This window comes from Lagopus muta, chromosome 12 (assembly GCF_023343835.1).
Source record: "Lagopus muta isolate bLagMut1 chromosome 12, bLagMut1 primary, whole genome shotgun sequence".
NCBI lineage: Eukaryota > Metazoa > Chordata > Aves > Galliformes > Phasianidae > Lagopus > Lagopus muta.
Genome location: NC_064444.1, coordinates 13353233 through 13614048, shown reverse-complemented (window position 1 = coordinate 13614048; position 260816 = coordinate 13353233). Strand labels below are relative to the sequence as shown.

The window sequence follows — 260816 nt, the reverse complement described above, 5'->3', positions numbered from 1 at the left end:
CTTACACCTCATTTCTAACCAGATGATAGAGGAAAAGAGGTACTTTGCTTTGTGTGGTTCCGATCAGAGTGATTTGTAGCAACATACATGAATTGTATTCTAAGGAAAAAGTTTCATATTGCTGTATTTTAGGAAAATAAGTGCAGAGAACACAGTATAGACAATAAGCCCCGATTTTCTTTATGCTGACTTTAGTCACCAAATGAAATCAAGTAAATAAGTGGAATCTACAGAGCTATTTTCTCTGCACCACTAACAAGTAGTGATTCAGCAGCCCAACATGAAAACTCTGACGGCACACCACATTTTTTGATTTTTTCTTTAAATGTTGAATGATTAAACACATCAGAATAAATTGGACTTAATGTAGGTTTAAAACTTAATTTTATATGGTTTTACTCAAAGATTTTTTTAAGCCTAAATTAAAAATCCAATTTATTTTTTTTAAGTCATTGATTTTTATCCATCCTGCTGTTCCTCTTCATTAAGTGAAGAATGACTCTGGTGCCTCAACAGAAGAGAAAACTCTGATCTTTCTCCCGGGGCTCTATTTCCCCTTTTATACTAATATTAAATATGAAGGGGTCTACAGAATCCTAAAGAAGAAGAAGAAAATGAGTTTCTAGGCTGGATAGGGGAGGGATTAAGCCAGGGACGTAGCCTAGGGGAGAGGAGAGATGTAGGAACAGACAGACCCCCCGGGGCAGCTTCTGTCTCATTACCTTCATTGGGCTGAGCCAAATGAACACCAGCCAACACCAGCCCTAATTTTGGCCTGTACCTCCAAAGTCACAACCATGCAAACTCCTAAGGTTACGTTCTTTTCATTAAATAGCACAATTTGTAATAACACAAATATAATTACAAGTTTAACCACCAAAAAAAAAGAAAAGAAAAAAAAGCAACAAGAAGCTGCTGTTGGTTTTGGTTCTGTCAGGATTACTGTTATCATATGAGAAAAAAAAAAAAAACAGCATGCTAATTAGCATCACCATAAATCCATGTTTGAATTCAATTCGCTTCATGATCATATTCACTGGATGACTTATCAGCTGGGGAAGATGCATGGTTCTGTGCTCATTATTTCCATCTCACAAATGCTACCCTTGCAGCTTTCCTTTGTGCAAAATACCTACAGAGAAACAGCAATCTTTATGTTCTAAACAAATCTTTTATGTTCTCACGTGCAAACTGTCCATTTCATGCATTTTACTGAAGAATCAGCATGGTCTCCAGAACAGCGGGGCACATTTTGTGCTTTTTTTTAAACAAATCTCAAAGCTAAGGATCAGTTTCGCATCAACCTGCCAGAAGAGCTGGAGACTCACATCAGAGTTCCAGCAGTACAAGCTGATCCAATCAGCTCCAGTGGAGAGGGATTTCTCAGAGATTCTGAAGGTGACTGCTTGTGAAGGAGTTAGCAATGACTTTGACATTTGTAGGCTCCAAAGACTGAAACTGAAAACTTTAAACTGTTAAAACTTTTTTTTTTTTTTTAAAGAGGGCTTTTCATCAAACTGGAAGGTGGTGGAGGATATGCTGATTCCCTTTTATGGCCACCTTAGAAGACACAAGTTTTCACTTGGTATTTAGCTCTGCTTCATTTGTCAAAGCTTTCCAGGGCATATCAAGAGAGCCTTGACACTGTTTGATGAAAATGCATGTCTGATTTTCAGAGCTACGCAGCAAAACTGACTGCCAGACATGCACTGGGGAAGAAAGAGAGTCTGCAAATTAAGAAAGGGAAGGGCGATAAGAATGGTGTTCTTCAGAGAATGAAAAGAGGAGGATACTGAAATGCACTGCTACCCATCATGCGCTAAGACAGCAGAGTGCTTTCTGATGTCCAGCAGCTGACTGTGTGCTTGTCCCCTGATTTACAGCCCTTCCACATTTGGGTAATACTCTTAGCTATGGGATAAAGTATTCAGAAATACAGTCCTTAAAAACTTCATTTCTGCAAAAAAAAAAAAAAAGGATGAAACCTTCAATATCTTCAAGCCAAGATCACTTCTGTGCTGCGAGCAGCATAACCTGCAGCCAGCCCTTTGCTGGTCCTGTTCCTATCTATCAGTGCTTTGTCCCAAGTGGGCATTTTCCCTGGGAAACCGCCATGAGAGCAGCAGTCTCCTGGTTACCCTGACTATCTGCCTTCCACTGGGAAAGAAAAGCACACGAGGAACTGCAACAGAATTCTTCAAAAGGGAGATTATGCAAAAAAAGAGATGAAAGAAGAAATGAAAGAAAGAGAGGATAAAGAGAAGAGGAAAGGAAAGGAGTCAAATCTAGAGGGGTTTAAAATGATGAGGGAAGCAGGGAGGAATCAGAAGAATTAAAAAAGTACTGACAAAGAATTGAAATTTATCAAATGAAGTGCAAATGAAAAAAGAAAAAAAAAAGAAAAATGTGAGGGCAGCTATAGGAATACCCAAAGTAAACAAAAGGAAAAAATAAGAAAATAAAGAAGAACAACTTAAGATGCATGCATCTCAGATATTGTAGAACACTGGAGGGAAATCTGGAATGGCTTTCTCAAACTGCACTGTCAATCAAAAAGGTTATATGTTCATCTTTGCTTGTTTTCAGCAAGAAAATCATTACTCATTTCTTCAAAAAATAAGAGCAGAAACTTCCCACTTCCTCTCAAACTGCAGGGATTTTCAATTGAAAATGAAATTTTTAAGTAAAAAGAATACTGCAGCTCCATGTCAAAATATTTTAGACAGCTCTAAGAACAACACTGACTTTCCTTTGTCAAAAGAAAACAAAAAATTTCACAGGTTTGCTCAGAAATTGTTCACAGTTTATAGGGAGAGTGGGAGCTTTCCAGAGCTGCTTTCATTCTCCTCACACAGGCAGTCTGAAGGTGGCTGAATGGCTACATTTTAAGTCTGGCAGAAATTAGATCCTACATTTCTGTATATCTACCTAAATAATCTTCAAAATAATCATTATGGAACAAATAATTCTTTGAGTGTGCTACAGAAACTAAAGTTATGAAGCACAGGGACCGGAAGGATTTTTAGGTCAATGTTTCCTTTTCATCTCGAGGTAGCATTCTGGGACACACAGTGTGCACTTAAACCATCTCCCACTCACAGAATGCTCATGAGCTAAAATGGGGTACTATCTGCAAAATTGAAGAGACTGTGATTTTTGGGACATGGAGGTTCAGTATGTTTTTGCCTACCCTAATCTCATGCATGAAAAAAATCCACCCTTAAAACCTTTAACAAGCCTTTCTTAACTAGAGTGCCATTTAGCTGTGCTTAGCGTTGTTCAGCTCAACAGAAAATTATTGCTGATTCTAACACAGCAACGACAATTCTCAGCAAGCTTTCCATAGGGATGATTTTTTTTTACAGTTAGTAGAACATTGGTGACACTTGTGGGAAGGCTTACTTCTTACTCTCCATCAGCTAGACAAAAAGAACTGAAGCCTTCTGAAAACAAACTTACTGTATAGAAGCTGCAAAAAGAGACACTCAGAACAGCAAGGCAAAAGCTCGGTGTGCTAAGAAGTGCTTCTTGTCCATCTACACCTTAAACACCAATTCATCCTGAAAAATTAATACCCTACACATGTGGCAAAGTAGGGTGCTCTGAGCAATTTAGAGCAGAAAGGCCATTATAGCTTTAAGCTCATTATATAAAATAGAATGTATTTTTTACATTTATAAACAAACTTAATATGCTTAGAGAAAAGAGCAAATTATTAAATATTGGGAACAGATGGGGAAATGCCAGACCATGGCTACTTGTATTTTCCACATTTTACAGCTGGTTTGCAGGTATGAAGCATGCAAAGGTTTAAGCCACTGAGATCAAATGATCACAGAGCACCAAATTCTGTGCCCTTTATTCATGCTCTTTATTCTGCATTTAATTCAAGTGGTGTTTTACCTGAAAGCTATACCTTCTTGTGCAAAGTGTTTTCACTTAGGACTGGCTTTTTCACTTAGCACCTCCTCCAGAGCTTTTTCCTCCTGTATATCAAGGAGAGGAGGACTGTCTGCAGCATTCCTGGCCCACAAAAATTTTTCATCTTCCCCTAGAGAAACTGGCATTTACAGCAGGTCCAGTCCTCTTTCCCCTCAGACTTTGATGTACCTTAGTCTCTTCAACATTTTAAGCCTTAGAAAATATGGAAGGTATCTTTACTTCTTTGAAAAAGAAAAACAGGATCTGAGCAGTAAATACAAGGAGCATTTTCTCCTTGTTTAGTCTGTTGTAAACAGTTCCTGTTTAACCCCCCACCCCACCAGCAAACAGCTGGTGTCATTATATTTAAAACAAAAAAAAATGAGTAGATAGATGCAGCCAAACACTATGAGAGTGTTCCTTTTAACCTGAAACTCTGCCTGTGGGCCTCATCATCCTAAAAACCCTTTGATACAAGATAGGAACTAATGCTAGGGGCGGATCCAGAACTACACACAGGTACCTGCTGATTTGCCAAGTTGTGGGTTTTAAAAGTCTCCTAGCCTGCTCCTGGCACCTCTTGTCAGTCACTGACAGGAAGATCTTCCTCTGTGAAGGGCGATTTGCACAGCAGGGGACCTGCAGAGCAGCTGCCGCAGGTACTGCAAAGAAAATAGAAGAAGCAAATTATACAAAAATGAAATGGAAAAAGGAACCAGAGAGGGAGGGGAGGAATTTGCTCTTATGAAAAGCAGGGCATAGAGCAAAGGGGGCAGAAGAAAAGGAAGTCACAAAAATGTCATGATATCAGAGCACAACGGATGTAAGTGGTAAGATATTAAATGCCACACACTGAAGGAAGGTGCGATTGCATACAGAAAGCACTGGTGTGCCATGCCATCAGAGTTATGCATGAACTAGCTGCCTGGAAATCCTACCTCGTGGCCAGGCCAGGAACTCCTTGTGCCCTCAGAACAGGAGCAGAGCTCAAGTCACAGCAGATGCTGCTTTAAATTCTCATGGAGTACAGCTTAACACCTGGTGCTTCTGGCTCGATGGCAGCACCCTATGCACTGCTGTCTTGTCATCTCAAGGTACTCTGGAGGACATTTCTGTGGTAAGCAGAAGGCTTCAGAGGCAGGGCTGAACTTTTCAAAGGTGTAAGAGGGCTTACTTTAGCTTCAGTTTGTAGTATATGGAAAGGAGAAAATGAAGCAGTAAATTTAGTTTTTATAAACCACGTATCTAATATCAAACACGGATTAGCTTAGGTGTTGTGCTTTAAGGAGTGATGTTTGCTTGGCTCTGCTAGCTGGGATGCTCACAGCTATGAGCTCTAATGGGCCTGGAAGTACAACCAAAGTATGTTTTCAGGAGGATAAACAGTCTTACACCAGCTCTTGGAATGATAAGAACTAGTGTGTGATCAGTGGCTGCAGCACACAGGTGCTCTTAGATAGCACAATATAACATTTTGTTTGAGATAACTGTGTTCCATAAAATGATGGAAGAGATGGGTGAGAAGACCTCCTTGGCATATGCCTGTAGAGAAGAGGAGGAAACCAAAAGGCAGGCCAGTCTGGTACACGGAAGGCAGTCAGGGAACACAATGAAATTGTTCATTCTTGTCTTGGTCACAGTTACCTCCTTAGAATCATAGAATTGCTCAGGTTGGAAAAGACCTTAAAGATTATTAAATCCAATCACAACCTGGCCAAAGTACCCTAACTCCAACAACCTCAGCTAAATCATGTCCCCATCCCCTTCTAACTGAAAAAGCAACAAATACTGGTTTCACTTCAACCTTGCCTCCCTCCTAAAAATAACTAGAAATATAATCCATACACAGGATAACTTACACCCAAAAGCACAACTCCAGTGAGAAGCTGAAGGTAAATTAGGCCTTCAAATCCAACCAGGTATACATAGGTTTTGATATAACTAAGACCAAGACCCAAACTTAGCAATTACAGCTTTAAAACCCCTTAAATTCTGGCTCAAGTCAGAGGTCCAGCTTCAAGCACACCAAACTGCGAGCAGATTAAATAGATTTTTTTTCAGTTTTAGCTACAAATTTCAGTAAAGAACAGATTGCTAAGGACTAGAGGAGAAATCAGTCCATACAAACCTGGTATTTTAAATATAGAGACCATTCACTTTTTTTAACCAATTCCAAGCTGTCTCCAGCAATGTGCACTAACATTTTAAGCTTGAGAATGTGTCACTTTACACAACTGCAGCAGCATTCTATCTCTTTGAACAAGTCACTTAAACTGTTGTAGTTAAAAAGCTCTGATTTTCTCAATCAGCTAGGAAAGAAATTTCATACAGATATAATCTGTCTTTGAGTTCAGGACTGTAATTCTTATCACCCAAGACAATATTTCCTTTTAGTAGGGGAAATAAATCTAACAGGGCTGACAAGGCACGCACTTAAGCTCTGCAAGAAGCAATCAGAGATACAGTGTTCACCTGTTCACACATGCTTTGCAGTAAGTAAGTGACCACAGAACATGCAAGAAATATGACAGACAATGCTGAGTGACTGTATTACACATTAGTAAGGGAAAGGGTGCTGGAGCTAAATTGATTCATTAAAATTAGGTTGATTGCTGAGCTCTATGTAATGTCTTAAACATAAGCAGTCAAAGCTGACTAAAAAGGAAGCAAAAAATGGAACAGGGACAGAATACAACTTGTCACTGATGGGAGGGGGGGAATAAAAGGAAAAAAAAACAAAAGTAGACACTAGGAGAGAAAAAAGGGTCCATAACAGCATGAAGTTCTGCATGCTCCCATCCCCCCACCAAAGCGTTATTCTAAGGGAGGAATTTCAGTCCTGCCAGATGCATGTTTTCTTTAGGACCAGGAGTACTTGGCTGCACGCATTTCAAACCCACTCAGACTTGTGGGTTTAAAAATGTGCTCTTGTAAGCAAGCCTTCTGCATTCCACAGAGAAGCAGGGCTCTCACATTTCCAGTACCACTACAGGTAAATCTATTCATTATCATAGCTGTGTATCAGAAGGCACACATACAACTGAAGCCACCCCTCACAAATGGTACCAAATATACTGTTATTAAGGACAGAAGGAAGAAGAGTCTGATACCAAAAGGCTCCCCAAGAAAAACTTCCTTTGTGAAAAATAGAGTGAGAGAATAGCTGGCATGTACTTGTATTTTTTCACTGACTTATTCTTCAGCCAAATGAATACATACGTAGGTGGTGCATCAAAGTGAGCTGTTCTGTGCCATAAAACCAAAGTTAATTTTGCTTTAAAACAGCACTCACAGAGTTCCTTTGCTGATAAAGTCACTTCAAGCAGGAACAGACCTTTTCAAGACCAAATGCAGCAAAAAGGAGAAGGATGTTGGTTGCTTTTCAGACCGGATCCTCAGCTGCTGCACATTGACACAGAGCCAGTGATTGCACTGCTTGCAGCTCTTGTTTTCATTGAGTAAAAAAACATCTGATATGTTTTAGGTGAGCTATTAGAAAAACAGGTGAGCTACCACAAAAAGCAGGTGTTTGGGTTGTTATTTTGTTTGCTCTGGGTTTTTTGTTCTTAAATGAAAGGAGGAAAGGTCAATCCAGGCCTGTTAAATTGAGAGTGTTAAATAATAGAACTCTTAACTAATCTTCTAGGATCTGATACTTGCTTTCATCAGTATTGTTATTTCTCCACATCTTAATGATTCTGAGATATTAGAAAGCATCTTCACTTTGCAAAATTGTAGAAATTTATGTATGATCTTTGAACAGTAGCTTCTGAGCTCCAGAAGAGCTGCTTTAAGAGACAGCAATTTTCACCTAAAGTGTCTGTGTGATATGGAGAAGATAATATGAAGCCATTTCTTGTCCATTTTGCTAATTGCTAATTGCATTAATTCCCCTGTCCTTAATTCATCTAATTTAGAAAAGCAGAAGTAACTAATCATAGTTCACTGTTTCAGTATGGATGGTGATTTAGGCCAAAAGTCTTTTTCCATAGTTTGTTAGCTCAGATTATGAAATGCCTAAAATTCTCCAGCTAACGTCATGTATTCCAGTTTTATATTCTACTACGTTGTCATTAATTAGCATTACTGCAATACTAAGACCAAGACACATTTCTACAACCTTCTTGTTTTTACTAGCATGGAAATCATTGGGTCTGGCCTCAGTGCCATCGCTGAATTTATGTCTCCTTCCCATCTTCTTGCAGATATTTGTATTTAGACAATGTGTGAAGTTCTGACATCTTAATTAATGACAAAATTCCCATGAACTTCAACAGGGTCTGGATTTCTCTGTATGAATGCCTGAATCAAGTTCCCTGATTTCATTCCACCCTACAAAGTATCTAAAACACAGTAATTGTCTGCTAACTAACAAATAAATCCCTGACAATGGTGAGCTGCTGTGGCACAAAGCATCCATAGCCTGCCAACCTTAACGCTATCTTTAATAGCTAGCTAAACAGTATGTTGTTTTAGCCTCTATTACTTCCTATGGATAGCCTATGGGACTACTTGTGCTCTCAAGTTAAAAGTAAGGTTACAAAATGAAATGCCAGATTCGCTTTTTTATATAGCTTTTGCATTAGAGGCTGTTTGATAACTTTCTGTTGAATCAATCTAGAATGGTGTTGCCACCAATAACTCCTGCTATAAATTAATACAAATCAGTAGAATAATAAGAAGCAAACACTGTGTGATAATTCATCATTCAACCACTACAAGAAGAAAAAGAGTTGAAAAGGTCTGAACAGGCACATGAAAAATAGATCAGCATGAAGGCAGAAACAAGGGATGGGGAAACAGAATAAACACAGGAAACTACTTGGAGAGGGACCGTATCGGAAGACCCCCCACCAGGTTTCAATAGTCACACACAGGTCCAACTCAATATTACAAATGGTGTCACAGGCTGTGAAGGGCCCAGACCCTTTGTGTACAAAAATCCATGCCCATGGAGCTCCACATTTCTTTCACAGGCCTTTTGAGAGCTGTGGCTGAGGCATCTCATTTGAACCACCCAGCCAGGAAGCATTAGTTCTCCCTGCTGCCATGCTGCAAGGAGTGAGACATCACCATTTACAATTTATCCTCTCACCTTTCTGTAGATATCATAAAGCTCACATGTAAAATCACAAAGTAAAAGTTACAACAGGTATTTGTAAAATATTTTTCCTTTGCTCTTTGTTAGTCTGTATAGATTAAAAGTTCATCCAAGGGGATACTGTTCATTTTTATGGTCTGTCCAAAGCCCACAGAGCCAACTTCAAGAAGAACTTCAAGGCTTTTGCTCCTGCTAACCAGATAAATGTCCTACAGTTGAATGCTGAAAGTGTGATTTTAGCCAAAAATCTGAAAGTGGCTGCTAAAAAAATCAGAAACATGGTTTATTTTGCTTTTGCTTTTTTGCCAGGTCAAAATGTGAGGACATACACTAAAAAGAGAACTTTTTGAAGAATGCTCTTCAGCTGAATTGTCCAAAGCAACAGTAATGCTGATGCAGTGACACTTCAAATTCAGTGCTGTAAAAACAGGAAATCCCTCCCCCTGAAAATGTGACCAAGCAAGGCTCTCCCAGGTACTTTCATGACTCTTTCTGCCTCCCCAGCCTCACATTCAGGAGGGCACAGGCTGCACCAAACACCCTGCAGTCTGAGCTAGACGCTATGCGTGTTGGTCTGCTCTCCAAAAATATCCCATCTGCTTTGAGGCTTTTAAATTCTTCTCTTTTTGAGAGAAAAATGCACTCTGAAAGCAGGGAAAGAGACTGAAACACAACAGGTTCCCTCAGGGCTCCACTGTGCCACTATTCAACAGCAGAATGTCCATCACCACCGCAGTGCAGAGCAAGTGAGAACTTGTCACTCCTAGAATATGATTTGGTCTCCCTTTGTATCACTGACCACAGAAAAGAATGGAAATTATTTGATGGCTCCTTCCCCACTATTCAATACTGGTTTGGATGTGAAGAACACAATTTGGCCATTTTTTAAAGAAATACCAAAAAGTGAAAGATGACTGTATAGAACAATGGCAGATTTCTTTGATCTAGGGTTGCCATATCCAGATAGTTCATCAGTAGTCATATTTTATTTATTTAAAGCTTCCATTCCTTGCTTATAGGTCTCAGCTTTCAATGAAACAACCAAGAGTTTATTCATATACCTCCTGTTTGCAAGGCAGAACAGAAACCCTAGAAGAAGAAAGCAATGGGTAATCCAATATGATCTTTCTAGTTGTCCTGATTTTAATCCGCATGATTTCTGTGGCCTACCCATTTTTTAATGCTTAGGCTTACTGACTCTTGAAATTCACTCAGAGACTTCTAGTATCACATATGATATGTAATTGTGTGCTATGACTTATGACTGACTATACAACACATGTTCAAGTGTCATGGGTGTCATGGGTGTCATGGGTATACTAATAGTGATGCAAAATAATTCTATTGTGTTCTTCATAGAATGGTTTGTGTTGGAAAGGACCTTTAAGATCATCTAGTTTCAACCCTTGCTATAGGCAGGGTCACCTCCCACTAGACCAGGTTGCTCAAAGCCCCATCCATTTCATGCATTAAGTCTCTGTTTCTGTATGTGGTGAGGCCAAGATAAATGGAGATAAACCACTAATGAGTTAAAATGTTTGTGGGTGTTTTGCATGGCAGAATAAGGAGATGTTTGTTCAGTAAATTCTGAGATGTTTCAAGACTGTCTCAAGCTCTACCCTCGGGATGAAAAAAAAAAAAAAGAAGTTATTTTTAGTTAAGAAAAACAGAACAGATATGTCTTCATTGCTCCTTCTTTACTTGTAGGCTTGGAGAGATGATGAGGCAATAAATTCAGCATTAACCTCAGCTGCATCAGTCTCCTCCAACTGCACACGCTTTGTCTGTATTAGTCCATATAAGATTAAGACATAGGGTCAGGTTATGACATCCTTGTGAACAATACCGCTGAAATAACAGGATATTACATGGAGCATGGACTAAGACATTGTGTAAGAGAAAATGTACCTCACTTCTTTAAAGCATGGGGAATGAAGTGTTTGCAGAAGATAGTCCTTTAACCTCTCAGTGCTTATGTGCCAATCCAGTGCAGACTGAGCATATGCTGAACTTCAGGGAGTGTTCCTCAGCTGCTCACCATTTTCCTGCACTGGGAGCTATTCCAATTTTTCTGCCCTTCACACTTCATAGGCTGCTCTCAGATTGCTGTTCCAAATTTTCTCTTATCTGCTGGTGATCACTAAAACTGCAGCAAGATGGTATTCAGGTGTTCCTTTGCAATTTTAATTACTCTAGTTTTTGCATAAATGAAGAAGTGGTAACCTGCTCTAGAATGTGTCAGTGCCATGTTGGCCTCTACTTCCCAGTACTCTGAGAACAGAACATTCTCACAGGATTCTTGACAATTTCTGCTCTTTTACAGTATTGACTATTAGTGCCCACCTTCCTTTCATTTTCTAAACCCTCCTACAGCGATTTGAGAAGTGTGCTGATACAAGTGCAGGACATACGGACAAAACTTGTGGACTCCAGAAGCCCTACAGCTAACACTGAAACACCATACACTTTGTGGCATAGTTCCCAAGAATCAAACATCCATGGAAGTGCTGTCAGTGTCATTTTTTTCTGCCTTGCTTTAAGAGTCTACAGAATGTATTCAATAATATGCACCAAGTTAAGGCAGGAATTTTTGTAGGATTACTTAATTTCTGCGACCGCTGAGGACCTCAGAGAGCAGGCATGAGTTGAGCCCAAAGCATTTGTAGAAATCTCAGTGGATTCCATTACTAGTAAAACCTCAGACCAGACAGAGATAATCTTACTTGGCTTTCAGTATCCAGCCATTAGAAGTAAGTGGTGATAACACTGTTCTGACTGAGCTTTTGTCTAATAGAAATTGTACTTAACAGCATAAGGTGTATCAGACCTCACACAAATAAATGGTGCAATTCATTTCAGTCAGAATTATTGCCACAAGCACCACGCTGTGTAATTAATATCTTCTGGTATGCCTCATCTCAACAGATTTTATTCAACACTAAGGATCAGTAGGAGTTGTATCATTCTGAAGAGAACTCCACATCACAAATTCCCTGTGTGAAGCTCTAGTTTAAGAATTTCCACCATAAGAAAATCGGGTATAAAATACTCATTATGATGCTTCTAAAGATGTTAATGAATAGTGATACTTATCTCAGTGTGGCAAATACATTTTTAAAACCCCTATATTGTTGAGAGCCAGCTCTCTGAAGCAGGTACGTGATGAGCCAGTTAGACGCATTTACTTTTGACACCACTGCTGCATACCACAGTCTGCCAAGAAATGTCTCCATCTGCATTGATATAAAACTGCAGAACATAATTAAATTATCTACCATCATGTCAAAACACACACACAGATTCTCAGGTATCCTGGATTTAGTGAAGGAACATATGTAGCTTTTTCTGTAAGCTGTAACATTAATATCTGAGGAAGTTGGTGCCAGCTGAAATCAATGGAAATTGGATTTACCACAGAGGATTTTTCCAGTGGGAAGAGCCTGTGTGAGATTTTCGGAGTTTGGTATAACACTAGGTGGCACTAGTTGTTTTAGAAGCTTCTTTTTCTTCCTGCCTTTCTTTCTTTCTCTTCTCTCTCTCTCTTTTTTTTTTTTTTTTTTAATTTTTCTTTCTTCCTTTTTTTATTTTTATTTTTTAATTTATTTTCATCCACAAATAGAAATGAGAAATCACACATAATAAAAGCAATGCTGATTCTACTGCCAGTCGATGAGGTGGAGAAATTTGCGAGACTCAGTACCAGACAGCAGCATCCAGCTTGGGAACCAAGACAGAGTTGCATCCAAAATGAGAGTGATGGCCAGTCCCAAGGTCCTGTTAAGAAGCCTCTGGGAAGGATACTGAAAACCTGCTAAGTGCCATGGGAACATCTCTCCTAAGGCCTTCCCAGACCTGTCATTTCTTTCCCTTCCACAGTCAGTTACAGGCTCTTTTATCACATGTGGGAAAAACACAGAAAGTTCTTTTTTTTTTTTTCCTCCTTTGATATTTGGAGACATTTTATCTTTGGATGTGAAGAAGTATGTATGTTAATAGTGCACTGAAAAGTCTGCTTTCTACATTGCATACCATCAGCTATTTCTTAATTAACTTTCAGAAAAGGAATATGATGCGTTCCCACCACATCATTTATCTAATAAATACATAATTTAAAAATTGTTCATCAAATAGGGTCCAAAGATCTCAAAACTACTGCACTGCCATTGTGCCAAGACAAAAATTTAAAATGTGCCTGCCAGGTCTAAAAACTCAGCTGTATTCTAAAAATAAAATGCATTTCACTTTCTTTTGTGCTTGATATTTCCCATTCTATAGAAATAGATATAATTAAATTTTTCTCCATACCCATTTTTATAAAATGAGGTGCTTATATGTTTGCATGAAAACTAAGATTTTCACTAAATGATTAAAATCAAGGAACTAAAGGTTTTCTAAGAAGTTGTGAGGTTTGCATTCAGTCTGTAAGAGTTGGCAAGGCTGCATTTCAGGAACTGGTGGCACAATGCTTTCTGGGGTCATGTGCATCAGCTCTTGGGTGGACAGCGTGCAGCTCTTTAGGGCAGCAAAAGCAGCAAGTAGTGGGTAGGGCAGCAAAAGGTAATTAACAACAATACCACATGTAACAATGACCTGCTGACATCTGGTCAAGAAGCCCCTACATTTAGAAATAGAGATTTTTAATGACAAGTCATTGGGAATTAGTATTTTCATCGTACTCAAAGGCACACCACACCTTCAGCAGCCAAGTTCCTTCTGAGGTCACACAGGGACACTGGCTGAGAGCACGCACTGGCTTCGAAGTAAGGTCTTTCTCAAAGACTGAGCACTGACCCTAAATCATGGAAGTAACTGTATTCACAACACAAAATGTTCTGGCTAAAATGGGGCCCGTCTCTCCAGATTTTGCTTTTGAAACCTTTTCCATGTCCTGGGAGAAGTGAGCAGTTAGGACAGCACTGAGGATCATATCATCCCAGTAGAGAACAGCAGCACTACTGGATTTCTAGTAAATGTGGAATTTCTGGCCAGAGTTCATAGAGCATTTTCAGTTTTCTGATCCCAATGTTATTTGCCATCAGACCAGATATTTGAACTAATCTATCCTAATCCAGTTTTTGCATTCTTCAGTTTCAAAAAAAAAAGAAAAGAAAGAAAAAGAAAACAGCACATTGATTTTTTTGTTTTCAGACTGACAATGACACTGTGCAGACTAATAGTGATACAGTTATGAACTCCAGCTGTCTTTAGTAAGGAAAAGCCATTAACATTGGTTTTCCCTTTATCCTTTTATTTTATATCTATTTGCTTGTTAGCTGAACTTTCTATGTACCTCTTGAAACCCACTGTAATAATTCATACTGATTGCAAAAGACACGGTAGAAGAGAAGGCTGCAAAGCCACTTATTTGTAGTTATCTCAGTTGTTAATCTTAGCCAATAAACTGCTGACTGATAAATGCAAATGTTTCTGCTTATAGGAGATATGCAGTGGCCTGATACTTATTCACTTTAGTTTCTGTTGCTGCAAGTGTTTTAGGGCAGCAGCTAAAATGGTGCACAATGCCCCAGCTCAGACAGGATGGAACACAAGTAATGTACCCTGTCTCACAAGTGGAGTAGTGCCTGAGCTGTTCTGAAGTGCTCCTGCTGCATCATGGAGCACGAGTTCCTGACATCACCTCTGAAGTGCTTGGTGACTAAGTGCTCCTCCAGCTGCTGTATTTGCAGCTGGTAAGGGGAAATGGGCAGTCACACATCTAGCCTTTTCCCACCACAGCTAGTGTGTTTTAAAGGAGCATGTGCACGGAGCATGGGAAAGAAATGCACCACTTAGGGACTACTCTGATTTCTGTTGACAGCTCCATTCTTTCTAAGGTAGTACCCTGGGCTCTCCTCTGTTTCATTTTTTGCCTTTTAAAGTGCTCATTGTGATGTCCTTCCTCTATCAGGATGACAACTCATGCTGTGTTCTCATACTCCAGGGGTTCAGCTGCCAGGCACAGAATGAAGCCCTGCCTGCATTTCACAAGCAGCCCTGTATGCATGCAGTATGGTGCTCCAGAATGGGCTCCATATTCATCTTCAAGATCGCAACACACAACAATTAATAAGGCTGAACCAGCAGCATTTAGATGTTAAAACATTAACCTGTGCTCCTCACCCATTTCGAGATAGGCTCTACTAGCTACCTGCAGGCACTTTTATCTCCTAAACCCCAATGGGAATGTTACCTGTCATACAGCCTTGGTTTCAAGCCGTTTGTCTCTGCACAAAGCTAAGCCAGCTGCATGAAGGTACCCTCTCCTCTCCATAGCCTTCACACACTGTGAGAGAGACAACCAAACACACCATGCAGCAGAGTGCACCATCGTACAGATCAATACTGTCACTGCTTCTCTTTACTCCCTGCCTGTCCCCATCCATCTGCTCGCTCTCGTCTTAGAAATGGCAGCTGCTGACAAACAGACTGACTTGTTGTTCTGTCTCTGAACTAGGCCTGGGGTTACTCACCCACAATGAGAGCTACAGACGGAGCACTGTAGGTGAGAAGCAGCAGCCTGGAGAAGCATAGGCAGGCACACACACCGTGCTGCCAGCATACAGCATCTCTGGGGTGCAGGGCCCCTGCAAGGCTCACCCCGTACTGCAGCTGCATCCAACAGGGGAAGGGTGCACGTAGGATGCAAGAGATGCAAGTCTACAGTGAAGGGATACATTTTGGACATGTGGGGAATGTTTAACATAAATAAAACAAACTCTATGATTCAAATATTATGTTTTTTAAATGCTAGCTGTTCCAGGAGTAGAAATCTGAACTATTATCCCTGAGATAAGCATCACAAAGTATATTTATGTTTCTCCCTAGGTTTTATTTTGTGTTCATTAATATATACAACATTTTCATTTTTAAAAATACTGTGCGAGCCACATGCTCTCTCTGTGTACTTTTATGGTATTGCTATTAGGGATGGATGAAATTGCATTTGCATTCAAGGCAGAACTCAACTCACTCATGCCTAATTTGTTGGAGAACTGAGTATTTAAATCAGATTACTATAATGTTTACAGCTCCCACAACCCCCCAAATCGCATGATAATTGTCATGTCATGCAATTTATAGCTATGAAGACTCTGCATGAAGACTGGCAGGACCATTGTGTATGGTATTAGTTGAACATTTGTGAATCAGAAGAAGTTATGAGGAATCTGAAAGAAATTTGAGGAGCAGATTCTTAGTATTGTTTGGACTCTGTAGTTTAAAGTAAACCCACACCATTGCACTGCTGCAAATGTGCAGTCTTCTCTGCCATTTGAGGACCTGGAGGAAGGCTACAGCAGACATGTTTAGAGGTGTAGGAGGTTGGCAGCTCAAGTGAACACAGATCAGTGTAAAGGTGGAACACTCTGCAAACACATGTTCTTCAAACATTTGGCAGAGTTACTTCCTCAAGTTTATTCCTGTTATCAAGCAAAAAAAAAAAAATATATCTATATCTATCTATCTATCTATATATATATAAGGAATGGATTGCAAAGTATTCACCAAAGAAAAGAGCTACTAAGTACCTGGACAAGATCTTCCATGCTGCTAGCATTTCAGCTGTGTTTCCCCTATTGAAGCAGCTCTATGTGGAGCTCATCAGTCGAATAGCAGTCATGTAAGCAAAGACATTACACTGAAATAAATGCACCTGTGTGATCTTACAGTACCTAGCACTGTGTGTAATTCTTTGTAAGTTTGTAATGTCACTGTGAAATCATTAAGAATAATACTTCCTCATGAAGAGGAGGAAGGGAAAACAAAAGGCAAGACAGCGATGTTTTCTGCCTTCAAACCGTAATTCTCACTGTTTGAAAATATACAATTCCCAGAAATGGAGTGGTGTATGCCACTGTTAACATTCTCTTTGAGAAAGCTGGGAGAAACATGGCTCCATTTTCCATTTCTGAAATGCAGATGGATGCCCTCCATGGTGCAATAGCTGCAGTTGCTTCCTGGCCAGTGGTAACTCCATGTTCTACTCTTTTAACTGAGTAATGGCAAATTAGTGGGAAAGAAAAATGAAGGCACTGTAATGATCAAAGAGGAATTTTTGCAAAAAAGGCATGTGTGGTTGGTTTCTAACTGAAACACAATGTCAGTGGTTCTTTTTAAACAGGAAGCAGATTCTTTTGTTGCTTATGGAAAGACTGGCAGAAATTTGCACAGCCTTTGAAAACTGTTGTTTTGGAACATCCTCTGTGTGGGACCTCAGGCACGCTGCCGGAGGGCAGAAGCAGTGGTGGGAGAAAGGACTTCCCCTGGCCTGTGAGGAAACGGGTTATGAGCAAACCCCTGGATGGAGACAGGTTCTGCAGGATGTGTGTGACACTGGAGCGACCATGTGGGCTGACGAGCTGAAAAACAGGTGGTCAGCAACAGCTGCCAGATCACCATCTTGACCTCATCAATAGCCAATAAAGAAAGAGCAGAAACAAGTTACAGATGGCAAACAACTAAATAAAAAGACATTCGGCTGCCAAGAGGTGCTCTTCTGGGGAGCAAAATGGCCTTAATATCTTCAATTCTGACTAAGAAAAATAAAGTGAATTGTTTTCATAATTTACTACGTATTCAGAGCATAAGTATGATTCCTATGGCCTGCCCAGCAACAGAGACATAGTCTTAAGTGCATAGGTGGTCAGCAATTACCAACAAGGCAAATATGCTTAAAGTTGTAAAGATATTTTCATTTCGAGAAAACAGGGAGGCAGAAAAAGAAGTAGACCCAGTAACCAGGTTGTTCTAACACAAAATGGAGACCGAGAAGACTGTAAATTGGAAGTCTGGCTAAAATGAATGGTCAAATATGTGAGAAAGTAAAACAATTGTACATTTTCCTAGAATTGGAAAAAATAAAGTTCAAACATGCATGCCAAAGACTCAAAATTTAGAACAATCTGTGGGACTGTGCAGCATTGGGATATATTACAAGAAAAACAAGCAAGATAAACAAAACATATCAGCTAAAATATCCAAGGCTCTTGTGAAACATGTTAAATAACCAGCATGACCGTGGTGAACAGGGATCCAGGGAGCACAGAGGCTCCCAAGGGGGAGGATGAACCATTGGGTTAATAATTAGGTTAGCCATTCACTAAAGGGCAGAGAATGACCATGCAGGAGGCATTACTTTTATAAGAGAGAAAATTGGGAGCTAATGAAGGAGAAGGCGGCAACAACAGAGTTGTCATAGCATTGCCTCGCTAGAATTTCTTTGTAAAGCTGCTCTTTTTAATACAAGAACCCAGGCAGTAGAAGAATGGTGAGTTGTGGGATTTTGTGCATCCGCAGAGCCTTAGGGTAGCTACATCAAACAGCAAATGGAAGAGACGTCCAACAGTATTTCCAGGTGCTAAGGCACAGATACCAGATCTGGGAAAGCATCTGTAAATCTAAACTCAGTTCTGACTACAACACACAATATAGCAGGTCTTCACAACCGCTTCACGCGTAGCCATGGGGTGCTGAAAGTCTCTGGCCTGGCAGGCTTCCTGAGACACTCCTTCCTTCTGAAACGTCTCCAGTAACAAAGCTCCCTGACTCTCCTGCTAACATTGGTTCCTCTGCCACGAGGTGCCCAACTAAGCTCAGACTCTGCAGGATCCTGTTCCTGCACTGGGCCTCCCCAGCCCCTGTCAGACACTGCCATGCTCTAAACTTCTCTGATTTTCTTAAAAAAAAAAAAAAACAGGTAACTATTATTTAAGGTAATTATTTAAGTTTCAGCAAATATTTAAAACACAATCTGTTGTAGGAATTCAAATAAACTGCACCTGTAAGTGACATCATTGCAATACTCTCATACATAGGAGGCTCAAAGCTATTTCTTGCCAGCAGCAGTGATCCACAGACTTAGATGTTGTTAAAAAGCTTACAATATCAGCAGGGCAACTGCTGCCTCCATTAGAAACATGATACTAAGATGCTGATTAATACCAGGAGGGGGCTTTAATCAGCCAAAGCCATATGCTATTTAACTTAAGATGAAAGTGCAAATGATAATCATTATTTCAGAAAGGATGTATTTAAAAGAAGAGCAGAACAGCAAGTGGCATCTTTTTATCATTAGAGCTTCTTCATGCAGACCCCTTTTTTCTAATGCTTTATAAGCTTTTATGAACATCTGGATCATTTCTTCATTATATAGGCTTCCAATATCATTATGTTTGATGTAGCGTTTTTAGTGGAGCTATGCTAAACTTCTAAATATACAATTAATTCCTATTAATTATAGTTTTCAAACTGGAGAAATTATCCATCATTAACTTAATCACTTGTATTTTATCTTAAAATTGTATTCACTCTTTCATAATCCCCACATCTAAAGCTGTTTCTTCCCTAGGCTTTGTGTGATGTTTTGCATGCTGTTTGTATAAAGGTTTGCCAGCCATTTTCAACTGCTTGTAGAACTGAAGCTGTCAGCAGCAGGCCATTTTAAAATAGAACCTAATTCTGCTTAGTTGTTTTACCAAGGAGCGCTTCAGAGAGAAGGGGAGGAAAAAAGAGGTGAATTTAGATCTGTAACGGGCAAGACTTCATTAGACTTGATGAAAATTTAGAGCTATGTTCCCTACATCAATGAGGGGAGGAGGGGAACCTTGAAAAGGGGAGAATAAGGTGAGAGAGTTATTCACTGCCTTCCACTCCATGTGGCAGCAATTCAGCATGAATAGAGCCGGATAATTTGGAAGTCTGCATCCACTGTACTTGGAGAATTAGGAGCATTTTTAATACTCAGTTACGACACTTCTGAAGAAAAAAAGAAACTTTTTCAAAGCTTTTTCTGAACACTCTCAACTCCTCATTTTAGGCTTACTCTTACTTAACGTGGAACTTAAACTATAAGACCTTCATTGAATGCTTCCCCCAGTGTCCAAGCCCAGACTTGGATCTGTTTTCTGCTCTTTGATATGGCACCTGAGCAGACCTGCTTAGTTCTTGTCAGCCTGCTTTCAGACACTGGAAGTCAGAAATGGCACAGGGAGCCAGGACTGCTGTTAACACTGATGAGACCTAAGTACCAACTTTGTGGGATGTGGAATATCCAGAGCGTGATAATCCAGTTGTTATCACCATCAGATTTTCAGTTCTCAGCACTCCTCCTCATTGCAGAAATACCTGGTGTGGGTGGTCAGGCTTAGCCATTGTTTTCACTCCAGTCAAGGTCTACTTAAGCTTCTTTAATCTCACATTGCTCCAGGGCTCTTCCCCTCAGCACTGCTGACCCTCCACAGCACAGCAAAGCACAGCAAACTGGCGTTTCGTGTGTATTGCAGCACTGCACTCCATCCCGCTAACCCAGCCATGCCCCACAGCACGTGTTTGACCAGACCCACAGCCCACAGAGGCTGCCTTCTCTTGCACTGGTACCATCACAACACTGCCTGCTTGCTGGCAAAGACAATTCACTCCAAGGCCCATCCCTCCAACCACATATTTCCTAATTCCAACATACTTCTCCACTCTCACAGCTTTTTCTCTGCTGGACCTGAAAGAACTTACATGTTCACATGTAAGGAATGTAGCATTACCCAGGTTTTATAACACCAGCTCACAGAATGTCTCCTCTGCTCAAAGAACTGTCAAATACATCGAGAGCATGAAGACCTGATTCTTACAAATAAGGCTGTCTTCCGCTCATCTTTGCTTTTACTGACATTCCATGATAACAGATACTTCCCATAACTTTAACTTAGATTTGTTTATTTGATTGTCTCCTGTAATTTCAGAGAGCTCTTGTCACAGTTCTGGATGTCCTGTTTTGTTCAGGTTACTGGCATTATTCTCTTTATTCATGATACCACATGATACTGATCAGTCTGGGGCCATGGTTCCTCCAGTGAGTGCCTTTTACTTACAGTGCCATCTGCCCCAGCATCACGGAACCATGCATTCCCACTCTGCCCATCTCCCAGACTCCCATTTCAGGAGGCTAGCACAGTTCCCAGTACCTCAGATCACAGAGAAGTTAATTCTCCATCACTCCCCCTCTCTTCCATCACACACTGGAAAAATCTTCAGGGTTCTGCCAAAAAAAAACAATGAAACCAGCTTGACTGATACTAGAAATTCATGCTCCAAGTGAGAGACTGAGCAGGAGCTCAAGTTTGTTTTATTCCCTCTGTAGTGAGACAAGGTTGTCGTTGGTTTTGAAAACTTGAGGCAGCATGAGAGACCCAGCAGCAAAGCTGCTTCTGCTGGAGGTGGAATCCTTCGGTCTGTTTTAATCACTGCTCAATTTCCTCCTAGCTCCTGCCCCTCCCTCAGTTCTGCTCTCATTTCTGCTCCCCTTCTCTAAATGGAAATTTGCAGAAATAAGACTCAGGCACCCGACCCATGGCTCACCCCCAGGTGTGCCACAATGTGCCTGCTCGGCACAGGGCTGCCTTTGCTCCAGAGGGCAAAGCTTTTACCTTTGATCACTCCAGATGTATTTTCTCCTCATAATAAACTGAAAATTACAATCATCCCTTTTGGGTCTCCAACAGCTCATTTGCCCATTATTTTTTCAGTAAGGCATACAATGACTGCACTGGTAAAAAGCTAATGCAGTTTTAAACCGAAATTCAGAAGCACTGAAAACGAACTGTCTCTGCACAAGTAAATTAGCTGCCAGGTGCTCCAAGATGAAGACTGCAACACCCAGATCCAGCAGGGCTGGAAGTTGTGCTTCATCTCAAAAGTTTCTAAATTAGGCTAACGAGGATAGCCCAACATTGATTCTCTCCAGTTCTGCATAATGCACGCACCTCTCTTTGCAAATCACTCCTGGCTGAATACAGGGAGCAGAGCACTCCTCATTGCTCCTGGGTAATACAGAAGACATACACATGGCCACTTCACAAATTTATGCTGGAAAAGCTTGCAGCTGCTTCAAGAACATAAGAACTGCTGAATTAGGCTTGTGGTGCATCCAGGCTAGTATTTTGTCTCCAGCGATGGAAAGGTAATCAACCAATCCTTTGTTTCCCATCTTTTAACCAGTTTTCAGCTCGTAAAATAATCTGGCCACCAACCTCAAGGCAGGCTGTTTTCTCCAAATCTGTCATATGGAGCCTTGTTAAAGGCTTTCTGAAAATCTCAGTGTTGATGTCCACCAGACCTCCTTTATCCAGGCACACATTGACACCTCGTTGAACCGCAGCAGGTCAGGATTTCCCTTTCCAGCAGCTCTTGCCCAATGCAGCATGTTTCTTGGTGGGCTTGCTGGCCTTCTTCTGAACAACAGAGTCTGCCTTCCTGCCCTGTCTTGTTTTGTATCTCACTTTCATAGCAACTGACTAAGCTCAAACAGAGGCACCCACATGGAGCCTGAAATTCCTTGTGTGCCGTAGCCTCAGCATGCTCACTGAATGCTACACTCTGAGCTTTGGTACAATCCCTGGACTTCAATGGGTTCAGGCCATTTAGTGTTGTGAAGGGTGTCAAGAGGTTCACAGCTTCACTTAGCTGCACATTATAAACCTGGAGTCTTGTACCCTCACTGCTGCCCCAAACCAGTCCCTCCTGAAGACTGTTTTGGGTTTTTTCTGTCAAGTTTCTCCAGAACTAATACTCAGAGCCTCTGAAAGATTAAAGTACCTGATTCCTAGCAGTCCCATTGCTTCCAGAAGGAGCTGAGGACTGCTGAGCTGGCTTGCAGGTTGGGGGGTCTCAGCAAACAAACAGAACAGCCCACTCAGCCATCAGCAGCAAGGACCAGGGGGCCCTGTTAGTACTGAGAGTCTGCAAGCTGTGGGGCCTTGGAGAACCTTCCTGTATCCACTTCCCGTCCTCACTTATCTGTCTGTTTAGATTGTGATCTCTTCTTGACAGTAATTGACATGATACATTTGTACAGTGCCAGTAAAACAGGAGTTGTAGCAAAGCCTGGGTTAGGACCCTGAAGTGCTGCTGCAGTAACAACGTGCCCCCTTCTCTTCTGGCATTGCAGTAAACTCTATCTGCATTATAACATCCACCTGCTTTGGGCCATCTGGAATGCAATAAACGTCCCCTTGTCTTTCTGCATGTAAATGTAACCCTCCGAAGACTCTTCTTATTGTTACCAGTCACTGCTGGTTAAGTGCTGTCAGACTCCCAGCCCCGCAGGGGAGAGGTGGATCCAGGCACCCCGCAGCCCAGTGGAGCACAAAGCACTGGGAGACATGGAGGTGGGAGGAGGAGGCTTCTGCGGGGCTTCAGGGCGCTGTGAAGGGCTGGTGCCCAGCACACAGCCAGTAGGGAGCATGCAGGGAGCTGCAGGTGATGTGGTGCTCAGCAAGGAGGGAGATATAAAGACAGGAGGTGTGAGAGATGGACGCAAATAATGAGAGGAGGGACAGAACCAAACCAGAGCTATTCTCTAGAGAGGGACAAACCAGATCAAAGCTCCTAAAGATGAAAAATTAAAATTGTATAAACAGATTAAACTGGTGAAAAAAAGTGGGGGTGGAAAAGTTGAGGCTTGCTAGTGTTCAGCATCCTGTATACATCAGAAAAGAGAAGGAAGATCCATCTGAAATCTCACCTCACTTCCATTCCACAGAGACACCTGGGTCCCTGCTGGAGAAAACTGCCCTGGATTTCAGAGATGCAGCACAACAGGAAAGTGATGCTGTAACACATCTGTTCTACTAAGCAGGGATTACCCTTGCACAAGATTTGTATAAAGCATCTGACACAGGTGAGGCTGAGGAGGGCTTTTAGGCCCAGTGACAATACATGACAAGAATTCATCATCATCACTGCTGTAAATTGGAGCCGAGCAGTTCCCTGTTGAAGAACACTGGTCCAGCCTGATAGAGAACACATTTTGAGCAAAATAATCTACTGCTTCTTGCGCCTTCTCAAGATTCAAATGCCAAGATCACCCCTTATCTGCCAGTCCTATTTCCATCCTGTGTCTGGAGAAACCGAACTGAGGATGATAACAAAACGAGGTGATTAAGCCTTCTAGAACAAATAATATTCCTTCTGCACAAGTGCTGAAGGGTAAAACTTTCTTGCTTCCAAAGTCTTTTGAGAGTCCTGAAATTCTTTTCTTCTGTGTTGCATTTTGAAGTTGCTCCCCACGAATTTCCTTGTCAGACAATACTAACTCTCCACCTACTGCCTGTCAGTAGTTTTCACAGAGCTGACATTTAAAAGACTTGGAGCTTGAAAGATAATCTCTCTTCTCAAAAGTTATATTTCCCAGCAAATATTTAGATATCTCCCAGACAAATAAAGCAAATGTGGATGTCTCTTTGTAACAGTTCAACCACAAAGACTGCAGAAGCCTGGGATTTGACTGAAAAATACTTGAGGAAAACTGCTGTCAGTTTCAGCCTAGACTTGTACTTACTGGGTTTTTTAAATCAGAAAAATCTGAATTTAAAAATAACTTCCTTAATAAGGTGGATGCAGTTGTCTGCTAGAACTGTAATATCTGAGTAGTGGATTAAGTGCATCAGCAATTTAGCACAGTTCACAGCAAGGAAAACACCTTCAGAATGCTTTGGGAATGTTTTTGCCATCACTTTTTATCCTTTTTTAGAATCATCCCATCCCATTGCACTTTAAGCCTAGATTAAAATGGCAACAAGGCACCTTTGCTGTTTCTTTCAGATCCTAAGGAGGAAGATCTCAGATGTAGCACACCAGCTTAGCTCAAGGTGCATTACTTCAGCCGCTCCTATTGCCATGGGCAGCCTGCTCTGCCTACTGAGCCAGGTCACTACAACAGCATTTCTCAGGAGTCATAGATGGCTTTCCTTAGAAGATATAGCCTACCTTTCTCAATACTGCCTTCTCACAAGAAATCTCATTTGTAAGAATGGGAACCGGTAAGAGAGCAATATTCCCATCCATCATAACCCACAGTTTTCTTTTATGAGTTAGCATTCCAAGGTTACAAAGAGTTTTGGGCAGCTCTGAATAATATGTTTTCATAATCAGAAATGTAATTCCGTGTTTGTGTTCATTTCTTCCCCACTTTCAAAGTGCTAATAAGTATTATTTCATTACAATTATTCCCCATTAACCGATGAAAAGACCGGTAAGAATTTAAGTGTCCTGACCAAAGCTGTGACATTTTGCCTCCTGTTTCCCTGTATTCCTATGGATATCCATTCCTCAGCTATCACACACCAATGATCCAGTCACCTCTATCTGACACTATTTGTCTCTAATTGACACTTTGCTTCATTTAAGTCAGTGCACGATTTCTGCTAGTTTTGAGACATGAGGCACCACAAAGCAACCACCACAAACTTCTCAGATACGCCGTGCTGCTTTGTAGTCCCCTCTGTGCTGCTTTCCCTGGCACTGACTGCGAACTTTCTGAAAATTACACATTATCACATTAAGCACAGTGGGTGGCACATTTATGACTGTTGAGTAAAAGCCTTTCTTACAAAACAACAAGGATTTTTACAGAATTCCTGTCTTGGTTGTCCTGGTTCCCCACTTTAAAAAAATCCCACTTTTTCCTTAATCTCTTAAACTTGGGTTAAGCAGAGTTTTAAGGTTTGCAGAGCTGTTCTCCAGCTGAGTGTTTCCTTTTAGATATGCACACCTCCTTGTTGGACATTCATTATCAAACCTTGTGTTTGCCTTTTATCTACAAGTCCTCTTCAGTGTTCAGCATAAACTACATGGACACCTTGCAGATTGACATTTCTTCATTCATGCTTTACCTTAAACAGCATGTGAAGACATCAAAGAAAGGAGCCGACTTTGATGTTACAAAATGAAAAACGCCTCATGATTTGCCAAGACCAGGGGAACTTGTAGTTTGCTCTTTTTCCCTTAAAGAAATACTACTGCTTTCCCCATGAATATGTGGAAATCTTTGCCTTTTTCACCAAACTTGTATAAACATTTTGTTCCCAGTGAGAAAACAAGCTTGTTGTCTTGTCTTGTTCCTGTCCATCAAATGCGGGTCCCAGTGCCTAAGTGATGGCGGTGTAAGGAGCTCATACTTTATTTAAGAGCTTGTTTCACACCTGTGAGTTGTATGTGCTCCAGGCACTATGACCCCCAGCATCACATCACTACTGCTGATAACAGTGTATGCACTGAGTTTTTCACTCCAAGGCCACAGAGAGGGACTTAGAAAATCCTGGTCATTCCCATGCTGTAGCTGAAGAAATTGTACAGCAAGAGGTGTTACTGGGGTCAAGCCAGGAGAGAAAATAGCCAACACCCAAACAAGGCAGCCCCATTCTCACATGGATGCCAACCCAGCAGGTCCCTCTCGTCCCGGAATGAAAGAGAATGGTGCCTGGTACCTGAACAGACACAGAAGTGCCATCAGCCAGTCGGACCATGTCAGAAGGCACTGTGCTTCACAGCAGGGAAGAATTGATTTGGTTTGTTATATACATTCCTATTGTTTTGAATACTATCCAAAGATGTTTTCTTTCTTGCTTTATTTCAGTGCTTGAAGAGCTTCTCTGTCCTTATAAGAATAGTAGAAATGTGCATAATTAGTCCAAGGCTAGAGAATAGAGACATTCAAAATGAACATTTGTTATTGATTTTCCAGACTGCAGTGGAACTGAGAAGAATATCATGAGATGGAAAGATATGTAATTAAATGTGATTTGTTAGAATGCTGCCTAGCTAGGTCATTGCATATGCATTATTTGACTGCCTTGCTTCAGTGCAAAGCTCCCGCTCCTCTCCCCAGCACAAACCCTTTGATTAACTGGGCTCCCTGCTCTGGTGGAAGGGGCCAGCCCTTCTGTTGTTTCGCTGCCGGCAGTGTTGCTGTGCTACTTCTTTAAGACTCTTCATCAGATGCGGTTTGTCGGGAACATGCTCAGACTGTAAGTCAGAATTGAGCTCGTTTGCTTTGATGTGCATTTGTAATGTGCCTGCTCCAAAAGGAGGGGGATGAAAACTTTGGTCACACTGTTAATCTGCAGGAACTGTGTTTCAAGTGAGTGGCTGTGAGCACTCTGCACATGCTGTAGTGTCGGCTTCTCCTTTCAGACAGAACTTCATCAATAACTGGTGCCAACACACCAACATACGTAAAACATTTACCATTATAGATTCAGTAGAACTGTGCTTAGCCCAAACCTGCTGCAGACATGCCTTTCATTTTCAGTGTAGGGTCTGAAATTTTCCAAAACAAGATGCCTAAATACTTCATTTCCTGCCACATCGTGCTTAAAGACCAGCACAGATCATTTGACCATTTGACTCCAACATTATAGATTCTGATCTCAAGGGTTTTGTCCTTGAGCAAGTGTTTGATGTGCCAAGGAAGTGTGAAGGGGAAAGGGTTACACTTCCTTGAAGGTCCACTTGAATGACTGTGAGAAGAGAGCCAAAGTGGTAATCAGATCGCTATGAGATCATACTGAAAGCAGCCATGCCTATTTCACAGAGCCTTCTGATGTTGCAGGGGCCTGTAAAACATTTAATCACCGGAGTTCCAATAAGTTGAGATTTGTTGTGAGCACTGTAGAGAGCACTCGCCTTAGATAAAACGCTGCCTGGTAATGCTCTTACAGCTACATGAGCCAGAATGCAATCGAATATCCATGGTGATTTAGCCTTGCATCGTCATCCCAGTGAGGGGGATGCAGGATTTCCACAGCTACATAGCAGTGGATTAATGTAACCGCTCATTACAATTCATGGGAGGCCTGATCCAGCTTCTGTTGAAGGCAAAGTAAAGATTTCTTGGCAGTTGGGGCAGGGGTTTTGTGTCACACTCTGCAGATGCCCTTGCTAGCTCAGAGCTCCCCCAGGGCCTCTGGTCACCAAGGAGGAACCCACATGGCTGTCGGTGTGCTCTGGTTGCCCCACAGAGGACAGCTGATTGTAATCCTGTCAGACAGCCAGGCATAGGTACAGAAAGGTTTAATAGCTAAACCTTGTCTGCCTTGCTTTTCTTTTATTTAAACCTGTGAAGATCTGACTGACCTAGAAAACTAAGTTTGGCAGGAGCCGTGTTGTTGTCCACTTCTGAAAGAAGTGAATGAGTTGGTTTTTGAAGATGGCTCTGCAAATACAGACGTGGTTGTGTGTGGATGAAACCAAAGAGGCTTAGCGCACCACATACCATCCAATCTGACTCAAAGTTTGCAGAGAGGCAAGAGAAATTCTCATTAGCCAATATCCATTAAACAGCAAACAGGTTAATCTTGCACCAAACAAACCTTTCATTAGGCCTCGCTTTTAAGAAAGCTTCACTAATGTACGGTTTGCAGCCGACTTTGAAAGATGCAGAAACCAAGCTAAAAGTGGGCCAAGATTAAAGAGCAAATTACTCCCACAGGTCAATCCAAATGACCCCTTCCAGTTTCTTGTAAACATCTAAACCTGTAGACTGTCTAAAGCCCTTGTAACACTGGAGACATCTAAAGGTTGCTTCTATCCCTCAAGTGGTTAAAAGAAAACAAACATCTGAGCCCATTTTATGCTACATTTTCTAGCTTTGCTACCACTAGCAAGCAGAAGAACAAACATGTTTATTGGTACCAAGGCTAAAAGATGGTTCAGCAAAGGGTGTGTTGTGTTATTTTTGCCCTCACAGACAAAAATATATATATATATTTAAAAAAATGAAAGAGACTTATAATGTTTATAAAAATGTGTCTTTTTGTAGTGTAGCTGAGAACTTTTGACAACCAAATAGGAAAAGTTACCCACTGGTAATTACCTACTGGGCCACAAGAGCCAACCAAATAAAACTTACACCCCTGAGCAAAGAGCACTGAGATCTCAGAGGCGGCTCTTGAAATACTCCAGGTTTGAAAACAGTAGCCTGAGAGCGCCAGTCCTTTCCTCTTGGCTGACGAGTACTTGCTGAAGAATGGAAGAGGTTTTCCAGCAGATATTTTGAGTGTCAGGAAAAAAAAAATAACCCATGAATTAATGTGGATTTTGAGGAGAGTGATATTGCCTAAAAATACCATTGTTAGTACAGGTTTGTTTTTTTTTTTTGACAGATTTGACAGATTTATGCAGCACCTTCTGACAGTACGAAGTTGTGTGTATGACTTAGCCTTTTTATTTCTGCCTTTTGGAGTTCATTCTCTGTCACTGTTGCCCTCTGCATTCAACTCTTCTGTAGACTCAATGCTCCTGACACTCATTGTTATTCTGCTCTGTGCTTTCAACATTATCCCAGTGAGATTCCCTCCCTGTCAAAGCACTGACTCAGTCTACCTCAGAGGACTTTCTGTTGATCTCTAAGACATGTATGAATCCTTCTGGTTTCACTATTGTTATTAGTTGGCTAAAAATGCCAAGATTCAAATGCTTAAAAGAAAAATGCTCACAAGCTTCTTTATATCACTTATATGACAATAATATAAATACAATTTAGTGCTCTGTTGTGCATTACTGAGAATTATTCGCACTCACACTCTCTTCCTTTCACCTCGCTTGTATGCACCCCAACACCTTTTCCAGGCTGCCTATGGGTTGTTGTCTAAGAGTACTGTATAGAGGCACAAGGACTAACTAGCAAAATGCTGCATGGTCGCTTTGATGTCCAGGCCAAACACTGAAAAGCACATTATCTATAAGCCATATTTGTCCTCCTTTCTTCTTGAACCCAAAACAAACCCTGGTCAAGTCACAGATCACTATAAATATTCCCACTAGGCATTAGCCTATTCTTAAAGAAATAGTTGTCAGTTCCAACTTAGCTGCAGGAAACCCTTTCTAGTTTTGTCACAGCTGTGTAGCAGGAGAGTAGAGATGGAAAGCAAATGGAAGCAGATCAGTTTCCCAAGCAGCAGTTATGCCCATTTAAGATGCTATACCCAGCCCAAACTATTCCTCTGGCTACAGCAGCACATTTCTGGGCCAGTATCCACATGTCCAGCAACTTGCCCAGACTGAACTAGTCTTATTTCTAGGCATGGCTTCAGCCAGCACCAGGATTTCTGGGTTGCAGCTTTTACTCCTCCTGCACCCCTGCAGCCTCTGGCAGCCAAAAGCCATGGCAGAAGCACCTCACTGCAGCACAGCCTACTGCAGCCTCCCCACAGGCCCTGAAATCCCACAGTGCAGCCAAGAACAAAAGCAGAAGGCTAAATACTGTGCAGTCAATAAGAGTAAACAGAATAATCAGAATTACAGCAGTCATCATCAGGCTGTCACCCATACTGAGGATCTGGGAGTTCTGGAAGGCCAGGACCACCTGTTTGCTGAGGGCCCCAAGACAGCTCTGAGGAGTCTGGGAAAGCAACTTCTCAGTGCTGAAGGCTCTATTCCATCCCTTAAATGCTGCTGGCAAAACTGTAATGCTACAACAAAGTACCTGCCAGCATTGCCTATCTTGGTAATACTTACTTGGTGCAAATTCTGGACCTCTGTGAGGCATCACCATCTCATTTCATAAACAAATCAGTTCATTACTAGCCTACTCAGCTGTATCACAAAGCTGGAGATTCTGGTTAAGGACAGTGGCCAGTTCCCTCCACAGCAGCAGATAGCAAGCATTACACAATGGTAACCCAGCTACTTCTGTCCAATCTTTTCAGCCTCCCTGAAACCTTCCAGAAAGCAACGGGTGCATTGCTCTCCTTGCTTGGCACAACAGATGTTGTACATTGCACCACTGTAACATCAAACTCATTTGTCTGCCCACAGCTGCACATATTGTTGCAGTTAAGGGAGAAAAACAATTCTTGTTCTGTTAGAGTCTTAAGATGTGCTATTGCACTTTTAACTATTACACCTCTCCATCTAAAAATATCTCCTACAGACAAGTCTCCTTACCTGAGGAGCTCAGAAGCAGAAACCAGAAGTGTAAGCACCTTCAGCAACAATTAAAAAAAAAAGAAAAAAAAAAAAAAATCAATCTATTGCAAGCGGCCCATTCCTCATATTAGAGCTGATCGTTTTACTGCTAATTAAACTACCACTATATCATACAAAATGATTAAAGACTTAACTGAGTCTAACCTTCACCACTAGAGATAGGAAAGTAATAGCAAATCACAATGAAATACATGAGCAATTTAGGTTCTCACTGTAAAGAATAGCTGTCATTTTATTAATCAACAACACAGCAGTTGTCTTGACAACCTATTCTGTATGTTACAGAGAGGCCTGACAGCTTACAGGGCATTGGGTCTGCTGTGCATGAAGATGAAGCTTTGTTGATTCATAATTCCCTCAAGGAGCTCATAATTGTGGATTGCAGTGTTAAACAAGTGCAGACTAAGCACTTAGATCCCAAAGAATAAAAAGTGGGACTGTTAAAAGATTAAAGCAGGAACACTTTACAAAGAAAGGTCACAATAAAAAAAGTGTATCTCATCATCATCAGATAATCAAGTTAATTACTGCTGATCAGGCATGAAATAGCTACAATTGATACTACCTTCAGAAAACTCAAATTTTCAGCTGGAAGATTAAATCTAGAATTAAAACAGGGTTAATTTTAAATCCGAGAGTTCACAGGAAGCTGTACTGGAAGAAAAGAAAACCTGAATTCAGCCCAGTTCTTCTAATTGAAGCAGTTTAGAAATGCAAACTTAGAGCTGACTGTTACGCTTAGAGGAAAGAAAGCAGCTCTTCACACTGAGCATTTTCATCTTTCAATCTCTGAGCATAATTACAAGCAGAGAACTCACACCTGTCACAGCCCTTCAGCTTTACAGCCTGCTGCAGAGCTATAGTTGAACCAAGACTTTCTCTTGAACATCCTTGAGCAGTTTGTGGGATTGCCTCACAAAGTGCCCTCCTGCCTCCTCTCAGTGCCTGAGAGACTTTGAAACACCACAAGTTCATTTTCCTTGAGGAAGATGATTTGCAGTTGAAGCTTTTTAAATTACTGTCATCCTTAGAGTAATCTTCTACTCAGACCTCTGAAAGAAGGGAGTTTTTATCTAGTCTATATCAAAGGTTATCAGAGAAACAAACCAGGTAGGAAGTGCTCACTGACCCATCAAGAGTCAGCTGGGCCTCCTGAAGGAAGATGGAAATGGCTGAAAGACATCAGAGAAGGAAAAAACAAAAACCAAGGTTCGTATCACCAGGAGGTGGCTCAGAGCATGCCACCTCCATCCCCCTTAGGGTGGAAACATCTTACATCATGGCTAGCCAGAGAAAGAAGTTCAAGCTGGAACACCGTGCAGCATTTGCCATGGGGGTGGTATTAAGAGAGAGGATGTGGATGAGAGCGAGGTTCAAGGGATTCCCTGGCAGCCACGGGGAACGACAAATCATCTGGTTATTTTCATCAAAGTGATAGAAACGGAGTTGATCAAAACAAGCAGAAGGTACTGTTCTGTTTGGTCTGCACACTTTGTACGCTGCCACTTGGGAACTTAATTAATCTGCATGCTTTCTGCTTGTCTTCAGTCTGATGGCATACAGCTGTTCGGCATCGCTGCCTCCTGTGCTCTCCCTGCTGTCGGGGCAGCCCTGCGGAGGGCGCTGTCTGGCCTCCCTCAGCCCGCCGCCGGGGGGAGCGCTGCTGCTGCGGCCGGACAGTTAATTACCTGATTAATTAACCTGACTGCATCTAGGAAAGGTGTCTAAAGGCGGGGCCTTTGTTTGTTGCCTGAGATAGGTTAGGCCCAGGTGGTTTTCAAGTGATGAAGTGAATTGATTTTTGCATGGATTACAGGATTACTTCATTGTTGACTGTGGCAAGGAGGTCGGTCTGTCTGTGTTACCAGTAGGAACCCACTGCTGTGCAGGACAAACCCCGGAGCCACGTGGTGCTGCTACCACCAGGTCTCAGCTGCAAAACTCAGTCAAAATGCTTAAAAAACCCCATCGTCCTGACTGCAACCATACCTGTGTGATGAGGGAAGAAGTGCGGTGCAGCAGCTCCTCCTCGGCTTGCATCACAAGGCAGCGGCAGGGCAGAGCTGCTGCTCCCTGTGGGGTCCCATAGGCTGTGCTGGAACAAACATGGCTGGAGCAAACATGGCTGAGGGCTGCACGGAACCTTCCAGAACCCGCTAGGGCTGCCCTAGGAAACCTTCCTTCCTTCTGGAACCTGCTAGGGCAGCCCAAAGAAAACTTTCCAGAAGCAAACTGTTGCACAAGACACCTCATCTTGGGGTTGGGTTTAGGTCAGAGAGATTGGAGCAGGGATCATGGCCTTTTCGGTGTCTCTGCTGCCAGCGCAGTGGCTGACAGCGTGCCTCTGAAATGCCCTCCCTCTGCAAAGGCACTGAGGCCCACCCAGAGTGAGGAAAACCCACTGAACTGTCGGTGTGCTGAGGATTTCCACTGAGTGCAGGTTATGAAAGCTGATGAACTGGACAGACTGGAGGGGTCGTGTTGCGTGCTGCCCTGTGAGGTGTGTGGAACAGCAATCAGGAAATGCAAAGAAGGTGCATCCAAAGGAGGAGGAGAGGCCTGGATGTGAACCACATTGCAAAGGTATGAAAGGAAAACAGGAGTGGGTTTAAGACTCATCTTGAATCTTTGTGCTGCAAAGACTATCTTTGCTTTTATTTAAATTCATTTCCTCTGAAAGGTATTTGTGGCATTCATCCGGAGCAGCAATGCTAGTCCTTACTTCAAGGTATCAAGGCCTGGCACTTTCCCCAGAAAATCTCTTGCCGTGATTTATTGCTGAGTGTCTGGAGAAGCCGGTGAGCAAGATTGTGCAAGGATTTGGAAGATGGGAGAAAAAATCCAGGGCTGAGATGAGGAGGGTTCCATGGCCTGCTCAGACAGCAGAGCAGGGACCTCCTGGGGTTGCCAGCCAAAGCCCAGCTTGAGCGGTGTCTCAGCTATGGGACATGAGCTCCCACTTCTGGTTGCCTACAGCACCCAACACTCAGATCTGCTGAAGTTACAGCTCAGAGAGAAATAGAAAATGGGCTTTATAGGCTGAGGCTGACAAGAGGCGAAGGGAATGCACCTCTGCAGCATGTGCAATAATGAGATTCTTCAAAATGCCTGTGCCAGTGTGTTTCTTGCACGGAATGTAACAGCCTTGCACTTTGAAGGGGAACATGTATATCTCCCAGCTGGAATGCAGGCAGCATCCCCAGGTCCAGCAGCAAGTCACTAGCTCAGAGAAAAAATGATCTTTTCTCTGCAGTTGAAAAGTTCTGCTCCCAAGATTTACCATGCAAGTATCCTCCAACTCATGTTTCCTCCCCATTATTTTTTGTCTCTTGTAATCACTTCTCTCGTATCCTAGAAATTCCTGTTTTACACGTCAGGTGCTGTGTATCATGCCTCACTCATGAGTTTTACATTCCTATGACATGGCAGACTTTGATACAATTACAGCCTGGTTACACATCTTAATTTATGTTACTATACTGCTGTAGTGATATCGGAGACAAATGTTTAATTCACAGAACCTCGGTTTCAAATTGCAGTCCCTGAATGCAAACAGCAGACTTCAATATTTTTTCATCAATTTCTTAGTTCATAAAAATCAATTTTTGTAGAGTTTTTACACTGTACATAAAAGACTGTGGCATCAATTAGCCTTAATTCTTTTTTTTTTCTTTTTTGGAAACCTCTTTGTAGAAAAATCTCATATTTCAGCAATTTGCATTATCCACACAATCTGCTTTGAAGTTCTAAGTTATGGTAAGAAAAGGATCCACTTATCTGCACATAAAAAATGTTCAAAGCTTATAAATTCCCTGAAACAGATGTACATTATCATTGGATTTGCCTTTCTCTCTTTGCTGTTGCATGGCTAATAGAGTTTCATGTGCCCCCTCACATCCTCCCCATTTAGCATCTTTTCTCTACAGAAGCATGCACCCTACTGTGCCAATCCACACTTCAAAGATTTCTGTCTATCTATTAGAAACAAAGCACAAAGTGAGAACATATGGCCCCTTTTAAATTTCCCACATTTAAGTCAATATCGTTTCTTTTCTCCTTTGGCAAAGAAACATAATAAGGTTTATCTTCTCCCTTCCTAAATCTGCTGGCTCTCTCAAACTGCTTGTGCCAATTCAGCAGTTACTTTGCAGCATCAGACTTGGCAGCACATATGAAAACAAAATCTCTAATTTTTTAAATTGCTTTTATTTCTCCAGATCAAGAAGATTCATTTAAATGATGAAAAAGGACAAAATGTAACTGCACACTTTCAGATAAGTGGATTTTAAACCCATGAAAGGGCACAGCAGAGTCTTGTTCAAGTTCCTTTCATAGTGACATCTTTCCAAGCATTTCCTAAAGGATGGAAGAGCATTTTGGAATCTGAGGCCATACTGAGTATGAGCATTCACTTCTCACGTGTCCCAGAGCATCCACAGAAACCCTCTATTATGGCATTAATGGGAGTAGTTAGGCAGTAACAAGATGCTGCAGCCTCTCTTAAGGAAAAGGAACAGTTACTTGCCTCAGAATCACTTCAGTTCTTCAGTTTCCGCTGCTGAAGTCACAGACATAGAGAAAGTAGCTCTTGTGTGCCTGGAAGCAGAAATTTCTGGCCATTGATTCCATCCTCAAGGAGATGGCTAACAGGACAAGCAAACTTAGCTCACAGTGAGTTTCTGGACATTAAAAACAGCGCCTACATAAAAAAAAGCTCCAAGTTAACTTCTTTAGCTCACATTAGAAAGATCAGCAACCACATAAGTAGTATCCTGTGAATGCTGCCTACCTAATTTGTGATTTAATTATAAAGGATTAGGTTGCAGGTATGATGTTTTTAGCAGGACGAGAAATGAAAGTCTTGCCCCGCTCCTGGAAACACTGTGGTTTACTCCTTTAATTCATCGTCTCTAGCTAAGATGACTCCAAGTTTCATACTCCTAAACTGTCAACTTTGTAATCTTTAATTGATTTTAGCATCCATTTATTGGACCAGGAAAATCCTTATAAAAACCTATCCTTGATCAGTGCAAGCTGTGAGTGCCCCAGGGCCCCGATTCTAAGAAAGCATAAATTGAAGTACCTCTGTTTACGTCTGCCAATCCAGTTAAGCCGCACAAAGTTTCCATTGAAACTCACAGAAGTTACACGTGCAGAGCCATTGAGGGATATGGCCTTAACAGATGGCATGGCCAAACGGCAAGGAGTGTGATTAAAGACATCAAAAGTAAAAAATATTCCCTGAGAAGGCTGTAAAGAGAGAGGAGGAATGTGAGCCCCACAGTGCTGGTTTTTGCTTCCCTTCATACTTTTGCACTTACTGGAAACTCCAAGTCTCTTTAATTGAGCTTTTCCTCCCTTCCACTCCTTGTAGGGTGAGGGGGTTAATTGCTGCAGACTGAAACATTACAGTTTTCATTCTCCTGCTTACTACTGGCACGATGAGTGTGCAGGAATGCCTTGGGCATGCAGTGCACAGATGTGCATGCAGCAGTTGGAGCAAGGGTGGAATAAATACCTCCAGCCTCTATGGCCATGGGTGTCCGTAAAGCGCTTTATCTGTGACTTTAAATATCAGCACTGGCCAAGTGAGACCTTAATGCTAATTGCCATGGCATTTCACTGTTTATCTTAGTTGAACTAGCATTACCAGTCCTGGTTGTTAACAACCTCAAGTGGCACTTTATTCATCTATCAACAGTCTTATCCTGTGAACAAGCAAGCAAAGAACTATAAACACCCACTCCAAAGTCACTTTGCAGGTTTAAACTAAAGCCCTTGGAAAAAGGCCTTTCACAGAACTCCAGTGAGAACAGACAAAATACAAGCTTCAAAACAACATTTTAATCTACAAAGTTTTATTTGTCTTTTTAAACTTGTAAACCATAAAAAGAGCTTATCAAATATCTGAAATTAGTACAAGAAAAAATGATGACTTATATAGCAAACTGCATTTGAAGGTCCAAATTCAAAGACATGCATGGGGTTCTCCTGGTTTCCATTTGTGAAGCTAGAGACAAATTTGGCCCAGTTAATTAGGTGTTTTATTAAAAAATTCACAAAGCCTTAATGTGCTTCACTGAACAAATAGAGCAGAATGGGAACGATTAAGTGCACGAATAAGCACTCAGCACCAGAGGATCTGAACCCGGTTTTCATTCGTAAAGTACAGGCTAACCAAAATAGCACATCTCTTAGCTAGGAGCCATTACAGGCTTGCTTTGTCTACATGGACTAGGCACTCAAAGGAAGACACCAACTCCACTTCCTAAGCACTTTGCAAAACAAAACATACAAAGACTCAGAAAGCACAGTGCACATAATTATCAATACTCCTGATATTGTTAGATTAATTCCTGCCCATTTCCAAATTTATAAAGCCCCTTAACACTGTCTTCAACATTCTTGTGAAACTCCTGGAACTGTCTACTCTCCAGACCCTGAAATACCAGGCCAACGAGACAATTAGTGTGATCCAGTCTGCAGTTTCTTGTGACATCAGGATTAGACTTGGTGTCAGTAGACTTCCAAGGCAAAGTTAGTGCTTCGCAGTTAGAAAACAGGGTAGACATGGAAGCTTTGGGCAACGTTTAACCAACTTGTTTGTAATCAAGAAGAGAAGGATCTGATGCTCTAATTCAAGGTGAATACTAAAGAATATAAAAAACATCTATAGAAGAAAAACCCCAGGTAATGCAAAAACCTCCCTCGACTTGGACTGGTACTCAGGAACCCAGGGCAGCGTTTCTCATTCTGCCATGCCAATGAGCCCCAGTGACTATCCACAACTTTCCTGCTTTGCGCCTCCCACTGCACACTGGAGATGGACCTCTTCTAGAAAGTCTTTCAAGTTTACCCTGTGAAATCTATTCTCTGAGCTATTATTGCTGTTTTGTGAGCAAAAATGTACCACAAGAGATTCATAAAAGTAGTATGAATGTAGCTTCTACATACAGTATTTTTTTCCTGCCTCCTTGCTGTTTTTTCCTCCACTGGTAGACGGTCCTTTGCTATTCCCACACTTCACAAATCTTTCCATCCTTCCTTTGTCACTCCTTCTTCACAGCTCTAAACCTCACAGTAATCCATATGTATAGTCCTTAAGTCCTGCTATTTTAAAACAAAGAAATTAGAAGAACTCATCCATATCATTTCTATCACTTTAGCTCAGTAGGATTGAATTGTCTAGAATTACATAGAAATACAGAAGTAAATTAACTCATCATTGAAAACCTCTCTATTTAATAACTAGCATCCAAACTGCAAATAAGATGCAGTATAATGCCTACTGAATAATTTCAATAGAATGTTATTTGCTTTTCTAAGTCTGTTTCTTTTAGCCCATTTTTAGCACATTTTAAATGTATACAAGTAAAAAAAGATCCTAAACATCCCTCTTCCAAGTCAAATCAACTGAAGAGTTGCTAAGTATGTGAAGAAAATAAATAATTATGTGATAAATTGTGGGTGGTTTTGCAGCTAAGTGCATTAGAGAAATCTTCTTCCAGAAGTTATGCAGAAAACATATGAAGGTCAATTTTTATTTCCTGGATTGTCTAACAAGTTTCTGCTTGGTAGATTAAAAAAAAAAAAAGCAGTCTGATAATGAACATGATGCTGAATACAAGTTAGTTCCCACTGAAACCGTAAATCATGTTTGGAAATGTATTTTCAGATTTTGATGAATTGCATCAAGGTAATTAAAGGTGAGAGCTGATTAGCTGACATGTTTCCAAACATGAACATTCTTGCCTACACTCCAGGCAAAAATTATGTTAAATGTTTTTGCAGATTTTCTAGCACGATGAATTTTCCCAAGTGTAACTGTGCCCCAAGGGGCCTAACTTTCTTGTTAATTGGAATACAAATGAAATCTGTCACTCAATAATTGAGGTACACAACGACATGTGAAGAACAGTAAGCATTCATCATATCTATATAATTATGTGGCAACACTTAGACTGTTGAGCAAACACAGTAGTTACCCATTAGTAAGAGATCACCTCTGCCAGAGTATGTTCTGGGGCATTCACTGACTTCTGACAGAGGATACCTTTTTGTACAAACACATACACATCACTTCCTCTAAGTTACTTCTCCAGCTGCATTTGCTGTTCTGTGCTCATGGTGACTAGGGTAGGAAGGCAGCCAGAGGGGTCAAAGATAACGTGGCTTGCAGGGTTTGCCTGAGGTGGGTGGTCTGCTGCTACACCAGGAGAGCCTGTACTTCAACCATGGGCAGAACTGGGTCTTAGTTTCTGTTAGTGAATAAATGATGGGTGGATGTCTGAAAGACATTTGGAAGTGCTTTATGATACGAATATAAAGCACAGTACTTCTGCTCATTTTAATCAACTTACCAGCTTGATCTCTTACACGTCTCTATTTAATATCAGCTATTACAAAACCATCAGCAGTAAGATGCCTAAAAAGTAAATACTGAAATCACTGCCTGCACATTAAACCTACAGTACTGGAATGAAATTATGGGCACCCTGAAGCCAGTGACAATCTGGTAGTTTTACCAGAGATTTCACTGGGACAGAGATTTTACTTTGCTACCCTTAGCTTTGTTCACTTTGCATGAGGTACTCTTGAAGTTGTGGGAAGAGCTTAGCAATCCTTATTTTAGAAAGCTTGGTTTTCTCAAAATTCTAAGTAGCAGAGCAAAATTTTTCAGCTGAAATGTTCATTAGTAAGCAGTGCAAATTTGGGGATTGCCTTCATTTTGCTGAATTGTTTTACGTAAGAATAGAAAAAAGTGAGGGAAAAGGCTGCTGTTTTTGTTCGAAATCGCTTAATGCCATTCCATTTTATTTTCAAACAGTAACAACGTACTAAACTCTATTTTTTTCTCCTTGGAAATTAACTGTTTTGTTTGACCAGAAACTAAACTCTTTTAATTTTAGATTTGGCCACAGTTTTAACCCCTCTCACTCAAATTATAATTTTTTAAGGTTTTCAGAATTAAAACCAACCTGAAAAATCAGTTACGTGACCCAGCTCTAATAGTAGGGGACAAGAAATTTAATTTTTAAAGTTAGCACTTTAATTATAAAGCCAAAGCATAGCAAGTCCATACCTCATGATCTGATCCTATTCCCAAAAACGTTAATGCAAGCTCTTTCATCAGTGAGATCTGCAAGCACTGACAGCAATTGCAATAAGCTCCTGAAATCCACGAGAAGAAGAAGGAAATATACTTTCTGAACTAGTAAAACTTTAATGAACAGGGGGTTCTCTTGGCACAGTTTTTGCTGTTAAATAAATAAAGCATTTAGTCAAAACCATCTATATTTACTATACAAAATACTGAAAAGCAAACGTTTTAAAAGATACGGAAAGTTCAGGTTCTGTGAAAAGAAACTGTGCTACATGTTACTCACACTTAATGCACATAACACAACTGCAGAACAGTATTTAGATACTGCATGTTCATACATGGCCGGTGTAAAGTTTTAGCATGGGGATGCCACGTTATTAGCAGATTGTATTTCACAGGATCTAAACAAGGCAGAATGTGTCTTTTGAATCTCCAAATATAAAACACCAACCAAATCAAAGCAAGGCTGTATTCAATGGCCAGTTGTGTTACATTCCAAAGCTCACTTGCACAGCTAGTACTGCACACTTCTCATTCAGATGGAATTTTGTTATTGGTGCTGTTATCTTTTCAAGCAAAATTATCTTTGAGCTTTTATGCCCCTTTGCAGCCGTTTCTTAGAAAAACCTACAGCTCTGAGAGCATTCTAGTTTTCCAGAACATTTTCTGGTTTTCAGCAATGGTCTGCATTAGAAAAATTGACAAGGAAATAACTCCCACCTCCCAGTCTTTCTGGCATATGTCCCACTGAAAAGAGAACAGCTTTAAGTATGTTTTCAAAACAAATAGCATGGCATCCCTCCTTGGATGGAATGTACACTTGTGTGTTTGCATGCGGTATAACGTAAGTCACTCGAATACATCAGACTTTGTTAACACTATAATATAAATAAGCTTATTCCTTCTACTAGACATATAAATGCCTTTTTTTTGCAGTCCATAATTATATATACATTGAAAAGAATGATATACAAGCAGCAAAAAAGGCTTAGACTAGAACAACTCAGTGGTAACTAACCAAATTTGTGGCCTTTTCACGTTTTCAATACAGAGAGTTCTGAATATAAATATTTTTGGACTTTAGGAATTTAAAAAATAAACAGAACAGTATAGTTGTCACACAGATCAAACACATTTTCAAAACATTTTTTTAGATTTAACAGAATACACTGTTGACAGCTTAAAAAAAAAAAAAAAGCATTTTTTTTTTGAAGAGGACAAGAAGCCCAAACTACTGCTGATTCAGGGAGACAAAAGATGGACTTATTTACCAAGAAGCAGCGATCCTACTCCCATTCCAAAAGAAGGCAAAGCCTTCAACTTTTCATGTAAAAGTTGACGTCTCTGCGTTCTGAGGAAGGGCGACATCCCTCTAAATGTGGTCAGCAGTTCTGGTCAGCACTCCTTTTTGGACTGATCAACTCTAGTCAGTGAAAAGATAATCATGAAGGGCTTATAACAATGTGGGATAGTTACATTTTACAATATATACTATAGACAAAATACCACAACATTTAAAATAATTAAAACCAAAAGCAAATATGTTTGATAGAACAGTTATATTTTTATGTGAGGAGTTCCCTACTTCAAAGTACCAAAAGCAATGTAGGTGATTTTCAGTCACTTTCTACCTGTGAAACAGTGAACTTTATAAAACCCAACCGAATGTATTATAAAGCTGGGCCCCACAGAAAGTAAATCCTGACTGCACTGACCCTTTTTTCCACTTTTACAATTTGCTTTTGACTCAAATTTCTCAGCAGCCAGTACGGTCTTCTGAGCATGGTCTCATTCTCCCTCATAGAAAGGAAGCTCTTTGATATGAAAAAAGTAGAAGAGGCCAGAATGACTGTGAAAGATCTTGTTTTACATGTTGAATTGTCTCTAAAATGGTAGAATCACAAATTGCTAGGTGCTGCAGAAATTTAAATTGGAGGCACCTATGAAAATGCCATGTTACGTTTTATAATGTCACTGTTACTGAAAAAAATCTTAATGTTAATACTCAAACCACAGATCTCTAAAACACAACAAAATGTACCTGAGAGTGTGCATATTTATATATATATATTTATATTTATATCTTATATATATTTGCCAACATTTAAAGTGAGAAAGTATATTTTCCTCAATTCTTTCTCAAAACAAAGAACTGTGGATTTAAACAAAACAAAAACCCCAAATAACCCCTCTGCTTCCCAAACCCCCATCAATTATACGTATGGCCCAAGCACTGAAGTTTAGTGATGGTTTTGAGAACACCGTTTCACATCCTCCTCTTTTCAAATGGTTACCCCAGACAGAATGGAGAGTAAGCAAGAGAAAAAAAAAAAGTGTATTTAAATACTACTCAGTACATAACAAACTGTATTTGTGTCAGTGAAGAATCTCAAAGAAAATAAAGTGTAAGTTGTACAGATGTAGCTCTGTTGACAAGTATAGCTAATATTTCCATGTAATTAAGATAATTTGAAAGGATGTGAACACAAACAGGCTACACCAATGCAGTATATTAAAATTCCCCCTGTAGCACATTACAATCAATAAAAAGAAAATAAAATCTGAATAATACTAGAGGTAGCAGCTGTTTGTATTTTCTGTTATTCTGAGCATCTCTGGAGTCCAAAACTTCGAACATTGCTCCCCTGATAAAAGGCTTGTGTGCGATCAGCCGACATACAGCAAGCAGACTGGTAAGCTAGATGTCTGCAATAGTGTTTGAAGTATCTTTCCTTCTGCAATGGAAGTAGTACTTGTAAAGAAGTGCGTTGACGACCTGCATTAAATCACAGCTCAAAAAGCTATGGCTGTTTGCTGTTTTACAAGCCACTTTAAAATAAAAATCCACAAGTTGTTTAAGTAAGCTATGCAGTTCCACAACATATAAATAGGGTGAGTTTCAAGAGTTCCATATAACCTCTAAAATAAATGCTAGCTGAATATTAATGGAGTAACAATAATATTAATCAGTAATGCCTTAGTTCTGGTGTCACAAGAACGTGCTTCCTTCATATGGGATGATTCCTGGAGGATGTTGGTGGGATCTGTTTTATGTCTGGTAGAAGTGATGGTAGTGGTGGTGGTGCTCGTGGTGGTGGTGGTGTTCATGTCTCTGTATCATTTGTCCAACTTGACCTTCATATAGAATGACTGTTGGCAGGTCTCTCACATGTTCCTTTTCTACAACTGTCCCTGGAGACTGGAAGGTTTTGCACATTTGGTGATTCTCCTTTGCTCTCTGCTTATGCTTCTTGTGAACCTGCTGAGACTGCAAGGGGAGATAAGGAAGATTCTGGCCCACCCGTGCACTTGGGGAGGCCATTGGCATGGCCCCTGCTTGAAAAGGTTTATTTCTTACTGCCCTTCCAGAATGCACAGGAGCAACATTTTTACCCTGGGCCTTGGGAGATCTCACAAAGTGCTTGTTTGAGTCCTGGTTCCGGAGCCTCTGTTGGATTTCTGCAATCTTGGCATAAGAACTCTCAGCCAGATTGATGTGGCTTGGATCCACCACTTGAGATTTCCTATGGTGGGCATGGAAGGTTTCAGGTTCGTGGGAACGGGATCTAGTTTGACTCACAACTCTGCTTGGTGGGTCATGTTTTTGAACTGCTGGAGGAGAACCTAGAGAATAACAAGCTGAATTAGTCATCTAGTATTTCAGAGTTTTAATTAGTAACATACAGTTGGCAGGGATAGCATTATCAGCAGAGTGAATTTTTCCTAAGGAAGTAAATGCAATTATAACTGTCTAGTTTAACTGCATTTAATAATTTTGATTGGTAAATAATACACACACATATATCTTCATATGTAAACATATATTCCATTGTATGTATTTAAAAGTTCTTGCATTTCATTCTCTTCCATTCATCTATTTGAAATGCACCAAAATAACTATGAGCAGAATAGTAAGAACTTGACAGAGGGCAGGGGGAAGAGAAGAAATCCAAATTACTTTAACTGGGGAACCGAAAGCAAAATTCCAGATATGAACCCATACTCTCTGATTTTTTGGTCTGTAATGAGTACAAATTAAAACTTCCAAATATATGCTGGTATCATCTTGAGAATGACCTCTACTATCCAAAAATCAATCCTCACCTCACCCATAGACTAAACTTAATAGTTCAGATACAAAGATTGTTCTCCTAGGCTCACCTCCAAGTTTACCTACACAAACAAGTACTTCAAAGCAGGCTTGCAGCACATTAACCACTCCATTGTGATTCCACCTTGCAGCATTCGTACAATCCTTTTCCTTCAAAATTCCTTTCCCCTGATGTGGAACATTCAACTAAAGAAAGAAAAGACCAAAAGCTTGCAACATAAACTACCAAATTACCTGGCCCAAACTTTGATGTGTAGTTTTCTATTCCTGCAAGATCCAAATAGTGGTTTCTCCTTTCAATGTTCTCATCAACACAATGACGATAGCACTCACTTTGCTCTGGATTGTTCTCACTCTGGTGATATCTGTCAGCAGAAAGCAAAATTACAATTCAGCAGAAGTTCTTTATTGTTGTTATCACCATCTGCAAATCAACAACTAATGGCCTCTTTGAAGTGACAGGAGCGGCTCACAAAGAAACAACAAATGCTTGAAATTCTGGGTGACCAGATTTGCTAAGTTGATAGGCTTGAACTGGCTGTTCTTTCCTCTAATATAAATTGACCCAGATGTTGCAAAGCAAAGGAGGCTTTCCAATTGCATCACACATACAAAACCAAATAAAAATGCTTCAGGGATTTATTACATTCTGTCTTAGAGCCAAACCATTCAACTGATTCTCTAATCTGGACATGCCTGCTGTTCGATTCACCTCTGTCCCCACCACTGTTAGGAAGTGTGAGCACTGGGGGAAGCCTTGTGTCAAATACACACTTGTGTATCTGCTTCAGAAAGACAAGCAGCAGGTGTTGTAACTAGAGAGAATCTGGGGAGAAGAGGTGTTGGTAGGACACCTGGAGATAACTGCTGCTTTCCAAAACACAAATAATAGGGTCAGATCAGCCACTGGCTCCAGAATCTCAACTCCTTTTCCTGCTCAGCTTTGCAATTTTATTTATAGCAGAACTATTTCCTGTGAATGAATATCTGAAATACCATTCATTTATGAGACAGAAAAAAAGTCAGCTAGAGATTTATAGTTGTCCAAAAATTTAATTTCAGCAGTTTAAGTGGATGTTTGCAGATATGAGCAATGTATCTTCAATATAACAAATAGGACAAGAACTGCCTGTCATTCAGATACTTCACTTCAAAGACCACAAGATGCTCTGCTTTTTCATATACTCCATGTGACTGCAGTGATGTCAGCCTAAGACTGGAATTTGTTCTTGCATCTTACATGAGTTGCTGAGTACAGGTTCCATTCTATATGGTAGCAAGTACTCAGTTTGTAGTCTATTAACACATTTCCAGATTTCCAGGTGTTACTGGAAATTGCTCTTTGGCATGAACTGCTTTCCTGGTCTAGGGTCACACTATTCAGGACATTACAGAACTGAGTTCCTAGTGTCTGTGTCATACAGAGGTCTTCAGGTTCTTTGGTGAATGTCATAAGACTTGACCTACCTGGAAAATAATTTGGTAGAGGTAGAGTCTCCTGAATGAAGGAGAGCCTTCCTGGAAAGCAGCTAAGCTGTAAAGACTGAGTCAGCTTTGAATTTCAGAAGTGACATGTGGTACTGTCAAAAAAGAGGGAATGTCCAGATGCTCTTTATTTTTCTAGATAGGTTGCCAGCTAGGTACCCTACCTGCAAAGACACCTTAAAGGTTGTTACTCTTTAGCAAATCAACTTAAGAGATCTCTGGGGTAGAACTTGGCTAACTGATGTTGCCAGGTTGTCTATAGAAACTATCAGCACAACACAATACAAGCACTGAAGACAGTGCACAATCAACCCTCAAAAAAACACTGTTGGGTTTGATCCAGCACATTAAGTAACACTGCACACAGCACTGTCTGTTGAAAACAGAATTAACAGAGAACCTGTTTTTTTTTTCTTGTAATAAATTCCATCTCTCATCAAGATATTGAAGAAAAGCTATGCCAGTACTGCCACAGCCCTCCATTCTAATAGCTTTCTTGCATGCAAGATGGTGTTCAGCAATACAAATATACACAGCAAAGCAATTATACAGTGATGAGAGATGTGCTTCACTGTCAGAGAGAACTAAAAGTACGTCTGAGAATGGAGCCATCTGGCACCCAGCCGCACTGTGCTCTTCTGCTTGTGTATGGGAATATCCAGGCATGCATCAAGCATGCATCACACACAGTGTAACAATACACATTTCTGCTACTGATAGAGAGGGTAGATTTCAGCTGGATATAAGGAAAGTCTTCCACAGTGAGGGTGGTGAGGCACTGGAACAAGTTGCCTGGAGATGTGGTGAAAGCCTCATCCCTGGAGACTTTCAAGGCCAAGCTGCACCAGGCTCTCAGCAACCTGATCTAATCGTGGATGTCCCTGTTCACTGCAGGGGAGCTGGACTACATGATCTTTAAATGTCCCTTCCAACTAAGGATTCTGTGATTCTATGATATATATTTTTTTTTAATAAAAAAAGGCATCTATTTAAGAATTGTGGAGTGTATGAAAGCTCTGTCTAAAATTCCCACACTGTACTGTCATTCTAATGGTAAGTATACAGCAACACAGTGGGTAAATGGAATAGAGTGGTGAGAGAGTTCTGGGCAGAAAAATGCAGAGACATTTCCTGAAAGCCACACTCACAGATAACATACAGCTTAGAGCAGCCAGGGATAAATCAAGCAGGGAAGAAAGAGTGAGAGAGAATGTGCATCCATAGTAAAATTAAGATGTTTAGAGGCTGGTGTGCATCATATTTTCCATGTTGCACTAAACCAAACAAACCAGGGTGGCATCAGGATATCCAACTCACAGAGCTGTCTGCCAGCTCTCTTCCACCACCATTTTCTAACCTCACATGCCAGGCAAGCTAGCTATGAATGTAGTTGCTTGATCTTGATACTTGCATCAGCCCTACGGGTGAAAACTTCTGCCTGTAGCTTCCAGCAGTTGAAAAATCTAACCCATTTATCTCCCACCTTCAGGATAAAAACATTCCTATCTTGAATATTAATCACATCTTGCCTAGAATTCCTAAGTGACTGAATGTGTGAAATGTGTGCACCTCTCACAAGTTCTCATTGCTGCTCTTGAGGGGAAGCTCCAGTGCTATTATCATGAGACAGTGATGAGGCTTAGCTTTCCTGACAGCAATTTAGCCAGAGTGCACCAATACCAATGCAGCACACACAGTGGCCAGACTCTTTGTCCTGTCGACATTTGATGAGATGGAACGAAAACTGTCAGATGTTGACAGTTGCCTGATGCTGCTCCACAAAGGTACACATTTGTGCACTCTAGGAAGCCTCCTACCACAAGGATGAGAAAGACAAATGCAGCAGGGCCAAGCATCTACCCTAATACTTGATGCCTATGGATATGAATGAAGAGTGCCATTCCTACAACATTTCCAAAAACAGGACTTTAAAGGTGGATAAGAGAGGGACTTGAAACTGAACGATGATTTTTGCAATAGATTATCAAGGAGTCCATTAAGTTTAAAGAGCAAATCTTTGTCAGTGGGAACCTAGGGATCACTTTTAGACCAGTAAGCAAAAACTTTCTGTTTACACTCAGTGCTCTTTATTTCATGAAAGATCTTGTACAGAGTTACTAACAGAAGTCACCTTTAATTCTGAAATTGAATCCAGCTGCCATTCACACAATGGAATAACTCATTAACATCTTTACTCTGTCCTTTGTTGTCATTTTTTAATAAAATTGAATGCTCTTTCTTCTGATAAATTTATCAAACTCAATACATTTTTTTTTTATAAATATCCCTAAATCTAAGGAACGCCAGAATTGATTTTTATTTTGCAGCGGAAGAAACAAATACAAATGCATTATGATTACTATGGCATTTCTGTAAATATTCTTCTCTTCCTTAGCATGAAGTAGAAAGTCCTAAATTAAACTGATACTATACACTGAAATGACCTATTTGGAGCAACAGATCACATTAAAATGCATCAGAATCATCTGCATTTGTTTTATTTTCCTACCCATTAAAATACCCAGTTCAGAAAAGGAATAGCACACCTACATTTGACTGAGAGACAAACATTTTTCCTAGCTGTAAAAAATGTAATGATTGAAAAATACATTGCAGATGACTAGCATATACTGTGAAGTTCAGTGCCAGAAAGAAGTCACAACAACAGGGAGACAGATATTCTTGCCAGCCTTGCAAAAGGCATGATTACACATTTTCAGAAGAAAAAGCCTGCTCAGGACTGGCATCCAAAATAATACTGTACATTCTGTTAGGAAAGAACTAAAAGTCCTTTTTTTGTCTGATCTCTAGATGGCTGCAAGTGTACCCACAGCTGTTCAAAAAAGAAACTACTGTGCTTGTGCTCTACTGGAAATGGATGCATTCTGGGGAAACGGCTTTAAACTAAAAGAGGTTAGATTTAAGTCAGATGTTAGAAAGACATTTTTTACTCAGAGGGTGGTGAGGAGGAATAGGCTGCTCAGAGAGGTTGTGGATACCCCATCTCTGGTGGCACTCAAGACGAGGCTGAAGGGATTTTGAGCAGCCTGAACTAGCGCTTGGCAGGGGGCTGGAACTGGATAATCTTTAAGGTCCTCTCCAACCCAAGCCATTCTGTGATTCTGTATAAGTCATGCAGGCTGGATTGCATTGAAAAACAACAAAAAGGCATTTTTTCAAGTAGTGAAATGTTTTCTGAATTTCATGAATTAAAAAAAAAAAAAAAAAGGGAATGAAATGAAATGGTCCTAGTTTTCCTTCAAGATTACAATAAACGTATTGGTTCTAAGTCAGCAGGCTAATTCTCACACAAGTGATACTTAATAACTAATTCCGTAAAGGAGCACCTGATATGGAAGTGGGGAAGCAGGGTTTGTGGCAAGTGGGAGTCAGCAGAGACAGCTACTCTGCTAAGAATGCCGAGATGAATTTTCTTCTACTAACTGCACAAACATACTCTGCCAGCAGGGCTGAGCCACACACAGCTGCTGTAACCAGAACTACTGCAGCAGAAGGGAGCATGAAGCTAGCAGCATGCTGGAAGCTCTGGACGTTGCATACCCAGTAGGACATGCCCTATGAAGACTGCTTTCTGCATAGCTGAGTCTGTCTGCTCTTCAGCTACGAGCTCCGTTTTCCCCGTTCCAGCTCAAAGCTGCTTCCTTCAGGAGGAAAGGCAGTAGGAGAAGTGGTTATGATCCACTGAGCAAGAATGAGTCAAAAAAGCCTGGATCTAATTGAACTGACCAGTGAAAAAGATGGGCTGAAAGGAGAACGGGGACAGGCAGGAGCTGGCATCTATGAAGATGAAAAGATTTCAGGACACTTTTAGCCAGAAGGCTGTGTTGTATTGCTTAAAATTCATTAATAGGTACAGTATCTGCAGATAGCATCTAGAGAGACATTACATGTCCTCTGCGGAGCAGACAGAAGAAAAAACAAGAAAAGAACTTTTCCACTTAAAAGAAAGAAACCTAAAATGTAATCAAAACTTTGTTGCTGCTTTTTTGTACAAAGTATTCACACATTGAAACTATCAGCTGCCTGCTCCAGGGAGAAAAAACACTCTAATGCTGCTGGTTTGATATTTTTAAATAAATAAATACAAATTCATCAATAGTTGAAGATCCCTCAAAGCCACCCAGTTCCTCTCAGAAGGCTCATTTCTTTTCCCTTACCTGAGAGAAGCTCGTTGCTTCTTTTCAGAGCTTCTTAACTCTTCATTGGCTTTGCTTTCAGCCCTATGCCTTGCACTCTGCAAATCTGCCAGCAAGAAAAAAGACATTATTCTCACATTGCTGTCCTTCCTAATCAGTATAACTAACATGCTACATGGCAAATACAATTTTTCTAGTTCGTAGATCAAGATGTGATGCATCATTTCATAAAGCCTTCTTGCAAGTGCTTTTGCCCACAGGACATATTTTAAGCAGACATAACCTTGGCTGCAGGACATTAGTCAGGGTTGGGCTGAGGGCCATTTGGTTGGTTAAATGGAGCCACATTCACACTGATAAACTTGTCCCTCAGGAGGGCTTGGTAGTTTGGATTTCAATCTTGCACTAATGCATGACAAAGCTTTCCAGCAGTGCAAATTTTCTTACGTCTGCACTTGGCTGAGTAGATGTCTATATTAAAACCAAGATATCAAGGCTCTTATCCTGGATAAGGTGCCCCACATTTTTTTGTGTGTAATTACTGAAGTATTACACAAAACACTGTGAGAATTTTAATTTAGTAGTACTTAACCTACTGAAGCAATTACGTTCATACAGCTATTATTAGAGTGAATCTAAGGTGAACAATCCATCATAGTATAAGCCATTTTATAACAGCATGCTCCTCCAGTACTGAAAAAATGTGTGCAATTTTTACACATTGACTCACGAAGTTCAGTTATGCTTAACTGTTTATTTTTATCCAGCAACAGTGATAGGTACTTGCAAAAAGACTTTTTATACCACACCTATTTTCACACAAACTGAACACTGTAATAATAGCACAGTTAGAGTGGCATAAATAGAAAAGGCCTTAAATCTGCCTTTCAGTATGCAAACACAATTACACAACACACGCAATTTTTCCTCTTGTTGCTGCCAAGAGAAAAAACTCAATCGGAAGCAGAACCCTAATTAGCCCAGCATACATGGAAAGAAACGTAGGCAATTTTGTACCTAAGATCTTAAAACAGATTAATGGGGTTTGAAATAGCCACAGAATCATTTGCCTTAAATATTTATTTATTTGTATTGACAAAATATGAAGATGAATGTTTAAGACCCCCTTAAATTTTTTCATCATTTTTTTCCCCGTTGTTGATCACACATCCTTACCAGTATGATTTAACAATATACTTTTCTTCTTCTGGCTGCCATCTGGTGCCACAGTAAGTTTCACTCGCAGAGTTTTACTGGAACTAGGAGAATGGTTTACTGATGCATCAACTACCTCATAGATGGTATGAAGCAAGCTGGTAATATCCTATGATGGATTGAAACACAGACAGATACAACATTGTGAATATTGTGAAAATTGTATGAATCCAACCTCAGTACTCAAGACCAGTTTAGACCTGAGTCTTTTAAATGCTTAAATATCCTCAGAAGTCACTGAATTCAGAAGAACTGATCTTGCACAGAACCTTGCATAAAAGGATAAATTTTTCTCATCTGTTAGCACCCACTTTTTCCCAACAGAGACTGTAAAGGATCTGACAGACACAGAAGGAATGATTCAAGTTGATCCATACTCTTTCTTCATCAAATGGTTAAGATTTCTGAAAGAGGGCAAACCAGATTAAAACAATAACTAAAATACAAGGTATTCAAGTTTCCAAAACATGATATGAATGAATGAAATTGTGTTCTGCCTTTATTTTCTTTTGGTTTCAGTAGAACTCAGGGATAATTATTCATTCTGCAGTAAAAACTGAGTTCACTTGACCAAAACAAATGCAGCAATTGAAGAAAAATTTGGACATTTTTACATCCCCAGTAAATCTTACTTGCTTTTTTCTTCTTGCACGCCTAACTGGATGATTATATAGAGGAAAACTAGTAAGAGATGTGACAGAACTGTAAACTTCAGGTTTGGAAGCAGCCTGTTACTCAACCATATCTGTACTGTGACCTAGCTTACTTTGCAAAATTTCTTCCAGTTCTGAAGTTACAATTTTGAATAGCAGAGATTATCATTCCAGTCTATTACAGAACGTTCTTGTGAACATCTTTGAAGGCAATGAGGCATGAACAAATGCTGACATGTCCAGCTATATTGGAGTAAACACTAGCCATTTTCATTGTTTCAAACAGAAGAAACCCCCAGCAGAAACACCACTTTTGTAGCCAGAATATCACACAATCCTCATTATTTAACCAGGTTTGAAGGTGACACAGAAATACTAATTTCTGCTCACACAGTGTTAAAGAAATACTAGTTTATGGCCAGGACAAATGGTTTTACAGTAAACGATCTTCCAGCTCAATAGCCAGATGGAATAACTGAAGTACTAAGGACTGAACAGCAGGCCTCAAACTGAAACTACGTGAATCTCACAACCAAGCGTTATCAGTATCCAATCATTAGTGAAATATGTATCTTGAGCAAAACATCTCATTTGCAAGAGATGTAGCTTAGGTAAAGCATTATGAAAATGTACAAACCTTTCCTTTAGAAGTTTGTTTAGAAGTATAGTGTCAAGGCCTCCTAGCACAAAAACTTCCTTGGTTCCTCCTTAAGCTCTAGCCATGATAGAGGTAGAATCCAAAAAAGTAGAATGAAAGAATGAAACCAGATGTTTCTGCCTAACTGTCCCATAAACTTGTTTGTTCAAAGACAGAAGCTGGACCTTCTTGTAGCAAAGTTGGAGACCTCACCTACGAGTGGACGCACTGTGTAGGACCTCCCAATTGCCAGGAAAGGCTCTCCAAATCCTCACCGCAACCAGGGCTCCCCAAAGGCTGCGGATCTGGATGATGGTAAGTATTAGGGCAACTGGCGATGTACCTTTTCTTAATCACTATAATTGACCTTGTAGAGCAATGGAGAGGTGCTCTACCTTGTTCTGTGTTATTCTTGCCATATCATTTCACTTGTTCTCATTGCTTTAAGCAAATGTAAAAATAAACATACTTCTTTAACTTGGTGTCTGTGACCTTTGTGCTGACCCCATCCATTGGCAGAACAATAACTAGATGCTTGAAGGTCCAGACTTTGTCTTAAGTTGTACGCTCTAGAATTTTTCCGCACTCAGAGAAATTTCTCCAGATGTATGAGTTGAAGACAACATACTCATAAAAAGCTGTATTTTTTTTTTCACCACGAATCTCTAAATGGGCTGTTACTGACATACCAATAGTCACTTCCCATTCCCTTGACAAGAATCACTGTCTAAAGTCTGAATGAGGAAGACTGCTCAGTGACAATCTAGCAGTCACGTCACAGCTCTTTAACAAATCTCACTCCTCACACATCCACCCCAATCTGAAATGTAGCCAGACATCTAGATAGACACAGTCATATCTGACAGCTAGCTAGAAGGGCTGAGTTTTTATTTCAGCTAAAAGAAAAATGCAGCCAGTTAGGAACAGACAAACAAAATGCATGTCTTTGATATACTCTCCATAAATTATGTTTTAGAAGCTTTTTGTTAGAATCCTACACCTCCACAAACCAAACCTCTTCTTTGGCACAGCATTACAGCAGCACATTTATTGTTAATGGAGCCTCACACACTCAGCACCTTGGGGAAATGGAGCTTTTCCCATACATTCCTTAACAACTGTTGGTTAGCCAACAGGGCATCTTTCTATGCAAAACTATTATCAAGAGATTATTATCAACTCTTTCATTCACAACAACCTATTTCCCTCCCTTTTTTCAGCTACACCAGGTGTTTGTACAAGCTTATCATTTACTTTGTTTTTACTTCAATAGCAAAGCCGTCTTTACTCTCCACCCTTGTTTTTTGGTGATGAGGTTTAACTCGCTAATTGGCACACAGTCTGTCGCTCTTGTTCTGTGAGGGTCTGTCAAGCCACTTGACTCAGCAGTTTTAAAAGCACTCCCAAATGCTGGCAATGAAGGCCAGATGCAGTACTTGTGTGACACATACTTGGCAAATCAGAAATATATGCACACACATCATATCAGGACAATTTGCACCTCACAGCCAAAAGGAGATGGGTCAATCCAAATTAATGTCCAGGCACCCAGAAGTTTAAGAGGCTGCAAAAGGGATCAGGACACCTTGTGGCCATAGAGTCTGCTGCCTTAGCATGTCATTATGTGTTTAATACTTAGCTTCTTCCACAACAATCTGAACTGCTTTGCATTTTGGCACTGAATGAATGTGGTCGTTAGACTGGATATAAACCAAGATCGAGGTTAGGGATATCCATAAGTAACCACTTAATGCTTATGTTGATCTTCTGAATACCAACAATAACATTTTTATTATAGGATTCATTTACTTGTGGTCCTAGTTTGGGCTTGAGAGTCTTAGCAAACTGACAGTTCTGATTTGGTCAACAAACCTGCTTGGGTCATTCACTGTTCCACCATCTATCACAGTCCTGGCTGAGGAGGTACAAACTACAAGGCAACTTGAGCCTTGTGCTGCTTTCCAGTTGGTGCTTCAAATTCCTTAGGTGCTGATCTGGTAGGAATGAGTTTTGATCTGTGTCTGAAACTATCTTCTAGCCTTTTTTGGGCAACTAAAACGGTAATGGCATCTGCCAAATCCGAGACCATTACAGTATGTTACAATAACTGTGTTTCACAGCTATGCCTGTATTTACCTCCGAAATAATTGTAATCTTCCAGAAGCCTCATGGCAGATGGGGGAGACTTATGCTCCTCTTGAAACCTGTCCCACTAAACATCATCTATATTTACATTTCCTAAAGAACTGCTTAAACCCATGGATGAAGCTTTGACTTGTACCTGCCAGCTTGTGCATTTCACCATCGAGAAATTCAGTGCCAAGAATCAAGAATAAAACCCAGTGAAATTTCCCTCTCGTCTGGCAGGCTGATCAACATGTCCCAGGATCATCTACCAAAGAATCCAAAGAACACGCTTTTCCACACAGCGTATCACCGTGCTTGCCAGTCACATGATTTTACAGCTACTTTCCTTAAGACCGTTCAGCACCTTCAGCACAAAGTTCCAGCCCACGTCTCAAACATCTGCATTTTTTACATGAAAAATAAATATTGTTTAGCGTTTCCCAAAAATATGTTTTTTGTGCTGAAATGTGACAATTTCTACTTAAAAATCATCGTGGATTTATAATCTAGTATTTTAAACAGTAAAGAGAAATGAGAACAAGAAAGATCTCTCTCCTTTATAGCAAACCAATTGTATTTAGTGGAGCTGTGCTAATCCAAATGACTTCTGAAAGGTTGCAAGTGTGCAGTATTTCTGCTGGGATAGCTATTTTAATCAAGTAAGAAAGCTGAAACTGTGATAATTTTCCATAAAGAGAAAAACAAAGGCTTTTTGGGTAGTATCCAAACAACTAGCAAATGGCATATTCAGATTTAATTGTGTCTTGCTTATTGGGCACCACAGTTGGTTTTTACAGGGCTGAAAGGTTTAACAGTATTAAATCTTTGTTTCTCAATCTATTTTTTCAAGCAGCTACTAACAATGCATATTAAAGAGAGAAACTTTAATAGATAGCTTGAAATTCTTGCATTAGAAATACAAAGAAACATACAGTATAGGCCACACATGTATTGGTGCACTCACACATTTTTCTGCAGAATTCTTTACTGATCTCCACTAGGAGATTAACAGGAATTTAGAAACTTCAGAGAAACTAGTGGGTCAACAGAAAGAACAAGAGCAAATTATATTTAAGTATTCTTCCTTCCTTATACAACTCAAGTTGTTTAGCAAGTCCTGATTCCCAGTTTTCTTTTTTTGCTTCTAATTGCCACTGCTAGTCCAGTGTTGCCTTTGACTCAATTCAAAATGAAAACCGAAAGCATTTTTTCTTAACATTTCTCTCTTGTGCAAATCCACCAATTTAAGGGGCTAAAATGATGACCCCTCAAATACAGATAGACATGACTCCTCTAATTGTTGGTCCAATTGTTGCTTTTTAACATGAGTTAATGGAATGGTCACAGAGAGAAAAACAGCTAATTTCAAATGAAGGGTCAGGGTGACAAATGCTAGCCCCAGAAAAGCCAGTATCCTTCCCCAGGTCAAAGATTCGGTGCTAAGTTCTGAATGCAGAAAATACCTCATGCTTTTTCACTCATAGGAAGATACAAGCAAAAATAACAAAGAAAAAAAAAAAAAGCAAAAAAAAAGGAAAGAAACAGAAGAGAAAAGAAAATGGCATTTAGTGTAAAATACAAAGAACATTTTCAGCATTAAAAATGTATGAGGAGAAACATCAATATCAGTTCATTACCTTTCCTTCAGAAAAAAGAAAAGTACAAATGTCTTATCTGTACCTTCTTTGTAGTCTGATTTTTACATACAGCAGGATGTTTTTGTTGCAACATCAGCTTTGTTTGATCATGTAAATTTTTGAATCGTCCTTATTTGGGCCTGAAAGGAGCTTCACTTGCTATCTATTGAACAACTAGTCTAGAATAAATTCACACATTTTTTTAATTTTTCCTTTTCACTCCAGACGAGCAACTTTTTGGGAGTGCTTATGGCTGCAGATATTCACAAAGCAATGATATTTCCCAAGAAAGAACCAACTGCAAAAAAAATGCTCCATGTTTATGAAGTATAATTACACGCACAGAGCTCAGCATAAAACCTCATGGATCAAAACACATTAGTTCAATTATCCAAGTTTCAAGTCCGATTACAAATATCCATATGAAGATAATTATAGTGCAGCTGCCAGTTCTAAAAAGACCTGCGGTACATAATGAATTGTCCTCTTATGGTCTATGGAATGAAGGGAAACGTTATTAGCCAACTTTTGTCATATACAGACTAGAATAGGAAAAATGATCTCTCACTACACCAAAAGGACTGAAAAATGATCATCTTCTAAGACAGAAAAAACACTGCTTTGAGAACAGAAACTACTGCTGATTTTCTAATTTGCCGTCCCAATAATTATGCTTCCACGGCTGTGTCCCTTCAAGAAGTGTGACTAGATGTGGGTTTCTAATTAGAAAGACTAGGGAATAAATCAGAAAACTCTAGAAGGAAATGAAAGCAGTATTAAGTTCTGAAAATGTTAAGATCCAGAATAAATTTCACTAAGATGGAATTTGAATGCTCTTGTCATGGTGTAAAACCCAAGGGAAACTTTATCCAGTAACTGAATCCATCTCTTATTTACAATTTTCAAACGTTTTCACAAATAAGGCACGCAGTCCACTTGCAATATCACACCCCACCTACGTGTCTCTTACAAACTTCATTTTACACCATGTATCCTTTAGAAACTCTCTGGACATGAATTCCAAGGTTTTAAACAACACATTTGAATCAAATGAAGTGGATGTGGGCAGACAAGTCACTTCCTTCTCCGGTGCCCCACTTTTCCAAGAAGAAAAACAAGGATGATAACACCGATCTCACTTTTTAAAGCACATCAAGATCTGCAGATAGAAAACTAGCAAGAAATTTCATCTCACTATTTAATCCCATCATAAATCCAGGAGACAGTCCAGTGAAATTTTCCAAGATGGGAGAAGGACCACACTAATCTTTTCTCAAAGGAACACTGGACCTTTGTTTAGAAAAGCTGACCAGTTTTGAAAGCATTTTCATCACTGAATGGCATTGCTACAACTCAGTTCTCTTCCTCAGACTGTCCGTTCTGTTGCTGATCCAGCAATGAGCCTTGCACACTTAACTCAAAGCATGTGTCCCATTCACTTTAATTGAAACTGTTCACATTTTTAGCATTCACCATTGTTAAGCCCTTTGCCGGATCAGGAGCAGAACTGTTTAACAGACCACAGGATCAAGTTCTGCTATGTTGAGTGTCGGTGTCTCAGAACCTAATAGAACAAGCAATTCTATATCATATGAAGAGACAGAAACTGCTCTTTTGTGGATGAGATGCTATCATGAGTCACTCTTGCATAAACAACTCTTAAATCACATCTGGATTCAACAAAGGAAAATCAACCAAGATCTTTTCTACAAATGACAAAAGTAGTACATAACAACTGGAAAACTGCAATGGTGCATACTATTAATTACTATCTTCAGTCACATGAAAACAATTGAAAATTATCAACCTAGTTGGACCCTTGGTTAAAGGAATTTTTTTTTTGGCACAGGTTCTAGCAACCTCCAGACCTCAGCATGGTATAATTTTCAATCTCTGCACAGATTTTGTTTCAGTTAAGCTGCAGCCTGCTCTTGACCAGGGAGAAGCAGAATTTGGCTGTAACATATTCTGTAAGTACAGTGAAATTAAGCCCTTTGGTGCACCACATAATCACAAATAATTATTGTATGCATACTTAAAAGCATATTCTCATTATGTTCAGCACACGGAACTCCCACTAATGTTAATGGGAATTCCATGCCTGAATGTAAAGGACACCCATGTGTGTGGGTTTTGGCTCTGCTGTGTTTTGTGTTTCTTCCCCTTTCTCGACAGTTCAGGGAGATGACTTAGCCTTGGGTCTCAAAGGATCGCAGTTCAATCTGCCACTAGGTTCGCGTGAGACTTCAGGCAAGTTACTCCTCTGCTGTCAGTTCCATACATTAACAAAGACAAAACCTTTTTCTCTTTTTTTTCCTCCTTTCTCCTTGCCCCCCTCTCTCTCACTATAGCTTATGTTCTCATTGAAAACTGGAGTTGGTCTGCAACATTGTTTCTGTTTATTGTCTTGTATGAGGGGCACAGATTTTATTTGACCATTCAAACCACTATCACAGTAGAGACAACAAAAAGCTAGAAATGATGCTCACGCACACGTGAAAAACCTTGAACCACTGTATTTAGCTATTTATTCATAAATGTCAGAAAAGATTTGCTTTAGTCTTCTAGGCTTTTAGATTTCTGCCCTTTACTTCGTGATCTAATGTCAGTACACTTTCTGTATTACCCCACTCCTTTCAATCATTTCTTAGTAATTGTCATAGATTCCAGCACACGTGTGCCCACAAAGACAAACTGTCAATTTTCAGCTGATTGCTTAAAGGCCTGGGAGCCAGTAAACAGGTTGCAACAAAAACCAATGACAGCACAATATGGAAAATCTCAATAAAACACACTCTTCTAGAAGTTTCATTCAGCCTGGATGGGAAAAAGACCATACTCTAATCTACACAAACTTTTTTGTGGCCTCTTATTTTCTCACGACATACAACTTGAAGACATCCTGATAATACAAAAATACACACAGGTCTGCTTTGATAGGCATTCATCCACTATGGAACTGCAGCAAGTATCATCAACGCTATTTATACTTGGAAAGAGAAAGCAAAGATCAGCCTAACATTCATGAAAACAACAGAACAGTATAGTCAGTCCTACTGGAAAGAATTTCAGAAAGCAACCTTGCTATTTGGTTAGCTTAACTCTGAAAAGCAGGATAGAAGCCAGAACAATATACATTTGCAGGGGTTTATTTTGACAATGTGTTTAGTTGTTCAGTTGCTTCAGATATTTTTCCCCTCCAAATGCCAGCACTATTTTTTAAAAGGCTAATCCCAGATATTAAACAACAACCAGCTTCAAAAGTGGTACAGTTCATCTTAAAACAGTAAGCTACTGGTGGGATTGTTCCTAGGAGGGAAAGGTCCAAGGAAACTGCTGTTTAAGTTGGCAGGATGCTTCTGTTTCATAGAAGAAAAAATGTTCCTGTTATAAAACACTTCTCTTGCTAGCAAACGCTGCACACAAAGGGGCAGCTGTACTGTGCTTACCTCACGTGTGACTCTTCCGTTGTTATCAAAGTCATACAGTGTGAAGGTCCATTCTTGCCTGTTATCTTCCTCTACAGACACATCACATTGCAATTCCTAAGAAACATGCAAAGAGCAGCTGATTACCTGAAGCAAAAGGCCTGTTTGCAGAGGAGACTGTAGAAGGAGGCTACTTGCTTTCTTCCTCCCTTCCTCCCTCCCTCTCTCATGGGAGGAAGCTTTCAGGATATGTCCCAGAGAGTTCTCTGTCCACCACACAGAAGAAATCTCATCATAATAATATGATAATCTTAACTCCTTTAGGCTAGGCTTCCAGCAATCTGCAAGATGCTACTTTCTACTTCAATGCAGAAAACACAAAGAAAGAAAACTGGTCCCTGAAGCTGTTAGAATATAATAAGGTTTCTCACTGAAAAGTGAGAAAGAAAACTCTGCTTAAGTCAGGAAGAGAAAGACAACAGAAACAGTCACAGTATGATGTAGGACACCACAGCCCCAGGAGCGGTCATTAATACAAAAAGGCACAAATCCCCACCAGTGAGACCCGTCAGATGCCTGACACCCAAAGGCCACCAGCTGGTGCAGCCCAGCACGGTGCCACGAAGCTCCTGAAGCAGAGCCTGCCCAGGGGCTGGCAGGTAGCAGCAAGCCAGGAGCCTGGCCCGTACTGAGCCGCGCTGGTGAGCATGACTTGGGGAAAGCCTGAACGAATCAATTTGTTCAAGGAAAATAATCCCCAAACCAAAACCAAGCCTTCAGTCAAGAACAAAGGATGCACTTTGACTGACTTTGGTCACCTGGGTGCAAAGGGTTTGCTTTCTCTCAAGACATGTGCAATTAGAATTATCCAGAGCCACAACAATACAATACAAAAAAAGTTACAGTGCAATTAAAATGAAAGCCGCTGTATACAAGTAAAATAAACAGCTCCAAATAGCTTCAGCATGACAGAGCTCAAAATACCTGGTTGATCTTCTGACTTGAAACCAATTCCCTACAGCAGTTACCCGTCTCCCCGTCCCCTGCTGAGTTCAAAGGCAGTCTCCTCTCCGTTGTAACAAGCCCGGCTGAAAGCTGCCAAGTGCCCCACACTCTACTGTGGAAACACCGTTTCGTATTACACAAACATTTCCAGCAACTTTAAAAGCCAAATCGGGTTCACCTCACATTTAGACCTCTTGTCTCAGCACTCGTGTTTCAGATTCTTTTACACCTTTCAAACATTTACCAATCTCATAGCCCCTAGCTTACATAGTTAGAAAACTTTCATTTCTAGAACAAGGGGAAAAAATATCAATACTTGGTTCCTTGCCACAGATTAATCCTTCTCTGTCCCACATTGCCTAACATAACATCTTTATGTGAGGATGTGCTCTGCTTAGTTAAGAGCCATGGCAATCTTCCCTGCATTAGTCATGGAGCCTGGTACCAAGTGCTAACCTTTATGGCATGCCAAGAACTACTTGGGAACAAACACAGACTTTGCCGGAATGGTGCAGTTCCAGCTATACTGGCACCAACCATGTTGACAGGTGTCCTCCAGTGTTCAAATATCAAGGCACTGTTAATTGCAATTTATCATGCCTTTCCTGTCTGCAACTGTCTGCTATTCAAAGGAGAATATAAAGTGTGCCTACAAAAAAAGTTATCGCTTTGCAAAAAAAAGGCAGGAAAGCCACCTCCCCCCAGAAGGCACACCAGCACTTGCAATAGCTGAGCTGCCTCCTTTTAATCAGCCTAAAACAGTAAAAATAAATTGTACCAGACTACTAAGCCTGCTCTGGAGAAGGAAATGAGCACCCAGCCATGCTGCAAGGTGGCTGCGTGGTCTTTTAAATAACAATTGAGGAACGCAAAGCTCATTACTGTGACAGGCTGACAGCACTGAAAGGTAGAAATCTGCCATGTCTGCTGGAGCGCAGAGAGATGAAAACTCGTGCTGTTTCTTGCCAGTACCAGAGTATCTTTCTGCTCACCAAGACAGACAACCCTCTAGCTGGATGACAGCACGTTTCAATACTCATATTTATTAAATTGCTCCCTATACAAACAAAACCTGCCAACTGCTCACAATGTCTGGCAGTTTTTGTATGTCTGCAAGAAAACAGACCATCCGACTTATTGCCCCCAGGATCCTCCTCCTCCTGCCATCTGATCAGGTGGATATCCACTGGAGCATGAGGGTCTTTTCACTTCTGAGCCCAGCCACAGGAGGCTGATGGATAAGGAAGCTTTCACAAATATCTTCCACATCAAGAAGATTCAACCAAGTGCAACAGTCCACACAGGTCAATCTCATAAGATCTCATAACACAGGAGGTGGCATAATAAATTGCTTCTAAAAGGATTGCAGATAGAGGATCAAAATGAACACCTCTTCTTATTGTACATTTCAGAGCCTACCAAGGAATCATCATATTCCATTTAAACCTGGAAATAAAACATACTAATCTAAAAGGCCAATATCACCAACAGTAAGACACTGAGAATTGTACCATTTATACTCCACCCTTTACCTATTATCATTGGAAAGAGCTATCTATATACATGCACTGTTTGATCTACAAGCTATTTTTCTACCTTAATTATGTCACTACAGTGAAACTTTAGAATACAGAAAACTTACTTCAAATTTTAGTTGCTTCTTGGAACCTGTGCGTGTGTCACTTTCTTTTTCTGCTTTCTTTTCATCTCCACTGCAAACTCCATCTGTCTTCTCTGGAGGCAAAGCCACTGCAAAAAATATATTTAAGAAAAAAACTTTTATAAGGAAATGTCAAAGCAGTCATATTTGCAAATTTGTCATCATATATAGGGTGAAATTGATTTCAGCAAACCTGTGTGAGAGGATCATTATACTTGATTTGCTTTTGTGTTCACTTCACATCTAGGATAATTTCAGCAGACAATCTAGCAACAGCTTTTGGTACACAGACAGTCCTACAAATATCACTAGAGTCACAGGAGGTTCAAACAGAGTATTATGAAAATGTAAGTCAGCAGAACTGTTATTGTAAATAAGTTGAATAATTTTGCAAAATATTCTAAGTATGTGACATGTTGCCAGACACATTGCATTCACCAGCAGTGACTGGAGTAGTGAAGCTGAAATGAAGTCCTCTTTCCGCTCCAGTTTCCCTCTTCAAATACACATGAGCCTTAAAAGGTAACTATAACCTGCCAAAATGGTTAAAGCTGTGGCTTCTTCAAAAATATGTATGAAAAAGCACATTCTGAGTTAAAACTTTCACACTTACATGATTTGGTAGTACTCATAAAAAGCATCAAAATATTATCAGCTATCAGACACATATCACAGCGCATCAGCAGGACACATCCACTTCTCAAGCAGATTAAGAGACAAATGTCCAGGAACTCAGTAGCTGTACCTTTGCACCTACAGAGGAACTTGGCCCTGCACATGATGAAATTCAATCTGAAGAAAATTAATTCTGTATACATTAGAGTTATGAGAATATACACAGATTTTCAACCCTACTCTGGATCTTTTTAGATATATTTTTTTACATCCATATACTTCTGCCAACAATGCTATGGCCATACCTCATTAAGCACAGCAGTAATTCTTCTTTCTCCCCTCCAAATAAATTAGAGGGGACTGATAGACTGTGGACCTGCAAGTCAGTACTTTTCTCTTGTGCTGCAGCTCTTGCATGCAAAAAAACCCCTTCAAATTAACCTTCCCTTAAGATTATACTCTCAGAAATTCCAAAAGCTAGCATTTCTGCCTCAGCAGTCAGACTGCCACACTGCAGACATGGACTGCATTATACACATACTCACACACTGATAGGCTTTGATTTCTACTCCACGTTTGGTTTCTCTACACCAAACACAGCTAACCGGGAGGGTCAGCTGAAGAAAAGGAAGTTCACATCATGACAGTTTGTTTCCTTGCCCACTTGATTTGGTATTATCAGATGAGCAGAGATTGTTTATTATGAGGTTTTTGTAGAGTGCTTACCGAAATGAAGGCACATATGATAAACATTATGTCCATACAGAACTCCGGAGTATATCTGAAGGACCACATGTTTTATAATCACTTTGCCCATAAATGCAACTCCAGATTCCTGGAAATTCCTAGCTATCCCCCCATCCCCCCCCAAACACACACACACCAACAACACCGCAGAACAAATAAAAAAGGACGTTTGGTTATCTCTCCTAAGTCAGTGTTTTTATTCTAAGAACTCTGGGAAATGAAGATGTAACGCGGGCATTCATAACTAGCAGTTATATAACAGTGGCTCTTCCTTTCATTAAATGTGTGCCGGGATTCTGAGTGGCTGCTTTGTATCAATGACCAACTCCCCATATGGACAGATTTAACTAACCTAACCGAAACACTTGCATGGGGAACTTTTACAGTCTCTCACAATCTGGCTCTAGTGAATGAAAGCAAGTCTGGTTTGACCCTTAGCTTTGTTGGAACACTGGACAACCAATTGAAGAAAAAAAATCCACCTCATCACAATTACCTTTAAGTGTACAAGGATATACATAATGTTCAAAAGACTTCTACCGGGGTCTTTTATCTATCAAGGGACAAGCATCTGAAATCTCAGCATCTCAGACTTTGGGCTAAGAGAACTGAGGAGCAGATCCTGCACAAGGTGACTGTTCCTTGCCCCAGTGCTCTGTTTATATATGGATTTTTTTCTGTTGAAGCATCTTACAGAGCAGTCACAACTACTCTTTTGTGCTGCACTGAAAGCCACCTGCGTGTGCATGGAGCACCAGAGCTCTCCAGGCCATGGGGTTTGTCAGAGAGAAACGATGCCAAGGGCACAGAGTTACCTTCTGGCTTCAGAACAGCCCTTTCACTGGCAAGTTTAATAAACCTTCTGGATGTACAGTATGCGTGTTCAGATAGGAAGCTTTCACTTTAATGTATAATTTATGTAACAGAGGAAAAATGTGCTCTGACAAATTAGTCTTCTCAAAAAACAAGAGTTCAACTATTGGGAAAGGAAGAAGATACTTCTTGCAGTACGCTCCTTGAGAGAGTTTAAATACTGTATGCCAGAAATTATCCTCTTTGAGCTTTGCTGACCTTTGATCTGAAGAACTCATTGGCCTTGCTGCTCCAGGGAATTATCCTTTGAAATCAGTTATTCATTTTGGAGCTCAGATGAAATAGGGAAATCTGGTGATCTCATCCTGATGTCAAGTTTCATTCAGCATAGAAAAATGAAGTCTAAATGAGGAAATTTTAAAGGAGAATATGGAGGTATTAAAGTAATATTTATGAGTGATCAAATAATGTGTCTGCCTGCATATCCTTGTGTGCCGTATCCAAATCCAATGAACATATAAAAATATATATAGATTAGAATACGTCTGTTTTGTCCAAGAAGCAAAAATACTTGGTATTTTGCCTCTATACTTAGTTTCAACTATTAACATGCTCTCAGTTTCATGAAGGATACAAACACATGCTGAACCTACTTATAAATGAAATGAGAATGTCTTCCTGGGACAGTTGAAACTGGCAGTCTTTAAACAGAGATCCACCAGTGAGCTGCATGCCAAGGTTCAGCTGTATTCACAATGTGAACTTCCTTTCAGCTCTGCCAATGATATCAAATGAGACCAGACAAGATTGCTATCTCGAAGGAGCATGGAGGATTAATAGACTGGTGTTTCCAAATTCTAGGTCATCAAAAATAGGTCCACACACAAAATATTTGTGCAAAAATACCTACCTACCTCCCCACTCAGATAACAAGTCCTGACAGAAAGAACGCTCTGCATAGATTCATATGCTGAGAAGCCTACCCTTCTTGTTGTGGGAATCCACAGCCGGAGAAAAAATATATATATTTATTGCTTCTTGTGGGAATAACCATATGCTCTCAGAAACAATGTTCCCTAACAGAATGTTTCATGAATTGAAATACTGCATATGTTTTCTTTATGATGTTCTCTTTTCTTGTTCATTATTAATGGTCTTGTATTCACTTCTATAACCTTAAGACACTATAAAAATGCGTCTGGACAATATTTGAAATTGGAAAGACAATAAAGGAAAAACATTAACTTGGAAAAATTGTGAAATACCATTCTTTCATGAAAAACAAACTGACTGGCTTAAGTGTACTAGCAGATGTTTCTCTCTAAGATTGTTAATTACTACCACACAATTGCTCATAATTGAGGGAGGGAGGAAGAGAGGAAGAGAATGAGCACCAGTTTAAAGGTATAAAGGCTTATCCTTGAAGAATTAAGTCTTTTTTTTTTCAAAGATTTATTCATTTCTATGAAAAGGAATAGGTAATAATTTCAACTAATAATAATCCCAGATTGCTGTGCTGAGTGCAGTGAGTATCGAATACAAGCAGCGAAAGCTTTCCTCCCTCACTTCCACCTTACATCTTAGAATAAGAGGGGGAAAAACAGAGATCCAAAATTGGGCTGCACTCAGGTCAAAAAAGTGAGTTCACACTTTCACTCAGGTGGATTGCCATTTCAGAGCTCTCAAAATGTCATTCGAGCAAAGCACCATGCTTTGTAGCAAATTATCTTCGTCAAAGTAAGGGCAACTTCACTCTGTTTTTCAACAGTACTGAGCATTTTAACCAGCAGGATTAGGAAGATCTTGTGGCCAGAAATAAAAAAGGAAGCAACTGTGATGAATGCTCATGGCTAAGTTACAGCTACCAAGGCAAAATTTACAAAGCAGTTACGAGAACCCAGGCTAAAGACGAACTACTTCAGAGCCTACTTGGGATGACAGCCATTTAGAAAGGTATTTGATGGATCACAGGCCTTAACTCTGAAAGCAGAACTATGGGAGATGCTATGCAATTCCACAGTGATAAATTATGACTGGATGTTAGGTAACTATTATCTTAATGTCAGAGTCATTACTGTGTAAGTTTTGAGAGAAAGCAGAGCAAAGGTAAAATTGGAGAATTGACAAAAATGCCACCTATGAAAGTCAGCATCTGGTATACATGAGACAAAATCTTTTGGAGTAAAATATTATTAGACTTCCCTTTGAGTTGGATAGATTGGATTCTAAGCAATTCTTTACTCTTGCAGAAACAATGGGACAGAATTATCTGTGCACAGGGGAAATGACAAACTACTTCTAGAATCTGAGTCTTGTGAGGGAATAGACTAAAAAAAAGGAAAATTTTAAAGTGAATAGATAATATCAAGGCAAAGAAACAAAGTCGAAAGCAGTTCAGTAAGAATCCAAATGGAACCTCAGTAGCAGCATTTGACTGGTGGAACTGAATGTCAAAAAGTTGGTCCAAGTGAGCTCAGTAGTAAAATTCCTACTGACGTCAACAGGACAAGGGTTTCACTTCCAATTTACAGATCTAGCAGACACAGCAGAACTCAGTCAGACAATGAGGACCAAAGAAAGAGAATTAACTGTGTTGTTGTTCCTGAAGTCTCTGATGTCTATATTACCTGGGCCTGCCAACATTTTTTTCATTGCAAATCAGGTTTGACAAACATAACTGACATTCTTCATGGGCTGCACAAGAACCAGAGGAGTAACAACTACGTTTGATAGTTCTTGAGAAGTCCTGTAGTTAACAATTAAACTCACATTCAGATTTCATTTTCAGATTCTCTTGGAGGCCAGGAATTAAGAAATATCATCCCCAATAAGCACACATGTTGGTTTTATTCCATAGGAGTTGACTGAAATACATTGCTGGTGGAGATAGCTTTACTTGAGCGAAGGTCCTCTTCTCCAGTGGCTAATGCCCATAAGCAGAATTGGACCAAGCAGTGAGTAACATTCCTGTTCCACAGCCACCAGAAGAGTGAACACATAGAAAAACAGGCTTGTGCTGGGTCACTGCCAAAAGCATGTATTCAACTTTCTCTGGCTGAAAGCTGAAGCTGATGAATTAGACACACCCTTCAAAACAACAAAGATCAAGCTGCCTTCTCCGAAACTTACTGTAGGGAAATTAATTGTCCATTTTAAGTCCAGTGGGACAAATCAAAACCAATTTAGCAAGAATTGTACCAGCAGTGCTTCTTAGTAGTCAAGGATAGGTATTTTAACCTGAAAATATGGACAGAAGGCACTTTCTTCTGTTTCAGCATTACTTGTTGGTCACAAAACAAATTAAGGGTTTGATTACACATCACAGAGCAGAGAAGAAAAATAAATCACAGTGTTGCTGCCAGCGCCCAACCAGAGAGAAACATTAAGCACAGCACAGAGAAATGGTGATTCAGAACATGTGATGGCTTGCATAAAAACAACCCAAAATGTTTCAATCATTCAGGCATCAGATTCTAATTGACAAGTCACCGTTAGGACATCTCAGAATTGCTACATTGAAGTTCACTCAGATGTTATCACATGGCATTTTGTCTTGTGAATAAGCAGTACTCAGACTCACAGGTCTGTGCAACGCCACCTCCCACAAAGCATCAGTTCACATCATCCCTGATACCTTCACATATATAAATTCACAAAGCTCAATACAGAATCATCAAACAAGATCATGTCTGGTTCTGGTGCCTTGTTTTGGTTGTCAGGCTGAAGGAAATTTTTTTATTTCCCGACCAAAAAAAGGATTTGTCCTAAGGATGCACACACAAAGGACAACATAGTCTCTCTCCTCTGCTAGCTAGCACATAACTCATACAGGCTTAAACACTAAACCCAGATTTCTCGCACTCTCTAGAGCGAGTTTGCTGAAGGGAGGCAGTTTGCTGAATTTTGCCAGGTTATGATTCCCTTTTCCAATTAGTCCCCCAACTGGCTGTATTTCATCAACAACTGCCAGATTAAATGCCTTACTTGACCATCTTCACCTAATATACTTTGATGTTCAGTTCTCAAACTTCAAAATACCTTTTGGACAAAGATCAGACAGCACTAAACAGAATTACTAATTAATTAAGCAAAGTTAAATTTTAAACACTGTTTGTTGTGTTAGCCAAAAGCCCGAACAGAACAGTCTTTTTTTTTCCCTTCCTCACTGGAGATCAAAGAAGATAATTCTCCCACCCCTCCTCTACCTAAAAGGAGGTTGGGGCAGGGGGGGGAGGAGGGGAACTCATAAACACTGGTCAGAACAGTTCAGGATGACAACTGCAGCAGCAAGATTTGTGTTTGATCAGTGGGCATATCAAAAGCCGCATTAGCAGAACTCAATCTGCTACAACTAGATGTGCTATTTAATGTGGGTAAGTACTTCTTAAGTGAAAACTGTCACTGTCACACAGACAGCTCACCACTTTCTAACAGTATTAGGTGTACCTGGAGCCCTGAATGGGCCCACAAAGTGCTGGATTCTATTGCTGAACAGTGACAGATGGGGACACCAAGTGATCATTTGTAACTTAAAGCAAAAGAAGCCAGACCTATCTTCTCTAAAAATAGTTATACAGTGGTCTTGGTTAGTAACTGGTAATAATTTTGCTTTTGAAAGTCCCTTCACAGGGTAAGCTGCAAATATGCATGTTCACATAAGATGTTCAGTCTTTAAATTCTTGTCTCTTCAGATTTTTTTCCCCTGAGATTCACAAAGGAAGAAAAAGAAGAAAAAAACAGACACTATATAACCCTTTATTCAAATGGAGACTGAGTAGGTAATGTTATTAATAATGCAGGCTTTGATATCAACTTGTTCCCATCTAACTCAGATGTTCAATGGGAAAATCCTGTTTTCACCTTGCTATGATAACAGGGCCTCTGAAAGTATTTGAGCTGTAAGATTCATTTCATCAAAAACGTTTCCCATGAAGAACATCACTCTGACTCACAAAATTAGCATTGTATAGAGAGCAGTGCTGTGGACCTGTACAGCAACATTATTTTGGCTCTGCTGAATCAGATGCATGTTTGAAAAGCTGTCTGATAATTAAAATTCAGTAGCAGGTTTGGTGTTCCCATCTGCAGAGTCCTACATTTCACTGCAAGAGGTGGGGGAAAATGGAGATTTATCCACAACAGATCATACGAATAGAAAGCAATATAGTAACTAACAGTCCAGCAAATATGCATACATGCACAAGCATGTCCTTATCATATTCAGATGTAGGTGAGGAATGGTACTGAGATGATACATCACATTCTGAAAACATTCAGAGAAATAAAATTCTGTCTAGGCTAGACACCACCAATTTACTTAAAGTCTAGAGAGCACACAAGATCTCAAAACAAGAAATTATTTCTACACAGCAAATGCACTGTTATTAATAATTATTGGACAGCTCTTTTATCAGAATTTGAGATGGAAGTCTGCTGTGCTGCACACTGCTCAAAATACAGAGGAGACAGTTTGGAGCATGCTTACTGGTGAAACAGCCCGTCATAATTGTTGTAGGGAGCGCAAGGGTTAGCTTCCCCCTGCAGCTACCCTTTTGGTAGAAAACTCTGCAATATCCTCCTAAACAGCATCATTGTGAATTCTTGTTCAGACAAAATGTTGTGAAATCTGGTCTGCAATCACTACTCGCAGCAGGGCCCGGACAGCAGCCACCATATGGCACAGGCAGCTGGGGCCAGCAAGATGGGTGCTTGGAGCAGCTCCTGAAGGGTCCTGCTGCAGGCATGGGAAGCAGTCTCCATCTCAACAGTGCTTTGCCAAGAACATCCTTTTGCACCTGGATGGCTCCTTTCTCTAAGAACTCTACGGAAAACGTAGAATATCCCAAGTTGGAAGAGACTCACAAGGATCACTGAGTCCAACTCCTGGCTCCACACAGACCACCCAAAAAATAATAACATATTTCTGAGAGCCTTGGCCAAATGCTTGAGCTCCAGCAGCTTAGGGCTGTGCCCCCTGCTCTTTGGTGCAGACCCTTTCCCTAACGCCCAGCTGCCCCTCCCCTGACACAGCTCCATGCCATTCCCTCAGGCCCTGTTGCTGTCATGGAGTGCAGAGCTCCCTATGCAGAGCTGCAGCCTCCTTGAGGCCCCTCCTCAGCTCCTCTGCTCTGGGCTACACAAACTGAAGAATCTCAGCTGCTCCTGCATCATGCCCTCCAGACTCTGCACCACCTTTGTAGCTCTCCTTTGTACACCCTCCAATGGTTTCATGTCCTTACACTGTAGTATCCAAACCTGCCCTCATCACATAGCAGAGCAGGACATCCCCCTCCCTCACCAGGTTGGCAGTGCTGGACACACTTGGCCCTGCTTGCTTCCAGAACCCACTGCTGACTCATATTCCTGTTGACTCAGATGATGAAAGGGTCTGCAGTACCACACTAGTAATCCTTAAGAGGGACTACAGCTTTCCTCTAAATGAACGTTTTGTGCACACAGTTCAGGGTGCCCAGGCTCCACCGAGCACTGAGCCCCATGCCCAGCTGCCCAGCTGCCATGCTGCTCCAGAGCCCCATGAAAATTCCTTGGGTAGCAGCTCTTCTAATTTTGGGTATCTTGTTTTACAGCTATGAGTTCTTCTCTCTCTTTTTGTTACCCTGACAGTTCTAAATCCTTTGCAGTACAAAGTTGGGCACTTTCTATGACATCTTTTACTGGTGAAAGGACTTGGATTGTTGGATCAGATTTATAAAGAAAGAAAAATCTAATTTCTATTTTTTTGGTAGGCTGGGGGTTGGGACTTTCCATCTAACGGGAGCAGCTGGACTCTGAGCTCTTTCAAGAGCAGAAACGTTGCTTCGGGTCCATTTCCACAACCCCATAGTACTGCATTTATTATTTGCTTTTACTCACAAACTAGTTGTGGTTACAAAAAAAAAAAAACAACCACACACATACACAAAAAACAAAACAAAAAAAAACAACAACCAACCCTCTTCCAAACAAATTACATTTTATCTTTTCCTCCACAGGAGAATAAGGTTGACTGCTACTTGTGCTTTGAGGTTTGGATATGATTGAGATGAAACATCTGTTGAGAAAAAAGGTGTGGGGCGGACTTTTTTCTGCTAAAAATATCATGTCTTTTTTTTTTCCACCAAACTTGAAACATGTGATGAAATTCAACTTTTAAAATATAACCCTGGAGCTACTTGAAACTATAAAAGTCTCCTCAGTATCTGAGGCAAGTCAGAATTTCCACTGTTCAAGCTGGGCTTTTATGAAGAGCAGACTTTAGAAAAAGCTGTAATCTGTCTAGGTAACAAAGGGCACTTGTTCTGCCTGGTGAGGTAAAACTTTGGGTTTCTGTAGCTACTGCAGCAGAAGTGGAGTTGAAGCACACAAAAGCACCCTGACTGATACACACTTTGAATTTGGAATAGCAACGGGCAAAAGCAATATGCCTTTCACTGAAATTGCCTCTGTATGTCTGCATGTAATTGCTTGTGTGTTTGTAAGGTTCAGAACATGACAGGTTGTTGTGTCTCAGCTCTCCGGCGCTAAGGTTCAGGCAGTTCCCTAGCTTGGCAGCTATCTAGCCATCCATATAAAATGATGACTCCTGAATTAAATGCCAGCTAGATAGCTCCTACTTCTAAATGCATGACAGAAATACAAGAACTATTTAATCCTGCCATAAACCATACCCTCACATCAGGCACACAGAGATAGGAAACCCCTCCAGGTGGGAGGGCCTTACAGGAGCATGCACACAGGATCTAAACAAAAGCCTATTGAAGAAAGCTATCAAAATCTCAGCAAAAGGAGTGCTCTGAAACTTGCTTTCCAGACTGTGTCGAGGTCAAGTCAAGCACAAGAGAATGGGCAACGTTAGGAATATCTGGGAGTTAAAGCAGGACTTGTTGCCTACTCAATACAGTATTCAAGGTTTGTAAAATGAATTTTATGTTTCATGTAAAGGCCAGAGGTTTGAAATGAATATATTATCTCCTGAAATAGCAAGGGCCAAAACTTACTTCAATTACAAGAGCAAAACCTGGAATAATTCCATGAACACCAGCATGAGAGTATTATCTGGCCCCAAATCTTTGCCTGGAAATATGCTCTAGTTTCACATGGGTAAAAAAGAGAGAGTCACAAGAGATTCAGAGAAGAATGGCATTTTGACTCACTTTTCAAAAACATGTTTAATAAAACCTCCACGATCTGTGGTCAAAGCTACAAGAAAAATAACTGGTAATAATCGTTGCTGGGAAATTAAAAGTAGAAAAGGATCTTTGTTCTTCAAGTAGAATAAATGAAACCACTGGTATTCATCATGTTTCCAAAGAAATTGTTTTCAAACTCCAAACTGACTTGTTCCCATATTTCATTCTTTGTTCTCGGTGGTGTATGTCCTGGGGCAAAGTTCAAGAACATTTTTATACTGCTGTACGCTTACAGTGACGTACCTTTACCTCTGCACCATACAAGAGATCTCTCCCAAACGCTCTTGAGATCATCAGTTTGCCATGTGTACCTGATGGCATACCTGGCACCTGAGCCCCAGCTTCCCAGAGCAGTCACCACAGCTGAGGCAGGAGAGCAGGAAGTGGCAGAGCTGGCTAGCTGTAACCCAGCCATCTGGGTTGGTGATAATTGTTTGACAGCCCTACCCGTGCAGTGGGCAGCCAGCTGTGCACCAGCATGCACTCCTGTAAGCACAGCGATTGCTCCCCACTCTGTGTGAGAGGAACAGCTCACTTGGATATGCCTACACATGCTCCTTCTCTGAATCACAATATTGACATCTTGAAGAAAATGTCAATGTCCCAGACTGATTTGGTGAGTCCTGATTACTCAGGCCCAGTGCTTTTATCCCTCATGCACAGAGCATGAGTCTCACATCACTGGTACCCATTTCTTGCCCCTATCTCAGCCCTCCTACACAGAGCTTCCCTCAGGCTTCATACACTAGTGTGAACAAGCAGCTGGATGCCACGTTCTGCTGTCTAAGCTCACTTCTGGGATGTGGAAGGTAATTGCTATAGTGTCCCTCTCTTTGATGAGATCTCCTAAGCTATTTCCTTTTGCTCTTTGTTTCTCCTCCTTCTCATATGCATCCTTGAGGAGAAGCAACCCAACTAACAGCCAGACTTAAGTTTTCATCAGTTACAGTCCCAGGAGACTTTTTGTCTCCTAGCAAACTAGTTTATGACTGCCACAGAGCTGTGAGTGAATGAATATACTTACTGTTAATTGATCATTTTTAATGACAACTCAAAAGGAGCATTAGCTTCTCTATTCAAGTAGGAAAAGTTGCAGTCTTATGTAAAAGGAAAAACTATAGAAAACTAATATTGTTATAAATGCTCAAACAGAAATATAATGTTATTTTAAAAGCTTTCCATGTGTAAGGTGTTCACTAAGTGTCAACTTTTTGCTTCTTGAAGTACTTCTTGATTTCCCTTTTCATTACCTTGGTTTTCTACAGAAATACTTTCTATACTTCACACAAAATTAATATTAAAATCTGGCTTTCTTCAGTCACCATAAAGAACAGAGACCACTTGTAACTTAGGAAAGTTTTACTGTGTAGTATATTTTCAAATCCTCTCTCCATAACATTCTAAGGGATAGAAGAACAGGCACAGATGCAAGAAATCCTGGGCTCTGTTCTCAGCTCTGCCATTGTGTTCTTGCATTGAGGAATAAAAATCTCCCAGGACTGCTGAATGATCTTAATATAGAGATCGCTGTAGAACTATTACTTACAGCAGGTGTGATCTCCCCAGTCCAATGCAGAGAATTAATAACCAGATCAAAATCCTCAAACCACAAACAAAACACACTGTTTATCAAAAGCAACCAGGTGGCACCAGCAGGAGCTGGGGGGCTGGAAGCTACACAGAGAGATACCCGTGCACAGGGAACAGATGTTCCCTCTGCACAGCAGTGGCTCAGTGCAAGGGGCAGGCTCACCTCTGAGGTGACAGAACAGCCCCCCCTTTCAGCACCGTTCTGTGCTCTGCTTGCCAGCATGGATAGGAGCTGTTAGACAGCACAGAAGGCTGTTTTGGAAATACCTGGAGACCACTAACTCATTGCACGCAGCTACAGACAGCCATTGGATGGCAACAGCCTTTCATCACTACTGACCTGGCTGCACTTGAAACAGCAGCTCCAGAAGTAAAAGCTTCTGATCCAAATACCAACCCCCCTCAAATGGAACAGCTAATGTTAAGAAGCACTTGTACAATTAAAAAAAAATAAAAAATTAAGTGCCTTATGCCATAAGATTTTCCTCCCACTCATGGCAAACAGCCTACCTGCTTTTATAATTTCCTGGATCTGTGTATGACCACAGGAAAACTTCTGCTAATCCTACCAGTCTCATGTTCTTTGGTGACTTTTATTCTAACTGCCAAACTAAGCAGTTTTCTCTTGGCACTTTCCACTGCTCCTTTCCCCTCCTCCCTCTGTGTTCTTTGGTACTTCTTCCAGCTCACGGTCACTGGCTTATCAGCTGCCAGTCCAGCAGGGACTGGTTGTGTGTTGGACACGGGTGGCTGGTACCAGTGGGACAGCCTGAAGCTGAAGGTATCTCTCAAATTTATTTCATCTTGTTTTATGTAGTAGAAAAGAGTACATTGGAAATACTTTGACAAATGAAAAAACTTCAACCAGTAAGCAAACGATCATCAGCCTGAGGCAGTCATGTAGCATATACCTGTGTACAGCAAATCCATGGTAAGAGAGGAGAAATAGCAACAAGTCATTAAAATGCTGAATTCACATGCATACTGGACTGACCACAGGAGTGCTTTTATGGCAGAATTATTTGCCCTGTTTGCAATATCAGTGGTGAACAGGTGTCTGGTTTAAGAGCATGAGAGGAAAACAAAAGTACATCAATAGTACTGAGTAATAACAACGCTAAGATAAAGCAACTTCATTTGTGTACAAGATGCACTCTGTGTTTTTATAGATATACTGACGTTTTGTGAAAATAGGAAAATATTTATGCCTTAGAAAATAAATGAAAAAACGTAATAAACAGAGCATTAACTGGGAAGGTGCATGCAGCTCAAAAAAACTGCCTTTGTTACAGACTCATAGCTCAGTCTAGCAGATTACACAAAGGTGTTGCAACTAAAATGAACAAAAAAGTAAAGCAAGAAGTGTATTGCATGCAAATTGCATTTCCATAGCATGCTTGGTGCATTCCCAACCTTTTGTCAAGAGAAAAATAATCAAGACGTCATCCTTGACTAGCAAATGAAACAGGGCACAGATTGCTATCAGATGAAGCATCTCCTCTGACAGGTACAGGACTAGACTGATCTGACAGATGTGTAAGATTTCTAGTTAGCAGAAACACTTAAGTCATCATTTTCAAGAGAATGGTGACATGAGAAATTACATCACCAAATACCTAATTTGAGTGATAAGTTTTGTGTCTCCTGAGCTTACAGATTTCACCTTCAACTTCAGAAGGCAGCTGATGAGGACTGATAGCTATATCCCACTGGGTTCTAAAGAGATTGCATTGCCAAAAGAAGGAAATTGCCTCTTTTCTGTGATCAGCCTCTGTCAGAGTGGGAAATTCCTGCTACTGGTTCAGAAATCACAGGCAGGGAAAAACAGGGTTCAGATGTTCAGATGACAGTCCACTTCATACAGACACAGAGTAGTCAGATAAGAAAACTCTCTTGTCCACAGGCTTAGCTGTAACCATTTCCCAAAAGCTCAGGGGAAAGGAGGTGAAAAACGTTCTGGGGAAAGAGCAGGTCTCTCAAATGATTCATTAAGAAGCTTGCTTATACCTTGAAGAGCAGAGATACAACTGGGTGTCACAACTGAACACATTAACAACTGAAAAAAACAGATAACTTTGAGCCACCTGTTTATCATCATGATTGGAGGAGGGACTTGCTATTTGACACCATTTTCTGTTCCTGCCTGCCATTTTGGCTTCCCCACTGAGATGAAATAAAAAATATCTCTTAACATCCGTGCTAGTTTTTCAACTTCTTCCAGAGTCATCCCCAGTCAATTCAGTTCCACTGAGATACTATTCTAACTAGCGATGAGGAAAATCCATGCTCTTAGTTACTCTAGCTGGGAAGACTGAAGCACAAGCTTCCTATGCAGATACCACTGGACAGCAAATTTATATGAACAAGTGTGAGAAATGTATACATAGCCATGGCAGAGTGCACATCACAAGTACTCTGACAAATGAAAGTCTCTGAAACAGAGAGAGCACTGGTAACGTTGGAATGAATGTTGCAAATAAATCCACTACAGAAACTATCTCTAATTGAATTATTAGTGAAAGAGGAAGAAGGGAATCAGAATATGACTGACTAACATAATAAGAGATAGAGGTTTCCATCAGTCCCTTTCCTATCAAGAAGAATTACCGACCATGTCAGAGAAAATTAAAAAATTCAATTTACAGTAGTTTTCCCCACAGTGAAATCAGAGGCAGGTGCTGGATATAACAGACAATACTGGTCAAACTGTTTCTTTCTGCACAGCACTCAGTAAACAGAGTCGCCACTATTGAGTTCTAACCTCTTGTCATGCAGCAACATTGAGTCAACAATCCGCTCTCATGGCTTAATGCTTTTGATGTTTACTTTGTTCTTTCTATAGTTCAAAAGAAAGCACTAATGCACCAGTCCTCTTACCAAATACAATCTTAATCCCAGAATCCCGAGCCTTTTGCTGTTGGCCAGTTAAGTCTGTTAAGACGAAAGGATTTGATCAAGCTTTACATAACAACACAGAAGTTAAATCCAGCAAAGAGAGCTCTTTTTATCTGTACTGCTCAGACGGCTAAGAGATGAAAAAAAGAGAGGGAGAAAAAAAAGGTAATGAACTTGGCTATGTAAAACAAAATAAGGAATTCAATTATTTCTCTTATTGCCACTTTGTCTTTTCAGTGAGTCTTCTAAAGAACTTGGATTTATTCTCCAATAAGGTCTCCAAGTGTGAAGGCTACAGCTTTCCCTTCACCCAGAAGAACTGTGGCACCTGCTGTGCTTTTTTTTGCAAATCTGCAAAATGTTTCTTTTTCATCAGCAGTTTTCCTGATTTAAAAAATAAGTAATTTAAAAATACATATAAAGTAAGCATTGTAGGTCAAAACACTATAAGAAGAGGAAAATGATTTTGTACTTGGGAAACAGATGGACAGCTTAGAGGAAAGGTGGGACATCAATCATCTCAAGTAATTAATACTATATAGTACTTCTAATGTGAAATCTTTATTTTTTTTCCCCTTAAACTAATTGTCCCCATCCCTACTGTGTATTTATAAAGGCAGAACACAGTGCAGTGATGATATGTGGTAGAGCTGGGGTCAAGACTTTGTTTTTCCACTCGTGTCCTTTGTGAGAGTTGCCCAATTAACCATTTCTCAGCGTGTCACATCTCCCTGTCTCTGAAGCTAGTTACCAAATCTTTTGGATTACATGAATACATAGATACAAAACATGTTGCACCTGCACATATGTAAAGATTGTGATGTCAGCTACTTCATAAGAAGTGAGGTGCATCAGAAGTAAAAATGCAAAACTGCTCTTGCTGGTATTAAGCTGGAAAGCCTAAAAATAAATCTAATAAAAACAGTCCTGTTGCTGACTAGTTTAAAAATATTGTTTATTGTATATTCTGACTGCTAAGCAAGACAGTTCTTCACAACAACTAAGAAATAATTAGAGGTAAGCAAAAGAAAGAATAAGACAGAAAAAAATCAAGTTATTCACCTTGTTGGCACTTAATATCCTGTATCAAGTAGCTGCTACTATAATTCTGAAAATTAGTAAGCCACCCTTTACTACAGTTACATCCTACTACAAGCAGAAGAGAAAACTGTAGTGATGCTAATAATGAAACATTTTGTTGTGGTTTAACCCAGCAGGTGGATCAGCACCACACAGTCATTCGCTCACTCCCCCCCCTTCCCAGTGGGATGAAGGAGAAAATAAATAAAAAATCCAAACAAGTAGAACTCCTGGGTTGAGATAAAACTACTTGCTAAGACAGATAAAGGGAAAAGAAAACAGTTACGACTACATGTATATATATACACACATATGCATGTATATAAGAAGTGATGCAGAAGCAATTGCTCACCACCCCCAACCAATGTCCAGCTAGTTCCCCAAGAAGCAGAAGATAGACATTCATAACATGGACAATCTTTCAAAATCTATTTCAGCATCCTGCCTGCACCTCCATTTTCTTGTTTCTCCACATTCTGAAGTCACAGACGTGTTTTATCTGGTGTGCACAACATATCCCGAATACATACAAACACTTAATGATCTTAGCTGCAATGTAGATGATGCAGACACAATGCCTTATTCCACTGAAACCTATTTTTCTGTTCAACGTGAAAAATTACTTTTGCAATGGCTGGTGATCAAAATGAGTTTCCTTCTGGCAGCTCTTTAGGCTTTTTCAGCTCAGTCTCAGCAGCCCCCAAAGAATGACATTACACCACTATTACCTTAAAAGCACTGCCATTTTGCGTCCTTTTTTGATCACAGATAAGAGCAATGTTTTTTGATCACTGGTAAGCAATTTAGAGCAATTGCTTAAGATCTCTTTGCTATGAATCAATCAGTAGTCTCTGGAAGGAACATGATAGCAGAATATTATGGAGAAGGATGCTCCAAAAACCACTCACTTATAGTCAGAGAAGGAAGCAAAAGGCAACTAATGACACAAGCTGATCACTCAAAGGAAATATAGGGAAGATGTCACTAACTTAGTACATAATAAAAATAATAGTAACAATGAATATGAATATCTTTTGACATGAAAGAAGTGTTTTTGGTATCTGCAGTTTCACCAATAGAAACAATCCCACTTATGTTGTAGAAGCAGGGTACGACTGCTAGGCTATCAAAAATACATAATCTCTGTTGTGATTTGAGCTTAAATTTACAACTTGATTCTGGCAATTGGATTTTGCTGCTACACAAAAGAGGGAGGACCCAACCTAACATCCATACTTCGTAAGCATATTCAGTGCAGCAAATTCTTCCTCAGTTATGAACAATCTGATGCTGCTAAAGAATACGCAGCACATAATTACACACAAAGTATTCCTGACCTCTCTAAGCGCTACCTCCATCCTCCTTTTATTTAGAGTAATTTATGATCTTAACAATTTAAAATTCAAATCAAAATAAAACAATTTTGTTACAATCCCAGTCATCTTTTCAACAGAAGTGTCGACCACCGGGAGCAAACAACTTGATTACAAAAGGAGTGCACTTTCCAAGTAAAGCTTGACATAGTTTGCTGCTCCAAATGAGTTAGGCAAATTGTTTCCACTAACCTATAGTAAAAATCTAGCACGCAGCCTGTGCAACTACTTGTTATGCTAGAGAGAGTAACTCAGTTTCTGTCGACTCATTTCGTTGTTTGTTGGGAAGAATGATTAACAATGTCATCAAACTAATCTCATCCATTCATCAATCCCCAGTTGTCTAACAGAAGCTCAACTGGTGTGCTCAGCAATGTGTTCTGACCTTACTGAAGGCCCTGCCCACTCAAACAGTGATTCTATCCCATTGCGAGGAGAGGCCTAGTCACAGTGGAATAGATGAGATGAGACTTGGAAACCAGAAATTATCTCAAGCAGTGATGACTCCATTCATCTCCATTCATATTCAAGAGAAGCGTATTGTGTAAGAGTTTCTGATCTTTCATAAATTAATGCAATAGTTTCCAAACTTGGCTTATGCACCACAGAAGGGGGAGCAGCATAGCACAAAACTAAATGCAAACATTTCCAGTAATCACATTCACAACTTCTGCTGGATACAGTAATATTTACCACTGCTATGCTTCCAATGGAAGTACTGGACAAAAATGTTGAGCTCCTTAGCGAATATATTTGGTCTCTACTATATAACTGGTTGACTTTTTTGATAACAGGAGCACAGTGATATGAAATACAGAAATAATACCCTACTCCCATCACATCAGTTTTGCCCAGAAAATGAAACATATTAAGAGCTGCACTGTTATATATGCATTCCTATACTGGACGTGTTCGTTGACTTATTCCAATATCCCTTAATATTAACCACAAAGTTTTGTTCTTTAAATACCTTCTAGATGAAAGTGCTCATCACCAATAGAGTCTCTGTAGCCTTCTCCAGACAAATCCTGTTAAAAAAAGAGAAGAAAAATTAATGACGAGTATATGACATAAAAGGTATCAAGAAGGATTAACACTAGGATTAATTAAAAACACTAAATGCATTAATTAATACATTAATGAGCATTAATGTCAATTTCCAGAAAAGAAGTCAATGCATCTGGTGCTATTTTAGAATGTTCTGGGCATATTCTAAGACAAAAATTGAATGCAGATAAACAGATTATGTTCATATACAAGTCCTTTTACAGAATACTTTAATACTTAGCATTTCAACATTCTGTCAATCAAGCAAGATAAAAAACAACTCTGAATGGAAATGATAAAGGAGAAATAAGTCCTTCACTACCCACAGAGGAATGTTATCACTTGGTTCCACCAACAGAAAACTTTCATGTGCCAGAGATCACCCAAGAAAAGCAGATACCAGAGTCTGAAGAGCTGCCTGATACTTCTGTCCTGAAATTAATGAAATTTTGTCAGCCCCAGTATATCTAGTGGAACACAGAAGCAGCGGTCACGGATACTCAGATGATTTTATCTCAAACACAAAAAACAGTTCTCTAATGGTGCTGAAGTTGTAATAAAAGGGCATCAGTTGGATTTGGAGCTAATCCCACTTATAAAGATCCTGAAGAGCATTCTTACGCTCCTATTAGCAGATCATTCCAGCTCCATCTCTCCACACCAGCTAAGCCCTAAGCTATCACAGCTAGCCTTCTATTTTGCCTTCTTCCATTCATTCCAAACACTCCAAGCATTACCATAACGTCACTGATCTTACATTACAGTCCGTCTCCTTAGATTTTCTACAAACACTCTGTGCCACTGATAAATATTTATGGTGATGAACAAGGATATGGCCTTGAAAAGTTCAAGTGCTGCACTCACAGCTATTTCAACTTCACCTACAAAAACGTATCAGGAACACAGAGCCAGCATTCTCAGCATTAACCTGGGGACTGTGAGTAGACACTAGGGAGCTTTTGGCACAAGGCGAGAATAAGAGAAAAAACTGTGAAAATGAATGCCTGGTTGTGTTCATAGCTTTATCACGATGAACGCAGTTCATCTCTTTTTCCCAAGAAGCTGACACAGGTTCTTTTCTAACTTGCACATGCCTAAATGTTATTCTTTGAGATTAGTTATCCAAAAGTAACTCAGCCACAAAAGCATGTCTTAGGAACTCTTCAGCATTAGTTGAAGCATTTTAAAAATCAAATTCCATAAACAGTGAGATTTGATTGGGGGTTAGCTAGCGCAGAAACCCTGAAAATATTGCTCTCTTCACGAGCAGATACGCTGACATTTGACCCAAAGATAAATTTGACAGCATTAGGAAATGCTGTCAACCTGGTACAGCATGCTGGGATTTAGCATAGCATGACACTGCTACAACAGCTGTCAGAAGCAAATCACAAATGCTAGTTTGTTTATTTGAGTTTTTCTTCTAGAAGAAAAGGCCCCTTATGAACAAGTGCTAATTAATATCTATCACTGATTTAAAAATAAAGGAAGAAATGGACATAATGAACAAAAAGAGCCAGGAAACGTTGGCTTAGCACATCGTGTTTCTGCAAGGAAGATGGTCTTTCCAGAAACTTGCAATAGTTATTATACTTTTGTTTAGTAAAATTCCTCCATGTCATCATTTTCCAGGAAGCTCTCAGAGCACAGCCTGATTGCTCTCCCAGACAATGAGATACACACAAGTGACTGCAGGAGCACACATGGCCCTCCTGCTCTGTCCCACAATGGCAAGTATTTAATAACTGCTTTTTTATTGAAGACAGAATTCCTGCTCCCTCCATCTGGTTCTCTTGGGAAAATATTTCTGATTTTCTGATCAGCAACTATGCAACAAGAAGGTATGACCTTAATGGTGATGCTTCTCTAAGGAGAAAGCTATTTGGTAGTCATCTTCTTTTAATGTTTTAACAAAGCAAACGGTGCATGTGGTTATCAAATGTTGCCTGCCGAAATGCTGTCATTAATTCAACCTCTACAAAAATCACAAGTCATTAATTTTTATGATTTTTTCAAAAGATGCCACTTACAAATCAGCATGTATTTGTTGATGGAAAAGGTCCCATCAAGTAACTAGTGCAGATGAGTGGAGATGAAGGAGAGAAGCAGTAAAGCATTAATATTCTACATGCAAGCTTCCTTAGTTTCTCACTGTTAATCATTACATGGTTAATCATTACAGTACGTTTCATATTCTAGGCTAGTTTCACTCGTTCTCTAGCTCCTAGTTATTTAAGTCAAAGAGTAGTAACTTAATGCAAGCAAATTTCCAATAAAATAGCTTCCCTTAAATCAAATTATTATAAATCACCGAATTCTAGTGTTTTGATGATGATGTTGAACCACAGCATTACTGTTAAACAGCACAGCCACAGACAACCCATCCCAAAATCAATGAGTGTATCATTTGAACGTTTTGGTGACTTATTTCATAGAAACGTAGAATGGACTGGGTTGGAAGAGACCTCAAGAATCATCGAATTCCAAACCCTTGCAACAGGTAGGGCTGTATTTAAGCAGAATTCCTCAACTCCCACTCACATGTGTTCTGTGAGAGTACGATTGTGATCTGTGCTGCCTTTAATAAGCAGGTGAGAAAGGTGTGGGCAACTCTTACAATTCTACAGGACGGGAAAATTAAAAGAAAGAAAGAAACCTTATCACTCATCTTATTACCACTAACTCTTCTTTTGAAAAGCCCAGCAGAACAACCAGGATGTCTTTAGCACTACTGAGACACGTGTCACAGGCTGATAAACACCAAAGCAAACCTGCTTGAGAAAAGGATTCTGGGTGGTTTATGTAAAGTCACATTCAAAAATAAAGTACAAAAGCTAAGCTAGCATCAGAGAAAACAATTCTGACTGCAGCTGGTACTGTAGAAGTATTCTCCCAGTAACCTGCAACAATTCCGTTAATGTGAATAAAACAGTGCATCTACCACTAGTCTAATGCAGAAAGTGAAGGGGAACAATAGGACAGGGTAAATGTGTAAAACAACTCACAGCTCAATAAATTCTAGTGGGAAGAGAACATTATAAGTCCAGGAAGAAGCGTGGCTGAGCACAGGGGAAATGCAGGAGTGACAGGACAAAGCCACCTGTGCCAGCCCTGCCTCCTGCAGCCATGCCCAAGGGCTCCCCACAAGCTGCAGAGCTGCGGGAGCCATCCCACGGCAGGAGCAGTGCTGGGGAGAGCAAGGCAATGGCATCTGGGTCATAGGTAGCTGTACGTCACTGTCCTGACACCGTGTTTTAAATCACAACGCTGCATTTTCAAACTGGAACACTGAGTCATGTAGCAACCAAAACCAGATGTACCCTGTGAAATACTATATAAGTGAGGTCAGCGAGAACTTGAAAGAAGAAAGAGAAAAAACATTTACGTAGGATTATTCCAGCATGCCACTTCTAGAGGCTGCTAAACAGGAACCCACTGAGAGTAAGCGTCTCTACCTCACCAGGAGCTTCTCTGCTAAAGAAGTTGGCCTCCGCTAGCTACCAACACAAATCACACAAAATGACTGAAATTCAGTTCTGACATCTGTTTCAAAGCTATGCAGGCAGCTGCCCGGCCCGGATGAAAAGGTCCTCATGTCCCACATGTCCTGATCTGATCGGTGCTGCTGTGCAGGGCTCAGATTGAAGAGGGTGGGGGAAGCGTTAACTAGTGCAACTCCCTCAGAAATGCTGAGCAGCATATTTGTACCCAAGGAATACAAACACTCATGGGAAGCTCCCACATCCCAGTGCTCCCACTCAGCTGGTTACAAGTCAGGCAGTTGTCATTCACATCCTACCTTTACTGAGCAATCAAACTCAATGAATTCTGACTCACTGGGAATTTTATCTTTTTAATCCTATCCTCAGCCCTGACCACCCCACACAGCATTTTCATCAACATGTGTTTCTGGAGACTGAAGGCCAGAAATTCACTCTGGTGAATTTGACATCCTTCTCCTGAGCTCCCTAAAAAGGCTGCCAGCCAAAGCCTCACCCACCATTCTGCTTGTAATACTGTATTCTTTCCTTGCCTTTGCTCCCTTTCTGTTTCATGCTGAGATCAGGTTCCCTGTCTTCACCTTCCAGGCTCTGCATGGCTGTACTTGCATTCACATCTACCAGCCCCCATGCCCACTGATTCCTTTAATCTTCATCACCACCTGACTCTTCCTGCTTGTCCTGGCTCTGTCTTTTCTTGCTGCTTTCTGCAATACCCAACACCAAGAATACAAAGGCCAAAGCGATAGAGTGAAAATAGAGCGTGTGTTTTAGCAAACACATTTGGACTAACACAGTGATTAACAGTTACACTTTTAGTGTAACTAGGTAGAGCTTCATCCACAGATTTATCAGATATATTAAAGGCTAACCCTTAATTTGGGTAGGTTATTGTGACAGCCAGCACATTTCTGAAGTCTGCAACTCCCTACTTCCTGAATTACATCACAGTTAATATTGTGTTAATTCGTATTTTTCAAAAAGCTGTCGCTTTTCTCCAGTATAAAAATGTTGCTCTACCTCTCCTTCTTCAAACATCTCACTGAAATCCTTTGATTTAGCCTAAGATAAGCAATTTTCAACATTTTTGGCAAGAAATATGCACACATTTCCTGTTTTAGTGAAATTCTTATCAAAGTGTCATATTCACCACTTTCCCCAAGTAAAACACGTATAAAGACAAGTTGTCCAGCCAGAAAACTTTACTCCCTACTTTTGCCTATCTGAAGGAAACATGTATTGTGTCCCTTCTTTAATCTTTTACTGATGCAATAAAATCCCAGGACGTTTTGGGAGAGCAAAGTTGAAGAAAGATGTTTCACAACAAGGCTGCAAGGGATAAGATATGTGGTAACTCTTGCTGGAGTAGATTTTAGAGCAATTTTAAAGGAGCTGCCAATGAGAACGCTATGTCACCTAATATAAACTTCAATTCCTGATGGAAAAATGATCCTGAGAAACAGAGGTCCAAGCGAACAAGGATGGCCTTTGGTCTTTCACGCAAACAACATAAAGGCAATTCACTGAGATTCTGCTTTCTGTAAAGAAAATGTAAAGCGGCTCATCCCTGGAGAAGACAAGGAGACTTCAAAACAGACCAACATTAAAATACACACAACAACTGCAATAATGCCTTTTTTAAGCAGAAGCAGCATGCTCAACTTCTGCAATGTTTTCTTCCTCTGAAATATGAACCTGGTGTTCTGTGATCCATTACAGCTGGGTTTTTCTTCCTCTATCAAGCATGGAAGCTTCTCTCAGATAAAATTTCTTCATTATATGATCACAGCAGGTACAGATGTTAAGAAAACAGATTTCTCCTCTAACATCTCCGATAAGTGATCTTGAGTGAGTTAAGCTGCCATGGTTTAGCATTTTACTGCCTCATCTGTCAATATGGCCTCTGTGCTTGAAGTCAATGTCTTCTTAGTAGAGACAGTGGAACACAATGAGTGCACCACTAAGCTACGGAAATTCCCCCATTAGAACCCTAGCACAAGGTCCACGCTAAGAAGCCAGCCCCAAAACTGCAATGGTGAAGCACACAGATGCATTCAATTTGGCTGCCTCTGCTCTAGTAGCAGTAACTCCCAGCCACAATAATGCAGAGGTAATGTTTGAAATCAATACCCCTAAATCCACTGATTTGCCAGAACTAGAATCTCCCAGGCTCATCTCACAGATGGTGACTAAAGAGCAATTCCAGTTTATGGCCCAGTAGCAAGAAGACAAAGACCAAAAGAACACCTAATCTCCAGTCACAAAGGATCATGGACTACTAGAGACTTCTTGTGCAAGAAATACCCCTAATATCTTTCAGATCCTGTTACAGACTCTCCAATGGGTACAAGGAGTAGCTGCACCATACACTTTTAAGGATACCCCATAGTTAGGAACATGAGGCTGGCAAGGAAGTGGACGCAGTAGGATACTCACACAAAAGCCTTCAAGAAGGATGCCTGACTAAGAAGGTGAATGTGATACTTTCTGCTCCAGACTTGCAACTGCAAACAGTTGCAACCTCTTTTGCTGAGTCCAACACCTGGACAAGGCTTTTATCAGGATGAAACACAACTTTTTTGTATTCTTTTATTTGTTTTTTAATCTATGAAAATCAGGTAGTACCAGTACTGAAACATGCTGTTTGCAGGTAGCTTTTTTGTCTCTGTTGCAGCGGGTAAATGGACATCCTCTTTTAGTCATTTGATGTGCATGCAACACCACCAACCAGCACATTTCACTTGAACCATAAGATTCCTGTGCTCTATGCAAGGCAAGTGAGAAGTGAGTATGCATCCTGTTCAATGGATGGAAAACAAAGAAGCCAACAGATAAAATTATCCACTATTAAAACCTGTAGATATCCAGAGGATCCACCTAGGGGGCAGTCTGCTTTAGATGGCTCCAGTTTCATGATAGAACGTGAATGTTCCTGTATGCTTTGAGCTTGTATTTCATGATGTTTAGAAACTCTTGCTAGCTGTTGGATAGTGGCATCTTCCATTAACATGATTACTACAGTTTTAGAACCATTACGGCTTCTTTTCAAGGTGATAGGGTGAGGCCTGGTTTTTCAAGAACTTCTGCCAGATTACATATTATATAATAGAAAGCAATTATATGAGTGAACTGATCTAAGAATTCAGCAGTTACTTTCCAAATGAAGGGTCCAGCCATTTCCAGCCAAAAAAGATCATGAGTCTTTGAGATGAAATGGACTGAAACAAGAAATGACTACTTTCTGCTATATTTAAATTCACTTTGAAGCTACTTCAGAAGGATAAATGAACTCAACTCTACAGATTCAGCTATTTACTTTGATTTATTCTTCTAGCTATCCTCTGGCCTCCTTCCTGATTGCAAAATCAATTGTCCCATTTCCCCCAAGATCACTTCTTCAATATTGATTACAGTGATGTACAAGTCTAAGGACATGAAGGAAAGAAGACAAATCTTCATCTAACTTCCAGCCTGGAGAACCACAGTAACTTCTCCAAATTGCTTATTCTGAGCTTCTTTCTCCTTTATGGCAGACAGATGGACATGACTATGTATCAAATCTGGTTTTCTGTTCAACTTTTTTGCAATAGATTCAGTTACCAAGAAACTCTTTAATAAATAGACTTCAGTGCATTGAGGTGATTTTACCCAGGCACATGCTGAGAAAAAAGTTTGCAGAACATAGCTGCAGAGCTTGACTACAGAATAACTCACTAATTTAAGATGCAGTCACTGAAAACTCTTTCCACTGACTACAATGGTCATTACAAAACCAACACACTGCATTTTGAGCTTTCTTGTGATAATAGCCTGTGTCTTCCTATATGGCAGGTTTTCATAGCACAAGGGCTTAAAGCTCCCCTAGAATGACAATCAATGCTCCTCTATTATGTTTATGACTCTAAGTCCTTTCCTGCTAATGGATGACGTATATTTATGCAGCTGGAGGAAACCTGGTTTTAATAACTGCTCCACCACAGACTCACTGTGTGGTGTAGGGTAAGTCACTTAAATCTCCCTGTGCCTTCATTTTTCAACTGTAGAACGGAATTCTTGATGCCCACCTTTGCAGAAAGTTCTGAATCCTCTGGACGAAAACATACCCTGCTATTATTATATTATTATATATTATATTACCTTGTTAGGAAGCACAGGTGTGTGACCCTGGACACATATGCTAATGTTGATCCATAAATCTGTCAACAGGAGGTGCTGGCAAAACAGATGGTTCACATTCCTTCTCAAACCACCTCTTTGTCCCCAAAACCCAGGTATGTCAACTAATCATTTTATAACAGGTCAGGGTTTTGACGGGCCAGGAAGCCACAGTGAAGCACAATGCCACAAGCATTATGGCTAAAACTGGAGCCAAAAAGAGCAAAGGAGAGACAACAGAGGTTTCTCCTCTCCTCCCTGGCACACAGGACAAGCACTGAGAGGCTCTGCAGAAAAAGATAAAAGAGAAAGCAGAACCCATTCCCACACATTCCTGTAAGTAGCACAGCATCGGTATTCATGCCTGAATGCAGATTGATGCTGCGTACATGGAAACAGACCCTTGTTTTTTAATTACAGGCAATAAAAAAAACAGACACACACCATGTGAAAACCTGAGTCAGATGAACAGTTCCATGTTGACTTACAGGGTCATGAGAATTACAAGCAAATAAAAAGTTTGCTCGTAAGTATTTCTTACAAGTTACCTTTATTATTAAGAATTTTGACTCCCCATCCCACCAGTTGAAAATCGGGCAGGCTGCGTTTTCCTTGAAAACATTCAGCAGCACCAAAGGCTGCAGCGGGGCTGCTGGTGTGGCTGGGAGCACCAGGCAGGGCCCCCGGACAGACCAACGGCCGTGCAGGACCGTCTGCCACGCACATTCCCCTAAAAGGAATCCGAGGGCCAGAGCACCACATCAAAGCAGCAGAGCTGAGCAGATTTCCCCTTCCCCTCCCCCTGAGTCTTTGAGACGGAGACTTCATACTCCAGAATTTAATATCTTTTTCCTCCCTCCCCCCCACCAGCCCCTTTGTCTGCATCTCTGTTCTCTAAGAGCTAACAGATGTTGATGCCATATAGTTTCAAAGAAAACTTTTGATGCCCACATAACTCATTACAACTAATATATTCCAAGAATGTTTGTAGCTCAGGAAACACTGGGGTGAAAAAACAGAGAAGAGGGGGCAAATGGCTACACTGAATAACCCTTGAGAGAAAATAAATAGTTCACTTCAAAGTCATCGGGGAATTCTTTAACAAGCTCTTTCTTCCGCAAAACACAGAACAAATTCAGCCGAGCCTAGAATTCCCAAAGGAAAAAAAAATAAAGCCAAACCCCACATAAATGGCAAAGCAAAGGAAGCAGCACAGAGGTCGCTCGGCTCACCAGCAACAAAGGACAGCATTCTCCAGGTTCCATATTCCCAAGCAACCTGCACTGTGCCAGGGCACAAAGGCACTGCTGAAAACAGACTGTCAACAACAACAATACAGAGAGCCCTAAAAAAAGCTCCCCCTGTCCCTCTGCACTGGATGAATGCAGGCAGCGATGAGATCGTTCAATTCACAGAGCACTTTGAATTCAGCCTTACAAAATATGCACTAGGACATGTCACGTATGGCTAAATTACAGAGAGGTAGCGATTGTTTGTTCAACAAAAGCAGGTGATGGGATTTTTTTGGCACAGGCAGATCCGTGTCCTTGGCCATTTTCTAGGGTTACATCTAGGAGGCAACTCCCAATAAATTTTTTGAGCAGGTCTCCTCCCCTCTCCTGCTGCTCCAGCACACAGCTGCATCCTTCCTGTTGGGTGAGAAGCCCCCCAGGAGTCACCATGGGCTGGTGGAGAGAGGGCTTGCAAAAAAGGGGGGAGGGCAAGAATGCGATTACATCAATTTCCACAGCAGGAGGATCAGATTGCATCATTGTACACAACTTGGGGCCCGCTCTTTTATCCCTGATGCAGGCAAATTCCCCATTGAAATCGGTGGGAGATTTGTCTGTGCAAGGACTGCAGAATCGAGCATTCTGTGATCACAGAATTAGAAAGCAGTAGGAAGCCACACCTGGCAGCACCTCTCAGTGGTGCTCTCCCCTCTGATGGGATGGATATAAAATCAAAACAAACACAAGTACAATAGCAATGCTAAACTCCTTCTCCCTTTCATACACACTCCTACAATCCACCACCACACTTAACGTATAGAAGTCTGAAGAAAGTTCCTATCGGTGAGCTGGAGACTCCCCACAGAATAAATAACAAGAAAGGATTTTTATAGGGGAAAAAAGGTGTAGAGGAGGGAAGTGTAGGGGTCTCTAATCTAATAATCAAACTGCTTCAAACAAGCAGGTGTGTTCTACTTGTATTTTTCAGAGTGTTCAGTGGACGAGAGAAACCACACATGAAAACCTCAGAGCCAGTCAGCTCAACTTGTGCAGCACAACAATGCGAGGTCTCTTTTCTCAAAAGAGAGATTTTCACATAGAAGCCATGGTACCACAGCACAACATACAGAATTGCTGGTTTTTCTCTGCTGCTCATTTCCACAAACCACACTTTGCATCCACTTTCATCTGCATAAAAGTGTTCCATGTAGCAGCTCAGTAGTTTCCCCATTTCAGCTGCTGCTACCCCCTGCACACATTCTTGCCAGAATCACTATTCCCCAAAACACACTGGTAAACAGCTTAGGAAAACCAGAAGTAAAATCTTGTATCAGATTTGCTCAGGATAAAACATGGCTCTTGGTAAAATGCCTCCTTGTTACCTCTCCTGCCTCACTGCTTAGGGATGGCTAATTTCCTCCAGGGAGTAACAAGGAAGGCATCCTCAAGCTTTGTGGCTTTGCAAATAAAATACCTTACTGCTGAGTTCATTCACCACATTTTGGGGTAGCAGGAAGCTTCAGCAGGAGAGCAGACAGCAGAGGTGCTTAGGTAGCTCAGATCTATTCTGTAGACATGGAGATTTCCACAGTGCCAGAGTGGGCTCTGGTGGGTAGAGTCAGAAGACAGGACAACAAAAGAACAGAACAGAGAACATCGAGTGCTAAAAGCATGGAAACTGAAGTCTAAAAATACGAGTACATCAAAGATATCACCCATGCATTTTCAATGGTGTTCTTACGTACTCCAGAAGTCTAGACAGAATTCTTTCAGATGTGTGTTTCTTCCTCAGACACACAGAAACCATGCTACAGACGGGAGAAAAACCACCTTCAGACTGCCAGGATGAAGCAGATCCTCATTTTGAAGAGACTCTTGACATTCCAGGCATCCAAACGCTGGATGTAAATACAAATATCAGGCCATTGGTATGGCTTTTCTCCTGAACTGGGCAGAATTATGCCCAAGGGACATCCAAAGACCTTAGAAGAGCTTTTATGTCTATTTTTTACAATTTCAGGGAAAGTGTTTGGCTTTCTGGTTTTGGAATGTGCTTGTTTGTTTTCACATTGCAAGAACAGAAACTTTAAGAAAAAAAGATAAATTTTGCTAGAGATCAAGTTTCCTTTCAAGAAAGTGATAAAAAAAACAAAAATACACAAATCTCACAGCTCCTTAATCTAAACACAGAAACTTGTCTTGCAAAGACATCCAGCCCTGAGTTTCTGATTCATTATGGGTGAAAATACTCTTCCAGTATTCCACTATTTCCACTAAGAAGTATTACTGTTACCCATCACTCTTGTGCAGAGTACCCGAGCAGAGGCCACTGCTGGTGGCATAGGAAACGCAGCTTCCCACCTAGCAACAGCTGATGTGACAAACTTGACATCACCAGTCCTTCTTTTCCCACAAAGAAAGGGACAAAGCTGAAAGTGAAACATACTCAGTACATACCATAATCTCAGGACCACATGAAGTATTCCTCCCTGGGAAGAGACCAGTAAGTGACACAACCCAAACCTTACCAGGTTACCATCCTGTCTGGCTTTTTTTTTAAACCAACTTAACTCCATCTTGGTGGCAAGGTTTTGTACTCATCTGCTATGATTCATGACAACTTATTTAAACAGAAAGGCCAGTTGAAATCCTTTAAATGATGTTTATACAATCTTTAATATTTTCCATGACGATCAGACACATTCAGGAGGGAGGAAGACGAATGACAGCCAAATGCAGATTAAATGCACAGCAGCAGGCTGGACTGGCCCCATGCAGTTATTAAGAAGGACAGCAGCATTTAAAATTCACATTTGCCTGGAAAAGTTTTACCTACTCTTACACAAACACCTGAAGGGCATTAAAGAAGAAAGAAAACCTCAGCATTTCCAGTCAGCTTACTTTGCTCACTTCACAGCAGATCATTTCCTTCATTTTCTCCTTCAAGCCCGTTGGTTGCTTAGTGTGCTCCAATATGGAAGGTGCACAGAGGAGTGGTGCAAATAATTATTAAAATAAAGGCAAACAAGGAAGATTTATTACCCTAAGCTACTTCATTTTAATTTTTAAGTACATACTTACTGTCATTATTGGCATCGCAGTTAACATTGTTATTTTAATGTCAAATGTCTTTAATGCCATTAATTTTTAATTGCTTCATTAAAGAATGAGAGAAAATTAACACAAACAGACTAGATATCTTCTCCCTCTTAACTTCAGTCAGAAGAGTCTGTCGGGCAGCCCAGATTGCATCAACAAGTTCACAAGCTCACGACACACCAGCAGCGCAGTACAAACACGGCTGTTCAAGCCATCCTGGCAGGACATGTAAGCCTTGATTTGGATCCCAGTTTTAGCCTAGTTTCACATTTCTGTAACTGCAGTGGAACAAAATCAGAGAGGCTGGAATGAGAACTGTGTGTTCGCCTCTCACTGGAGCATTGAGGACCAGCTCAGTTCATAGTTAGCTAAAGCATCAGTATCGATATCAAAGTAGATATTTTAACTTATGTTGAAAACTCTTAAGATTTCTTCCACAAGCAAAATATTAGGAACCTGCCCCAGAGAAAGATGAAAGGAACCAATCTCCCCTTTAAATTACCAAGCAAGCCTGGGCCTTGACTCCCTTTTCAATGGGAAGTCAAAACGTCTGACTTCAATCAGTTTGTATAAACCAGCTTTTGTTTTTCCTTTTGCCCAAATGACTCCACTCCTAAGGATTTATTGTAACTGGATTGCCTTTCTACCCAGCAGGGAGCTGTAGCACTAGCAAAGCTGTTCCACACAGTAGGTTTTCCGCTGATTGAATTTCTAGACTTTCAGCTCTTCGGAAATGTTTGCTCTTGTACAAGCTGTCAGAGGGAAATTGTGTGCAGTCGATTTTGTCTCAGCTAAAGCCAAGGGGGGTTCCATATGCAGCCAGCCAACGTGGAATTGAAAGAAGGAGGATCAATCAAATTGTGAAGGAAAAAATGTCTCAGTCACAAATGAAATAAAACAAAACAACAACAACAAAATAACAAAAAAAGGGCAGGGAAGAACAGATGAAAACGAAAACCATTTCTGTAGATAGGAAAACTCAAAAAAAACCCCACCACAACCCAATACCATGCAACACACAGAAAAACCTTCCTTTGAAGACCATTAAAGCAAGGGTTAGGAGCCAAATGAAGAAGCTGTTCTATTTAAACATACACAAAGCCAAGATCACGATGCACTCCAAAATGAAACTGACGTATAAACCTTCATCCTTTGGAGCAGCCCATCTTACTGGTCCTGCTGGAACTGCTGGTACCATGATCCTGGCACTGCTTCACGTCTGTGGTCACAGCACAACACATCTGCTGCACCCAGCACCAGACCAGCCAGGCCCTTATGCTACCTGCTGTGTCTCTCCCCACTTATACTCAGCCAGAGACACTACATACATGGCCCAGTGGCTCAAGTCCTTGCCTGCACTTGAGATTTTGTTATTCAGTAATCTAATAAATCATAACACCTGAAGTGCACGTAGGAGCCAACACAACCCAAACAATCAGATGAAAGCAAGCGCAGATTAGTACACCTGTTTTAAAGATCCCATAAAAAGAATTTAGTGTAAGCTATACTTGACCATTATCTGGTTTGGAAGAGCACACATTTCTAACTCAAGCACAAGCACAAATTTTGGTTCCAACTGCATTGCATGAAACAGATGCACTTTGAGGAATAAGCCAATACCTCCAAATGACATAGCAACCCATGAATGTGGCAGCACAGGTGAATACTAGATTGGGAGTTTCTGCCCTGCCAGCCATGGTAGATAAGCCTTACTGTCTTTAAGTACAGCATCATACAGCCAGGAACAATTGCTGTGACAGCAAGCATCCCACTTGGACTCAATACTGAGGTTTGCATTTTGATGACCCTGTTTTAGGAAAAAAATTGACAACTGTTTTAAGAAATAATTGCAGCTAGTGGGTCATTCATTTCTGACACACAGCGAAAAATGTAAATGCCACACAATAGATTTTTTGTTTTTAAATAAGGGTCTTTTAAGGTCAAAACTGGTTGAGTCCTACTACCTTGTATTACTTGGACTTATCTTCATTGGTAATTATATTGAGGAGCCAGATAGTGAGAATATTATAGATAATGCTGTACTAATTGTCTGCAAAGACATTAATTCTACCAGCTAAATGTGTAATGAAGAAAAATAACCTTGCAAAAATGGTTTTGTTGTGCACCCCACTGTCTGTAAATGTGATTAGTGCAGAGCAGAGTAGCAGTGAAGGTGTGAAAAGTGAACTTTTAGTTTACAGTGCACTGCCTTTCCTCAGAAGAGGCTTACTATGCAGTGAGAAAAGATGACATCTATCATGAAGCAAATAATAATAATGAGGATTTTTGCCAGCATTCTTCCTCAGTCAACTGCCTTCTATTCACAGTGGTTTTCTCTCTCAGTTCCCACCTTATTTCACCTGCTAAGAGTAGCTCAGTGATTTTCCTGCTGAGAGTCTGTTCAGACAGGCTTTCCCAACTCAGCACACTGACAATCTGACATTCGTGTTCCTAATCAACAGTGCACCTCAGCAAAGCCCCAGTGATGAAAGGAAATATCCTGGATCCAAAGTCTTCTAAAAGGTCCACTTGACTGACAAAAGCATTTGCACTGCTATTTGCACCATATTTAATGAACCTCATTATCTAAATAGTTGTCTGCTCATGCTACTCAGTAAAAACTGAAGACTTTTTCTATTTTTTTCTTGCATTTCTTGAGGGGTGCAGTTCCTCTTTCACCATAGAGAGAAATCAAAAAGAAAAGAAGGCAGAGAGTAAGAAATTGCTCATACGCAAGAAAGAAACTCAAGGCTGAAAAAGACCTGAAGCTCTGATCAATCTTTTCCCACTGATGGTATTGAGACTTACTACACTTGTCCCAGCTATTAGTGTTAGGCTAATTTTTACCAAGGCTGTTATCATATACAATAGCTAAATAAAATACTACCTTAAGATAGAAATTCATTCATCAATCTCAACAAAGGTTACTTAACCTTACTGAAAGGTTACTGCATTCCAATTAAAGATATCCACCATTTTCAACCAAATGCAGATTTGATTTAGGTGGACACAAAATATAAATTCAATATTGCAAATGCATAACCTTCAGTGTTTTATGAGAAAAGAAGAACAAAGACCGGACAATTTTCCCCACAGGGGCTGAAGGAGTTTAAATTGCCTGAAACACTTCTTATCTCATTACCTATTTCAGTCATTTCACTGTGCAAAACACCTCCCTCCCTTGCAAAGTCGAAACAGAAGTCTGAACATCTGAGTTACATGCATTTATTCTGATGCATGTAATTACAAAACGTACACATTGTGGATTTACTACAAGGTAAATCGAAGTGTTACAATTGCTTTTAGTTCAAGGAATCCTTATTTCCATTGCCTAGCATAGGCCATCTTCAGATTAACATCCTCAACCATATGCCACACTTTGCAGGTCTCATTTTAGAGCTCAACTGCCTTTATCACAAAGAAACTACTGTTTATCTATCTTATTTGGTTTAACAGTTACCTTACGGCTCTTATGGGAAACTACCAACTGTCACCATTCGAAGGAACAACGTGGTTTCACACAGAACCAGAGTGGTGATAACAAGACAATTACAAGAGTAAGAAATCTTGTGCAGGTTTTGTTGCTTTTGAGGGCTTTTTGGTTGTTGTTTGCTTACTTGCTTGTTTCTTTTTTAATGCATAAAGATGTTCCATTTGGGAGAAGTTATAGGCGAGGCTAAACTATACCAGAAAAACTAGAAGAGAAACACAGAAGAAAATAAAGGCATTCAGGCATGGAAATATTTGCAAAAACACAACCTAACTCAAGTGAACGGTTCTTCAGGAACCAACACGAATACTTAAATGAGCACATTCAACATTTGCAGGATCAAACATTTAAAAAGAATCTTTAAAAGCGAATTAGAAAGACACAAGGAATATGCATTTGAATAACAGCATATGAAACACAGCATCTGAGTAAAACTAATGTTAATTGTATCTCATTAAAAACAAACCTCAAATTGGGACAAAAAATCTGAATGCTAATACAGGCAAGAGTTAAAAGTGATGATAAAAAGTTGGCTAGGGAATGTACTAGGAAATGCAGCAAGAATGGAGTAATGAAAAGCTGAAGTAAAAACAAGGCAAAAAAACAAGAACTACATCAGGAAAGAAAATGGGATGAGTGTAGACAGAGAACATGCCCACGTCTTTACCTCTTACCTATTTAGGACCATATCCAGCAAATATTTAACACTTGATCAAAATACCAATGTGCCATGCCCACTGTCATGAATTTCAATGACTTGGGTCTAACTCCTAAGGACACTTTGCAATTTGGAGTTGCAGGAGCTGCTCATCTGGATGAGCACACCCAGGACACACAGGCATCTGCAGCACGCAGTCATTAGCTCACAATTCCTGGTAGGGCAGCATTTTTCTTACTGCATGTCTCCAACAGCCACAGCTTTCTCCAAGCAAGAATTAATTGCTGAAAGTGTGACTGGATGGGGAGCAATGCAGAGACAGACACCCAGTGGAAATTGGGATTTCTGGGAAATAATAGGCAAATTCTACTGCTTACCTGACAGACATGAACAGGGCTGCTGGCTGACACTTCAGAGAACACTAACACTGCTTTCGTGAGAAAATTTTCTTTAGCATGTAAATGAGCTTTACTCAGATAGTATGTAAAGATGAAGCTAGGTATCAACACAAGCATACACCTAGAGCTGCACTGAAAAAAAACATCCCGAATTCAAAAGAAATGGGGTATAAAGTACATAATTTTGTGGACGATGTCTGTAAGTGAAGCTCTTCTACAACACCACACTACTGTGAAGGGATGTAGATTAATTTCAGCACCTCCCCTGCTACCAAAGCACTGTCTGCACAACCTGAGCGAGCACTGCAAAGCAATCGTCAAAGTTCTTACGTGACCTGCTCTTCAATCAGTGTTTATAGCACTGACACTCCTCTCAGAAGCGTGGCCTCAAACAACACGTGTCAAAGGCAACAGTCCATACAGAGATGTTAAAGCCCACACAGAGATGCTTTCCCACCCTGTTCTGCACTGTGGCGGCCTCAAGTCAAGAATGGTGGCAGCGTTGAGCTCTGCTCTCCGTGACATGACAGGGAATGGCATGGAGCTGTGTCAGGAGAGGGGCAGCTGGGGGTGAGGGAAAGGGTCTGCACCAGAGGGCAGCAGGCATGGAACAGCCTGCCCAGGGCAGTGGGCATGGCCCCAAGCTGCTGGAGCTCAAGAAACTCTCAGATACAGGGTTTGAATTTTGGGTGGTCCTGTGTGGAGCCAGGCGTTGGACTTGATGATACTTGAGTCCCTTCCAACTTGGGGGGTTTTATGATTCTAGAAACAAAACTAAAAAACACAAACTTGAGAGGTGGAAAAGCACATAGAAGTAGGCTAGGAAAATACATATACAGACACAAGCAAAAGTCCTTAAAGTTGCACCATGTTTACAGAAAATTGTAATGCTCAAATGTTGACTGTAAACCTCACTTGTGCAATTATTTCTGGGTCTGCAGAGCCAAGACAGACAGCACAGCATGCCTAGCCAGAGGACAGTGTCATCCCTGAAAGGCCACCTGCTGCAGAGCGGTGCGCTCTGCAAACAGGGCCCAGGAGAGTCCCCAAATCTGTGGATCAGAGCTGTGCACAGGTTTCTGGCTCATTTCAACTGGTGCATCTTGTAGACTCAAATACTGGAAGGCAGCCTGGTGGGACAGCGTCCAGTACTATGTGACAGGATTTTGTCTTCAGGAAACCTGAGTGCAACCTGGTTTAGATCATAAAACACAACAGTGGTGGTAGCGCTAGCATACACTGCAGTGCAAAACCTGGTAGTCCCTGCCTTAAGATGGAGTAAGGTTGCATATATGACTCCAGTACACGGATTTTGCATTGGACTGTAAAGCAGTCTCTATTTGCTCCCACTGTACTATTTCTAGGTATTTTATTTCACCATTCTCAGCTTCTATGGCAAACATGTATACCCAATATTTACCAATTGTAACGTGGTAGCAAAATCCCAATTAACAGCTTAATTTTGTGAACGCACAAAATTTTTCTCACACAATGCCTGCAAAGCAAACACTGTCTTTGCTACATTTGCTATGGATTGGGTACTCCTTTGCATCCTGACTGAATCTTAAATGCGCTCTGTTTATTTTAGCTAGGGATCTTTTCGTAGGCCTGTTTTGATGGGCAGAGGTCCTCCTGCTCTGCTTTGGTGTCTTTTCCATTTAAGAGTAACAAACTTAAAAGATTTTAAAATAAATAAATAAATGAAACAGAAACCATCATAGCTTCAAGATCTCACTTTCTGGATAAAATTTAGGACACGAGGCAATACTAACAAATACAATTTGTACCAGATTTTAAAGACTACGTGCTGAAGCCAACGATCACACACATACACAAATTCACGCTGTGAATTCTCTTATAAAGCTTGCTGGAGATAACACACAAAAGCTTGTTTAGAGACCTCTGCTTCTTTTTTTTTTTCTCTAGTGTACTATTGTTGAATTTATTTTTGTTATGCCCCTCCACACAGAGACTTAGCTCTCCATTTACAGTGTGCACTCTGCTCCTCTCACTGAAGCAGCACAGGAACGGGAGAGAGCACAAGGTTCCTAATTATACACAGGGCAAATCACTGCACTGGGGCTTTAGAAGCAGTTGTGTAGCCCTCTGTGATCAGGGCTGCATTTAAACCTTCTGATAACAGAGTGGGTCAGGTAGGTACGTCACTGGACATATTATACCACACTGACAGAAAACAGTAGCTCCTTTGAAGAGGGTTTTTGCACGCTGACGTAGGAAGGCTGGCTGTGTTGTTAGGTACAGGCAGCTGCCACTGGCCCTTCCCTGGCTCAAGCCAGTGACAAGCATAATGCAGCTGAGAACGCAGTTCAAAGGCCCAAGTCTGACAGTAAATACTAAAAGAAAAGGAAAAAATAAGAACAAAGAAGTCTTGAACTGGTTGTCTGTTTTTAAATTTACACAACTGCAAACAAATCCAGTGGTTTATTAGTTTATAATGCTTTTTGTGGTCATGTAATTCAAGTGCGAGCTTTGATTTAAGAAATGGAATTTGGCAAAGAAAGAAGTTTCAGGGCAGCCTACTCACTTTCCCATTAAGAAGATTAAAAAAAGAATCCAAAATATTTAACTTTGAGTAATAAGGTCTGTACTTGTGTAGCAACTAATCTGGTGCTCATGAACATCCCAAGTCAGTACTGCACTTGCTTAACTTTAAGCATCCAAGTAATCTCACTGACTTCCCACATGCTTCAGCACACGCTAAGAGCTTTGCTGAAATGGGGCCATGATCACATTTAAGCAGTGTCCCTTAATGAGGATTTACACATTAGAATAAAAAATCTGCAGGAAAACCACTCAGTCTGTAAAATGCTCACCATGCACCTTAACAAGCAACTTCTCCTCTAACTTGGCCTTAAAAAAAAGCCTATCCTACATACAAGGAGAGAAATTACAAAAAGTCATTTTAAACACAATGCTTTAAGTTTGGCTAAATGCATGGCCTGGACTCCCAGCCATATCCAGACTTGCTGCACCTGTATGCAGAATGCAGCAGCAAGTAATCCCTCCGTACACCACAGCCACTTTGCGTTCAGCCTTAGCTCTGAATGTACTACCTCACTTTTGTAATCCAAATGGCAACTCCAATATTTTCTGGGCAAATGCTTTTCAGCTATGATGTTCTCCAGATTCTAATCATGTTACTTGGATACAAAAGGAGCTGAATCTGTACCCTTAAGCTACAATAGGCTTTAATTGCATATACTGGATACTTTTACACACCTACCACTCTCAGGAGCGGTAGCTGAGAAATACTCTTAAAATTACATGGTACTGTTAGGCATAAAGATAAAGAATGACCATCAAGCACTCCACTGACAGCTCAAAAGTGAGGTCAATAATTTACACTATGAAAACAATAATGCTTTCCTTTAAAACCAGTTTAGGTCTTCGCCCCAACTGCAGTTCTGCTGCTGCCTTAACAGTCTTCCTGTATCCACACACAGCAGTGACCACTCACATTTACCTGTTACACATTTACCTAAACTCTGAGAAAAGCCACAAAAGATGCAGCTTTTTTAGCAAGAACAGATCAAAACATCCCTGTGGGAGCAGTGGAGAGCTTTGCCAGAGCTGGTGCATCTGCAACTGGCTCAGCAGGGCTTACCAGCATTACTTCCACAGAGCCACAGGTGGCATGGGCCTACGCAAAAGCAAGCTCTGTTGCACTGAAACTGGAGGCTTGCTTTTAAATTGACTTAGAGTGCAAAAACCTACGTGGACATTTATTTTTGTGTGGTTTGTTTTTATGTAGCTTAATCAATTCAGAATCACTTTAAGCCAGACAAAACAGAAGACAGCCAGAATCCTTAATAGCCACAATGGAGTCTTCACCATTCAGTTCAAATTCAAGAAGCAATTTACTTAAACTGAAGGCATGCCACTCCTGTGTGTGGACAAGGCCAAAGCTAATCAGGAGTTGTCTCATTGCAAACCCAGCGAGCAGTCTGAGCCGAAATAATGGAAGGCCTTGCTTCCTGCCATAACAATCGGGAGGGAGATGGTAGGGAAAGGGAGACGGAGGGAGAGGCTCCCTGCTAGACAAGGCTGGCAAATCTATTTCTGCACCAAAGAAACAATCCCCTCAACGTCCCTTCAGTGTGCTGTCGAAACTGACCTGTGTGAAATTTGAGAATGGATATAAATCAAAAGGAGAAAAAGTAATAAAAAGCTCCCGGCAGACTTGATGACATGTTGATAATGTTCTCGTCCTGGAGTCAGGGTGACACCAGCCCAAAGAAGATATATAGAACTAAGCCCACATACCGACGATTTACTGGCCTAACGACAGTTTTCATTGATCAGAGGCCAACAATTACTGGATTCCTTCCCACTGCCTATTTCAGTATCAGGCTCTGGCGTACAATCAAAACACTAGCCCTGCTTCTCCACAGTTCATGTGCCAACTTTGCAGTGGATGCTCAAGCCAAGCAAGAATGATATGCAAATCTGGCAGGTGTTTGGGGCATACCAGTGCTGCTTAGAAGCCCAACCATAAAAAAGGAAACAGCAGAAAGGCTAGGGGAGTCCCACTCCACTGCAGAAAGGCTGCAGGCTCTGTACAGTACACAGTAAACAGGTCCCAGAAACAGAAGATGTGGCTTTCAGGCAGCAACAGAAAAGCTCAATTATTTTTGCTCAGTTTAAACAAAGCACATTCTTTATATCCCCTGCAGATTATCTAAAGGCCTCTCTTGCCACTGAAGCTTATTTCAAAAAAGAACAAGAACTTACAAACAAATAAAGCAACTGGTACTGGTACCAACCACATAACATTTCTTTGTGGTTATTTTATTTTACTTTGCTTTGTGCTTTAATGTAGGGAATGAGTAGAAAGAGATTTCCTTCCCAAGTGTATGGAAAATGGATGTGTCAAACTGAATTAATATCTGCAATGGCACGTTCAAATGGCTATGATTAAGCTGCTGGAACAAGATGAATCAATGTGGGAAAGGTGCTGGCAGAGAAGTATTTTTCCAGTTTATTACTGTCTCTTACAGACAGGCAAGTGCATGTAATTTGTCTTGGTCTATCAGGATTTACCTATCTGTTCCACATAGTATGGGGGAATGCTGCAAATTTCCAAAAGCTTCTAAGTTTCTTCTTCGGGCTCCAAGGAAATAAACAACTGCTAAAGGAAGTAATTAACAGATTCTGTACCATACATTCATGAGAGACACATTTAGAAGTTGCACAGCCCACGCGAAGACTGATGGGGCTTCTTCAAAAAACAAACAAAAAAAACACTCTTAAAGCCAGCGACACCATTATGTTTTCCTTATCTCTTCAACTGCTATCCTTTTATTTCTGTTAATCTTTCTCTAAAATCTGATCTTGGCTCAAGCATTCAGGAAAATATTGTTTGTAGGAGCACAGACAACTGAAAAGGTCTTCATATTAGATGCCATTTGAAAAATAACTTCCTGCTACTCCAGAAGACTTCAGAGTTGGGTAGCTATTTTTGAGGAAAACACAATAGAAGAACACAGAAGAACAACCTGTTTTTGAGGGAACTCAAAAGACAGTTTTGGTTTTTTGTTTTTAAATAATTTCTGTATGCAAACTATGACAGCATCAGAAAGGCTGTCAGGGTCTTGGAAGAATAACAACCACCCAGGCCCATGTGAAATTTACACAGTCATTACTTCCAACCATATTCTCTTTCTTTCCTTACAAACAAGAATCAACACAAGACACAAAAATACATAACCCACTTCCACAAAAGAAGAAAGGTTGTGACTACCAAAGAAAAAAGAAGACCAAGTACCCAAGATGTCACTGGCAAACAGTCTGAAAAGAAAGGACCTTTTCCTCTATACAAGCATCCTGTCAGTGACATTGACTGTGCTCCTGGCTGTCTCCCTGAATAGGACTCACTCCTTGTCATCCCATTCCCCTGGGAATCAGCACTACCCTGCCTTAACAGGATCAGATTGTCTGAGAGAGAAGCAGCTCTTCATGAGGCTGTTTTTTGGAGAACAGACACTGCCAAGGCAGTGGAAATTCTAGAAATACATTTACTTTTCACTTATATAGGTTTGTTGGAAAGAGTAATTTTCCCATACTAAAGGAATTAATAGAAAATGGACTGATGGCAGCAGAGGCTGGGGAGTGCTTCTATGTTCTTCTTATAGAGGGGTGAGGGTTGTTTGATGGGTTCCCAAGGTCTTTCAGCCTCTTTTCCACTCAGTTGCTGTACTCATCCATCCCCTAAGCCTCTCTGGGAAATGACTGAAATCATCCATCTTTAGTGACAACACTGATAAAACAACATTAATTCCATATCATTTATATTAATTTTTACTTTTTTAATATTACTAAGAAGATATCAGATTAACAACAGCATCTCTGTGTGGAGGGAGAAGATGACATTGGTGAACGCCTCCCATCAGGAACCAACACTGCCATTTGTTAATCTGAGATCAGAAATAAAAGCAGGGAAATTTTGTCTCTCAGCCTCACCCACAAGGTTGGATCTGCCTGCCCGTATCACATATCCACTGAATGGAAATACAGGACAGCTCATTAGGAGGACTGCCACCTTCGTTTTATTCCTGTTTGAGTAATTCTCAGTATATTTTGACCACGTATAGACAGTTTTTCGGAGCTCTTTTTCCCTGCTCTCTTTTTCCCAGTCTCAAATGACTGTTCTTTCCCTCTTTGGCTGGTATTTAAAGAGTCTGGTGTTCATCAGCATGCCCTCTTGGTCAGACACCTGTTTCAGCTTCAACTAGTCTACAGACAAAACAAATAAAAAATGCTCTTATGCTCAAAGAGGCCAAATTATTACCTAAAGAGGGTCCCCAGATCAGAACATCTGCAGACAGTAGGAAGATGTTTCTAAATATCAGATTTTTGGAGAAGAGATGAAATAATCTACAAATATAAGGTGAAAGATTTATTCATACTAAATACTTTAAGTGCCAAGTCTATCAAATGAGGTTAAAAATTTCCTTTTCAGATATAGCTCTTTCCCAAAGAACTAGCTTTAGCATTTGAAGTAGTACATGGCAACCGCATGCTCTTCACTGTACACTGAGTGTAATCATAGCACCAAATGATGCTGTATGAACATATTTCTGGTGGGTCTTTTCACCAAGATTAACAAGAGAAAAATAACACAATCCTATTATTCACAAATCAAGTAATAACTGCTGAATAATATACTTGGCAAAGGAAATGAAGATCTACTACAGAATTGATCCAAAACCACATGCAGGTATTTCAGAGAACTTATTAAGGAAACAGTCATGCAATCGGTTGGATACTATATCAGGCAAAAAGTACCCCAAAGCTCCAGATCTTCTTGCTGTTTTGCTCCTCCTTCTCCAAACACACCCTGCTTTCTTTTTGCTGTTACAGGCCATGACGTACCTCCATGTGATAACTCTTCAGTCTCCTCCTCTGGTAAACTCCTCTCCTAGTCTTTCAAGATTCATTCATGTTTCTGTCTGTGATGGACTAAAAATTTATTTTGGGTACCAAAAGCCCCATCTTTCAGACATACCATAGTAAATAGCCAACCCTTTCTTTCTCAGTTATGTAAGGCTCCAGACTGCGAGGGCTGCACTGTCTCTGGCTGTTTTTTCAGGGTCTCCTGTTCGTTATGTTGGCTTTGATTGATTTTAGATTAATCTAAAGTGCTGAAGTAAATTATAGCATTGCATTATGTGTCAGAATCTGATCAACATTAAGTTGGTATCTTTAGTGACTTATAAAGAATTTACACAGTTCTCTTAGGCAGAAAACTGTTCAATGCTGTTCCAAATGGTACTGGACGCTTACTGCTCACATTTCCAAAATGTAAAAACACTGTAGCAGCAACAAGAAGCTCTGGTGTTTCCCACAGACTGTGGCAGATTTTAAGATGTTACACTCAGCAGTATTCACAATGCTACACTCCCAACACTGCCCCTTTCAGTTTCTGCAAGGGAAATCTTTCAGGCTTTCTTTCAGAGGATGGATGGATTACAGAGAGCATCACTGTGTGGAGTACAAGCACTCTAGAAGTTTGCAGCCTTCATGCTTTGTTTCTGCATCTTTAATTTGTGTGTATTCTCCCCTTCCCACTCTTACTCAGTGTGCCCATTTCTCAGTTCACATCTTTGTCTTTTCACAGGTTTATTTTCTCCTATTTTGTACAGTTAGTGGTTTGTGCTCATATGTAGAAGTCAACATATATCAAAACCTTCCAACCTGCCAAATCTTACAGATTTAAGACATATGCCTAAACTGGGCAACACAAGAGAAGGAACTGCATTATTAAACTTTAGATTGAGTAATTTATCAATCCAACTTCTTTAACTTCACAGCCACTTCTAGTTGATGTCAATATTTTATAATTCAAACAAGACCAAAAAAAATGGGTCTACATGAAACAGAAGTTAATGTTAAAGTGAAATAAAGGACAGTTGAAACATGGAGTCAAGGTACACTTCACTTCCTTGTAATTTCACTAAGAGAAGGCTATATGAAGGGTGAATCTCTGCAAGTGGCTGCGAAGTAAAAAGGCAATTTTCAAATATTTCTGTTCTGTCCAAGTAGTAACTGAATAAAAAGCATTTAAAATCCTCCTACTTGTTTGAAACTTCACAGCATCTCACAAAGCAAGTTTCCCTGCACCACTAAATATCAAAAACTAGAAATTAAAGCGATTTTCCTCTTATTAAGAACCCAGGCTACTAAACAGTATAGATGGGAGATCTGCTGGATCTGCTGCACCCTACCTGCCCAAATGGAATTTCTTCTCTTTATTAAACTCTCCAGCAAGTGGAGAGGCTATTGCTATATTTAGCTAGCTCATGCAGAACTGGTTCCCATTGTCTTCAAAAGGCATATCAGGTGCTGATGCCTATTTTTACACAGGACATCTAGACTTCCCAAGTGTGGTGACCCTTGAGTTTGAACATTCTGCTTTTAATCAAGTGAGATAACTAACTACAGGTCTCTAAAGAAAAAAAAAAAAAAAGCCATCAAAGAGCAAGATCAGGATACAACAAAGCAACTCAAGATCCGAGTGATAGGAGCTCCCCCTCCCTCAAGCACAAATATTCAGGGAGGGATTTTTTTTCCCCTTATCTATGCCACTAATACACAGACAAGTCTTCTTCCTTCCTGCAGGGTGACATCACCTTTTGTTCAAGAAAGTCTCAAGCACTGGTATGGCTGACTTATAAGAGAAAGGTTATTTAGCATACAGTTATTGTCCTGAAGTATTGTGCTACTGATATTAAGAAAATAATGAAATCTATGATAAAAAATAAGTACAAATTGCTTTACAGAACATTAACAGAACCTTGTAAGGTATTACAACTAGTTGTGGTAGGAAGAAGTGACAGCAGGTGATAGGTTGGGATGCAATGGTTGAAAAATTTTAAAGATATTTTCCAGGCCAACAAAACACAGTATGCAAAAGTTGAAGAGCTTGAGAAGACTCTATGAGAAGACCAAGAACTTCTTCTAACCTCACCTAGTTTGTTGCCATGTGCCAACAACCCTTACAAAGCAGTGATGGGGTTATTGTTTGTTCCTTATGCTAGATATACACATGGTGAAAAAAGAGCCATTCTGAAAAGATCAGAGTTTAAAGCTGTTCACATTATACCCTCCCTCCAACCCTGTTTTATTGGCATAAATCTCACGTTTAACAGAATGGAGCTCTTACTCTGCGCTACTGGGGAAGAAGGATTTTCTCAGTCTGTTCAATCTTTAAAAAAGATACAAGGAGATGGGAATCGAGTCGTAGCCATTGCACAAGGCTGAGAAGTACTGCGAATGTTTATCCAGTTTTGTGACACGCAGGCAAGCAATGAAGATGTGCAGAATAAGATGACCAATGGATAGAAATCCTCTATGTATAAGGGAGATGTACCCACTGTTGATAGTGGGTGTCATGTTCTGGTTCTGCAAAGATAAGTCTTTCTGTCTGTTTTCTCTCCCTCTGATGCGTGCAGGCACAGTCACACTCTCCCTTAGTCACGCACATTCAAACAAGCGCAATAGAGACCAAGTTCAGCAGTCAAGGGTTCCTAAATCTACCCTTTCTCAGATACACATGACTGATGCTTGGTGTCACTGCTGACATGCCAATTTGCTCTCTGCCTTAGTGGCCTTCCTTAAAGCAGCAATGAATAAAGGGGAGTCAGCAGCTTTCCCTTCTCCTTTTTCTGTCATCTGCTCCTTTTTTAAACTTATCCTCTCGCATGCCTTTTTTTTTTCCTCCTCTCTCTCTCTTTTTCCTTGAGAGAGTGACAGCTTTGGACACAGCAGCAACTTCCAGCACATACAAAGGACAAGAGTCTATCCGCAGAAACCCAATACTCTCCTCTGGTTAAAATAGCACAACTAACTGTAAAATTTCAAAGCAGCTAGACTCTGAGCAGCTAATCCTACTTTACTTACCTCCTGCTATACATTCAAAAATAACAACGTTCTCAATGCTATAAGAAAATTCTCACCCAGGGTCTATATATATCAGTGCCACCCAGAGACGAGGCCTCATGTTGCTCTGTGCAACACAAGTAGCAAAACAGACATTCCTGTTCATGTGGCTTACCAGAATCAGTCACAAGTGCTAAAACTGACCTCACTTAAGTTTCTGTTTCTTTCCAGTGTTGATGGGAGACTACACGACCAGCTCAGATGTCAACATCTACCTTGCAGACATCTAAAGTTAGCTAAGATGCAAGCACAGAACCCTCGCAGTGCTCAGCAGCTGTGTCAAGGGGCACCAGGAAGACAAATGACAACCACAAATTAAATGCAGGCTGTGCATGGCAATATCAAGTACAAGATCCTGAAGATTTCCTACGGCCATTTTATGTAAGATGACAAAAAACATTATTAAGTCAGTAATGTACTTCCAATTTGTAGAAGCTGGAAGCCTTAGAAAAAGGCTGCAGTGTCAGTCTATCAGAGTAGTCACTGCAGATTTGACACCACTTTTACCAAGTTAAGCATTTGAAAGCTTAATGTTACAATTCACAAAATTGTTCATCCCTCAAGTAATTCATGATTACAAAATCATTTTCTGTATTATGTTACATGCAGCACGTTTGTCTTTCACTGTTATTCACTGCCCTTCATTCTAAAATCCAGTACCTCCCTTGTTGGGTCCCCTGTTTTCTCCAGCTTGTTTTCATTCCTGACTTCCTCCAGTAGCTTTTCAGGCTTACCATTCACAACATCACATCGCTATTGCTTAACGCAACGTGTTTATTCACTCAAAAACAAAAGAAACTTCTACCCTTCCCAGGAAGGCTGTACAAAGAGCTATGAATCTCCCAGAGAGCATTTACTGATATTATTGTGTGGTTAGCTTTTTTAGTAGTCTGCTCCTAAGGTACAGGTCATCAACTCATCTTGGCCACCCTCACTTCAGAGCAGCAAGTTAACTACTTAAGCAATGTATTTCCACGCTTCACCTTCCAGGTAAATTACCTTATAGGGAAGCAGAGCACGGTTTGCAGCATCTGCTGTGGTTAAATTAAAGGCAGGAGTCAAATTAACTCTCAGTGTTTCAGAAACGTTGAACAATTTTTTGCTTAGAAAACTGTTATATAATTTAGGAAGATAAATTGTTTATTAAAACAAAAAAGGAAAAGGAAGTCTCAGCCTTCTTTGGAAAGATGTATACACAGGCAGTATTTGTCTTCCTGGCACGTGCAGCAAGGTAACAGAATTTAGAGCCTAACTCACCACAGAAACTACAAAAAAACAAGACTGATTTGTACATAACATTCCTCAAACTGGTCTGAACGCTCATCTACACCCGTCACACAAAACAGATAATCAAAATTTTAAAATTAGCATGAACTCACATCTGGGAGCCTGCAGAACCCTGCAGAAGTTTTAGAACTCAATTTTCATTTGGCCAACAGTTCTTCTCAACAATCACGATACCCATTCACAAATCTGATTTAAAAGAGAACTGCTGTCTCCAGCAAATTAGATCATGGAAGAAAGCAGTAACAAATCTGTGCCCCTATTCAGCAAAATAGCTTCTTAAATGAAAATTCATTTAAAAAAACAAAAATGTTAATTCATTTTATAATCCACTTATTTATCAACTTGCATGCGTGCTTTTGTATTTCTGTTTTGAGTTTTGGTTTTGCTGTGTCAATGACACAAACAATCAATTGTCCTCAGTAGAAATTTAAAAGCAGAGTAACGACAGGAGCAAATTCAGGAAAACACAAAGAAAAGAGTTGCTTTTTTTTAATGTATTTATAAAAGTTTAGGCACATTCATATCAAATTTAAGGGAAACAACAGTTGCAAAAGAACTGTTCCAAGTGAGTGTAATCGCGCAGACCTCAGCTTGGGTGTCACATAGGATAAGGACTCTTGGCAGACATTTCACTTTGGATAAGTCTGTGGCCTCTCCCATTGTAGTTTTGATTCTGCCACATGATATCAAACTGTATATGAGCAGATTTGGACAAACAGCCTTAGCTAAACCTTAGGAAAGGGTTCTGAAGCGAGGGCCTGACTGTATTCAGTTAGCAGGTTTTTAAAAGCATGTATGTAAAAGGATACTGCTGGCAAAGGAAGCAGCCCTGCTTCGAATCCCATTAACCCTTGACAGGTATGACTTAAAGCTGAAATCTCACACCTTCCCTGGTTTAGCTCTAATTACTCAGATTTGTAGATAATTCTCAGATTCCTGAGTTTACAGTTCTCAGCCCTTTCTAATGAAGAAACTTCCTCACAGTGTTTATTTTTTGAGCACACCAGCAAGCCTTTCCCTCTATTAAGCTCCTGAATGCCCATTTCAGCAAGCTACCAGTTCATGTCACACTGTAATAGGCGTGAAATCTAACTATAAACCACACTCGGCCAAATTCTTATTAACAGAGACATGGGAAGTAAGACAGGCATAAGGAAAACCCAGTTCACAGCTGTGAAGATCATAACTGAAGTGCTACATACAAGAACAAGATTACATTTCCTATCAAATTCCATAGGGATTAAGTCATCAAAATCATTCTGGTAAGGAGGACAGTTAATTCCATTAAACAAATCTGATATATACAAAAGGGAATCTACTTCTAAAATTAATAAAATACGTGAGAGATTTGAGAGTACTTTCAATGACTTAGACAACAGAAATTTATGATAGCAGAAATGCAGCTGAATACACAACTAAGCAAACTTTGAAAACATCAGTTGCATTTTGAGAGTTTCAAAAAATTCTAGAAAACCTTCAGGTCCTAAATACAGCAGTTCAGCAGAAGACCCCAACTAGCGTGAAAGTCCCTCCATCCCACCTTCTGAACAGTGATCCGAAGCTGTATACAACAATTACAGGAGTATAATAAAATGTTCTGCATAAAAAACATTGCAGTTTTATCATTATTCAAATAAAAGTAAAATATTTATTATTTTACTTTATTTATTATTATTAAATAATTATTTAATTATTATTATATTATATATGTTAATAATATAATAATATATTATATAATAATAATAAATATTATTATTATATTATATCTATTATATTATTATTATATTATATATATATATTATATATTAGTTAATATTATTTAATTATTATTAAATAATTATTATTATATTTAATTTATATATTCTTTGTGTTGGCATTTTATGCCACTAAGGCAGACAGAGGAAAAGAGACTCAGGTCTAGCTTTTGGCTGTGCTGGAGCAGAGATCTAACATGGAGGGGAGATCTAACTCAGAGGCTGAAGTTAGGGGCTAAGCTGGAAAAAAAGTTAGAAAATGAGGGAAGAGATAGTTACCAGTTTGAAGACCTTAAACAGCCAGAAGTATTATCCCATTGCTTTAGGAAAACTCCTCGGTACTAGGCTCACAGTTCACTGTCAGCAAGGTGTTTTCATCTTTGTAGCACAATTTTTAATGCAATTCATTAAGTTCTATTGGTTATGAAAACTTGCTCCACAAAAAGAAAAGAAAAAAAAGGAAACAGACAATGCAACAGCAAAGAAAAGACTCTACAGGGCAAACTAAATCAATAAACCATTATCCTCTTTTTAGATGCTTAACTTAGGCTATGTGAAAATAAATATTAATACCAGGTGAAACACATAAATCTCATCCGTGCAATTGTTTCTCAGTGCTCTCAATTCAGAGGAAACAAAGAGCACAACCAGCCCATCAGTCTGACCAAGCTGAGCTGCCCTCTTACAGCCTCAGGAGCAGCGATCATCCCCTACACATCCCACTAAGGTTAACAACCTGAGCAGCAGCAGAGCCTCACACTGCTAATTCACCACAGTGGGCTGCCAAGCCAGCTGAGGGAATGGTGTGGTTTCTCCCTGGTATAAAGAAAACCAGAACTTCAGTAAAACATGCCGCAGTCTTGGGAAGGGCTGCCAGAGAAACACATGAAGAAGGAGCTGGAATCTGACATGATGCCGGTGCTCAGGCTGAGGTGCTGCTACCAAGAAGCTCAGAGCCTGGTCTGTGAGTCAGGTCTAAGAGCAAACGCTGTACTTGAACGTGACTGAAGGGCTCGCTGAGGTCTGAGCACTGCAAGTTCTTGCTGAAATAAACCCAGACCAGGGCTACAGCTTGCTGAGAGAGCACTTTCTGAAGTTCGTTTGGAGTTTGAGATTGGCCCAATCTAGGAACTCTGAGCCAAACGCACCACAAGCAAAATTCACTCACCACACACACACAGACACACACACACACACCTCTAAACACTCTAGCAACTCCATATCCAGGAAAGATAACGATCTGTCAGCATGTCGACGGGCTCTCCCTGCAGAGGTGCCGTGAGTCACTCATGTGTGGCAAACCAGACACATTCCTGGCTTCCCTCAGTGCTCCCAGGTGGCCAGCAGCTCCACCAGGCAATGAGGCGCTGCAGGGACCGGCTGCAGCCTGGCATGAGTGGGGGGCTGCAGCTCCTCACTGAGGGAAGAGACAGGGACACCCAGCCCTCCCCCAGCACAGCACTAAGGCCAGGGAGCAGGCTGTGGCTGCCAGCTAGAAGTGGTGCACTGCAGGCCAATGCTGGCTTTGGCTCTTAGAAAGGGATTTTTCACCTGGTAGCACAGTAGGAAATGTAACAGTCTATCACACAGATCTCAGATACAACAACACACTGTATTCATTTCTATTCTACACAAATTGCCATGTGCATTTGGACATGCCTGTTAAGTCTTAAGAAAAAATACACTTGAACAACTGCCAATTTTAAAGCCTCATGTTTGATAATAATTATTTTTCCCCAAGTAACATAATGGGCCTAATCCATATTGTGGGCAAATATCCTGTAAAATTTAATTAAAAACCCAAAGCTGCCAAACAAAGTGATACTATGACACTCGAAATACAACAGCAAGGTTTCACGTCACAGGTGGTCAGTGTGTGATCCCACAGCCAACGAAGACCTACCTACGTGTCGCTCAGCAGGCTCCAGCCCTGCATGAATTCCAGGGGTGGAGATGAAACCATTCTCTTGGTATATTCTAACCTTCACTGAACAAAAAAGTATTTCCATTTCCATCCTTTGGGATTTCATATACCCTGAAGTTTGATGGTTAAGAGTACCATACTAAGCACTAAGCCAGATCACATAAAAGGTTCACAGTTTTTCTCAAGGGAAATGCTATGCTGTGATCTCACTGTTTTTCCAGATAAATTTCATTGCATTGTTTCTTTTGCAGCAGTTTTAGACTCCTGTGAATGCCATAGCCAATACCAGATGTGCCTCCATGCACTTGGAAGAGAGCTCTGAACAAAGAAAATTCAGGAAAGCTGGAGTTCTGTTTAATGAGAACAGCCCTGGGACAAAGCTTTAATAGTTTAACTAAAATTACATTCAAAACTTAATTAGCAGACGCTCTGAACTCACAAGCCGTGGCCCATGAGCTCTAATACACTAATTAGCTAAGACACCCTTTAAAGCCAAGTATAGCTAAACCTTCTTGAAGAGCTGTCACGTGAATCCTTGGATTTGAGACAACATTTGTGCTGCACATGGGAAGTTTGGTTATTCCACTATAATGTGGTTGGATATACAATCATTGCAGGTCCCAATTATTTTGGGTAACAAGCTATAAAATGTTCATGGCATACAGTTCTATATATAAAGCAAGATCAAAGCAGGCTTTAAACACAGACTTCCACACAATAACTTGAGCCAAAAACCTTGGAGGAGTGGACAAGTAATGATTTCCAAAACTTCAGAAAATTTATATAGCTCAAGGCAGGATTAAAAAGGTCACGAGTGACATTTTTATTTGTTTATTTTAAATCTTCCTCCATCATTCAAAATACACAGATACTATTCAGACAGTTTTCAAATCATTTTGTTTCAATTTCAATCTCCTCTACTTCCTTACTTGCTATTATAAAATACGTGAGCAAAAAGTTGCTTAAATCTGAAAAACAATGATTCATTTCAAACAAGTAAAAACAGATATTCTAGCAACTTAGACATATTAGAAAAAAATAAGGAAAACGTGTCATTTTTTAAAATAAAACTTCATGAGTGTTTCTATTTTGACAAATGATATTGTCTGGGAAGTAAAATTCTCAGTAGGCTTCCAAATCAGCTTTAGCGCTGCCCCACTTCCTTTACTGCTATTATTTCAGCATAATTACCTGTTTCAGTGGGCAATTTAGTTAAATCTGTACTTCAGGAAATGAACCTATACTGCAAGGATTGCAGTGCCTCACAAATTATACATATGGATTTTCACTGTATATTTTTTCCTTTCAAACAAACCCTGGGAAAAGTTCAAAATACTTTCTTGTCATGTCAACACACACATACATGCACGTACTTTCAGCTGCTAAAACAGATATACATGCACATTGCCCTTGAGTTCCATCAGCATATTAGCATTATATCTTGGGTGTTTTTAATATGCTTTTATCTGACATCCAGCATTTGCTGAATTGATTAAATTAGTTTAGTGTTTTGCACATACAATTGAGAATGGGAAAGAAAATTTAAATAAGGGACATCAGAACAAATCATATTAAATAAGGAGTATGTCCTATTGCCTTAAAAAAAAACAACTAAAAGGAAATGTTACTCTTTCACAACAGAGCACTCCATGTTGCTTAACTCATTTACTTTTTAAGGACAAGCACACACTGCTAGGAGTCAGACATGTAGCACCAGGGCATTTCAGTAACCTGATACCATTACGATTTCCTACACTGAATCTTTGCTTCTAAAGCTAAAAAATGTATCTCTGTATTTCAAGGTAACTAATTTAGGATGAAATTAGATGTAGATTCTTACCTATCTATGGTAGCAAGAAAACGGAACATCTCTGATGGAAGAAGAGGTCAATTTCTCTCAACCCCCAAAATAAAACAATCAAAAACCCTGGAGATTTGTTGGGTTATTTTATTTTAATGGATCTTGGATAGTTCATAAACATGCTTATATGCCATGGCTGTTTGTAACCATAGGGGACAACGCTGACCAGCCCAGTTGATCATTACACCCACTGGCTTCATTTTTTTCAAAGTACATGAGACACCTCAGACGAAAGGAGAATGCTTTTACTTTTAAATACCTGGCAAGATTGTCACCCCCTGGCTGCTACTCGCCTTACATAGTCAACCCTCTGGTAGAGCTTAAGCACCTTGTCCTCACTGTGCTCTTAGCTTCAGATAGTTCATGAAATGCATTTTAAAAACAAACACTAGCAGGAGGGAAGTCTCCTGAATCCCAGCAGACGATGCACAGATTTACCTGAGGAGAACATACCAAAGAACAGCAGAGCACAACATGTAACTAACCACCCATAGAGGCTGAAAACTGGAGCCCCAACACTTTTTATGTGATCAGAGACTGCTGAGCATGATTCAGCCCACGGAGCATCAGCTCAGCCCTACCATATGAACACTCGGCTCTGCTTTCACCTAACATAGGAAGGAGTGCCAAGCACAAAATATTCCACTCCATACTGCAATAATGCTGTCACATGAAGAACACTGTTTTACACATGGAATTGTGCAAAACTCACATCGACACAAATCCCAACTACAAGTTACCAACTACAAATAAAGGTCCTTACCAGTTTTATACAGAATACACAAGATCCACACAACATCAAGGAAATCTTAACCAGAAGTACAGAGAAACTTACGCCCAACAGGTTGAAAGTAATAACAAAAAAAAAAAAGTACATCAAAGTATAGTATTTAGTTCTGCTTGTATGTGTAAAGCACTAAGTCTTCCCTTGAGGATACAGAGTTGTGATACGTGCTCCAGTACTGTGCGGCTGCCATTAAACCCATAGAAAGAGTTCAGGCCTCATGATAACTTTGCGACTGCTGATCCAGTAAGCTGCTTAAAGGACTCTTGATCTCTCAAAGCAAATTTTTTGCTTCCAGTTTCAAGTTACATCCCCTATTTCAAATGACTGAAGAAAGGAAGAATTGAGGGAAAGGAAATACGAAAAATGAAGAAAAATTAAAATGAGACATGCAGGCTCTCCACAGGAATCAACCAGCAAGAATTCAACAGCACACTATACAGATTTCAATCCATCCTGTTCAAGGTAATACGCAGGCAGAAAAATGAGGTTAATCTTCCCCCTTTCTGCTGTAAGTAAGTGTAGAAAGGAGCCTAGCAGTATCTGCAACGCAAAAATGAGTTTCAGTTGCATCCACAGGACTGATGGCTGCTCTGCAGTCCTAAGGAAATGGTTTGCATCACACAGGCAGGAAGAGATCAAAGAAAACCCATGAGGTTCTTCACCTCAGCCTCTTTCCAAATCTCCTTTAGCCCAAAAGAACAGAGAATGCAATCTGAAGTTGGTTTAGATTTTCCATCCACTGTGTCGGAGGGCTGGCTGAGGCAAGAGGACTCTGCTAAAGAGAAGCAGATCAGCCATAGAATCACAGAATTGCTCAGGTTGGAAAAGACCTTAAAGATCACCAAGTCCAACCACAACCTAACCAAACAACCCTAACAACCCCTTGCTAACTCATGTCCCTGAGCAAATCACGTCCCCATTGGCAGCATCCTAGCACTGCTATGGTCACAACTTGATCCTACTTTTGTTCTGCCTTAGAAACTAAATTGCATAAACCAAGAAGTTTACCAGAAAGTTATCTATGATTTTTTCTTCTTCCCATGTTCAATTTCCAATAGATTTCAAATAGATAGAAACCAGGTTTTGTGCTCCTGATCATTTGCAGTATTGTTTTCTTTTGCAGATTTTAATGAACAACACCCTTTCCTGGTTAAATGCAAAGTTGATTGATTAGTGTTTTTTACGGTAAACATCTGGTAGAAAACTAAAGCACTATTAGAGGTTGATTAAGATACTAGAAATGAATACCTAAACAAGTAGAACAGCCCTCAGTAGAAAAGCCTCTAACACATTAAGAAGCATTTCACTCACTTATCACAGAACAAGAATGGTGACTGCAAGGTGAACAGTTGAACTAGCAAGAACTTACTCCAAAAACGCTTTAAAAATCAGATACTGTGAAATCCTGAGAATTCACTGGAATGCTACTCTTTAAAAACAAAGTAATAAATGTGAAGGGTTTAGGGACAGCTTCTGAATCCTCCTGACTGCAAATTTCACAGGTGCAGTGTTGATCCTAGTCTTCACTGTAGGAGCTCTGACCACAGGCACCGGCTGGAACACAAGCTTTGGTCTATGCAGGGGATCCCCAGGAACCAATATGACCATTCACCTACTGGTTTCCATAGTAGACCATAGTCTGCAGCCTGCTGGGAATTCATGGACTGCTTCTGGAGGATCTGTACCTGCATATCAGATTCAGGCTTCAATTCATTGTATCTGGTCTCAACTCCCAGCAGAAAAAATGACTCATCCACATATTAAAACACATGGAAAGCCACGGGCATGAGGCAAAAGTTACCAGTGAGCTTTCTTTTAGAAACCATAACAGAAACCACAACTCATCTCATTAAGAAGCTACCAATCCATTAGCTGAATTGGTTATCCACAGGCTTATTTAGCAGTGTCCAGAGACCCTGCAGACATTGGTATCGAGTCTCTGAGGATGAGCTTGCTGTTACAGAGGTTCACTCCAACTGCTTACAATTGCACTGGAAGTTAGATGGGCAATTCTCCTCCCAAATTCCATTCCCACTTACTTTCAATCACTGTAAATCTGCCAAGGGAAATGACAAAAACACAGTACTAAGCAAGAATGGTGAGTAACACATGACGAGCTGTCAGTAAAAGCACACTGCCTTCCCATGCAGACCTCCTGCGACAATCAGGAGCCTGAAGGCATCAATACAGAACAGCCCTGCCTCACCCTAGGCCCTCCCAGAACCAGGTCATTCCTTCCTTTTCCATCTCTTCATGCATTTGCAGAGCTTGAAAAAGCAGCCAAGATCCTGTATTTGCAATACTTCAGTGGAAGCTGACTATATTGTATTTCCACCCACAAAGGAGAGCTTGTGGGTGGAGCACGTGCCCTCTCAAATTCAAGTCTATCTTTATTTCCCAGACACTTTGTAAAAATGACACCCTTAAAGCTCCAAACCCAATTTCCTAAGGTAATTCACATTTCCATTCACTAATTTTCAGAGAGAAAGAGTTGAAACAATACTAGTCATTACTATCAGCTGTTTCATTTCTGCAGATGATGTGACCAACAACACTGTTCCCTAATAATCAAATTTGCTTTGCCATTAATGTAGCTACTTCACAAAAATTGAAGTCGTATGAAGAGATGCTACATAAAAGCTTCATGCATACTGAAACAGATGTCTCATTTTCACACACTCACTCCCAAAGTGAGGCACAATGTTTGTGCAAATGTGAAAAGAATTTGGCTCATTTTGAGTTTATTTAGGCCACAGAAGATTAGGAGATGGCATCGTTTGGACATTACTGTCATGTTAAAACATTGAGTGTCAGGAGAAGAAAGAAGGGCAATAAATAAAACACAGAGATAATTGAAATCAATGGGAACTGCACACATGCATTCAAGGACTTTATTTGGCCCAAAAAATGGAAAACCAGCATCAGCTATAACCACAACACAAATGGATACAATTTGTCATGTCCAGATGCAAGACTGTAAATGGAAACGACAGGGCCAGAACACTCCAACCTCAAAGCAGATCTGCAATAGATATCAAAACTTTTTCAGAAGTTACAGAGACAAATCCTTGAAGATAAAGAACTGAGTATAAGCCTTTTAACATGATGAACTCCTCCAGTAAAGGGAAGGTAAAATAGAACACAGAAGCAAGGATGTGATTTTTTTTTTCCTACAAGTAGTATGTTTCTCCTTAGAGAATCAATCTACATTCTAACTAATGGCAACCACTGTCTGCCACTTCTTTCCACCAGCATCTGCCTACACCAGAAACAATTTCATACATCTGCAGGCACCAAGCCAATCGAATCTACACTGCAGGTTATTGTGCCAGCTAGATTAACTGGCGATGGCCCCTTGATTTCACCATCCTAACACCACCTGCTTTTATGCAAAATAGGACTTAGAAAGAATGCAATGTGTGAAGTGAATCACAATTGAGCAAATCTGTTCTCTCATGAATAGTTTTCAATTTTCAGTGAGGCAAGGAGTACACACAGTCCTGGGCACTCAGAACAATACCCTGCTGAACGTTATGCAGCCAGGGGTAGAAGTATTTACGCTGTAATGTGGGGAGAGCTATATCTTTTTCCTTCATATTGGGTCTTTAAAGTGAGGCTTGACCCTGGATTACACTTTTGAAAGCAGTGGTTGGTAGAAACAGAAGTTGTCTAGCTTGATGAGCTCCTGTTGGAATAAGGATATATTCATGCAAAAAAACCCAGAACTCGTAGTCTCTTCTGGGAAGCAGAGACAGGGCGCTCCCTAGATCTCATGCTTCCAAGTGCTGTATCCACACTAAATTTGGAAGATAAATACTATTTCACATTAGTAATGTCTGTTAGTAATGTATGTTAGTATGTATTAGTAATGTCTGTTAGTTGTTTTTCCTTCAGACTTCATAGCATCTGTTGACACAGAAGAACTGTCCACCAGTAACCATCAGCCTGCTGAATAGCAAAGACACCGTTATAAGCCCTTCTGCTTTGACACACACAATCTTTTGGCTTCAATTCTTTTTTAAGATGACATTCTTACAGGTATCAGCTCTCTTCTTCATTATTTAAAAGATTTGAATTTAGAAAGAAAAGAATTTTCTGGGATTTATATTCCCTTCCTGCTTTACTGAAACTTTCAGTATTTTGTCTTTTTCTTTCAAGTCTGATGATTTCTGACAGATGCATCGTTTCTCCTACTTAAAAAACTTTCTATTATGACTTATACTTAGAACTGATCTTTCTTATTTAAATGCGGTGTTTCAACTAACAAGTTGTCTAAAAAGACAATCAAGACTCCTTTTCCTACACTTTCCTGTCACTTGGTAGGCTGTAATACTCAAAGGTTCTCTTCCAAAATCTCTTTGAATTACAGCTCATCATTCACTTCTGGAAGGCTCAGAGTTGGATTGAACTCCTTATATTGCCTCCTGTTATAACCTTAAAAGGAACCTTTTTGTTTTCTTACTTGTATTAATAGCTTTCTATCTACCATATTCTTATTTACCACTTGTATTTCAGTAGCACGTGGAGGTCCCAATGAAACAGTAGATAACAGTCTGCACACCAGAACAGAGGGACTGCCCCAGGAGTTAGAAGTAACAAAAAGATAATTATCTTCATGGGAAAGAAGAGCAACACATGAAATATGGAAACAAGATGCGTAAGCCTGGACTCTGGAAGATCCAGAAAGCAAGGCCAGGTCTCCTAGATCTGAAAGGTTACCTATATTCTCTTTCTGATGGCATTTGCTCTCACTTGGTCTCTTCAGTCACATAAGGACAACATATAAATGGCAATCATTTGCCTTCACAGTCTCCAAAACCTGTTTTCCCAAATGCCAGTGATGGAGATGCAGTATACCAAAAGCACCAAAAGCACTCATTAGCAAATGAGTGAACAAAGCTAACTGGAGTGTATTTCCTCCATTTCAATACAGTAGCACCCCAAGGTACTGACTGGGCTAAAAAGACAGAACAAGATATTTGATACTAAATATTAAAACATGAAAACATATGTTCTGAAGCACGGAACATCACTTCTAAGCAAGGATGAGATACTATTTTCCACCAAAATACATTCACTGCTGCATGTCTTATATTAAAAAAAAAATCTCCAAGAACCCCAGCCTGGAGCATAAAATGGTTTATGCAACAAATACTTGTGAAATGCCTACTTAAAAAGTTAAACCCCCTGGAGGGCTTGTGAATCTTTTAGTTGTAATGTACCCCTGGAGGATTTTATTTTGTATCCGCCTAGCCTGAAGTTAAAGAGTACTTTTTGAACATGTTTGCTTTACTTGAAGCTAAAATCTGGGTTACTTGGGGGAGGGCAATGGAGAGTCCAATAAATCCCACAATATACTTCTTGGCAAGAGAACTACTTACTGGTGTCACGAAGAAACAACTTAACTGCTCTCTAAAGAAATATTGGATTCAGAAGTTACTATTGTGTTCAAGATGCATGGAAGCTGCATTAAATCAAGTTGTGAAAAGTACTGGAGTTATACTTTTTTTTTTTTATAAAGTTAAATCCTGAAACAGACCCTAACATTTTAAAAAAAAAAAAAAAAAGAAAAAGAATAAAGAAAAAAAGGAAAGTTTCTGAGGCTTCCATAAATTCTGAAGGGAGGAAGTTTAAAACTTGGGTGTTCCACTCCTTAAGTCACATTCCACAAGGAAACAGCTTGATTTTATGTATACCCTATTGCTATTCAAACTTCAGTGTTTTAAAACTTTTACTTTCACTGTTTAAAAGTATCTGTGTGTGTGCACAGCAAGCAAAAGCAGAGCTCAGTGAATGCCAGAAGTTTTTGTTAAGAGGGAGCACGCTTGCTCTGAGAATATCAGTTAGGGTACATTTTCTTATTCACATCTGGGCAAGAGCCTAAGAGTTGGCTCACAGCGCTTCCAGTTCCTTCCTCTCCTTCTCCCCAGCACTGCATAAACAAACACATCAGTTGATTAATCTAGACACAATTAACTAAGGCCACCAGCAGAACAAATCTGCCCTACCAACTGCCTGTGCTTTTGAACCTCCCCACACAAGCCACTCCATCTCTATGGAGAATCAACTGTAAAGATAATAAGGTGAATCTAGAGTCTTTGGAAAAGAAGTAAATTGAGTAGGCAGTTTATCCTCAAAACAGACAGCTCAGATGACAGCAAGGTTATGTTCTTCCATGCTGCCACACTCAAGTCTGTACTTGAGAGACAGGCCATCCATACAAAGAAAACAAGGTGATTGCAAAGTTCCTCTGGTTTCTGTTTGAAGATGCCTAGGACAAAAAGTGAGAGCAAGTGCCACAACTGTACTTCTTTGGAATGTTTGGTAGACTCAAAAAATGTTTTCCTGGAAATGCTACTTGTGGATATGAACCAGAGAATTCTAATTCTCTTCCCTCACTTGATTTATTCCAACATAAAGAAGTTAGCTCAGTAAAATCAGGATATTTAAAATAAAAATACATAAATGTAATTAATAGTTAAGACTTTGTTGCTTGCATTTTATACTCCCTCAATTCCAGTAGTACACCTTCTTCTCCCACACGTGGATAGAGAAAACGCAACCCAATCTACACTGTCACAACTTTTGTCTTGTTACTCCTTCGTGAATTCAGAGTACATTGCCAAAATTATGGTTAACAAGGCCAAGTTCACATTATTTCTCCCCCAGAATTTGATTCTAATGGTAGAGAAATTACTACTAGTAGTGTTAAAATCTACCTGCTTTAAGCCAGGACCAGAACCAACAGCTCTTCAAAGGCGCACAATAATACTGTGAATCAGGATTGTTGTCCTCACCGCCTCTGTGACTCGATACAAAATTATATGAGGAATATGTTTAAACATACACGTTTCACACAGCAAAAATTCCTCAAATGGGATGCATGTTCCTCAGTTAATCCTGCTCATTTGTTGCACTGTCTCAACTCTCATATGGCGTTGTGTCCAGCAAAAAAAAAAAAAAGGAAAAAGAAAGGAAAAAAAAAAAAAAAAAAGCAGAGCAAATACACACACACACAAAAACCAACACTAAAAACCAATAAAACAAAAAAACAACAATGTTGGCCTTTCAGTTCACCCCATTGTTCCATGTGAATGGCCCTGAAGGTTTTTCCTCAAGTGTTGCAAAATATCTCCAATCCCAAAGCATGTGAGCTGTAAACTCACTTTCTGGCTTTTCATTCTAGAATGAAATCAAGGAAGTGACGTTTTTAAAACTCCATAATCCAAAGTAAGGCTTATCAGGCAAAATGTAATTGTTTCAGCTCTGAAGATTAGAATGAATATTCAATGCTACAGTGTTACCATCAGAAAAGGACTACTTCTTTTGAGAAAGAAGTTGATTTACCTCAGGGTCCTGGAAGGGCCAGGCTGAAAAATCGCAGAAGAGAAACTGGCTTGGATTTAGGTTTCAAAAATGACAAAAAAAGTTATCAGCCCTCAGTTCTTAACTGTCTTACATTAGCCTTCAAAGTAAAAAGGGGGATTAAAAACATAACCAAATAGAGCAAGAAAATACCAGACATACTGGATTTCAAACACAGTCCAATTTTATCTCCTAATTACTTAAAATACAAGCTGCCAAGTGCACCAACCATTATGACAACAAAAATCTGATCCAACTTTGCAACAGCAACAAAAATGTTTATCGGAGAGGTCTGAGCCACAGACTCATTTTGTAAACTTGGAAGCAATTCCAGAGCCAGTGCCATACATCTCAAAGGAGAAGATAAACCCTCACTCGGATTTTTATACAACCACCATAAATGGACCAACAGCCTCCACACAAAAAAAAACTTGCAAGCTTTCACAGTCAAAGCCACAAAACTTCAGTAACGACTGCTTATCAGGGACATTTCTACTAATTTAATTGCAAGTACAACCCTTGGCAAAAATGTCCTAACTTGTGTCAAGAGAGGAGAGGAACCAGGCTGGATGTCAGGGCTCAGGGCACGCACTTGCTCCACACAAAGGAAACTGCCTGCTTTGGGAAGAGTCTTACAGGACAAGGGCTTCAACCCCTTCTGAGTCATCTCTGGTTTCCAAGAATTTTACATGGAAATTGAAGCCAAATGGCATCAAAGTAGTAAAGACTGAAATGTCTTGGCTTAAACAGTGTGTGTGAGAACGAGACACAGAAAAACACATTTAAAAAGACAGGAAAAATTTGTGCTTTTACCCTCCGCTCACATTTTTTCAAATGCTCCTGGAGAACTAGCTGGCTCAGCAGATCAGAGAGGAAAATGGAGCTTTCCAGTACAACAAGCTGCTGTTTAAATCCAACCCAGTCTTACACGGACTAAAAGCTCTAATCCAATAGGTGGCCAATGTTAAACAACACAGATTTCACTTCCAGGTTCTGTTAAATAGGTGTCTGCAACAACTGGCAGCCTACCCAGACAGGTCAGGCTCTGTCTGGCTCTCAGAGCAGTGACTGGAGCCATGCACCTGCTATGTGCCGAGGATATTCATTTGTTGGTGCTACCATACATGAACCAGGAATGAGTGTGCTTTTGAAATAAAGACGGAGAGAAGTCTAGATACATGGCTTTTTCTTAATTCCAGCAACAGAACCCATATCTGGCAAATTTACACTAAATGAATTATTACTAAATCAAAAAAAAACTCTTATGCTTTGTTCCAAGCGATACGTGAAGAGTTGTAGGATTCCTCCACCTGATAAGCTGTTATCATGCAAGTAGCTTAAGGAGAAAATGACTTAAGAGCTACAAAATTTTACTGAATAACCTGACTAAAGTGATTTGGACCACTTTCTGTATGTTATGAGATCTGAGAGTATTGCTACATCACAGGCATTCCACAGCAATAGCTCATGTCAACTTTTTCTTGGGGTAAAAAGATGCATAAGCTGCTTCAGGTGGCTTTGTATGTACCACTGTGTGTAAGGAAATGCAGACAGCGCTCCGTAGAGCAGCCACTGACTGGTGTGTTCACAGCCTTTGCTAACCCAGAAACCACCTACCACAATCTGCAACCAAACCCTCGTACCAGCCTTTGAGGCACATAATGCTGACATCTCCACTCTCAGCAGACAAGTTTGCTACACGGCCGAGGTGGGATGAGGCTGGTTTCAACTCTCTCAGTACTTCACCATCGCATGCTTTGCCTGGTTGCCCACACACCCTCAGTACAATCTATTTTAAGGCTCCTCTGGCATCTGACTGTCCTACATGCTTAAAGGGAAAGGCAACCCTCCCCAACTCCCTGACAAATAAAACAGCCCCCAAATGAAACAGAATAACTAGCAACACATGTTTTCATATAGGAAGGTCTCCCCAGTGTGTGTAAAAGAAATATCTTAGTGGAGCAGGGAACAAACATTTCAGCAATATTTAATCTTAGTTCCTACTTCTGCACTGAAAGAAGTGCATTTTGCAAGCTTGCGAAGTGTTTTTTTGTTCTTATTCAATATCTTCTCTCAAGAGTACTCAAAGCTGAGAAAGGGCAGCATTTCTCATCAGGTCACCTTACAAAAGCATTTATCTGCTGAGCCACACGAGTGAGAATCAGACTCCGCTATTTCCAAAGCCATGTTTCCATCTATGCGTTATTGATGACAACTTTACTGAAGTCCCAGTAACAAACCCTACATTGCCACCACTCTATCTTTTGAGAAGCTACAATTCCTCTCTCTCATATGACCAGTCCTGTGGAGTTCTGGAGAACACTGCAAGAAAACGGTCAGATAGCTTAATAAACAAGCAAGCCTATGAATCTCATCCTTATAAACATATGTAAATTCATTCATTCAGGAAAGAGAAGGTAAATTTAAAGCAAGTATTTCAATAGCAAGCGAGTGTTACAAAATAATATTTTTTCTCCTAAATGTGTGGATAAAGAACCTTTTGCTAGTCTCTGAATTTGGCTTTCACAGCTACATCATCAAGCAATGTCCTACCCAATAAAAATATTTCTGTAGAATTTAATAACTACATCTATAGCACCTTGTCTGAGATTCAAAAGTCTTGGAAATTAAAATATGGCAAGAACAGAATTTATGACAACTCTGTGAAGTAATGTCTGTACATACATTGCCTCTTAATGTCATGATTAATTTAGTGCTAGGCTTACACTGTAACAAACTTAAAAGTAAGTTGCTGGTTCTCCCCCAAAACAATGTCCACCCACAAAAGACTGGCTTTTGGCTCCTGTGTCTGCTCAGCTGCTCTCTGCCTACTGAATGATGGCAACCAGTGTAAAAGCCAATAATGCTCAGATGTGTTAACAGCTACAAGCTCTTTGCAACACTCCCTATAAGCCATACCCAAATGTGAAATTGCAAACTGGCTTGTCATCACCCTCTTCCTGCTCTCCCAAGCACATATATATTCCTCATGAAATGATCTTTTCTCTTCAATAGCACGTGCTCTAGTATTTTATGTTACTTCTATTATATGGAATAGCAGCAGCACATGTCTGCTGTTAGAAAAACAATTCCATTTATGAATTGAAAATTACTTCTAGGCTTTGCATTTCCAATATATTTGTAATTTCAAGGATCATTGATCTTTGTAAAGAACAGAGCTTTGAGCTACAACAAACTGCTGTCAGCATAATCTGCTAAAGTAATGCTTAAAGTAAGAGCATTTCTTTGTTGGCTGCTATATCAAGTAAAAGACATTTGCAAAAGAGAATAAAAAAATTATAAATGTTAATTTCGCTGATACAGATGCATGTGACTTTTCTATGTTTTCATTAGATGAATGATAGTTCAATGGACTCAACTTTGAAGACATTTTCCTATCATGTACTTGAGAAAATCAGAGATCTAAACTGCGTCGTTTCAACAGTTCTTAGACAAAATGAAACCTGTACCATTTTCCAATAATAATATAGAATCACTGAATATTTTGAGTCACAAGGTACCCTCAAAGGTCATTTGGTCCTGCAGATGAACAGGGACATCTACAGCAAGATCAGGTTACTCAGAGCTCCATCCTGCCTGACCTTGAATGCCTCCAAGGACGGGGCTTCCACCACCTCTCTGGGCAACCTATGCCAGCACCTCACCACCCTTATGATAAAAAAAAAATTCTTATATTCAATTTAAATCTCCTCTTTAATCTAAAATCATTTCCTCTTGTTCTATCACAGCAGGCCCCAAAGAATCTGTTCCTTTCATTCTTACAGTCCTCCTTTAGATACTGAGAGGCCACTATCAGGTCTCCGCAGAGTCTTCTCCTCTCCAGCCTGAACAGCCCCAGCTCTCAGCATGTCCTCATAGGAGAGGAGTTTCATTCCTTGGATCATTTCTGTGGCCTTCCTCTGGATGTGTTCTAACAGGTCCACATAAATAATAATTTCACACTGGAACAGATCTTCATTACCATGCCTTTACACCCAAAATTTTTAAAGACTTTATTCTCAATCATACTCCTTTACTCTAAATAACCTTTTTAAGCCTCAAACAATATAAATCCTCATTTGTTCATTCTTTCATTAGCATCTGCTGGCATGTTTTCATATGGAAACAGATTGTAGTAAGTGTTCCAGAATAGCTGCTGTGCAAACACTCCGTATCACAATAGAAGTTTGTATAAATAAGCACATAAATTCTGATAAATTACTTTACTCTTTGATTCAATAGCAAGAGCTCTTCTTATCAGTTTCTCAATGTAGACAAGAAACAAATAGTCTGTTCTTTCAGTCTTCTTAGTTCAATCACCCTTAGTTCCTCTGTTATTTTTTCAAGCTTGCCCATTATCTACTGAGTATCTTTCTCAGGGAACAAAAGCATATTCTTAATAGTAATAGAGAACAACAGATGCATTGCACTCTACCTGCGTGATGAAATCTCTGTATGAATGCTGAACCTGGATTGGCTTCAGCACCTACACTGACCCACACTAATGTTCACCAACTGTTCTTACTGACAGGTTTAAGAAGTCTAACAAAGAAGTACCTGCAAAGTCAATAAGGTATGAAGAACAAGGAAGAACAACAATACTGTAGGTGTGTAATAGCTTCTGAAGAAGCGATGCCTCCTGCAATGTGGCAAAAGGAACAGCAATTGACAATCTGCTTAAGTTATAGGCTGTACTCACTGAAATTTCCTATTGACTTTCAATAATACCCTAATGAGCAGTTAAAAAAAAAAAAATCAGCAAAAGGAAAGAGCATTTGTCTAAAGGTCACATTCAAATGCTTCTAAACAAGTGATTATTTTCAATTCTGACCTCCTTTGTATCAACAGGAACTCTGAGAAAATGGTTTCAGGCCCCTGTCCACTAGTTTGTACAGTAGTATAGGAATTTTGTAAATAGATTCAATTTGTGACAAAGTGAGAAGCATGTGAGAATGATCATATACCTATTTGTGTAATACTCTTTGCCTAAAATTATGACTGCCAGAGTTTAACTCTAAAGAAGGTGGAACTAAAATTCCCTCTGAAAACAGATACCATGCAGCATCTGATGGGTCACTCACCATCACCTCAGGACCATTACACATCCACAGAGGAACAGACTTCACTAAAAATGAAGCCAGCCTGGAGCTACATGCAGTGCTACACACCAGGCTGCAGGAGAAAGCCTGCTCAGTGATAAGCTTATTTGTTCTGGACGCATTTGGGCAATCATTTCTCACGGCCATTCATACATTATCGTGTCTCACGATGAGCATTCAGATTTAGTGCCCTCACCTCCCGCTCCACAAACATACTGCCCAGACAGTCCTAGCCAAACAGATCTGGACAGACAGCTCTTAGCAAAAATATGACCTGTTATTCCAACTGCATTTAGGATCAAATTAAATAAATAAACAAACAAATAAAAGTCCAGCTCACCCCAGGACCTAATTCTTGGCATTCATCATTCTTACCTTAAGTTCAGTTTTTCAAAAACCAAGGCTGCCCATTGTTCAGCTTAAACCTTTTCCACCAATGAATTAACTTCCACTCGGAGACAAAAATCTAACAAGTCAAGTTGAATCACTTGTTAAAAAATAAACTCCTCCCTTAAAAGATAACATTATGTATTTCTTCTCTGCTAAAAACATAACGGCTTGTTTTCATTTTGAGAGAATTATGACAGAAATATTATTTTTCATAAACAACTCATACTTGACAGCTGTACTAGTGCTGGTCAAACTGTCAAACTGCCTTTCCCTGCCAGGGTACTCATGGTTTGTTCACAAGAAGAAAGGATCCAACCACAGCAGAAAGAAGTATTTTCCAAACTGCAGACACACTGAAAAAGGAAAGCTTACTGTGAACACAGCACAGTTCTAAAGCCACATGAGAGAATGTTAATATTTATGATGCTGCTAACTATGGACAGGCTCAAAACAAAACCACAAATACAGAGAAAGTCTGAACCCAGATCAAAATTCTGTAGCTCACACCCCAACTCTTCTCTTAACAATAGTTGGAAAATACTTTTCAAAACTTCTACAATACTTGCTCCATACACAGGAAATGAGTTTAATAATACATCTTTGGGGATTCACTTTGTTTAGCCATCCAAGCCTTTGATTCAAAGTCTGTAGATAGTATTGCTTCAGTTGTTATGCAGAAACAGACACATTCCCTGGAGGGGTGCCCCCCTTGCTCAGATGGTCATTCCCCTAAATCCCAGTTAACTTTGCAGGATATATACTGCACATATAATTGGCTGTAAAGGAAGTCCTTTATACATGTTTCTTGGCCTTCCTCTATTCACAGGATAAAAGTTGTGGAGATAAATATGTTGCTGAAGCACTGGAATGAGGAAGCTAGATAAAATTAAAAAAAAGAAAAAACATTCTTACAGATGAATTCTTCATTCCTAGAGAACATTCCTGATGATGAATTTACTTCTTTTCTGTTTGGGCATACATGCCTATATTGTGGCCCCATTTTCCACTGCAAGCAAGGCAGGAACTAGGATGTGCACTGCCCCTGCAGCTGCCTGGGAGATGATCACAACTCCTTGAATCACAGCTTCCAACCCCATTTCCCAGTCACCTGAAGGAAGGCAGCAAATAGTGCTGCTGCACTGTCCTCTCTCCAGAACGCTTCTGCTCCTTCATGAGGAGCTGGGCCATGCCCCACAGGATCTTTAATCACCAACAGTCAAGGAATGAAGTAACAGAACTGGGAAGAAATTCTTTAAGCTTCAAAAGATACACAGATTATATGCAATCTTGTGTGTTGTCAGTGCATACAAGTATGGTGTGCTTAGGCTGTACTCATGCTGTATGCTTGCTTCCAATGTTCCGGTGCAAGGCAGCAAAAGGATTGCTCATGTCTCACACCCAGATGTTCACCCTACTTGTCAGGCCACTACATGGCCTTCCCCCCCTCAAGGGCTTAAGTTCCTGAACAATGTAGCACTTAAATCTAACTAAAGCGATGGTAGTAGCTGTTAGAATGCAAGAGACACATCAGGAGTTGACGTCTAGGGAACCGAAAGGAAAAGAAATAAGCACAGAACAACCGCTGACAAAGTGTGATCTGCTGGCATTAGATGGCAAAGAAAACTAACAGAAATACGTCCCCAATCTAACGCACAAACAAATGAACTGTGATCCCAGCCAGAGTGCCCCAACTCTCCCAGCCCCTGAGCCACTAGATTAAAAACATTCTTCAAATTTAATATGCAGAGAAGTCATCCTTAAATACAAAATAATGTGTTGTAACATACTATTAAGTTCTCCTCAGACAGGCAGAAGTCATCTGAATCTTACCACATTTATAAGGAGCAGGGAAGCTGCAGCTGGGATGCTTTGGGCTGCCAGCAGCCAGCTGTGCCAGCAGGGCACCCAGAGCCTCCCCAGCACCTGGCTGCCCCACTCTGCTGCCCACTGCACAGGACAAGCGGCATACCCAGCAGAGACTTCAGTGGCAGCAACCAAAACGCTTGGCAGAATCCACTACAAAACACTGGCTACAATTTCCAAACGCAAGCATAGATGATACCTTACTGCCAGCACCACAAGGAGGGGAGAGGTGTTAATTAACCTGGAAACCTGCTCCACTTTGTGCTCCCAGAGCACAAAGGCCCGGCAGAATGGGAGGCATAGTTCACTCTCATTATAAGGCTCTCCATTACAAAGCCAGTGCAAACAAAAGGCTGCTGCTTTGACTCAGCACTCCACTTCAGCTCACTGTAAACATTTTGACATGCATTTCACTCATGTACAAATTCTGCTGCTCTGAAGAATAACCTTCATGAGAGAGTGATTTCATTATTCAAGCGAACACCAGGGGAAAACAACAAAAATAAACCACTATCACCTTACAAAGCCTCAGGTCCAGCTGGACAGAAGATGAGAGCTGATCAGAACTCATCCTCAGTCACATCTCTTTTTTCTCTCTTCAGTTACATCTGTGTAATCCATTTCATCCAGTAACACTAGTAAAAGTCTATGTTCTTACGTTGTTTACCTGCTCTATATGCAGTCCAGTCTCTACTGGATTTTCATAAGCCCTATCTCAGCAGAGAGAAAAATCCCTCACTTCAGTCATCCTCTACTCATGTCAGAGCTTTTCAGCAGTACATATATTTGTGAACAACTGTATCCAAGGATGAAGCACAGGAAAAATGGAATTTCATTTAAAAAAAAAAAAAAATCTGATGAACACCTTGAGAGACCCACTGTCATCAAACCAGACCGATACATCAGTTTCACAAAAACAAGGCCACATACCCCACTCACATGTTTTAATAAAAATATTAAAAATTAAAATGTTTTGTTACTTATATACAATAATTATATTATATATTTTATGAAGGCTGTTCCAAAAGTAATGTCTTTTTATTTTATTATGTTGGCCTACAACATCAGAGGTGGATGTTGGTGGTATGGCAGTAAAGGCTGAATCTTCTCATCATTCTTCTACATGTTGTTCTGTGAGACAGGTGGCAGCAGAGCAGCAGCCTGACAGAATGATGTCTTACATGGAAGTGCAAATGAAGAAGAGGAGTGGAACTAAACTCCTCTGTGCAGAACAGCATGGCACCTGTTGATATTCATCAGCATTTGCCGAACCTTTATAGAAACCAAACAGTGGTTGTGAGCACAGTGAGGTGGTGCATTTGAGCACTGGTAACAGTAGGTCACCTCCACTGGGGCAGGCTTCTGCAGGCATGGCACATGCTGGCTTCTGTTCATTGCTGACAAAAATGCAGAGCTAATGGTGGTGACTATGTTGAAATACAATGTTTTGTAGCCAAGTATTTGCTCTATCAAAAGTGTTACTGTGCTAATTGTATTTCTTGTTGTTGTTTCCATGGAAATAAATAGGAGGCATTACTTTTGGAGTGACTTATATATATGCAGCCCAAGACAATTCCTCTTCACTCGCTGCGGCACAGACAACCTAAGAGGTTGGACATCCATGGCCTGTAGTCATTATCACTTATACACACACATCCTCACACAGGGGCCTCCACAAGCAGTGAAGATTACTCTCATGCATTAACGGTACATCCCGTCTGCCACCTCCTAACCTTATGCAATCTCTTGTTCAGATGAGTGGCAAGAAAAAGGTCATTTTTTTTGTCTCTCCATATTTTAAAACCGCTTTGGTTAATACAGCTTTTCTAGAGCAAGATATCTTGAGCTACTGGACTGCGTTGAGGGCTGGACATTTCAAGAGGGCCCCTTTCCAAGAGCATTTAAAAAAAAAAAAAAAATTACTGTAGAGCAGAAGAAGAAACAATTAGTTTGCTTTACTATTTGTTTTGGTTTGCTTGCACAATGGGGAACTGCACAAATCCCAAGGAAAATTCAGATATTCTTTGTCATCCTTATTTTTTTGTACTTTACTCAGGAGAATACGTAGCAAATACCTGACTTACTCATAGCAGTATATCAACAAATAGCATGAAATGGTATATGTGCAGTTGACATCAAAGTTCTTTATGAACTTAAATGTTTCTTTGCCTACCTCAACAACTTAGCCTTTATCTTTTTACCTAGCTATCTTCAATTCCCTGCTGAGGATACAGGAAAGAGTGGGTAAAATTGGTAGTTCCAAAGAAAAGATAAATGACTAAATGTGTGGTATCTTGGGTCACTGAAAAGATTCATGCTTGAGCGATTTGAAAAAGGATATACAGTAAATGCCAGGGTCTAGACCAGAATACACAGCTCCCGTATCCCACTCTTATGCCATAAATTCAGTTATCCCAAAAAAATCCTCCTCAGGAATTATTTAATACCAACAAGAGATTCTTGGATTAATTCTGTCTCTAATATTGCTATTAATTTTTAATACCACCAGATTCCATTGACTCAAATCACAGAAGAACTCTTTAAGTATTTACAATCATTAGTCAAACAAGGAACCTTTCCAGCTCCTTGCCCTTATAATCACAAGGTATAAACTTTCAACTTTCATACAGAAGATATTTTTAAAATGAAGAGAGCACTTCCCAGAATAATGATGCTCTAATACCAAACAGCAGCTTGGTTATTTTGTGTTAAGAAACCAAAGCCCTTCTTACACAATTTCAAAGCAGCAGCTGTGACTTTGAAACTAAGAATTCACCCTGGCCAACTGCTTCAAAACTAGCCAAAATAAACGTGGTTGGATGACTCCTGTCGATAGACATGGGATGGCAGAGTAGCACAGATTGTTTGCTCTTAAGGATTCAGGTCCCAGAGTTGGATGACTTCTCTTGCATCTTATCCGGATGACAACTTTGGGACCAAGCTGCATCTGAAATGTGGATTAATAATTAAGTGCTACATTGTGGTATCATTACTCTGGAATGAAACCTCATTGCACAGCTGAAACATATTGATCACAGTGTGCCACTCACAGTAACATGTTTTATTTCCATAATAAAATGGTCCTTTTCTATCATTCATCATGCAGGAAGTATTATGGTCTGACTTGTAAGATATTCCTTTTCTTTTAAGTAAGGGTTTTTTTGTTTTGTTTTGTTTTTTTTGCTTGTTTTATGAACTCAGAAGTATCCACAGTGGTAATAACAGTAAACTAAAAACTGATGACATGAAAACCTCACACTAGACCACTTTTCTAGCCCTGATGAATGCAAAAACATTGGAGAAAACAGAGCTGATCAATGGAGAAATACAACATCTTCTGAGATCCAGAATGCATCCACAATGCACCTCAGGAGATATTTCAGCGTCTAATCTTGCTACTGGAATTCATGAGCTTCAACAGTGAAAGGGTTTGGCCCATAAAGACTCAATCACATCTAACTCAACATTAAGGAGAAAGCACGTTTTTGTATTAACCTGAAAACAATCTCCTTCAGAAAACTACAAAGTACTAAAGAAGAAAAAGAAACCCTTAACATTTAAAAACATTCAGACACGCCCAAGAGAAAACCAAACCACACAGGAGTTTACTGAGATGCATCCCACCTCCTTTCCCCCGCTGCTCCTTAATGCCTTGCCTTCCCCGCCGCCCCCTGAGGGGCGCACTGAGCCCAGCACCCAGCTGCAGCACTGAGGGGCAGCTGCCCTTCTCTCACAGCCCACACTCCCACCCTCAGGGAAAGGCTCCAGGATGGCAGCCCTCAGAAGACTGCTGCAAGTTTATTTCTTGCTGCTTCTTTTCCTATAAATTACTCCCCCTTTTGATGTCTATTCTTGCTTTTAAGAAGAAACAAAAACACACAGACACACAGAAACAACTCACTTGTCAGGTTCAGATGAAAACTGCCCACACGACAAGTTTGTGTTTACAAGCTTAAGAGCAAGTTTCATTTGAACGCAGGTCAATGCCGCTTTAAGAAAACATCGCATACCAAAAAAATCACACATGGTTAGAACACATCACGAGCAGAGAGGGATTGTGGACTCAGCCTGTGAGGCACTGAGCCAGCCCGAGGAGCCCTTTGAAGTTAGAAAAACATCCTCTGGTCAGAGCACATTTGTGAAGCCGTGGGACAGGCGCTTTAAACAACATTCGCTTGAGATCACCTGCGGTGTGCCAGGGGATTGGCGCCTGTGTAACTTCAGCAGCGTAACCCTTTGCATCCCGCAGCGAGCCCCCGCTCCGGCTCGTCCTGCCAACTGCATGCATGCAGCCCAGCGACGGCACGGCAAAGCCTGCAGAGCCGGGGACCGGAGCGGCTTCCCCGCAGCCTGTGCCGTCAGACCCAGCACCGGCAGCAGGCTGTGCTGCCACAGCTCCTGGCCCACCGCACAGCACAGCCTCCGCCCTCGTTCCAGCTGAAGCGCTTGCCCATTCCTGGTGCCACTCGATACTGAAACTGATACAGGCTAACTGCAATTCAGAGGGACCAAAGGCATGTCTGCTGGGCTGGGGAAGGAGGAAACCTCACCCTGTCCTTGGGTAGGGCTCCTGCTGATAATAGGAGACGCTCTGACTGTACAGCAGGGCAAGACTCCCTCCTCACTTCAAACATCTCCCTAGAGGCGTGACATTCATATTTTTCTTGTCTAACTGTTCTGTTCTTCTCTGTTTTATGAGCTTTCCTATTTTTGTGTTGTATTTCTTCACCCACTGCACGGGCTTCTACAATGGTTGGTGCTGCTGTCAGAAATGCACCTGAGGAGGTCAGATAGCTGCTGTAGAGATGTAAGGGACCTCGCAGACTGTCCGCACAGGACATCACCATTACCCATTACTCATTCATTGGCAAATCTAGGGGACTTCTTGTTGCTGCATCTTCAGATCCTGCCTTTCAGAACAGCGAAAAATCAGCAGAGGCCACAGATTAATTTGCTACAGGATAAGTTGGATTTAGCAGAGGTGTGTTTAGACACCAAAATATGCTCACACGCCAGCAACACTTGCACGACACAGTCTAGCCAGTCCTTTCTGGGTAACTGCATGTTTTGAAGGACACAAAGCAACACTGGCTTGCCTTACTTAAAACTTTCATCACAAGGTTTTCGAAAAAACAATTTTCATTTGGATTTCTTTTTTAAATTACATAAAAAAGACAACCAACCAACAACAGCCAGTTAAGCAGCACATCTGGAAAAAAGTGCTGCATTAAGGCCAGTTACCAAACTGAAATCCATGTAGTGTCAACAAATGTAGTATTCCCAAATACTGGTGTAACGGGGAAGAAGGGGAAAAAAGCCACGTTGCCATGTCTTAATCCAATAATGGCTGCCTTTCTAAGAGAAGCTCTGTACAACAGGCTAAGGTAGCAACCCAACTCATCACTGCGTTAGTTCACACAAAGATTTTTGTAGGCTTTCTACTGAACTATATAGGCTATTAAAACTGTTCAAGCTATTAAAAACAGACTTAGAGTAGAAAAACTTAGAATGAAACCATGGTGTAGTTACAACCACCTGTGTTCTGTAACAAACCAACCTAATAAGATAAAGAATGCCTTCACACAATAAAGACGTACTATTTTAATGGGCATTAAGCTGTGATCTGAAAGTTTCTCAAAATCTAGTTTTTAATCCTTTCTGCAAAATTACACTGCTAATTACCAGTAGGAATTTAAGTGGCAATATAATGGTGAAAAACTTTTGCAAACCTATCATAAAATGATCAGCTAAATTGCATCTGCAAGGGAAAATACATTACCATTGCACTAGCAACGAAGCTTCAGGAAAGAGACAAGCAGTCTTACCACTTGAGCCTTCTCTGCTCTTCCACAGATGTGGCAATGAATGCAGTTCAAAACCACTGAAAGCAACGAGAAGTTTCCCATCTATTAAAGCAGGGCTTTCACATCAAAACCTAAGCGCTCCAAGAAACATTGCAGAAGTTTTCAAGATGATCTAAACAGACCTACCCAACTGCACTGAGTTACAAACATACCTTTAAAAGAAATGTATTTATAGTATTCTGAAAAACTTCTTTTACATACATATCCACATCAGCACATCAGGAACAAGACCTCGCACATAAGCTTTGCCTAAATAAAAATAGCTTTAGCTGAGATAACCTGTGAAGTTTATCCTCAAAATAAAATTAAATATTCAGGATGGCTAAATGAGGCACAGTTTTTTCCATGGGAAAATATCAAAGTATTATTTATTTTTCTGTAAGTACTTGTTTTGAAAAGCCTTTCCTCCCCACCTGGGCTTCGGCTAAAAGCCACAATCTACATTTAAACAGTGTGCATGCTTTAGAAAACTATCAACCTTTTTTCTTCTTTTTTTTTTCCCCTCCCTTTTTTTTTTTTTTTTTTTTTTTTTTTTTTTTTTTAAAAAGCAGAAGCATATAAAATTATTTGATCCACTTTTCATATAGAAAGTCAAGGGCTGACCATAAAGAAATAGGCAGGCTCCCAGTATAAACTTACCAGGATTACATCAAAGACCTTCCTCCAGGATCTGACGATTGATTTCTTCAATGCTTTTTAGAATTTCTTCCAGGATATTTTGGGTTATTGCCTTAGACCTTGCTCAGCTGGAATGACAGATATTCTGTTTGCTAGACTATGATGTTCTCACTTTATAGGCGAATGAGTGTCTGTAGTTTATACACACGTACACTATGTGAACAGAGAGAGATTGGAAAGTTCACAAGCAAAATTATTATTTATTGTTTCAAAAAGAGTGGTTTATTACTGAAACACTGATACAGGCTTAACCGCAGCATCTTATGCACTACAGAGACTGCTTGTTACTGTGAAGCTTGAGACTGGGGCGCTCTAAGCTCCGAGAAAATTCCTGCTCCCCAAAACAGGCACTTGTTCTTTATGTCTACTTAACACACACAACTTAAGTAAAGAAGGTAAAATAGCTGTAAAGCTATCTTTTGAAACTAACCTTCTAAGAATTATAAAAGATTTGTAAGATAGGACAACAGGAAGCAGCTTAGCCCTTATCTGTATCAAATCTTTGGGGAATCAGCCAGAAAAGTCTCTCTGAGGGCAGTGCGACACATTACCCACCATTCTTCTTCCTCCCCCAAGACAAACCTGTCACCTCTGCACCATTCATCATTTGCAACAGAGCACGTATCAAAAGATCCAAGGCTGCTCCCAAATCCCATTTCTCCTGCAAGACAGTACTTTGTTCTGTCACTTCCCTACTGAGTCTATCCCCTTATTTTATGCCTCACAGCATGTGTGGCTGCACCCCAAGATCAAACACCCATGCATGATTTTCTTTCACAGATCTTGAATCACAACGTTATACTTTAATAGGAGCCTCAATGTACTTAATCCTTTTAAAGCTGCCACGGTAATGCCCCCAAATGCATTAAATTCCACCCTACTCACAAAACACAAAGTATTTCTCTGGATGGACAGTGCAGAGAATATTCTGACTACATGACAACCTATCTCTGAGCTAAAGTTACATACACTGCCAGCATTTGTTAGTCTGAAGCCCAAGGATACATGGCTGAAAAATCAAGGCACGTTAAAAGCTCTCTGCTACAATTTTTGCTCAAAACCTTACTGATCTCTTCCCATATTTTAGGAGAAGGTCTCTCATTCTCAGACACCAGTAATACTGAGCCCGTATTTAAATCCAAATTCCATTACAACCAAACACAGGACTGGTAGATGACACTCTGAAGGTATAAGCAGGATATCCTTTCACCATCAGACAAATGAATTTCAGAGTTCCACTGAATTTTCAGAGCGACAAGAGATATCAAAGAACATCAAGCTTTCAGAGCTCAGAGAAAAAGCAGAAAAGCTACTTCCCTGAGGAGAGGTATTAATCAACAGCTTCAGATTTAAGCAGCAATTCTTTTACATGTACTTTTGGCAAAAACTTTGAAACAGGGAAGAGGAGGTGTTTCCTAGCTCTGCTCAGCAGTCTCATATGATCCTTTAGATGCATTTCTACTAGCCTTTACTGACCACTGAGGAGCTCTTGGGCAAGATACAGCACATTAGCCTCTCTGGTATGGTCTTCACAGAAGCAAAAGGATTTACTCCACTGGAAGTTTTAGTAGCCTAAAACAACAGGGATGTTGATCGGGCTGTAATACACAATAGGTCACACCACCCGAACAAGATCAGTGAAACTCAACTTCACAGCTGTTACAGGACCTCTCAAGTACCACATCATTCCCTTCCCAAACGTTTTGATTGTATGTGACTAAGACAGAATTATTTCTCATGTATGACAGGCCCACCAGGTCACACGAGAAGCACACGGCAGGTATTAGGGAGTGTGCCTGGACACTTAGCTGCAGATATAAGCCTCTTTGAATGTCAAGTCCCATGCAAAGCCAATGGACCAATTCTTATTAAACAATGGACATCAGCTTATGTGACTGTAGTCTAATTGTAAGACGGGATTTTCCTGCTTAAGGAGATACACAGGACTCTCCAGCATGAAAAAGAATCTCACGCATTCAGAACTGTTATTTCTATTCAGCAAATTATGGGATACGAGATTTGCTAAATGACTGATGGCAATAAAATCGCATGTTTGCAAACAGCAGATACAATGTATAGCCACATGCCTGGAAGAGAAAGGAGGACAGCAGCAGCTGAACACATACAGGCCTCCGCACTTAGGTTGTGTGTTAGCGATAGTATCCAGCTCCGCACAGAGCTTTCAGCACAGCTAACGCCCCTGGTGTTCCACCACTGCAAGACAAGCATCACGAGATACTCCAATACAAACATGCTTTGCTCAGAAATCAGACACAATGAAGATTTTGCATTTGGAACCTGGCTAATAATTCTTGAATGGAGTACAGTCCAGCTCAATCTCCCATAGCAGTAGTTACTCTGCAGGAATAAATATAAGCTTAGTTCTGCTGCCAATGTTGGCAGATATGACTAAATAAATTCCTGGGGAAAATTCTGCTTGACCATTTCTTCCCATTATTATTTTTTTTTTTTAAACTAAACCTATACCTCATTTTCCATAGAAGATATCTATAAATATCACATAGTCTGAAAATTCCCATCTGACTCCTCAGACCAGTATAATAACAAACTAGAAAAGGGCTTAGTTACCAAGAAGTACTGCAAATATTTTACACATTTCGACATCTAGTATTTACTGTCAATTACGCTATGATACTGACATTCACAAAGCAAAATTCATCCAGGAGGATTGCCATAAAGGCCAACATCTGCAGCAGGGAAAAGAACGTTCCATTTTGATTTAAATACAATCACTGAACAATTATCTTCCCAACTTTGGAAAATGCTATCTTTGTTACAAAGTTTTAATACTCAAGAGACTTCTCTCGTCTGTTCCCAACCCAACCCAAAAGGAACCATAAAAGTCAACTAAGATGCTCTTCTGAAGGGTGCCTACAAATACCCACTCACAGAGCTCCTCCTGGGTTTTATTACAGATCTCACAAAGCTTACTGAAAAACCTGACGTTAATGAACACTGCTGTAAGGAACATTGCCATATGTCAACAATCGTGCGACAAATTTCCCCTTCTTGTTATAAGTAAAATTTTAATATAATGTCTGGATTAAATTACTTACATTTAAGTCACTAAATAATGTATCATTGTTACTTTTTGTCCTAATTTACCAAAAATTTACTCCATGACGAAGGTCTTCCCATTCAGAGAGATTCAAGTTCCACTGAACGAGGAGAGACTACCAGCAGCCCAACAGAGCGCCATGGCGCATCACCGAGGTGAGGACTTCACCCAGCTTCTAGATAAAGCTGCTTTAATCAGATTGTTTGCAGAAGCTTCACGAATTATTCAGCTTTCCAATCAACATCTCAAAGATGCACCGCGTTAAATCTAAAATATCTATAAAGCAAGCCCTGATGATATACACTGCCTTCCATGCAGTTCTTCCATATGGCTCAAGCAAAGTCAACTTTTAATTTCATAACACAAAATATTTAATTTATCCTTTTCTTCATATGTCAATTTAACCTCCGGCACATAACTTTGAAACCGCGAAAGGATGTCTAACACTTTCCATATGGCAACTGAATTGTGGCTTTTAATTGCACCAACTGGTATCATTCAAGGATAATTCCCTTGGAATCCAGCTTTCTGCTACAATATTGGCCAATTCACTAATCTCATCACCATGGCACTAATACTTTCAGAGCTGTCAAGATAGACTATGTGTACCACTAATTAAATTATCTGGGTTTGTTGGCACCAAATTATAACACTAAATAAGATTTTGCCTCTCTATCTTCCAATACCAAGTTTGGCAATTTTATTTTAAATACCATACACATAACATTTTATGTATCAAAATATTTTTTCTGTCATGTAAATACATAGCTTGGCTGAGTTCTAAACCTCTCAGTCCATACAAGTAATTATTTATACAATACTGCCATTTGTGTACTTGAAAGTATTTCAGTTTAAAAGATCACCTCAAGCCATCACACAAGGTAGCACCTTAGGAAATTTGTAACTGATCTTATTACCATACTAGCAAGAAGAGAGTTCTTCAAATGTCATTCTATCCATAAAATGAACCCAAAAGCAGTGCTACAATTAAATCTTTCACTTCAGCAGCCTTTAAGACCATAGAGTTTATACAGGCCACTAAAAAGTCTCATTTCTGCTTATTATTTTTACTTTGGATGCGTACTCTATCCAGCTGCGCCTCTCATAAGGCTATCCATTTTTGCATACACAAACACATACTATCTAACGGTGGGGAATTAGGAAGAACTTTTTTTCTAAAATTAATGAAGGACCATGCAAGAAGAACAGTAAAGCTGAGACTGGCCCCTAGTCCCCCGTTAGTCACTCAAGGAACATCCATTAATGTCAGTGGCAGTTAGAGGCATAGAACAAATGGAGTACAAGCCCCAGCTAAGAAAGAGCGATATGCCTCAGCATTTCCCACTGCATCAACCCCAGACCAGATACTCAACTCTAATATCAATAAAGTTAGAACGTGAGGATCACTAGCACCAAGCAGTGCTTTACTGCAGAAATGGTAAGCCAAAGGCTTTCCTATTTCACCTGAAATTGTTACTTGCTACTTGGCTCACTGTGAGCTGGTTTGAAATTTAATTAAAAACAAGTTTTTTTTTCCAGTCCCAAATACTGATTTCAATGAGATGCACAACCAAAAAACTGCAAAATGTCATATGGCTTTGAAGATAAAAATAAATTGAACTAAGCAATGTCATATTTAACATTTTCCCCTCCAGCACAGAACTACTTCTCAGTTAAATAAATAAATACATGTATATTTGCAAACAATGTTGATCTCCAGAAATGGTTTGCAAAAATAAACATGCTGAATAAATTTCAGCTTAAGAATTATACAGGATAATCCACAGTGCCAGAAAACCTCTCAATCTCCAGGCACAAGTTAACTCATTCATAAAGCAGCAAAAGAAGTGCATTCACTTGCTCTAACAGATCTACAACTCCAGTGGTTTTAATTAGCTTTGAAAATAGAATCTGACTCTCTTCATGGATGCAACAAAATTCCTCTTTAATTTCTCTGTGATGGAGAATGAAAAGGGTGTGGCCAGCCCTCAGCCTCCTCAGTAATTAAAACACTTAGAGCAGAGCAGCCCCTGCTGGGCGGGTGGCAATGGCTTAATTAGCCCAGAGCAGAAAGTTGTTTACACACCAGAAGTGCGCATGTTAAATACACTCCCCTCTCTGGATTCATGCCTTCACCCAACAATTTACCACTATGAGATCAATCTCAGATGACAGATGCAGTTTGCAATAGCTGGACACTGATTACTCATATCCCAGTGAATTCATGCTGGGGAGAAATATATCAGATGAGGGAAGTCTTCTCCAACCAAGAAAACTCAAACCTTCAGTTCAGGAAGGTAACAAGTATTGCATGCTGAAGCCCCTACTTGTGTCAAACGCTCTGTGACCAAACTGACAAAGACTTGCCCTCCACAAATTTTTCATGAGAGTCATCCATGCAAATTAAATCGGACTAGAGAGGAGCACAAATGAAATTTCATTGCTTTCCTATGTTAGTCATTCATTCCTCTTTTAAAAGGCTACATGAATCTTCCTGTACTTCAGTGTCATCTCCTCTGGATGACGAATTTAAGTGAAACAATTCAGTGTCTCTGTTCTTGAGGGAACCAGTCTTTCAACTCCAACCAACACAGAATTTTTGGCCTATATGGGGTAACGTACATCAAATTTCACTATCATATTCAAGCTCTAATCAAAATGAGCCAAATGATCAGTTTCAGATATGGAAGCAACTCAGCATTGTGTTTTCCATCAACAGCTCTTTGGAACTACACTGGATTTCACCAAATAGGTGAAATGCTCACGAAATCTTCATCAACAAACATCTGGTTAAGGACTCCTAAAAGGAAAATTATTTCCAGGACCACTGTTGGTTTTCTTGTTGGTTTTTGTTTGTTTGTTGTTTAAACTCAAGTTAATGTTTCTCTTGCTGCAAATATTTTCATTGGTGTTTGATCTAATTCTTTCTGCCATAAATCACAGAAGTGGCAATTAAGATCTATTTCAGGGGAAAGAAGCTCTAAAGAGAAACCAAGTTTTCCAGTCATGACAATAGAGCTGTTCCATTCCACAGAGTCTTACAAGCTAATTGAACATTTTTAAGAGTTTTGAAGCAGTAAGCAGAAGAACCCTTGGCTGACTCAAGAGCAACTACACTATGTTACTGAGGGAACACACAGTGCTACCAGAAGTGACTAGTAGCCTTCCTACACCTAGAGGTGAACAGAGAACCAAGAAATTAGGCAACAATCCACTTTGAATCTTGGTATAATTATATAAGAGATCAAAGACATCTTAGAAGAGAAACAGTTGTGCAGTCTCATTTACGGAGTCAACAGCTCCATAATCCTTGTCAAAGACTGTACATATGGCACATCTGTTTCCAATGTAGGATTAGAAATGCATCCTTCCATATTACCAAAAGTTCGTATTTTAAAAGAACTTCAGTGAAGCTGTCACAGTGTGACTGTGATAGGATGACAAATGAGCTGAATCAATTAGCAGGCCATATATGCATGCAGATAGAATCAAATATATTAGCCAATAAATTCCCAATATTTTCAAACATCCTGAAACAGCTTTATCAGGATGACAGTAAAAAGCCTCATGGGAACAGAGCTTTTAAACCTATTTACAGTTTTATAATGCAGTAAAAAATACAGGCTAATTTTTAGTTAATGGCCTGCTAATTGCTGAGCTATCCTGAGGACATCTCGGGATACTTCGCTCTACTGTCATTCCAGCTGAGCAGACTTCACAGAACTGAAGTTTTCTAAATACCAAAGCATACTTATTATCAAAGATTTTTTTTTTTCCAGAAAGCAAACTACTCTCATGAAATACATTCTCATTCTCAAAGCTGAAGTCAGCAATTTAGACGTTTATATTTTAAAACCGTGTTTAGTTTGGTGAGTTCAACTTTCTTTCCAAGAAAACGAGCATGTGAGTGGTAGAACACATCTGAAAAACCTGACTTTCAAAAATGAGGATGATGAAAGATAACTTAAAAGCACATTTTAACTCTTTGCAGCTGTATCACATATGTATGTACCATTACTAATGTCAACATACAGTCTCCAAGTAAAATACAATGGAAATCACTAAAACCAGACAGCTGCAAGGTGAACACCAAGCAAAGCGATCAAGTTCATCATCTACAAGCACTTATTGATATAAGGGCTACCCTACCCTCCTCACCTCACTTCCAGTGATTCCCAAACAATTTAGCCTCCTCTATATACAATACTGAAGAAATCTAAAGAGTTATCAGCTTTTTCCACTCTACGCATCATCCATGCAATTCAAGACCACACCTAACATGAAGTCTGCCTCATCTCTTCTCCAGTTCACAAGTCATTTTTTACCTCTCTCTCCTTCCCCCAGAAAGAAGAAATGCAGACTTCTGACATTAAAAGTAGTGGCTAACAATGTAGTGAGTCTGCTGGAGGTCTGGTGGCCCTGCTCTACTTGTGCTCTCAAAGCCACATTCCTTGCTGAGAAGCACAGATTCCAATCTCCCCATCTCTCAGGTTACTTTTCCATTGATGCATCTTTCAGTGTTCGATCCAGATCTCATGGAAGTCAATGGGAGTCTTTCAGTAAACATCAATAAATTCTGGATCATACCTTGAAATCATACTATGAGGACCATACTGAGCACAACTGCCTTTGTTCATCTGTTCATCTCCCATCATGCCTTTTTGTTTAAAGGGACAAGCAAACAAAAAGATCAACAAATAGCTTAAACATTTCCTCCAGTGCAGCTTTACATAAGAGAACTGGAGGAAAGAGAAAGGGTGGAAAATGACCAGCATGTGATAACAACCAGGACAAGTGACGTGTGCCCCACACTAACAGCACAGAGCAAGTAAATAACAATAAACTCGTAGGGAACATCTCCTTTCCAGAAGTGCTCTGCCAAATCGTGGCAAACTTGTGCATCAATCCGGGTACACAAGCTTGCACACACTGGGTACTGGCTTCTCTCCAGCAATTCTCTGTTCATTCCCGTTTGTGATGGGTTTTGTTCCAATCGTGCCACCCAGACACTGGCAGACAGGTCCCCACCTACTCCCCTGGCTTTTGTACCAGCACCAAGTTTGCTCCGCAGCTCCCAACTTCATCAAAGGACAGATGGAAACCACCCACGAGGCAGCCCCTGGAGCAGCACTATGGTAAAGCAACCCCTGCGTTCGCACAACCGGCCCTCGGGAAGGAGAGAGAGATGGAGAAAGAGCTTTTGGTTTCCCCCGTTTCAGAAAGAAGAAAGGAGGGGGCGCAGCCAGGAAGCTGACATACCCTGCCGCTGGAGAGCCCGCAAGCAGCCCGGTGCTGGCAGCCTTGAAGTCCCGAGCTGCTGCCTCCGCTGCTGCTGCCGCTGCCCCCGGAGTATTTCTGCTTCACCATCCAGTCCTCCAGCCCTTTGCGAGCCAGAGAGGCGTTCACCGCAAAACTATCACCTAGAAAAGAGGAGACAATGCCGCTGCTGAGCCGCCCGCACAGCCCGGCCGGCCCGGGGAGCCCGCAGCGGGAGCGGGACCGGAGCGGGCGGGCAGAGCGCGGCGGAAAGTTGGGGAGAGGGCAGCGGCCGGGGGCAGCCGCGGGGACGGGCACGGAAAGGCGGTGAAAGTTACTAGCAGCGAGCAGCCATCCCTACCTTCCGGACTTTCCCTGGGTTTACAAACGGCGGCTAGGCAGATCCAGAGGAAAGTGTGTGAGGGAAATAATAAAGGGAGATCGTTAGACACCAGTATAAAATCACAGCAACAAACCAAGTAAAATCCGAATAAGGGGAAAGGACTGAGGAAGTAGCAAGTGAAAGGAACTAACCATGCTTCGAGTGAAGTTTCCCCATTTCTCTGCATTGATCTGCAATTACGATTCATTTGACTGCTTTCGATAGGGTCAGGTTCTGTTGTCGTTCTTATTTTTGTAGCTGTATAAAATCCCAGCGTGTTTAGAAATCCATGTGCTCCGCTTCTCCCTGCTAAAGCACAAGCAAGAGCAAATCTCAGCTCCCTCCTGCAGCACGGTCCGGCGTCCCCCTCTCAGCTCCAGCCTTCCTCCTCTCTCCTCTCTTTCCCAAAGACAGAGGCGGTTACAAAAGACCTTACTTCACCCACCGGGGAACATGATTGACACCTCATTGAGATTAGACCACTTGCAGGCAGCCTCCGCCTTCCCATTGGGCCGCGGCGGTACATGAAAGGGACGAGCGAGCCTTTTGGAGGCTCCCAAAAAAAAAAAAAAAAAAAAAAAAGGAAAGAAAGGGGAAAAAAAAAAAAAAAAAAAAAAAAAAAGGAGCAGCCGGGCGCGTTTCACTTCCAGCCGGCACACAGGCGGCGGGGCCGGCCCGCCCCGCTCCCCGCGCAGCCCCCGGGCACGCAGCTCTGCGCCCCGAGCCCCGCCGCCAGCGGGCCCGGCCCGGCCGGCAGCGCCGCCCCCCGCCGGCTGCGGGCAGCCCCGGCCGCTCCCCGCCGGCAGCAGCGCCCGGGCACGCCGCTGGTTGTCCCCTTCGCTCCCGGCGCTGGGCGGAGGGAGCCGGGCACGGCGCTCGTGCTGGGATCGCAGCGCCTGGCAGCGCCGCCGGGACTCGGGTGCGGGATTCCTGTCCCTGCTTGGCGGGAGCTCGGTTACGGAGAAAGCCAGCGTGTCTGGAAAAGCAGTTACTCTATTGACTTGGTCCTGCAAACTGTTTTCCACAGACATCTTTGCTCGCGGAAGTGATCCGGCTGAAGTACCTCGTCATGCCAAAAGGCAGTTTTGGGGGTCGGATCTGCAGCCGCTTCTGAGCGATTCAAAACGTTTGCAGTAGGAAGACAAAAGACTGCATGGCTTTGCTTTTTTCTTAATTTTAATCGAGTATATGAGACTTAAAGAGCATTTCCTCTTCCGTTCCAGTTTATGAATGGCATATTTTTTTACGCATATAGTAAACTAAAAGGCTACTTGGTGTTTTAAAAAGAGAATTCTCACAGTCATTAAAAATTTGTTTCCTTCCTCTGGCTGGTCATTATTTTTCTCTTTATGAAAATCACATCTCCCTTGAGATCCTTCTAGTTGAACTAGGAAAGATAAAAGGGAACAAGGAGAGTGTGTAGTAGATTCAAAACAAGAAAAAATCAAGGCTTCTGAGAATTTCACTCAAGGAACTACTGGTGAAGCTATGTAGGGATTGACCCAGATGGACTTGGTCCAAAGCTTCAAGGCCACATCTGTGCTTTAAAACCCATACGTTTCAAACACAGGCAGGAAGGAGTTAGACTTGGGAGCTCATCTGAACTGGAGATTCAAAGCATATGGAATAATGCTTCTGCATGGGATTGGGATGGGGAGAGAAGGGTCAGGCTCGGAGCACATTTTTAGAAGAAATTCCAAAGCACATGGATTTGGTGAAGGGCTGGTATGAAGCAACTGTGCAACACAGCCATTGGAAAGCCATTACATGAGCTATGTGATGCCAGATTGTTCTTGGGATGACTGCAAAGTCATTCCTCACATTATTTCAACTATTTATCAGTCTAGCAAAGAAAACACTCGCGTTGTGAAATGCAGCCATTGCAACAGCATCAATTGCCTGTCAAATAACTAATAGCATGCATCTTTTGAATTTCTTTCTTTTTTATGTATTTTAATAATTTATTTGGCCCATTTTTTATGTTGTGTATTTAAAGTGACATATTTGTTCCTTTGAAGATTTTGGGAGGAGAAGGAGGGAAAGAAAGATTTAGATGAAGCAGACTCCTTGGGGCATCAGCTCACCTAGACAGTGAAAACTTGTAAAAAACTCTCTGATGGATATTAAGACATTTGAAATTGTAACCCTCGTTTTATTTCCTCCTCAGCTCAGTCTATACTCTTGAATATCCTTTTGTTTACTTAATCAGCAAACATTTTATTTGGGTCATCATTTATCTTCACTATTTACAAGAGACAGAAGATACCTCTGTGGATGTGCCCCCCCAGATAATATGGCCTTATTAATTTCTTTTGTGAAATAGTGCCTCCATCATCCAGCTCAACTGGACCTCAGAAATGTCACAAGTTTCAGCCCAGCATGTTGGGGAAAAAGCCCCCCCCTTCACAGAGAGTACAGAGGGCCTCTTGTGTCACCTCTCCATAGACCAAGGAACGTGTGTTTGTACCACCGTCACTGTTGGTCCATATTGCTTTCATACATGCAACATTGCCTAGATCTTAAAGTAAGCCCTTCTCAGTTACAATCAATAATGTACCCTGCAAAAACAAGAGCGAACCTGACCCCAAAATCCCCAACTTCACTCACAGTCTGAGCATCCAGTGTGTCCTTGGTCATGATGCTCAAGTGCAGGAACAATGAGACGTGGACCGCTTACTTTTTGTGGAGCAGGAATCACAGATGTGGGAAGTTTCCTTCTACATGGGAAAGTCTTAGCTACACTTAAAGGGACAAATCTTGAGATTCTGGGTATGTCTTTGATCAGACAAACTCTGGTTGATTTCAGGAGGCGTTAGAATGGTGTAACAACTGAAAAGGGACCTCAGGAGTTGGCTCAGTAGAATCATAATGATCCTCAAAACTACAGAGACTTCGAGGCACACAAAGCCTTTTGTTTTTCCTTCCATGGAGCCAGAAGTGTGTTAAGTAGTGACGTCTAGTAAAATATCAGAGTAAAGTACACCATTCATAAAACTGCACGGATGATTAAAGGGTCTCTAATTCAACCCAGTGACCCCAATGGAATTTTTAAAGTTTGAAAGCCATGACGTAGAGTATTATTCATTGCCCTTTCATTAGTGCTGACTACGCTCTAATTTTTCAGAGGATGGAAAACCTTTTTGAATCTTGTTATAAAACAATCTGGTTGATAGGAAACAAATGTATCCTACCAAGAAACAAGTGAATAAGACCACTCTGGGAATTAATTTCCAATATTCAGTGGCATAGTGAAATTAATGACAAAACTTGCAATAGCAAGACTTATCATTTGCTAGATTAAGAGGATCTCTGTACTACTGAAGGTTGCTTTGATGTCCAACAAAGAATAGGACTCATCTAGAGCTCCCATCTGCACAGTGATATTAGACCAAAAAAAAAAAAAGTCTAGTTTGACTCTTTATTTGTGTATTAGCTACAGAAGAGAGGGCAAAAAAACAAATGCTGATCTAGTATATGGTGATTAAAGTAAACTAGCATGTAAAAGATTCAGATTCAACATGTGCATGAAGACAACAGAGCATGGCATAAGGCTACCTGAAAACAAGTGTCCTAAAGCAGTTGTTCAGAGGCTAGGGTAGAAATACTGTACAACACACTAATCGTGTACCTGCCCTTGGACTGGTAAATTTAGTTGGAGAACACATAGGACTCCTACACTAGCTTATCACAGGAAATTAGTCCCAAATAGCTGACAGGACTCACCTCCTCATTAGGAAGACCTAAATGGTAAGCTTGGAAAATCCCTGTGGCCAGCAAGAAGACTGAGCCTTGCCCAGCATACAAGCTATGTGCCGTAGGCACTGCTGGCAGTGTTCAGACTCTGTTGGTGCTGAGGTGGGGTAGCAGTGCTGCATCCTTCTGCCATGACACTGCTTGCTCTAAGGGGGAGGGCAAATACAAAGAGCAGCTGTCTGAGTAAAAGGGTCAGGAGTAGGATAGTGCTTTCCAGTTCTTCAGCTTCACCTCCCTTTTTTTTTCCCTCTCTAGCCAGGCTCCCATCCAACTGAAGCTGTGGGAAATCTGACATTGGATTTCCTAAGTCTCAGATGTGTGTTGTTCTCTTTCACTTGGATGTGTCATGCAGGCCCTGCTAGACTACCTGTGCTTCTTACGAAGGAAAAAAAGGGTTTGTAATTCTCCAAAAATTGTACACACAGAGGCAGTAATGTGCAAACAGTGCTGCTCTTCCACTGTGTTAAGTAATCACCATCTATATTTTGCAGAAATGTTTTGAGAAAGGGTTGCTTAGTTGTGAAGGAGAAAATGAACTGCTTTTTGTGCTTTCAGCACCATTGTCTGGGACGAGATGAAATATAAGTTGGAATATTTTGGGGATTCATTTGATATAGAATTTTGATCTCCATTGTTCTCAAAATCACGAGAGGCACAAATCCCACTCAACCACCATTTCAGCCACCTTCTGGTTAGTTTCTTTTCTTACTCCATAAACAAATAATTGCTCACAGCAATGACACCTCTTCAATGATTGCATCAGATGATTTCCTGCTGTTAATGCACTTAAGGGTCACAATCCTGGCACTGCAGGTACAACGGATCCGTTTAATAACATTTAAATTTTGGGAGTGACCATATGAGTGCTTTGATTGCTCGTTCCTAAGATGGGATGCCTGTCAAAAGACACTTCCAGCTTTTGGGTCTTTGCCTTTGGTACCTAAGGTCTTGGCAGTTTTTTCAGCACTTTTGCCTCAGGCTTTTTTGCCGTCTGGCATGTCAGCACCTACTAGCTTTAGCAACTTTGCAGCCTTGGCTTACTGCTTCAAAGCTTTGGCATGAGCGTGCACTGTGGCATCTTTTCAACTCCAAACCTACTTGCTTCACAGGTTTTCTTTGTGTTTTTTTTTCAGGATGTCAGCAACTGCCCTGACCCTAGGGAGGAAGAAAGACTGATCAGCAAGTTCAAACAGTGTCTGTGCAGCAGAAAGATGTCTATCACAAATGAGCAGATTCACTCACTACATCACTTGCCGAGGAGGGAGGGATTCTGCGCAAGGGTGCCAGATATCATTGTACATGCCTAGGTACCATGAGAAGTTTTTCCAGGCCTTCTTTAAGAGTGTATTTGTACTTCTTCTGAAAGCCTGCAATGATGGGATAGAGAAATCTCTGGCAAATTTCGTCGTTAAAAAGCTATGTCCATACTACTGTGGATCCATCGAAGTTTTTACTCTTTCACTTGTCTTCAAAGCTGATAAAATACACCATGCGGAGAGAGCTGTCGTGTTTAATAAATAAGATGCTTCCCAAGATGATGACCAGAAGAACGGCCATATATCCTTTGTACCACCTGCACTAAATCCTCCTTTCAGGTAGTACCACTTCTTTGAATTGCATTCAGGAATCTAAAATCTTCAGATGGAAGAATACTCAGCGATGTGGGGTGTTTAGGCTCATGCCAGCTTCGTCTTTGTTCTCGCTGCCTATTACTGTGGAAGCCCCCGTCAGCTACTGCCTTCATTGAAGACCTGAGTGTTGGCAGAGCTAGAAGACCGTTCTGTTAGAAATGCTCTGTCATTGTGAACTGGTAACTGTCACCAGTTACTGTGACTGGTTCTGTCCTGCAAATTTTCTTTCAAATGACTTTGCCCATCCAATTCCATAAACTAGACTTCAGCTCATCAGAAAATTGGAAGATGGAAAAAAAACCTCAACACTGAATAAGATCTAATAACAGTGAGACTAATGCTATGAGATCTCTTTCTAATGCTTTCCTAGCAATTTGAGAGATCTTTCAGTAGATTTTAATAGATCTAGAAATGCCTTTGACCTGGAATCTGACTGGAAGAGCCACCAGAAAGAATTCAAAGATTGAACGGAATTACCAGGATTTTTTCTGTCAAGTTTCCCCAAGGAAAACGCAGTTCTTTCCCAAACGAAATGGACTTACAGTTTACTTACAAATCTGAAACACTGTGGATGTCCTTCATTAAAAAAAGGCAATCCTTGATCTATTTTGAAGTGTAATTTTTCTGCAGGATTTTTCCAGTGGGTATTTTGATATGAAATAAAAGCTGCTAACAACTATAACAATATAGAGAGAAAGTGGAAAAATAACTTTAGCCGACATTGTGTACAGTATGCTACACATAAAAAGAAAAGAATCAATGTGAAAAGTAGTGCCATGACTTCAATAATCAGAACCTTTCCTTTAGCATCTAAGAAATGACAAGTGAGAAAGTTTTAATATAGGAGAGGATTTTTATTTGCATTTCTTAACAATAAGGGTAGTTTATACTCCACCTGGTGTCTTTTCTCACATCATCTTTTATGGGCTTCTCTCAGTGACAAGTACCTTTGTACAAAGGTTTCCCCCCTCCTCCCCCTTCCCTGGTTCTAACTCTAGCAGGCTTCAGCATAGAAGCACAATGGGAGCATTGAAAGGAAGACAGTGGGACACCTCCTTTGATCTTGTGTTCTAATAACTTGTGTATGTTTGTGTCCAAAAACAATGTTCCAAGGCTTTTCTCGTGAGGGCTGCGGCTGCTGCCAAATGAAAAGAACGCTCATCGCAGGGGTGGTGGAACAGTTAAACTGTATTCAGGACAGGAAAGTACTGGCCAGTAATGTAAACAGCAGACTGTAAACTCTGCTAAATGCTTTGATGACTGAAGAGATCCCCTCTCCTGACAGCTGACAACACAGACAGCGTAGATCTGCTCAAAGCATGGCACAGAGGGTCACCATTAAATCATACAGTTCCCTATTACTTTCCATGTCCATTCTAGAGGATGCTCTACCTGTGAGAGATGTGTCTTGTATTAGAGCAAATGGCTACAGTCAAGCAAGCCAGCTGAGCTCCTCCTCTCCAGTGCTGCTTGCTGAATGTTCTGTAGTTTTTAAACCACAAAAAGCTGGATTTTTGCTTTCAGCTTTTCATTTTGTTACTTGCTGCTAACTTTTTAAGAGAAGGGTCTAGAAAAATAACCCACAAAAGAACAAAACAGGACCAGTCAGAACCTTACAGACAGACAGAGAGAGCACCAGAGCCACAGCTACAGAGGAGCAGAAGAAAAAGTTGCTTGATCAGAGTCTATTGTTTCCAGTCATGTCCTGGTAAAGTCTTATAAACCTCATCACACACTGACACAGCTGTGAACTTTGAAAAGAGAAGGTAAGAACCAGTATCTGTAGCTACATTTTGTATTTAGGTTCCATCTCTGGGAAGAAGATTTGAAACTACAGATTTTGCCAGATAACAAAGCCTGATTTTCAGTATGATAGCTTTGGGAAAATTCTTTCATGTAAAATGAAAAGCTTGGATTCAGCAGGCATTGGTTTGGTATAGCACCTCTGTGTTTGTTTTGCTTGATGTTTTTTTTTTAATAAGCACAAGTTTGTTTGAGTTCTGTTGCTATACAAAGCAGCATTTATAAATAGAGCAGTGTAATAAGTATTAAAGGTAATAAATATCTGAAAAATATAAAAATATAAGTAAAACTATCTTCCACACTGCGTGAATTACAATTCCAAAGTGTTTTGGCAAGCTCATTCATAACCATATTGAACTGGGAAGGAAGACTTTAACCGAAGATCGCACCTGGAGCACCATGTCAGTGCACAAACCTGGTAATGGTAGATTGCTGCAAGTATTTTGTCAACCTAAAATACAAAAGAAAGCCTTATTCTGAACATTAAAACACGGCAAAACAAACCTTCAGGTCTATTTTTAAGTTGCTTACACACTGCATCTTTGGTTACTACTGATTTTCAATGTGAGGCAGCACACACCCAGCAAGAGGCAGAGGTGAAGGCAGCAGCCAGGCTCTGCTCAGGTACGAGCACTTCTGCCACACTGGATGCAGAACAGACTCTGGCTGCCAGCAACCTACAGACATTGTTGGTGGTGAATTACATGTGATTTAAGCAGAAAGGATCTGCATTTTTAAGTGCAGGTTTTCTATAAACTCACACAAGGGGCTCAGCATGGGCGCAGCCTGCCGCTGCTGTGCAATTGGCTGTAGCCTCATGCCAGATGTGCACCTGCAGTGGTAGAGAGCTGCCCAGCACCACATGAATGCATGTTACAGGTGTTGAGACACACAGAGTGAACCCTGTGTCTCCCCCTGGGTGTGTTGAATCCCTCACAAAGAAAAGAAAACAAATCCCTGATGCAGTGAACCACACTGGTGCAAACAGCACACACAAAAGCAGCATGATCTAAACAGCTCTTGTTATTTGCCTCTGTGGACTTTGCTGCATAAACTGCTTTGTTTTCAATTCACTTCATCTTTTCTTACAAAATGCATCCCATGGCTCATATAGATAAGATGCTATCTTAAATGATCTCAAAACAAAAATCTTCTCCATTCCTAAAAGAGACTTCTGAAGTCCTGGCAGATGGATAGACAGGAGAAGACCAAGATCTTCAATTGTTCATACCTCTCTGATTTGTCACTTATCATTGGCTCCCAGTGTTACAAGACCTTGCACCTATCCAGCATGCTGGACATAGATCTAATCTCAGCTCAGCATGCCTGGCCTCTCGTCTATACCTCTGTAACATTTTCTTGTGGTGTTAATTATTGCATTCAGAAAGGCTGTGTTAGTCTGCATGAAGTAAAGATAACCCATGGCGATCCACTCTGCTGATGTGCTCCACACTCTGTGTCCTTTTGCATTGTGTATTTTGAAATACATGACAGAAGCTACAGGAATTCTGGTATTTGCATCAAGCTAACAAACCCCCAATTCTTCTCCTGGCATTCAGTAACTTTGCCATGGTGGTTTTGAACTACTGCCAGACCATGTCTAAACAAGGCAGCTTTTTTTTTTTTTTTGGCAGCATCCTGCAAAGGCGGAGTGCAGTATAGAGGGCTTCACTTTGGTCTCTGCTCCGTCAGCAGAAGGTCAGGTACACAGAGCACCTCTGGCACATTCAGCACACAGCAGTTCCTCACCTGCTGCCATTGCTTGTGGGAGTTCCTTGCAATGTCATAAGGGAATCTTTCTCTATAGGGCTCCTCCTGTGTTCCAAGGCATTTAAAGGACTACAGACTGTATCAGTGAGGCTAATGCTGTCTTCATGTAATAGCACTTATCTATTTTAGATTTTAAAACATCCAAATAACTTCCTAGATAGGAAAACACGAGGTAGAATTCATCTCCCTCTACAGTCAACTGAGAGAAATACATGGTTCATGTGGTCTGTTTCATATGTCTGTATTTAAAGTAGTGATTAATCATTTTCTAAAAGTACCTGTTAGGACAGGAATTGGCTATCTCAATACAGGGATTTAAAATGGGTCAGATGAAATGGCTGTTCTCCTCCCTTGGTTATATAGGGAGAATGGGTGAAGATGTTGTAGGCAGCCAAAGATGGGTGAGGTGAGATGATTTCTACTCCCTGTACGTGGTACATAAAAGCCACTTCAAACTCAAGAATTCCCTGAATAACAACTTGTTAGAGCCTGAGAGATAATGGAGTTAAAGCATCATGATATGCCAGGCCTGTTTTTACATACTTTCCCAGTCACTGTTAGCAACCAGTATCCTGTACAGACGTTCTTAAACTAGCCAACAAATCAAGTGGATCATGAGAGTTTGACACCAACTGAAGAAGTTCATTTTGTATTGTCATCATGGAAGAGGAGAATTCCAAGTTTAGCCAAGCTGCTGAACTGGTCTGGAGACTGCACACCAATTTCAAGAAACTCCCATTAAGTACAATTCATTCTCTTTCCATGTGAATTGTTGTACAACAACATATTAAAAGAAAACCTTGTTTCATAAAATGGTTTCCGCACGTCTTGAGCATCTCCTACTGAGAATGGGAAAGCATTAATAAAACTGGAGTGAAAATTTTACAAGTCATCATAAATCTCTGCAGAAAAAGAGCATGCTTCTGCTCTTCCTCACTGTCAGGTGATCATTCAATACTCCATGACTCTTCAGAGATTTTTTTCTGTACCACAAACCAACGAGATAGATTATGTAAATTTTGTTTATAAATTATGGAATGCTCTTTTGTGTTCAAACTGGCAGGAGGGATTGATTTAAAAGGACCACAAAATAGCCCAACCATCCAAACCTTCATTTCAACAATTAAAAGTATCCAGATAGGATTCCTTGCTTTCATTTTAAGGAAGTATTATAAATAAGAATTCAAAAGTACTGTGGAGTCTAAGCCTCTGTCAAGCTTATAGCTGGGGATCAGAGCGACACGGAAAGCAGATTTTCTGCTTTGTAGGAAATTCCACAAATAATTTTAATTATTGTGAAAGAGAAAAAAAAAACTTGAAATTTTCATTTTTTTTCAATGCTGCTTTTGATTTGAAACTGATTGTTCTGATTTTTCGGCTTTTTCTTTTACAAAGCACATTTATCTTTTTAATTCTTATGTAATGTGATAAAAAAAAAGCTATTTCATGTCAAAATGTTTGATTTCGAAACTACAAAGAAGTTCTGTTTCAAGCCCACTCAAATATCTTGCTCTGATATTTTAATATATAGAAAATTATCAAATGCAAAACATTTATATGGATTGACATTTGGCAATGGAAAGCCGTTCCACCATAAATTTTCTGGCCACTTCCAGTTTGAAACATGAGAGAATACAGGGATTATATTTACAACTGGGTTTTGTGTCTTCATTGACATTACTCATCCCTTTCATCTCCTAAGGGCAAAGATGACTCAGAAAATGATGATTGAAATACCAGGCCTTAGAGACAACAAATACTATATTCATATTGTATCACGCTGTAAAGTTTTAAGATATCATCTAAAAAAATACTCTCTCTGATTCATTTGTCTCTCTATTTACCTCACTAAATTCACCTTCTCGGTGGTTTCAGTGAGGAAAGTATGCTTCCACTTCAGATGCAATTCAATCTCTCTATTCCAGGTTTAATATAAAGGAAGAGTGTCTTATTTTTGCCAGTTTCCTTTCCATGTCTTTGAATACTTCAGGGTGCCTCTGATTATGCTAAACATTTTGGCAAGCTAAAAACAGTTGGCTTTATTTTATGTATTTTTATACCAAATATGTTTACAGTTACTTTGTTAGAATATCAGGACTTCTTCCCCATATGAGACACAACAGTGAATAGTACTTTGTTTGCTAATACTGAGCTGACAGTCACAATATACAGCATCCAGACTAACCCCGAAAAAGAATTCTGTCCCCATCCAATACTATAAATAATATAGACATAATCCTATAAAAATATAAAATATAAGAGAAAAAGAAAAGGGAATCTTAAGTATGTCTATTCGTCTTTTGGCTTTACAATTGTACAGTCCCTCTGAAGCCATCGCATTTCATTACAGCGCAGCTTTCTGGTCTGACTACGCTTATAGAAAAGCAGCCTGCATAGCCCTGAGTTCTTTCCCTGTATTTGGCATAGATTTCAAGTCTAGGATGAGCATATGACCTTCAAAAAAAAAAAATCTTAAATTCAGAATATATAAAACAGGCTGCTTAGCCATTCTTCTTATTTCTAAAGGAGATTAAATGCAGTTGAAGAAACTACACTGCATTCAGAAGCTGGACCCTTTGGAAGAAAGGGTGACATTTTCTCAAAAAGTCCACAGACTAGGACTTTTCAACTGTTTCAGTATAAAGGAGCCAAATATAAAGAGCAGGAAACCATTCTGTACTTTCAGAATAATGTGAAAAAGACAACCCAAGAGAGCTTTAATACCTGAAACGCTCTTAAATCCTAAAGAAAGACTTTTTGTAATACTATATCAAAAGGGGAAAGAGAAATAGCCCAACACAGTGCTTTCCTTTTTTCAACACGATATGGATGCGGAAAGTATGTTAATTCTTGTATTCTCAAAGGAAAACAAATAGCATAAACAGACAGACAGGAGAGGAAGAGAGCAGTATGTTTAAAATAATAGAGAAACCCACCACTCATTTAAGCTGTTAGCTCTGGGAAGGCTCAGGCTGTGTGTCCAATCACAGGACCTACAGTTTATGCCAAGACTCGTTTCAGATGCATTCTGCACCAACTCCACCGAATGCAAACACAATTAGAGCATTCAGCATCAGACAGTAGGAGATCCCCTTTGATGTTGGGATAAAATGAGGATATGCATGGTTTTGTCCAAAATGACAACCATCCCAGGTTTACTAATGGGTATCTAATAGAAAAAGAGAACTTTATGATGCTCATTAATTACCAAACTGTCATGTGCTTCTGGCAGAAAGAAAGTAATCCTCTTCTCCAGATTAGACAGCCACCACAAAGGACTTCAAAGAACTTTCAGTCCCCTCCCCTGAGAGCTGCCTTGCATAAACCTCACAGCACTAACCGTGCAAATTAAAAGAAGGGAGCAGTTGACAAACCCTTCCTGATACATGCGCAGTCTATTGCTGTTGGCAGTTCAGACACGAGCCCTTATTCTGTTGGCAGATGTGCACATTCTTTAAACAAAAAACATGCTCTAAAATTCGCACAAAACTTTACAAATTATCGGTAAACAATGCTTTATGTTCTTTCTTTCAAGCCTGGAGATGTTTGTGCTGAAGATTCTTTGAGGGCAATAAAAATTCCTTTCTAAAAACATGAAAATGTAGAAGAAATACAGCTGAAAGTCTAGTTCTCCGAAATTTTCCTCAGATGCTTTTCTTAATGAGGAGCAGCTAAAGTATGCCTGTTTTTCTGGCAAGTGGCCACAATGGGTACAAAGGGCTACAGAGATCATCTAATATGAGAATGTACGAGTTAGGGAGTCTGAAGCACTTACAGTGATTCTCCTAGCTTTAGATGGTCAGACATCGACACAATTGGGGAATTCTCTTTCAGCACAAATTCCTTCTCTTGCTCCTACATTTCTATAAACTCTTTGTACGTTGCTTTTTCTTCTAGGGACTGAACTCTACAGAGACTTCAAAGTACACGTTACATTTCACATATTTATGATCGTCACCAAAATGCATGTATTTATGGTTGTTTTCAGAAAGGTATGAAACAGCGATAAAGTCTGAACTATCTCTCAGGAGGAGCAGGGGGACAGGTACTTCTGATGTTTGGATGTCACATGAATTCTAGATGGCAGGATTGTGTTCTTGAACAAACTTGCCTTGCGGTTTTACGTTTACCCATGTAGATTCAAAGCACTTTACTGACAAGGTGGAAAACAATGAGCCCCAGTATGATTTGGAATATCACTCAACGTCCTTCCAAAGTAGCACTTGGTTTAAGTTCTGTGTCTTGGCCTTGTCTGAACAGATGAAGCTTTTAGTAGGTGCCCCACAAGTTTCAATTTTAAATAAGGGCTTTCTCCAACCACCTTGACACATTCTTTAGTATAGAATGATTGCAAGAAGCATGCTGCTGTCCAATGTAGAACTGGCTTTACATTTACACACAAAGTGCCTTGGAAAGTAGTGTTGATTGACAAATGGTACTAAGAGTTCTGGGGAAAAATAAATCATCATAGGCACCATCAGAATTGTTCCTTTGCTCACAACACTTCTCAGATAGCACCTCTTTCATATGTCATATTAAACCTGTTCAAAATCCTAAACTGTCTGACTGACTCCCTCCTTCCCAAGTAATGTGTGTGCTGCTTCTCCGTTTGATTTTTCAGTAGCAACAAAACACCTAGGAACAAAAAGATGAATTTTTCCTTTTGTAGGAGTAACTTCACATTCTTGAAAACTCGAGGGTTGCATCAGAAGTGCCATTTATTCTCAACATGTGGCCACTCTAGTTCAGGGATACATATGCAAAATCCTGAAAAAGGCTTGCTGAAATCTGCTGCTCAGCCTTTTTTAGGGCAAAATTCTTCTTCTATGGGTAAAAGCTTCCAAATGATTCTATGAATTTTTTTTTTCTGTTTACAATTAATTTTTCGTAAAACAAGCAAACAAAAAAACTTAGTAAATACTCTCTGCACAAAACTGGAAAAGCTGGAATATTGTCTGAAAGTTCTTTTCAGCTTTCACTGATTTGCTTGAGAAACCAAAATATATTTCCCAATTGACTCTACAATTAAGCTCTTAATTGACTCTTGCTCACTAAACACATGCCTTTTATTTTTTCCCCCCAAATTAATTAATTCTAAGAGTCCTGATATTTCTCAACTGTCATGAGTAGGGCACTGCATGCCTATCAGCTCTCAAGTAAAAGTGTTCAGAATGAACCAAGTTGCAATGGGTGAAGTAAAAACATAATATTTGATATCTGTTTTGTCAGACCCAAGGACATTACCTGACAGCTACCAGCCCCAGAATTAGACCACAGAAATAAGCAAGTGCCCTATGCTGAGGGAGAGATAAGCACTGTTCATCAAGAAGTCAAATGAAATGTGATCATAACTAAAATATCAGCTATATTGTGCAACAAGAAACTTGCCTGATCGTATCTCCAGATTCTTTCCTTCCCAGCATAACCTGTTAAAAATACCTCCAAATATACTCCCATATGCTGTTGATGCTGCTATTTCTGTGTATTCTGCTATTTCGTATAGTATTAAACCATCAGAATGATTTTAATCTGTTATTAAAGACAGATATGAGTACCTTGTAAGTTTGTTAGGAATTTGTAGACTGAATAAAGACACAACACTTTCTTTTCCATTCTTTTTTAAAGAGTATACATTAGAGTTGAAAACCAAATGCCCTTCTTCACTTTGTATTTGTAAAGCAAGATTTAATCTTTGACACAACATCCTCTGTTAAGAATATCCTCTTCCACCTTCTTTCCAAACACTTAAAGACATCCAGAACAGATATAGTCAAGAATAAGTCACCGCCAACTCCAGTTCATAGCTACACATTTCAAAGGGAAGTCTTTTCTTGGATAGACAAACTGGACTAATGCATTCATTCTACTTCCACCCAATAGCTCATCACAATAAGACCAAAATCCCAGTTAATTCCTAGATGGGTAAGTTTCTACAGATGCACATCAACTTTCAGGATATATCCTGAGAAATGTGACTCCTTTTGTTAGCTGTTTTCTCTAGGCAATGTCAACGGAGAATTTTAAAACACTTTGGCTGGCATCAAACAATTCATTTTACTGAATGTGAGCTAATTTTGCCAGGTTTCCTTTTGTTTAGGTGAAAACAAAGAATATCTGTTTGGGAATAGGCTGATCCTTGCAGGCAGAAATTCAACTCAAGTTAGTTTAAAAAATGTAATAACAGAGGGTTTTATATTGATTTTTGTGTTGTGTGCTTGAATCTGTGAAAAGAGCAGTGAAAGAACAAATTAAGGCAGCAAACAGAAATCCAAAGTGAACAGAGAAATGATTGTGACATGATCTGAAAAGAGTGAAGGGTTTTAGAGCAGAGGGCTGTCTTGGAAGAGGACCGTGGTCTCTCAGTCATGTTGCTAATCCCAGCTGTGCTCAGGCAAACAGGCTCCTGTACATATTCTTTGTGACTTAGCAGATTTGTCCCAGAGAAATACTTCAGTCCATAGTCAAGTTCTCCTCCCAACAGAAACAAGCTAAAATTGGTGAGCCCCTTAGGTCAAAAAGGGATTAGTGGTGTTAGCAATGAGATCTGAAGCGTAAGCACAGAAATTTCAAGTTGCTATTCCTGCAAGTCTGAAGTACAAGCTCTGGCAGTTGTTCAGTTTGATGCCAAACTCGAATGAATGGCACAGAAGATGGTCAGAAAGGGCAGGGTTTTTTTAAGCAGTCAACTAGCTCATTCTAGCATCAATGACTGTGGCAACATTATTTTCCCCCTCCAATATCTGAATCATCCTAATCCAGGAACAGCCCTCGATATGTTTGGATGAATCCACACACAGGGCATAGCTGGCCACAGCACAGCTAAGAGGTAGGACTCAGGAGGGAAGGAAGAGACCCCACTTGAACTGGCAAAGGACTTGAGGAAACTTGTATTTTTGGCATATTCAAATATATGTAAGGTCTTCCAGGATAAACAGGCAATGAACCAGTTTATACACACTCCAATATATCTGGACTTGCAGATCAAGATCAGGAGAAAAAGACAAGCAAAAGTCCTTCCAAAAGGCTGTGGATTTGGCTGTAGAACTTGAATCCTTCCCCTTTCAACAGCCCACCAAATAAGAAGGCAGCTGGAGATGAAAGTGATGCCAGCTGATTGCTGTGAGCTGAGGCAGCACAGCTTGATCTGTATTTTGGGAAAGAGGAAGTTCTGAGGTATTTGAGATTTTTTTTTTTTTTTTTTTTTTTTTGTACAATTAGCAAAAGTGATCAATTCAGACAGTATAAAAAAACTGTAAATGGGAAGAATGGAAACATTAAATGAAGTCATTAAACCTCATCACATTGAAAAAAGTTGCCCCTAAAAAGGACAATCCAAGTCCCCAGATAATCACAGATACACAGAGCTTTGATAGCTATAGAAAGCTTATTTGTGAGTTTGCCAGGAGTTTTCTTCACAGGCTGGGTGAAAAAGAGAAGTGGCCAGCAATTTGGCAATTTTAGAATTCACCCGTTGCTTCCATACATGGACACAATGCAAATAAACACGTGCACACACAGAGCTCCTTTTCTGTTTTATCTGTGTTCAAAGTTTCTACTGGCTGAACTTAGATTTCAGTGGAGGGCAAGCGTACCACAGTAGGTGCCTAGAGTGTTCACATGGAACTATACTGCTACTAATTACTGCCGGGCCTCTTAAGAGATTGGAACATTCTGGCTAAAGCTGGTGCTTTAAGGCTGAGTTAGCTGAAGCTAGAAATCTGGCAAATCTCTACTTTGCGTATTAGGTTAGATAATGTATTACTAACCACAGTGATCAGGAGTTTTCCTAAATGATCAATGAGCATTTCATATTTAGAGTAGCAGTAGGATGAGGGAAGAAAGTGAAAAACAAATCCCAAAGCATCAGGCATGCTGCAGGTATGCTCTTCAGTACCACAAAGAAAAAAAATACATATTTTCTTGAGTATTACAGGTCAAGGACACTAGCATTAATAGTGCATGGTCATGTGAGAAAACAAGGGGGAAAAAACTGATCCACAAAACTTCTGACGAAAAGAATGTTTTCTTGGAAAAATTAAAACAATATTTGCAAATTTGTTTAGTAACGTGAGATGCTGTAGTTGTTCTGGTGAGCGTTCAGAATTCTTAATTTGAGACCAGATTTTGAAGAAGGTAAGATCATTAAACCAACAAAGAGATTCTTAGGAGATCCCGATCTAAAGTTAGAGAAGTGATGGGAATATGATATACTTATCACTATTAATCAGAACAAGGCAGGACAAAAGTGGAAATTCCTAGCAAGCATATTCAAAATGCAATAAAAAAGTTTGCAGAAGGCAGTACAAAAAAATTACACAAGAATGGAAGACAACTCTAGTCTACACAGGGTTCACCCTATGAAAATGACATAACATTGCGCCTGAAGTTACAAGAAAAATTCGAAGATTAAAATCCATAGTAACGAAATTGAGATTTTATGCTAGTGAAATTATTTTTACTTTCTGTTTGCATGTGACATAAAGAAACTAAGAATGATAATCATGACTCTATCAGAGGGAGCATCTTTGAATATACTAGGGCTGCAATCATTTCACAAACTCTCTCACTGAAAAAAAAACACAGAAAGACCAGCCCATGGAGAAATAAAGAAGAAAAAATAAAAAGTAAAAGCACAAAACCAGAAACCAACACCCACAACACATCCCCAAAGCTTAAACACTAAAAACAAGAAGAAAAAAAGTGTTAAAAGAAATACAGCATTTCCACAAACGAAAGTAATAATAAGAATAAAAGTCTATAGTTTGACACAATTGTACTCAACACTGTATTTGTTATAATAATAATTTTGATTTTTATGAGTGTGTTTTGTAAGATTATGATTTTATATTAAGTATCCTAAATGGTCTTGTGGATATAGTGTTTTTACAATTGTTCTAAGAATTGTTTAAAAGCTGGAGTGGAAGTAGAACCCTGTCTATAAGTTTTAGATTCCAAATTTGCAACTTTGAAGTTGGGAAGTGGGACCTGACTAGGAAGCTTCCAATAGACTGCTTAAACCTCTGGTGTTAAGGACAGTATAAATTCCATGGAAAGAACAAGAGAAATCAGCCAGAAATACTACCATGAAATGATTCACCCTATCAAAATTTCCTGTACCTACCAAATGGCACAGATATATCTAAAGGCATAGATATATGCCCTTTTAATGGCATTAAAGCTGGAAACTCTTTTGAATATGTTTGCTGGAACTATCATTTGGTGGCTAAATTAAGACAGATTTGCAGCAAAAATAAATTATGGTCTCCATCACAAAGGAGAGGAAAACCAGATTTCAATTCACAATTTCCAATTTCCAAAACAGTGGAGTAGAAATGCCCTTGATGTGCTAGTGTCCTAGCTCTAGAACAAACACTTCTAGGACACCTCCTAGGACTCTTGAATACTTCTCTGTCTTTGAGACATGCATTCATACAGTCCAAACCTCAAAAAATAGGACTTTTACCAAGGGGCCCATGTGCTAACTCCTCCCAGACAAGTCACCCCCATTTTCTTCTTACTTTCAAAGATTTCCCAAATGTCTGGCTCAGATCATGATGGACAGAAAAAGAAAGCCAGTTGTGGAGGTACAAGGTAAGGAACAAGTGCCTATACTGAAGAACAGCGTTAGAAGGTAATACCTGACTGCATTACAGTCCTATTCAGAAAGAAGATCTATAAAAATGCCAGTGGATGAGATTGTTGAAGTTAGCTAAGCCAGTTAAGAGCCTACAGTGCATTAGGGTGAGAATACTCTACTAGGTTCAGATACAACATGTATGGAAATCAACAGCTAGCAGCATCACAACAGTAACATTGATTGAAATCCAGGTATTTACCAGAATTACATGTGAATAGAAAATATTAGCTAGTGATCAGATAGCAGATACTTCTCATACAGATCTAGATCTGTAATTAATAAGTGTCTTGATTCCTCGAGTAGGTCACTAAACGAGTGCTTGGTAATATGCTAGTCATACTTAGCTAAGTATTAACCATATAGAAGATTTCATAAAACCATAGAGCATTGAGTTATTATTGCTGGATGCCTACCAAGCTTGAAAGCAATCCAGCAAAACCTTGATAGCACAAAAACTCTGACTGATTCTTCAGTGTATCCAGCCAATGGCAGCCTGTCACTGTGGGAGGGTAATCATGTTGAGAGGATGGTCAGAGTGGATAAACACATTGCCAGCTTTTATCTGATGATGTAAGGATAACAAAATGGGAAAATAGCTATTCATCCTGAAGGCTCTACTGAGTTTGGAGGGCATTTGTATGTTGAAAATAATTACGGTATTAATGCAGAACTGTGAGTGCATTTTCTACTAAAAAGTAATCAGCATAATAGACTCTTAAGAAGATCTATTTGAAGATTCTGTTGAGGGTCAGAACAGCTTATCTGTTCTTAGAACAGCAAAGATAATATTAAGCATGCAAAGAAGCAGCTATGATCAAAACAAAGCCGCTCAGCAAACCGAAAGGTTCCCCTGCTATTTCACCCTGCACACAAAAGCATTATTTCCTGATCTGTATACAGACAGCTACTTACATGAACTGTATAACACAGGGAACACAACCTTAAGATGATATTTTTAGAGCACTATTTGCTCATTCTGGTGTTTCCAAGTTTTTCTGGCAGCCACCCCTGGGTTTCCTATTTTTACACATGAAGGAGGCAAAGGTAGAAATGTCAGTGCTCTGTGCCAATGAATTCAGAGCAGCAAAACCAAGAGTCCGTACCTTGGATTGTGGAAGAGCTCAGATCTGCAGAAGTACGGGAAAGGCCCATCACACAGCAAGTGAGGAGAGCAAAACCATGCATAAAATAAGTCTACACTTTAGTCTCCCTCTTGAAACCTCAAGATGAACATTACAAAGAAATGATTAGATATGCAAAGCATACATTTCAAATCAAAAGCTCTTGTGTCTCTAATGCAAGAATATCAGGCTTCAACTCTAAACTGATAACCCAGTTAAAGAACAATACAAATAGCTGTTCAGCAATTGTTCAACTCTGTGAAATTTGCTGACCAGCTTCTCTATTCCCTATTCAAGTAAACATAGTTGACATGGCCAAATATGTGGAACACTGACAAAAAAAAAAAAAAAAGAAAAGAAAAAGATAAAAAAATAGAAAAAGAAAAAGTAAAAACAACAACCAAGAAATCAAAAACAGTGGTTCCATATCCACAGACCTATGGTCTACTCTCTTGCAGCCAAACTTGGTTATGAAACAAAGTCTTGTGAAGGCAAATTGCTGTAACAGAGAGGTGCCACATGCAACAGCAATGGAGTTCTGTCAAGCCTGGAATGCAAGGAGAGTGGAAGCTATTAGGGTCACTTCATTTGGGAATAGAGTCTTGAAAAAAGCATTATATGCTCATCTGAAAGAAAATCAGCAAGAGGAGGGTCAGGCAGATGTAGGAAGTTAAGACTGGTAGCATCACTCTCATTACTGAAGGAGTCATGATCTCATCACATCACATCACAAGATCTACGGTCATTCAAAATAAAAACTTTAAGAACTCAAAAGAACTGGAATAATGACAATTTTTTCTAAAAGTACTTCAGGGGTGAGCAACACTTACGAATGTAATGAGTATAAATTATTTTTTGATACATATTGGGAAATACTGAAAGTACATGAAATGTGTAAGAGCCTAGTACAGCAATCTAAGTAGTATAGATTAAGACAATGACTGAAACGAATTCTGTTTTCTTGATGTTTTTTTTCTTTTTCCCCATGGAGAAATACATGTTTTAGTGTTTACACTTTTGTAGAGCCTTGACTGCAGTAGGGCGTCTACCACTGAAGCAGAGCAGAGTTCAAGCAGCTGCCTGATGAGGTAAGAATGAGTGCTGTGACGGGGGATTAACAGGCAGGACAGAATCCTCATCTTGGTAGTTGGGAATAGAAGGCGTAATGAATGGAAAAGTAATTTAATTTCAATATTTATGAAGAGACAGAGCAAGAAAACTAGGGGAAAGGTCTTACTAAAGTCTAATTTTGGCAAACATATTCAGTGAGAAATCTCTCCATTGACACACTGTCATAAACTGTGACTGCTCTTAGATTACAGGAGGGAGCAGAGAGATCTCAGTGCGGGAATCCCCAGCTGCCTGGGTCAATACTGGAGACTGATGGCATCTGGTCCCTAGTTATATGTGAGGAGGAACACAGAGATGTAACTACTACTTAAATTACAAAGGTGGAATCTAAACCAGAAGAAGAAAAGTACAATACACAATACACAATACAATAGAGGCTGAAGCTAGAAAGCTCCCTAGGTATTGTTTCTTTTTTTCTACTGAGCTTAACAATTATTTTGAAGAGGAAATTCAATAAACTTGTGATAGAGACTGAAGAGACAGAAAAGGAGGAATTTCCTATAATAGCAGCAATTTGGACTTTCTGCTAACCTCCTTCCAACTTGATCATCACTGAATTATTTAATATTCTAGGTTGGAAGGGACTCTGGAGGTCATCTAGTTCAAACCTCTTCTCAAAAATAGGCTGACTTCAAAGTCAGATCAGGTTGCTGGGGGCCTTGTCCAGTTAAGTTCTGAACATCTCCAAGGACAGAGATTTCACAGCACGTCTGGTAGCCTGTTCCAGAGCTTAGCCACCTTTACTGTAATATGTGTTTAGAATTTCCCTTGATGGAATCTGTGACTGCTGCTTCTCAAGCTTTCACTGTGCACCTATGGCAAGAGCCTGGTGAGGATTAAGAGTATAGGATCTGCCACATTTTATCAAGTGTTAGTGCTAGGGATTCAGCAGCAAATTTCTAGGTAATGTAAGTTGATGAGGGAAGAACAAGGATCTATCTTCACCATCTCTGCTTTCAAAAGCAGAAGTTTAAGAACTTGATTTAGAGAGCGCAACCCAGCAGTACTGCCTAATTAGCCATATATTTAATCCTTTCTTGAATCTACTTTGGTTTCCACAAAATTCTTTCATAGTAAGTGTTGTAGTTGAATCATAAATTATGAAAAAGTGCTTCATTCACTTGAACTAAAACATACCAAGATCTCTCATGTGTAGCAATACTGCTTAAAAACTGTAATGGAAGCAAGTGAGACTAAGATGCATGATTTATGAGACCTCTGTGGCAACAGATCTTTAGGATGTTTCTACACTTTTCAGTGCAGGGAAACTTTTGAGATAGCAAAAGTTACCATCATTGGAGAATTTCTAGTAATACCATGAGAACTATCCCAGTGAAACTCTTCCACCAGGCATCCAGTGGTGTAAGCTCCTGTGTGATGGCATTCCAAAACAGGCCTGCTCACCCTGCAACCTACATATCAAAATATATCATAGATTGGCTGGTAAATCTATATATGCACATGAGCACTGACTGCAAAAATGCAAAGAAAGAAATTTGGAAATATAGATTTTTTCCCCAAAGGACAACTCCTTGCCCGCTGCAAGGACCAAAGGCAATTGCGAAGTTGTTATCAAGAGGGACATCTGTTAGTCTGAAACTAAAAATACTGTGGTGTTACTACTAGTCACTTTAAAATGTTATGTTTTCTTCTATATTCTTACCCAAATCACTGCTGATTAGGACACCGAATCTTAAAAAGAAGTCTCCTCTTTTTCAAATTATGCTTTTACTTGCACTGATTTTAACTACCGTGGCTGCTCTCCATTCTGTCTGATGCCACTCTCCCTCCATCCCTTTCTGACAGTTTAAGCATAGCCATAACCAGTGTAAGAATAACCATCAGATTTCTATCAAAATACCATATATTACCAAATTAGTAAATTCTGATTCTGTGCTCCAGAAAAATGAGTCTACACTGACTGTCTTGTCTATGTGCTGAACTGATTCTCACCCTACTTTTAGTTTCTTATCTTTTATAGACTTTCTAATAAATGCCTTTAAAACTCACTTCTGTGATCCCTAACTCTACTTTTGTTTCAGTGCTGAGTCATTCCATTTGTTTGACTCCCTTTGTAGTAGCAAACTCCCCTTTGTAGAAACTGAACCTGGTTAAGAATTCCCTTTTGCTGCAAATCCAAATGGAATTCCTGGCAGTACAAGATGCCATACACCATGCTAGGGTGTTTGCTCCCAGATCTCACTCAAAGGCACAGGGCTTAATTCTGATTTACACACTTCAAATAAGATCAGAATCAGGCCAACAGTTCCTGCCAAAAGAGCACAGAAACTGAAAGGCAGAGAAGATGAAACAGACTCACTCCAAGAGATTCAGAGAATGGAAGTAGCAAAAACCCTTTTAAAGCTTTTTGTATTAGCAAGGAGCAATGCTAGCCTGTGAGGAGCATTCACAGGTCTTGTGGAAGCAAGAGTATTTCTAGAGATATTAAATAGGAAAGCACAAAGATGAATTAACTGGCATAAAGTAAAAATAAGATAAAAAATAAAATTTAAACATGAAAATGTTATTCTGCTTCACTTATATATAATTTCCCATGTTTTTAGAGACCTCAGGACTACTTTATTTGTTCAGAAAAATTACTGTCTGGGGAAGAGTTGAGCAGATAATGACTTCTTAGATTTAGCTGTCATTACTGATATGTCCTTCTGATACATATCTTTCCCTTGCTAATTGATGATACAAGAATGAAAGCAAGAAGTACTCAAAACTTGCAGTGCAGTCCGGTTCCAAACAGCTGTGAGGCTGTTCCTCTCCCAGCTTCCAGCTTGCTCTTGTGGGGAAGGGGAACAACATTTGGCAGATGGCAAGCTGGGCTCTTGCCTAGCCCTCTTGGGTCTTGAACTCAGCAGCTCCTATCCTAAAGAATTCTCCCTTCACCCCCCGGTAGCTTTATTACCCTTAGCCTTTGTGTATTCTGTCACAGCATATGGCCACAAAGTCAGCATTTTCACCCCCCCAGTTCATGTTGTAACCTCATGACCATGTAAATAGTCTCTCAGCCAAAGCTCTGTACTTTTGGGAGAGACAGGAAAAATTAATGTCCATGCAGGTTACATAGTCATAATAAATCAGTTCTAAGATCATAAGCTTTTTTTGATCACAAAAGAAAGTAAAAAACAGGCATTGGAGCAGGAAGCAGGGCTTATAGTTACCAAAGCATGCCTGGTATTTTAGCATAGGCTCAAGCTATCAAGCCTGGATGGACCAGACACCAGCAAATCATACATGATATGAATTAGTCTGTCAAGAGATAACACAAGCCAACTCTTCCTGAATATGTGAGTGCTCTAAATCAAAATTGCAGCTGGTCTAATAGTCTTTGGGAAAGCAAACATGAGTCATAGGGTTCAGTAGACTTTAACAATCCTTTATGTCACAGTATAGACATAATCTCAGAATTTCACTGTGCAGTTCCTGGACAGCTGGAGAAGGACTTTGGAGAGAAATACGATATGCTTTCTTTCCAAAAGCCAAGGCCCTACTCATTTGACACATCCATCTATGCAATGGAAAAAATCATGATCTGATCTTGGTTCACGTAGTTAGAGCTGTAGTAAATACACTGCGAGCACAGAGATTGACGAGTACATCCTGCAGTGGGACCAGCACACATACCTACCAGTATGTACCTTGGTAGCAAACGCAGAAGCAACTTAGACATCCACCATCCTAAGGAGCTGCAGGGCCTGACTGGGATCACTGTATTACTGTTACAGAATTCTTACGCTCTGCAACATGGTATGGATTTGGTAAATTAATTTTAAAAGCATTTAATTGGGCATTGTGGTGTTGCTTCTCACTCTGTCTGAAATCTGTGTCTCACCTTTCTTTCCTTCACCAAGAAATGAAAGTTGCATGCTTGTTGCAAAATGGCTGAACTCCACAGCAGAACCATGGGGAATGTATAAACATCACTTTTTTCAATAGCTTCTTTTCCAATATGCAAAGCATGTATTGTTTTCAAAGCAATACATATTACATGACATATAGCATGCCAAGCTTCCAAAAACCTAAATGTGCTTATAAATTAAGAGTTGGATGATACGTAATTAAAAGCTGATCATTAAAGTCACTTACTATTTATTTCTGGTGATTATGTTCGTCCTGAAGTGTTTGTGGTATCACTGAAATTGATTGCAACAAAATGCTTGTAATACATCTTATTGAATGAACAAATTGCATATTTAGTTTTCCTAATTTCCACAAATAGGGGAAAAAAACATTTTTAAATATAATCTGGCATAGCCTTTTGTTGTTTAGTTTCAAAGTGACTCTGAACAACACAAGCCATCAGTCGATCACCTCACAGCGTAACAAAGCACTGTCATGTTATGCTGTTCATATGTGGATGTTGCCAGCTAAGTTTAACTGCTGTTTTACAAGCTACTTTTTAGATGATGTATTGTCCTGCAGCCTTTGGGTTTGTTTTGGTTTGCTTTCCAAACACAGGCAGTGTTCCTCTGCCAGCAGCAGGCCCCTGGGTATTTTGCCCTCAGAATGTCCTCCATCAGTTAAGATTTTGATAATCCTACTTTACAGGGCTGAAATGTTGGATTTTTCCAAATGTGCCTTATATAAATAAGCCAAATGTTTTGGAGAGGAATCCAGAAGCATTTAATCAGGCAAAACTTCCATTGATTTCCATGGGAGTCTTGTCAGAATAAGAACTGAGTCAAGACTTCAAGACTTGGCACATTATCAATCCCAGCAAATGACGGGCGAGAGCTGATGCCTAACGCATGTTCTTGGGAGGAAACAACTTGGCTCAGGGACCATGTTTAAAATATTAAGCTCTGTAAGAAGTGAGAAGAACAAAGCTTAACTTAGTCTCTAAACTCCCAAGTCAGAGTTCAAATATAGTGCAAATATTCTTTACATATCTCAGCTAGTCTAATGGTACTCTTAATGTAAAAGTCAAGGACAATGGAAAAAATTAGGTAGGTCTCAGCGTAAAGCGAGCTAGATTTATACATAAATACCTCAAGGAAGCATCACAATGCACATTTTTTTCACAAGCTATTTACCACCAGATATTTCATGACTGTAGTATGACAACTTTAGTTAAGAAACTATTAAGAATAAGGAAAACAGTATTTCGTGTAGCTACTCTAGCTCTTGTTTCCCTGCATTTCTCCAAAACAGAGCTGCTTCTCTATCTTGACTGATGCTGTGGTGGAGTCTGAGAATTCCCATCCTCATAACCAAAGAGAAAAGCCAAAGAAGAAAGAGAAAGGGGTTTACTAACCATTTCTAAGTACTAAAAATTCTGCAGATTTTGTTTGCAAGGTATGAGCTTACCTTATAAAGGCAATTTTTTTCAACGTGTTTAAATCAAAAAATATAATTCTAACTAATAAGTTCAGGAATGGGATTTCTAATTCATTCCCTTTGTTTACTCCAGTATATCTGACACTTTCCTTATGTGCCTGATGTAGCAGATTAGACCAATGGCCGATAGATAACTGAGTGTTTGTCTGAGATACAGCAGATTAAGAAACTGAAAAAAAAAAAACCAACAAAAAAAAAACCTTTGCGAAAGACACATTGTGACCTCACTCAAGCTCCTTCATACAATGTTTTGTTCAAAAGGGGGAGAAAACCACAGGCCATGCAAACTCAATTGTTTGGGAATACACTGTCCTGGAGACCTAGAAGCTCCAACTCTTCTAGTAGCAACGTCTTACCTTCAGATACTACAGGTCAGGTACTGTAGGCACAGTGCTACAGCATGACAGTTGTGTGCAGAAATATAGAGCAGAGCTTTGCTAGCACAAAGGCCTCTATGCAGAATACTATGTAACATGCTCAGGGCAATACAGAGAGAGGTAGAAACAGCCTTCAAAGGCTCACTGACCAGGTGCTGGCAAATGAAAACCAGGTGTTGTCTAGAGTTGTTTCTAGGCAAACATCAAAATCTGGTTTGCACTCAAAACAGGAAAGATTTTTCTACTTTATTTCTGGTTGGTTTGACTGACTTTCTAGTAAGCACACTTCTTCTTTAGAAAAATACATTTCTGCCTTCATGAACATCTACTTTTTAACTGAAACACCTTCCTACTCCAAAAACATAGATACTGACTTTTGCAAGAGACTAAGATTATATACTTACCCTTCATATAAATTATTTTTGAGAAGGAATTTGACACTGTAAAGAATTTCATAGTGTGTGAACTGGACAAACACCTCCATTCTAAGAAGCACCTTGATCATCAACTCATATTCTCTGAGAGGGAGCTTAAGTTGATGGTAAGCCAAGTAGACTAGTTCTGCTTATTCAGAACCCCTCATGGCACACGGATTCCTCACAGGTTTTCAGGATGTAATATAAAGCCTTATAATTCATACTTTTTAAACAATTGTAGGGTTTTTTTTTTCCCTTTCAGTAACTAGCCTGTAGGAGAGGAGAGCTCATTAGATAAGAAGAGAACACTTCCTGAGCACGGCCAGTGTATATCCACTGAGGTCTAATAAGACTGCAAAGGTTAAGCAGCTTTCACTGTTTCAAGTCCAGTTGCATACCTAAAGTGAGGTTTAGAACATTCTTTGTATATATAGAGATACTACTCTGAATGTGCCATCATTTCTTTTCCACTGACAAAATGATGTGGTTACCTCTGTCTTTCCACCTTCTATGCATTTGAAACAAAAATCCCTCTGTTTAAATCTCACAATTCGTAAAATCCTGCCATGCCTTTCCTCCAGACTGTGTTTGAGAGCCCCTACCGTCAGGCAACAGAAGTGAACACAGGAGACTTCAGCAACTCAGGAGACATTCAGCCTGCAGCTGGCAGTGGTCACAGATGTATTCAAACGTCCAGCACAGTCAACGTTGATCCTGGGAAAAATATGAAGACAATAATTAGTTTTCTGCACTCATATTTTGTTGCTACAACTAATCAGTATTCATTTATACACAGAAAATGTTGGCTTTGAACTCCAGATAATTCATTTGTAATTAATGAAGTGTTCAGTTTTCCTTGGTTTCAATTGCACTTTCCAAGTTTAGCTGTATGAAGGTCTAAATACTTGTCTTTCTGAGCCACACACTGTAGCCATCACAATACAGATAGCACAGATTTGAGCAGCACAGCAGCAAAACTTCTGCACTCAGCCAGAGCTTTGGCTAAGCGGTAGCTCTCTGGTCTTTCAAACCTACTCTGCCTCATTAATCTTGCAAGTATGCAGCCACATCGTGCAGAGACTTATTCACATACATAGTCCTCGCGTTCTAGGGCATAAATGCTCTCAAGAACATGCTATACACCATGCTATATGCCAACACCATCCTAAGAAATACTTGTAATTCTCCAGTAAATAGACTGTCTGAAGACTGAATGTCTGCACATCATGAAATGAAAATGAAACAAGAAATAGGACTTTCAAAAGGTAAATAAATGTAAGTACAAACATTAAAATGTCTACAGACATTATGAACTCAGCCTCTTGTATATCATGTGATACCTAATTCTGCAATGAAAACAGATGCACAAAGAAATTCTTTTTCTTCTGATTTTCTTATTAGAAATATGACAGCTGCTTGAGGAGATGGTGGTAAGCTACTGGATTTTCTTGTTTGTGAACAACTCTAAAATTCAAATATATCTCTAAAGAGATGTGCACGTTCATGATAGGGATGTTACCAGCCTCCTGCTGCTACCACCATCCTTTAGCTCAACAGCTTGTTACTGAAACTTCTGCAGAGTTTGCTACTGATGGTAGAGGTAGAACACGATGGGAGCTGTACAGCAGCTTCCCTTTGTGGAATGCATTTTTCAAGAGAAATCCAACCAAACACAATAAATATTAAAATTTCTAATATTTGGTTTCTACTAATTATGTTAACTGTAGCATATATAGGCCAATGTTAGGAAGTAGAAACTCAGGGGAAAAAAAATACAACATGCATCCAGTATACAGTGTGTTTCTGGAGTCAAATATGACCTTATGTATATGTATATATGTAGCACTTTTTGCTTTTTTAATAACTCATTTTGTCATTGTTCAGTTAGTTCGACAGCACCATAAAATAGAGTCTAATCCATATGTGTTTCCCTAAGGACACTGGCCATTTTGTAGAACAGGAATGTAACACGTTCTGTGCAATAATAATTTTATTAACATTTTTATGTGAGAGGCCACAGCCACACATCTTCAGCTCTGCAGAACAAGGCAGCCACGCTCACAGATTTCAGCACACCTGCTGAAATAATGGATCCCAATTGCTGATTACGAGAAGCCAGAGGAGCAACACACAACACTGCGCTCTGTCCATATGCCAGCTATTAGATGTTAAGCACTAAAACCAGATGACTGACTCTCTGCAGCAAGGAAAGGCATCAGATCCCATGCCTGCAGGCTGAGTCTTTCTTTATTTTATTTTATGAGATAGGAAAAAAGTCTTTCTCTGGCAGTATCACAATTAACAGGAAACAGGGGCCAACAGTAACACAGAACATGATGCCAGGACTGCTGATCCTCCTCCAACTTCTGAATCCATTTAGCACATCCCAGAAGGCCCTGCACAGCCGAAACTCTTTGATATGTTTTTAACCTTTCAGAGAGTTGCACAGGTGCAGCCCATTTGGAAAGCAGGCAGCTCCCATTTTTCCACCAGGGGCAATGTTACTTTGAAATCATTCCATGAAGTCATTAGACGTGAGTTTGTTGTTATTGTTTTTAAGAGACATAATTCATTCATTTTCTGGTTTCAGTACCTTAAGAGCTGCAATGAATTAAAAAGCCATCTCTGAAACCTATTAAGGTGATTCACCAAGATCCAGTCTGCTTTGTTAAACAAATTGCCTTAAGTAACTGCATTTATTACTAAAAGCAAAATGAGATAAAACAAAACAAAAATCCCACACGGTCAGCATACATGCTATTTTATTTTATTTTTTTCAAATTCTGTGTCTGGAGATTAGCCAAACTTCTCTACTAAGCTGTCCTGAAGAAATGGGAAGTAAAATAATGCATTATCGTATGAACATATTTTAAGGTAGTTTTAAGAAATTGGAAAATGTTGACAATATCTAAAATTATTTCAATTGTGAGCTCACGGTTTGTTTGAAAAAACTTCACAAGGTAGCCTGTTAGCAGAGTCTTCCAATCCATTTACTGAAATAAGTGAAGCAATGTGCCAGTCATATGTTTTAAGTCTAGATAGATACTGCTTTTCTTTATTGATAAAATGCTGAAGATAAGCATATGTGCTAAGTATCAAATAAATAAAAGCTAAATAGCTCTGTCTACAGCTGCACACATAATTCACTCACTGAATCAATAGGTATTACAACCAAAACAGTCCATTACAACCACTGTATTTGATCTCCTATGAGTAACACAGGCGAAACAGCCCCAATCATTAATTTCTGCATCAAAATCACTATTTCTGTTAGATTGACAGAACCCATTATAAAAAGATACCCAGTCTCAATACAGACTTCAAGAAGAAGAGACCAAAGTGTCCCTAGGTAGATTGCTCCTATTGTTAATTTACCCTTTCTGTTAAAAATGGTCTCATCACTTCAGGCCTGAATTTCTCTAGCTCCAGCCTCTAAACCCCAGACACCGCTATATTTTTTTATGCTTAAAAAGCGAGATTAAAGATGTCAGCAGTAATTGCACGAGTTGATCTACAATAACATACAGCCTTTGGTGTCAGCACTAATCAAGGTTAGGGGACTCCAGCAACATCTAGATACACAGCAGGAGGCAAAGGTTTCGCTCATTCAGAATTCTCATGCCTCTGTGCTTCTGATGAAATTTTAATTCAGTTTGGGTGCAGGTCTATTTCATTTATTGTTTGGTGATGGTGAATATTAAAGTGAACATTGAAATAAAAAGATTTGTTCCTAGCTTTTCGTTAAGATGATGGTGTTTACTTGCATATATTAACACAAGAAAACACAAAGCTGCTCAGGGTCTCTTAAATGTTTGACAATAATACTTGCTCCACTTTATCAAGTTTATAACCAGTAATGATTAGATAGTCTGTACATTTTACAATCTAATAAAAAGGCATGAAGACTACCCTGAACAGCTGTAGACCAAGCTGACAATTATTGTAAACTGACAAAACTTATCTCTTTATATAACAGCAAATTTCATCTGAATACAATTATTTTATAATACTTTATTAATAATAGTGGAAAATGGAAATTTCTTCTACTTTTTTAGAGGATTTTGCTTTGAATAGTCTAAGCTCCTTCCTAAACAGTGAAAACATGAAGAATGCTTCAATTCGGATGCCTGTTAGGAAATTCAGAGATCTGCTTGAAGATTTAGAGATTTGCTAACAAAAGATGACACAAAGCACAGGGCAAATGGATAAATATTGTCTCTCTAAGAAAACAGTTTATATTTCAAACTCCTTTGGCCTGCATTTGAATGAGCCATGTCTGCTTAAAATCCAGAAATAAGAGAACTGTCTTGGTCAAACTGTTTCCCTTAGAAAAATGCAAACAGAAAAATCTAAATGTTGTACTGTATGACATATTATGTTCTCTGGAGTTTATTAAGAAGAAATCAGCAATGACTCTATAATTATTGTTGAGATCTGCATTTAAGCAAACACATTTCAGTCTTGCTGAAATATATAAATGATTGTATTTAGTGCCCAAACTTGACATAGTAATTCTTCAATGGATGATCTGGAGTAAAATTGTGGGGTCTGTGGAATAGGGGGAAGTTAGGAAGCATAGGGCAATTTGGAGGGCATCGGGACTCAGTAAGATTGAGAAGATCCTGTCAAAAAGCAAGACTTTTTAAGTTTACTGAAGTAGTTACTTGTGGCTTTCACAAAATTGTAAACAGAAATAAAAACGAAAAAAAATGTTGAAGTCATCCATATATTTGTACACAAGGCAAAGAAGACAAAAAACCCCACAGAAATTATTAAGTGAATACTCAGCATAGTATAAAAATATTTTTCTTTCTATATAGCACTTCTTATTCCTAATCAGAAGCCATAAAGATCTCTATCCCCCATACAGAGTGCTAACTTCAGCCGCATACACGAGCTGGCAAAGAGAAAGCAGCTATTAGACTTATTTACCAGGGCTGGTATCAAACACGGTACAACTCCCTTCATTGTCCACCCTTCAATACCACGGACTGGAACATAGCCTCAGCTGAAAGGCTCTCCACACATTAACTATACACTTCCAAGCCTCAGTCAACTTTAACGAAGAAAACCATAAATTTCTGAACACATTGTCTTAGTGGAAGTCAAAGTTCGGTGGAGGAAGGAGATGCAGAAAATAAAAACAAGGCAGCTTAAAGGTAAAGGCACAACTTGTAACCCGGTCTTCAAGAGGTGGATAAGCTCAACTAGGGATTTCCTGGTTTTTCTAACACTTGTGGTGATATTATATGCACTTCAGAAACCTGGCCCTGGCCCTTACTTTCACAGAGCAGGGGAGAGCATGTGGAACAACAGCTGCACTTCAAAAGCCACATGGCTTTTAGAGTGTTTTGTTCCCCTTCACACGTTTTTATGCCAGAAGGGAACATATGCTCCACTGTTTGGAAATTTCCCAGCCTAAATTTTTGTTTGATTAATTTCATCCAACTACTCCCAGTTACAAGCCCTCATAACACCCCCAGATAGTTCTGTTCCTTCCTCTACATTCATGCGCTTCAATTAGCCTTAGATGCTTATGTACCCTCTTAATCATCATGTAGCAATGCACATCCAGTTCTTTTAATCTTTTCTTGCCATCATCTTTCGATGCACTTCAATAATGTTAGTGGATCTATTCTGAATTCCTTCCAACCTCTTGATCTTTCTGTCTGATCTGTAAGTGTCCAGAGCAGTACATTCTCCTGTCAGTGTATGAGCAACCTGGTCTGTAGAGAGGTGTCCCTGCCTATCGCAGGGGAGTTGGAACTAGATGATCTTAAAGGTTCCTTCCAACCCAAACCATTCTATAATTGCTATGATTGCCACTGAGTAGTACTGCTTCTGTAGCGAGAATCACTTCATCTTTGGTCTCTTATACAACACCTATCACAGAAGCATCTGAACAGTTTCTGACGTATTAAAGAATGTGACTGGTATCCTTATTGTCAGTTTGGCCCATGACACCACACAGCCCTGATTTTGGAACATTATCCTGTGTCCTACTACAAGTTCATGCTGAATAATAGGCTTTGGCTTTTGGTTCGTCCTGAAGTGATCTGGCAGTTGGACTTTACAATCTTTGTAGGTCCCTTTCAATTCAACTATTCTACTTTATTTTATGATTTTACTGAGTTCCCATCCATTTTTATTCTCCCAATGAAACCTGGCAGCTCAGGAACTCAGTATGTGTATCCTATATAAGGCCTGGATGCCTTAAAAAAACGCTAATGCTAAGCATGAATCCTTGTGCAACAATTAATCTTTGCACTGTGAAGAACTTGAATGTGTAGTAGCTGGACACATGCACCTATGTAGTAGGCACATATGATCTGCCTTGGACCTTAACTCATGCCTGCTATTTAAGAGGGTTTAACTAAATCATGGCTTATTTAAGCCAGCTTGACCCATTCAAAACTCCAGTGAACTGACAGTATGAAAGTTCTCACGTACTGCTTGAGCATGATCTAAAGTCTCATAATTTATACATTTTAAACAGTTTTTCTTCCCCCTCAGTAAATGGGTAACAGGAAACAGACAAAGCTCCTTAACTTTTCTTTAATCTTCCTCACTAGTGAAGTGAAAATCAAACGATAATTGTCTGGGTGATCTCATTATTGTCAACAAAACTGAAACCTTGAAGTCCATATACACTGAAATGCTGATACATTAAACAAAAAAGGGAACTGTGATTACATGTTGTTCAATAAATAAATAAGAGCTATAGAGAGATCCGCGATGAATGAGCACCCTGGGAGGGCTTCAGCTTGTCAGAATTATACAGTGACATTAATCACAGCATAACAGGATTGCTGCAGGCTTCCAGTGCAAAGTCCTCATTATATCTTCAAAACAAGACAAAAGAACAAAAATCCCCACAACTTCCAAGTCCCTCAAAGTGGAATCTTAACTAACAGACTTTTTCAGCCAAATACAAAACTCAAAATAAACTGGCCTTCATCCCATAAAGAATCATATAAGTAGTGGAAATCCGTCAATCTAATTGCACCATCCAACTATGCCATATTTTCACCATGATCGCTGTACATGTACATCAGTTTGGCAAAGCCTTCCTCATGGGGTCTCAGCTACATTAGCAAAGAAATATGACCTCTGTCACTCATGTGCACTAAGTCATATTTGTAAAGCAGCCTCACTAGGAAATCCAGACGTCATGTCCGTAGTGCTCCTGGGGGAATCCCACCTCTTCCGCACTCAGAAAGACGTTGCTGGTTGGCAAAACAGCCAGCACTGAGCTGGCTCCAGAAATAAAGGATGTTCAGGAACATGGTGACCAGAAATGATTGTAGTATAGTCAACTGTTTCAAATTTGCCTGCATCATTAGTTTTTAATCTAAGAATTACATTCATGGGCCCTAAGGGTGCTGACCACTTTACGAATTATGATTCATTCAATTCACTACTCTAGAAGTGGGGGGGAGGGGAATAAAATTGTTTATTCAGATCTATCCAAATCTCAGAAATCAGAAGACAAAATGTAATAATATGTATTGCTAATAAAGAACATTTTAAACTTCAAACATGTTTGTGATTTAAATTTCAAGAGTCTTGAGAAACAGTTTGAATCTCTTTAACTTGTCTCCTGACTAGTTTACTCACCTCTAGTGGGGACTACTTTGGGACTTTTTGCTAATGGAATTTCCATAACAGTGATCACGTTGTAAACAGCAACAAATGCAATGAACTTAGGTTCACAGAAGCATCACTCACACTACACGTTTTATGTGCTATTTTGGGGAATTTATAATTTTTCTTTTAAATATAGTTGTATTTCTGAAAAGAGAACTTAAGTATCCGAACAATTGGATGGATTTTCAGGTGTTTGCTACATTTGGTGCTGAGCTGCTTTTAACATCTAGCATCTAGTGGGAGTTGAGCAGTATTGAAAATCTGTTCCCAGTTATGGGTGCTGAGAACATAAAAATCCCACCCCCTATATAGACAAAGCCTTAAATGTCATTGATCTTTTTCTTTCCCATTGAGCTCTAATCCTGTATCAGCAGAACAAAGAATTAGTACTGCATGGCTGGGAAGTTAAATTTTCTTCCACACCTGCAGGTCATTCCTCCTGGGCTCCCTCCATTGATGGCCAAAAAGTTATTTGCTTAGAAAGCTAATCATGTGGTGCAGCTGAGCTCCTTCATTTCCAGAAGAAAGACATCTGAAGTTAGGCCCATTTCACAAAGAATTCATATGAGAGCTGGGTTCAATCAGTGGGATCAGCCTGCAGAATCAGGGCCATGACTTTATTACTGTTTGTTTAGTCTAATTAAAAACACGTATCTCAGGTAGAATTTTCCTCCTTTCAAAAAACTATAATACTCTGCAGTTTGAAAGCCTCAGATGAAAAGTGTCACATAAATGCAAAGTGTTAAGAACACTGTAAGAGATTTTCATGTAAGAGATAAAAAAGAAGACTGAATCAAGATAACAATTTCTTAAAAGCCACCATTTTGAGGTAGAATAAACTGAAGGAAACTCGTATAGTGCTTCATGGCAAGTGATTCAACTGAGGACATAATATCCTCTTATCAAAGTCTCCTTTGTAAGGAAGAACAAAATTATTAAACAAGAAAGAAAGACACGAAGAGCAGTAGGTAACTTTCACAACTCTGAGGCAAAGGAAGTTGAAATACTCAATCCATTCCTTCCTTTCTGCATGTGGTCATCCATCCAGCCAAGCGTGTCCCACAATGAACTGGAGGCTGGAAGGGGGACAAGGAAGGGACTGAAGCCCTATTATCAGCCCCTTGGAAGACACAGTGAATCCTCCCCTCCTTCCTCGAGCAATTACGTGGTACAGAAGGAATACCTTGTGACTTTCAGCACAATTCCTCACGTAGCTTAACGAAACATGGAGAGAAACAGCAATTGCAGAGAATTCCATAAAGCAATAAACAGCCATTTAGTGGTGATAGTATACCAGCTATTCCCTGTCCCCATTATAGACTCATGTTTCAGCAAAACCAGAGCTGTTTCAAGGCTGCTAATCCCTCCAGTCACATTAAACTTTTTTGCATGCTGGGTCCTAGTTGTCTGGATTTTCACATTAGATTATATGCTGCAATAACTGTGGCTATTTTATGTTCAGTCCCTCACTTTTGTTTCTTGGCACAGCACTGATGTTAGAGCAGCGCATCCCCATGTCCTGTTGAAGCCATCACTCTGAAGCCAGCACCAGCTGGCTGGTCACTGTGATGGAGCAGGATGCCAATGGACTTCCAGCTCAAGGCCTTCACTTCTCAAACCCTGAACCAGTCTACTCTCCTAGAGTGAGAGATGAATACTAATCTTAATGGGCTGATTTTTTATAAAGCTGAACTGCTCTCAGTAATCAGTTATTCATTAAACATTCCCTAGAATCACCAGTGAAACACAGAAGAGAACACAAAGAGAAATAGAAATCCTTCCTTGTAGACATTAGAGAATCCCAACTCAGGCTGATGATAGCTTACTTGAATAAAGACTGTAAGATTCCTAATCGTCTCATTTCAGAAATGTTACTTTTCATAAGCTTTTGCCAAAAATCCCATGCTTCCACATTTGTCTTGGATCAATAGATATTTCCCAGGCTTCTCTAAAGGGCTATTTCCAGAAATAACAATCAGTCCAACAAACATTTATTCATTAAAGGAGTAGAACAGACAATATCCAGAGACCAAACCATGCCATAAGCTATTGGTAATATGAGAGCAAATAGATGAATTTGTTGCATGCATATCACTTCCAGTACTGCACGCCAATAAGGAACTTGATCACACAGAGCAGAATTTTCTTTGGCAGCTCTGGGTGGATGGATGTTGTTATATACTTCATAAAATAAATGAACCTTTCTTTTTTCAAGAATCCAAAAGTCAGCATCATCTCCCAAATCCCCAAACCTTTCCTGGAAAAAAAAAGTTAAATAAATAAAAACGTGGCTGGCCATACTGTTCGTGTTGTCCTTTTGCTTTTTATACGAGCTGGTGTTATTGTTTAGTAAAACTAATGATAATAATAATAGAGATGTATAGTATGTTGTAGTTATGTAGATAAAAGGAAGAGAGACGCGTGCAGACACTTTACCTTCATCCCCCCCAGTACACTTAAGCTTCTTGCTCTCATTACCTTACAGTTACAATCATTTAAACATTCAAGTAATAAAGGTTTTGTATATAGACGAAACTCTCTCTCTGATAGTAGTAGCATGATTGTATTTAAAAGCATGACAACCCCATCAATCAGAAAACTGAGATAATAAACATCTTTGAAGAGTGTTTTAGATGTTAGTGGAATATTTACAAATATGAATTTGAACTCCTGATCTTAAGGCTCTTGGGTTACTCTAATTACCCTGTAATTGGAGATCTCCACGAATACAAACACATTTAGGGGTTCATAAAAAAAAAAAAGATTAAAATTAAAATTACTTCTGCAATTTTCCTGTCCAAAATAAAAGTCTTAAAATACATGGAATATTACATAGATCAGTAGTTGAAGATTATTCTGATAAAATAGTTAAATTTTGTACAAAAATAAGTTTTGCATTTGTTCCTTACAGACTCTCATCCTCTAGCAACTACTCAACACTGTTTAATATATTTCCATGTCTTCATTTTTCCTTTGATACAGGAAAACCAGTGTTCAACCATGTGCCCCAGTCTTATAACCGGTTACACAAACCAGGACTCAGGCAGGTTTGGCAGCTGTGTTACTGCACTGTAGGTCCACAAGTGGAATTCAGATGTCTTCACTGGGAAAAAAGTTGCTGAAAATTGCATTCACAATGGGATTTACCAAAATAAACTTCCTCTGCCTATTGGGACAGGAGAACTGAGGTATCCTGGGCCCAAAACAGGTACCTTGGCCTTCCAAAGATGTATAGGAAGTTACCCAGAAGAGAAACAGGAATAAGGCAGCCATGCACAGAGCCTGACATAATCAGAAGAGAACTGTGGTAACTAAAGCCAGAAAGGACTTCAGAAAGGTATTTGGCGCCTTACTCCCAAAACAGGGTCAGTTATACTCTTGTTATTTCCATTAGATGTTTACCTAAAGACAGCTAAAACAAAGCCTCGGCAACTCCCTGTACATTAGCATTTTTTAGTTTAACTACTGGATTATTGTTTTAACATTGAGCCGGAAGTCATTCGATACAAGTTAAGTTTGTTATTTTCCTTCTGGTGCCTCACAGATGCGGAGGACACTTCATTCCGTTCTTTTCACAGCTTTTTCACACTTGTATATTATGTCTTCTGTTTCTTTAAATAACACTATCTCTTTCAATCATTCCACCTAAGCCATATTTGCAATGTCTCAGATCACCCTTCTTCCTTTCCTCTGGATTCTTCCCACTTTGTTCACACCAATACTATTTCCCAGTGAAGGCTACGTACACAATGACTAGGTCAGAAAGAACAATTCATTTCTTACCCAAAATACTCTTAAGCAATAGTAACATTCATGAGACACCTTCAGCTTGTAAACCACTGTAGTCCTTAGATACTTCCTCAATAAATATTAATGAATTGACTGTCCCAATCCATAATTCACACAGTATTTTGCCCAAGTGTGCTTAAAGTATATTTCATCCAAGGGAGGAAAATGTAGATATCTTTTCAACCTGCAAACTCATTCTGAATTCTAACATTCCTGTAACTTTTCTGCCTTACAGATTCATGTCTGTAAATGGTGCCACTGGCACACTCAATGATCAACTTCCTTTAGCCCCACTGTCGATCACTTTGTTGTATCATTTAGATTTAGATCAATTTTTGTTCTGAGGAAAAATGATGGTTAGGCAATTTTTGTACAGCAATAATATTCAAAATATTTTGATTTTTAAAAATGCTTGCATTTAAAAAACCTCTTACTAAAAAACGTAGAACAAAACAAGTCAAAAAGAAACACCTGTACACCTGTTCTGTTTTTTTTTTTTTTTTTTTTTTTAACTTTCCCACACCTAAAACAAGGCTAATTTGTATTAATTTTATGGAATTTTGTCATTAAAAAGTATATTTCTATTCTTAAGTGAAGGCAGAAAGATGAAAGTGGTTTTTAAGACACCAGAATCATAAGCAAAAGGAAATGAACAGGGACTTTTTAGACTACTTTTATCCTCTCAGCAACATAAAATTTATTGAAAATTTTCCAATCCGCTTTAGCATAAAAAAGAACAGTGGCTAAACAACAAAAGGGAACTACAGTGAAACATGTGTAAAATGTGTTTTCCTTTAGGTAGTCTGTGCTCTCCCACGGTAAGCCATGGGCCCCGGAAACTTACCTGCAGGCCAGACTTTCCAGGGTCTGCTGTGCTCAGGATTTTTCAGGTTTTTTCCAACTTAAACTCAGTCCTAAACTGAGCACATTGCTTGTCATAATACCAAGATGCCCTCAGAGAATTCCAGTTCAAATGCTAGGAGTATTCACATGAGCGATTACAGTGCTCGGATAACAGGTTTCACTCCCCTGTCCTTGTGTCCCATCTTTTTCTTTGAGATTAGGAATTCCTAAAACACTAAACACCACAGAAATGCAGGCCTGCATACTCTGCTTCTCCTTGGAGGGGGGACAAGCGGCACACCGGCTGATTTGAGACATCTGAGAGATCCCACACCTGAAAGGCCTATAAACTAAGTTGGGAATTCTTTCCCGCCAAAACCGAGCCTGCGTTCGAATTTGTACTTAGAAAAACACTGCTGCCGCTGCCAAGTTCTGGCCTGCTCTGTGTGTGAAGTTTTATGTAAATTCTTCAATAGCTGCTTTGGATTGCAGGCTGATGACCGTTAAAACATGACTCACGGGAAGGAGGTTGCAGAGCCACTCAGGCTTAGAAGGAGCTGCTGGGTGCATCAGGGCTCAGAGGTGGAAGTCCCAGTGGGAGATTCAAGATGGCTGGCAGGATTCATGGCTACAGGTGGGTCCCCTCTCAGCAGAGGGTGCAGCTCTCGAGAGCTCAGGGCAGCTGGCTCAGCCCAGCACCTGCAGTAAGCTTGGGTAGGATTAGCTTGATGCCACATCCTCACACCTGCTGAGCTCCCAGGGGAAAAAGAACAATCTGCTCCTCTGAATAATGCGTGCAGTCTGAGCTGCAGAAACATCACTGCCAAGTGAAGATGCTGAGCAAGATGCTCGACATCAACCAGCTTTGCAGATCTCTAATTGTGCGTGAGGTTGCTGAGCGTTCTAACAACAACAGAAATACAAATGCATCTCACTGGGAGAGCTTGGAGAAATGCACTGTCAGAAATCCATACCTATTTCCCCTTCCACTTAAAAATGACATAACTCCCAGAGCAACTCCAGTGATCCAAAAATGACTGCAACAAAACTATGAAAAATAATGCTTCAAAGTTCTGATAATTTTAAGGCAAAAAACAAGCCAAAGGAATTCTCCCTTAAACAGAAGGAAAAAGACACAAACCCTTCCCTGCTTTTCTTTGCAGGTCCCCTCAAAACAGATCGCATCCTTTCCCCCTACCAAAAAGAAAAAAAAGAAAAGAAAAGCTGTTTAAACAAACAACAGATGCCTTCCAAACTAACTGCATAGTAAGTGCATAGTGAAGACATATGTTGTCTTCTGCCCAGCCATATGTCCTTCCCACACATGGACTTCAGTTCCAGTGCTGGTGACATTTTAGAAAAACAGAACAAGAGTGCACAGAGGGGCTGTGCTCTAGTAAAGTTCTCAGAAATTCCCCTAAGATTTGCTTAATTGATGGCAGACCTAAAAAATAAACAATACAAATAAAATGCTCCAGGAAACCAAAATTACCTGTAACTATTAAAGGGATTTTTAAGTATAGACTGCATTGCTGACTAGACGTTGCCGTATAACTGCTGCATGTAAACTTGATAGGGTATAACATTAGGTTAATATGATCTTCAAAACTGCTGAGGGAATTTATCACCAAAGTCTCTCTTTTTAATTTATAGTAACTTGATTTGCTCAGCTTGAACAACAAATTCTCAACTGAATTATACATTGTTCCCCCTGGATTCCAAACATAATGTTCCTTCTCAGATGATAAAGTCATATGCTGTCGAACATACAGCTTAACTGTACCAGAACTATTACAGCTGGAAAATTGGGCTTGGAAAATATCAATAGTTATGCTTTGGCAGGGAAAGCTGTTGCTTCTAAGCATACGCTTGGAGGATTAAGAAAAGATCAAGAGGTAAGAGATCCCAGCTCCGGCCGGCTGTTGGCACCGATGTGCAAGGCATGGACACTCCCAGCCTTCATGCTGACTGAAGTGCTGCAGTTACAGCATGCCTGAAAGCAATAACAGGCTGTGGCCCAGTATATTTCAACAACCCCTTTTTTGTGGGATAAATCCAGTTAACCTGAAAATTATTTTTAAAAATCACCCATGCCTATCGAGCCTAACTACAGCTTCCCTTTATTAATTATCATCTTAAGTAACTTTGAAAAAATGTCTCCTTCTCTAATTCCCTCATTTCCTCTTAGTCAAACAAGTAATTTACACACTGAAATCATTTTCAGGTGCTAGGTTTTGTGCATCATTAGATTTTTCATGACAAAATCCTGGCATAAGGCCAGGCTGGGTGAGGCTTTGAGCAACCCAGTCTGGAGGGAGGTGTCCCTGCCTTTAGCAGGGGAGCTGGAAAAAGATGATCTTAAAAGTCCCTTCCAACCCAAACCATTCTATCATTGATACTTCTCTGCTGTAATATGGTTACATCAGCCAGCTGAGATGGTGCTCTAGGAGGCTCTGCTTCAGTAAACTTTACCTTTATAGAAAAGGGATAAGAAATAGTCAGTTAGATCAGCAGGAAGCTATTATCTTGTTCACTTATTTCACTTATTTCCTTGATCCTCTCCCTTTTCCTCATGAGCTCCTTCCCTAGAACTACCAATGGGAGATGTGCAGCCTTCAAAATACAATAGCAAGTGTATAAACTTTTTATGACTCCTTTTGTTAAGTACCAAAAAAAATTACTTCTTTAAGTATACAAATAAATTTAAATATTTGGATTCAGAGACTCTTTGTATACGGCGCTTTTAATCTAAGTTTAATCAATTCTTTATAACATGTCCTGCACTTATCTGTTAATTGTATTTGCTGGCTGCAGTAGGTCAGACCTCATCTTTGCTCCTCTTTGAAAAGCAAGAGAAAAATAGAACCTCTTGCTTGCAGCAGATGCACATGACTGGTTAGTTGGTCAGCCAGGTACACAGAAAGTTATTAATTTAAATATTCTTTGAAGTACTGTCCATATTAACACTATGCTTAACCATTTCCATTTTGTGAATAAGAATGTTGCCGTTATGCAGCATACACACATCATTATTAACAGTACAAAAAGAAGTTGATCAAGAAATTTCATAGTTCTTGTCTTTCTTTCATGTTATGTAGAGATCACCATTTAATGACAGGAAAGTGGGTCACATCTGTATTAATATTTATTGCTTAATGCATATTTGTTTCAGATGCAACATTTGGAACTCCATTTTGGGTGCATTATCCTACAGGGTCCAAACATACACTTCACCTCTGATAGCACTGAGTGACTATTACATAAACTGAAAAGACCATTTGTATTGTGCAAAACTAAGTACATGGAATGATTACTTCTGCTCAACAGGTCCACTTCATTTCCAACCCCAAGAAAAATCAGGCATTCTCCTGATTTTTTTGCTTTTCCACTCAGTCATTTCTTCTGCACCATGACAATCCTCGGCTTCAAAGTGCTGGCTAGCCTTCTGAATGAAGTCCTGCAGCAAGCACACTAGGCATCCTTGGCTTCAGGTAAGGCCAGCTATCTGCCCTGAAGGGGTTTCTTCTGGCACTACCATTAGTGCTTCACCTGGACATACTCAGAAACTGAAAATCCAAAAGGGATCTTCTTTGACATCCGATACAAATGCCACAGTTTGCTGAAGAGCTAAAGGTGAGTGACTCAAAGTCAACCTTTAAATCCAAAATCAGCATTTGTTCAAGAAAGTCAGAAGTAGATTACATGAGGATTCTAATCCTCTTTTAATTATATTCTCATCTTCATACACATGTGCATAGGTGAATCAATTAGAAGTGCTATGAGAACACTGTTAAATACGTTCAGTCTTGCACAAATGGTACTTAGGAGGTTTGTCAGTTCCAGAAATAAGTATTGCACTTGTTCTAATCTCTAAAACTGTAAATGGTTTGCCTAATAATATATAGGTAAGTCACAACTTATGGTATAATTATTAAGGCATTTGAGCCAAGTAGCTACTGTGGACATGTAAGTGGGTAGATAAAATTATCTAATTGTAACTGCAATACTGTTTCTTTTATTTTGTAGGCCTGAAGGTTTCAATTCTTGCTCCTGAGGAAATTGCCATGGGAGAAACATCTTCTCAAAATGTATTACAAAATTCTAATATATTTTCTTTTGCAAAACATAATTATTATAAATCATGTACGAAGGTAATTTCTTAAAAGTTTTAAGGACAGTGTTTAAAGGGAATTTGCATAAAAATTCACTGAAGTTTTACAGTCACACAACTAATAGTCATATCATTCTCAGGCTAATAAAACAAATGCAATCCCCTCCAGTCTGGCTTTCTCAGCCAGACTTGAGACTCTCAGACTTGAGTAGCCAAACTAGTTTTCTCTTTCACCATTGATTTGTAAGTACAGGAGTTCTTTGAAACTCAGTATCTTATCTGTACTAAAACGTCTCCTAAAAGAACAAAGGTTGATCTCACGTTTCCACATACGAAAAGCTTCTTGTAACATACCTGCTTTGTCTATCCAATCCACTCTACCTATTCAGTTGCAGCATGTCAACATCCAGCTGTCTTTAAGTTCTCCTGTGTGTGAGCATGAATTCAGTAGGTTTCTCTGCCTGCATCACTGCTGACATAGTTTAGAAGGCAAATTCCCTGATGTTACACGGTCATAGCTAGTGACCAGTTTGGTCACCTTATTTATTTCAGGGCAACCAGGGATTTCTTAGTCAAAGGCTAAGTCCTTTAACTCACTTCAAAAGCTATTTGAAAGTCTCCCACAAAAGCTGTACGTCCAGCGAATCAGCGTTGGCCAGCAGTGAGATCAAGAATGTGTGTCAATAAATTAACTATGTACCATCCTTTCAAGAGGATATATTTTATGGCACCTCTGATGTCAGAAGCCCTGTAGTTTTCTAGTGGGTGAGTGTAAGGTTTACATTGGTGGTAATTCAGAGTTTACTTCCAGATAACAAAGTAGCCTGAGGAAACAGACATTGCCACAATACATAAGCAGAATGTGACAGAGAGATAAAAGATGAGCTTGCTTAGATTAGTTTTCACAAACGCAAATCTTCATTCAAGGTTTACAGCATCCCACTCAACAGTCATGTCCTTGTTCCCTCCCCCCAGTCATTCATTTGACATTACAGTGGTTCAATGTAATTGGAAGTCAACATTACCTTTGAATCCAACAAGACAAAACAGTACCTCCTGGCTTATCGAAAGACCTGATGTCTCATATCCTTTCACTGTAAACTTACACTGGCTGTACAGATATGCAAGAAAGGATATCACTGTACCACTGAATTGCATATGTAATGATTATCTGTCACTACATCTTGAAAAACAGCAGACTCTCTTTGAAAACACTTAAATAAATAGTCTTGACTTGCAAGCTTCAAAACAAAGCACTCAAATTTGAGCTGACAGGGTTAAGTATTCATAACCATCAGAAGAAAAGTTGTAATTAGTTTTCAGATTTTGACTTACTGAGCAGGATCTGATCAAACTCTTACTCAGTGATTAGTGGGTAAATAGAGAAGGGATCATCTATAACCTTTAAAACTTCTACATAAATGGTTATGGGGAAAAGAAAAAGGAAAGCTGGATGATTAAAAAAAAAAAAAGAGTAGCAGCAAGTTGTTCTGAAGCCTTGATTCTTCCATTAGTTATTTCATAATCTCCAGTGACTGTCTTGAGTAACTGAAAACATATGGATTCAAGAAACCAGATGACTCAGAAGGTAAAAGCACAACTCAGGGTATCTTTTACTGTGTTCATTAGAGATTTTCTGCAGGAGAATAGGAGGAGGAAAGCAAGGTGGTAAAAATTTAGGACATCATATTGAAGTCAACCCAAATGGTTATGTTACTGTAAGGGAAGAATAATTCTGAACAGACTAATGATTCCACTTACTATTTAATCCTTTTGAAATTCACACATGCCATCTACCTAGCAGATGCCAAGGTACTGCCATTTTTTTTGTCACTTGCAGTCCTTCTGAAACACTATTATGTCATTTTAGGAATTTGGTGAAGCGAAGACTAGAATCTCAAGGAAGACCTGTGCCCTCCAGTAAGTAGCGTCACGGATAATGCCTTCTGGCCTCATTTTCAACAATGTTCAGTATATTGGATTATTTATTTTAAACCTCTTCAAGTAAGCTTCGTGGTCTCACTGTCAGGAATTAAATCCCCCAGAAGAACAGTAGAAAGAACATACAATCCAGCTCCATTTCCAAGGCAAAGACAGAGCCATGCAAACGTAAGATCAGAGCACCACGCTTTGATTCTCATGCATTGGTTGACTTGCATCTGGCCCCTGTAAACAAGAAGCTAATAACATCTGTGACCTTGCAAAATACCAAAGATTTTATCTGAGTATCTCCTTTACAAGCACATTATAAATAGTTGGCTTTGTACATCTTTTCCATGAGGAAGTTTCCATACAGAAGATTGCCTGAGCAATATCAATTTCCACAAACACAGAATAGCCCAAGGCAGAAGGGAAGGATCATCGAGTCCAACTCCTGGCTCAGCAGAGGACAAACCAAAATTCCAATATGTCTCAGGGAGCATTGTCCAAATATTTCTTGAACTCAGGCAGGCTCGGTGCTGTGACTGCTGCCCTGGGGAGCCTGTTTGAGTGCCTGACCACCTTCTGGTGAAGAACAATGCTGGTGGCTCAGGTGTGGATGGTAACAAGTCATGCTGCAATGGAGTTTCCTGTGAGACATTTCGCTATTCACAGTGAAAGGAAAACACATGCCAGTGTTTTTATACTCATGTTAAAAAGTTCTTTCAAGCTTGCCTTCAGCGATAAACTGAAAAACAAGGAAAAGCTATTTCTTCCTGTTTTAAAAATAACACAAAAAGCTTAAATTTCTTTTGAAGAAAGTAGTCCAGGAATCAGAGAACTAGGGAACAAAGAGTTTAAGTTTCCATCTAAGAAAACCAAAGGAAATTTCTGCTTCCTACTGTAGCACATCAAACATTTTGTAGGGTTGCTCTAGCCATCCTGCAAGCCCTTCATCCTCAACAATGTTCCTGAAATGAATAATATGAATACTAATACAAAGTCTTTCCTGTTGATGGGAAAAGATGGACTTAATGTTAGGTCTGCGCCACTTTACTGTTAAAGGTCATCATTTATTCCCGTATTTGTTCTGCATACAAAGTATGCAGACAATGACATAGCAGAATATCAATTAATGGAGATCACACCTCTCTAAAAGTACATAATGTAGAAAACCAGATGGATCATTTAGAAACATTGACTTTTTTCTTTTTAGAGCATTTCACATTTGTTCCTCACTACCAGTCAGATTCTACCGATTGAATAAGGTTTCTAACTATGTATCCACCACTGTCTGATCACAGGCGTGTGCTCTGAGTAGCAGTCAACTACTACCAGTCCAACCCTTAAATTTTTCAGAAAATGTCCAACAAATCAGACAGGTGCAAAGGACAGACTGCTACATCAGCACTTCACTTTATAGTACTGCAAACAACCAATGCCAGTTCTTTAGGAAATAAATATTTTTCAGATTAACTGCTAAAATGAAAGCTTTTTCCACAGAATCTATTCTGGGCAGTACTTGGAGAATCAAAGTTAGTGAGAAATCTGGTGCCAAAATCGGCTGCAGGTTTTCCAGATATTTCTAGTACCCATAAGCCTAAGATTGAGTATCTGGAAAATATCTAGGGCAACAAATATATCCATTTTTATTTAGTTTAAGTATCAAAATTTTGACCCAAATTTCAAGGAAAAAAAAAACAAAAACTATTACATAGATACTTAGTCCATTCTTGGTTTTGTTTTCTCTCCAAAAATGAAATCTGTAAGGTTTCTCTGCCTTCAGAGGTTACCTTCATTGCAGGAGAATCTCTCGGTGTAAATTCTCCTCAGGTTAAATTACATTCTAATTATTGTAATTGACAAAGCTAATCACAAGCAACTTCACACACATGCGATAGAATCATTTATATAGTGAATAAACATGCAGGATGCATTCCAAATGTGTTGGCTATGGTCCAGGAGCCAATGACTGAAGCAGATTTGGTTTATCCACATGCTTTAAATTAATTAAACTTGCTTAAGTGTTTAGTGAATTGAAGACATAAATTTTTACATTTCTCTCCATGAAGATCTTATATTATTGTCCTGGGATATTTAAAAATAAAGAAAAGTTGAAGAGCAGCAATGTTAATACAGTTACGCATAGCAACAAGACAGCGAGAATTAAAAAAAAAGTGAAATCATTATAACTTGAATATCTGAACTTGAATCTATTGCAGAAATCTACAGACTGAAATCTCGACTGACCATTTGCTATTCAACTGTGGATTAGGCAGATTGATTTTTCAGGCACCTACTTCAGCGCAAAGACAGGTGAGACTGAAAGAAGCCCATGTACTACTCTTCTAACAGAATCTTACACTTTATGTTTCAAACCAAATGGAATGAAATATTCATTATTATTTGCCAAAGAATGCAGTATTGTATCATAGTTCTGCCTTTTATTTTTTTCTCCTCATCTTATTTTTCCTTGTGCTTAAAGTTACAGTTCCATTTACTATTTTCTCAGATGTACAACAGAGCACTGCAAGACAGTATCATTCTAATTAAACAAAAACAAATGGTAAGCAAACATTATTGTAGAAAGACAGAACCAAATCCAAAGTTTCAGTGACATTAGAACTGGAGAAAAGAAAACCACCTAAAACTTATTAGATGACACACAATTCTCTGGCAAGAATGAAACAATTCCCCAGCAACAATACAGCAGGCAAACACTCTAATAAAAGCGGGCAGTCTCTGCCAAGATGTAACAATTTCAAAAAGGTATTTCTTTACTTATGGAATTCTATGCAAAACTGTGTTTTGGGGGATGTAAAAATAAGAAAAAGCTACAATTTTAACTTAGTAACTTAGCAGAATATCAACCGATTTAATTTCCTTTTAGGAAGTTCAAGAGATTGATGTGCTGACCTGGCTCCAAATGCAGTAGAACAGAAACAGTTTATGCACAGTAACTATTTAAGAAATTAGTACTTGTTCTGAAACAATTATCTGGGTAGTTCTCGTTCACCCTTGATTTCTTTACATGTGGAATTTAACCTCTTTAGCACACAATGCAGAACGGCATGACTAACCGACATAATGTATAGGAAATGACTTGTGGAGCTAAAGCAAACAGTTGATGTGCTTACAAGATAAGTATCAGCTTGCGGAAATAGCAAATAACAATGACACAATTCCCTCCTCTCCAACTATGTGCACTGTGCAAAGACCTGCTGCTAATTTTCACTCAGCAAGGGGGGATGCCATCGGCCTTTTGTTACACAGAGAAGCTGCTGATGTCATTTGGCTTTGTACTGGATATTCTGTTGCCTACCAGTCTATGAGAACATTTTTCCCAGCTAAAAGTAGCACTTTGCTGCACAGAATTAAGTAATTCCACATGAATCATTCCTCCAGGCTGTTATTTTGCTCATGTGTTGGAATCTATGGTTGAGTAAAGTACTGTATGGAGTAAAATATCATTGGCATCAAAATGGTTTTTGCACTCTTTGGACTAATTCTCTGGTTCCTTTACTAGTTAATGCCCTTATTTGGAATGGAAAAAGATGCCTTAGGTTTTATTTTCTTAGGCGGTCCCAGGAATCCTGATAGCCCAGTTCAGTTTATATGAAAAGTTTAGATCAAAATACACTTTGTAAGAAAATGTAAAGTGTCATTCCAGCAGAACAACAAGATTAAGCACAAAGATATTTTCCTAACTTTTATTTCTTTACTCGTTTGAAAGCCATTTATTTTAACACTTCCTGCCATGCAGCAAAGTGCATACTGTAGCAAAGTCAGAGACAGAAAAGAAAGGCTGGGCTAAAGTTAGTTTTTTAAAGCAGATCAGTGTGAGCTGATCACCTCATGCTCGCTTTTTCTGTTCCTAGCATTTCCAGTTCCGTTTTCATGGAGGTTGTCAGAGGGTCCCCATCTCCAGGGAACAACAATGAAATAGAGTAATTGAACGTGGCACTGCAGCTCTTTGAGCTTCTCCTCACTTATCAAGTGCTGGTTATTTCTTCCCCTCATTAATTCCATTACAGGGGCTGGCAGCCACTGACTTGACATGCCCCTGTCTGAGCTGAAATTACTTCTTCAGAGGGTGCCAGCCCCTCATTTCTTGCTCACAGGGCCATTCTGTCACAGTCAGTGCAACTTCTCACATGTTGGAGCTAGAAGGGGAAACCTGAGGCTCCTTCACTAACCCAACATGAGAAAAGGGAATATGTGGCAACTAAGCTCGTGTCATTATTTTGCATCATCAACTTTGTACAGGATAGCAGTAGCTGTGGAACTCCGTGTAGCCAGTAAGTAACACACAACAAAAGTGATCACAAAAAGAAGGGCTACTGTGGAAAGATGACAAGGCGACAAGCACACAGTCAAGAGAAGGAAGAGAAAAGCACAACCCACAGTATTTCCTCTGCTTTGTTGATTACTGTGTAACAGATTACTTTGGAATTTGCTACTGGAAGCTTTATTGAAACAAATGAAATTAAACAGCAGATCTGAAGAAATGCAAACACCTGACCAGGCTTAATAACACAGGACTATGAGATTGGAAGGACTGTTAACATCCACTTGCCCAAGTACTGAATAACAGTCCAGTTTGCAGTCTCATACAAAGACAGATAGATAATCACACAAAAAGGAAGTAGGATTGCCTTAAAGATCACCTTACATAACAACCACACAAAAATACCTGCTCGGGGCAGCATAACTCTGACATTCTTGAAGAGCAATCAGCTACTGGGTGCAGTGTATTTCAATTAAAGTTTCACCTTCAGAACCCTATCTGCTCCAATATAGTTGACAAAATGGATATAAAGCATATTAAGACTCATATTTGCAAATAAGTATATACATGTTAAATACTGAGTAAAATGAGTAACTTTAAGAATACTGTTACACCCATATGGATATTTTGTGATAAAAGATAAAATTCAATGAAAAAAGTATTTTCTGAAAATTCAGCTTATCATCTTAAAGCACAGCCCCCGACATTGCCTGGGCACTGAAATTGTAATGACTCTTTTCTGCAAGTAAGGATGTCCAGCTATCATTATCAATCGAAATAACATTTGAGCAGGTGTGGCTCGTTCACAGACTCTCCCAGTTCTTAAACAATATGTTCATCCTTACTTTGTAGCCTAAACTACACCCCTGGTCACATTATTGTAATGTTTATTGTAATGATCATTCCATTCAGCTGCAGAGGAAAGTGGATCCCAATGTGTGCTAAAAGCATCTGAAAAGCGAGGAGCTAACAAAAGGGCTACCAGATACTTGCAATCAGAAACCTGAAGAAGAACCTTTTGTCATCTCCAAGTCTTTGGCTCTGCTGTTTGCACCTCTCTCTGGTTTTGAACCAGAACTATATTGTATTAATAAAATTGTATTTTACAATTGTAAATTGTATTAATAAAACATGTATGTTCCTTTCCATCATCTGTATCTTATCTTTCTTCAAAACTGTCCCCTCAGAAGTTTACATAGCACTCAAATATTAGTAGATTCCTGTTCACCTGAGATTGTCAGTGATCTCAGAAACACACTTCAATATGAACCACAAGTCCAGGGCTATTCAGAGAAGTTCCTATCTGTTGATGGCCTCTTGCCTGCCTTTGGAATGAATCCACCCCTCTGACACCCCAAGTTCTAGGGGTCTGCTAATTATTGAGGCTGCAAAAGTTCTTCAGCTCTGATGAAAAGTCTGCAAGCCATTTTCCTAACCTGGTGAGCCAGGTCAGTAAGACAATAAAGGAAAAAATGAAAGAAACTAACATAAAGAGCTTTTGACATCCAGTACCATAAAAGTAAAATACTTTAAAACTTGGCATCATACAGAAGTTAGCTAATTATAGTGGCGCCATTCACGATGATATAATTAACTGGATGTCTGCATTTCTATTATAAACTCCTATTTTCAGGGGTTTATGATATAGCTTTAAAATTTGCTCTGGCCAGAGATTTGGCACGTCACATCTCAGCCTACTTTTTTTTCTCCTTCAAATCTGAAGAATGAGAAACTTTTGGCTTTTTTAAAGTTTATAATAAGGTAATAAAAATAACTACGCTGAAATAATGTCATTTGTGCACTCAAAGACTTCAGGGTTTTAAAAAACAAATTTTGCCTTGTGCTGTCTGATTTAATGATACAGTCACCTCCCACTATTCATTTCTGGAAATGCTACTGAACTTCACAGAGTGTAGGCTAGGGATGTGTCCAAAAATTACACACTTCTAACAAGGACCTGCTGTTTGAACAACTCCTGCACTTAAAACAGCCTGACATCTTCTTGTTCCTAATGGGCTCTTCCTTTTTCTCTCCTATCTCTCTCCTGAAAGCTATACAGCTGCCAAAAGGCTGATCTTATGTGAATGGAATTGAGGTCCCTTTCCTGCATTTTGCATACTGAGAAGTGGTTCCTAATGGAAAGTGAAGAACACCCCACAATACACAAAAGAGACAACTCTTCTCTGAAAGCAGAGAGGGAAAACTAAAGCACACGCAGTACTTTGGTCTGTTTGCAGAACAGGCAGGTTTCCAGGTCAACAGGCCTGGTTCCCTCTGTGACTTTAGGCTGGCCTCTTAGTGACTCTTTCTATTTTCTTATCTCCCTGCCTTAAAAACACTGAAACTGAGCTGGTACTGTAAAAGCAGCGCTATAGGGGTATATATAAAATTTTGTGTCTGACTGTAGGAATAATTAGACCTTTCCCCGTATTTAAAGAACACAATTGATCAAATATTTCCCACTGATATCAGAATGGTTTGGGTTGGAAGGAACCTTCAAGATAATCTAGCTCCAACCCCCCTCCTATATGCAGGGACAGCTCTCTACACCAGGCTGCTCAAAGCCCCATGCAGCCTGGCCTTGGATGCTTCCAGGGAGGGGGCATCCACAACATCTCTGGGCAACCTGTTCCAGCTTTTTTTTCCAAAACAGAGCTATAGCTAGGGAATAAAATACTCCAAATATCTGCTCTTTTCTGCTTCATATTACTCATTCAAAGCTACGTTTTAACACTTTGAAATTTCAAATTAGAATCATAGAATTGTATTTGCTTATTTATATACACATCTAATAGAATACTTCACGCCAAACATTTGTCGTCTCTAAAATCCTAATTATCAGCATTGTACTGGGAGCTTCCAAGTGATCTAGAGAAAGCCTCTTCCCCTTTTCCCATTGTGAATGTTCTGTTCCTACTACTCTGCTGTAGTCCCTGTGGCCTAGAGCAAATACCACTTGTCTCTTTGATTCTCTCAGAACCTTTTACAAGAAAGTAGTTAATTGTTATTTTTTCTTATCCTACATCCCTCCCCACATACCCTAACCTCACTTTGGATACAACCTTTGTCTGCATAATTATATTACACAGCTACAAATTTTCCTTCCCACCAAATACCCTTCGAATACTTTCCAGATGCAAAGCTGTACTGCATCTCTCCAGGAGGCCAAACATCATCTTGAAAATGCCAGATGCACATTCTGTACTAACTCCAGTGGTGGTGGTCTCTCTGCTGTATCTCTCTGCTCTGTATCTAAGGACACAAGGTCTTACGAAAAAAAAAAGAGAAAAAGATATCTCTAGAGTATCTAAACACACAAAGCACGAGAAGTCTGGAAGTAATTCATACATATTTCATTCTTGACTAGAAAGATTAGGGAGTAAATAATAGTTTAAAAATATGATAACCAACTGTTTATAGCAACTATACAGTACGGTGAAGAGCACGTTCCTAAGATCAAATCATGGTTAAACATTTGGAAATGCAGTTATTGTGGCTACAGCCAAGGTATCTGGTGACAACATTCGTGACAGAGTTGTTAGAATTCATAAAAACACCACTGCAGCCAACAACTCTGGGGACTCTTGCCAAGGGACAGAAGTTTTCCTTCCCTTGCTGGTAAGGTTACAGACGGAATTTAAACTGTGTGTTTGTACATGAATCGTGGTGATTTCTAAGAATGTCAAGAGAGGCTACATCACAGTTTTCTTGCTAAGGCTACCAAGATCTTGTATCCTCAGCAAGCTCGTCTTCAGACAAGTGAGCACGCAGAGTATAGTCTGAAATGTTTTGAAGTGGCACAGCTTCTCACACAGTGAACCCCAGGGACCCAAGATGTCAGATATCTAAACGAATTTAAGGGATATGCTGTACTACCATAGTCATTTGTCAGGTCAACAATGCCAATTCAATCTGTAGGCATTCTCCAGGCCCAGAGCCCCAGCTGCAAAGCCTGTGACAGCCTCTGGCACTTCCTGAAGAAAAGATGTACTTGCAGATGAGCTGATGCTACCTCTACCAGAACACCTCACCTGTCTAAGTGGGAGAGATTATCAACCACAAAGGACTAAAGAAATCTAGGGGCCATGTAGCTCAGCACTGCCACCGCTCTGACTGCTTTCCTTTTAGTGTAAGTAAATACATATACAATGGAGAGAGTAAAGGACTAGATTCTGTTCCTAACTAAGCAATATATATCTTCAGTAACTCCTGTAAAGTGAATGGAGTTATACTTGATTTATTTAGGGTGTAGATCAGACCCTGGGTTTAGGAACTTACCTGCAATTCGCAATGCAGCAAACCTAAAAGACTAAGTTCAGTCTTCAGTAAGCATCCAGCTTTCTGGAAGGATCATTTCAGCCAGTGTCTGACTGAAGATGTGAATTAACTGGTCATGTCCCATCTTTCAGGCATTAACACAGACACATAGGCAGGCAAAAAAAGCAGCCAGCAGTAAAAAAAAAAAAACACTGCTGGAAAGATAACAATCTCCTCCTTTGCCACACTGTGATTTTTATCTTTGCTATCTGTTGGTTTTCTATTAAAAAAAAAAAAACCTTTTGTAAATCATCTATTACAATGTGAGCAAGTGAAAGGATGTTTATGTAAACTGCACGACTGATTTCTACAAGTTTGAGACCTAATTCAGAGAGTACACAAACTACTAATAATTGTATTTTGAATTACACACACAGTTTGAAAAGAGATGGACAGGAATTTTTTCACAATGCATTTTCATATGAAAATGACAATTCATGAAAAATTCAAAAGCTCGAAGGACGTTGGTTTTAAAATAACTTCTGTTCAAACAGAGAGGGAGAGGTTTTTGAAATTAAAAGAATATATCTTCAAATGAGAAAGTCTCCTTCAGATTTCAAAAAGTACTTTAAACTGAATTTATAACGTTGGAAGTCTTGAAATAAAACTAGAACGTCTCAACAGACTCAGTCCAAATTACTAGAAGATTTTATGTTAGAATAATATTTAGATTGGCTTTTCATCCCAGCTCCAGGAAAAATATTAAATTTCAAAAATTCTCAAGAGTTAGGATTACCATGGTGTGCCCAGCAATAGAACTAAATCTAACTGTTCAGAATATCAGTGTCAGCTCGCATGACTGAACAACCAGTGGTCCATGTCTGAACTGTTTTCCTGATACCTGAACAATTGTAGGAACAGTTTGGTACAAGCTACAATAGCCTGAATAGAGTTGAATTAATCATAGACTTTCTTCATTATCCTGGCTCTCCAGAAACACAGAAAAGATCAGTTAGAAATAGATTTTGTTCAACATGTGACTAATTTAATTTATTGGGAGTTTTTCCTATTGTTAAAGAAAACAATACGAAATCTAACAAAAAAAGTGAAAAAAGTTTGATTTTTTGAAAATTATAGATTTTCTAAAATTATCTTTTACTTTAACAAACCAAAAACTTCTGTACATGTGGGGCTGCTAGCATTTGCATCCTTAGGAAAGTAGAAGTCAATAACTTGTTGGGTTTTTTTTTCTGAGACTTTACTTCCATCTCTCATAAAAAGAAATCAGGAAATAACGAATTCCATATTTCTCTAGAAGCCAGTGCCTCGGCTGAAGCAGGCATTACATCAAGATATTACCTTTATTACCTTCTGAAGCCCCAATTTAACAGCTGCTCCATTTGATTTCCCCTGCGGCCACACGCTGCCAGAGTCCTGCCCCCCACACCCCAGCACAGCCGAGTGCCTCTGCAGTCCAGCTCATGGCCACAAACAGCAGCTGCTGCTCCAAGCACAGTTTGCCTCCTGCCTGCCTAAGAATCATCCACACAGCATAGGACAGGACAGGCAATGCGGGACCCAGGGCTGAGCAGTGGCAGTGAAGCGCTGAGATGAAGCAGACACACATCTTCATCTGCTCTTTTTTTTTTTTTTTTTGGTCTTGTTCTCTCAGTAGAAAAAAATTTGCTATACTCAGGGACAGCAGCAGCCTCTGTAAGTTTTTATGGGGAAGCAGAGAAAGTGCCAGACTGTTCTGATTCCACCTACCATCTGCTAGTGTGCAGAGGGCATGCAAGTCACTGAGGGCTGTCTTTCAAGGACCCCACTGCCCTCCCAAGTCACATCCCCAGCACAAGGAGTGCAGGACTCCGTGGCTTCTGCCACGTGCAGCTTGCTGCTTCTTCATCCATGGGCACCTACCATAGGGAGCAATCCCTTGACACTTTAAAGACACTGGAGTCTTTTACTTGCAGCTGGTTTCAGCACACAGTCAAGGCACAGGTTGCAATGGCAAACCTTAGGAACATCAATTTTCTATTCAGTAAGCTTGTCCTCCTGTACTCAGTTCTGATGAGGATGCACTTTGAGTATTGTGTTCAGTTTTGGGCCCCTTACTACCAGAAAGAGACTGAGGCTCCAGAGGGTGCTCAGGGAAGGGCAGCAGAGCTGGTGAGGAGTCTAGAGCACAAGTCTTATGGAGAACAGCCGAGGGAACTGAAACAGTTCAGTCTGGAGAACAGGAAGCTCAGGGAAGACCTCACTGCCCTCTACAACTGCCAGAAAGGAGGTTCATGTTGAGATGATGATCAGCCCCTTCTCCCTTGATGTAGCAAGAGAAGGAATGGCCTTAAGTTGTGATAGGGAGGTTCAATTTGGATATCAGGAAGAATTTCTTCTCAGAAAGAGTGGTTAAGCATTGGAATAGGTTGCCCAGGGAGGTGGTGGACTCACCATCCCTGGAGGTGATTAAGGAAGGGTATGTATAGTACTTAGGGATGTGATTCTACCACACTGGCGGTAGGTGGATGGTTAGACTAAATAATGTTAGAGGTCTTTCCCAACCTTAATTGTTCTGTGATTCCATAACAGAGAGGTGTATGCAAAGCAACAAAAGCATCCATACTGGAAGCTTCAAGCAGCATCAGGAGCAGTTGGTGACTCCCAACTCCCCCAAGCCCCTGTGCCATTCATGCTAGAGTGCTAAACACTCTCAGAAACAAATGTCTGGTCCAAGAGTACACAAATCAGTTTTCTTTTCACTATTAGTTATTTCAAAAACTTTAAACCTTTTAGGAATGTCTTGGCCATGCCAGTTATTTTTATCCACAATTACTATAAATAACACTCTGCTCTCAAAAACAGCTATTGAACGCCCAAGTAATTTAAGCAGTTTAGAAATTAAAGCTTATTCAAGAAGGCTTTTGGAGTGCTACTGAGATGCTGTTCTCACTTCATTCTACTTCAGCATTATGGTTTGACAGAAAGCCGTTCACTAGAATTCACTAGAAATCTTTAAAAGTGACAAAGAGACATAAACATTAAACAATCCACTGATTTCTTAAGGGACTTCGTACAGTGTAATGTTTCCAAAATTAAGAAAAATGAAATGAACAACAGGGAATATGAATTTGAGATAGAACATGACAATTTTAAATTGCCATTTTTTGACTTACATGCATTCCTGCTGCGTGAGTGTGAGAAAGGCCTTCTGTAGTGTGTTTGTAGATCAGCTATAAGTGTCTGCCAATACAGCTACAAGACAGCGAGCAGAGTCTGCTGTATCACAGACACAACTCAGCATTGCTCCACTCACCACAGACTTTTTTGAGAATCCTCACCTCTGTGGGGACAAGCAGAAGAGCAATCATGGCAAATAGGCTTCTTCATAGGCCTACAGCCAAGGCCTATATTAATATATATATTAATTAACCATTATATTAATGGTTGCCATAGAAAATACGAAAATGATTATTTGCTATGAAATGAGAGGTCTGGTTCTCCCCACCTGCACACGTTTCTGGCACTGTGAAGAAACAGCCTCTCATCTTTGCTCTCTGATATCACAAGGCAAATCTGCCTCAGTTTCCACTTCATTCTCCTCTTTACAGCTGTGCCTGAGATATGATGTATGATCAAGGGGGAAAAAACAAGTACAAATGGCTTCATCCTGTGGCTGCTTTTGGCCACATCAGCAAGGTCAGATAATAATGACCATGAACAAGGGAGTATCATTAACAAATCACTTCTAGCGCTTTTCCACCAGTACTGCTAGAAGTAAATTTTCATCCAGAGAAACCCTATAAAATATATTCCCGATGACACACAACTGAAAACCAATACAGTTCTATAAAAATTACTCAGGCAATTCATTAATTTTAGAGAATGCAATAGGAAATGTTCACTTTTTGGAGCTATTGTGAAGCATCCTACAAAAGAAACACATGTTTCTTTTAAACTTCCCTCAGCTTTTCCACAGGGTTTGGAATTTTATAACCAAGTCGAATTTGTTGCCATCCATGTTAAGCTTACCAGTGCACCGTGCCATTCCTTTCTCAGTAGCACTTTTGATGATGTTTATCGGTATCTGACACTCAGGCCAGTGTATACAGAGCCAGTGAGAATGTGGTACGTCTCAAATTAATGATGCCCACGTCTTTAATTTGAGTAGACAAAGATGTCAAAACAGGCACAAGGGGAAAAAATACACATTGGCTGTGGCTTTCAAAAATTGTCTTACATATTTTTAACATTATTTCCCAATCAACGCTTTTTCAGCCCTCCTCTCATCTTCTTAATGCATGCTAAATAGAGGATTGTCATCACATGCACTTTCTAGAGGAATTGTGCAAATGCAGAATAGAGCAATTACCCGCTCTGTCCTGCCTTGAAACAAGGAAGGAGTGTTCCCTACTTAAGGATTATTTTCACTGGACAACTATTTAGAGCTTGTTAGAGACAAGTGCCATTAAACGGTCAAACAATAGGTTCTGATTCATTTGTAAGCATTCACAAGGGGCAGAGGAATAGAAAGCAGCAGTTTAATATAATTGTACTATTAGTTACATGGATGCAAAACTGATGTAGCTCGAGTGAAGCCAGCAGAGATCTCCAGATACACCACTATGGCTGACAGCAGCACTTGGTTCAGTCTCTTACAAAGCTCAGTCACAGCTATCATGCTTATTCAGTCACCTCAGCACAGCAAGCAGCACTTTGGAAAGAAGTGGATAACTTCTCAGTGGAACATCTACTAGGTATAGATGGCATTCATTTGAATAGCTTTGCCAATGGATGCCATGCCAAGTCCTTTATACTAAAAGGCTTGTGCTTGATGTTAATCGTTCATTCTCTGCCAGTTAACACGTTTATCCTTCTAGGAAATACTTTGATCTATACTGGCACTTGAAATATAGCACCCAGCATTACTAGACTGGAAATGAACAAACACAATCCTGTATGCTTTGCCAAATGGCACAGCGAAAGGCAGGATGCACGATACAGAGTGTTGCTTAGCAACGGGAAAAGGCCACACACTGCATTTTCCTAGTTGAGTTTGGAATAGAAAATAAATGGCCTAGTAGTTCATTTAAAATACACGAGAAGCTAGAACACCATATTGCTCTGGAGACACCTGCTTGTGAGCAGTGTCTGTCAGGGGAGGCACAGCGATCTCTGAACTCAATTCAATAGGAACGCAATGGAGAAGCAGTCTTTCAGAAATTTTGCCTTAAAATGCAAATGCAACAGTAGTTTATGCTCAGAGCATGTATCCTGCTATTCAACCAGGATTTAAAACAATTGTTTATTTTTACCTTTCATCTTCAAATGCTAAGAGGTTGGTTTGCTGTTTTTAATAGAAGACTGTTAGTTCATCCCTTGTTTGCATGCAAGGAAATGGAAGTTTGGAGCAGTCAATTTACCCAAGCAATCTGCCAGACTATGAATGGATCAGAAACATCCTTAGCCTAAGCAATTCAAAAAGACTTGTGCACAACACAGCCGTCTTCCTTCCTCCTGCTTAGCTCCCCCCTAAACATGGCAGCTGCTCCTCAGCACACAGATAAATGCTTAGAAATATTTCATTTAGGAAAAATAATGGTCTCTGCAAATGTCAGTTTTCTCCCACTGTCAAAACAGCTTCTTTTTTATTCCCCCATTTCAGAAAATGAAACAGAGATTAAAGCGTTTCTTGGAAACTCCGTGGGAAGTGCACTGAGGTTGGGTTAGAGCAACGATGCCTGGCATTCACTGTACCGGTACAACTTTCTTCTCTTCCCGCTGCACTGGTATCTTACACCAACCAAACCAACAACCTTTCCTTGCCAGCTCCAGCTCCCACCAGTTTCAGATCTCACCAGTTCCTGAGGCTGAGCGCAGCTCAGTACCCATGCATGCAGCCACCTGCCTTCAGAGCTGTGGGAGAGAGCTTGGCCCAATGGGCTGAGAGCTCTACAGCACATGGTGTGGCCGAGCTGAGCACAAAGGCAGCTGCTGGCAGGAGGTGTCAGGCTCTTAAGCTGCATAACGTGGTGTAAGCTTTAGCCAACAGCCTTCTACACAATGCTGCATACGTTCATTGAAAATGGTGTTTCCCATAATTGCATTGTTTGCTTAGAAGGGACCTGAGATCCGGATCAAGTTCAACAAGATCTGTGTCATTCTAGCCAGTGTTGTTTTTCAAGCACACCCCTTCAGTGAACAGAAAGCCCTCTGAATCCATGACCAGACTTTCAGGGCCAGATAACTGACTGTTTCGGTTTCTTTCAAGCTGTATCGCAGTAGACACACACAGTATCCTGGATACTGGACAGATTTAAAAGTGGGAAGAAAAGGTTCCAGCACACTGGCTTTAAAAGGGAGAACAAAGTAAGTGAGGATCAGAGAGAGGAAGGCGATCGCTATGACACTAAGACAATTAATCACTGCCAGATGTTAAGGGTCACACAGCACTGCATGCTGGGAAGATCAGCAGGGGTTCTTGGACAGGGAATAGAGGGAAAAAATAACCTGTCATGTCAGTGAGCGAGTCAGGGGTTTAGGGTTCCTGCCGTTTAACTATTAGTGTGCTCTTAATAATAAAATGGCAGTGCATTGCAGAAGAAGGGAGGAAGATAGTGGAGTCGGCAGAAAAGAGGAAGTGACAGCTTAATAATCCCTGTCTGTCAAAAGCACTGAAAATACCATCCCAAATTCAATGTTCTCACTTTTGTAATGAACGCGCCAGGGTTCCTGTTTGATTAACAGAACACTTGTTGACTGACAAGGACAAATGCGCACATAGCTTCAACACAGAGCTGTGCATAAATAATTTAAATTGTCCTATGGCCAGAGCTCAGCTTGCACTGGGGTTTCTATGATAAACCCCTATGTTTCAGCAGTCTACAATGTGGCCTTAAAAGAGAAGTTAGAAGTCTTGAGCTCAAAGCTGGACAGAGAAGGCTGCTTGGTTTGCTGGAATATTAAAAATAAATCAATAACCTTTGGCTGCTGCAGACTTCTGTTAGGGTAGTGATGCTGGTGCGTCTATTTGCCCAAGCTTTATCTCTCTAACAAATGGCTTGCTTAACACTGAATAATGCGAACAAGTTCACGTTCATAGACCTTCCCAATCTTCCACATTAACAGCGATGCTAATGACAGCAATACATGCACTCAACTTGAGAATAGAGCCTTCTTCCTTTGAACCTTGGAAATCATTTTCAAAGGAAAGAGTTCACAACATTCTGTAAATGGTCACTCAGTTGCAAAGATTTCCTGCATTCCTTTGATAGATTATTTCAGTTTAGTTAGCTGTTATCTTTTCAAAATGAACTTTTTTCTACATACACACACACACACAAAAAAGACCAACCATGCATTTAATTCAAAAATAGTGAACAGTTTCTACTGAAACTAACTCAACTTTTTGTTCCCAAACTTATGCTGAAGTGTTCAAGCATTCATCACTTAACTACCCCTAGGGCCCACACACTAGCTTAATGAAATGAAAAAGCGATTAGTACATTCATTGACATACTGTGTATCTCAGGTAAGAACTAACTTCAAAATATCTATCAATCCCACACAGGTAGGATGTATCATGGTCCATCATTACAGTCAGAAATGACTTTTCTGCGTATTTTAGCCACCTGATGTGAAGATGCAAACATTTGAAAAAGTATGTAAATTGATGGTGGGTCTACAGAGCAACCTTTACATTGCAATAAAGTTGTATAAGGAAAAAGGAATGTACAAGAAAAAGGGATGTACATTAGCAACTTCTTCAATTTGTTGATATGAATTCAGTCAAGGCTTATCTGCTCTCTTCAAAGCATTGCCAGTAAGCAACTTTGGGCAACATCAGCCTGTGCTTCAGTTGCCTTCTTTGTAAAACAGAAATAGTTATTTCCTACTGTTGCTGATTACAGATTCTCCAGTATTAACAAACATCACAATATTGCAAAGAACTATAATGGGCTGCTTCAAAAGAAAGGAGAGTCAGTAGAGAACTTATGCGTAACCAATGACTCACATCACATGGCAAAAGCAAGCAAGCTACTCCTCAAACAAGCTGCTAAAATAGCACCCTGCTGCAGTCAGTTTTGCATCTCCATCTATACAAGGATATCTAACTATTTAACCTCCATTGAAGATAACACAATAAATACTTTGGGTGATGTGACACATTAACAGGCTACTCACCAAAATTACTTCAAAGTATTGATGTCAACTCTATGTTAATAATTCTGACACAGGGTACATCTGCTCTACTTTCTTTTTAAGTAGCACATAAGTTAAAGAACTTGCTTCCTAAGGTCTATGTCTCACAGTTTAATTACATCCCACCTTTTCTTATTGCAGTTCACTGATGTCAGATGTAATAGATGTTTGCTGCTGCTTTGTAATGTTTATGTTTCCAGCTGGCCCAGAACACCGTGTGCCGCTATGCTCTAAGGGTACCTCAAGTGCACTGAAGTTTGAGGTACTTTGAGTCATGCAGAAGCCACCTGAAGTACTGACGCATTATCTGAAAGAAAGAAAAAAAGAAACAACTGGTTACTCCAGTCCAAAACACATTCTTTCATCTTCAGCAAGCAATTTTACCCTGTGGGGCTGTTTGATGAAGTTGTATGCAAAAGATAACTAACGTAAAAGTAAAATAAATGTATGTATGCCAAACAGCTTCTGGTTATCTCATTTATCCCAAGAACTTCCCGTACATCACAAAAGTGAGAACAATTGAAGGCCACTAGAAATACAATACATCACACTGCCACAGCACTATGTGCTACGGCACTGTGCAACCCAGTTGTGATACTCCATCTGCTTTAGCAATTTCAGCATTTTGGATACCTGGAAGATAGCCAATATATTTTCTTCACCTGTAAAATGTTATGTATACAGCAGATTGGACCAGATTAGATGTAAAAAGAGTGCATTATAGAAATGTATGTGATCATTTGCATAATTACACACAGGACATGTTAGCAGGGCATTTGTGAGCATAAAGTTTCTTGCTTCACAGAACTTTCACACGCACTTGAGTTTGTTTCATACTTCAGATTGTTCTCCTAAATGGCATACCATGATATACAGCTAAGCAATCTGCTGGATCAGTCATACAGCCACACATGTTTTTTCCACATGTGCCTACCAAAAATATCAGAGCCTCCGTATAGCTTTCTTCTTTAAAGTAAACAGTAAGGAAAAGACTGTTTTATTCCTCTCCAAAATTTCAGTTCCAGTAGGCAGAATAGAGCTTTAGTGTTTGCAAAACGTCTGGGCAACAAAAATGAGCAAAATATGTCATAAACCAACCAAACAAACAAAACCAGATTGGCTAATGGCCAATTTGAAGTTAAATATGTTTCTAATGCTTTTATACTTTTTGGACAACAAGAATAATTAATTACAAGCAAAAAGCTACCAGAATCTAATTTGCAGTTAAAGCTTATCTTTAGAAATACATTAACAAACAAACGCTAGTGTAGGCAGAACAATTCATGATCTTAGTTTGTGATGATGAGTAAGATAAGGCTGTACTCATTTTAGGAACTTGTTCCTTGTTGCTAAAACTGAGCAGCTTTACTTCACGTTGTAAGGTGATGCATATTAAAAACAAGCCATTTCTTGTTGAAAAGATTGAAGAATCACTGTTAATCAAACTCACGTTTTTCTTTCAAATGCTCTAAAAGGCATGTAAGAAGAAAAACCTATACGGGTAGGCAGACGTCATTTTACCTGAAGAAGAATGATCAATTGTGCCTGCTAATCTGCAGGCTATCTTCTCACAACAAAACAATTACCAGTGTTGCTTACTTTTCTCAGCTAGCAAGAGATCTGGTTACTTTAAGAACGCTTTGGTAACCTAACAGGGTCTGGGACCAAATGAAATGGCTTCATTTTGTGCAGTGCTGTGCATCTTTGTGCACCTAAAATATAATGGAATTTAAACTACAGTGTAAACTAAAGTTACATGCTTTATACAATCACAGCTGAATTTTAAACCAAGCCAGACTGACTGCTTTCTTGACAGAGCCTCAACTGAACAAAACACATGTAGACAATTAGCCTCGTTTTAGAAGTTGGCCAAACCCAGAGAAGAGCTGGAAACATATCCCTTGGTGTTTCTCATTAGAGCCTGACTGACTGAAGGGTCTGATAGGAGAACGGCTAGTTCACGGCTGGCCTTTCATCTCAGAAACCGGTGTGTAATGTGCCCCAGATTCTGCGAGTGTGAGTTAGGTTGTGTCAGCACAGCCCTAACTGGAAGCTGTGTTCCACAGCACACAAACAGCATGCAACTCAGGGCAGTGCAGCTGGGAGCAGGCATGGCAGCAGGAGCACAGGGACACGGGCATTGCTGCCCTTCCTGCTCTCCCATCTGGCACACTGTGTACACAAAGATCACAGCCCTCTGAGCTCGGATCCAACCTCATTGGGGCGATTGTTAAATTACCTGAAAGTAAATGCAGCCTTGCTCTTCTCATAAATTAGAAAAATCTAAGCCCCCCACTCAATCTGATAATGTTACTGTAATTCACTGCAATTCAGTTCTCTCTTTATCATATTCTCCAAGTACAGCTATGCCTGCATGTAGGTGAGTACAATTGTTCTCCTCAGCATCTGGAAGGATTTGCATTTGAAGTACAGTTTGCATGGAATTGCTATCCTACCATTTTTAAACAAGTTTTAACTAAAGAAAAGCTCAATGTATGTAATTCTGAGCGCATTCTTTACCATCGGTGTGGAAATCAGACAATAACTAGTCATATTAACAAGCTAGGCCAAACAGAAGCATTAAATGCAAAAATACAGTGTATCTGCCATGAAATGATACATTTATTTCCTTATACTTTTCACATACTGTCTTCAGTTTTGCTATTAAACCAGCATCTTTCACACTCAGGGAAGCAAGCCCAGTTCCAATATCCAATTTCCCTACACTTTTGCTAAACCACAAAGCAGTACAATTTATGGAGAAGAATATACACTGTGACACATTTTCTCAGAGGGATTTTTTTGGAGAATTCATCACCTTAATGATATCTTCTTTTTTTTAAGCTTGTGCAATTTAAATATTTCTATGCAAGTATTTCTATTCACATGCATGAATGGAGCCCATATTCCTCAGCGCAAGGCCAGCAGCACATTTTCTTGCAGATAAAACACATCAGATCCCACATAAAAAGCATGCAGAATTTGAATGTATTTTAGTTACATTCAAATTCCTTTAGACACAATTTTCTTCTCTCTATGGTAAACTCTAGCAAAGATGCATTCTGCAAAGACTTCCTGAAAACATGTCCATACATAGTGTTGAAACAGAAAAAAAATTGAGATACCTACTTCTCTTTTACTCCCATTTAAACTGATGAACCCTCTGCTGTCAGTGGTCACACAGAGGCCCTATACTATCTGTCATTATTCTGCATGCACACATTTCACTTCTCAAATATTTATGTGACCAGCTATACCTAATTGCCTTCAGCATTGCCTCCTGAAGAGGGCCAGACTATCAGCCTCTTCAGATTACTCTTCCCAGTGATGTTGCATGAACAATGCAATTACAACTCTCCAAGAACTTATTTCCTTACAGTTGCAACATCTGCAGCCAGTTAATATAACATCAGAATCAGATAAGAGGGAAAGTAGCCTATGCGGTTTCTGAGAAAAGTCGCTTAGATACATCCTACAAACCCACAAACCAGAACATAAAGTTACAATTTTATTTATTTAAAATATCATTAATTTCCAGTACTTAGGTTTGGCAACACTGTATGGCTGATCCTCTCCTGTTCACACGACCCTGCTGCAACAGCTAAACTCAGGGATGTGCACAGGGGGGTCTGGTTGCTTGAAGAGAATTTCCCCACTCTAAAGAGGCTGTGAGCTTGCTCTTCTGCAGCTGGACACACACCCATCACTCAGCAGCAACCAAAACATCAGCCCCAGGCAACTCCTCTTTGCTCAAGGTGGCCCAGGCAAGCCAAAAGGTTGGACACCTAAATTATAAATACATAATACAGAGCAATACCAACTAAATATCCATTAACAATACCCAATAGAGTTTACAGGCAATGCTCATTCTGCTCTCCAAGACTCACATGGATTTGAAATCTGCTCAGAGAGAATTAATGACATTTTTATAATATATGAGAAACGCCAAGTAGCACACAGCTACTTATTCATTAATGAGCTTTATATTCGAATGATACTCACAGCCATACACTTAGGAGCATATGATTTCTAGACAGATACATGAGAGGAAGCCTTCAAAAGAAAACAGGGCACTTTGGCTTACGCACGGGAAAGTAAATGATAGGAAAGGAGTTCTTGAAAAGTTCTGGAAACCCTAATGCAAAGTATTTCATTATTTTTTCCCCAGTTTTTGAAATCATACTTCAGTAAAATAACTACCACTATCTCTCCAGCTGCTTCCATCACTTTAGCAAGCTGAACATTTTTGACCTGCTCGGTCAAAAAGGGTTAGGAAAAACTACCTTATGCTATCCTTCCCCTCTTGTTCCTCAGATTCTTCTCTCCTTTTTCATCTTTCTTGCGAATTTAGAGCTTCCCACTTCTAAATTCTCAAGCTTTCAAAGCATGACACGTGAGTTTAACACATCTTGTTAGCTTAACATCTCACAGAGAAGACTTTCTGAAATATTCCAGGTTAGCGTTACCACTACTCTGAGAAGTAATTTCTTAAGGTCCTGATTCTGTTAGGTACCAAGTGTCCTCAAATCTGGTCTCACAATTAGGACCTTGGTGATTTTCCCCTGGGTGCTGATAAAAGTCAAAGAACAAATTTTCATCCACTGCCACAAAAAACAATTGTAAATAGTCTCCAAGGAAGAAATACTCTTAAAACAGCAAGGGAAGGGAAGAAGAAAAGGCGTGAAAGGGCTTCTAGCAATGCAGTGGCTGTTGCTGCATTGTGAATACATCCTGACAGCTCCCAGAAAAGCAGCTCCTATTTTTCATATATCCTCTTCCTTCTAGAACTAGCAATAAAAAAAAACAAGGGAAACTTATTGCTTTTTTTTCTTCTTCCAGAATTAGAATTAGAACACAAAAGATTTCAAACATCTGAACCACAAGAACTGTTTTCTAAGGGTTTAGGACTGACAAGTGAAACAAAACCTGTGCCTTTATGCTGTTCAACACAGCCAGGGTGGGTGCAGCCCTTTCTGCAATGTTCAGGGTGGCAGAGTGTAGTGCAGGACACTCAAACCTGCACAAACGGAGCAGATAGGCAGCAGGCATTCATACTTTGTGAAGCATGGAATGAACTAAACTGGTATAGCAGAGAAAGCAGAACTTTAAACAGTCCTTTAAAGGTGTTCTGATGGCATCCAGTCACATAAATTCCCACAAAAGACACTTATCTTTTAAAAGCAAACAAAAACCTGAAAATAATCGGTCAAATATTGAAGTTGAGCCAATATTTAAGATCAAAGTCTTAATGAAGCATATATATTTTAATATTACATACACATTACATAATTATAATCATATATGTATACATATTATATACACATCCACTTTATGTCTATATAGATAAATAAATAAAATTTGACCCTTAAAGATGACTTTATTTTCCTTCAGTAAGCTCTAAACAGCAGGCCATACAATTTAACATTAAAGTCGCAGGATAATACAGTTACAATTTCCAATGTGAAAGTTATTGACAGATCTTTATTAGGATGCAGATTTTGTTAGCTTGTTCATCGAATGGTATTATTCCAGGACCAGTGTACGATGTAGCTCCATGCGTGTGTCTGTTATTTTACTCTTCATATGTCATGTGGCCAGAACTCAGTAAGATCAACTGGATAAAAAGCCAGAGATTTCAGCACTAGAGCCATCTGAAGACATTCAGAGTAAGATTTTAAAATAAACAACACAAAAAAAGCATTTTTTCCAGCTGAATGCTGCCTCCCCCTCCCCGCTGCCTCCCCTCCTGTCTCCAACAGAGCCAACACCAGATGTTTCACAAACCACACACTGGGCAGACACACGGGATCAGCTGTCTGTCCGTCCATAAAGGCCTCAGCCAAAGGAAAAATATCCACTCAGCTTAGTTCAAAGAGCAATCCAGTAGCAGAAAGATGCAAGCCTTCCATTTTAAATACCTCTTGCTTTTTAAAACAAAACATAGTCTGAAAATTTCAAATTTTAAAACTGCATAATCTTGTATGAACAAATTGAGATTAATGTGCTCATCTAAGAACACAACGGTGAAGAATACTTTCAGAATTAATGTAAATACAGTATTACCACAAAAATTAAATATTGCTGGAGAAGTAACATAGATTTAAGAAACAAGTAAAAGAACTTCATTATAATATACAGATGTCTCACCCTAGAGCCCAGCAAATACATGCTTTCTCATTAAGCAAATATTTTCTGAAACTTCAAGAGTCATTTACCCAAATACTTGTAATGATAAACACAAAGTGGTAAATAGGATTTTAAGAAGTAACGTTTATCAAAAACGAATAACAACATTCAGTAGAATGAGATTCGATACTGCAATTGAGATGAACACTTAAAAATTGGTTTATCACTAAATAAAGTTAAAGTAATAGTGAAAGAAGTATTTTCATGTCTGTAAGACGGTGTTTTTGTTTCTGGCTGCTTTTTCACTTCTAAAAGCAGTAGCTACAAAGACGCAGTTAGGATTCCTGCTGACAAGTGATAGGGTCACAAGCTAGGCTGGGGAGTAGAGAGCAGTGCCAGGATACCTCCAAAGTGGGGCTGGGTAGCAGCCTGGGTCAGCAGCCCTACCTCATTACAAGTGGCCAGCTGAAAACACCTCCTGGGCAGCTGCAAGGCACACAGACAGCCTGCTCTGCCCCAGCTGGCCCAGCATCAAAGGGCTGGGAAGGTGGCTCGGTGCCACTGCTCCCTCTGGCTCTGCTCAGCCTCACAAAGGCCAAACTCAGCACAGCTGAGAATCCATCCCAGCATGTTAATCATACTGCTTGGGTGGAATTGCTGTCATACTGAAGTTTTTCATTTCCTCCATTTTTTAGAGCCTGACTTTTCAGAAGGACACAAGGGATGCTTTAGCAATGAGTAGATAATCTGATTTAGAAATGAAGCATTTTGCATTAGAAATGTCATGTAACTTGTAAGTCTAGAAACTAACTGCAGGTTTTAGAAGCCAAAGTACATCACATACAGGAGCTGATGGCAAGACCGTACCCAGAGAGTGGTGGCCAATGGCTCATTGTCCTGATGGTGATAGGTGACAAGTGGTGTCCCTTAGGGGTTGGTACTAGCACTGGTGCTCTTTGATATCTTCATTAATGACATAACAGTGGGATTGAGTGCATCCTCAGCAAGTTTGCTGATATCAAGCTGCGTGGTGCAGTTGACCTGCCTGAGGGACAGGATGCCACCAGAGAGACCTGGTCAGGCTTAAGAAAACCTGAAGAGATTCAACAAATCCAAGTTCAAGATCTTGCACTTGGGTTGCAGCAACTCCCTCTGTCACTACAAGCTGGGGGACAGAAGGATGGAGCACATCCCTGCCAGAAATAACTTGGGTGCATTGGTGAATGGCAAGCTGGATATTAACCAGCAATGTTTCATCACAACTTGGAAAGCCAGTCGCATTCTGGACTGCATCAAAAAGTGTGAGGTGATCCTTTGTTCTGCCATGGTGAGACTTCACCTCACCTGCAGTAATGCATCCAGATGTGGAGTCCTCAACACAGGAGAGACGCGGACCTGCTGGAGCACATCCAGAGGAGGGCCACAAAAATGATCTGAGGGATGGAAAGCTTCTCGTGCAAGGACACACTGAGAGAGCTGGGGCTGTTCAGCCTAGAGAAGAGAAGGGTCTGGGGAGACCCAATAGCTGCCTTTCAGTACTTGAAAGGGGACTGTAAGAAAAAAGGGGAAAGACTTTTTGGCATGGTTTGTTGTGACAGGACAAGGGGAAATGATTTCAAACTAAAGAAGGGGAAATTCATATTGGATATAAGAATTTTATTTTTTTATGATAAGAAAAGTGAAGCAGCAGCTCAGGTTGCCCAGAGATGCTGGATGCCCTGTCCTTGGATACATTTAAGGTCAGACAGAATGGTGCACTGAGCAGGCTGATGGAGCTGTAGGTGTCTCTGTTCATTGAAGGAGAGTTGGACTGTATGACCTCTAAAGTCCCTTTCAACTTAAACAATTCTATGATTCACAAAAGGAAGACAAAATCATGAACTTGTTTCAGATGTCACTTGACAGTGAGGCAAACAACACAATCCTAACCAGATGCTAACAGTGCTTTCACATCAAGAAAAATATCCTGCAGTTAATACTGATTTGCAAGAAGTGCAAGAAATTGAAACAGGTGCTCCCTCTGTCAGGACGTAGCACAGCCTGGTGTGGTTTGTCTTTTTTTCATATGAAGAGGGGGGAAAAAAAAAAAAAAAAAAAACACACAGCAATTCCAGCACAATTAAACAAAGTCACAAGAATTCCTGTACAAGGAACAGGTATAGACAAGGTATTGGCAAAAATTCTTAGACAAAAGCAGATGTATTTCACACAGTAGAGATATAATTCAATTCTTCTCTATAGTCCAGCCACAGTGCTAAGGCCAAGATAATTAGAAGCTCTTTACCATAATGATATTTAAATGGAACACAAAACAGGGACATACCACAACTCTGCTCCAATCCAATTAATAGCTCAATTTATTCTGGAAAACCCAAGATGAATATTTATCTGAAATCTGACGGATAAAATACATATAATTGTTATCAACATAACATTATTTAATTGCAGAAGTTGTTTGCAGGGGTTACCACAGTCAGGGGCTACTGCCTCCTTTGTATGGGAAAGATACACAAAGTTGTATACAAGGTCACAGAGACCACGGAGACAAAAGATGACTTGTATTATAACAACATATTTCAAGATTTGAAAAGTTTCTGGATTATGAAGATACATTCTTTCTGATTAGATTCCCCCCCTAACCCCCCCCAAATCCTAGCCATCTTCAAAAGCAAGATGACAGCTCTCGTAAGAGGAATTTTTCTTCTCTGCTATGGTTTGATTTAGATCTTTCTAGTGACAGAGAGACTGCCAGACTGCGTAATGCAGGCAGCCCGCTAATGACCCAAAGTTCGTGTAAGATACAGCAAGCAGCATATACAGAAATAGAATGTGAGAGAGTGCAAGAGAGAAGATAAAGCATCCATTTTATTTGCTCATCAGACTGGGCCCCCAGGGCACAGGGGCTTCTGTCCCACTGACACGCCAGGATCAGCCTCTCCAGGTAGGATTCAGGCATCCTGATGGGTCAGGCTGGGGGCTGCCCCATTGCCATGCCACTGCAAGCCACTTTTAATCAAACAGCGCAACATGTGAAGCTCTAGGAGTGCTTCAGTGATTTGTTTGAAAGGCTTGTATTTTTGGCCAAAGTTTGAAAACTTCTCTTAACTTAAAAAGATTCATTTTTTCTCTTTTCAGTATCAGCTGCAAAACTGCCTAAAGTCACAGTCACAAGGCAAAACCCCAACGCCTACATTTAACGATTCCTATTCTCATTCCAACAGTCCCATCCACTCAACTTTCTCACTGCTTGAGAATTGCTCCAGTACTCACACATCTACACGTTATCAGTGCTCCACAACTTTTAGAGGAATAGCTCTATGGTCACAACGGTCACACATTACATGTCACACATTGTATGACAAACTGTCATGCAATAACCGCAATTATTGAACTAAATGCACTTCACTTCTTCAGCAACAGCAGAAAAGAAATTGCTGTGGTTTTTTTAATCCCTTTTTCTGACGACAGTTTTCGCTTTCAAAACATAGGTTCATATCACATATAACCATGCAATTAAAATAACCAAGTTAACAGACTTTTGCCTTAGCAGAAAGTCTAGAGCTCTCACAGGATGGGCATTTTGAGAAAGAGACTAGTTCGAATTTCAGCTGAGCAGAATAGGCATCATTAAACTAGGTCAACTGTGCCAAAGCACAGTTGCTCAGAAAAGTCATGGATGCCCCATCCTGGAAGCATTCAAAGGCCCAGTTGGATGGGGCTGCTTGATCTAGTGAGTAACAGGGAGAAGGAACTAGATGGTCTTTAAGGTCCCTCCCAGCCCAAGCCATTCTATAATTATTACTTCACGGGAGATGTTTGAAAAGGAGAACAAAGTACTGTTGATCCAGCCTAACAGTCCTGCTGAAGCTCGACCTGCACATAGACCGGACTGCATAGCCAGAAGCGTGGGCTCACTCCATCCTGTCCAACCCATGTTATATCGTAACTTCCTAAAGAAGAGTATTTGATTCAGTTATACTGGTAAAATGCACAGCACTAACATCCAAGTGCCCAGGAGATATAAACAAGACTAGGGTCCTACAGTAATCAGTGGTTTAGGGAAATCTTGAAAGAGCCAGCCCTGTCTTTTCCTAGTCAGTTTACAGAACAGAAGAACACAGACAAATTCTTTCTCCTCGCCAGTGTTCACACAGCTGAAGCACAGAGACTCCCACAATGGAGTTCTAGAATCTGTAGCTGGAAGAAAGTCTGTTTCGAGGCCCCTCTTTATGTTCCATAAGAAGTACAGTTTTGGTAGAGTAAGTTTCTTCTTCAGGAAGAAACGAGTTGCACTTATTTAAAGGAATAATAAACAAAGCCAAGAAAAAGGACATGAAATAAACAGAATCCAGAGCAATTGTTTCTTAGCCAGAACTGTAAGTTTTCAAATACAGACTATGGAGCTAGCAAGCAAGATAATCAGTCATAACAGCAAAACATTATCTAGAGAACAGAAAAAAATCATTACCTATCTTCCTGAAGACAGACATGTATCAACCTTACAGTAAGGAAGAAGTGAGCTGTAATCATATTCCACTGGGAAATGAATCCTCAAACAATTCAGATAAAGTGGTTTATGTACCATTCTTTGAGATAGCTAGAAATACGGCTCCAGGAGATCAGAAAGGTAGAACAGGTGAGATGAGTACAGAGCAGAGCCAGGGAACGTACAGAAAAATCCAATTAACTTTGCACACAGATATCCTGATCTCACAATTTCAGAAATACAAAATATTTGTGTAAATATGCATAATCGCAAGATTAAGAAGGTACAGAAGGTTATGGAAGTTTGAATTAGTTTTCACTAGTCTCATGGGCCACATAAAAGAGACAAAACTAATGTACAAAAACCTCAGACAAAGCAGAAGTCTTTGTCTCCTCTTGAAAATTTCCAATCAAAAGCAAACAGAAGTGTTTCGTATCCCAGAAAGTATGTCAAAGGGACTGCAGGTGGGCAAACTTGGAGAAGCCTAAAGAGCAAGGAGGAGACAAAAATGACACCAACTGAAGAGAGAAGAAAGAAAAAGATATTAAATCCTCACTATACGTTTGTGGGCCTGCCTTCCTTTTCACAAAAAAAGTCCTTTCTTCACAGTGAGATGTTTAAAGAACTCTTCCAAAATTTCCAGATGGTCCTAAGGTGAGTGCTCCCTTTGAAACTCTCAAAGGCTGGCTATTTTTCATTTTTTCCTAAGCTACTTCCATTTTTATTTTATTTTATTTTTTAATCATTTTATCTTCTGGCTAGAAACATGTACTCCATAGTGTTTGTCAGTTCTTACAAACAAACTTGAGACAATCTTGTCCTTGGCCAAGGACAATTACTAAAGGATGCTGAACGTCCATGAGTAGAGTGGTGTGAGATCTAAAGAGACACCCCGCATCCTTCAAGTTCACAACAAAAACGTACCATGTATACCACTTCAGCAAGTAATATTGCCATATGTCACTTGAAGCCTAGTGATAACAAAGAATGTGAGCGAAGTTCTTTATACATGTTATCATAACTTCACATCTTTCCTTTTTCTGTCTGATGGAGACACGATAAAGACAGACAGGAAAGGAAATATTAGGTGGAGACTCCTAACTGGATGCTCTCTGCTGGATCCTGTGAGATTGTATTTCTCTTTGTTCACTAAGGAGACAGGAACTGGGGCATCATTTTGGCCATGAAACTCATGCAAGCTAATCTAAAGAGAAAACAAAAAAATTCAAAAAACAAGAGAATAAAGAATTGCTGACCTTCTTTTCCATTCACATACACACACCACAGAAAGAATGTTATTTTTGTAGTTGTTTTCAAAGGCTGACTTTTCCATCTTCTTAATCTGACTTAGTCTTACTCATTCAGCCTTCATGGTAGCTTTTACCACTGCAAAGTTTGTCAGATCTTACAACTAGCAGATCCACATTAAAGAGTCCTTCTAGTAACTGATTTACTCATTGAGAAGACAGTGTTCACAGCAAAAGCATTGTGGAGTCAAAGAAAAAAGAACAAATGAATTATTGCATTTTAGCTCCTTTTTATACTATTTTCACAGCTGAGATTCTTCCACCTATTTAAAGACTCAGCAGGTTTCCTGATGATCCAGAATAAAATCCATCATGCTCCAAAGGAATTTTGTACAAGGTCTCATAGCTCCTTAACTGAGAACTGAAGAAATATTTCTCCTGGTCTCATATGTGATTGTTCATCTCACAGGAGCTGCACTGCAAACAAAGGTCCCCACAGCATACATGATACTAAATTCATGTTTAAGTATGAAATGAAGACTCAAATACTGATATTCAGAAGTGCTCAGATTAAGAATGCATTTTACTTTTTCCCATTGCTTTTCTTATGAGATCTCAGCTTTAAACAAATATTTAACAGTATTTTTGGTTTCTTTACCTTAAAATTATTTCTGCTCATAACAAGAACCACTGATCTATTTTAGCAATTAAACAAGAAATGGTGACATATTCATAGAAACAAAAAGCATGAGAGTCATTCTTGAATTACTGGATATCCCTTAGAAGCCTTCAAAACCTACGTGAAAGGAAAGAGAAAGGCAGAGTGATGCCTGGATTGAAAAATGGACTTCCCTTTAAAATTATCTGGAGGATAAGAGATAATAAATTGGCTGACAAGTAAATGTAGGTAAAAATTCAAGTTCTGTACTATTCTGAAGAGTGCTACTACAATTTAAACATAAATTTGAAAAACAATTTTTTTTTTTAAAGATGTTGCAAAGATCAGATACAGATGAATTAATCAGAATTAATTTTAAATAAATTATATATATCTAACCTATAGGATAAATAAAGACAATCTCACCTTTATCTCTCAGATATTGCAAATAATCTCCATGTGCTATTTTTTTTCTCTGAGTCACTAGATGGGCCATCATGGAAATGGTATCTTCCATCTCTTTTTACCCAAGCAAACAACCTCCTTTCAAGATGAATTCTCCAGAAAGCAGATAACTGAATTACCTGAGAGCTGATCCACTTCAAAGGGCCTCTATATAGAAGGCATAATCAGATTCTGATGCTTTGATCAAGGGAATCTATGAACCTGCTTACTCGATCACGAACTCCTCTATTTGCCATGAAGAGATAAGTCATCAATTACAGAACTCACACCTGCTCTGAGTAACATTATTGATGGCTTGAGAGAAGGAATGCATAATTTAAATGCCTTGGGAAAGCTGGCAGCAGCTTCAGGACAAAGGAATTCAAATGAGACAGAGGGTGGCCAGCCTAGAGGTAAGTTGCAAACGATTAAATGGGAACATCTGTTATGTTCCATTTTAAGAGAAGGTGCAACAGCCAAAGAAAGGGACTCCGGTTCAAATCTGGTAACTCTGTTATTTAAATCTTGTTCAAAAGTGTTTAGCAATAAGACCTATTAGCACAAATCTTGCTACCCTTCACCTTCCCAGGGCAAGCCTGGTTGGTCTCACTGCAGAACCATGCGCTTCTGCTGTACCAGACTAAGGAATTCCTGGTCCAGAGAAGCTAATACGAAAGCAGAGTTTGTTCTCATACCTTTCATACCATGCACAGACTCATGCTTCCAAAGTTTGTGTTACCTTTCCTCAAATGTCCAGGATCTTCTAGGCTTTCCTTAAAGATCTACCTGAAGTCAATGCGTCACTACTTCACGACTCCAGAGCTTCCATAGTTAGTATTTTAACTTTTCAGTCAGACACAATGAATTGGGTTTAAGTGAATAGAGAATATACTAGAAACTCTGTTTTTAGGCTATTCCTTTGCTTTTCTTTTTTTTCCTCCTGAAACTGACACAGGTCTTTTCTTTAAACTTATGTAGGACTTAGGGAAAACCTCCTGTTTTATGGAGGAAATAAGACTTGACCTGAGGAGATATTTGGCAGTAATGAAGGATACAGATAACAGACTGAATGTTTGTTTGCTCTCTTTAATATACATACAAGGAAATAGTGACATGGAAAGGGACCGAGATATATAAAAATCAAAAAGAATTGTTAAACTTACAAAACTCGCTTCAGACTGACATAGTTAACCTGTGACATGCGTGAGATTGAAAAAGGAATCAGATGTTTACAAAAACATCCATTGTAAGTAGCTATTTTTAGATGAGAGCCAAGTTTTCATTAGCCTGTTTATGAGCCAGCTCTGGTTAAATAAGGGGTTACAAAGACATTTCTCTTTAGGAACAGGTTATTCCACAAGGACTCAGCCCTGCTTCTTTAACATCAATGAGCTTTCCTATTGAGTTCAAAGAGAAGGACCGTGTCACAAGACTGTTTCTTGCAAAATCCTGTGCTGCCTCTGACACTAAATTTGATTGATAGCATGCCTGATTTTTTATGCCAATTTTTGTACTGTGCTATGAGCCATACTGCTGTTGAAATCAGCCTTAATTTGTCTATAAAACCAACTGTTTGTAACATGTGAATGATACATGCGTGCCTCTTTTCTCTGCCACTAGGTTTCATACGAACACCATGAAGTATCAGATGTATTTTTTTTCTATAACCTGCCATAACTCCTTCCAAAACCAGGCAACATTTATGTTATCATATATTGCGAATGAGAAATTAAGACTAGCCTGAATATTTAAAATTCTAGTAGAATCGTGTGAGTAACAGATCATGTGAGTAATTAGCACCAGACTGCAGACTTAAAATTAAACTGTAATAATTATATCCATGTGCTAAAGACTCTTACTATTGCACCGTGTGAACATCTCAGAGCAACTTTGTAGTTCAGGCTCATAGGAAATCTGTGTCATTAACAATATCTGAGAAATCCTACTGTCGAGTAGAGTGGTTACAACTCTTGATTAATTCATACCCTGATCCATGGATACACTCCTTCCATTGGTGACAAGTAAGATTCACAAGATAAAGCTTTGATATTTTTAAGCATAGAAACTTTGTTACCCTACAAGTGATTCTTCTTGAAATTCTAGAATGGGCTTTAGGTTAAAGTAGCAAAGACTTAGAGGGGAAAAAGAAAAAAAAAAAAAGAAAAAAAAAAAAGATTGCCATCTTTGCATCCTTACCTACAATAATTCAAAGATTCAAATGTTAGTTTACTCAAAACTTTAATACTCTTGTATATGCACTTAAACGAGAGACTTTTCCATTAAACTCAATTGAATTAGATCAAACTCGAAAAAAATACCATTACTTTGTTTAATGCTTCAATGGTCAGTCACCAGCTGACTTTCTCCATCGCAAGCAGGACGAGAGCTGGCCAGGCAGATATGAAGGCAGCACAGTCTCCTCCCATTTTGGCCTTGAATCATAAGCATTTGCAGAAGACAGAAAAACAAGTTGTCTGAAGTCTGGCCCAAATTTTGCTGAATCACTTATGTAAGAACGTCAGCCAAATCCAAGAACCTCCTGATGTGAAAGGATGCAAATCCTTTGTGGAAGGTTGCCCTCACAAAGCTTGCTGATAGCAGCTATAACTCAATGGCAATAACAACTGTTCACAGTTTTCTAGGCAATCCACAATCTATGGGTACCTCTTATTCCCCTCATATTTCAAATCTGTGTGTAGTTGTTTATTTTACTACCTTTTATTTCCAAGATGAAGGAAATCTATAGTCTATGATCAGAATTAACAACAATAAAAGAAAGGGGGGGAAGCGCAAGTCATTTGAATTCAGTTTTTATGCAGCATGACAAAATAGGCTGAAGTTAAAAGAGATATCAGTGCACTGGATGAATTGTAAGATTTGTTTTTATCTTTTCTATTGAACAGATTCCTGCAGGTTACTTTTTTGAGCATCTTACAGCATCTTCGGATCAGCCAACAAAGAAATTTCTTTTGGACACAGCATGTGGTCAAATGAAGATTCTGTTCAAAGTGACATGAAATCAGAAATATTGGCTATATAACAGGTATTGTCTTTTTCTATATCTCTGTTCTTCATTGTCAGTAGTCGCCATAACTGAAGAGACACTCACAAAGAAGTAAGAAATGTTCAAAGTGGGCAACAGATGCTTTATTAGAAGGCAAACCTTTCTCTTTTCTCTATTCATTTTACCCTAACACCAGCAGGTTTCCAAGGGGGAGAAAAAGCAGCTTTGAAGCTTTTTTTTCTCCCCTCCAACTGCTGTATTTTTTTTTTTAAAGAGGTCCTAATTTCAAATGCTTTAGTGAAGTCTGACTTAGTGCTCTTATGCTACAAAATATTTAATCCTTTAAAGGTGAGATCACTACCAGTTCCCCTTTATATATGCATTTCTTTCCTCCCAATTATTAATTGGGCAGACAGTCTCAGCTATCAGTATGCACAGAATCCTCCTCCTGCAGGACACAGACAGTACTCCACTTGGGTGGCAGAGGCTGGGGGGCCTTTGACCTGAGAAGCCTAGAAATGCTCATGGGTCTGTTCCAGCACCATGTGAAAACAGTTTTCAACCTTCGCATGCCTATCAAACTTGAGATGTGAGCACCTTAAAAACTTATTACCCCGACGCATTCTCAGGCTAACCTCTTAGCTGTAGACAGTTGGAGTTCTGCTTAATCTCTAACTTCTGAATGAGACCCAAAGAACAACAACTAGATGCTAAGCTGGGGTGACTCAGATTTGTCCCACTGTCACCCATTCCAAATGTTAATGTCACACGGTCAAAAAAACAGCAGCCCTGGAGCTCTGCTTCTCATACAGACCACACTACACTGCTTCAAAACTGAGTCGTTCTGGTGTAATTTAGAAAAACAGCAAGCTCAGCACATTCTTACATCCCATGCCAATGAACAGGGATGAGCATGCATAATTGGGCCTTGATGGCTATTTATGAAACTATCTAGGAGCTACAGGGATTGACTACACAGCAGCATTGCGTATATTCTCCCCATGGAAGTACACAAACTGCCATTTGATATGACTTCTGTTATCACGATAAGCAACCATCACTACTGCTAAATCAGATAGTAGCATAAGAACTTTGATAGCCATTGACACAGTGAGTTTAGGGGGAAAGGAGTAATGTAAAGCAGTCACCGTGCGACACATTCCAACACGTTCTTCCTAACAGTAATTCCACCTGCAGATGAGCAAATAGCATAAATACCAATATATTTTGGAAAGTAAATCTTGAGCAACAGCAAAGAATGAAATGGTCAGGCTACAAGATAAACACATACCAACCTGAAAACTTAACTAGAATTAGGAAGAAAAAAAACATCCATCAGAGCCAACAAATTCAAACCTGGACTTAGCAAATAGGGTGGATTTTTTTTATATAGGATTATATATAGGTGGATATTTTTTTAGATTTATTTTTTTTTAGATTTTTTTATATATTATATTTATATAATTATATATTTATTTTTTTAGATTTATTTTTTTTAGATATAGGTGGATTTTTTTTAGTTGACTTGAGGAAGACCAGCATTTTGCCTAGTGCCAGTGTTCGCAAAGATGATACAAAGCTTCTGATATATGGAAGTGATCAGCACTGTATGTTTAATTCCAACTACAAATGTTCTCCTCCTTCAAGTGCTACAGTTCATTACTGAGTGAGTTTCCAAGAGGCATGCTCAGGGCAAGAATTTGCTCAATTGGACTGTGCACAATTTGTCTTTCCTTAGAAGGCTGCCATTTAAAGAACAGCACGCTCAACTTCTGCTCATGTCTAAATGCACAGGCAAAACCCCACTTCATACAGAAAGAGGGAAGGGACCCAGGCTCCTGTAGATACTAGGAGTGATGAATTTCAATCCCCAGACAGCACCATCACATAAGAAAATAGATGTCCTCTTAAGATTGCTCAGGGTACTACACAACCTCTTACAGTTTTATCTGAAGGTTTAGGGCTTGGAGGCACCCAAGCAGTAAAGCATGAGACCCGAAACACTACAACTTCCAGAGAAATAACATTTGAAGAAAGACAGATATTTTCATCTGCTATCCACTGCTGAGAGCAAGCTTTCAGCTCAGTGCTGGGGTCCAAGATCCCAAGAAAGATAGGCCCTTACACTTAGATGATCATCACCTATATCAAACAACTCAAACAAAAAAAGAACATCTCTCATGTAAATCTGTTCACAAAATGAATAGAGAGACCCGAAAAGGTTAAAGGCTACTGCTTTTAAAGCTCTTATTCATACTAAGAAAAAAAAAAAAAAAAAAAAGACTATTCAGAAGCTTTATTCTGAGGCCATTTTCAACAATTCCCTTTTAAAAATCCCACTTTCATGAGAACACTCTTATCTTATCCAGAAAGTTCACAAATAGTTTCTTTTGCTTTCCCTCTACGTATGTGTCTGAGAATGACAGTAATAGTGTCAATCTTTCGCCCATTCGTTCTGTACTTCCTTACAGTAAATACCATCTGAAGAGCCTTATGAAGTCAGTATAAATTGTGCTAGGTTTCAGATTTAAACCATTCCCTGCAATCCCGTCTCAATTAGTTTGTCCTCTCAAGTATTTACATAATTGTTATCATAAGTCCCCTGGCAATGCTGACAATCGTGTATCTACAGACACAATGCATACACATGCAGATATGTACTCACACATACCTCATCAAATAGTCCAGGCATCCTTTCTATGCCTAAAGACACACACCCCCTATACTAGGCTGTATTTTAGCTGTAACCTGAGCTTTTTTCAGTGAGTTGCTGTTTTTAGAATATATATTTTAACAGGCTTTTTTTAATATATAAAAAAAAGTAACCCAGATATTGAGCAGAATGAAGAACATACCTTCCAAGATCACCCATGGAGAAGTTGCTCATCTTTGTGGATTCCTCTTTTTCTGACATTACTGGTATTTTAGAATCCTTGCAACTACCAGGGTCCTTTGATCCCTTCAATGTGGTGCCACAAGATTTGCCCTCTGTATGTTATGAGAACTCAGAAAGGATTGTTTAAGGAGGAGGGCAGCTTCTGTGTAATTGTACATTAGCCATACTTACAATGATTATGGCTTTCTTGACATTGGAATAATGTGTTATTAGCAGTATTTTAAGGTTTCTAAGCTAGGAAAACAGCAGTTCCTCCCTGGGTGGTAACAACAGCTGAAGCTATAGTCAAGATGAGGAAGAAGGTGGATTTCACTAACACAGTTATTTCTTAGAGGATTCATGCAATGGTTAAATGCTCGCTCCCTCTGTGCTATATCTTCTTTTGTCACTGCACCAATACAAATTCCAAGTCTGTCCTCTTCTCAGGACTCGGCAACAGGAACATTTCCACAAGGGGCAACACAAATGCCAGCCAGGAAATAATAATAATAATCCCATCAATATAATAAAGCCCATGAATTTATTAAATAATATGTATTGATGATCATCATGCCTGAAATCCACAATTCTTCTGATGCTCATGCTATATGACGTGTTCCCCCAGTAACATACAACTATAAGCCTTCCAAGTGCCATCTGGCCAATCTCCGTGCACAGTAATAAGCAAAGTAATTCCAATTCTGCACAACTGCAGTCTGTAAACTACTGTATAAACAGATAATTTTACTTCATGTTCTCAAAAGTTGTTTGTTAAAAGAAGTTTAAATTTCTTTGTAGTACTATAAATATTATTCTTCTCTTTCCAGACTTAGGTATTCTTTGGAAGTTATTTACCCTAATAGTTGAATAGGAAGGAATCAGAAGTCAAAAAAACACCAGTATCAAGTTTGTCCCCATTCTCTTGAGTGTAATTTAAGGAGGAACATTTGATCAGTACCGAATTTCTAAAGGGAATACCATTTCAATGTTAAGACTAATGAGACTAGTTTAATCTCATCCCTATAAACAAATCAGCTTAAGCCTAATGAAATCTTATTTTTGTAAATTAAGGCACAAAGGAAACAGTTCACTGTAAACAGACTTGTAGTATACATTGTTTAGAGACTATTGACTTTCAAATTAGCCTGCTTTTCAAACATTTCACGTCAAAAATACAGTCAAAATGCAAATGTAGCATAAACGGCTCTATAATAAATGCTCATTCAACATTTATTCTTTCTCAAATCATCTTTTAAAGCTCTTTCATGCTAATGTCTAGAAGATGTGACATTAGAAAAATTGCTTTGACATGCTAAGGGGCTCCAAGATTAACAAAAAGAGAAAGAACAAGATAAAGCTTTCAAAAGACCTATTTCAGAGGAATTATTACTTCCTTTGAAAGTCTTCCAAGGTTGCAGTGCATTTAAGCTTGTTGGCATACATGTAAATGAAGGACTACAAAAGTATTCCACTAAATACAACTTGAATTAAACCTTCAGGCTAATGTTACAGAATGAGGATAAAGGCCAGACCCTAGGCTGGCAACAACTCATTGAAAATGAATTCTTTGAGGTATCCATGAGAGAGAGTTCTTATATTTTATATAAAATATATATATACTCATATACATACAGAAAACACAAGAAATTATCAGTGTAAACCCCATACAAAATGGCTTCGACTAATGGATCTTACTGATTGAGCAAGGAGCATTCCAGATCAGTACATCAGTGAATTCTGAGCCACACTATAAACCAGATACAATCTCCGTCAACAATTTCTCACTCTCCCTGCATAAAGATGTACCACTTTGCCACAGTAAAGTCCCAATTTCATAAGAAACAAAAAACAGGGATGTAATTATCATGAAAAAAATTTGGCTTATAAAACTTGAACTGTGGTTTAAACCTTCAGTCCTCTGACACCCAAGAAAACATGATTAATGCCGTTCCAGTTACACCCTTCTCTTCAAGCTTTCTTGGGAGAACGCCACAGAAAAGAAAATCCATTCAACTGCAGAGGTTTATATTGAACCAACTTAAAATTAACCAAAAAAATTAATTCAAAACTGCCATATCTTTCCAAGCAGAACCATTCAAGAATTTCACATAAAACAACAGAGTTCAGGATTCATGACACAAGGTCACGTTGGAGGGGAAAAAAAGCCACGAAAAACGGATGTCCGATTTTGGTTACACTCTGAACAGGAGCACCTATGAGTGAAATTCTGATTCTCTCCCTTAGATGACATGTAACTCAATAGATACCAAAATCCAGAGAAAACTTATTTTTAAATCTTTTAATGACTGATTCTTTCTCCAGCATTAAGAACCCAGAATATTTTAAGCTCTACTCTTACCTCATAAGCTATAGCTTGATCTGCCTTACTCTTATTGCATGGCTGTAGTGCATCCTCCTTTTTCTTGCCACAACATTAAAATAAACATACTTGTCTACACTACAGAAATTAGATTGAATAATCAAATTAAATAACTCATGTCTCAAATGTTTGGAATTATGTAAATGTTGTAAAGCCCAGTGAACCTACATCAGAGCTGCCAATTAAGAAACTCTTAGTTTGTTACCTTCTACTCACTGGCCTCATGGTAGCTGGTAGCACAGTAGCCACAAGATAATTTTCCAGTTACTGGTAATGATGGCTTCATAGGTCCTTTTTAAATATTATCTTCTGTTTTGTTATTTTGTTTCTAAAAATAACAAACAAATGAACAAGGTCAGTTTAGATTTAATGGTGCTAATAGCATGTTTTAAAAAGCAGAGGTTTTGCATTTAATGATTTCTTTACTACTGTTGTATCATTAATCTATTACATATAAATGTGCCTATTCTTATCAAGCAAGTACATACTTTTGTCTCACTGCCTTCCTACGCATCAGGCTTTTCACACTGGTCACCTGTCAGCATGAAAAAGTCTTCAGCTCTTGTTGAAGGGATCCATTTGCACGAGTAGGAGCAAAGCTTTCTCCTCCCATACACCCGTATTAAAATCTCACCACTCCATTAAAAGATAACTGTTTTTCAGACCATAAAGACACATGGACTGAAAACAATCCAAGAAAGTCCAGGCAAATGAGAACAGGAAAGGGGCTTCGTAGCATTCTTGTCCAAATTCCGCTTCCTTGTGAAAGGCACACCTACATGCTGGGCTGCCATTACAGTGAATATCCTGCCAGATATCTGGCCCTGTACAGACAGGCTAACTCCTACCCAGTAAGCTTAATACCTCATTAGATGATATATCAAGTTAAGTGGTAATTTTCAGCCACATTTCCTCATAAACTGCAGTTTTGCTATCATAATTTTTATGGCAGATCAAGTAGTACTGCCTCAAAGGAACATCACAGAAACAGCAGCTATAAGATCATGCTGCAAGACATCTTCTCATAAGAATCACAACGTTCTATAAGCAGACAGCTTTAGAAAATTAGTTTATTAGCATTCTAAGTTTACAACCATGTTGGTAAGAATTTTAGATCAAAAACACATGGCAGAATATTTAGTGATGCATCTCCAGGAAAATATAATTTAAAAGAAAGAAACAACTACTGGAGTATACCATCTAAACACATTTTCTTTTTCTGAAGCATCTCAAAAGTATATGCAACTTCCATATGCCAATCACCTAAGAAATCTCTCCAATTAGCAGCTGCACTTTCTACAACTGTGCAGTCCTAACCTCATTATATGCTTGCCAGTGTGAAATCCAAGTTTGGACAATTTTTTGAGGGAACTGTCTCAGTATTAACAACCATGGATATATTAGAAAGTTCTTTTATTACTACTGTGCGTGCTAGATCTGCAAAACTAAGTTAATGCAAAATCCTATTGGTAAAAATCTAAAAGTAGGAAGGATCTAGAAGTAGGATCACATGGCTGGTATCTAATTGCTGTCTGACTGAAATAATAACAACAGTGACAATGACGAGCATATGCCTGCTATTATAAATGTTATTGTAACTTAAGATCTGAGTAATTTTTCACTACAAAGTGATGTGTTCATATTGACTTGCAAACACCTCAAAAATGGGCACAGCCAATACATGAGCAACATAAAGACCACAGAAAAATCAGCCTTGCTTTAGCCTTACACTTTTTAATTCCCCCCAGAAATATCACTTGATATAATTAGGGAATTTTAGATGCAACTCTATAGCTTTCTTTCTCTTAGCTCACTTTCTCTCAAGGGAAAGGAGGAAAGGTTCCTGAGATGAATGCAAGGCTGACAGCATTTGCTTTGGTTGCTCTCATATTCCACCTGAACAGTGAACCATAAAAAAAAATGAAGCTCTTTGATGTAGAGTTCCATTCATCTGCCTGTGAAACACAATGTCTGGAGCAAAACACCTTCTAAGCATCCAGTTTCTTACACTGGTAGTTCACCTGAGACTTTACTAAGGAGAGAATTAAAAGCGCCAATCTCCATAAAAATCTGCTTTGGATGGTAGTTTTGATGGAACTGATAGATTTTATAACTGCAATTTCTAAGTAGCTTTCTTTGTCCTGAGATTTCATGCATAGCAATAAATTACAATTTAGAATATGCCACATTTTGACATTCACTTATCACACAGACACAAAAACAACCTGTAAAATGTAAACACTCCTATAATATCATGATACAAATACAAGCAGCTAACTGATGCACAATATGCTGAGTAGATGGGGGAGGGATCCTGCAAAAGGCAACCAAGCACAGTACAAGCCGAGCAATTAAAAAGTATACTAATCCAACAAAGTTATTGCTGTCAGCCCTCATGGAATATAAATGGGGCCCCAGAAAAGGTGGCCAACCTGCTTTTTTTATTGTGATCTCTCTTCTCACAGTTTGCTATCTTTCCCAGACTGTTACTGCTTCTGGGAAAACAAAGGCTCTGTATTACAAATATGCTAAGTCTCAGGGTTAAGACAGAATCTCACATTTCTTGCAGTCTTATCACAAAACCCTTGAGCACTGGACAGAAGAGCAACTTCAGAGGAAGGAGAGTCACACAATGATTCAAAGACTCAATTTGGGCTATGCAAACAAACTTCTGTAACATCCTCAGTTTATGACTCTTCGAAAAACCGAGCTATAGATGAGTGCAAAGCAGTATATCCTTTAATGTGTTTGTTCCCACATTCCTCGGCAGCCTTAAGACCATAAGAATTTTGTCAATGTTACTGGACAGAAGGGAAAAATTTAGTTCAGTTTCTCTACCAGATACCTCACTTTATAGGAGATCAAGCCTTTTTAAAAAGCAAATCAAGCAAGAAAACCCATCCCAACACACTGAAGCCACACTGAAGCAGCTTTTCACAGCTACACGTACAGAGAATCAATCACATGTCAGCAGGATTGTACCATAACTGCAACAAATAAAATGGAAAACTAAATAAAGTAACTTTTACAGAAGTTCAGGTTTTGGTCAAGTTTTCTTTTAGGACTGGGTAAGTCTTGGTATATAAAGACGTCTTTCTCTTTTTGTTAAAATTTAGCAAGAGTTGATGCTCCCGTAAACATTAACAACTATCCTCAAAGAATGCCTGTAATTAAGAAATTATGACATTCTGAATTGATTGTAAAATAAACTTACATAGATGAGTATTAAGAAAAGATGCCCCACAAGAATAGTTGGAGAAATCAGTCTTTCAAACAGAAAGCAATTCAAGTCCGCGCAAAAGACCTGCTGCACACCGTAATTCTGAGAAGTTGGTCTTCTACACATGTAAATTCCAATTCTTGGGGCAGAAGAAAGATCACGGGGGAACTACATCTAGATGTTTAAGAACCTATAAATCCATAATGATGTCTTTATTTCCAAGGTTGCAGTGTATGCTGCTTTCATCTGTAGGTGCTACCTATTTTTCCTAATTAGCAGTTTGAAAGAGAAAGCTAGAGTTCTGCAATGCAGAAGGAATGCTTTTCTCTCATCTCAGTCTGTTCCAAATGTCCTGTTGACTAGTGGGAATCTTTGAAGTTGTTCTGCAACTCTATTCCTTGAATCACAGTCATGTATAAATGCAGCTACTCACTCTTATATTTAAGTCCTGGTTTTTGTTTGTTTGTTTTCTCTGCTGCCTGCAGCAGGCAGTTATTTGTCCCTTGTAAAATATTTTTTTGTCCATCCTTTACAAGTCTTAGAAAAATTAAAAAACTGAGAATTTATTTAAAATGTAATTAGTCAGCACAGAATCTAAAACCTCATTACGTCTTTGAAGAACTAGCATAATTTTAAGAATAGCATTTGATTAACTGAGCAGCACCCATCTAATGCCCTGCCTTCCTTCCGCTCCAGGACCACACTTATTCTGCTGGTCATCAGTTGCAGCTCCTGCCCCTCGGTACCCTGCTGCTTACCTGCCCCATTTATCTGAGTAGATACAACATTCTCTCCCAACAGACAGCAATTTTATTTTATTTATTATTATTTTTTTTAGATATTTGCTTGCTGATACATGCAAGTAAAACAGTTTAAACAGGGTAAAGTTTATATGAATTAGAAGTTCTACTAAATGCACAAAGGAGCCCCTGCCATTAGTCATCAGGTTTCAGTGGTGACAAGTGCATTGATCACAACAGTTGTACACAGCTGACAATCTCAGAAAATAAACCAACAAGCAACTTAATTAAAACAGGCCCAAGAGAATTTTTAAATTCACATCCTTTGTTGGAGTCGAAGTTTAGTGGCAAAAACGTACGCTCTTCTGTGTGCCAGAAGTGTTCTTATCCCATGTGTTCTGCCTGGCAGGTGTCTGAAGCCCTAGCAATCATTTCCAGTTCTCCACCTAACAACAATTTTTAACACAGATTTCCTGTGGTTTAGAATATTTTCTGAGCATTTGTGCAGAATTCTCACCTTCTACTAAAATTAAAATGGCTTGTGCCTCCCTCAACTATTTTTTAGCTAATTCTTCTTCCTCAGGCAATTGCTATATTCCAGTCCATACTAAAAATATGGCCATACCTTTTGGAACTGAGATCTGCTTTACTATTTAAGGCTCAGAACTTAAAGCTCCGCAGCGCACAACAATTACACATCACACAGTTTATGGCCGCTGCTAGAACTGTTTATTCTATTTTGTGACTAAGACTGAATAAACTTGGCAGAAAAGCATAAACTGCTTCAGCTTTACAGCGGGCATAGTTATGCATTAGTGTCCCATTTGCATGAAATTATATTTTTATCTTTTATAAATCATGCAGTATTACAAATCAATAAGGGTAACTAAAGTAACACAATGGTTCCTCAGAACAATGTGCTCCACTGTCCCTGCTAGACTAAAAGCTTTTAGAAAGTATTATTGGAATCCATTCTGCACAGTATGTATGTATGTGAGGAAAAACTAAAACCAACAGATTCAGAAATCTATGCACCATGACAAATACCTGTGGGTCTCCTTTCCAAACAGATCTTTTAATAGAAAAACGGGCACAAGCTAAGTAAGGAACAGTGAGAAAATAGAGAAAATTGAAGTTTCCATTGGCACAAATTAATTGAAATTGTTGTTAGCGTGGTGCTTGAGTGCTTTTAAACTCTGTAAAATCCCAAGTTGAATTTCAGTCAAATGAAAGCATTTCGTAATTAGATGTTAGTTTGCTCCAAAAATAATGCCTCCTATTTATTTCCCTGGAAACTATAACAGATACAAATAACACAATAACATTATTTAATTAAGCATATTTTCAGTTACAAAACACTACTTTCCAACATAGTCACCACCACCATTAGCTACACAGTTTTGCCAGCAGTGACCAAGAACCTGCATGCTGCACTCATAACAATCCTCACCAGGGGAGGCAACAGACTGTCACTGTCAGCACTGCTGAAACACACCACCACCACCTCACTGTGCTCACATCCACTGTTTGGTGTCCATAAACATTCAGCAAGCATCGATTAATGTCAATGGGTACCATTTCTTCCTGCAGGGAAGAATTTAGTGACACATTTCCATGTCAGACTTCCATTTGTCAGATTGCCCCTCTGCTGCCATCTGTCACAAAGGAACAAAATGTAATGGGATATTGGTGGGAAGGTTCAGTCTCTACTGCCATACTACCAACATCCACATCTGATGTCATGGACCAACATAAGTAGAAGGCATTGCTTTCAGAGCAGCCCTTGTATTACACTCAAAAGCCATGTTTTTCCCCTTAGTATCATTCGCATGTGGAAACATGTGTAGCATATGATTCTTCTGAGGAAAAAAGGAACTCCGTTTGTTGAGAAACACTCAGACTTGTCATAGAGCACTACCACATACCCTTCAAACATAACAACAACACCCATACAAACATTCTGCCTTCGTTCTGCGCCACTTACAGTATAATGAAATAGCTCTCACCTCCTGTACAAACATCCATTAAAAGACTTCAAATGGCAAGAGGGTTAGTTGGCTCAACAAGAATAAGGTGCAATAGCAGAAGAAAAAACAACCTTCTCCCCTATCCCTGACAACATGCAAACTGCTGGAGAATCTGACAATCTGCACCTTCAGGACTAGACAACATATAATCACCCAACCTGATCAACCAAAAAACCCCCTGTTCTTTCAGCACTGTTCTCAGGGTACTGGGAAAGCACAGAATTAAAACTAGAAAAAAAATTATTTAATGGAGTGCCAACCAAAGATATTGAGGCAATTTGTTATATATATGTTAATAATGTGAAAAGCATTAGCTACTGGTAACAATGATAGTAGTATTTCTATTCACACTACAAGATTACTCACAGTACTGCAAATAATTGCCAAAAAAGCTCATTTAGTACAAGCTATTCACTAGCTGGAGTTTTGAATCCTAAACCTCCAGCCATATGCCACTGCAAAAAGACAAAATTCTTAAAACATTATTATAATGAACAGCTATTTATATTTCAATACAGAATTATGTTTATCTTATTTGTGAGTATAGAAAAATATCTAATTTCCATGAGAATAAAAGAGTACTAAACATATCATATCTATATCAGCAGCCATTGATCTGAATCTCTTTAATGGTCATGCTAATTCAAGCCCCAAAACACAATCTTCCCTTAACTACTAATTCTGCAAAGTAAATAGAGAACGAAGAAAAATGAAGTGATCATAATCTTTTTCACTCAAGAGAAGAAGTTTAATAACATCCCACTCCTTGCCTTTTGTGAATAAAAATAACAATCCTCACTAGCTATAAGTAAAATATCCTAATTTCCTACCAGGCCTATAAGCAAAAGGATAAAATAATGAGAAAGCGAAGCAGACACTTCTGTGGTAGGAAGATATAAGACAATCCACAACCTCATAGAGTAGCAGTGCTGATAAATTACTATCACGCTGTAGTCCTTTGAGTAATTTTCTTTAGGATGACAAAGTTCTTCCTGAATTTACAAAAAAGTAGTCTGTCCACGGAATGCAGATAAACTATTTAAAACGACAGTATAAGCTAAGTATAAACGTCTGTGAATACTGTTTGCAGGGGAGCTTTGTAAAGATTTGGAATTCTAGATTCAGCAAATGAAGTGACTGCAAATAATAGCAGCTTTTCTCATGCACAGTACATGCTTGTGTCTTTGAATTGGTAGCTTTGCCTTTGAGAATGCTGGGTCACAAGTGGTACAGCCAAGAATGACAAATAATTGTTCAGGAAGGGAAGGAGGAAGAAATCAGAAATTACTAGGTAGAGATCATCTTATAAATGCAGGAGTAGATAGTGGGATGTACAGTCAAGAGGCGATGGGAAAAGCAGGTAAGAAATATACAGCAGCACTTAGGAAGGACCCATGGGATGGGTACACCACAAACAGAGTGTAAGCAGGCCCTCCACTGCCAGCTGAAGGGTGAACTTACAGCGTTATGTAGTACTTTTTCCGCTTTCACTACATATTCATTTCCTGCCTAACATTGCAGAGAACAAGAAGTATACAAGCTCAAGATTTCTAATAATACAGAGCCCTCAGCTGCTTGTTTAATTTCACTCGAGTTTTGTGGCAGCCACCGTATGCACTTACCCTAAATCAAATGCTCCTGCTGTGCACAGTGCCAGTACTTACAAGATCAAAGCCTTACAATAGATGATGCAAGTTAGTAAACTTCTGAAATATTAAAATTAAAATGGGACATTTTTTACCAACCTCATAATCTCAAAAGCTAGATTTCTGTGTCTGATCTGTCTGCATCCACAATCCCCTCACATTCATGCACAGGGATGTATCAGGTCTTCTATTACATCATGCTTTATCAGTGTTACTATGGCAAAAACCTACTGGTAATACAGAGACACTGTATTCAGTGTTCAGGAAGATAAATGAATACTTCAGGGATTACTGTTATCTATCCCACTATAATTGAAGGCATTATTACACACACTGCCAGATACATTTCAGACAATATGTTCAGGACGTAATGCAGTAGCCATGACACCGGGTGCTTCCAGTGCCAGTATAAACAATCACCACAGCTTAACTTGAATTATTTTATGCTTTTCTGTAGTTTTGCTTTGCTTTATCCTGCTACAGGATAGGCTTATTTTAAATCAATTATGCCATTTCCAAACATGACACAACAGAACAATGCTGACAGAAAGGTAATAGCTCCAAGAACTCTGACATACAGGTACACAAAAAAGGGAGCAATCACTTTTGACAGTATTCTCTCAAAATCTCAGCGGGGAAAAAGGAGTTTCTAATGTTGAGACATGTTAAGATGAAGTTAGCCGCGTTGCATGACAAGAATGGAATTTTTTACTTTATATATAAGTCCATGAAACATACCTGAATTTTCTATTGAAGGACTTGAATAGTCTTTGATTAAAGTGTGAAAATCAATTCTAAGCATGAAGAAACACTCTTCACAGGAAAGAGAAACTAGACATTTGGTCAGTAGCTTGATTTAGTAAAACAGCAGTAAAACAGTGGAACAGAAAGGAAGTGACAACTAATCTTTTAATCCTGTCCTCTTCTTCTACCCACTTGTGTATAGAATAAAGGAGGTTGACAATAAGCAATAAAAATGCATATGCTGCCCAGCAGGGTTTCCATTTTGTCCACTTATATGCACTATAGAATTGAGATTTTCTCATCTTTCAAACAAAGTTAGTGACCTCTTATTTGTTTCATTGAAGTTGAAGTTTTCTCCAGTCCAGCTCACCTTCGGGATATGAGCGAACGGTAATGAAATTCTGAGTACAAAAAATAAAGAAAGATGGAAAGAAAGAACACAGAAGCCTCTCAAACATCAACCCGCAAATGCAAAACCCCATGTATTGGCACCTGTGCTACCGAGCAGAGAAATTGGCTGGATAATCCCAAACTACATTTAAGACCAGAGAAAATCTGTGTAGATTCCATAACAGTGAAAATGTAGGCCAGATAATCTCTGAATACTGTTTAGAGTACTTAATACATACCTACATTATAGAAATAGCTGTGCTTACTCTGTTAAAAACAAGAAAGCCTTTGCAAAATACAGAAATGTGCCTCTCTTGCAGATTTTATCTTCAAATTATTACCATTATTACCTCCATCAAGGCTTATTTTTCATGAGCTGCTATCTCCACTCTTTTCTTTGTCCCTTACAGACTGCCCCATGCATGGATCATCATCTCTAATTTGGCAAATTCACAGTTGCTTGAATCCATGGAACATTAGTCCTTAATCCAGTACAAACATCACAACAAAGCAGTTGCAGTGTTGACCTTATCTTCCTTTCTGCAGTTTTGCAGATGGTTCATAGAACTAACCTGTAACTAACCTGTAACTAGTCAGCTTTCTCCAGAAGTATTTCCTACCACTTTCTAAAAAACAGCAACTGAACTTATTAGCAGCAGTTTGGAATTCATCTTTCATCAGCATGATGTTCCACAGCAAAACCTAATCATACACTTTTCCTCCTTACAAAATTCTTACTTCTTTACATTAACAATCACAGACTCAGTTAAGTTATTCTGTAAGGCATTTTGCTCTAAACATGCCAATCCAGTTCCCAGGAAAGGTCTTTTCCTTGCAACTCTCATTTTTTCCTCTCCTTTCTCTACTACAATTGTCACAGAAGTAGCAGCAGATTTTGGGGACAATTTATTACTTATGGAATTACTCATGCAAATACTTAACTTCCCCCAGCAAAACAGGAATAGAAAAATATCTGCAGTTAGAAATGTTTCTTTTTAAATGAGCAAAGCATAAATATTTTCTGAAGACTTAAATGTGAGCTGAAAGAGATGGCTAAAAGAGGAGTTAGGTCTGAAAATAATAGATATGTAAAAATGATACCTACTCAAATGAAACTGCTGCATGGACTGCACATTATTTGAAAAAAGTCATTTCTGCTGCATGTTACTCTGCAGACCCACATGGCCAACATTTTGCAAACAGGACTTCTGTTTATTTATGCATGAAATAAAAAGAACTGCTACAAAATCTGCATGCTATCATTCTGAACATTATGAGCTTGTATAAACAATTGTTTCTGCAAGCACGAGATGAAGAGAATGAGTTTACCTAAGTGTTAAGTTAAAGCAAATGAGGATACAGTATCAAACCTGTGCAGATGTCAGGAAGATTATGACTGTGGACAGAGAGACATTTAGAACACACTCCCTCACCTCATATCATAGATAAGGTAAATAGGAGCACATTAGCTTATATTACCAGAAGATTTTGCTCACAGTAGGAGCTCAGTATTTAATTTACAAACAAGATAGAATTTTTTTACATAGATGTTTCCAGATACTTCCAACTATGGTATAGATAGAACAATTGCCACTGTTTTACTAAAATGATTTACCCCAATTCATTATGTTACACCAGCATTTGTTTTATTAACACACGATAGAAATAACCTGAAGTAATAATAGAGCTTGATAAATGATTGTATAATTTCCGAGTTTGCTTTCCACAAATCTCACAGTACCTTTTTTAAATCCACACAGAAGTACGTCGCAACATGACACTAACAAAAAACAGAATAAAAAGACTGGATCAGATCCTCAGCTAAACCTAGGTCACAGTAGTTAAACACACTACAATCAAGTTAACATAATTCATATTAGCTGTAGATCTGCCTCAGAACTGTTGAGCTCATGGGATATTTTATTTCTCTGACAACATTTTTCATTTCCATTTCAGTTCACCTTAATAAACTGCTCTCTGTTCATGATTTTATTCTCCAGTCAAGATCTATGAATCATCAATGATTTGGGTCATTCCATCATCAGAGACCTCAAATTACCCTCGTGTGGTGGGAGTCAGGCATATAACACCTATTGACATCTTTAAGAATCCCATCCTGATGCTGAAGAGCACTTTAAAGCAGTTTGAAACGATTTAGCCCTGTCTGATTTAAACTGTTGTTTGGACCAATGCCTTGAGTAAAGGACTGTATTTGTAGCACAGTTGAAAGAACATATATATTCTAAACTCTCAAAAATATCCAGAAACCTTTGCAGTAGACAATCCAAGAATTTAAGCTATGTGTATCTATTACCAAAATGTTATTGGCTTAATTGATCTTATTTGGCACGAGGAAACAGCTTGCATCTATCTATAACTAGAACTGTTCAAAAGCAGAAGTCCATGGACAGGACATTAATTATATGCCCAGGCTTCTTACTTCCTCTTTAAATATCTCCAAATATATAAACAATCAGCTAGAAGAAAGGAGGTTCTTTGATACAGTGGCACAGAGGAAATGTATTCAGAAAGAAAAGGAAGGCAAGTCACTATGAAAAGAAAATTTCAAAAGAAATAAAAAATGCTTGGTTTATGCTTTGAAATATGTAATAACTTGTGAGACTTACAAGGCTGCAATAACAAGAGTAAAATAATTCATAATTTAGAAGATTTTCCCAAAGAAACATTTAAAACTGTTAAAAAGTAACAATACATAGTTTCAAAATCCTCATATGCCTTGAAAAACAGATTTGAACAAAATGTTCCATGATCATAATGTTTAGGGCAGTTGCTTGGTTATAGATTTCTATCAGGAAAAAATTTGTTACCTAGTTCTAAAGCTGTCTATAACAGCCTCTTATGCTTATTAAATCACTCACTATTTAATTACCTTAATGGGTTTATACATATTCCTGTGTGGTTGGTATATACCCATAAAAAAAGAACATTACAAAATATACAACAAATCTCACGTTAAAATCATTCAGCGCTCCTGAAAAGGGAGCATCAAGCAGGCTTGTGCATACAACCGTAATTCCAACAGCTTCTGAGCACGTGCACATTTTTCTGTCCTTTCCTAACTCTTTCCTGCATCCCAGCCTACCCCTCTTGCACTTTGCTGCTTTCTCTCCATACCTGGCCTAGAACGAGCAGATGTGCTCTTCAGAGCACGGGGGGGGGGGGAAAAGCCCTCCTTCTGCTGCCAGGGTTCAGGTATTCTCACAAAGACAGAGCCAGCACCTGCCCTCATAGCCCAGGACTGCCATTCAGGAGGCACCCTGCAGACCCAGGCAGCATCAACCTCTACTTTGCTTTCCAAAAAGAGTAAAATTTCACAAATGCTGCTCCTCAGGCCAGATTTTCCACAGAAAATCCGCATCACTGATCCAAAACACCAACACTGTCCTCCCCAAAAAATGTTGCTTCCTGAATTTGCACAATTTTTCAGCATCAGGATCATAATTTCTTGTTACACACAAACATTTCTCTCTTTATCCTTATTCTCATGATAAGAAGTACAGCTGAAAGCACTGAAGAGAAATTTTCAAAGCAAACCATTGAATTTTGGGACAGTTATCAGCAAGAGTCAAGTATTTTCTAATGCAAAGATTCAGGCAAGCCTCACTACAAGGAATTAAACTTCTCAATCCCTGTGGGTCCCTCTGAACTTGATGTTCTGATTCTGTTCTGTGACTAGTACTGTCTAAAGGACACATCAGTAGAATGCTATTGCAAACATCACTTCCTGTGGGCTGCAGTGCCAAAATGCAAACCAGACTGAAGGTTTTGTGGGTGAGACCTATACCAAATTTCACCTAAGCTAAAAAAAGAACTAGGATTTATCTAGGTCACATCCTAAGTCTTTCTTTCTCAAACGTCCAACATTCATACTTTCCAAACGGACATCAACTTCCCATCTTTATGATATGTGATGTGTCCTGAGCACTTGTCTGGGGACCTACAGAACCAACTTCTGACACTTTCCTCCTATCTCCTCCTACCTGATGACACTTAAAAAATACAGCTTAGCTTCTGTAGTACGAAATGAAATAAAGGCAAACATAACTCTACATGTTCGCACACAGCCTGGACAGTATGTTTCACAGAACAACACTACCCAGAAAAAACAAACAAAAATAACAAAGTTCAAGATGCAGTGAGGATGGTCTTAATAACCCTGGATCTTGAAGACCACGCTGTTCACACCTAGAATGGGGCACAATTCTTGATCCTGATGATTAGCTGCCTAGACAAAGATTTTATTACACTTACATGTTTCACAGGCTGCCAGGTTTTAGTTTCCACACTGCCACTCCGATCTATATTTTATGGCACTTTTTTTTTTCCTGTGTGGTGTCATTAATCTGCTCCCTGGCTGCGCAGAATAATATCCCACAAGAGCAGACTGCTTTTTGAATATTTTATTATCTCTCATTGTATTTCCAAGCTAATATATATTTACAAATTCAACCTCCTACAGGCAGAATGATATTGTTTCCTCTGTTTGAGAGCCATAGCATAGATATCAAATCTAAATAGAAAAATCTATCTACTGTCATTTGTATTGAAAGACAGAACCAATCACATATCATGCTGTGCAAGAGAAGAGAAAAAAGATTTGCATATTGCAGCAGACAACAGAAGGGGAGGGAGGCACACAAAGGGGTTATGTTCCTGTTGGAAGACATCTTTTAATTCTGCTGAAGGACAGCTCTCTTTTCAGCATGCCCCTCTCACATCTGAACAGATCATACACAAGGGGAAGTATGCTGAAGGGCTTGGAGGTATATTTATACTTCACAGTCCTCACTCCTTTCAAAGATTTTCCTCCAGTTGCCTTTATTGGCACAGAGATCATTTCTTTCTTAACTTTTACTTGTAGCACTTCAGCAGCAAGGAGAGTGAGGATTCCTTCACCCATCCAGCTAAGTGCCAGCCCTTAGCACTCAGCTCCCAATGCAGGAAAAGTAAGATCACAGAATGAGGACAATTCATCTCCAGTTCCTGAACGAGGCAAAGTTGAATTTCACTTGTGTCCACATAGAACACACAGGAACGTCCTCTTGTTGTCAACTAGTCGAAATGAGTAAAGATCTATGATTCTGTGAAATATGAAATACAAAAATACTCTGAAAATACTGTAGACATTATGAAGAGCATTTGCAAAATACTCTTCCTCTCTGAAGAGCTTTGCTGCCATTCTTAAGTCCAACAGCAGTAATTGGGTCAGAGTGACCCAAGAATTATCTAGACAACAACTGTAGATTTTTTCCCTTAGAAATCATAGACTTTTGAATCATCTTATGGTGGACCAAACTCCTGCTTTCTTTTTACCAACTTCCTAGTCTCTAACTTCTGAGCTTAGAGAATGTGATTTTACAGTATTAAGATTTTCATGTGGAAAAACAAGATCATCCCTTTAAATTCACTTCAGTTTATCCTTTTTTAAAGATAGAGAACCAATATATTAATGCATATGACATGTCAAATATCACCCAAGAGCATCAGAGTAGAGGTAGGAACTAATTCTCCAAATCCCAGAAGTCTTCAACCATTCTATCATAATTAAGACAGACACTGCATGCCTCTTAGGTGGATTAGAAAGAGTCAAGGTATGATGTCATTAATGATTAAAAATGACATAGCAATGTCTTGCTTCCCTCCCCAGGAAAACTCGTACACACAGTCATACAAGGTATCTATCTAGACACAGGTGCAAATACAAGGAGAACACGTTCTTCCCAATAAGCAAAGGGTCTTGGGACACTTTCTGGAAAATAAAAGCACGCACATTGATAAGAATGTAGGGACATTTGAGCAATGACAGTTTGAGTCATAAGCGTTTATTTCAGCTAGATGAAACAAGGAAAAGGTCATAAATGGAGTCCAAAAGCAAATAGCAGCTGCTGCAGCTTAGAAAAATATTCTTTGGATGAAAGTACCTGAGCCAGCATTCAAATGAAGCTGTCATCTTCGATTAAGTAACAAGTGTTTTACTTCTTTCTCTTCTCAGATAAAGGAACTACTTCACTTCCATGACTAGTTCATATAAAGCTATATGAAAGAAGAACAGAACTTATTTTCCTCAGAGTATGAAAAAGACTGTGAAAAAGACTAGCTTAGGAACCTTAGAGGACCTAAGAATGAAATGTAGTTAGGTCAATTCGCAGCTACAGGTAGCCTTAACAATTTTAATATATTAATTGGTTTTAATGCCAAAAGTATTGCAAAACTCTTCTGACATATCCTCAGCACACAGGCTAACGTTGTTATTTAATGAGTAACAAAACCTTTACATTTAATTCTCCTCTCTACCAAAATATTTGACTCAATTATGTTCATACATTGACATTCAATTTTGAAGAGCTTCGTTTTCTATTTTTTGATGTAATAAAATACACAGTATATATTCATCTAGATGATTAATTTTATGTGCAAGAAAAATATTAATTTAATCAATATTTTTGGAACCATCAAAAACATAAGTATAAAAATCATAATGAATTATTTTAAATTTTTTGTGTTTGCAGAACTCACATTGCAGTTCTGATATATTCATTTAGAAAAATCCACACACCCACAAGAAATGAAAGATGTGCCCTTTTTAGGCAATACAAATCCTCTATTTTATTCTCAGTACACTACGGCTTATTTTAGGATTTAATAAAAAGTAGCACGCATAACATTAGTTCAGTGACACTAAATAAGAATTAAGCAAGAAATGCATATCCAAAAGGACGAGAACAAAATTCTGCATTTGTGCTTCGCCCACACAAGCTAGTCTTGCTCCTTTACTGAATACATACAGTATCTTAAATGGCCTGTCCATCCAATGCAAGATGAGTATGATTAATGGCTAATTGCTCTTTCTTGTTTGCTATCCCTTGCATGCTATGATATCAGAGTTCCACAAGGGCAACTGTAGTGGGCTGGCCAAAAAGCCTGGAGGGGAAAATTAAATCCCCTTCTTAAGTAGCAGACTAGCAGTCTCCTCCAACAAAGGCTTTCCTTCCCTTGGTGGTAATGTGATTCATTTTCCTATAAAGAAGAAGTCTGGTATTTCAATGCGTAAAGACAGCCATTACTGTGACATTTAACAAGCCTGAAACCTCTGGCTTTCTTGCTAACCTAGATCTGCCTTAAGGCTATCAGAGACAAAAGAGGCCTTCTCCTCCAGCAAGCATCAAAGACCTAATAAAAAGCCAAGAACGAGTAGGCAGTCAGCTTCTGTGTCAGAAATGCAAAATAAAAATATAATATATGCAAATTTGAGGCATGCAAAAAAAATCATGGAACATTGCTTGTGTGTACAGTTGTACTCATAAAACCTGTAATGCACTTTTTTGAATTATTCAGCACGAAGAGGCTGAAAAGCAGCAAAGAAGCTTATTTTGTTTGCTTTGCTTCATAGACTATTAGGTGGACAAAAAGAAAAAGGAATTTAGTTACGCTTGCTTATCTCCTAACCTTATAAACTTGGGATTAACAGATCAAAGGAGGATTTGGTTCACTTGATAGAAAATGGAGCTCTTTTATAGCTGTTTGGTCTCCCTGTCCCTCATGATCAAATGAGCTTAAGCAATTGATAAAATAAATGGGGCTTTGAAATCATGTGTTTTAGTATATACATGTAATATTTGTTGCATTGCATTGTACATTGGTATGCAAAATTAAATAACAAGTAAAAGAGGATTAAACATTATACATCAGATTTTTCATTTTATTTTCCATTCTTCACATGGCCTAACAGTGGAAGCCAAGGCACAGATACGAGGTACGGCACTAATATAATCTAATTCACCTCATGGTTTTACGAGCCATGTGGGCATCCCATATGCTACATGTATGAAATATTTCTGACGCTTCGTTTGCTGATCTTACTGTCAGCCTGAAAATGAACTCATATCCTATCTGCACCTTGTGGTGTACAGAGCTGGGACATGGAGAAGGAAACCCCTCATGGCTCGTAGTGCCAGGAACACTTTGCTCTGTGCAGCACTGATGTTACTGCCAGCTCAGTACAGATGGCATGCTGCTGCCTGTTTTCTTTCGACATTTAAAAGGCAATTGTAATACACCAGAAAGTGACCTTGTGATGGCAAAGACGCTGTTACTGCTCTTTTATTCTTCCACCAGCATCTCTCTTATTTTCCACTTGACTGGAGATGACTGTATTTCTGTCAAGATCTGGATGACTCGGAAACAATTTTGTCTTCTAGAGGACTGTACATATTCATTGTGAATCAACATTAATTTACACAAGCCTTTGAAAACTGAGGAGAATCTTCTTAGCTGTGAATTACCAGAAGACATATCATTTCATTAAAGAAATTATCATCCCATCCACATGTAAAATTCTTTTTCAGTGTGAACTATGTAATTTCCAGCTACAAAGTGTCTTCTTTACAATGAAAACTAATTAAGTAACTTACCTTTCTTCATTTTCAGTAAGGGCCACTCTCATCATGGAGATGCATGCTTTGACCACAACTTCAGCTCAAAGTTAAGCTCTGTTACTATAACTTGGCTTACTGGATATTTGAATGCAAACTGTGCAAACTACCTCCCTGGCTTGGTTAGCGGGTGTAATAGCTTGTGGGACTTTCCTACTGCAAATCATAGATCATTAACAAGAGTAAAATTATATAAAATTTGGAATTCCAACGTATTGCTTATTCCTCAAGACCTCAATATCATTTATTATTTTTGTTTAGAAACATTGTAGCCAAGACAGAATCATTCCAAAACCAGCATAGGAAGATGTTTCAAGAGATTTTTTAAGACGAAATTTATTTCTGCATAAAGTTTCTTAAAGAGATTCACCAGACATTTAATAACATAAAAGTGAAAGGAAGAAGATGAAACTGGCTCATTTGGAGTAATCAGTAAAATACCAAGAGATAAAGCAGAAATTCTGTGATTCACAACTGACTAGTGGCTCCCTACCAGAGCTGAGTTAGTTACTGACTTCAATTGAGTTTTAACCCAGGTTTATCCCTAGTAACATCTAAATCAGTGCTGAGGAGCGAATGGTCACAGTGCTGTAACTGGCCCAGAAACAGCAAAGTGAAATCAGGGTGGTGTGATGTTACTACTGGTCGTATCTGTCACCTCAGCATCTCAGACACTGAGACAGCAGTATATGTGCATATATATACAATGCACTATTTAACGTAACATTTTATATATGCAATACACAATACTTGCACATAAATGCAAATTATGCCCACTTTTTTTCCAACTTAGCTCAAGTCTCAAAATCAAGAGGAAAATTTTTAAACTTTTTCAGTACAAATCTGCCAGCTCTAGCTGATCAAAAAAATCTGTGGATCTGAGGTAATATCTATCAGATTTATTTTTTCTGCAGTGGACTTTAATCTGCACCCATTAGACTTAATGTTTAAGCAACATAATTTTGCAGTGTGTGTTTGCTGGCACCATTCACTTGAGATCAAAGCAGAAAAATATAGGAAAAAAAAAAAGAGGGAAGCTTAGCAGTATATGGGAAAAAGCTGAATTTTCTATGTAAATATGAGAACCAAAAAACCAAGAACACATTCCATAGCTATAAAAGTATCTCAAATTTATGTTGTACAACATATTTTTCATAAACCGTACATTCCTTATCCATTTAGGTGTAACATTACAAAGGCCAAATAAACAATATGCATTGGCTACAGATTGCCAAATAACATTCAAATAACAGAATATAATTTTTGTTGGAAATATAACAAAAAGCAGCCAAGCAATACAGTGTTCCCTGGCTACACCATAGACCTATGTACTATTTCAGTAAATGGATTAAATAGTCACTGAGGAAGAAAGCACTATATTTGTGAACTACATTACAAAGGTAAATGTTAACTCTTCCATATTTGTTTGGTACAAGAAAACATACAAAGTGTATTACAAAAAGTATCTTCAGGATATCTGGTCTCAAACACTCCAAAAACACCTGGATTTGGGATCTAAGACAATTGTATTTCAGTGACATTATTTGGCAGTAATAAAATAACAGAGGACCAGATTTCACTTTCTGATTGGCTCTAAACAGACAACAGATAAGGGTACATAGTTTATGTAGCACATCAGAACACCAAAGATGTTCTTACTCCCCACAACATGGCTCTTTTCATGTTGTAGAATTCAGCTTATTAGTGTATATATATAAAAACACTTGAAGGAACAGATGCTGAACAAGTTGAAGAAATGTAGGCCCATGACTGCACTACACCTTGTCTTTCTCATAATTCCGTGCGGTAGCAGTGCTATTCAAATATACTAGGGAGGCAATGTTTATGAGGAGAGGCAATATGTTACTAACCTTCAGTGGCGTGAGAAGAGGAAAAATATCTTAGGGACAGAACCTTTTGTAAAGCGTGCCTAAGTGGGTGAGAAAGATAAATACCCAAGACCACTTGTACTGTGAGTTGTCACAGTTTATGTTTACCTAAATAGAAAAGCAACAAAAACAAAAGCCAGTCACTGCTTGTGTTAGTAACCTTGGAAGTTACCAATCCTTTTTAGTTATTTAAACTTCAATCAGAACTATTGTTCTTTGGGTGCTATGCAGAAAGCTAGTTCCAACATTACTTTTTTTAAGACAATGCACCTTTATGTATGCTGTCAGATGTGGCATTACAATTGCACGGTGCTGATTTCATTAAGAGAAAAATCTCACCAGCAATGCTGCTTTTTACTTGTTCTTATTGAAAAAAAGAACATGCCATATCTTTTCAGGTAGCACTAAAGGAAATTCATTATTTAGCTCCATATTGTTCTGTGATGTTGCCCTACACAGTAATTCACTTAACACATACCACTGTCACCATTCAGCCCTCCCAAATTTAATTTAGGAGGCCACGTACAGAACCTCACTGCCATTGCCAGGGAGTACCCAGCGCTCTTTTCTCTCCACCACAGAGCCCACTTACACAAACACACAGTTATGCTATACAGTTATTTCTTGGTCTAGTACTCACTACACCAGGTTGGTTCTCTAAACATGATAGCTGGGTACCAGGAAGTATGCAGTATTAATATGCAACTAAACAGTATGATAAAGAGTTTGACGTATTTGTTAACACAATGATTATGCAACAACTAATTTTTCTTATAGCACAACTTACAACATTTCACTACAGTGAAAGAGCTGCAAACTTGTTGTGAAAGACAACAGGCACATACATGGAATAAATGATATTTATTTCCCTAATATCTCGTTTTCAGTCAAAAATGGTTGCCAAGAACAGACATTCACTACACATTTTATAACTTACAGTTCTTAGAAGTATTATTAGTTGCTTTCTTTGGCAATGCCATAAAATATACCTCCAACATTCAGGTAACTGGATATGGTATTAGCAAAGCAATTTGCTGAATACAGACTTTTGTGCTCAAAATGTTACAGAACTTCACTTTTAGCTATACTACGTATCTGTGATACAGTCATTAGAGAAAGGGAGCACGCACACAAGAGTAAATAAAACAGTAAGGCTGGCTTTATTTTTAACTTCCTATGTAGAAAGACCTCCACATTGAAGAATTTCAATTAAATAAATCATTTTCATTAAGAAAAACAAATCACTTGAATAAAAATTCCTTATGAGGACTCCTCTACGAACTCCTACAGGAAAGACTGAATATAATTCCTTTGTGAATAGTTTTACCTGCTTACAAAGTAAGGCAGGAAACAATAACAGGAAGGAAAATTGAGCAAGACCACTTTACTGCTTGTTACTAAAATGTCGTGTAAAAGGATCACAAGACTAAGGGGATCTTGAGAATTAACTTATTTGAATGGGTTCTCATAAAACTCCATGGTAGAAAGGACATGTGCAGGTGGAGCCTGCTTGTTCTCTTCCTCCACAGAATTTAGACTTTGCCAGGTCTCCACCAGATAAGATGACTGATTTCATCTATTTTTAGCTTAAGATCTTCAGTTTCCTCACTGCAGACTGGAGAAGTACACAGCTGTGGTAGCAGAGCTGTCTGGATTTTTTCTTGTTCTCTTTGAATAAGCTTGATCTTTCCATAAAGGTTCACCACTTTCTGTATTATTCACCCAAAAGCTATTGACAAAGGGGTCAAAATGAAATGTTTTCTACCCTCCAAAGAGAAACATCAAGATGGTAAGCTATATACGCACAAGCACAGCTAAATATGCAATTGCCATTTCCTGAAAAGGATAAGAGAAAAGTTACTGGCAGCATAAAAGTCCAGTTGCAGATGTTGGTACTAAGAGGTGCTCCTTTTGTGACAGCTAAGATGTTGGCAGCAATATTGCCAGAAAAATCTGGAAAGGCAGCAAAGTTGAAAAAGTGTACAACAGACAAAAGAATTCAGGAACAGCGTTTGCAACTGGAGGGCCTTTCTGTACTGCTGATTACTAACTTCCCTGTAACAGCTTTGCCTATGATCACATTTAAGTTCCTCCTACAGAGTCTGCTCTGTTTCTACAAAGTGATCTTTATCCACAGCAAGGACCAAACTTCCTGATGGCTACAGCTGTGCTGCTGAACCAACAAACACTAAATGAAGGGGATGGAGCTCCAGACCTGAGCTGCTGTAGGAAGACTGTGATCAAAAGCTAATTATCAAAGATTACTGTGAAGTCTAGGTTTTGCTTAGATCTATTGATTATTTTCAAGTGAATGCAAGATTTAAAAAAGGTACAGACAAGAACTATAGAAAATGAGAAGCCAAGAAGCCATTTAGTTTTGTTAAGATGTCTGAACTTTAAAAAAAATCTACAGAATTTGGAGAAAATATATTTATGCTTTTCTACAAGTACTTTAAAACAGAAGCTCATAGACAAATCTTTAGGCTTGCTCCTGTGAAAAATGGATGGATTTCCAATTCACCACATATTGGCTCAACAGACTCAACTGAGAAATTGGAGGGAGTGGTTGTCAAGTAGCAATGGCAAAGTTTTATGCGTCTACATACTTCTGAGCACTGTCATTGCATGAGAGGCCAATCAGTTCATGCATGAGCACCCAATCAATTTAAGCGTGAACTGCCAATTTGTATATACACAGATACCCAGCATGCACATGAATGCCCAATTAGCTCACACATGAGTTCTTAGTTGGGCATAATCTGCAGGGTCTGAGTCAGCTGAGGCTGGCTGCACTGGTGAGATGCTAGAGAAGTCCATGCATTGATCATAATGGATTTAGTCAGCTCTGAAGCCCAGTATAAATAACTCAACATGCCCAAACCACAGGCTTCTGAAGAAGCTGCTGCCTCTGCTCAAACATCTAAGGAAGAATGGCAACTATGAGGAGAGGGCACACATGAAGAGACATGAAGACAAAAGGGGACGGTTGAGGAAATGGATGGAAGAGACTGCTGAGGGGATATGGCTGAAGATGTGCTCCTGGGAGGAGGTACAACATAGGTTTTAAGACATACAGTACGGATGAGTGTTATGGTTCCCAAAAGACAAGAAACGTAGTATGTTTTAATGAGGTTGTCACCTCACTAATTGCAAATGTTGATAAACAGTGCAAAAGCTGATGGTGTATTCAATCCCATAACTGTGATTAAAAAGTTACTGCTCCTCTGAGTTTTCAGTAGCCTCCATGATTACCACCTACCATTCATTATACAAGTAGTTTTTCATATTTTCTTCATTAGAGGACTTCTAATAACTACGGTTACCTCAGTCATTCAATCCTCCATCATTAAGTTTCAGAACTTAATGAGAAATTATAACCTGTAACAACTAGGGGAAGGAAGAAAAAAAATTTATTTGAATTGATAGCATCTACAGATAATCAACTGAATCCCTGGAAGTTGTACCACACGTACAGTGCTGAACTAGACTGAAGAATGGCCCAGAACACTGGTGATTCAAAAGAGACAGACAGTACTTTACTTTGAAAATGGCTTTACAATCTTAACTGAGAAGGTGGAGCAGCAAATGGATTAATAAAAAAAATACAAAGAATGAACTCCTGAACCAGAGCATCCTGAAACCAAGAATTTAGGACTACAGGCAAATCTTCTGAGAGATGAGCTGCCATATGGATAGCAAGAGTTAATATGGACTAGCTCTTAATCAAGAAATAAATGTTTCAGGGTCCTTCAGAGAGTCTGAAAAAGTTCCATTCTAGGGCTCAGTGCAGATATACAGAAATTACAGTTCACAACTGTTGCTTATCTTTCTGAACACGTATAGATTTGCTATTATACACTGTGAGAACTATGAGCCTGAAAGTTCCAGTGAAAAAGATATCTCTTAAGCCTTCACTTCAGATAGCATGTACATTCTTAGTATGACCATCAGGAAAACATCTAAGCACTGCCAGGGATTTCCTGGACTCTAATATTCATCTGTAGATCTAGGTTATCAAAGTTCCAAATAATTTTTGCTAGTTATTTACGTTTGAAAACATCAAGCAGGCAATTGAAAAGCTGATAGCATTTTTACTAGTGAAAAGAAAGCTCCCCCATTAGTGTTAGCATATTAAAGAGCTCAGGGGTGTTTTACAGTAAATAAAGATGCTTTTGCTGGACAGTTGGCCATGAAAGATGCTTTTCCCAAGCAATCCTGGGAAAAACAAAGAAAAGCAATATCTTGCCTTTAAGAAAAGGTAAGATTCAAGTAGATATATTCTATGCCCATACCCAGAAGAAAGGTTATAATATTGTCTAATCAACAACAACCACAAAAAAAAACAAAAACACAGCTTTACAGCTAATAAAACAGTACAAAATATGTCCAAATTAAACATTGATTCATACTTGTGGACATAAGATCCCCTCTTCATCTTCACTGATAAGCTTAGTGTTAAAGAGATAAGATCCTAAGCACTTGTAAGACTCAGTAAGAATAACATATCAATAGATAATGTTTAAGTTCAAGCTGGATACCTTCAACAGCCTTTTATTTTCCCTGAAAAAAGAGAAATTCTGTCTTGAACGCAGGAATTCTTTCTGTGCTCCGTACAGATTTCTAGTCTCAATCTACCTATGCAGCTGTTAGCTATTCATAACAGAAAAAGTATTTATAAGCAATGTTATTGGTACATGACACACTCACAAGCTAGATCAATAGGTAAGGAACAGTTTCTGATTTATAATCCATCCTTTTTTCCTATTATCTTCTTCAGATAACATTTGAGAACTTTTTAACTAAACTGATATTTTTGAAGGAAACAAATTGAAACTGATAAATATGTAAATACAGATTGAATTTTTGAAGGTTTCACATTCTTAACAAGGAGCATCATTATAAATGTGCTTTTCTCTGACACAGAAACCCACCAGGATATTTTATCTAATATTTACATTTGAGGACTACAAGAACATCACCACGAAAAAAGCTTTCAAGCACTAAAAATCAGTAAGGAAATATCAAACTATGATGTTATTGTTTACAAAAGCAAAGTTAATCAATGTGCACAACTGACAGGTGTATGCACCTTCTCAACAAGCTACATTTATAAAGGAAAAATCTGCAAGAAGAAAATACAATGGCTATTTTTATTACCATAAAATCATTAAGGTTGGAAAATACCACTAAGGTCATCCAATCCAACCACCAACCCATACCCACCATCCCTACTAAACTATGCCCCTCGGTGCAATATCTACCCTTTTCTTGAAAACTTTCAGCAATTCCACAGCCTCCTCCAATACCTAACCATCCCTTCTGAAAGAAATGTCTTCTAATGCCCAACCTGAACCTCTCCTGACACGTTAAAACCATTACCTCCTGTCCTATCACTAGTTATCTGGAAAAAGAGGCCAAGCCCCAAAACGTCATATATGAGCATCATATGTAATTTCTGTGATAAATGCTCCTTCAGTGACAGTTAAGCATGTTCAAATTTATGTCACTTGGGCTGAAAATTATCCCCAAAATAACTTCTGAGACAGGAGAAAGTAAAATCACTTTTAGAATGTGATCAAAATGCACAACCGATGATGTTAAAAGTCAAATATTTTCTTTATGGGGTCTCAACAAACACTTTGCTCCTTATTACTTTTTCCTATTTTTTCTTTACCTTTAACCAGTCTAAAAATAAAATTAAAACCATTAATAAATATACCCACTGAAAAGATCAAGTTATGCATCTGAACAGTACATACAGCAAATGAACTCATGTATTATTTATGTTACTGAAGATGGCGTGCCAATAGTTGACCACAAGTACAGTCCTTTTCAAAGCACATTAAGCTTCCAAACAGATTCCCATCAGGTTATCATAAGAATCTTAGCAAACTCTTTCCACTTAGCATCAGTTTCAAAAGAATTCCACATGAATTAGTAGCTAACTATCTTCACTCCCCCCTCTGCTCACTAGTTGTCTATTTACATCCTTAAATACATCAAAGCATTTGAAAATGTAGCCATTGTTATATCTGTGAATAGGTTTTTTCCTTTCATTGTCTCCTTCCTTTTCTTCAATACAACAGAAATAAGTGACTCCAACATTCCAATAACTATTCAGATAATGATGACTTAATACTGTATTAAGTATGCAACATCAAGCTTAGATCTATTATTTTAACTTCATTGACTTCCAATAACTCTACAGATATAAAACTAGTTTCTTTATAACTACGCACCTTCAGTGACTTTTCATTTTTCAGCTACCCAGTCATTCCACATATATTGCTATAACATGATGGAAAGCACAGCAATACGAGAGTAGAAGCAAAATCCTAGGCTACAAAAAGTGAGAAAATACACAAATGCAACAGCCAAGAACACAGAAACAAAGGAAAAAAAAACCTGCTTACCCTTAGAATGCCTCAGGTACACAGGACTCTCCAACAAAAAAGCCTCACCTCCACTGCCAACCCTTAAATGAGGTCTAGGAAGGAATGGATCCTGGCTCCACCCCTCCCAGTCACTCAGGTACATTGCATGCACCTGAGCTCACCTGGGTTGGCCCTGCCTTCCCACCAGGGGCCTCAATCACTGCTTCAGGCCACAACTTAGCACTTCTGCTACACCATGACAGATGGGTGTTGGAGGGGCTTGCTTACTACTGTTGTGAGGCTTCATTCTCACAGCTGAAAATAACACCTGGGATGTTTGAAACTAACCTAAGCTGAAGACTACCAAAGGCAGTTCTAAATATTACTAGAATGTAAGCATTTAAGTCCTCTTGTTTTTTTGGATTTTTGCCTCTTCTCCCACATAGCTGCAACAGCATGAGAGAAAACTGCCTCAAGTTGTGATAGAAGGTTGAGATTGGATTCTGGGAAGAATTTCTTCTGAGAAAGAGTCATCAGGCACAGGAAAGGGCTGCCCAGTGAGAGTGGAGGATTCACCATCCCTGGAGGTGTTCAAGAAACATTTAGATGTAGTACTCAGGGACGTGATTTTACAGGCAAATAGTCATTGCAGGTGAATGGTGGGACTAGATGATTTTGGAGGTTTTTCCAACTTGGGTGATTCTATGATTCTAAATAGAAGTGTATTTGACAAGAATTGAACTGTCTAACTTCACTGAAAAAATACAGGACTTCAATTCTGCTATTGTATAAATAGGTTTGATGTACAGGTTTATTTTATATCATTTTCTATCTTCAAGCATATATGTAGTACATTCATTTAAATCAGAAAATAAAAACCTGTAAATAAAATCTTTGTATATCACTTATACAATACGTACACACTAGAATCCAGGCTAAGAAGAAAGTAAATGATTTTTTTTTTTTTTAATATGGCTTAGAAAATTTTGGAGATCACCCACAACCATGTTGCTTGTACAATAGGTAAGACTTTAACAACTTACTTATTTCTTAAACACATTTCAAATCATTGCATCTGGATACATGCTCATTCATAGAAAGCAACAGCTATCACCCTCTGCCAGCGACGTGATATTCTGAAATCTTTTAAGCCATTCAACAACCTGGGTGCTCCTCCCCACACTTTCAGTGGTTTATCTTTGATTGTTGCTGCTGGAAATGGTATTGTCTCCCAGTGCATATAATTAGAAAATAAACTCAATTGCTGATACCGAAAAAATTGTCAAAGATTTATATAAGGAACCTCTCAAAGCAAATGGTAAATTAGCCTGTGAATTATGCTTAATATAGTAAAATGATCAAAGTCACACACATTTGGAAAAGCACAGGGAACCAGAAAATGTACCAGACCTTACAAATATAAGGAATTATCAAAGACCTCCCAAATGAATTAAGTTAATTCAAGCCCCTTGTTCACAATTAGACTGTTATCATGAAATCAGCCATTTGGTTCACTACTATCACATCCATGCAGAGAAAGTAGCACACTCTGGGAAAGAGTTAGATTATTAAATCCTCACATCTTTTCTCTTCCTTAAAAAAAAAACCCTCTGTTTAAAGAAATGTATTTTCTTTCATGTGAACTTGATGCTGTCTAATCTAATTCTTGATGTTTCTTCCATTGTACGGCGATGTGTCCTTTGAGGAAGAAAAACAGCTTGTGTTTTGATAATAAACACAAAAAAAAATAGTTGGATCTCTGTTTTCAAAGAGACAAGCTGTTTTTATTTCCTCTGAAGAAGCTCATTACAATATGATGGACAAAATGTCAGAAATAATTAAGTGCAAAAGGTGATATATATTTGAGGCTATGAGGAGGAAATCAACCACTGGAAATAATGTTGCTTTTCTGCAGTCCTCTCTTCCCCTTCCCCATAAATTCTTAGTCATTTGATGTGAGTTTATTACCAAGCAAATTAAAAGCAAAAGAAAACTAAGAAGAAAAAGTAGTACCATACGAAATGCTATTAACAGGCTGCTTCTTAGTGGAAAGAAAGTTAAAAGAGCTTGCTCTTAGAATAGAGACTGTTGCAAGACAGTGTTCACAGGCAAAAAAAAAATCAAGCTGTTTGCACTTCACAGACGGAGCAAAGCTTTCTGTGAAGCTCAAAAGCCTTTGGACTTTCCTCATTTCATATTGAGGAGGTCGTGCCTCCCCCCACCCCAGGGTCAGCACTGTAAACATCAACCCATCAAGATAAGAACGTTAAGGCAGACGATATTAATTACCTGTCCTTTCAAGTCATCTCTGTCTTACATCTGTTTTCCTCTTGGTAACTTTCATCCAGGCCAATAAAAGCAGAGGAGGGGAGAAGGGAACAAAAACAAAACAAAACACAAAACAAAACAGAAACACAAAAATAACTCCATCACTTCAGCTGCTTTCTTCTTTTCTGGGTCGCTAATGGCACTTGAGTGCTTCATTTACTGCTTAAATGCACTCAAGCACAGTACATTAACCTATCTGTTGTGCAAAACAGTCAGTTAGCACTCTGCTAACCAAAATCTGTATGCAAATTGTGAGGTTAGCATTAGTCACTCCTTGCTATTGGTTAAAATACATTCTGCATCTTTTAGTAGAGTTTGGACATCTTCCTTTGCTTGGTTTTTATTTCAGTGTGTAATTTGTCACTCAAGCCAGATAGAAGGTTGACTACCAGCACCTGTCATTTCAGCACTGGATGAAAGATTGGCTGTTTTTTGCTGAAGTTGTAACATAAAAGAAAATGATGATTTCGCTAAACTACATAAGTTTCTTTTTTCAAATGACATTGTAGCCCCCTTTTGTTGCTCTAAACTTAGCTTCAACTGTAGTAATTTTGAAAAGGATGGTATTAGTTCAACAATTTTTTTGTTTTATAAACAACATGGAGTTAAGAAAAACGGGGTAATCCACCAGATAACTTCTACTCTGGCTGGATGGCTAGGCTTAGAGAGTGGTGATGAATAGAGTTAAATCCAGACAGCAACGGGTCACAAGTGGTGTTTCCCATGTGCCAGTACTCAGGACCATCCTGTCTAATATCTCTATTGATGATTTGGATGAGGAAATCGAGTGCACCCCCAGTAAGCCTGCAGATGACACCAACCCGGGAAGAACTGTCAATCTGCCTGAGGGTAGGAAGGCCTCAGAGGGATCTGGACAGGTTGCATCACTGGGCTGAGGCCACTGGGATGAAGTTGAACAAGACCAAGTGCCAGGTCCTGCACTCTGGTCACAACAATCCCAGGCAAGCTACAGGATCAGGCAGGGTGAAATATATGGAGAAAACAGACCTGGGAGCTGTGGTCGATGCTCAGCTGAACAGCAGTCAGCAGTGTGCCCAGGTGGCCAAGAAGGCCAATGGCACCCTGGCTTGTATCAGAAATAGTGTAGCCAGCAGGAGCATGGATGTGAATGTCCCCCTGCACTCAGCTCTGAATCTTGAGGACTGTGTTTAGTATATGATCATTTACTTGACAGTAAGACTCTTGGTAATGCAGCCTACATTCATTTCAGTCCTTTATTTGGAGTGGAAAGCACCATACCTCCTTTATATTCCTTAACTTAGCCATCTATGCATTTCTATTTGCTTTCAAAGTCTCAAATTGCTACTGCAGCTTGTTTCTTGCAGAAGGCCTATTAGTTTCACAGACACAAAGCTATTGTCTTCTATGCAATCAGTACAAGGATCCATTAGCTATGCCACATTACACATAAATATAATGTTGAAGAGTTGTGTCTGCTATAAAGAAATGATACATACATAAATTTTTATTCACTAAATGATAGGATTTGCAATTCCAGTGAACTTTCATAATGTTGCCAAGAACAGACCAGATAGATTCTGTGGTGAAATCTGGACTATTTTACATTGTGGCTATTTTACTGCTCAGTATATAATAACAAGGTTATGTCCTGGGTAGTTCCTGAACTTTCTTTCCTATGTTCTCTATGGTATGATTAAAAAAGAAAGAAAGAAAGAAAGAAAGAAAGGCCCAACGATTTAATCAATCATCACAGTACATTCCCCAACATACTGTTGGGGAAATTATGTTCTTATTATCACCTGCATCAATAAATTGATCCCAGCAATAAAAAGAATAATTACATTCCATTAGTGCAATACTTCTATAGAATAACATAGCATATGAGGTGATAAGGTATATGAATTTGTAGCGAGAAACTCCACAGTAACAGAACATCAGCCACCTTTTAGCTGTACCCACATTCAACAAAGCAGCGCCATTAACCACAGTAATGTTAGACGTGTTAAACTTCACACTGATTACTTCAGGTAGATCTGGGGTCTGAACAGGCCCACATGAAGCCAGCACAGTACCTGTAGGCACACGGCCATCCATGCAGCAGCCATGCCCATTGATCCATCTCTGCCACAAATTTCTGATGCTAACTTTTGCGAGATGACAATACTGTTATTTTCCCATCTGTAAACCTGGAATAACATTCATCTCCTCCTACCATTTAAGAATGGGATGTATAAATTAACCAATTTGCAAAATATTTTGAACACTGAAGTATGTAAAAATCCCATCTAGGCTATTTTATGAAAAAGTAACTGCAATTCTGATGTAGGCTAGTCAAGGGACTGAAATATTCAGGCCACGGATTGGGAATATTTCAAAGATTCTGACTTAACACCGCAACAACTTGCAAGCTTCAGCCAAACCAACTAGCAGCATGATTGCAATGTATGGTTGTTCTCAACTGTCAGGACAAATGTGGTAATTAATCTAATAGATCCTTAAAAAGTAAAACCATAACATGCTAACAAATCTGGAAATTCTTAGCTTGTGCCTGGATTCAAAGATCAAGTTTATAGCATTCGGTTAGATATCACGTGGCAATAAGGTTTTAGACATCACCTATGTCAACAAGGTAATGATATATCATCCTTAAACAATAAATTTGATATTGTTCCACCATACACGTATTGCCTGCTGGTGTTTAACTGGATAAAGGCACATTATGGTTACTTTTTTCTGACACTGTGCAAAAGACGTGTACAATTCAATTCACTAACCTTAAAGAAATTTCACATCATACTTACAGGCAAATTAATTATGTTTCAGTCAAAAACACTTCAATTTAAATGGCTATGTAGGTAGATAGATTAAGCCTTCATTTTTACTTTGACTTGATGCTGCTTTTCAATTTCTTGATTTGAATGCAGCATATTTGTTATTTGTAATTACTTTCCTGACGAATTACTAGGCTAAATTCGAAAACTGAGAGAAACAATTTTAGAAACAAGCATTTTAGTTTTAACAGTTCTTTTTAAATGACAGAGGAATTCAGCTGATATCAAATCCCACTTTCATGCAAGAACAAGAAGGAACAAAAGTTAAAGCGATGGATTAACATTTAAGGAATGTTTCTCTCCAGGACATTGATCACATATTCTAGACTCCTTGTGTTTATAATGATAGATGCAGGTTAGCCCTTTATCTAAAGCAAATCATCCAGTGAAAGATGGCATTGCATCTATAGAATCTCTTTAAATGTCTAGATAGCAAATGTCAGAACCATTTGATCTGGTTTCATAAAATGAACTTTCAAGACTTTAAAAGATAGTTTACACTTTGAAAAATCGATTGCGAACTTCTGTGTTGATCTCAAATAATAGAAAGAAGACACTCACATGCTATAGGAAAAAGGAGGTGCAGTGCTGTATGAACATACAAAACAAAGCAAGCAGTCTAATGTTTTCTGGATGTGTTTTCCACACAAATTTAATACAGACATGGGCAACTTGCATCCTGTTCCAATTTCTCTCCTCAGTAACATGAGATGTATAATAGTGCATGGGACATTTAACACCAAAAGCCATGCTTCTGCACTGGCACAGTCCACAGAAACAGCATTACAAAACCATCTGAACGATTAAATCTCCCAAGCACCAAATAATGTAGGCTGAGTTTTTGGTGTTGCTTCAGAATTTACACGTATTCCTGGAATTCTTGAAAAGCAATAGTAGTTTCTTAGAAATGGAAAAATCATTAGGAAGCAATGATAATATCATAGAAAGGAAGGGAAAACACTTGGAAGAACCTTTCTGGAACTTTTCTGTTTGTTAGATTAAGGAATTTGTGGACAGCACTGAAAAATCCCTGGAAGGGTTCTCAATCTCAGAATTCCTGGAGAGAGCAAAGAAAGCTCTTGAAATTCCTAGAAAGTGCTCAAATATTTCTAGAAGTGTTCTAGATCCAGGGATCCTGGAAAGCTTATCAAGTTTCCTGGAAAGCACTCAAAAACTTCTGGAAAGATACTGGATCTAGTGATTACTAAAAAGCACAAGACAATTCCTGGGCACAAGGAAATTCCTAGGAAGATCACAAAATTCCTATAGAGTATTGACACTCAAGACTCCTAGAAGTAACTCAGAAATTTCTAGAATGCTTGTGTATTCCTAGGTCACACTGGGAAATTCATACGAACAAGGAATTCCTATGCTGTGTCACGGGACACATGGGAAGATCTAGGAATATTCTGGCAAGGCTCCAAATGGTAGAAGAGAGCAAGCCACTCTTGGAATATGCTGTTTCTAATTCATTGTTTCCTGTGGTTCCAATTGGTGTAATAAGAAAAAGTTCTTCCATAGCTAGTATTTATATCATCTTGGTAATTAAGTGATGGAATTTTGCAACCACTGGAAAACATGCTTTTAAAAAACCAAGAAATTAAATAATGCAAAAACACACAGAATCAAAAGGTAATAAAAGCCATTTGTGAGCGTGTGTGTGTTGAAGCACAAACACCATAATGTTATCTGGAAATTCCTAGAATGTTTTCATCATACGTAGCATACATGAAGAAGAAAGGCACTATCAGCCACACAAAAACCCAGACACAGAAAAAATCAAAGTCTGAGCTAAACTGAAAAAATCTAGGTCTCACTGCTAACAACCACTTATCATTGCTTTAATACGCTTTGTTAGAAAGCACTGAAGAAAAAAGGAAAACGACCTGTTAGAGTATATGCTGCAAATGAGAGCACTGGTAAGAGGGAACAAGAATGCTAATGATTACTGATAATTAATAATTAGCATTTATATACCTTTTCATCTATAAACCTAAAGTCCTTCT

General features: G+C 39.5%; 1 protein-coding gene across 3 annotated transcripts; it reads right to left on the bottom strand.

Annotated features, from left to right (window-relative positions):
* Positions 1 to 38359: 38359 nt before the first annotated feature.
* NKD1 (NKD inhibitor of WNT signaling pathway 1) lies at positions 38360 to 253798 on the bottom strand. 3 transcript variants are annotated; one of them, XM_048958766.1, is made up of 14 exons: positions 253709 to 253798; positions 228392 to 228514; positions 207093 to 207273; positions 172515 to 172626; positions 145077 to 145233; positions 144904 to 144936; positions 144546 to 144706; positions 80269 to 80326; positions 61979 to 62085; positions 59353 to 59448; positions 50811 to 50958; positions 49656 to 49740; positions 44227 to 44357; positions 38360 to 43505 (listed from the first exon to the last, which is right to left on the bottom strand). In XM_048958766.1, exons 5-14 carry the CDS (start codon positions 145099 to 145101, stop codon positions 42931 to 42933), a joined length of 1419 nt encoding a protein of 472 aa, XP_048814723.1. In that variant the 5' UTR covers positions 145102 to 145233; positions 172515 to 172626; positions 207093 to 207273; positions 228392 to 228514; positions 253709 to 253798; the 3' UTR covers positions 38360 to 42930. The 3 variants fall into 3 exon arrangements, with proteins under 3 accessions (XP_048814723.1, XP_048814725.1, XP_048814722.1); XM_048958768.1 differs by lacking the exons at positions 172515 to 172626; positions 207093 to 207273; positions 228392 to 228514; positions 253709 to 253798 and adding an exon at positions 145370 to 145465; XM_048958765.1 differs by lacking the exons at positions 172515 to 172626; positions 207093 to 207273; positions 228392 to 228514; positions 253709 to 253798 and having other exon boundaries at positions 145077 to 145344.
* Positions 253799 to 260816: the final 7018 nt, after the last annotated feature.

Coding starts and splice junctions, on each gene's coding strand:
- NKD1 (XM_048958766.1), bottom strand. CDS start 145,101: ATGGGGAAACTTCACTCGAAGCATG. Junction 62,086..80,268: donor TGAGCACTTTCATCTAGAAG/GTATTTAAAGAA, acceptor TATTTTTTGCAG/TGGCTTTGCCTCCAGAGAAG. Junction 43,506..44,226: donor CACATCAAAGTTTGGGCCAG/GTAATTTGGTAG, acceptor GTTATTCTCTAG/GTTCTCCTCCAGCAGTTCAA.